The sequence below is a fragment of the Phalacrocorax carbo genome, chromosome 2 (assembly GCF_963921805.1).
Source record: "Phalacrocorax carbo chromosome 2, bPhaCar2.1, whole genome shotgun sequence".
Classification (NCBI taxonomy): Eukaryota; Metazoa; Chordata; class Aves; order Suliformes; family Phalacrocoracidae; genus Phalacrocorax; species Phalacrocorax carbo.
In genome coordinates, this window is record NC_087514.1 from 61591536 (window position 1) to 61852154 (window position 260619).

General features: G+C 36.9%; 1 protein-coding gene across 1 annotated transcript; it reads left to right on the forward strand.

Annotated features, from left to right (window-relative positions):
• Nucleotides 1-28712: 28712 nt before the first annotated feature.
• On the forward strand, nt 28713-226983 carry CCDC102B (coiled-coil domain containing 102B). The gene is made up of 6 exons (XM_064445450.1): nt 28713-28780; nt 48085-48708; nt 50689-50900; nt 56937-57045; nt 86082-86291; nt 223723-226983. The coding sequence occupies exons 2-6, from the start codon at nt 48100-48102 to the stop codon at nt 223810-223812; spliced, it is 1230 nt and encodes a 409-aa protein (XP_064301520.1). The 5' UTR covers nt 28713-28780; nt 48085-48099; the 3' UTR covers nt 223813-226983.
• The last annotated feature ends 33636 nt before the right edge of the window (nt 226984-260619 follow it).

A 260619-nucleotide genomic window follows, 5' to 3' on the forward strand; every position in this document is an offset into this window, starting at 1 on the left:
CATGTCCGTATCACTTTCTTCTGCTTTCCTCATCCTCTCAAATCTGTTAGTCTTTCCTTTCTTCGACTGGCTTGTTTTGTTGTTTTTTTTTTCAGTACAGATCTGCTGGTCCTCGAAGGGCAAGTAATCCAGCTGAGAAGCCTTTTTTAAAAAAGTTCAATTAAAGCAGGTCTGGCACTATTCAGCTTGGGGAAGAGAAGGTTCAGGGGGATCTTATTAATGTGCAAAAGCACCCGAAGGGAGGGTGTAAAGAGGACGGAGCCAGGCTCCTTCTAGTGGAGCCCAGTGATGGGGCCAGAGGCAGCGGGCACAGCCTGAAACACGGGGGGTTCCCTGTGAATGCCAGGAAACGCTTTTTCACTGCGTGGGTGACCGAGCACTGCCCACCAGTCTCCCACCTTGGAGGTATTCCAGAGCTGCCTGGGCATGGTCCTGAACAAGAAGCTCTAGGTGACCCTGCTCGAGGAGGGAGGTTGGAGCAGGTTTCTCCAGCAGTCCTTTCCAAACTCAGTCGTTCTGTGATTCCATGAACTGTTCCTTTCAGTTTTGACTCCTTCAGTATAAGTTCTCACATATGCCTTTCTCCCCCATACTGGAGTTACTTTCCTCATCTACACATGCACATGTTCTTTGCTGGAGAAGGATAGTTTCTTTCCAGTGGCAATTCAGTTCCTCTGACTTCGGTGTTCAAGTCTTCTCGTCTACCGCCAGCAAACATTGCAGCTGCCTCACTTTTGGGCTGCAGCTCTGTGCTTGCACACACGTGTGTATTTACATGTATGTAGATAACATGTTCTCCTTCTCTAGCAATAAACACGAATGGGCTATTCATTACCTTCCTCACTAGGCCGTGCTGGACATGGTGAGGACCTCCACTTAATGCTTTGTGGGTACGGCATGTTGGATTCATCAAATGATCCCCAGAGTTGTCCAGCACTTAGGAAAAGCCAGCTACCATATATTAGGTTTATTGGCTGAGAAATAGGTCAGGACCTGAGAATGTATGCCATAGCTCACATTAGAATTCAAAAATGTCTTATTCTGGCTGATGGCAAACCTATCTTTTTCTTGCCTGCATTTCTCTGAAAGATTGTGCAGCTTAACACCTCTTCATAAGGCTATTTAACTTTTTTTTTCTCCTCTGCCCTGCCCCCATCAATAGGAGAACTAATAAGGTGCTAACATCTGTATTGGATAAACTATGAGAATTATTCACTGAATACAGAGAATTGCTGTTCCACAGCATTTCGCTTTCGGTATACCAGAGTTAGCCAAGTGGTGTCTGTATGCCTGACCAAATGAGAGCTGGCATCTGTTTTGATCCTAATCTAGCTGCTGTCTAGACTGAGACAATGAAAACAATTTACCCATCAATCCTTTAGTGGAAAATCCATACGGGAGAAAATGGGAATAGCCAAGTGACTGTTAAATTAGTATAATCCTGTTCTCTTGCTCAGACAGTTCGTTGTTGGCTTTAAATAACTTTTGAAGTGAAAGGAACATTTTATATAGTTTTGTGTAGATTTGAATAAAGCTATTTGCACATCCTTTAAGTCTTCTTTTGTCAGCTTTGAAGTTTATTCTCTCTGTAAATAATGGAGTATGATTTTTCTGACATTTGCATTTTGTGAGCCAAAGTCATCTTCTGCAAGCATGTACGCTATTCTTGAACTATATTATTTTGAAACTGAAGGAGTCACTGTATATTTACTTCTTTGTAACTAAATTTATGTACACCCACATACACAACATGATGCTATATTTATTTATACAATTTGTAGTGCAGCTAATGCCTAAAATATATTATACATATAAAAGATACTTCTTGCACTGAAGCCAAGTAACAAAGTATCATCAGAAAAGCATGTGACATGCAAAAAAATAAATAGGATAATGATAGATGAGGTGCAGAGAAATCTCAAGGGTTTTTTGTTTGTATTATTTCAACTATGAATATGTCATTTGAAAAAGTTATGGTATTAACTATTAATAGATTACCAAACTCACTGGAGTTTAGTGTAAGAAACATAATTAGAGGAGAAGAGGGGTGACTTTGGTAAAGCGTATCTGTGGCACCATGCTAAAGGAGACTTCCCACCACTACCCAGCAGGGTATAAAAGGTTGTAGGGAAGGGTCAGACGAAGTGTAGAGAGAGGATGGAAGAGTAGAAAGAAAGAAAAGAAGGAAGGTGGGGGAAAAAGAGGGGAGAAGACAAAATGAGAGCTTGAACAAGAAAGAGAGACATAGAAGAAGATGGAAGAGCATTCTGAGACAGAAGAAGTTTTGGAGCTAGATTTGGTGGTGATAAAACAACCTACATCAAGAACTTACAATAGGGAGCGGAGAAGTTACAACGTATGAAAAGCCACGAAGCTGAGATGCTGAAGAGAGCATGGGTTCTACCTGATGAAGAAGGCAAACCCAGAAATTCACATGCCTTCTAGTTTTGCCACCAGTAGTATCTCTTGTTGATGCTACTATTTTGGGGTATATTTTACTACTTGTTTTATATAAATTTTACATACATTTGGACTTCATTGTGTATTATTTACTAAATGTATTTGCTATTATAGGACATGAAACGTGTAAATATCAAAATGAAGTTTACAAAATGCAACTTCTGAACATTTACACAAAGATTTTACACAAAATGTTTTCCAGCTATTCATGTTTTCCTTGCTGTTGCATGAAATGTGAGAATGTGTGGAAAAAAATATATTTTAATTTTAGTAGGAGGAGTCCCAGAATTAACTTTCAAATTAATTAAATTAAATTTCAAAATTAAATGAGATTTCTTTTTGAAAGGATAGAAAAATATGTTTTTTATTATTTACAAGGAACAGGTGTTCCATACTTGGAGAATATTTGCCTCCTTGGCATTTACCTTTTATCAAACCGTTAAGATTACAGTGCTCACAATTAAGAACTGCTGTCAGATGTGTTAAGCAAAACAAAAATCTCAATAAATACTACTCAAGTAGTTTTTTGCATAAACCAGATAGACTGTAGCAATGAAGGGGAAGGGAGGATATGTACTTTACTTGAAAGTGGTAAGTGCACATTTGTGACCAAACGCTTCTTGTGTTGTTATATTTTTACAAAACACATCTATGCACTCTTCTAAGTACATGCCAGCTACCGAAGTGTTTGTCCTCATGTGTAAGACAAGTACTATTACAAACAACGGTATCGGTAACTGTACCATTCAGTACTGAATTTTGTCATAGACAATATGCAAAGATATGCTGCTATGCAGAGTTTATATTAGTGCTGTTTATTTCTCTTCCATTACAGGAACAGGCTGTACTGATATGTACTATCTTCCTGTAGTGACTGCATCCATGATAGTGGGTTTGTACCACTTTAACTGTGTCAGTACCTTCCTACAGATACAGCCTAAGTCTGTTTCGTAAAATGAACTAAACCAGTAATATGGTTCTCATTAATCATACTTAAATTCAAAGTAGTGATAAACTTGTAGTGAAATAATTTCACGTCTAATTAGAAGAACAGATAATTGCATGTGTTTTGTATACTTTGGGGATTTTTTTACATGATTTGCACAAGAATGCTTGCAGTTCTTGCAAGGCGCAACATGAAGTAGAATCTGAATTAAAAACATAATTGTGGTGGCATTAATACTGTTGACACTGGCAGCAGAATTTGGCTGATCTTGTATTAGCATTTCACCTTTCCATATAACTAGTTTTTAGAACAGCTTGAACTGATCCTTAGGGTTATTTGTGGGTTGGAGATTGAATTTGGTTTTTTAAGCATCACATTTTTACATTCCTGTTTTAGAGAGATACCTGGTCTTTGGGTGTATTTTCAAAAATAACATTTTCCTTTTTATGTCTGGGCTTATTTTGAAGTTTGCTTTATCATTTATAATATATCACTTACATTTAGAACCCCCTACATTATGGTACTACATCATTTGAAAATTAAATGGAAAGTATTTTCATATTATCCAATACGTATTGGATACTGATTTTCATGGTCGATCATGGGTGTTTTTCTTGCACCTCCCCTATTAGAGCTATATGGAGGAGAGATCAGGGCATATTATAGGCTAGGTGAAGTAAAAACTTATTTCTTCCGACATTTAATGTTAGAATGATCAGTATTTGGTTTTCATGTTTTTGGCATTCAGTTTATGTGTTTCGTTTCCAAGTTGCCTGTTTTAAGAGATTAAAATAATGACCAAAAAGTTATGTCAGAACCAGTTTAATGTCCAGGTTGACATGTTAGTACATAAACAAAGTGCTTTCTATACTAGAAACACTGACAAGAATAGGACTATGCTACCATAGAAAAGTTTTAATAACACACCATGTGTATGGTATTTTATAAATAATAGGCAATTACAGGTAATTACACCACATAATAGGTAATTACCAAGATACTAACATTAGGTCTCTTCTCACACCATGCCCAGACTGTCAGGCAGAGTCAATTGGATCCTGGAGCAACGCCTCTGGTGTTACAGCAGCCTCTTCCCGTTTCCATCCCTGCAGTCATCCTGCCACAGCAGCTCCTGACACTCACCCACAGCAGGGACCTGTTTGCACAGCTCCAGGGGATTCATGTCTTCCTTGTAACACAGCTGGGCACGGCCATAAGCAGCTGCAAGCAGGTGGACAGGCTCTGTTATCCAGCCACGGCCTTCTTAACCAGCAGCTAGGTTTGGCTTTTAGGTTAAAAAGTCCCCATCCACTCTTTCCACATGGGCATGTCCTGCAAAGTTTTAAATGCTAGGTATCTATATGTTACTCAGGGTGGGGTGGGTGAGAGTCAAACTGAATTTCTGCAGCTAAAATTAACGGTATTCACTGCAAGCAATGCAAGTAACATGGGAACATTCTTATCCAAACTTAGAATGTGGTTTTACAGCTTTTACCATAGTGAAACAAAATTGGCATTGGAGGTTGGTTTTTTTTTTAAATTATCTTTGTGGATTGTTTTGGTTTTTTTTAATTTGGCAGTTATCAGACCCATGCCCATCATGTCATCTGACAGTCTTTAAGGGCTTTAATGCTTACAGTTGCACTTCAGTTGAGGAGTGGTTTTCACATCTGAATTTCTGTTGTGCTTAGTGTAGTGATTTTCTGTATGTTGCAACACTCATTTCATATACTTTGAAACTCCAAGAAAATAACTAATGCAAAAGAAACGTAGGAAACTCTAGGGAGCTATCCTATGCAAGATTTGTATTTAGCTTTATTATACTTTAATTTTCGCTCTTCTGCTGGCTGCCAGAAATACTTGCCCATCACTCTGACTATAGGAACCAGGACATTTTCATGGTATTTTTGGGAGATCCAGAGGAAATGTAAAGAATTATTCAACAGTATTTTCTCCCCAACTTAACCACATCATTTTCTTGCAACAATATTCATCATATATGAGGAAAGAACAAGAAAAAAAAAGAAAATATGCTTTAAATTAATGTTAGTTGACATAGCTGGTGGTGTAATTAAGTCAAAACATATTATTAATGGTGTGGTTAGATAAATTTAGAAATATTCTTGGTGTGCAGCAGATGCTGCCTGGCAAATAGGAACCTTGTAGTTGGGGTCAGGAGTCAGGCAAAAACTTGAAATGACACATGGACAAAGTTATCAGTGAATTTTTTAGGATCTAATTCATAGGAATTAAAACAAAGATCACTTGTACATTTTGATGATTTTTAGACCTGGTCTAGATAACTGAATGCCTGTATTTTCAAGTTTTGTTTTTCTTTAATGGAGAAGGACAGTTGCAGCCAAAGAAATAATGCTTTTGGAATTTACAATGACTTGTTTGGCAGGAAGTTCTTCTTTATCTTGATGGAACTGTGCAGAATCCAGGATTTGAGAGTAAGCTTCCATTATTGTCACTCACTTAGTAAGGGAATGGCTCCCAATGGTATGGGGTGAATAACTTACATGTCCCGTATGCTCTGAACCTACCAGATGTAAAGTTAAACTGGAATACACTTTCCTATTAGGTTTTATCAGTTGTGTTTTTTTTTAAAAAAAAAAAAGTTTCGTTGTTTCTTAGAACTAGTAAATAATCTTTTCCATTTCAGACTTTTCAGCTATGTTGGTAGCTGACATAATACAGTTACTAAAGCAGTGGTTCTTTGCTGATAAACAATGTTACACAGCTTTTCTTGGTCATCCTGATGACTACCTGACTGGGTAGTGTCACGTAACTGCTGACACTTGCATGTCAAAAAGTTGCAGATCTGAAGTTGGAGCAGGAGCCATCCTCTGAGTGCCACAAGTGACCACCTTCCGGCATTCACCTCCATGGAAGGCTCCATTTTCCAAAGCAATAAGCACAGATTCTACATGCACCTATTCAGACTATTGAAGCTTGAAGGGTCTTGACTCCTGAAGGGTCTCGGAGAAGATCCAGTTGTTAAGGGGTGTGATAAGTGACCATCACCTCTGGGCACAGGGGTTCCTCCTGCCTGGCCGCTGGAGCTCCGCTCAGTGTGCCTAGACAGATGGGGATTTTCATCCCAGGCTACAGTGGATGTGGCCACTGCTCTCCCTTTTGCATGTTCAACCAGCAGCAAAGCTAAATGTGTATCCCAGAGACATACAGATGCACAAAGGACACTGGCATGGCTGGGTACACAGACTGCCACAAGCAAGGTGCTGGCCTTCAGCGTCACCTGCATACAGGGCTCACATAAAACATAGGTATAGACAGGCAAGTCTCCTTCTTCCTCTTTGGCTGGTAGAGATAGAAGTTCATTAATGAAAGCATGCACCGCTCTAGATTCAGAAGCACGTATACAGTCATAGATTCCTTAAGTTGATCAGCACAGCCCCTCTGTCTGTCCAATAGCACTGCCTGGATCCCAGGTCCTCTTACTTGCTCCCCAGAGCCTCCTACTCACCATCTGGTCTGGCTTGAAGTTTGCTAGTGAATTACACGTGCATACCCCAATGTACACCAGGTTTGGGGAAGTTACAAACACTCCAGCGACCCCCAGCATCTGGCACTAGGCACATAGGCTGTGACCCACAGTCCTGCTCCAGCTGTGGTCGCTGAGCCTCGCTCACTTTGCTCACCCCAGTGCCCCCAGTAGCTGCACCTGGGACACCTACCAGGCCCATCCCAGTGGCTGGAACAGAGACCCCCAAGCACTCCAGCTGCTGACACCACAGGCCAGGGGTGCCTGCGCCCTCACTCTGTCTTGCTGGCCCTCTCTGCACTTACTGGTGCTTCCCATAGCTGGCACACCAGACACAAATTCTATGGGACCCATAGGGATGCTCCCAAAAGCTATGGCCCCCCTCCAGCTACTGATGCTAAGACCCTCACCTACTCCAGTAGCTGGCAACAAAGCCACTGGCACCTGTCTCACCTGTAGCTGTCACCTAGCCCTTACAGCACTCACATGCGTGAGATACAGAGTGAGATTCCACAGAAAGACAGAAAAGAAAGGATTTAATGAAAGTATAGGACAGACTGCAGCAATCGGGCGCAGGGCTTGTTCAGACAAATGGGCTTGGCTGGCCATGTTTTACAGGTGACTGGTTCCTTTTATAGCCCTTTCAGTCTATTTCCCACTTGGTTCCTCCCCGGTCCCCTGCCCCTAAACATTCCTTCAGAAGTTTTGCAGGCTCCCACAGGCCACCCTTGAATATCACCAATCATGTTCTTGTTTCCTACTTCTTACCAGTTACAAGGTCCAGGTTGGCCCTGCTGTGCCTGCAGTTTCTTGATGGCCCATCAGTTAACAACTGGAGGCTTCTGGTCCTTGGCATTGCCTCTGTTATCCTTTGTGACCAGGTTTGTGTCTCTGTGAGCTCTTGTTTATGGTTTCCCCCCTTTACTCGTTATTGAGTAAATAATGATCAATGCATTGAAAAGGTCCTTGATCAGATGATGACTTTAATGAAGCAGGTGGTCTCCCATTCCACATGCCCTTACACTAATCTATTTCTCATCATCTCTGATGTTGCACAGGCTGGTGACCTCCTTTTCTCAGTCACATCATGAGCAGGCAGGCAAGAAACTCACCTGCCCCTACCCCAGCCTCAGCCTCAGCAAGAGGCCCCAGCCTCCCTACAGCCACAGCTCTGCAGAGCTGCAGGTCCTTTGGGAGCTCTCTCCGGGTCAAGGCCCCTGCTGTGCAGGGGCAGTTCCTCCAGCAGAGGTTGGGGACTGTGCTGTGTGGGATGTCACCACCACTGCCGAGAGCAGGGATGCTCTTCTCGGGAGAGCATCTGGCCCTTTCTGCGCACCTGTCTGTGCCAGCTCCTGTGTCTGTTGGCTGCCTCTCTGGGCAGTGCCCTGTGCCTGTGAATGTCCCTCACCAGTCACACCGGAGTGCATCTGCAACCGCTGACCATGAGGTTAGGAAGTAAATGCACTAAATTGGCTGCACTGCAGATTAAATAAGGATTCCAGTCATGGCCTAAGGACAAATCGGGTAGGTGGAGAGGGTTACCTGGACTAGTGCCATCAAGGGAGTAAGAATTCCCTATGGGCTAAATCATGTTCTAGCCAGCTGACACATGGTAATACAGTAACAAGCAGGTAGTGCTCAGATATGCTCAGATACAGCCCTTACAGATGAGGAGTGCTCTATCTGGACTTGTGGCAGACCATCCTTGTTTATTTATTTTTAGGACCTTGATAACGGTTGCATTAATCAAAACATAGCTGATGATAATGATAAAGTTTATATGTTTACCCAACTTTTTAGATGCAAAGAACATTCCAGATTTTCAAGTTTCTTGCGTCCCTCACCGCTTGTTCCCATATAAGTAACAATATGTAGATCCTATAAAGCAAAATTCTCAGAAAATCTTAAAACATTTTCCTGTTTTGGAGATTGGAAAACTGAGACACACAAAAAAAAAAGGAAGTGAGGTTTCTTTGCACTGCAGCTTTAAGAGATAACCTGAGGTCCTGCAATAAAACCACGTCGAAAGGTAAAACTAGCACCTGGAGTACAAAATCACTAACTCTAACAAATAGCCATTCAGCTACATGTTTGGGAAATATACTACACTGGTCAAGGAAAGAGAAATGCAAATGAGCCAGGGGTGTCTTACACAAAAGGCAGAAATCTACAAAAATTATGCCAAAGGTCTTTTCTCCTGTGAGAACTGTACTGCCTTGAAAATAGTCGCAGCATATGTTTAGAACTTACCTATATTGTATCTCAAAATTAGTGACAGATACATTCAAAGTATAAAGACTACATTTTCTAGTTTGAAATACAGCATTTTGCTATATATGACATCATTCTTACTGCACCTACTCTGTAACATGGACATTTTGCTTGTGAAGAGTCTAGCTAATAATAATGCTATTTTATACGATTTTCATCTGAAGAAATTACTTATGCCTGTGCAATCAATGAGAAAGCTTTAGCAGCTGAGTAGCTAGTAGAATTTTCTAATTATTCAGTTATTCACTATAGGGTGAATAATGAGATGCTAATAGTTTTCCTTTTTAATCAATTTGCTTAAAATATACTCTACCAATTTTGAATTATTTTATGTGCCCAATTAAATTCTCATAGTAATCAGTAAGCAAATCTACATAAATATCACAGATATTGACAAAAAATTTAATAAACAAGCATTTGTATTAGAACTTGGATTTTAGTTTTAGCTGATCCTACCAGCCAAAGCAGTCAGTTACTATTCACAGTTAACTGTATGTTCAGAATACATAGACTAGATATTGCATAGATATAATTTGCCAGTTACATAAAGGATAAATGGACAGAATATTTTGAAGGAAACGATTGTAAGCAAAAGCAAAGAAACAAAAAATTTAAATTTATTTTATTTAAATAGTTTGCTATAAGTCATTATCCTGGTACTGTGAAAAATCTGATTTCCCCCCTCACTAGGCCCTATTTCATGTGTGTGGAAAGCATATTGTCAACGAGACACTATGAAACATCTGCATGAAGAATTGGGACAAAACATAAGTATAGTTGCTCTGTAGCTTCTGTATTCTTTCTTTGGCAGCTCCATGGTTAAAATATTCTAGAGTTAAAATGGAAAATTATTTTGCAATATCAGGTTAAGGTGCTGTATCAGAGTAAAAATGAGAAAAATAACTTCTTAATACTGACCACTGTAATTTTAGTACCTACAGATTTCATTAAACTCACAAGAATAATCCCATTTAGTTTATGCAAGTTATGCATCACTATGTTTTTGATGACCACTACCATTCTTGAATTTGAATAAGTTAGTTTGTAACTCTTCGTCTACACATTTCCGTGTACCACCAGATACCGAAGTATTTTCTTTCTCCTCCTTCTAATGGAGGGGTTTTATAGACATACTGTAGCATGGGCTGTAATATGCTTGCATGGTGAAAAAATAAATTAAAGAGAATAAATTAATTTTTGTTTAAGAAGAACAATGTTTTGTTGTTTTAAATGGACACGCATGCAGATTTTTATTTGTTTGCAATGATTCTGACATTTTTGCTTCTTCAAAGGCCCTTTGACTGAGAGAGTGAATAATTCCCAGGGCTTTTTTCTTTGGTGAAATAGTTCTATAATGTGGATAATAGCAAACATCTGCAGAGCTCTATTTGTAGAGCCCACAGGATGCAAGTGGATTGGGGGGTGCTAATGTGATAGCTGGGATAAAAAACAGACACTGTAGTAAAGAAAACCAACGTCTCTGGCTGCTAACTTTCCACGTAAGAAATGTTGTATTCTCTTGAAAGAGGGTCGCTGCAGTATGTTATGAAGAGCTTAAACCATGTTACATTCATCTTTCATGCAGGACATCTTTCCATGGTTGCACATAGGCAGAAGAGCTGAAGAGCGCTCCACGGGGGCATCCATCAACAGCCCAAACCTGTGGGACTGTGCAACATGAAAGGAGAAACCATCAGGCTGCTGCAAGGGCTGGTGGTCCCAGGGGCCTGGGAGGGCAGCGGGGGCTCCCCACAGCTCCATCACGGCAGGGCCTGGCAGCCCGGGCCCGTCCCACCGCCCCAGCCAGGAGCCGGGCAGGCAGGGGGCACGGGGGCAACCCCAACCCCGGGCATCAGGCAGCTCCCTGGGGATGAGATAAGGCTGGGATGGGACATGGGCCCGTGGGTGGGCCTGGCTCAGGAGTCCCATGGCTGGGCAAGGCAGGGCTGTGGGGAGCTGGAGACCGGCCCTGCTGTGGTGTCGCAAGGGCAGGGGCTGGCGGCTGCAGAGAACAAGTGGGATTCTTCTGTTTGAATAGAAGGATACAGCAGAACTCACAAAGATCATTCCTGGTATTTTAAACATCCAAGTGAACATTACAATACCGTGAATTTTCTTTTAGAGCGAGACATTTTCTGTCAGTAGACATCCAGTCTGTGATGACCTTTGCTCTATTCTAGCTTTGTTTGTGATCTCCCATTGTACCAAGGTTAGAGCCTTAGAATTAAGGTTAAGGTTTTCCCATGGTTCAAAAGTAAGGTTTATTTTTCTTTAGAGTAATCTGAAAGTATTAATATATCGTTCATCCTTTTTGGGTTTTGAGACACAATTACACATGCAAAAATTCAGCATTTGCCAGATACAACTTTCAATAGCAAACTAGAGAGATTTTTAGGATTCCAACCTCATGTAATTGACAGAGGTACAATTACAGAAGAATTTTCTAAACGCTGTCCCAAAATACCAAAATTCCAAAAGGACACATTTATCTTGTTAGGAAAATACCTGCATAAGGTACAGAATTAGATAGACAATACAATTTACATGAATAAAATATTACTGTTTTACATAACTGGTAGTGCACAAAAATGACACACAGCTGGACGCCAGGCTGAGGACCTGAAGAAAAAGTTTCTCAGCCTATTTTTTACAGCCTGTGTAGAAAACAACTCTGTTGCCAGATGTTATGTTGAAGACAGATCTGTGATATCCCCTCTGGAATGATGGCCAGCATCTTTGTAAGGAACAACTTAGCTTATGCCTTAGCTTTCCAGCATCCCACTGATTCTCACAGAACTCTATGTCCTCCTTTCAGGCTTTAAAGCTGCAAAAGAAAGTAATGTTTTGTTGGCTTGTGAACCAGTCTGTCAACATCTTGGGACTGTAAATTACAGCATGCTTACTACAGTTTGCTTGGGTTGGCAGAAACTAGTTGTCCACATGTCAGCATCCTGTGATTATTAGCAGCAGCAGAAACTGGAAGAGATAACATGGGGGACCAAATGAGATATCTGGTAAAAATATTTTTGAGGGTTGCTGTTATTCTGTTCTGATTCTTCTACGACAGAAGCAGAAATTATTCTGCTTTTATTGATTTGAAAACATTATGTTCTAGTAGACAATCATACAATATTGTTTGAATTTAAAAAAAAATAACTCCCAGCATTTTTATTTATGCTCCTTCAAATTTATTTGCTTGTTTTGGCACTCTTTTTCTCCTATATCTTTTCTTCTATATCTAAGAATTGGTTTTGTACACATATTTTTAAAGATTCTAATCTGACAGAGTCTAGGAGTTTGAATTCCATGTCATCTATGTCATTTACTTCCTCTGTGACATATACTTTATGCATTTACTTCATCTGAAAAGACACATAAAAATATTATTATCATAAGGGTGTTGTCGGATCTCATGTTTGTAATACCTTCCATTCAGAAGTCTCATGAGACAAAATTTATATTGTTCAGAACATTAGCTCTGAAGAATATGAACGTATAAACTACACATATAATTAAAAATCTCACTCTGGGGTGTTTTACTTTGGCTTTGAGTTAAATAAATCAATATTATATGATTCATAGATATACCCTGCGTTATATCCATGCAGGGGATAAAATCCATGCAGGGGAAAAAATAAAGGATTAAGGAGTTTAAGTTCTTATACAATGAAAAGAGAACGTGTGAGAAGTTGACATATTACATGAAAAAACTTCTTGTCATTTCTGTCATTCCTTTATCCCAGATATTATATTTCCCCTGGTATCATTGTTATAAATTATAGTTTAACATTATCTTTTTGTATTTGTAATAGCATCTGTCTTTATAAGAATAGTTTTATCATTAAACCTCATAATACAATATGGATGAATTTGAAATATCCATGAACATCAAAGAAAGTGTGAGAGGCAGGGTCCCAGGGAAAGTCTGGAGTAGGATTTAAAGGACAGAATTTAATAACCTGCTATACCAGAGAATTTCTTTCTGAGAAGTCACAGTCACTGTGTCTTAGGGTCTTAATTTCAAGGACAGGAAATAGTGCACTAACATAAATTTGCAAGAATTTAGATGTTCTGAGAATCTTATGTTTCCAGATACCTGGCAGGATTTTCTTAACAGGATTTCATCAGAATGGTTTGTGTCCCTCCACACTGATTTAGGTGTACTTTTATTAGCCACTTACATTGAGAACATGAGTGCTGTTAACTGAAAATTAGTTTCTATATGGATTCTTCTGTAGTGTTGTTAGATGAATACATGGTTTCTAAAAACTTCAGTTTTGTAGAGCTATCATGCCTTAATCTGCTTTATTTTAATGGAAAACCCACACCAAATCCAAATACAAAGAACGAGGTAGGAATTTTCAGCAAAATGTTATTCACTGAAAATGCATTTCAGCAACAAAACTGTTGATGCAAAAGCATTGTCTTCAACTAACATTTCACTGGTGAAAAGAAAAGGGTGGCTCAAATTCTAAAAATGGGACTACTTTGAAAATGAATAAAATATCTTTTTCAGTCACTAATTTTGAATTTTGAGAAGTCTACATAAAGTCATTAAGTGCTCTCATTTTATCCTTTCTAAATGTTCCCTCTATATTTTTATCTCTGTAGCAAGATACAGCTGAGGGGTACGAAAGGATTGTTTGTTGGATAACACATGGGACAACGGGCTAAGATTAGCAAGCTCCTAGGCTGGATATTGATGTGCTCACCATCCCTTTGACAGCTGCTGAGTCCTTGCAGGCCAGACAAGCTGACAGTTGGCTGGGGAAGGGCCCCAGCCAAACAGGCTGACCTGCCCTGCTGCTGTTGCTGCTGAGTTACTGTCTTCCAGTTCCCTGGAGCTGGCAGGGGGGAAAGGTCCTACGGTTTTACGTCAGTACTTTTCCCTTTGAGTCCTGGAGCTGTTAACTGTTGCTGCTTCAACAGTTGCACTTCCATCTGGTTTTACTTTCCTTAGCTTGCCTAATTTTAGCTCACCTCCTTTCTCACACCTAAACAAGTTTTCTCAGTGAACTGGAGCCAAGGTCAGGTGGAGGGGTCGTACAAACTAGGGCTGTGGATCTCAGATGGCTGAATCCCACAGCAGAGGGCCATGCAAAGGAAAGCGCTGGTGGAGAAGCCAAGAAAACACTGAAACAAAAAACTGAAGTCAGATAGTGGAAAAACTCTCAAAAGAGCATAGGATAAATGGTTTAAGACACTGGATTGATGGTATGAGTATGATCTGTTCAAAGTCTAGCTTTGAATTTCATGTCTCTGCATGCAGGTATGAAGTCATGGCCCAGTATCAAGGTATGCTGATGAAAGATAACTATTAAAGGTATCAAAGATACCTTTTAAATTCATATATGTAATGAAGTTGACTTCTGTAATGCATTTTTGGTTTATACTGATTTGTTTTAAAATATCCGATATTGACTGAATTGGAAAAGAGACCATTAGATGCCTTGTGCCATCACCCTGAGGCACCGCCAGCCCTGCCTGTCCCTGCCCACCCCTGGGGCTCCCCTCACCCTGCCCATGGCCCCATTGTGGCCCCTGGCCCAGCAACACCCCAGCGAGGCCTGTCTCCAGCTCCCCACAGCCCTGCCCTGCCTGGCCATGGGCCCCAGAGCTGGGCTCAAGCCCCAGTCTCAGCTGCCCCCATCCCTGTCTCCAGGGAGGTGCCCTGTGCTGGGGCTGGGGCTGCCCTGGTGCCCCCGGCTGCCTGTCCCTTGCTGGGGCAGTGTCCCAGCTGCCAGGCTCTGCCCAGATGGACCCGTGGGAGCCCCAGCTGCCCTCCCGGCCCCCGCAGTGCCCTGACAGCTTGCACAAGACTGCATTCAGAGAATATTAGCAGTAAAACGTCCTACCCACAGGACAATTCATCGAGGCATGGGATGTCCAAAAGAAGTGCTACAGTCTCATAGTGAATATATTGGTATCGATACAAAGAGCAGGTGAAATTTAAGTGTGAGGGAGGTAATATAGACTGATTAGTACTACTGCATTGATGCTCAGGACATTCTTTTCTTTTTTTCATGGTTCTGCTATAGAGATGCTTCCGAGTATGATAAAGTCAAATAACTTTCCACCTAATTTCGCTATGGGAAGATGAGAATAGTGATACTTTTGCTTCTTTTGAAATCTGCTTTGTAGAGCTTTGTTTGGGTTTGGGGTTTTTTGGGGTTTTTTTTTTTAAATTTTATGAAGAACTGATATCTAGTATCATCACTCTTCAGCATCTGCTCACAGCGTTCATTTCTGGAAATGAACCAGGCAAGACTTCTGATATTCATTATATGGGATTTGATTTTTTAAGCTTATTTTGACCATACAAAAACTTTATATGATCATACAGTAGTGCTGAGTTTGGATACTATAGTCTGACTCACAGTACATAAGGTACATAGTGTTCCACCAAACAGTAAAACATTGTTTGCTACTAATTTTTAAGTCTTGTAAAAATCATTATTGATAAATAATTTACAAAGTTACTTAACTGCTTATCAGTATTTCCTTGGCACCGTTCATTTGAAACAGCTTATTCTTAAGCCCAATTGCCTGTACCGTTGTCTCAGCTTCACTAGTCAGCTCCAATCAGATTAACCTACCGGTAAGGACTTTCTTAACTAAACCATAAAAAGTTTTAATACAATTGATATGGCAGCTGATTAAATCTTTTCCCATGCAGGAGCCACATGGAATAAAGTTGAAACCGAATATGTTTCTAACTACACAGAAGCATGTATCCCTCCCAGAATGTAGCCATAATATTGCGCAAAACACATCTGAAAACGCTAATACGTGTGTGTCCAATCTTCAAAAGGTGGCAGAACTGATGTTTTTCACATTTGGAAATGATAGCACATGTGCTGAGAATTATCCCAGAACATTTTTGTTGCTGAGTCAGTTTTATTGGGAAGTTAAAAAATTTTCCATTTGCATCATTTTTTTCTTTGTATTTTGTCATGGTGACAAACCCCATCATTTTAGTGTAACTATAGCCAAGGTTTCTTTGTCAGAATTTGAATCTGTAGTTTCATACCTTATGAGATTTATAAACAGTGACTTCTGCAGTTTTGCTGTACAGTTATTGCTGTAGAAGAAAGTATTTCCTAGAGAAACTTTGGTCACTATAAGAAGAAACAAAGATAAATAGATAGGAAAATACTTATTTTAAATATTATATAAACTATAATATAAATACAAAAATATTCTAAAAAATTGTAGCTGTTTGCGTAACTCAATACAGTTCAGCTTTGCAACCTTGCAAATTATTTATATGATAGCATATGCAGATTTTAGTTAAGAAAGTATTTTCTTGATTTCAGCACAATTTCATACAGAGAACATAAATGATATTTAAACTGCTTTATTAGCTGTTTCTAGTAAAATTCTTCATTTCTCCTATTCTAGAATTTTAATATTATTAGCATAAAAAAAAAATCTGACCTAACTGTGGTTATGTGTTCACAGGGAAAAAAAGAGATACCAGAATAACTTCTAACTTTAGTTGTAGCCTACTTCAGGAAACATACAGAAAGACTGATTATAACCTTGTGGTGTTTAATATTAGATAACCTATTCTCTTTCTAGGTTGTATTCTGTTGACTTCTACCAACCTCAATTTGTTTGTGTATTTAGTTGTGTTAGTATGGCAGTTGGCACATCATAGATATATTAGGAGAATTATAAAGTACATAAATGCCTAAATATTCAGTAAGACAATATTTGCACAGGTAGTTAACATTTTGTATTAGACATTTTTACATTGTTGCAAAAAAAAAAAAAAGTCATATTTTTGAGCAAGCTTTTCTAAGGTATGTAACCTCTCCCAAAGATCTTGCTTCTTTCATATATTTAGGTGACCATGTATCAAACAAGGTCTTGAGGAGAACTTAAATAGGAAATCTAATTGGCAAAATGAAAAATCGTTCAGTGTCTTCAAACATTAAAAATATTATAATTAGGCAAAATAGGAGCAAGCTATCACCACTTCCTTGGTTCTGTACACTATCCGCATATCACCGTAATCATAATCTTTTCTGCTTTTTAGCCTTCGTTAGAAGTTAAAAGATTTATATTGTTGTTCTTTCTGACTTTGGTTAAATCCAGTTTTCAACTAGCAAAGAAAATATTTTTAGTTTAACCAAACATACCTCCAATGAAATATTATATGCTAGTAAACCATAGTAGTACAAATTAACTGTGTGCTCAGCTTTACATAAAAAACATTGAATGAACTTTAGGAGAGGAAATTTTGTCATGTATCTCCTTGGTTTCATCTAGAGATATTGCATGAATTGGAGAGAACTAAGGGAAAGCATTAAGTGACTTGGAGAGGAATGGGAGGAAGTAATTTTCAATTCTTGTGGAGAAATCTAGGGCTCTAGAACAAGGCACTCAGGCCAGGCATCTTTGGCAGTTCTACCTTCCCTGCCAGAAAGTATCTACAATTGGCTGAGTCTCCCCACAGCTGCCCAGGACAGCCACAGCAGGAAATGCAGTGAAAGCTAATACCAACACAGGTGCTCTCACTCATCATGAAAATCAGACATCTACAGATTTACAGTCTGCTGAAAGCAGTTTTTCCAGTTTCTCTATCCTTCTGCTTGCTAATTAAATCTTGTAGAGCCATTTCTGCATATTGCTCAGAATTTCAAGCTTTGGAAGATAATAATCTTCTAGATGAGATAAGTAACGTAAACATGCTCTGAAAGTGGTATCCTATCTTTGATGTGGAAATGGTGTAACGTGGCCTCGGAGGGCACAAGACGCCTGTGCACATTTAAGATATGTTCTAATTATATGTGATGTTGAAACTGGAAAAATTAATAATTAACAAATAAGAGGTAAAATTACAATTTAATTTAGATTTATAAAACAGAATTAATGGATTATTAGGCCAGATGTCACATCTTGGTGCACATAAAGAAGACTTTAAAGCCAAAGGCCTGTGGTTGATTTTAAATAAAATAATACCATATGTCTCCTCTTAGGATTTAACATTTGCTAAAGCTAACAAGGAAGAAAAAGCTCATACCAAAGATAAGGTGATTTTATTATTTCATTAGTTCTTTTTTGAGTATGAATGCATATTAATATCAGGATTATGAGTCCTTTTGAATAATTTGAATTATCTCTCCCTAATATACTTGTGTATTCTCCGTTCATTTATACACACAAATTTCAGGAATGGTAATCAACTGGTAGGAGGTTTCATCTCCTATTTCAGTGAATATCAGCTTGCCATCTTCTAATTTCTCTTTTCATATAAATTAAAATACTTTGTAGCCAGACTATAAAATTAATTTTAACTAAAATATATCCATGGTCATATGCATGATTGTCAGCGGGTGGGTTTCTGCATTGGAGAGATAATTTCATCACAAGATACGTAACAAAACTGCACTTACTTGTGAATAAAGACAAGGCTGAAACCACACATAATTTAAACTAACAAGTTAATTTCTTCAGATTGACCTCAATGGATTTGAATCAGCCACATATACAGGAAAAATGTAATCCCACTGTGTAAAAAATATGTGCATATAAAAAAAAATCAATGGGAAAAAAAAATCTGTCTTTTAAATCTGCTCTTTTAGTCATGGGACTGCTGACAACTAGATCACTCAAATTCAGGGTTGCCAACAATGTAGCAACATATATTTAGCCAAAGGGAAGTAGCAGAACTTTTACCACTTCCCTTTGTCAGCAGTAATTCTTACTGCCCACTGAATAAAAGCAAGTACTGACAATTTAACAGAAAGTGGCATTGTTTCTTTTTCTTAAGAAAAAAGTTATTATAACCAGTGTTCTGAGAGCAGAATTGTAGTTGCTTTTCTAAATGCCATATACATTAGATGAAGTTAACACTTAATTGGAATGTTGCTTGTTTTGCTTATTTGAGAAGTTGGATGACCATTTCTGCTTCACTTGATGCCATCATCCCTTCACAATACTGTCTACATTTCAGTTTGTCTACTTTAGCTGAAAAAGATAAATACTTGCACAGTTTCAATTTGTAATCAGTAAGGCATTCCTGTTGTCACTAAATCTTTTCATTGTGGTAAATTAACTTGTTAAAATACATCAGAGAATATATCAAAATGTCAGGTATAATGGTAGTTTTTTGTTTTAAAAACGTCTTGTGTTTTCCTTTCTTACCACCTTTCTGTCTTCAGTTGCTCTCTTGGAGGGTGGGCAGAGAGAAGAAAAAGAAACAGTTGAGCTCAAAGGCAGATAGAAGTTGTATATTGAGTTTTTCTGTCTTCAGAGACATATCATCAGCAAAATTTTGTAACATTTTTTATTCAGATCCTTTGGTCTTTGTAGATAAAAGCTCTAGATGTACAGATATGATTACAGATGTCCTTTAACATTTCCATAAGTGTTTTTGTAGTTAACTTATTTCAACATTTTTCAATACTATATTACCTATAAGATTTTCACTACACCTTAAATTTCTAACACAAGATGAATTCAGACTTGGCTAAGGCCAAGTCAAAATGATGCTGATCCTAGCCAAACTCTGACAAGTGAAAAGCAGATCACCTCTTCAGGTATTAGGCAGGCCTTAATTCTCAGTCCCTGTTGTGGTTTAACCTCAGCCAGCAATTCAACCCCATGGAGCTGCTCTCTCACTGCCCCCAGTGGGATGGGGGAGAGAATTGGGAGGGTAAAAGTGAGAAAACTCATGGATTGAGATAAAGACGGTTTAGTAATTGAAATAAAGTGACATATAGTAGTAGTAATATTAATATACAAAGCAAATGATGCACAATACAATTGCTCACCACTCACTGACTGATGCCCAGCCTGACCCCAAACAGACACCACTGCTCCCCAGCCAACTCCCCTCAATTTATATGCTGAGCATGACAACACATGGTGTGTAATATCCATTTGGTCAGTTGGGGTCAGCTGTCCCAGCTGTGTCCCCTCCCAGCTTCTTGTGCCCCCGGCAAAGTGTGGAGTGGCAGGTACACTCTATCCACCTGGCCTCCACCCCAGAGGTCAGGGCTTTTGGCACAGGTGAAGCTGGCTTTTTGCACCTCATTTTCATGCCTTTGGGGCTTTGCCAGGCCCCCAGGCACCTACACCCCTCAGTAGGTGAGGAGTAGCAGAGGTGGGACCCCTTGACCAACAAAGAGGGTCTGCAGCAAGTGAGGTGCCTTGGTTCAGGGAAGCTTCTGGATCATGACCAGTTATGGCCACAACTCAGATCCGGCCCAGGGTATAAATGGGGTGCTGCCAGAGACCTGCTTGGAGTGGTGGGCCTGTGTTTGAGGCCTCTCCTCTTGGGCTGGGATGCTGCCTGAGGGACCTTCCAGGGATTGAGTGCCCTCACCTTCTTTTGGGTGAGTGATTTCCTCTGGATATATCCTTGAGTCAGCCCTCGCCCCCTCCCTCGGTAAGTGATTCTACCTTCAGGGTACCCAGGAGAAGGAAAGAGTTCCCCTTCATGAGTGTGCATGTGTGGGTGCGTGTGCGTACACTTCAGACATTCATTCTTGTGTATTCTGGTGTAGTGATGATACCCTGACTGACAACTGAAACCTGTTATGTGTTAAATGTTATCAGAGGGTTGACTGATTTCAGTTTATCCCTGTTTCTCATTGGTTTTTGTTGTGGTTTTGGCTGTTCCATGAAATCAAGCTATTTAAGCTTGTCCTTTGTGTGGGTTAGGGTACCTCTGTGACACATGGGAAGCTGAAAAGTCCTTTACTAGTGTAAGCACTCTTAGCAACAACTAAAACTTCAGTGTGTTATCAACACTATTCTCATGCTAAATTCAAAACCAGCTACAAAGAGGAAAATTAACTTTATCCTAGCTGAAACCAGGACGATGGAATAGTAGGACTCATCAGGCACTAAAAGATTTGAGGCTTATCACTGTGGCAGACTGATGGTAGCCACCACCATCTCAAAAAATAAATGTATCAGTAAAGTATACTTGAGTTACTAAATTACTTTATTGATGGTTTCTGTTTCTAATTCTGATATCTGAATTTGCCTCAGTATTTAATCTAATTACAAATCCATATTTTTGAAGCATGTTTTTGATTTACAACACAGTTTTTAGTGATTATTAAAGCTGAATCTTTATAGCTAAATTATGAGGGATGGAAATAGAACTCCTTTTGTGTTAGAAAAGTGATTGCTCTCAACTCTAACACTGATTTTCTTTAGGCAAGGAATGGAGTGAAGATTTAGCAGAACAAGGAATAGAAAAATCTGACCAAAGAACATTTTCCAAGTGGATGCTTGCAGTGTAAGACAAAACTAATTTTTTTCAGAATACAAACAACGATGCTGCTGTAGGGTTCAAGGGATCCTTATAGGTATTTTCATACATAGATTTGGTTGGTTTGCTTTAGTTTCCCCCTGCACACACACAGTTTCCATATGTTATTCCCTACTTCATTTAACTATTCCAAATATTAGAATGAGGCATTAAGTTATTAATATTTTAGATTTTTGAAAATGATACTTGCAGCTTCTCACATTATCTGTCTGAATTTCATTAATGAGAAAAGTTTCTACAGAATAGTTTTCATTCTGCTTCTTGCTTTCCTGTCCTTTTCTTCTTGTTCAGGAGAAATTCTAGCCTTCACCTTGGGTCAAGGTAAACAGTACAGATTGTATTTCTTTGGCTTATCTGTGATAGGATCTTGGATATTGGGATGGTTTATCCATTAATTTCTGCTGGACATTCCTGTGCTTAATTATGATGGAAAGCCACTAGGAATAGAAAGAAAGAATTAGATTAAAAAGAATATATTAGTGAGGGGATACTCTGAAGCAGTACAAGATTGTGCTGAGCAGTTTGCTATTTAAAAAGGTGAAGTAAAAATGTAAAAGAAAGTGTTAAATGAGAGTAAATACCTTTGATGTGTACATATCAGTCTGTAGTACTCATCTAGAAATGATGAAGATGTACAAGTCCCTGACAAGCCCAGACTGGAGGTGATAAGCAGTGTCCTCTTCCATTTCAGTAAAAAAGTCATAAAACAACATGGCCAAACCTCTAGTCTCATTAATACATTTTGAATTAATGCAGTTTAAACTGGACTCAGGATTCCCATAGACATGTTCCCATGGAACATAACCATTCAAAATAAAATTCCTTGAACTCAGTAGTAATAATGCTTTCCTGGGAAATGGATATACTCCTCAGGCTAATCCATAGCAGCAACTGTCATATGTGTTAACTTTAGGGCTCTCAAGGGACCAGTTAGAATCACTTAGTTTACCCAGGGGCTCCTTGTGACTGAGGGATTATGTGGAAGAGATTTTTTTTTTTTTTGATAACCCACACTTCTTGCAGAATGCTTTTATCTTAGATGCAAGGTATTTGCTACAATCTTGTCCCTCAGCTGCATCGTGCTGTCTTCGTGAGTGTTCATTTGCTCAGACCATTGCTGACAGGTAAACTTTGAAATATTAATAGAGATGGCTGTGAGACTACATGGAAAGAGCCAGATAAATTGTGCCTAGTACTTTTAACAAGAGGGTATTTTTAAACTATAACAGATTAATCTCTTTAGATTAATGTCAGCTCTCTCTTAAAACCACTTCTAGCACACGGTATGGTGTAGTGCTTGCAGCTTACTTGTAGCATACAAGTACATCCACAAATACTGTTCCTGTTTTATTAACTGAAAAGTGATTTGCACCACAACTTTAATTCAAGACATTTGCATGATGCTGTGCCCAGACCAATGCGTTCTTTTTTCTTTATGCTCTTCAGTAGTACTGTTGGGCGTAGTTTGTGTATCTCTTTGTGGTACTGTCTTATGCTATATATAATAGTCATAGGGGATTAATAATGGGTTTTTTTGAAGCTGTGATTAATTTTTACAACAATAACAGGTAGGTTAACAAGCAATAGAGTAAAAGCGTGCAAGAAGATATTCCTGTGTTTCTCACTAGGCCGCGGGGAAATCACTTACTAACTAAAATTGGTTATTGAATTATCCAAAAGAAGTACATTTCTGATCATGCTTTAGTGATGCAGAATAGCCTTGACTAAAGAAAACTGCAGAAATCTAAAAGGATTCTCTTGCTGTTGTTATTTTTGTATGAAAAATGGAAAAAAAAAATTACATTGATCCTATCCAAAACCAAAAAAGAGGCTCATGCTTGACTTTCTACATATAAATGCAGTCTCGGTTCAAATTTTTATTTAATCCTGGGTAAGGACAACTGACCTAATCAAAGTCATCACAGGAGTGTGGGGCAAGGTCTTTAATATATTCATGCTTTTTGTGGCCTCTGTAACTGCTCTTGGCCTATAAGTAGTGCTAGGACACTGACTTTCAACATCTGTATGCATCTGTTGCTCATCTTCATTTTGGACTACAGGAAAAAATCAGGAACACATCTTCCTTCGGATGTTATTTATAATCTGCTGTTTTAAAAACCTAATTATGATAGCTTCTTTTCTGAAATAGATACAGATGAAGTCCAGATATTCAGAAACCTCAATGACAACAATCTTTTTATTAATAACATAGAACATTCAATCTTGCCAAATTTTGTCACTTAAAATGTTGAAGATACAGGATGTTTCCATTACTGAGAATGGCAACCCTACAGCCAGAGAGATGCTGTTGCTTGTAGAAGTGAATAAACGATAACTTTTTAACTCAGTAACTGTATTTACGGTGATTAAAGTTTTTGTAGCAGTCACTGTTGCTGTTTGAATGTTGAGTACCTGCAGTAATGCTATCCTAGTTAAAGAAATAAATACTTTTAGATCAGAAAGGAATATAATGAGTTTTCATTTACTATGAAAAATTGGAAATAATCAGTTTTTCAGACTGATGTAGGCAGTGTTTATAATACAGATTTAGACATCTCATCTGCTTTAGGTATATTCTGATGAAACACTAGTCACATCACATTACTGTTAAAATCCCCTGTATAGAGCAGAGGTATTCTTGTGGAAGATGCTATTATTTTTAAGTTTTAGGAGTGGGAAAAATAAAAGTTTTTTTCTAAACCTGTTCTTATTAGTAGCAGTCATATTCTAATGATGCAAAGTAGCGTCTCATCCTGCAGCCATCCCAATGTAATCTTGGAAGATATGCATACTTCTTGTAGACTTCATTGCAGTATTTGTCAACCTTTTATGAAAAAATACATTTATTTTATAACTGATATCTGAGGAAAAGAAACTGAGATATCTGAACATATGAATGATTCACCAAGAAATGTATTTTCCCTAAAAACATGAGGCTTCATAATTTTTATTATAGTGTGGACCCTTTCACATTTTTCATCACAAGCATATGTAGACATAACTTGATTTCTACTATAGGAATGTGTTGATTAGTACTGATTCATCCAAAGTCAGATTTTGGTGTTTGATTGAAGGTGATGAAATGAAAAAATTGTGTTAAGTCTCTGTCTTCTTTGCAGCTACATGTGCATGTCTTTCTAATCAGTGCATTAGTGAACAAATCTAGAATGCCCAGCAGATGCACACCTGCGTGCACTGAATGAAAGGTTTGGCAAGGTGACCTTTCCATGTACTTTGGTTACACTGAACAGCAAGAATAGCCATACCTCTTGACTCAATTGGGTTTAGTTTTTCAAACTGAAGCATCAGACTAGAAACAGTCTTTTTTCCTCTGTAAAAAAGAAACTGCTTAATTTTTTCTTAACTTGATTCCATTTAAAATTCTTCTAAAGTATGTTGCTACTTTTTCAATATTACATTATTTCAACAGTAAACAGTAGTCATAAATTTAATTAAGTTATATTAGTGCTTTCTCCATCAGATACACTAGATTTTAAAAATTATTTTTATTGAGACTTTATTTGGAAATTATTTTGCGGATTTATTTATAATGTATGAAAAAGGGAAACATTTCTGTAGGCATTCAGTAGAAAATAATATGAATATCACAAAAGGAAAACAATTCTTGCATTTTTACTTCTGTTCCTCACCTTAAAATTGGTAGACTGTTGTCTTCTTTCAAATTCAGTAACTTATTTAACAAATAACCATCAACTGGTCAGGAGACACCTGGAATAAAAGCAGGAACAGTTGAAATAACTGAGCTGGCTTATCTTGATTTCTTTATTTTTTTTTTAAACATAAAACACAAATTTTGCAACCATATGAAAATAAGTTCCAGTACACAGGAATCTTCAACTTTAGAACCTATTTTATAAGCTCTTCTGTTTATATTTCATGGATACTGGAGATCAGTGGTATCTCTGCCAAGATGAGACCTGTGAAATTATCTATAATATGTAGTTTTTTCCTGTTTCATTTCTAATAAGCAAAGAACTTAAATCAGCAGCACAGACCTGTACAACATAATCTGTCTGCATGTATCTGCTGTGTAACTGTTTGCATCTGTGAATCAATTTAACTTGCACAGGTGAGATCAGAATTGGCCTGTTAGTCTAATTAGCTGAGCGAAGTATTACCTCTAGATAAATACTTTCCTCTTATGCTGTATGTCTGAGACAGAAGAAATTTAAGAAGTTTTCTCAAGGTGTTGTTGTTTGATGGTGCTTGTAAGTTTCATGTTCTGTTTTAAAGTTTCTTGTGGAGGAGAGGTGTTAAATGCATAAGTGGTTTTATTCCTGTAAATCCTCTTACACCTGTGTGTATTCTGTTGCTGCTTGCTTTGAAGGTTTTATGGCAAATACACTTGTTATTTAATGATTATTTTGTTCAAAAAAATCACTACTTAAGTTTTTAGGTTAGTATTGTTAATGGGTAATGTCAAGTTAATACTATTGATTTGAAAAGCTATAGAAGCAAAGCTTTCTTAAAATTGCTTGTTTAGTACATGCTAGAACTTAAAAGAAACTGATGGGAAAATATTATCCCTCTTCTGAATTTCTAACTTTAGAAGGGGATTCTAGAAGATACTTACACTGTGTCTTCTTTATAGTCTGTCTGTTCAAGGAAGAGGACTATACCATGTTTTTCCACACTGACTAGTCTATGCATGAGCTTTGGTGGTGTCTCAATATCGGTGGTTTTGGTTACTGACTTATCCCTTCTGTAACTAACTATATCTTCACAGGTTTGCTTTTTTGTTATGTAAATTTGGACTTTGCTCTGCTGCAGAAATGAGATCAAAAACTGTATGACTCTTTTGCCCCATTTTCTCCTGCTTCATGCATTGAAGGTACCTTCTGTCAAATTGTCTTCCATTTATTGTCATTGTCTAAGGGAGTGTGTCTGGGGTTGAGGTACCGTAAAGGATGACCTTCTATTGTTATATGTTCAAATGGATTCTGATGTTTATTGCTTCACTTGTATGAAATTGTGTGGTATAATATGAAATAATAGTAAGATTAAGAACAAGTTTCATCAACAAAGAACAACTGGCATATTTATGTGTTTTCTGAGAACACTGGAGGAAGCCCAATTTCAAAAGGTTACAATTTTAGTGATTCATACCCCTCTGTAATTTCCAATTCAGTTAGTAGGAATGTTCTGATTTATTGCTATTTGTGCTTGAAGTGCTTTATTGTTTTTGGTTGGAACAGCAATGCAATTTAACTTCTTCTATTTGCATCAATATAATAAATAATGTTAAGTTCTATGTTTTGCAAAAGACTTGCTCTAACTTCTCCTATGAGGCAAATTAAATCAACTTAATTATTTGCTCAGTAATCCTGAAAAGGATCAGGTCTCTTCCTCTGTGACCCTAAAGGGATAGGTCTTGACACTTGAAAACCCGAAATTTTGATTTCATGTTCTGTTAATGCTTTTTTGTGGATCTTGGAAAAAGCAGGTCAGGCATGCTGCCAAAGTTCAAATGCACTCAAGGTGAAGGGAGTCTGTCAGGGCACTAGTCAGGGCTGCAACAGTCCAGCTGACAGCTAATGCCATGTATCAAAACATATGTTACAGATTATTGATGCTGCCTACAGTCGTTATCATATTTTCTCAGCACAGTTTTCTTACAAAAATAATGACCACAGTCTCATTCTCTTAATGAGCGTATGAATGTTCTTAGTGTGGACTTACTAAGAATTGTTTACTTACCTGGAGATTTCTAGGAAGACAGGTCAGCTCCCTACGTGATGGTCACACGTAAGCAAGCTTGCGTGTTGGCAACCTCTGTTCTATGATTATTACAGTGATAGGTCAACAGGCAAATGAGACTAAAAAGGAAGAATATATGTGCAGGTAAAAATCACTACTGGGAGATGAGATCTGTGTAGTTGTTAAAGAAACTGGAAGATGCATGAAGTAGCAGTTGTCTTATTACTTTATTTGGATTTGGGTTTTGTTGTTTTTTTGTTTTTAATTTGATACAGACTTGGTTTTTTGGGGGGGTTTTTGATTTTTTGCTTTGGGTTGTTTTTTTGGTTGTGGGGTTTTTTTCCTTTTCAATAGAAAGGTCTAGGTTTTTTTCACCTTTTTAACTGTATGTCTTTTGTCTGATGGTGGAATAGATTTTGAGTCATAGAAGTCACATAATGCCCATGTAATTGATGGGAGTGGGAGGCTTTGCTTGTTAATTTCCTAGTATAAAATTTCATAGTATCATACAATCCCCTTATTTAAGTGAAGAGTCCAGCAGCCATAGCTACTATTCATGATGAAAAGCCACCTGCTATACTGCTGTTAAAAGGGGGCAGGATGTTAGTATGGAAGCAGAGATCTGTTCATTAAAGCTATAAGGAAATTTGGCTTCTCAGTCTGAGATTGTGACATATGAATTGTCAGTAATCTGTTCATGATGAGTGTTTTTTAATGAGAAATACTTAGCTTGTCAGAGCTATGGAAAATCATTTCAACTGTGTCTAACTATATCAGTTTTATGCCTTGAGGACCTGCCATTTAGGTGGCCTGTGATATCAGTGGGACAGTGGTGTCATGCTTTGTCACATGTCAATTACAAAAATGTTTGAGCTTATGTTAAAGAAATATTTCGTACCTCCTGTTTTAATATTGTTACTCTAAATTTTAATGCAAAGGTATTTAATTTTTCAGAAATGAGTTTTTCAAAATGCATTTTTTTTTTACCTTTCCTCACCGTGTTCTTTTCATGTCTCTGATAATCAAAAATACTACAGTTTTTCATAATGTCCAACAGCCTTTGGCTAATTACTCAGCCAATTATGAAAATAAATATATTAGCTAGATGATGTACAGTCATATGGAGGGAAAAGTTAGCCTTAATGTAGGATATTTAAAACTTGGGATGTATACTAAGAGCAAGTAGCAGTATAAGAACCTGGAAAAGACTAGTACCTATTCTTAAATACTCTGATTTAGAATAATCAAGTTTAAGCTTTTACTTAATTGGGGGACTTGGGTTACAGTCTTCAGTTTAGAAAGGGAGGGAGAAATAAAAACTGAATAAAACAATACTGAGAGCAATATGGCAACAAATTATATTTTGGATAAATGACTTGTACTCAAAAGAAAAATGTGGGTTTAATTTTGATAAAGCCTGACCAATAAGAATCTTTTTCAAGTTTCTGTGGAGTGGCCTTAATGCTGTAAATAATCCCATTGGCCAAGTCCCAGTACTGTGCAGATGAGAAAAGGGTGCAGGAAATTCTGTTGTTTACACATGTGTCTGTAACACTGAGAAGCAAGAGAAGCCCAGCAAGCCCAGAGGGTAAGGGGTCTTAAGCTTGTGGGTTTACTGTTTGACTTTTTTATTTCTCTTCTGTGACAAGGTATGGGTTACTATCATGCTGATGGTAAGGAGGAAAACAATATGAAATACCCAGCAAAAAGTACAGAAGATCAGAAAGGAGATAGCTCTTGAAATATGTAGCTAAGTTAGATCTAGCTAGATTTTTCTCTCCTGTCCTTTTCACTACTATTGGGTAGTATTTGTTCTAACAACCCATTAAACACAGCTTGTTTTTCAGGTATAGTAGGATCCTTACTTACCATAACTGGGCAAGTTTTCAAAGTATTCAAAGTGGCAGTTTGTTAAATGCTTATTTCTTACTTTTGATTTAGGAATCAGTATAAATGCAGTTTCAGTACTGAAAATCTTTTTTAAATCACTAAGTGAAGTGCATCTGAAATAGGATGAACTGGTAAAGCTTTGGTAACTTTTAATCATTAACCGTATTATGAACATAAGTGTCGCGAGAATACTGTTATGAGTTGGCAGCAGTTTATATTGTGGGTTGGGGTTTTTTTTGTTAGAAAGCAATGTTTTAACAATGTTTCTATTTTCATAAATTCCACTAATGAGTTGTATAATCCAAACTTCCTTCAGTAAATATCTGATGATAGGATAAGGAAAAAGTGTGTTCTTAGCTACATATTTTTTTAATGAAATGAAATATAATTTATGGAAATTATGATTTGTTGATTTTGGACAAAGATTTTTAGTTTGTCATTATTTGAAAGGCAAATATCCCAGATGGTGTGAGACTGTATGGATGATCCATTGCCAATGAGAACCAAGGGTCAAATTTCAAAAGTAATGTTGATGAGTTGCATAAGTATATAAAACAAACAGTACTAATAAGCATCCTACTGACTATCCAGATAGCTGCATTTTATCTGTCTTAGTTCTCACTGATTCTTACAACCATTTTGTGTTCCAAAGATCTCTGTGTAATGCAAGGTACTTCCATGAGATGTGGAATTCAGCTCCCTAGAGGAGGTAGGAAACAGTTCCTTCTATGCCAGTAAATCATTATATACATGTGAAAGGTGCTGTTTCTAATGTCAATATTGTTACTTTAATTGGAAAGACTGTGGGTGCAGTATGGTGTGTATTGTGAATTCCATACACTTAGTCCATCTTATAAGTAGTCACCAGTGGGTCTAAAGGCAATTACGTTTTTATGATGGAGGTATCTCAAGCAAACTGGATGGAGAACGGTTAAAACTGATAGTTCTAAGGGAAGTCCCATGGAAAATGGAGACAAGTACTTTATTTGCATTTATATTAAACTATATTTTAGCAAAATGGAGAAAAAGGAAGAAAGAATAACAACAAACTTTTGAGTAATATTGAAGTCCTCAATTTAAGTTTGTGTGTTTTGTTTACCTATCACAGACTGATTCATAACTTGGATTCCTATAAATTCTCAGTGTCAATCCTCTTCAATGATTGTCTATTTTTTAGCTTCCTTGTTCTTACTCTTCACTTCTTTCTCAGCTTTGAATCTTCCACTCTGCTTAACTCAGTGAGTTACAATGGTAAGTGAAAACCGAACATTAATCTCACAATTCTGTAAAGGCTGCTTAATGACAGATTTTCCTGTTTTCCCATAATGGGAGATCTTCATTGCAGTTACAGTTATGTCTGGTAAGCTTCTATATAACTATCAAAATAGGCAAGTTAGCTTCTAAACAACACTTATTGTTATTAATAGTCCATTCCATTTGTAGGGACCCTTACTGGGCTCTTCCAAATTGTTAGAAACCCCTGTTATTTTTTCCCTCTGTGTCTTTTAATAAGGTATTAACAGGATTGTGCAACAGAGATTTACTTTTTAACTGACATCACATAAAGGTGTATCAATATATAGAATCTACATTATCTTGGTATTAATCTCTTGTTAAGGCATGCTAGAAACCATATTCTGCATTCCTTTGGAAAAGCATGTCTCTAAGCAAAGGATGCTTCTGTTCTTACTCCCTTTTTAGTCCATACAATAATCTTTCATTGACTGGTTTAATGTCAGAGTGATCCTTCCTGAACAGCTTGATGCTCTACTCATGCTGATTTGAATAATCTAGGTCTGATTTACATTGGGTTAAATAAAACAGGTTTTACGCCAAATCCATTCTTATTCCTCCCGTAATGTGATCGACATAAAATAACAAGGAGGAAGTTCTGTGAAAGCTCTTACTGTTTGGATGAGTTTTTAAAAATATATTTTCAGTTGACTTGAAGGTTTCTCCATAACTTTTGTAGGTATCCATTTTAACAAAAGGATGCCAACTTCCCTTCTGACTGAAGGGCAATATTGAAAAGAAAGTATGCAGAAGGAGCCAGGCTGAGTAACCATTACTTATGCAATTAATTTATTCTCTTTTCATGGCACTACTCATGGCCTACTGTAGGTACTGGGGCATTTAAGTGACAGCTAGGATATAAAGCATTGTACTTTGTGGATTATTTTATGTGACCAATCCAGTAATTGTAGAATCATTGTCACATAAAACACATGAATTATTTCTTAAGTACGTTTTCCTCAAAAAAGATGTAGTGGAGTTGGAATCATGACAGGATTCTATCTTACAGCATTAAATCCCACAAAGGAGTCCTTGAACTTTTGAAAGACATAAGATGGTGTTAAAATACTACAGCGGTTAAGAACAATTGAGAATAATTACATATAAATGTCCAAGAAGTAATCTTTTTTAAGGAAAGGAATATTCTTTAAACATTTAATTATAGAAGAAATGGCTTAAAACTATTCTGATAAAACAGAGTATATCTCTGCACAACAGAATTGTTAATTCTGATACAACTCTATCAAAGGAATTGAACAAGCCAAAGGGATAGGCTCTGACCCAGAGAAAACAAAAATATTAATGAGCATTCTTATTTTTCTGATTATATGGGTGGGAATATCACTTGTTTCCAGATTGACGCTGAGTAGTGTTTTAAAGTAAAGTTGTATTGTGTTCTAACAAGCAACGGAATGTTTTAGGTCTTGGTCTGAAACAATGTATCAGATATTTATGATTAATTTTCCTTACTCCCAGTGTTATGAAATTTGATTTTGAAAGTAGGTCATGACTTGAATAAAAAAAGATTATAAATTATTACAACTATAACAAGACAATTCTTAATCTCTCATATCATAAAGCATATGGTTTTAAGATGTCAAGAATTTAAAAAAAAAAAGTTGAAGCATTTCTCAGAATTTAAGCAAAGATTAAAAACGTAACTTTTTCAGGGATATGCCTTTACATCTTCACATATTGAAAACAAAAAACCCAAACCCCCGTTTTGTTAGTAAGCAAAAAAACCTGCAAATGAAAGTAGAGCTATTCAGTTTAAATTCACTAAGTACATACAAAAAGTTGTTAGAAATGTGGTATAAATTCTAGAAAACAAGCTTGTGATTTTTTTTTTTTTAAATAATGAAGCTTCTCCCTACATTTAAGTGACCTCTACTGTTTCAGTGGACAGGTTCTAGCATTGTCTGACCTAACTCTTGTTCAGTAAAGTGCTTTTCACGTTGAAGAAGTCTGCCTTCAGTTGCCTTTTTCAACTTCCTTTTGAAACTGAAAGGAGCCCAGCTGACCTAATCTATAGCTCAATCTGAAAAAAAAAAAATGGAAAAACTGAACAAACAAAAAGAAAACAAACTAAAAAAGAAAATCCCCACAGATCTTTGAAGTCCTCATTCCCATGTGGGTGTAACTGAGTATCTTAAAATTTGGCTGTACCCAGTAAGAACTAAGGAGGCTCTCACAAACAGATTAATTTGGCTTTCCAAAATAAATAAAACATGAAATAGTAGAATGCTAGTGTTAGTAATTTCTGGAAGAGGAACCTAACTATTGAGAACCTGACATGATACAATGGTCTTTGTTCTGAATAGTGTACTGTAAGCTTATTTAAAGCTTACTTGCAAATATTTATGTTTCAGATAGCTTAAATTGATAAACAAACACCCTGGATGAAATGCTTCTAGCTTTCTTTTCTTCTTTGACTTCAACCCAAAACTGGCTTTAATGCTTGCAAATTTTAAAAAAACTTAAAACCAATGATGAATAACATCCTTAAAGGCAGATCTAACCTTGTGAATGATGTATGTCTTGGCTATTATTCCCATAAATTTCTGGAGTCTTCAGAGCAAACCCATGAAAGATATTTTTCTGTGTTGTGTCAAAGAGCTGTCTGTCAGTATAAGCAAGATAGTGCCTGTATGTACTGGCTGAGCTGTGTATCCTGTAATAAAAAACACTGACAATTATGATTGTATGGAGTCTTTTGAGATTCTTTTGCTGACTGACAACTGGTTCTGTTGCAACGGAGCAGAGCAGGGTAAGAAGCTACCTGCTTAGCCTACTTGTTCCCTGTAAAGGGGCTATGTGCTTTATCAGTGCTGTTTGCACTGATATCAGTGTTATCACTGTTAGCACTACATTATCACAGTGCTATCACTGATAGCACTTTATCAGCTGCTTTAGCACTGCTGTTTATTTCAATGTGGGGTAAAAAAAAGTCACATTCAACACGAACTGAAACTAATTTACTTTGCTTTCTGTGGAAACAGAGGAAGAAGGCTCATGCACTTGGTTATTCTTTGCCTCAGCTGTGGAACTGCTGAAAACAAAATCAGACACCATTTTAATATGATTGAAAGCAAATCTCATTGTCTCCGAAGAACAAGATGCCTAGGTGTTTTCATAAATCACACAGTGTTCATTTGCATCTTTAGCCATAAGCATTAAAAAAAAGATAGTGTCTCAGTATACTGAACTAATATTAACTAATGTGAACTCTATTTTTCTGAAGCAATTACCTCTTTCAAGTTTGAGAACAGATTACTGTTGTTCTAAAAAATCTCTGTGCTGTTCAGGAGGTGTGTATTAGACCAGACCTTTAACTGGTGTGAATTTGTTTGTATGAATTAATATTGCCCTGGTTTAAATACACTCTGAATTTGGTATGAATTGAAGTTGTTATTCAGATTATTATTCATAGCCTGTCTTAACAATCATACAGAGCATCATTCAGAAAATAAAGGTATTTAATGGTAGATTACCAATCTCCACACAGAATCAATAAGATTAGATTAGAACTCAGGTGAGTCAGCTACTTACTTAGTCCAGAAGTTTACACTAGGTTTTGTAAATCTGTTTGTAAATTGGTTACCCTGAAAAGATCTAAAATTTTGACAGTTCATACTTATCCTAATTTTACCTCTTCTTTTCATTGATCATATCCTCATAAAAAGTGATAGGCAACCTCAAAAGGGAGCCAGCAAAGTAAACTTGTGTCTCAAAAGCCACCGTTAGCTAGCTAAATTGTGTTAAGGTTTTCTTGGCTTCTGCTTAATACTTAGTTCGGTTTGAGATTGTCTGGGAAAGTTGTTTGTTTCATGCTTGCTCCCCGTCCTCCTCCCTGCACGATCTGATTATACAACTTTTTCAAGTGTAGCGGCTGAGAAATAAGTATCAATTCTAGAGACACAAATATATAAAAATTATGGTTGGTATTATGAAGATTTGTAATAAAAACATTATTGGGGAAATGAAGTTACTGTAAATGATATTTAAAGTGGTACTTCAGAGCTTGTTTTGGCCTTATGGGTAGTAAATGACAACATCTGTATGTACAAATATATTACCCATATATAACCCTAAGGATTTGAACACCGCTTCAAAGACATGAAGAAACATCAGCTTGTCTATGTAAAAGATACTGCAGTGATATGTAATGACTTGTGTTAACCTGTACACCTAAATCACAATGAATAAGTATTAGGCATGCACCATATTTTCTCAGAAAGGAGGAGAAATATCTAAAGATGAAAAAGGGTAATCTTTCACAGGGGTTTATTTTGCAAATCTGAGCAAATAATCTGGCTAGCCCTCAACCTCAAGAAAAAGGAAGATGTGTGAAATATAATACTTCAGAGTAGCTCTGTACTGTAGTACTTCTGTGGATTTAACAACTTGTTAAAATTTTGCTTACAGTTATCTAAATAGATCTCTGGTTTTGCATATATTCAATGTCTGACTTGCTAGTTGCTGCTTGATTCCAAAGTAGCCAAGTGTTAAATTATTCAAGCTTTAGATGCTTAATGCTTGAATCTGTACAAAAGTTTATCTGGTGTGTCAGGAGTAGATGTTCTGTTAAGTATCTATTGCTTTCTGCAAACGTATTTTGAAAACAAGACTTTTCCTTGTATATCAGCGTTTCTACTCTTCCATCACCTGGGAACAAGCAGAGACTTACAATAATAGAATTGAGAAAGTGACGCAGTTGATTTTTGTGTTGTTAATATGCCATCAAGTTTCATATCTCAAGATACTTTAAAACTGCATTTCTTTCTAGAATATATGCATTTGATTCATGGATGAGAGTGTGTAGACCCTGATATCTATTCCAGAAGCAATATAAGTGTAATCCCGTAAAATGATAAAATTCTTACCAAATTAAGAGATTCTCAAGAGTGGATTGTAGCAGTCTTAAATATGTTAACCTTGACTATTGTATGATTTGTGGCTTTTTTTTATTTCTTTGGTTTTGTTTGATTTCTTTAGTTTGGAATGGAAGCAAGAAAATTCCAAGAAAACACACTACTGCCCTTGAAGCATAAGATAAATCAGCAATTTTTCTGAAGCAGATAGTCTGGGTTTACCTTTTAGTGATTATAATGAAAACAGATTAAAAAGGAATATAATTAAGAGAAAAATCTTTTCCATATGTCACTGAATTCTTAAGGAGACAAAATGTATTGGGTTGTTGGGTTTTTTTTTTTCTGTAACTGTGTGAGGGAATTATGGTGCTAACATGTATAATGGAATATCAACATTTTGGTACTTAGAAGTATGTAAATAACAAATAATTTTTTTATAATATGCAATGTTGAAAGTACTTTTTTTATATATAATCTGCTGATATTTTTTTGAAAGTCTAAGAATCAAGTTGGTTAGAGTGAAGTTCTGGAGCATGAATATGGTTACATGAAAAACAATAAATCAGTATATTCCTATAATCTTCTTCTTAAGTTATTTACATTATAAAATGATTTGATTTTTAAAAAGACATTAGATGGAAGAGTTGCAGAATCCGAAAATGTGAATATACTGTGTGGTTCATGACAACAATGTGGAATTGTTGCTTCTAAGGCAGTTCAGAAATAGTCTTATTTCTTATGGCTCGTCTCTACATACATGACGTTTTGTGAACCACTTGACTAAAAGTGGTGTATTCAGAGATTCAAAATCTGTGATCTTGGTTTCTTCTTGTTTTCTGGCTGTTATGGCAATGTTGTTAAAACTGGGAGAAGCAGGCACGGACAGTTCCTCAGAAATCACACTGCTCAGAGAATCGTGGAACGGCTGAGGTTAGAGGGGACCTCTAGCGATATCTAATCCAGCCCCTCTGATCAGAGCAGATTGCTCAGGACTTCTGTGTAGTATGCTTTTTTTGTTTGTTTATTTTATTTTGTTTTAAGGAATTGCTGTCAGACTAGATATTTTATTTTCTCTAAAATGAGGAGGACTGCTTCCATTTGGAATTACAAATTTTATTTCAAAGGGGTGGAGTAGGTTATGGGGAAGGATGGGAAATGAGGAAAAACTGGCAATGCGACTGGTGTGGCCAGCCTGAGGGCTGTTCAGGGCCACTTCATGTTTCTTTTTGTGGAGTTATAACTTTAATATATATTAAATTTTACCCTACATGTCTTTATGTAAATTATAAAAATGTTCAGGAGAAAGAAGGTCCTACTAACAATAGAAACAGTTCCTCCTCTAGAGTCAGATACCATTTGTTTGTACCATGAATACTGCAATATCAAGTAGCACTATATTTAATATTGTTCTATAGTGTAAAAAGCTTATTCCTGCATTCTGGTCATTGCTTTATTTTCCTTTTGTTTCTGGATAATCCTGTCTCGTTTCTGACTAAATCAGTAAAAGCTTCATCTATTCCTGAGTAGTCCTTTCACTTACTAATCCCTCTGTGGCTTATTGCATTTCAGTCATTATCTTTAATGTGATTATCCTTTACACTTTCTCCTGGGAGTTTAGCTATACATGGACTGCTAGTGTAATAGTACATTTTCTGAAAGTACTTCAGAATCACAGAATAGTTTGGGTTGGAAGGGATCTAGTCCACCCCCCTGTAATAAGCAGGGACATCTCCAACTAGATCATGTTGCTCAGAGCCCCATCTAACATGACCTTGAATGTTTCCAGGGATGGGACATCTACCACCTCTCTAGGCAACCTCTTCCTGTGTTTTACCACCTTCACTGTAAAAAATGTCTTAATTATTTATCTAGTCTGAATCTGCTCTTTTTTAGTGATAGGACAAGGGGAAATGGTTTTAAACTACACCCCTTGATAAAGAGTCCTTCCCCGTCTTTAGGGCTCCTTTTAAGCACTGGAAGGCTGCAATAAGATCTCCCCGCAGCCTTCTCTTCTCCAGGCTTGAACAACCCCAGCTCTCTCAGCCTGGACTCATTCTGCAGATGCTCCAGCCCCCTGATCATTTTTGTAGCTCTCCTCTGGACCCACTCAAACAGCTCCATTCCCTTCCTGTGCTGAGGGCTCCAGAGCTGGACGCAGCACTCCAGGTGGGGTCTCACCAGAGCAGAGCAGAGGGGCAGAATCACCTCCCTCAACCTGCTGGCCATGCTTCTTTTCATGCAGCCCAGGATACAGTTGGCTGCAAGTGCACATTGTTGTCTCATGTCCAGCTTTTCATCCACCAGTACCCCCAAATCCTTCTCTGCAGGGCTGCTCTCAATCCCTTCATCCCCCAGCCTGTACTGATACTGGGGGTTGTCCTGACCCAGGTGCAGGACCTTGCACTTGGCCTTGTTGAACCTCATGAGGTTCACATGGCCCCGCTTCTTGAGCTTGCAACCGTGTCTGTCACAACACTTCATATAGTAGTAAAATGCAATTCTCCCTACAGAACACAATTTTCCTGCAGTTTCTTTCTGGTTTTGACCCTCTTAGGCTTGATAGAGTAGATAACAAACTTTGTTTCTGGATATATTTTTTTTCTTCAACAGAAATCCAAGCTGAAATTTGGGTGTCTTTTTTTGCCATCTTTCTCTCTGTCATATTATTCCCTCCCATCATGTAGCAGTGATCAACTCAGAATTGGGATCTGACTCCAGTTTTGCACCGATTCTACTAAGAAGTGCTTACTTACACTTGGTCCTACTTCTTTTACTGCATCTGGAATTTTTTAACTTCTCTTGAGATTAAATTTATTTATTTTCAGGGCAAAGATGTTTATACCATAAGGAAATAATGAGGAAAATAGAAAATAGAATCATTAAAATTGGAAAAGACCTCTAGGATCATCAAGGCTGACTGTCAACCCAACACCATGATGCCTCCTAAACCATGCCCTGAAGTACCACGTCTTCGCATTTTTTTTTTTTTAACACCTCCAGGGATGGTGACTCCACCACCTCTCTGGGCAGCCTGTTCCAATGCCTGACCACTCCTTCAGTAAACAATTTTTTCCTAATATCCAGTCTGAACCTCCTCTGATGCAGCTTGAAGCCATTTCCTCTCATTCTATTGCTAGTAACTTGGGAGAAGAGCCCAATACCCACCTCACTACAACCTCCTTTCAGGTAGTTGTAGTGAGCAATAAGGTCTCCCCTCAGCCTCCTCTTCTACAGACTAAACAACCCTAGGGCCCTCAGCTGCTCCTCATAAGACTTATTCTTCAGACCGTTCACCAGCTTCATTGCCCTTCTCTGGACACGCTTCAGCACATCAAGGTCCCTCTTATAGTGAGGGGCCCAAAACTGCAAACAGTATTTGAGGTGCGGCCTCACCAGTGCCAAGTACAGGGGCACGATCACTTCCCTACTCCTGCTGGCCACACTATCCCTGATACAATCCAGGATGCTTTTGGCCTTGTTGGCCACCTGAATATCACTAAAATAGTGATATTCAGTTTTCCCAGGATTTTATATTTGGCCAGACCTGTAGAAAATGTATAAGACTTTACTCAGCACTTCGGTCTTTACTCCTCAGCCAGTCTAAATATTTTGGGTTTATTTTGGGTTTACTTTCTGTTGGTTTTATCTTTGTGTTTGTTTTTTTTGTTTGTTTGTTTGGTTGGTTTTTTTTTTTTAATAGAAGATCTGAGTTTTAATCCTGTCCCTTAGGAACTTTGAAAATTAACAAAATTTGAAATTAAGATTTAGGCCTGACGTTGTCTTTACACTTCAGAAGTTCCATCTAATGATATGTTACAGAAGTAAGATGAAGTTGCATAATTTTTCTTATATGTCAGGACATTAATGAATTGTGGCTCAGATTTGACCTCAGACATGCTTAACAAATCATACTTTCCAAATTGATACGGTGAGAAAACATGTTTCTCTCAGGCACTTTAAAGATTTCATAACTGGACCAAAAAAAAAAAACCAACCACCAAACCCCACAAACATTTATCTTTGTGAAGTTAGAAACATAACTATATTTTGTGGTTTTCACAGCATAAGTGTTTTAGTTACCAGACATGAGAAGTAAATAAAGTGAGTTTTGGAAATAAATTAGACTTTTGTTGATATTCTGATATTAAAAGGAATATAGCTAGAGAATATAAAACAAAAAAGAACATCAGATAACTCCTGACAGGAAGTAAATAATTTACATTGTTTGTCTCTTCTGACATTTTTTGGCTGAATTTTAATTTTGACACATGTAAGGAATATAATATTTGGAAACAACATAAACAACTTAAAATATACCATATGGCTTAATACTGTTATGTTTTATAGCTGTGGAAAAAATGAATGGAACGATCTTTGGCTATGCATTGAAAAGTCTTCAAATCGCCATCTTCTAATTTTCAGTTCTAAAAAAAAAATAAATTTCTTAACTTGCTAACAGAGACCATGATCAGACCCAGACTGTGGAATTATGATAATCTGCATATGTTGCCATCGTCTGTTTGGATTTCTCAAATTTACAGTGCAATGTACTCTGTAAATGAAACTTTTTCATTAGCTCATTAAAAAACAAAACAAAAGAAAAAACACCAACAAAAAACCCTCGCCACCAAAACCCCCTCACCAAAATATACAAAGGCATCAAATAATGGCTGAATCATCTTTGTACAGTCTAGTCCAACACATGAATTCTCTAATTTCATTAATTCATGAACTCTCTAACTCATAAATTCTTGAATTCATAACTCGCCCATGAGCAAAATAACTACTAAGCTGATGGTGAGAGTGCTCATTCTTCCTCGTCCGTCGTGGTGGGGGTGTCCCCTGTATCACACTGGAAGGACAAAAGCCTCAGCGGTCCAACTGCTGTTGTATCTGCTTCAAAAACTTAAGAGGTAAGATGATGTATTTATTCTTTTCAGATTGGAAGTTTGGTCTGTAGCATTTCCATGAGTTAGTGAATTCTGAAGAAACAGCTAGGCAGTTACTTTGCAAAGATGCAGATGATGGCTGCAGGTGATATCGGCCCTTATCTCTTCCTGTCCGCTGTGCCCTGTGCATGTGTTGCTCTCGCTTTGACCTAATGACACTGCTCCCAGCAAATGCCATGTTTTAGCAGGAGCTGTGTGTTCATTTTTATAAAATTTTACTACTTTTTCCTCTAAGTATTTGTCAGCTCATTCTGGTTACCCTAGCTTCAGTTTCTCCTAATACTGATGATATTTTTGCTAAGATTTCAGTATCAAATTAATTCAGTTTTTATACCAATTTCACCAGAGTTTGAATACTGTGTGGTTTAGTTCTATATCCTATTGGTCTATGATTTTGAAACTACCAGTCATAAAGATGGTCACTATAATCAGTACAAGTTTTATTCCATGCATTAATGTATCCATCGGTTAAGTTCAAATGTACATCGTCATTAATTTTGGAGCCGTGATCATAGTCTGTTGTCCATCATGCAGCTGCATTAGGTGGAAGGGTACTTTTATTAAGAAGTTGTCTGGATTGGTTTTTAAGGTACACAATCAGGAACAAATGGTATCTTAATCACTGGGGAAGTCAATGTAAATGGACAAAATTATTAAGAGTGTTTATGAAAAAAATTCCATTTTTTACACTCATTGTGTAAAGTTGGTGTAATTATTGTGGGCCACTAGTGTATGATTAGCCGCCTTACATGTCCTTAGTACCCATTTCACTCTTGTCACAACCATGTACGGCTTCATATCTTGTGTTACTACATATAGTTAAATTCAGGTTAATTTTAGATCTTGGGGTTAATGTAACATTATGTTAATACTTGCAATTGTGGTGTTACAGATGGTATTCCTCCTGGAAGTAGTTCTAAAGGTGTGTTATGACTGATCTGTAATACCCAAGTTGTTCCATGGGCAAAGTTAAAAGGCAGAATCTGTTAGAGATAATTTTTGGGTATATGTTCCAGTTATCAGTGTTGCCACGATGGCACAGTAAGGCCACATCTTCTGCAACAGAAGACACTCAGGTCTTGGACTCACTCCCTTTAGTGTCTACATCATCCCATACTCCTTTTTTGTTGTAAAAGGAAAGTCACTGAGATAACCCCCGAGTTGGATGTTTAACTGCAATCCCATTTTATGGACTTCAGGAGGGTTTTACTTCTGTTTTAGCAGGAATTTGGGCAGCTACTGATATGAATCCCTTATCTATGGCACTTCCCATGGGGTTTTGTCACTTGTGTAGCCAGCTTACAAGTTCCACAGATAGAATCCCCACTTAGAGTGCTAACAGATTCACTTTCTGTAGCTGCTGGTTTAGCAGTGCATTCCGTCAGTCTACTCACTGATTAAATTGAGGCTGGTACAGTAGGTGGGAAACTCATTGTACAACATTTGAACCATACCAAGCTTTTACTAATTTATTCTTAAAATGTTACCCCTTATAAGATTGTATTTCTCTGGATAAGGGAAAAGTAGCAAACAACTAGGTTAAAGCAGCAACAGTTGCGAGACCAGGGGTAGCTTACGCAGGGTGCACATTCCCAATACTGCTATTCCTACTCCTGTAATGATGTCTTTCCATCCTCCAGATGTTCATTCTAAGGGATCAATATAATTTACAAGCCAAGTTTCCCAGATTAGTTTACCTTCCCTGAAGATGGTAAAATGTTAGTGGCACGTGCTGTACCGTAGTTGGACAAAAATGGCACAAATTTACAATTTGTTTTGCCAGAGCTTTTGCCACCAGGCATCCTCTCCTCACAGACTGGTGAAATAAATCATAAGCCCCAGTGTGCCCAAGCCATTCCTGTAACCCAGGTACTTGCCTCAGAGTTCTGTGATACATTTATTCTAGCCAAATAATCAGCCACCTGACTCTGCATTGCCACAGGATTTTTAGGGTTTTAGTGACTAGATACATATTCTTTGGGTATGTTCTTAGACTGAGCTATATCATAAATCATTTTCCAGTGTGTTGGTGTTTCCCTTACACATTTCTACCATTGTCACTATTTTTTCACCCAGTTCTCTAGCCACTGGGTGGAAACTCTAGAAGTAACAGTTTACTAGTCAAAATCATTTTTACCACAGGAATAGGCACACATAACTTGATCACCTTTTCTTGAGTTGATGACTCGGTAGTTAGCAGGTCTTTGTAAACAAACAAGTTTTCAGGGAGTGACAGTCACTCTCTATATTCTTCCCATAATGAGCCCATTATCCCTGTCCATCTTCTCGAAGCTTTCTTCCTTTGTTAATTAAAGGGGCAGCTTCAGCCCTGTCAGGGAAAAGTCTGACTTTCCAGTAGCACTTACAAAAGCACACGTGCGGTTTTACTGGGTCATTTTGTCCTATTACTTTTATAGGTTAGGCAAAAGCAAATTAACCGGCTTAATCTGAAGCAGACATTTTCTGTAAAGGCATAGGATCCCTTTAAAAAAATGTTTGGCTGAGGTCTTCATAATTAAGAGTCACATAACTAAAGATTAAGTCATTCCATTAGTAAAAATGCATGGAAATATTATGCTCAAGTTGCTGACCTAGCTACTGAACTCACTGAAAAACCTAAATTCAGTGGGCACGTGTGGAAAGTGTATAATTCTTTTCTCTCCTGGTGATTTTGTTAACTGTGATGCCAAGGTTTAATACATTTCTCTTTGCCTGTAACAATAATAACCTGTAATAATAAATCAAGGGCTGCTCTTCCTGGTGTTCATGATCTTTAGGTAAATAAGCAAAGGTTGCAATATAATGAAATATTGTTTAAACCTATGTTTCTTGTAGTGTTTGCCAAATGTACGCACCTTTTTTTTTTCTCCAAGAACCATCAGATCTCCCTTTCTCTCCCTCATACTGTCCCCACCCCACTTGTGTGATGGTTGCAATGAATGTTGCTTCCTATATTTTGTGTATACTTATTTTAGATTATTCAGCTAAGAAAAACTACTCTAAAAGGGATTCTGTGTTACTTCTTATGCCTGAATTGTTAAGAGTGAAAGTTTCAGAAGGTTTCCCTGGACAGAAAATCCTCACTTGCTTCCAATTCCCTAACTTTATCTTATCTTTCTAGCCAATTATCTCTCAATAAGTAATTATACTTGCTGAGATCCATATGCTGTGCTAGCTAGTCTGCTGCTGCAAACTCAAGCTAGAAACTTGAAATACAGACTATTTTTTTTGCCCTCAATTTTTGGACTTGTGAAATTTCTGATGTTTAGAGGTCTGTATCTGTAACAATACTAATACACAGCTTTCTTCTCTTAGATATCTTTAACATACACCTTAGAAATTATTCTTGTTCCTCCCTGGAACATATTGGCAATATTCTATAGATAAAAGTTTTCAACATTCAATGTAGATGTGTGATATTTTACTGTGAATTACTTTTCTATGAGGTGGTCATATACCAGGGAAGAGAATTTTTTAAGAAGTCACTGTGACTACAGGGATGATTAAAGATTCAGTATCAACTGATTCAGTAATACAACAATCTTCAGTTAAACTTTTTTTTTATTATGATTATTTCATCAGTGCAGTATTTTTTAGGAAATCAAAGATCAGATTGATGTGAAGTGTTTAAAAAAAAAAAAGACAATCTTAGTCATCCCTCTGGAACTGTGAGGTTCTGACCATTTTGGGCACTTTTATAATAACACATTATTGTTATTTTTAAAATCTTTGCTTCCTTTCAAGACTAATATTTTAGTCTATTTCTTTTAAAACATATACAAGCACAAGTCTTAGTTGTTCACAGTTGAAATAGAATTCTATTGCCATTTTCATCAGAGTTGGTCTACAACTCTTGCAACAGAATTGCTCTGTTCAGACATGGATGTTAAACTGACTGCATAAGAATATTCATCCTTGATGCTATTAACCTTGTGTTTTAACACTTATGGGAACCTATTAGTCTTCTGATTAAATGTAAATATTTCTGAAAAATACCTGCAGAAAACTTAAACGTTATGTTAAAACATCAAATTCTAAATGTTCTAGGATTTTTCTACAAAATAATAATTTTTTAAAAATGGAAACACCACTGCAATGAAGCATGGCAGTTTAAAGGGTAGTTCATTTGCTTTCATCACCCATGGTCTTAAAGGCTGACTAATCTGACAGTTAGGCTTACCATAATGGATCAGCATGATACATCAAAGTTGTTTGCCAAGAAAGGAAGCTTGTAAGCAAAAACTCACTTTAGCTGAAAAGATGTTCCTGCACAAGCCTGTTCTGCATAGGAGGGCAAATCTGCTTTAGTTGTCACTGAAATACATTTTCCTCTTTCATTTTCATACAATATTCTCACAAAAGTAAAATACCATGTTTTAAATGTAAACTTGTATATAATATATAGATATTTTATTTTGCTTTGTTTTGTTCAAACTCTTGGCTGTTGCTTCTTGGATGTAATTCTTATGTAATTCTACTAGCTGTATAAATTGAATACAGTTCTGTGATGCTGTCAGAAAGGAACAGTTGCACTTTCCTTCCATCCCATATTTCTATGCTATGTTTTTTGGAAACAGTAGGTTTCATGCAGCTGCTAGTGAAGTATGAGGGCACTGATGAAGCTGAAAAATTACTATTTTCTTTAATGCCAATGGGAAAACACCATTTTACTTCAGTTAAACCAGGGCTGTATGCAGAAGGCTTGGGGTTGTTTCACTGTAAAATGAAATGGATATTCAACAGGGTCAAAACAGTAGTATGCTTAGTTTTTTTTTTTCTTGAGGTTATTATTAAATTATTAAAATCAGAGTAATTAATAAATCATGCTTCCCACATTCTATATACTCTTGTTCTCTGTTATGTTAAGTGTAATGTTAAATTACAAGGTATTTCTTATATTAGGAGGCTGCCACTGCACCTTGCTTACTAAACAAAAAATATATATCTAAAAGTCTTCAAAGAAACATTGCACTTTTGTACACCTGTATTGTTTTCAGTCAATGATAAAATTTCCAGGATAAATTGCATTAAAAATAATTTCATGGATTAAAGAGATTTGAAAAGCCTTCAGTGAATCATGGGTTCTAGTTATCTTTCATTCTTTTATTTTTGAGAATTTGGCTTCATCACTTCCTCTGTGGTTCAGTGATCATATTTGATTGTTTGTGTTATGTGCAAAGGGGACAGAATGAGACAATCTGTCCAGAAGTGATCAAAGCTACTAATTATTTGTACGTATAGCAGGATGAAAATAGACCACTTGACCAAAGAAAGTTTTCATGTGTTTCTACATAGTGAAACACCAAGATATTTCAAAGCTGTATTTTCAGTGCAACAATTACAGATTTGAGTGTAGACCCTTCAGTTCTGTCCTTTTATTTGAAAAGAAAAAAATATTTGCATACCTAGCAATAACAATGTATAATTCTTTGGGCAGTGCTTTTCAATAATTTTCAAACAGTAAATTATCCTCATTTTACAAGTAGGGAAATTTAAGCATGTATTGATGATTTGCTGTTTGACTTACTTCTGTCAAAGGGGAGACAAAAGAAAAGGTCTGTTTTTCTAGTCGTTAACCTACTGTATCTACTTCATCAATGTTTAATATTACCCATGATCAGATATCAGTTAAATGATAGTTTTTACCCATACAAATAGAACGTGCCTTCACAAGTGTCAGAGTTTTTCTTCAGTCAGTTGCCCTAGCTGCTGAAGTACAGAATTGCTCTGTGGTGCAGTGTGAGCTTTTTTACCTCTTTTCCCCTGCCCCTTTCCCCATTAAGACTTTATCCCCCAAACTGACAAGGATGTTCTTCAGTTTAGTCAACCTGTTCAGCAAGTCTGTATTTATTTGAATTCCATTTTAAGCACTAATAAGAAAAATTAGAGGGATGATTCTACGAAGCCACCATATCTTGAATGGTTTTACAGGTTTTTATCACTTTGTAATTTCATGTTTGTTTTTTTTTTTTTCTTTTCAAATTAAGTGATTATATTAAAACAAAACAAAACATCTCTTTGCTGAAGACCTTACTTCAAGATTAAAGAGCAAATAATTCTTCAATAGTAAGAAAATTCCTTTGAGTCTTTTCCAGTTAAAAAATGTCCTCTTTTGACCTGAGATAAGTTTAACTTAGAAATTTGTGGAGAAATCAAAACCTTGGGCAGACATAAGGTGCATTATTAGGTGACATGTGTAGGACTTTGTTGAAACAAATGTCTGTGTGTCTGAGCTTTACATCATCAGTGTCAACCCTACTTACCTCCAAGAAATGGTGAACAAAGAAGCTTAATGTGTTTATGCTGTATTCTAAAAGTTGAGTAATAATTGAAATAGAGATAATGAATGTAGTCCTTTTTTTTTTAATGCTGCTCCCTGTCTTATTTATTTAGTTGGATCATTTTGGCTTTATACATTAATTCAGAAATAGGTCTTAGCTATACACTATGAATCCATTCTCTGGATAAGTCTTTTTATCATGTTCATTTTTATATAATAAACAATATGTAGAGATGTATCTTATTTGGAATGGGGTAACAGGGACAGGGTTAATTTCCACCACCACCCCCCAACCCCTGGGAGTAGGTCAGGGAATGAGACTTGACCTTGATCCAGTTCTGGCAGCAGCTGTTCTATATCTGTTAGCGTTGTTGTGGGTGTTGATGGTGTTACACCGGACAGTGATAATGAAGGAAGTTGGTGCTCTTTACAGTCCTTTCCCTTCTCTCATATCTGTGCTTGACTACAACGGTTCTCCAGAAGCTTGTAACAAAGGGCGAATAAATGTCCTGGAAAGCACTGGAAAGTTGAAAACAGCTGGGAAACTGGAACCAAAAACTGCAAAAACTTCTATTCAGCTGAAATTAATCGTTACTGAATCATAATGCCAAAACTATGTACTCCAGTATTTTGTCTACTGCGTTGGGCTTCTACATTTCAACTACAGGTGTTAACACTAAATGCTGTAATGTGTAAACATGGGTTTTTTTACAGATGGATGTTAGAATAAAGGAGCAATTTTTACCCTTTAAACAACAAGTCTTCTACTGGTATAGCAAGATTTCTAGTTTTGGGGTTTTTTAAGGACACTTAAGAGGGAGAAACAAGAAGGTATAAGTGACTGGGCTCTACAGACTGTCGACCAACATTTTCTCAGCACTGGGGTGGGAAAGCAATTTCTGACACATTGGTTTTCCTCTGGGATGAATGAATAATAGCAAATAAATAATGAAAAGGAATTCAGCAAGATTTACTAGCAGGGTTATATCATCAGGAGGTAGGAGAGCGCTACCTTTTCAAGAGTAATATAAGTACATACTTCCTGGAATGTAGATAGCAAAATAAATCCCCCTATAAAAAGACTTGCTTTTTCTCATGAAACAAAGAAAATCCAAAGGGCTTTTTGAGGGGTGGCGCTTTTTTTTTTTTTTGTTAGGTAGGCATATTATAAGGTAAGTCTTGCATAGTATGAAGTTCCACAGTTTAGGAAAGAAGGCAAGTGAATCTGTAATTGTGGTTCTAGAAAAATACTTTCCTTTTATTAGACATTTAAAATATATATTGTTTCAATTTAATCTTGTTTTGAAGGAAGAAAGTTTTGCCTGGTTTCTCTATCAAAAAATTTTGAGTGTGCTATGATTATTTAATGACACTTCCTTTACTAGCAGTTCCTAGCCAAGTAATAAGTATGTCTGTTTATGCTGTACTCAAAAACTATTACAGAAAATATATTTTAATACCTGTTTCTTGTTGAAGCAGAGTTCTAAAGCATCAACAGTATTATTAAGATTATGTCATTATTATAGCAGTAAAATATGCTACTGTTTGATGTTATTCATATAATTTAATTGAGGAAAGCTGAATTATTGTCTTTCTTTGTCTTTTTTAGGAGTAAAATTAGATTATGAATCAAAACATGAATTTAGGCTCCATTCAGAAACTAATGGAAGAGACGCAGGTTTTTGGGACCCAACCAAGACAAACTTATAAATTAGCTGGAGGTTGCCAACCAGCTGGCTATATGTGTGATTCAAATCTGCCACCTCAAAGTTTCTACCTACATTCATTTCATTATCCATATATGCACAGAAATTACAGCAGTGACTGGGAAATTTTTGAAGCAGTAAGAATTCAAGAACTGGAAGAAGTCAAAGCCAGAGCTGCCCAAATGGAGAAGACCATGCGCTGGTGGTCAGATTGTACCGCTAACTGGAGGGAGAGATGGAGCAAAGTTAGAGCAGAAAGAAATAAAGCCCAAGAGGAAGCAAGACAATTGAGAATCAAATTAGACAATGTTGTAAAAGAACTGAGTATGCTTAAAAAAACAAATCAAGATCTAGTAAGTGAGAAGGAAGACTGTTTTTTAAATGTAACTGCTTGGAATACAGAATTCAGTTGCTCAGAAACACCTTATGTTAAAAAAGGCCTAAACAAGTTAACATTTCTGGAACAAGAACCTGTGAAAGAACTGAGCAAAACCAACAAGATTCCTGGGGCTGAAGACACAAAGAAGGTAAAAAATGGGAAATTTTTTTAGTTCATTAAGAAGTTGGAGATTATGGATGTGTATCTAGAAATGGGAGTTTTCAAGGATTTTGACCAAAATACTACCTCATCCATTCAATAGTAAAACACTTTTTTCACCTAATATTTCTAATATAGAGAAATACAGAAAACAATACTCTTCAACTATGGCAAAACATTCAAGTAAGAGGCAGACTGTTATATCCAGTAAGTGTATTGTTCTGACTCTCTCTCATGTTTTAATGTAACAGATTACCTCTGTTACCTGAATTCTCCATGTTTTGTGTACATTTTTTTTTTTTTACATCCAAAAAAAGAGTGTAGGTTTTTGGTTTCTAAAATGAAATAATTTAATTTTCCCTTAATGCAACTTCTGTAATGAGGGAAGAGGTGAGACAAATTCTTCTGCAAAGTGGCAAGATTTTTATTTGGCAATGAGAGCAATTACATTGTTATACAGAACTAAACAAGTATGGGCATGGTTTCCATATTCTCCATGTTCTGTACAAAAGAAGCAATTATATTAGTCAAAATGGAACTATTTGCTCATGTTTTATTAGTTTTAATTCTGTGCCTTGGCATGTATTATATAGTCTCATAGACAGCACCATGTAAAAACTATATTAAATTGTCTGACAGATAACAGTCATTGTAAATTTAGGAATTTTTTTCCTACATTGTAGGAAAACATTTGCTCCTACATTAAGACAGAAGACTTTTTTTTTTACTTCAGTTCAATGAAAATTATCAAGGTCTTAGGCCTGAATATACTACATTCAGAATTTTTGCTCACTCTATAATGCACCTAAATGGCATTATATTCCCGTGAATTCTGAAAAAAAACCAACACCCACCATTGTGCTAATAATGAGTATAAATTTGGCAAAAAAAATGCATGCCTTTCATGTTTTTGGGCAGACAAATGGGCCATATGAAGAAAATTACATAAAATAGATTTTATTTGTTTCTCTTTCTCCTTAGTATAAAATAATGTGCTACTTTAAAACTGAAACTTAATAAATGAATGGAAAACAGCCCTATCTGTTCAGCAGCAGCTTGTATTTTCTGGTATAGATTTCAAGCATTCTTCTAAAAACTCAAAAGACAGTAATATGAAATAGTACTGTTGGTAATCTGCTAAAATAATATTACCTTTTAAACACAGTTTGTCAGAGGTATTAAAACTTAAGTACATTACTAAAGGAACCTGTTGTTTATAAGAGATGTTCAGTCTTCCTAATAAAGATGTATTTTTTTAATTTTTTTTTTTTCCTAATTGATACCTGCTTTGCTTATGCTTTGTATGCATAGGTGATAGTGCCTTTAGTTTAGAATCATAAAGTCATAGAATGGTTTGGGTTGGAAGGGACCTTAAAGATCGTATAGTTCCAACCCCCTGCCATGGGCAGGGACACCTTCCAGTAGACCAGGATGCTCAAAGCCCCATCCAACCTGACTTTGAATGGGAATCAGGTTTCTGATTGGGATCCAAATTAGTGTGTTATGCAGGTAACTTTAGTCCTTTACAAAACTTGCATAAGTCCATCATCTCCTTCAATGTGATTTACATTAGAAGTTTAAGAGGTTTTAACATAGAGTTTCTCAATATACTATTTGTATGCATAAATTGCATTCCTGGTTTTGTTAGTTCCAGGACTATCTTCACTGCAGTTATAGCCAGCTAATGATAATTGGAATCGATTTCCTTAGTAAAGATACATTAGAAATATTTGGGATATGAAGCTTGTCATAACAGAAGATATGAGACATCATAAAATGAGAGTGATCCAACTACAGTGACATTTTTTTCACATTCTATCTATATACAGGGCAGCTGTATAAGATGTTACTCCTTTTTTTTGTCCTACATGACTTAATATTTAGGAGAGCTTTGATAGGCCCCGCAGAGTTATGGTAGACTTTTCCTTCATTTATGTTTTTCTCAGGTGTTGTATTTTTGTTTTCTCAGGATGTAGAGATGATCAGAGACCGAAGCAATCACAATAAAAAAATCACTCCAAAGCCTCCCTGTTCCTTTCCCAATGGAGTTGCCAGCATCTATTTGGAGGAACCTAAAAAAAATTTGGACACTACAGCTAAGACAGAGAATGATTTAATACATATTTCAGTCTTGCATTTGCATTTGTCTGAGTTGCAGAAAATCTTACAGAAGGAAAGAGAGTAAGTGCAAAATGTATCATATCTGGGGAAATCTCTATTAAAAATAAAGGCTTTTAAGACACTTTCTAAAACAGATATGGTAATATTTGCATTTATAGCTCATATGTTATGTTTCTAAGTTTTATTAATTGCTATTTACAAGTCTTTGATAAGAACTTAGAGAGAAAATTCAGCATAGTGCATTTATTGTTTTCCTTGGCTTGTCTGTCATTGAAATAAGAAGTGTTCCATGCAGAACTGTTAAGAATGTAAAATTAATCAAAAATTATACTTAGTAGCAATTTGGTATCAATGTAGTGGTGTCTTATGTATGTTATGCTCAGTTCTTGGAGTGTTTTGTGCATAACAAATTTTCATACACTCTACCAGTAGACATTGAAAGAGCCCAACTGCAAAATGACTAAGGCTGTTTTTGACTTAAAAGTACGGGAATACAGCTGCAAAATGATGATAATCTTAACCTCTTCACTTGTAGTATGGTCTGTCTCAAAAGCAGATAACAGAGAGAATAACACAGTTATTGTACACTTACTGTATCGTACCAAATTTACCTCACATAAATGGTAAATGTGCGGTTTAGTGGCCTAAAAGAAGTCGTATGTTGATTACACAGTATGCACTAGTATGTGAATCTCTGTGTTGGTAGGAATTCCATGATGTTTCATATATATGATCAGTATTGAGCAAGATTGAATCACACCAAAACAGCTTTCCAAGGAAGCACGCAGTATGTAATGTATGATCAATGTAGTAGGTGACTTCAGGCACTATGTGACTGTAACTTCAAAACACACTGAAGTTAATTAGAAAGTGAAAATGAAGAAAATGCCCCCTCTGTTGGAAATACATTCAACATTTTCATTTTAGAGACTCTGTAATGGTAAGCCCTGATGAAGAATTTCTTTCCTGTAAGTTTTTTTCACAATTGTCCTGTAGATAGTACAAGCCTGAGGTTAAAAACAAACAAACAAACAAAAAATCCACAAACAAAAACCCACACAAAAACACAAACCAAAAAAACACCCCAAATCCAAAAACCAACAAACAAACCACGGAACCACCAAAACCAACTAACTAAAAAACCCCCTTAAATTCCTAATTAGTTTTTCGGTGTTCTGTTATATAAATTAGATAACTGTAGAAAAAAGACAATGATACTTTATTTGAATCATATTGCAGCAGATGACAAGAAGTATGTTTTATCTCTTAAAAAAGGATTTAGTGTTTTGTGGAACAAAAATCCCAGAATGCCTAAATTTTCCAGTTTGTCATGGTATTTCATGTGAGTTAAGAGACTGATGTTTCACATACTCATTCTCCTCTGGTTGAAGTATATAGGGACCTAGGTACTTCATTTTTCAACAGCAATCACAGTATACATACATGCATATATGGAACTTTCCTTTTACAAAAGGGATAATTTTTCAACTCTTATTGTCTAATCACTTCTTAGACAAAATTTTAATAAACCCTGGTTTCTACCTCCTGGTTTTAGCTTGTTTGTTCACGTGCTTCTCTAGCCAATTTATAACTGTACTTCAGAGAGACAGATTTTGCCATTTATACCTAGACATATACTAGCTGTGGTATATGGTAATAGATTTACTGGTGCATGGTAAGAACTGGAGCATGTCTGTGTTGTGCAACATATGGCAGCACCAACCTCAGGCAGGAAATGCTCACAGAGCAGTGTTTTCCACATAACAGCAGGCACTGGTGTAACAACTCCCTCTCCAGGTAACTCAGGCAAGATTTCCTGTGTGCAATGATGTTCTGTAAGCAGAATATATTCAGCTTCAAAGTATGAAGCACTTATTTTTGGCAAACCACGCCATAAATAGCTAAGAATAATGTTACTAGCATAAGCATTAACATAGTCAGCAGTCTCTTGAGATGCCCTATAAGTTTTCGTTGGACGGGCTATCATTTGCCAGCTCAGAAAGGCTTGGTCTGTACTGCTTACTGGAATGGACTTATTTTGCTGAGTTTCCATCTTTGGATTCCCAGTTTTTCCTCTTAGGGTTTTATACTTGTTCACGTCAGTATTTTTGCTTGTGGATTCTGGAGCTGCTAATAATGACTATCTCAACAATCTCACCCGTTTGCATTTTTACTTTTCTTATCTCGCATGGCTCTAGCTTAAGTACTTTCTCACAGTTTCTTCTTTGCAACTTAGCAGTTTTCTCAGTAAACATGAGCCAAAGACACACAGCTGGGCTGCATCAGACGCAAACTTGGATCATAGACAGCTTGAACCCCAAGGCCAAAGGTTACTTTGGCAGTCAGTATGATCTTACTCACACACCACAGGACTTCTCAGCAGTTTTCTGTTTTACATGCAATACTCCTGAGCTGCGGCTGCATTCTTTCCAGAACAAGTTTACTCATGCAGATCCAGTGTTTGGACTTGCCCCTAGTTACCTGACTAATATCTCCATAAAATGTTTTGCTTCTTCACCCTGAGAGGACCTATGCTTTTTGCATTCTGTTTAGAGCTATCTTCAGTAATGCCAGGATACCCTTAAGCCATGAATCAGGCTTTGCAAAATGTAAAAATAATGGAGCTCAAGAGCTCAAAGTTTGTTATGACTTTCAAAGAACTTTGGCGTTGGGTTTACAAAGTTAAATCACACACCAAAATCCTCTACTAGGCACTATGGCTCATATCAAATACACATTTGAGGTTCCATTGCCATGAACGGGAATTAAAGACCATATGAGCTGTTAAGCACTTTAAGGAATTATGTGCCTAAAATAGCTATCTTTAGTCATCTTTTGTGTCAGTGTTCTCATCTAAATGTCTTCTAGTTTCTTAATCTTAATTTGTTCCATTTTGAACTTAAAAAGTGTTTCTTTGGTCTAAAACCAAAAGCTCACCAGCTACACTGGTAGCTGATAATACTGAAGAGGAATTGCTTAAGGCTGGATGGGTAGACCTGGGCAGTGGACACAGGAGGTCCTGTCTGAGCATCAAGAAACACTTTTTTTTTCTGTGAGGATAACTGAAAACTGGCACAGCTTGCCCAGAGAAGTTGCTGAGTCTGCAACCTTGGAGACAGTCAGAAGCCATCCGGTCATGTTCCTGAGCCACCAGCTCTAGGTGACCTTGCTTGAGCAGGGGGGTTAGATCAGATGACTTCCAGAGGAGCCTTCCAATCTCAACCATTCTGTGTAATTCTGTGATTTCATTAGATAATAAGGAGTTAAAATAAGTGATTACAAGATGCATTAAAAAAGCTCTGATTTTAAGCTTTGTTTAAGTAGTAATAAGCTGCTTCACGGATATCTACTATATTCTTTCTTCCACTCTTTATTTTCTTTATTTAAATAGTAAACTTCATGTAGTCAGAATCATCTCTTTCATTTAGTAGCATCAGAGGGATCTGATCTCACTTAAGAGGTACTCTAGCAACATAAAAGTAGTATCTTCTAAGTAAGCACCACAGACTGGACATTCCTTGCTTACTTTTCAGATTAGACCATTTCTAATGACTTCCAATGCATTCAGTACAGTCGATAGACAATTGTTCAAAGTATTAAACTGTCACCTTTCATGCTCTCAGTTTCTACAGTATTAAACATCCCTCTTAATAATTCTTTTAGTTCCCCAGTAAAGTCATGATACTGTTCCACTGAGATATCCCATTGTTTAAGAAGAAAAACTATTCAGTTGAAATGCATGTCTTACATTCTATACGTATGACAAAAGTCATCTTGCTCCATGTCACTTTCTGAGTGATGGTGTTTAGTGCTATAAGGTTATGTGAGGTGTAGGTGTTTAACAAGATAATCTGTGCTATGTGCTATATGCAGAAAAAAGAGATCCCAGGTTCAAGAGCATCAGGCTTAGTTTTAAAAGAAGGGATAACAAGAAGATACTGCACTCAAGTGGATTGCTTCATTAATGAAGCTAACGTTGCTTCCAGAACCTGAGCCAGACCAGACAGTGGTAACACTTGGTATCTCTGCACAAGCTTGCAGTATGCTGTATAGACATGCCCCAGACATATCACATCAATACCCTTTGCTTTAGTTCCTTAAAGTTAACACTGGTGTTGTGGAAAATGAATTTTAAAGCAAATATTCCCAGAATGTAGTTACAGTGAGCCTGGCAATAATATCTTTAGTAAAAACATTGTAAAATTCCATTAACCTCAGAATACAAAAACTACTGTGGCATACAACCATTTTTTAATTGCCAGTATTAAAATTTTCTTTCCAACTGTTTCAATATTTTTCTCTTATAAGGTATAGTAGCCCTTCATCCTTCCTTTTTCTCAGAATTTATATAATTTAAAATTTTTATCTCCCAGCATAGTAGTACTTATGTGGTTTTACTGTTTTTCATATTTCAGATTTCTTCAGTGTCTTGACTTCATAGGCATTATTCCTATGTTGATGTTCATAGCTAATGGAATATTCTACATTTTTAAACTGTGATCTGATTTCATATAAATATGAGGAATATAATTTGAAAGCTTTCATTTGTAACGAAGAATTTCTTTCTTTTACTTTTAATTATGTTCCAAGTTCTATTTTGTTGCAAAATTGCAAAATTATGCATTACAAAATATAAAATGAAATTATGAAGGAATTTCATAAAATGAAATTATGAGAAGTTCATTCTTGTCTATGGAACTTGGCTAACAGTGTTTCCTGTGAACACAGAAGTGAGTTATTAATTGGTCTCAAAGGCAAGAACATCTGCAGTGCTTCTGCTGATTCATATTTCTTTCATTATTTCCTGAATGACTGAAAATATTTTAATTGGTTTGAAGAGGGGTAAAAGTAAATATCGAAGTTAATTTTTTCAGAAAAACAGTACATTTCTCCAAGGAATCATCATTCATTCTTCGTGAATTGTGTGTCCTAAATATTTTTCCTGAAAGTTGTAGTGGACTTTACTCTCAAATAACATTCCAGCGGCAAATGCTTAATGAGGGTGTAGTACCTCTGAGCTAAATAATCCATTTTCCTGAAATTCTTCTAGCATTTTCTTTCAAGATAAATTATTTTTGAAACAGGAAATATACATATTTTAATTTTTTTTTTTTTACATCTAAAGTAGATCATCTTTGGTTTCAGTACCGTCTACATACGGTATATATTCCCCCATATACGTGTGTTTAAAATAATCTTCTGTCTGTACCCCCAAAAAAGTGATACAGTATCTTTTCTCTGGGGACCTTCGCTACCTCACAATGTATTATGTTGCTGTCCAAAAAGCGGATTCGTTGCCAGGTGTGCAATGAGTCAAAAATCACACACTCAGGAGAGACATTGCTAATTTACTTCAGGGTTGCATGCAAGCCTGGGTGCTTAGTGGTTTTCCACAAATCAAGCACACCAAAGCCGGTTACCTCATCATATTTATACAATAAGTCCATACATATTCTATCTATCTAATTCATATTCATTCTAATCTACATAGGTTGCATAATGCCATTAAGCCACTCCTCTTGGATCTACTTCAGATTCTTCTTCGGGGCTCTTGGTGGTCTTTACATATGAAGTACCCTAACCCTTTGGTCGTGTGTTACACAAGGACAATTTAAGGTTATTTTCTCTTGCCAACTTTCCATAATTTTCTTCTAAAAGGAATGCTTGTCCTTGATTGAATGGATAATTGCTGATGGCCAAGATATCCCATCCCTAAGCTTTGGTTAAATATTAAAGGAGTCTAGATTTACACTAATTAAACATATACAATACCTCTTCTTTCCAAGGAGGGGTTGTTCTCTTACGTCAAGGTGACCTGAATGACTAACTGAAATCCATTTCCAAATTTTCTTTAGTGTATCCCAAAAATTTATTTCATTTAAAATTTTAATTCTATACTACTGGATTTCTTTTTTCTCTTTAGGTAAATCTCTTGGAATAGTTACATGGTAATAATATAGGTTTCTAATAAAAATCAGATATACAGTTGGCAAAGGTAGCAAAATACAACTTAAGCTATGAAAAGGAAATTCCAAGTGATTTGTCCGTTCATAACTTCAAAAAGGTGTAATGCTGACTTTTAAAATACTTTTTCAGAATGAATGTATTCCTCGAAAAAGAAATGGAAAAGATTGAAAATGAATTATTTATTTGGAAATGGAAATATGAAGAACTGAGACAAACCAAGCTGGAAGGCCTGAAACAGGTATGTTAGCAGTACATCATTATCACATGGAGTAAGAAACAAATTTGAGACTTCTGGTTTCTTGTGTTCTAACTAAGTGTAAAATTGTATCCAGGGTTCATGAAAGTGATAAATTAACCATTTATCAACTATTTATCCCCATAGCCCGGGAGAGGGACCTGCTATGGGCATGCGGAGAATCCCAGTCCTGGCGCAGCCACCGTGTGCTGCCTTGGCGGCACCAGCGCTGGGGAGCTGCAAGGGCAGCGCCAGGGTGGCTCTGTATTCTCACAGGAAGGGACCAGACAGAGAAGGCAGGTGCTTGTGCCCTGTCCCTATGTGCAGTGAGGGTGGTGGCCCTGAGGTACAGCGAGCCTTGGTCAAGGTCCAGCTGGGCTTGTGTTTGGGCAGAAGGGGCCTGTGTGGGGCAAGGGGATGTGTGGGGAAGCCCTGCCACCATAAGGATGTTGCCTCTGGGCTGCAGAGTGGGCATGGTGGGAGTGGTGGCCTGGCAAGGAACAGGGCAGCATCCTCAGAGGTGGTAGGAGCATCCCAAGGTCTAGGCTGTATCTGAAAGAGTTGACTCCTGGTTAGGGAGAGCCAAATGCCTGTTCAGATGGCACTGGGGGAGAGCTGTGTAACTGCCAGGCCCAGCACGCAGGTCCCAGGCTGTGTCTGTGGGAGCGATGGCTTCTCCAGGAGTTTGCATGTGGGAGGAGTCTGGAAACATGCTGATAGCAGCAGGAGACACATCAGCAACAGTAGTGGCACACCCTGGGGCATGGTCCCCAGCATGAGCTGGGGCTGCTGCTGCCAGCACAGTAGAGACCTCAGCTCAGAGATGCTGCGGGAGGATGGATGTCCCCAGGGCTGCAGGCAGTGTCTGATAACTTCCCTTGAGGCTGGGCAGGGGAAAGGGGTGTCCATGCCTGCAAGAGGTGTGTGCTGGTTAGGGAAATGTGTTGCCCCTTTTGAGCTACAGAAGGAAGTGAGCAGGCTGGGCAGGCTCAGGGAAGTCAGAGGAGATTAACAGGGTCTTCACAGAGTCCCCAGAGGGAAAAGAGTCTGAACCACACAGGAAGGGCAGCCAGAGACTGCGATCAGTTGTGAGGTAAAGAGTCCCAGAGGGGGAAGGTTGGAAACTTAGGATGTCTGGCAACTGAAGGATGGCTTTTTTTCCATATGCAGATCTGTAGTTGCAGAATAGGTTCAAAAGTAGCAGAGTAAGAGAAGAAAGCAATGACTGTGGAGGCATCAGAGCCAGCTTTAACCTGAACCATGCATTGACATCAGGATGAAGCAGTGAGTGACAGTAGCAGGAGACTCCCTCCTGTGGGGAAAGCAGCCCCTTGCTTGCTTGTCCCCCACTTGCCTTTTTTAGGGTTATGTGGCTTGCTGCAGGCTTGGATCTAGAACATTACCAAAGTCTGTCCAGTCCTCAGACTACTACTGTTCCCTGTTGCTCATCCACACAAGCACCAGCTGGGGGCATACTGGGAATGACCACACAGCTCTGGGGTTGAGGTCACGGGAGCACAAGTTGTGTCTCCTTTGTCGAACAATCTGGCCAACCTAATGAAGAGAGCTTTGAACTTGGAATGGTGAGGGTGGGTGATTTCAGATCAGAGTAAAGTGAAGAAGTGGTGGTCAGGGGTGGAAAGCTGAGGGTGCAGGTTGATAGAAGCAAGAAAGACTCCAGGAATGATCAAACAAGGTGAAGGGACACCTGCCTCAAGTGTTGGTACAGAAATGCATGTGTTCTAGGAAACAAGCAGGAAGAATAAGGTCTGTATGTGGATACAGAACTGCAATATTGTTGGAGCGATTAAGGTGCTGCTCTAAGTTCATGCAACTGGAGTACTGTGAAGGACATCAGGAAAGACTGGCAAGGAAGGGCTGAGGGGATGGAAGCTGCCCTCAGATCCATAAGCAGCTCATATCTTTTGAGCTCTCCTGAGGGATGGCTGATATCAGACTTGTGGCTCAGGATCAGATGAGAGGCCAGTGAGGGTGACATTGTGGTGAGGGTTTGTTACACGCCACCTGATGAGGAAGCAAATAAACTGTTGAAGAGCTTGTCTCTGAGTCGTAGACCCTGGTTCTCATGGGAGACTGACTGTACAGCTGGTAGAAGGGCAAGATGGCTGCTGCAAAGACATTTCTGGAGGGTTTCAGAAATAATTTCTTGCTGAAGGTATTAAATGGACCAACCAGTGGCGATACATAGCTGGATCTGCTCTTGACTAATACGAAGCAAACTAGTTGGGGATGCGATGACGAATAATTTCCTTGTCTGTAGTAACTTTGAAATAGTGGTATTTGAAGTAGACCTGAAGGAAGTGAGAAAGGCAAGCAGCAGAGTACAGACCCTGAATCTAAGGAAAGCGGGATGTTAACTTAGTGAGGGAGCTGCTGGGTAGGATCCCATAGGAGGCAGCTCTGACTGGTAAACAAAGGAGTTCACCAAAGCTGACAGGTGTTCATTTCAATCCATGTTCATGAATAGAAGAGTAAGAAATATTTGTGTTGCAGCTTTCAGGATTTAGCTTCAGAACAATGGGCTGAGGACCTCTTAGATCCAGCAAAACTCAAAATATGTATCTAAATAACTAAATATAGAAAATTTATAATTTCCTATAAATTTAACACCTCAGACTTGGAATAATCCAGGAAAATTAATTAACTTTCTCTTCACATTCTGGAAGATTGCAAGAAGTCTTATTAAATTCCAAGTTCTATTTACAAGTTGGTGCATATGTAAAGTGAATTTCCTTCATAGCTCAACATCCACAGCAACAAATTAACATCTGTCATATTTGGGTTCCTTCAAATTTTATTTCTTTATTTTCTGTTTGCTTATTAAGCAGGATTTTAACATCATACTTCAGCAAAACAGAGGAAGTCTAGGTTTAGTTAACTGTATTGCTTAAGAAATGTAGTCTTTATGTTTTATGGCACTGTCAGCAGGAATAGAAGAAGAAGAAGTAAAAACTTGCTGAGAATTGGTTGGAGTTTGATCAATTCAAATTTTTATGTATGTGCATATATGTGTTGCTGCTTTTTTTTTCTTGGGTACATGTTTAATTGCTTAGATTGCTAGCAGGAGCTGATATTTTGGGCATTCTGCTTGTCTTCTGAGATTATAAGAATTATACATCTAGGTTTTAAATTACAGGAAAACATTGGTCTTGAATCTGACTAATGTGAATGAAATGACTTATATTTGTGGGTTTTTTTGTAAGTGAAAATTATTTATTGAAAAAAACAAATCTTGTGTTCGTGATATGTGTGTGAATGTCACTTACTATATATTACTGTTGAGAAGTGGATGCTGGAACACCGTACAAGGTTTTTGACAGTGAAAAATCTGAAAGGGAAATAAAGGAAAGCACAGACATGTACTAGTCTAAGCATGGAATCTGGTTCATATACACACTTGCAATATTAAATCACAAAGGAATTTCTAGATTAATGAGACATTAATCATTACCTCTGGATTATTTTCATGTCCTTGACTAAGAATTTTTTGTTTCAGTCATGCATAAATTAATCTGCTATTTCCTTTGGTTGATCACCCAACAGTCCCACTGGGAATGTGAAGGGACAAATGCCTGGTTTGCAAGTGACAGTGACACTGCAAATCAAACCATTTTTAGGAATGGTTAGCTCTGCTAGCCTTTTGGAAGTTTGAGAGATTTTGTGTAATGTTAGAAGCTTCACAGCTGCCAAGATTTTAGTATTAGTGCTCCCACTAACTAATTACTTTCTGTTAAAAGATGAGTATTCACTCATCTGGGAAAAAACTAAATATGGAAAGCCTCGGAGATCGTGATAATAATCTGTTTTAAAAATAATGCATTCTGCATCAATTTGGAAAGTGTAAATAAGTTTTCAACATATTGAGTTAACTAAAAAAAGTAGTAAAAGTGGTAATTTATGTTTGTAGTATCTACGAGCTTTATATGTAGCTTTGTGTGACACTAGCATTGACCTTGTCCTGTTTGGGGTCATAAATTAGACCATTTTAACAGATACAACAGGAAGTTCCATTTAGTGTTGAAATTGATAATTTCTTTTTCTATTATACAAATTATGTTCTTCCATTAAATAGTAAAATAAGTTAAGATTAACGCTAAGAAGCTTATTGTTCAAATCTTGGTTGATGTTTGGCAGCACTCTGTTTCCTTATTTGCAAGCAGTCAAATGTCATCTGTTTTTACTGCACAGAATTTTGTGTCTTTCCCTAAAGACACTCAGAAGTGCTCATTCATTTACCTTTGTCTGGCCTTTCCTTAATTTCAAGTATTCTTTCATTATAACAGTTCAAAACCAAGTCCTAATTAGCTATTCTTCTTAAAGATTACCTCCTCACTACAGATCAGGGCTTAAATTTTGCCTTACTTGGCTGACTAGATAGTGAAAATTGTGTCTTCGTTTCTTTAGAGAGCTAGTGAATTAAGACTTTATGTCTGCTCAGTGTTTTTCCAGGGAGAAAGGAAGAATGGAAGTGGAGTGTGCCTTTCTTACATTTTGTGTTTATTGCAGGAAAATGTATTGTACCATCTGGAGCCTATCTTACAAATGATTGTGAATTTGCAGCCTAACAATGCTAACAGTATCAGAGATCATTAAATACATTAGAAGAGACCTATTTATGAGCTATTTACAGAGTATTCAGTCCATAAGATCACATCTTTAATTAAGATTTATGTGTCTACATTTCTTAGCTGTCAAAAACATGTTTTATGTACTGCCTGGTTAATAAACTTCGGTTCTACTTCTAGAAGAGCTTGCAGGTCTTAATGGGATACTAAATCAATTAATATTTCCTATGCCTTGCTTTTCACATATACATATACAACCTACTAACAACTGTAAAACACTTTATTATTCATAAAAAGGGGGAAGTAATTGCTCAGTATAAAATCACACTTGCATTATTATTGTGTTTGCATGAGAATCCACAGAAGGGATCAAGTCTGTAAAATCATTGAATAAATAAGGCTCTTAACATTAGATATATTTGTTCTTAAAGCAACCTTTGTTGGAAACTCTAGGAATCTTTGTTCTCTGAAAAACATGAAAATTTTAATATCAATGACATTGCTAGTTGAACGTCCTGGGAAATGGGGTGTCTGACTTTGTGAGATACAGCTTAGTTTACAGATCAATTAACAAACCTTAGAGTCTGAAAGACACAAAAAGTTAATATGAGTCTGGTTAGCTAGGTCTTTGGACCCTTGGTAGAACAGAGCAAATCCTCGGTGTGTTGCCCTGATGTTTGTAAACACAGAATTATAGTTAGCAAGACTGTTAAAAGTTTTAGGGTTTAGAATGTGCATTTAGTTTTATAAAATGCACAATAAAACATTCTTGTTTACACTTTTTTTCAAGTCTTCCTCAACATTTTATATCTGTCTTTATAATTTCTGAAGGACATACTTTTCTGGTGGTTTAAAAGTTAAATAAAATAGAATATTTACAAAGCAATTTTACATTATACTGAAAACAGTGAAAAAATGCATATACTGCTATATGCCACTGGTGTGCACTGTAGACTTACAAATGCCACTATAGACAGTGACTTCTGTGTTGTTTAAAATAATTTTCTGCTAGCTGAAGTACAGGATGTGCCTTTACTCTACATTGTCTGGTGTGTTGGTAATTAATGAGGAAAATTCATATCTCAGTTTGAGGATATGAGGCAAAAATTACACTAATTGGTACTTAAAGCCTATTGGAACATCAATTTCAAAATAAATATCCGTAGATGAAAAGGATCACAGGCTAAATCAGCATTTTATATCTTAGGCAGAGACGTTTCTGGTCTCCCTCTTTTTTGCACAGCGTTGAAGGTGAGTCACCAGTGCTGTTGATTTTGCACTAGAGCCAAATAAATATCTTTAAACATGTCTTAAAACAAATGTTTTCTGCTCTGTCTCTCAGTCTATAGATGTTTTACACTGTCTATTATGGCAATCTATGTATTGTTAGTGTGGTGCATCACTTTCTTAAAGAGAATGGTAACAGTTCCCTACCTCTTCTTTCTCAAATGGAGGAAACTCCACTGAGGCAAGTGAGGCTTCTGGATAAATCAAGTCTTCTACTCTCACTGTAGACAATTAAATGCTGTTTAAACTGGAACAGCTTTTTTTGGAGACTCAGGTTAACAGCTAGTTCTTGTTAAAGATTATGCATTTTTTCCACCTTTTCCAGAAATCTTTATTCTGAAATTTCCTTATAGTGTGAAGACTCTGCAGAGCTGCTTACCTTTAATTGATAAGTTATTACTAAGTAATTGCTAGGTGAATTTCAATCACTTAGTATATACATGAATTAGAGATAGTGATACTCTGATAATCTTACAGGAAATTTAGATACATGTAGTAGGACCATCTGTTCTGTCCTATGCTCTTTGCCTGACCCCAAATATGCCTTCTGGCTGTTCCCTGAATCCTGCACAAAACATAATAATTACCAGATATAAAACAGTAGCCTTAATGGCTATACTGGCTACTGCGAATTTTTCTGTTTATTCTCACCTAAGATGCACAGAAGTATTGCATACTATGCATAGCTATCATAAGAATAAAACAATGTCCCCAAAATTAAATTTGCCATGATTTTATATACTACATAATAGCCAGTAGTCCGTCTGAGTGAGCTAAAGGAATCTTTTTAAAGTTTGATATCAGAATCCTCAAGGCTGAGTTTTAAAATATCATTATGCAATTTTATGAGAACAAAGTCTGAACTATTTGAGAACTCAAATGACTTTATGGAGTGGAAACTCAGGGTAGTTAATATTCCTGTTGTAAAATCTCATTATTTTTAGACTAGATCTAGAATTTAGAGTGTTTCTCTCTGGGCTCAATCCTTCATTTGTTAGAAAGGCTGGTGTGACAGAGTGAAATGAAATGATGATGCTACCACACATCTGACTTGTGGTTTGATAAAAGTACTTAAAAATTTACTTGAGATACACACATTTCTTTTTCCTTCCTAAATTACGATAGATTACCGGTAGTTTGAGAATAAGGAAAGAATTCTGGAGCATTGCTTAAGCAAGAATTCTTGTAGACCCTGAACCATTCTTTCCACTGTTTCCATAAATCAGGTACCAGTTAATATTTAGAAATAAGTCGAGAAATTATGTACTTAATGTGAATGTTTTTCCTGTCCAACATAATGTATAATTTGTGATGGTGTGTAATGTCAAGGTTCCATTTGATTGCCTGTTTTCCTACAAATGTAATTTGGAAAATGCTGGTAAAATCTACTGTTTCATTGACTATTCTTTTTCCTCCCACACTGGCTTCTAACAAGATATTTAAACTGTATTGAGTTGTGCTTGCCAATATTTCCTGGGTCTTCACTACATGTTTGGCAATGAAAATACAGACCAAGATGAGGATTTTTTTTTATTATTTAAGGGCATTCTGTTACAACTGAAAGATGAAAACATTTCTGTTATGAAATATGTTTAGAAGCAGCATATGTGCGCATACTGAACTATATCTGTGCATACTGATTTTCTGTGAAAGGAACACCATGCCAAAGCTGCATCATTTGCAGGGGTTTGTTTTGCCTATTTGTCTGCCACTGGCAGAAAAGTATAACCTGGTGAGGAAATGTTTTGAAGACAAAGGAGGAATATGCACACATGCACACTTACATATATGTGTGTGTATATATATGTTTATGTATCTATATGCATGAAGCAATCTTTGTCCTAGAGGTTATTATTGTATTTTTAACAAAAACTGTTTTTCATAGCTTAGAAAGAGAAGTCCAAAATGATGACACTTTTGATCATGAAGAAACAAAGTTACTTCTTAATAATATATTAGTGGTCAGTCACCATATGGTTCTGTATCCGAAATTAATCTTTTGCAGTGTGTAGTTTAAAAAATCAGCCCCAAAAAGCTTTATTAAATATGTTTAAATACCCGGAATTCTCCTTAGTATTAATTTAGTTTCTTGCTTAAGTAAATATTTCTGCTAATAGGTTTATTTGTTATTCATTCACATAAAATCAACTTGGGCTAAAATAAGCAGTTTCTTATTTTAAAAAAACACACTGAGGAATTAAATGTAACAACTGGTAGAATGCACATAATTGAATTTAATGTCTGACATGTTAAAGGCATTGAATTAAAGATACAAGTATTTTGTACTTAATGCTGTAGTTCCTTTTTGTTTACCCTTATCCAGATATGGATAGCAATGTGGCACTTAAAAATCTAATGTGGGATGAGGTTTGATCAGAAAAATAGCCTTAGGTCATTCTTTTTCTCAATTTTTGAAAATAAAATGCTCTTTTTTAGGCATAGCAAGTATTTGGTCTTCCTACTGAAAAAAAAAGGCTTTATTTTCTGGAAAATAACTCCCAATAAATTCCTATCTCTTGAATTATTTTATTTTCCATGGAAATCAACCCTGTCACCTTGCAAGCTATCTTCATATCTTCATAAGAAATGCGTAAGTGGTACTCTATTTATCCAGGATCTAACACCTTTGTACTTAGGAACAGTTTCCATTGTGGACTCGGACTATTAGGAATCACTGCCTATGTTGAGTCACAAGTCTGTGCAAGCCATGAAGGCCTGTGGAATCCATTGCCATGTAGTAATCTAGAGTTTCAGGTTTACTATATGGTGAATGGATTAAGTTATTTTTTGCATGCCTTTGAAAGGAAAACACTTGAAGAGCTGGAATAAAGCTTCTTGTTTTTAAAGGATCTTGTCACTATGAAATAAAGAAGGTGCCTAAGCATTTAGTGTTATAATTAATGTAGCTTCATGCCTGCCATCTAGGAGACAGTTATAGTCATACAACTTTCAGGATGATTAGATAACATTGCATCCTAAATTATGTGTGTGGAATAAAAAGTCAGACTTACTGTTTCCTTGTGGCTGCCGAAATGGAATTTTCTTTTTGACTCAGCTATAGCATATACAAGAAAGCTGTATTGCTTTCGGAACAAAGAAGTAGTACCTTCATGGGAGGCAGGAAAGGAAGAAAACCAGCCATGCTTTCCCCGCCCCCCGCCTTTTTTCTCCCTCTTTCTTTTTTCTATTTAATGTGTAATAGGCATTTTCCTCTGATCTTCACGCTTAAAGAGAACTGCCTGGCACTGAAATAAGTGCCTCTGCACTGAAGCATTACATTTTCAGACTACTTTCAAACAAAGGATTCAATCTTAGGAAAAACTAATGAGTGTCTTGTTTGGATACAATAAAAAACTCCTTAGTTACATCAGTGGAGTACTGCATATTTCTCTGAGCAACAACATGAGTGGTATCCAGAAGTCAATGAGAAATCTGCTGATGTCAATAAACTTTAGATCAGTTCCTAATTTAAACTGTGTAGTAGCAGGTGATTAAAAACTGTGCCAGAAGATTCTTCAAAGGCCTTTATAACTTCAAAACACCAAGATAATGTGTTATTGTAGGTATGGTTCAGGTAAAACAGAAGAGGTGTCATGTAAACTCTACTGAAAACAGTAGAACTATTTCTACAGGCACTTGCCACTAGACCATTGAGTTACAGAAATTATCTTACATAATTGCTTATCTAGATCAAGTGACTGAAGCTGTATATTTCAGGTTCATATTCTGTGGAGGCAGTGTTCTGTACCATATTTATCTGAAGTCTAAGCAACAAAACACTTAAAAAACAAAGTCAGCTCCTGCATTTATTTAATCCTGTTGTACTTTCAAATCGGAAGAGAAAATAATCTTAAATACTGGTTTAATCTGTCCTTTTTAACATAGGCTGTTGTTTAAGGAGGAGACTCACTGCACTGGAACATGGCAACTTTGGGAATCTGGTGTAGAGGACAAATTACCTGCATATTAACTAACATTGGTATAATAGTCTGCTATTCATCTAGCAACTTTGATGCAGTCTTGTATTTCCTGAAAATTTAATGTCCAATTTTGTCCAATCAGAATTGCAAATTTTTATTGAGTATGTTGGTATGGATTGTTTTGCCTACTGGAAAGTAATGATTACAAATTCTAGTGTGGTTTCACACTATTTAATATTCTGGAAATCAAAGATGTATTTCTTTTTTGAGATCTACAGTTACAGCAAACATCCTATTCCCAGCACACTTAACTATTAATCTGAAAAGTCAACAATCTTCGTCTGTAAGATAAGCGATCTTGCATAGTTCCTGACTTAAATGTAGAGTGCTTTGACTGTTGCTGTCGGTTTTGATGTTGGTATGATTCATTAACAGTTATATTAAAAAAAAGTACCATAAACTGAGATAATTTTATGTAGTATTTTCTTTTCCATCTTTAGTATTACTAATTTAATAATTTCTAGTGAGTTGTGTTGAACAGTGTTCTGCTCTGCAGCACACGGTACCGACACAGTCTAGGAAATTCTTGAGACTGGTGACAACTGGAACTTGCTTTGAGTGCTTCCAATCACGCTGACCACTACTGATTCACTGTTTTCTTACAGTTACAGTTTTCCTATACATTAGGCTCAATAAAGCAATATGAAGTCAGGATGGAATGTTGGCTTAGGAAATCGGTTGGAAACAGAGAGGTGTTGACTTTCTGTATGGCAAATAAAACTTTGATAATAAAAAAGAGAGAGAGATTATGCATTGCACTATTTACTTTTATTTTCAGGTGATTATCTGCATGCCTACATTCATCTTCTTGTGACAAATCCCTGTATTTTTTGAGTAAGGGTTATCATCTTCCTTTTACAGTGCTTGTTAGAGTGGCTCATGGCTTATTCTAGTCCCTGAATTAGTTATTAATAATAACTAATAACATTACTAAACACACAGCAATAGATAACTACCTGAAGAAAAAGTGAGGTAAGCTGCATTATCAGCACTACAGTTTAATTTCTATGCTGTTTATCAGTAAAAATTCAAAATTTTAAAATTATTTTTTGTAAATTATAGATAAATTATCATTGTTCTGAGAGCTAAGACTAAAAATTTAATCAGTCATTCTTTTCCATAGAATAGAAGCTTGTTTTTGCGTCCAGTACAGTCTGCATCTGTATTCCTACTCATAGGCATACAAACTGAAAAATCTGTTCTTTATCTTGATGTTGGAAAAGATTTGCATTGGTCAGTCTCAGCTCTGTAAGAGGGTAGTCTGTGTTCCTTATTGTGGGAAGAACTTTGTTGCTTTAGATTTGGGAAGGAAAAAAAACAAACCACAGCCACACAGACTCCCAACCCCCTCCCACAGACAACAGCATTAATAACAGAAGCAAACTAACTTCACATCATAAAAACTCTTAAACAGGGCAACTTCAACTTGACATTGCAACAATACTTGGGTGAAAAGGGAAATAAGCAGAGTTTAATAAAAGGTTTCAAATGTCATTAAAAAATAAAAAAGGTTCTCAACAGAGTCCTATTATACCTTCTTTTGAAATATAACCCAAAATGTCTAGTATTGAATCTTTAAGCACACTGGGGAACTAGTGAGCAGCCTTTTTTTTTTTCTTTTTCCTCTCTCTCTCAAAGCTAAGAGCTAAGATGTCACTAAGGCAAATTAAGGGATGAAAGCTCATGCTTTGCTTCAGATCTTTTTGGTTAAGAATGCTCCAAACCAGCTGCCCTTTGAGATTTCAAACTAAATTAGGAGAAATAATTGCTATAATCCCTATGCCTAAAAGAATCTTTGCCATTTACGTAGGTTTTTTAACACAGTTTGTTTAATCTATTACCACTGTCACCCCTGCTGTGTTCTGTCAAAATACAATCAACTGTAAGAAAAGCATGCTGCTGTTTGTAAAGCAAACAAATAAAACCCTTTTGGTATGAATGTCAAGGGCCCCAGTTTTCCCTTACTCAGTAGTGAAACATGAAGATTGAGGTGTGATTTCTCTTTTTTTTAAAAAAAAAAGAAATTAATTGCAGATACATTTCCTACATCAGTTGATTGTTTAATATAGGAATTTTTACTTGTGTATTCCCTGGATTAAAAATTCAAACTCTCCATGCGTAGGAGCAAAAGTGACTATGCACTTGTTAATGCACTAGAATTCTGATTCTCCAGATGACTGATGGCTTGTCAGGTTTTGAGAGTTTTGGTTGATGTGTGTCCATTATAAATTTCAAGCAACATTCTCCAAGGGATTAGCTGAAATGTGAATGCTTTTCTTGTCTGAGATTAAAGAACACTTTAAATTCACCTAAACCACTATATAATGTTCATTTAGATTAATACTGTTTGGAACTATAATTATTATGTTCAGCTTTAGGCAAAAAAGGAAATGTAGTTTGAGAATTAAGTCATATTAATCCCACCTCAAATATCACTTGCATTTAGGAACATAGCAAATACACCAAACTGCAGACATGTACATGCCATTTTTATGTAAGGTCATGCTTGTCTAGGCATCAATATTTCGCTAAACATGACAAAGAATTGATAACTTGAAAAGCTTGCAGTAAAAAGGATTTTACAAACCGATGCCAGTACATCAAAAGGAGCTTAGTTTCAGTCTCTGTTTCTAATTATGGGAAGCACTTGAATCTGAGGGCTTTTATCATTATTCAAAAAAACAACCTCCAAGTTAAAGGCTACTTAAAGGATGCCTAATATTAAAGTTATGAGTATATAGTTACTGAATTCTGATGGAACCAAGGCTTCAACTTTGGCTTCTGCAGTCAGGAATTACTCTGAGGGTCACTCTCTTCAGATTTGTGTGAGAAGCAATGAAAAGTGTTTGACTTATGAACAATTGCAAGGAATGGGAAACCTATAGAAGACACTAGTATGAAGAAGAAGTAGGATAGAATGGATACCAAGTAGAAAGTTAACATTTCAGGATAGCCTGAGAGACCATAGCAAAACAGGACTTTCTTAAGCCATGTAGTAATTTTGCAGAGTCAAATTACTGAAGTAAGTTAGTGTAGCATTTGGGCTGCATCCAAAGGTGCAGCCAAGTAAGGCCAGTATGACCTTTGATGTAGTTTTTTGTAGATTTTATAGCATGAACATTACTTTTAAAATACAGCAAAGCCATAGAAGTGGGAGGGCAATATCTCTGAACAGTGCCTAAAATAAGAAACAGAGCAGGCAAGGTTGCGAGTGATACTGACCAAAGTTTTGGAGGTGAAGTTCTTTGTCCCAGTCTGAGCCAGAAGCTCAGGTCTGAGTTGAGCAAAAGAGAAAGCTTAGAGGTGCTGTTGGAGTGGGGCTGGAACTGGGCAGCTGAAGGAAAGTTAGGACAGCCAAGAGATTTGTACTGCAAGGGTCTTTGTGGTGTGAGCCAGAAGTGGGAGTCTCATTCCCAGTCAGAGCTGGAAAATACGGTTAGGGTTGAGTGAAAGGGAAAGCCTAGTAATGTTGCTGGTGTTGGGGGGGCAGGGTGTGAAGAAAAAAAATGGAGAATATTAAATAATATTTGAGTATGGGTCAGCAATATGCCCTTGCGGCAAAGAATGGTAATGGTATCCTGGGCTGCATTAGGAGGAGTGTTGCCAGCAGGTTGAGGGAAGTGATCCTTCCCCTCTACTCAGCTCTGGTGAGGCCACATCTGGAGTGTTGGGTCCAGTTCTGGGCTCCCCAGTACAAGAGAGACATGGACATACTGAAGAGAGTTCAGTGAAGGGCCACAAAAATTATAAAAGGATGGGAGCATCTCTCCTATGAGGAAAGGCTGAGAGAGCTGGGACTGTTCAGCCTGGAGAAGAGAGGGCTCAGCGGGATCTTACAAATGTTTGTAAATACCTGAAGGGAAGATGTAGAGAAGATGGATCCAGGCTCTTTTCAGTGGTGCCCAGTGACAGGACCAGAGGCAATGGGCAAAAACAGAAACACAGGAGGTTCCCTCTGAATATCAGGAAACTGTGAGGGTGACAGAGCACTGGCACTGGTTGCTCAGAGAAGTTGCTGAGTCTCTCACATTGGAGATCCTCAAGAGCCATCCGGACATGGTCTTGGGCAAACAGCTCGGGGTGGTGCTTCTTGAGCTATGGGGTATAAACCAGATGATGACCAGAAATCCCTTCCAAACTCAACCATTCTGTGATTCTAGGGTGCTAATTGCAGAATTAAAAGGAGGAGATGGGGAATTGCCATTGGTAAGATATCCTCTACATTTTCTTCAAGTAATTAAATGTTTCAGTACATCTACTGTTGCCCATAATGTAATATAGCTATAAGGCAAAATGATGTATCTGCATAAAATTATATATGTATACATAGTTTGGGTATATATAAAATGAGACAGTATGAGTATTTTCTTCTAAAAACAGCAGTGTAATTTTTAAAGGAAAAAATGACTTGCTGGACTGTTTATTATTAGTAATTTAATTATAATTTTTTTTCCATAATAAATGGATCTGACTTATCACATTCATCTTATGGGGGAAGGGAGGAAAATTTCAGGATGTTTCCCAGTGCTTAATAGATAGGATATTTGTAACAGAGAGATATTATTAAACCAGCTTATAAAAAGTAAAATATTATGGCAAATTTTTCAAAATTATGAGGAACAGGACTCAGATATTCTGTAGAGATTTCTTATTTCTTTTCTAATTTAGAAACCTAGATTTTCATTTTTCTTGTGGGACCATTAATTCTACCTAAGATGCAGCAAACAGCAAGCAGCCAACCTCCTGACAAGTCACATCAGCAGATGGATGTCCCCATTCCCTGCAGCAGGGAGTCTCCTATTGTTATTATTCACTGCTTCCTTCTAGTGACCCTGAGTGGCTCAGGCTCACCCACCAGAGAGGCTTCTCATCAACAGCAAGGGCACTGAACCTGTTCTGAAAGTGCAAGTTATCTGGTGGGGCATGAAGCTTCTTCCTAGTGTGAGAAGTCACCTGCTTCCAGCCTTCATCATCATTGAATTTTCCAGCTTCATAGGCATAGCATCTTCCTGCCCCTCCCCTACAGTTGAAGGTTTGGGCTCTTGAAGCTGCAAGGTCTTCAGGAAGATCTGGTCCACCTCTTTCTCATCCTTTTTGATGTTGTGCAGACTGGTGGTGAAGCACAACCCCTTGACAGCTGCACACCTCCTTCAGGCTTGGAGACCATGTGCCCAGCAAGAGGCTCAAGGGACTCCCTGCAGCCTGACACTTGCAGAGCTGCATCCTGCTTCTGAAGCTCTGTCTGAATACACACATCTGATAGGGAAGGGATGATTATTCAGTGGCTCCTTATGTGGCAGCAGCAGGTACCCACACGTTCCTCAGAGGGTTCTCATGAGTCTCCCAACAATCCCTCACAAAGTGTCCAGAAACTCAAGAAGACATTTAGAATACTTCCAACTTCAACCTCGACAATGTACTCACAGTGATTATTTCATCTAGGCTACTTAAAAATTCAGTCAATATCAATATTGATGCTAAAATTCAGGAACAGTTCTTACACAAATATTTTATTTTGAGGTACGAAAATATATGGCCTGCTATCTTTTTGACTGCAAACAGGTGTACAATATGAGAGCTCCCCAATCAGGAATGGTGAAAAATATTGAAATATTTATATTGGCAAATATGAGACAAAGCTGCCCTGAGAATGACCATTGAGATAAGGCAGCTATATTGTTTTATTTTGCAAAGTGGATAAAGATGGTCATGTTTAGTTTTTATTATTTTTATTATTTTCACTAATTAAATTTGCATATAGATGATGCTTTAGTGCTCATAATAATCAAGTGTATTTCTTTAATATACATTTGACCAAGGAATCATTTTTGTCTGTGACCGCTCCCAGCTGAAACATACCTTGCTGACAAGAAAAATGACAAATATTTCTGTGGACTGGTAACGTATGAGGTTTGCATCTTGAACTACAGATTGCTGAGTTCTGTTCTGAAAGACAATAAAGTACCTGGTTCATTTTTCATGTGCATTAGTAACTTACTTGATCAGGACATGTGGGCATGTTTGATATACTGCCTGGCTATAAAAATGAATAAAGCATTTATGTGTTTGTTCACTTTACACCATGGGTGAAAGCCTTTCAATTTCCAAGACAGCCTACAAATGGTTTAGCATTTGGCTTATATCTCAATATAACTGTTTTCTTATGTAAGAAGACTTCATTCCTCAGTGTTCTTCTTTGGAAAAAATCTTTAATATTATGGAGCTATTTGAATGTGTGTCATCATTCCTTTTCCCCTGGATGCATTCACTAAAATAAAGGACATGAGATGTGTGATTTTTTCCCATATTCTAGGTCATAGTTTACCTGACAGATTTACTGTTCTTCTCCATCAACAGTAAATTTTATCTTGGGGGGATACAGAATTTTTTATTTACTTAATGTTATTCTACATCAGGGGGAATCTGAGATAGTAGGGCTCTAAGGGGGATCATGTAATTAATTATGTAAATATGAAAATAGACATGTGGGAGAAGAGACAGCTAAAATAGCACAAGACGTCAGAAAAAAATATAATCATACTCTTGTTTGTAAATACTCATTCAAACATTCATGCTTTCTTGGCAAGCCTACAAGAATGTCTACTTGACAGAATTGTCTTTACATCTTATGGCTCTCAGATATTTTATTTATAGTATGTGTTTGTATATCTTTATTCTAACAATCCTTTCTAGTTGTAACTGGTTTCCTAGATATTTTTTGCAACTGCTTGTTACTCACATATGAAAATGTGAAATAAGTAAGTAGTGCTGTACACCTTGCTAGACACTGACAGTTTGGATATTACTCTAGTCTCAATCATTTCATTAATTGTAATTGCAGTGAAGGCTAGCATACAGCAAGAAGCTTTCTGTATTTGTTTAGGCATCTTCCTTATTTTTTTCACCTGAAAAATGTAAATAACTCCTTTGTTTAAAATAAGTTAAAACATAAGGACACTTCATAATTTTACAGTAAAAATGAGTTCATGATGTGTTGGTGTTCTCTACTGATCTCAACAGTTTAGACAGGTAAAAGTAGTTACTCTGAACTTTTTAATTATTTTCAGATAATTGGTGAAAGTAGAATTTTGGACAGTCGTTATGGATAATTTTCTCTGATAATCATTGACAAAAACACTTTTCTTTGAATGCATAGTACATTCTCTGGAACAGCAGGTCACTGATGTTAAAAAATTCTTAATGTGAATTCACTGTTTTAAGTGGGGCTCCTCCAGATACATTACGATCCATCCAGATGCTGCTTTTGAGACAGGAATGTAGCTAACAACATCTGAAATATCAGAAATATCGTGTGCTGATAAGCATATTAATGCAGACTATTAAAGCTGCATTAAGGATTATATAAGATGGACACCATTGCTAGTTTTTCAGTGAAGACGTTAAAGTTTATTTAGCTTAATACATAGTCAATATAAACTTGAACTTAAAAGAAACTCATAAAAGCAGTGCCATGATCAACATGTAAAGAAATATCTATGAGATCATGGGTAATTCTTCCCACCTCACTCCCAACATTTTTCTTTTCTTGAACTTATTTATGCCTCTCTGCGTATATTATTCATGATTGCTGTAAAGTTTCAGCCTTTAAGTTTCTTATGTATCTATGGACAACTTATATTCCTGCAAAAATCACTTGTGATAAATTAGTCATACACACATAAGAATTTTGTCTGTGCAGATGGGGAAGAGGAAAATAAATGCCAGTAAATCAGCAACTTTTCTTTTAATGTCAATATAGTACAATGATATCAGCTTACAGCAGACAAACATTTGAGTAGTACCAGAAGGAAGAAATATTTGATTACTAAACATGCTGGAGCTCAGATACATGCATTGTTATGAATATGAGCATTCATTAAAAAGTTCAATTTTTTGCAAGGCTTGGTGTCTCAAGATATTGTCAGGCACTATAACATTTATCACGCTTTCAGTATAGTTTCTGATGGACTAAATGGTGCTCTTGGCAGACTTGCTCACAATAAGAAAAAAAGCAGAGTAAATTTATTTTTTCCTATATTGAATATTGAAGTACTTGTCAAATAAAAAGGTAGCCAACATTTGTCTTCCCTTTACTGTGGAAGGAGTGCTGTGGGTTCTGGTCGTCTTTGATTGATTACTTCTTTTAGATGAAAAAGGAAAAGAATTCTAGAAACAGTGGCATACACTGTAAATAATCATTGCAAAACTGCCTAGTGTCACACACAGTGAGTAATAGTTTTGCTTGCCAGCAAGCATCACACCTCTGCGCAGCAGTGCTGGGCTTGGAAGCAGGCAAGCAGATGGATTTCCTTTCAGACCTAGGAGCTTTTGCAGTTGTCACCAAGCTCTTACAGACTTTTAGCAGTAGAAATCTCAAAACAAATAAATAAAAAACCCACCTCCATCCCAACAAAATAAAGGGTATATTGCAGGTAATGAAGATTCTTGAAAGTGTTTCCTATCCTCTTGGACATGGGTGTCTTGGTTACATGAAGTCTGTCTTTCTCTTACACCTTTCCCAAAGGGAGTTATGCAGTGGGATAGAACCACTGTCTTCTTGCAAGTTCTGTAGGCAGTTTTGACCTGAAACCAAAAGGGATTTCGGAGAATCAGATTCAGCCATATAACTGATCTCTTCTGCTTGCATATAATATCTCTTTGAAGATGCTTCTGCCTAGATCAGGTTTTTACTGATGTTCTGGTACTATTTCTCCCAGTTGTGTTGAAAGAGTACCTTTAACAGTTTAATATCATTCCTTTTAGACCATTGATAAAAGAGCTTCAGACCCAGTATTATAACTACGTTACAAATTGTAATGGTATTTCACAATGCAGTCTTAATGAAAAAACATGATGCTTCCACTTGACTCCTCAGGAAAAGCTTGTTTTTTAATTTATTTGGTTGAGTCTACCTAGGTGGCATATTCAAGAAAATTACACTTTTGCCATTCCTTCTAGCAGCTGCAACAAATTCAATACTTTAGAAGTTGACGACATCTCATAAATAAAAAAACCTACCACTGTGAAATGGAAGATTCTCTGTACTTGCATTTCTTGTTAATGTGCAATAACTTGGAAGATGGTTGGCAACATTGCACAACTGTTGAGTTCTTGGCTCTGGCTTTGAAAAGATAATTGGATATGGCTTTTTTTGAGAGATAGTGTTCCTGTCTGAGTTACAGAAAATGAACATTTGCTTCTGAAACAAAGAGCTTTCTTGTGCTGAGTTTTGTGAGTAACTGTGGGGACAAGATCTGTAAGAGTCAAATTCATTAATTTCTTTATGAATCTGTATAGTTATTTCAATAGTTCTTTTTTAGGAGGGAGACATGATCCCTAGTTCATAATCAACCTATGGCTCATTTAACTTTCAGTTCAATCCGTCTCTTGCTTTAAGTTTGTAGAATAAATTGTAGCATAGATGAGTGGGAATTACCTCCATGCACAATATAGTGAGGATATCAAGAATCTTGAAAATGTATATTCATTTATCCTGCATTAAAACCTGAAAAAAGCCCTGTGTGGCCAATTAAAGCACACAAAAGCATATTGATTTTAAATTTTCAGTTTTGATCGGTGCCAGCTGAAACATAAGTTTTACAGGTATTTGAATGAGGCTGCCAGAGGTTTCTTTTTATTAGTTTAAACAGGAATTCTTGCCTTTCTGGGTCACAAGTCTGTAGGCCATATCTGGTTTGCCTGTACATCATTAGCATGAACACAGATAGCATTAGACAATGTTTTGGCATGGTTGAGTAAGGTTCAGACTGTAAATAAATAAATTAAACTCTTCTGTTTTCAGAAAATTCTGCTGTGGAAAAAGCCTTCCATGTAATTTGCAGTATCTTGTATGGACAACTTTTATTTTGGATGTTTGAAGAATCTTTCTCAGGAAATATTATTATTAAAAAGTGCCAGTTTTGTCAAAGAAAAAGGTTTTGCAGAGAGAATTTCTGGTATTTTTTTTTCCTGGTACCATTGCCATTCAGATCAAATCAAAGCTACAGCTTTTTACCGTAACATTTGTCTTCTGTCCATCTCTATTTTAAATGCTTTTTTTAGAAAGCTGGATATCATAACTCTCTGAGTATGCTTTCCTAACTTTTCCCAAGTTTTATAGGAAGGTAACAAAACTTTATGCTAAAACCTGACAAAACTGCTGCTTTCTTATTCTCCCTTGCTCCTGAGGGTTGTGTGGAAAATTTTGTGGTTTCCGCCTGAAATCATATTGATTGTTACATTTCCTTTTTGCTATTCTTTTTTTTTTTTTTCTCTCAGTATTCCCATTAAAAATTGGTAGACAACTTAACTGTTGTCCTCCATCCTGTCTACCCCATCTTCCCTTGACTGAAGGGAAGTAGAAAAATCTTGTTTCAATAAAACTTTTTGAGCCTCAACCACTGTTACGTTGACTTAAACTGAACTACAGCATCAAGATTTTCCTGCTAATGAACTGTACCAGGAGGAGTTCCTTTTTCTGTGTCTGTTTTTCTCAGTGCCTCTGTCTTTAATATTAGTCATAAAATGGTGTAGGTTAGCTCTAAGACATAATTATCCAGTTTCAAAAGGTCAGTACACTGTACTTCATTTCCACCATTCACCTTAGCAATTATCCACTTCATGGACAGTACCTTGACCTCACTCTATGCTTCCACCATTATTCTGGTCTCCCTATTGCTGAAAAGTAAAGTTCAGTACAAATTTGTGAAGACATTTTCTGGAGAGAAAATATTCACATTTGAATGAAAAATGAAACATCCTGAGTTTTTCACATGTAACATTGAGTTGCAAGTTCTTTCTTTCACTTGTTGCTTTCAATTCCTTTTAAATCAGAATCTGTATTTCCACCCAAGAGCATCTAAAATACACTTATGACCTCTGAAATCCTTTGCAGTGTAGATGTGAGAGAGGTGTCATTGCTATTCAGTCAATTTGCATTTTTAAATTGAATTTTCAGTAGAATGATAGAATGTCCTGAGCTGGAAGGGACCCACAAGGATCATCGGGTCCAACTCCTGTCCCTGCACAGGACAACCCCAAATGTACACCATAAATAATAAATTATGTAAGTGTGTAAGTAATAAATTTCAAAATGAAAAATAAATATTACTGCTCCTGTGAAGTGTTTTTTTGTGAAAAGTGAAAAGAGACAGTAGACTTTAGGGCAGCAATAGATTAATTTAAAGGCCAAATTTTTTTTCATGTAATGAAGAGGGAAAAAAATTTTTTTTAAAAAAAATGCCAAGTTCCCTTTAAAGAAACACAGAAACATGTCTGTGTGTATACACATCTACATACATGTATGTACTTTATATGCACATAAATATGCACAGAAACTTCATTTGGTTGTTCCAAAACAGCTAACGCTTTTTGAACATTCACCTTGTGTTGCATTTTCAATAGCACCTGGCTCAACTTCCTTACTGAGAAAAGTTCCTTTAGCTGCTTTCTTCATCTTGCTGTGTTAGGTCTCAAAACACTTATTTTCTGTGGCTGTGTAGTGGAAAGGAAACCAGGTCTGCACAAGTTACTTGCACAATGGATGAGGTGATTTTCAGCCTTTTGAAACTATATAGCATGGAGCAGATCAAAGATCCCAGGGGTGCATTCAAGCTCAGTGAGGGGCAGTAGGTCCCTCAAGAGAGGCTCTATTTATAACAGTTATGAAACAATCTACAGAGTCCATCAGCATATGTAACTACTTTTTTTTCTTCCTTTTTAAAATGAGAAAGTTACTTTCTCTAAAAGCAGGGAGCTCATAATTGGAAAATAAGGTTGGTGAGTTTTTTCAAATGATAAAAACATTCTAATCTTGTTTCTAGAGGGAAACAGATCCCTGAAGCTTGTTTTGTTTTGTTTTGTTTCACTGTTTAATGAGAGGAATATGTTCTCAAAAATCTGATTTATCACCTAGCATTGTCTTTAGTTGTTGCATTTAATCTTTTCCTGAACTTAAAGCACCAAGTTATAGAAAGACCCTCTTACAACATCTCAAAGAGGGCTAAGCAGACTTGGGTGAATTCTGCATTCTGAAAGGCCATAATCCTGAAAGATTTTTTTCACAAAATTACAGTAAAGTGATCATGAAATACTTACTTTTGCTTCTTATTTACTTAATGGCAGACCTGATTTTTTTCTCTGCTGTAGTCTCCCTACTCTACTTTGGAAGAATGACATGAATGATAGAGAAGCATCTTCCCAAAGTGTTTAAGTTTATAGGTTTTATATGAATGTACCATCACCTCTTCCTTAAAAATACAACTCATAGAATCATGGAATCATTTAGGTTGGAAAAGACCTTTAAGATCACTGAGTCTAACCATAAACCTAACACTGCCAAGTCCACCACTAAACCATGTCCCTAAGCACATCCACATGTCTTTTAAATACCTCCAGGGATGGTGACTCATACACCTCTCTGGGCAGCTTGATAACCCTTTTGGTGAAGAAATTCTTCCTAATATCCAAAATAAACCTCCCCCGGTGCAACTTGAGGCCATTTCTTCTTGTTCTGTCACCTGTTACTTAGGACAAGAGACTGACACCTACCTCATTACAACCTCCTTCCAGGTAGTTGTAGAGAGTGATAAGGTCTCCCCTGAACCTCCGTTTCTCCAGGCTAAACAACTCCAGCTCCCTCAGCTGCTCCTCATAAGACTTGCTCTCCAGATCTTTCACCAGCTTCATTGCCCTTTTCTGGACACGCTCCAGCACCTCAATGTCCTTCTTGTACTGAGGGGACCAAAACTGAACACAACATTCAAGGTGCGGCCTCACCAATGCTGAGTACAGGGACATGATCAGTTCCCTGCTCCTGCTGGCCACACTATTCCTGATACAAGCCCGGATGCTGTTGGCCTTCTTGGCCACCTGGGCACACTGCTGGCTCATGTTCAGCCAGCTGTCAACCAGAAGCCCCAGGTCCTTCTCTGCCAGGCAGCTCCAGCCACTCCTCCCCAAGCCTGTAGCGTTTCATGGGGTTGTGGTGACCCAAGTGCAGGACCCAGCACTTGGTCATGTGAAGTCACACTTCAATCAGAAAAACAGTAGTGTGATTCTTGAATAGGATATTACTGCTGTGAATATCTGTATTTCATCTTTGAAGTAAGGCAAACATCAAAATAATATAACAGTGTAACTTCTAACTCACTTTTTAAAAATATATGTAAAACTGGCCCAACTTTCTTTTTATGGATTCAAATGCACAACTAGAAGCGTAACACTGTACATTCATAGGTTTTCTGAGGCCTTTGTAGTGAGCAGACTGTTCCTTCTGTCATGATCAATCAGTAAGCCATTAAGATGTTTTAGTTCCTAATTAAATTAAAAGAGTGAAGCTAATTCATGGAACAAATAGCTAACAAGGAAATATTTCTCACACCTAATACATGAAGTACCCACACTGCTTAAAGAGTTAAGAATTGCTCAAATTGTTTTGCAAATATGACTGAGTAACAAATGATAAGTAAAATTGGATTAATGTATGCCATTGGGCAAATGTTGTAAGCCACAAATATTTTTCTTTGTTTGGTTTTTTTGTTCTGCAAATATCAACACGTATCTTTACACATGCTCATTATTCTGCATGCCAGAAGTATCCTGCTTAAAAATTTTAATGACTTCGTTAGCTTATCTATTAATATAGAACACAAAATTCAGGAAAGGTAATGTAAAAGAATATTCCTTAAGTCTCAATGAAAATAAATGTGTGCATCATTCTTTAGGAAGATTAAGTAGCTGTTGTGGTTTAGCCAGCGACTCAGCCCCACACAGTCACTCCCTCACAGGTGGGATGGGGGAGAGAATCAGAAGGGTAACGCTCGTGGGTTGGGATAAGAACAGTTTAATAATTAAAATAAAAAGAAACAACAACAAAAATGCAATGGAAAGAAAAACAATGAGAGGCACGAAACCCAGCAGGGTATGAACCACCAAAATAAACCACATGTGCCAGTGCCCCCCCAGCCGCAACTGCCCCCTTAATATACTGGTCGTGGTGTTACATGGTATGGAATGAACCTGCCATTGGCCCGTCGGGGTCAGCCGCCCCCGCTGTGGCCCCGCCCCTCCCGGCCTCCTGCCAATGTGGCAGAGCCCGGGAAGCTGGAAAGGTCCCTGACCACCACAGGCACTACAGTGAACAGAATTAACCCCTTCTCAGCCAAAACCAGCACACTCAGCAAAGATGCTACCTACTAAAACTTGGTCAGTAATTTTCAGTTATTTTCATATTTTAAAAATTAATAAATTCTCCTTCATTAACTTTTTAATAACAATATTTCAGTTTTCCAATAAATGAGTTAAAATATAAATTCAGACATAATAATTTTATTTGATTCAAGTCAAAATGTGTTGAAAAGTTCATATACAAAGAGGAGACTAGTCAGTTCAGGAACGCCTGTATTCCTCATTAGAAAATAAGGGTATCAAAGCTGTTCTCTGCAATCTATATTACATTCATATGAACCTCTCCTGTCTGTTTTAAATGCAAATGTGTAAATATTTGCAACATAGCTCCATCAAGGATGGGGTGTGGAATATTCAGATTAAAAGCAGTCCTGAGGCAGAGAGAGACTTCCCTCTGTTGAGTCTTGCAGCTTTTTACAAGGGCTCTTTACAACAGCTCATATCAGCTAGCTGGCCTTGAGTGCTGCCGCTGAACTCTTGGAGCTGGAAGGGCCCTGGCAGCGGTTTTGGGGTATGGGTTGGATTAGTAATGCATTGCACAGGTATGAGAGACAAATTCTGTCTACTCAGCAGAAGGCTGATCATCTTTTTAGCTCAGAGTGACACAATTACACATGATGACTTTGTGAAGTTGGCATTCTGATTTGAAATCTGAAAGCTGGGATCTGGCACCTCACTTTGCACATTCTTTACCTAAGAGGAAAAAGAGAGGGAATACTTTCTATGAGAGTGTTATATGAAGAGTGTTATTTGAAATAAGCGCAAGGTATAGTTCAGGAGAACTCTAATGAACAACAAACCAGCCTTGATTGCTAACAGTCTGAAAATTAGTATTTCAGAAAATGAGTTCTGGTACTTTGCTGGACAATGATTTATACTAAAATCAATGATACCAAAATTGTCTAGTCATGATTTTGTACAAGTTTGTATTTTTTCTGACTTTATTATGGAGTTTTTAATGCGTATGTTATATTAAATAATTGAATATCATAAATTTATCATTATTAGGGCTTGTAGACATCTTCGGTGCAATCAACTGAAATTTTACAGACACAGAAATAAGTAATTTATTTTTTACTTCAGATCTTGGTTTGGAAGTCATCTTGTGCTTAATTGCCTGACTGAAATTCAGTCTTGGGTGGCTTTGTGATTTCTTTCTACTTGAAGTCTGCCAGAAATGGATTGGTATTGATCACTATGAAAAGGTGGACTTTCAGTCTCAAAATTTGAGTTGTGTTTTTTGGCAGATGCTTTGTAGCAACATAGGGTTTTCTTGTGTTTCAAATCTTTCATGGGTACTCGTAAGACATTATGACTGCATATTTATTTAGAAAAATACAGTTTTTGTGGTTGTAGTCCAGTAGATGGTATTTGAACAACTATAAATCTGCACAATTTGAGGAAGGAGAAAAAAAGATTTGGGGCTAAATAAAGGTATATGATTCCTTCTTTTCCAGTTATTTTACAGAAATTCAGTGGATAGATTTTAAAGACCTTATTAGGTACATTTGGGAATCTAACATTGTCTTGCGTACTGGAGTTAACATCTTGTACTCCGTCACCAGTGGGTAGACCATGTCAAAAAAACTCCCAAGTCCAAAACCAAGGGTACAAAATTATCCTTCCCTGATTCCCTGTTTAATCTCAGTACAGATGTTTATCATATTCTAAGGAATTTTGCTTGGTAAATAGCCTCCAAATACTGTGAGGTAGTATGAATATAAAATACATAGGCCTTTCATGCTGTTGTATTTTTCTTCACCCAGATGGACCACCCCCAAAAACTTGTAGTTTTGTAGCCATGTAAATTCTTTTCATACAAGATCAAGTCCATAATGTAAAGCCAACTGCTGAATAGTATAATCGTTTAAAAAGTTAAAATTATTTCCCTGTTAGTCTGCCAATATGATACAGAGTATGAAAGGAATATCTTCCTTTCTTACTTGCTAGTTTGCCTAATATTAGATCAAAGGACCATTTTAACTTTAAGAATTGTTTCAGAGTTCTCTCCAAATAGTACCCTCCAACAGTGTTTCATGATGTTAAGACTGGCCAAGATTTTAGGCATTCTGTTGCATGTGTGCGTTGGGAAGGTTGTTAATTTATTGTTCTTGTTGTTTTCTTTATTAAGGGGAGAAAATAATCCATAATAAGAAGGAAAAGCCTGAGGAAGTGTCGTTTGTTGGTAGAATAAAATGCCTTTAAACATAATCTGATCAGCTTTTAACTCTTTGACAATTGACTTTTCTAAGGGAAGTAGTTGGTACTCATCTTCTGTCTGTAGAATCGCAGAATATCTCAAGTTGGAAGAGACCAATTATGATCATCGAGTCCAACTCCCCACTCCTCACAGGACTACCTAAAGCTATACCATCTGACTAAGAGCATTGTCCAGATGTTCCTTGGATTCTGACAGGCTTGGTGCTGCCGTGACCACTTCCCTGAGGAGCCTGTTCCAGTGACCAACCACCCTCTCAGTGAAAAGCCTTTCCCTAATGTCCAATCTGAACTTCCCCTGATGCAGCTTCATGCCATTTCCTCATGTCCTGTCACTGGTCACCAGAGAGAGAAGATCATCACCTCTCTCTTGAGGAAGTTGGAGACTGTGATGAATTAACCCCTCAGCCTTGTCTTCTCCAAGCTGAACAAACCACATGACCTCAGCCCTCCTTGTAAATCTTTCCCTTGAGAGCTTTCACTATCTTGGTCACCCTCCTCTGGACACACTCTAATAATTCAATGTCCTTCTTATGTTGAGGCAGACAAAACTACAGATAGTACTCGAGGTGGGACCATACCAGTGCAGTATAGAGTGGGAGAGTCACCTCCCTCGGCTGGCCAGCTATGCTGTGCTTGATGCAGCCCATGACATGGTTAGCCCTTTTGGCTGGCAGGGCACATTGTTGACTCATATGCAACTTGCCATCAACCCAAACTCCCAGATCTCTTTCTGTGGGGCTGCTCTCCAGCCTCTCATCTCCCAGTTTATACGTATAACCAGGATTACCCTGTCCCAAGTAGACAATCTGCCAGTTGCTCTTTTTAAATTTCATACATTTGGTGATTGTCATGCCACATGTGCATTGGCTTAGAAATGGAATTTGGAGATGGCTGTAACTAATTTGCTAATGAAGTATTTTCTTGTAATGTCATAGTTCTTTTGTCTCTGATTTCCTATTTATTCTAGTTTAGTGTTTAGATGCAACTTTAGTTCATAAATTGCCCATGCCTATATAATGTAAGCCTTTGGACATTACAAACCTCATTTTCAAATGGATAAGCTTATGGTCAGGGTCTGATTTATACCTGGAAACTGTTTGAAACATCAGCATTGCTGTTTGTCTTTTATTGTTCTTTATCATGAGAAGATGAAGCTTGTGGAGCCTTTTTCTTCCCCCTACTTTACTCATTCTTTTGGGGAATCCTCTAGTTTATCATATATAGAATACTAGCTAAAGAAATATCTGGAAAAAATATTATCATTATTAGTAAACAATCACTTGTTATTTTCCATTGAATATAATCTTTATCCAAACTAGAAAGACTCAAAAACCATTTCTACTTTCCTCTGAAAATCTGAATAAACCTCTTCAACTTTATGCAGTTCCTAACTGGTTTTATTTGCTCAGTAATAAGGTGGGAACAGACAAGTTCACTATTTGGTTTAGCTAGATAATCACATTGTTACAATTCACAGGGTCTGAATTATGTGTCTCTGATGCTGTAACACCTCATTCTCTTTGCTTCATGTTCAGTAGCTTTTCATTATTTGCCAGAAATTGATTTTAAAATAAAAGTAACCAATATCTGAAAAAGTACACCTCCCTGGCTCTTTCAAAGCCTTGTTGGCACAGACATCCTGTTTCTTCAGTGCCTTGCAGTGTTGTCAGTCTCTATGTTTATCAAATAATCAATTTGAGTTCTCAAAGAACCAAAAATTGTAAAGTTCTTAGAATTTTGACTTTTATGGATTAACATTTCTCTTATCTTTTTTATCTCAGTTGAAAGAATGGGAATCTTTCATTTTCACAATTTTCAATCTATCTTAATATCTTTTAATCTTCTTATAAATACCATTTAATAACAATTTGTTAATAGTAAGTGCTTGTCAGTAATAATCTCCTGATAAATATCAGTTAGTACCTGTTTAGCACTGTGAAGATCAATTCATTTTACCAGTTTTTCTTCTGAAATCTCAGGAACATTGCATACATTCTTGACAAAACCTCTGTCTAGTTGTCTCTGAAGAGTAAATAAAAATCAGTTATTAGATAATTACTTTATATGACATAGTAACATGGCTTTTTGTTGATGTATTTAATTCATCCTACTTGTGGATTAGATAAATGAATGCAGAAAGCTTGGTTATTCTAAAATAAGGTTACAGCATTGGCCATAAAAGACAGTATTTCTCTTAAGACTATTAATTGTGACCTCAAGAAATGGAGTATTGTGAAAACTTAAAAATCCTTCCTCTGGTTATTAGGATAGTGGTTTCCAGTACTGAAGACATACTTTTGAACTTTCAGTTTAATTAATGTTCATTATAGTCCTTCTCCTCCTGTAAACAGGCTATAACTAAAAACATGCTGATTTTTCATGTTGGGGCATAAAAAGTAAACTTTGACACTGTCAGACCAAAATCATCCTCAATGTTATTTAAAACAAATTCTGTTAATTTTTTTTTAATACTGTTGTTCCATAAATAGCAGGGAAAGAAATAAGATTTAGTTATCAGTTACTATATTAAAACATCACCTATGCTTTACTTTTGTAAAGGTACAATTAATGTACCTCTTGGTTTTTTTTCCTTTCAATTTCAAGTCCTTAACTTTATGCAACACAGAAGACATACCTTGGACTGATTTCTAAGATGCCCACCTTACTCTGGGGTGAGGCCATTAGCCTCACCCTATAAAGGACAGGTTTTTAAAATAATCTTATTCCTCTTTCTTTTTCTCTCTTTTGGTTGTTCTTCCCCCTACCCAACCCTTCCCAGCTGGAAAGAATGCCATTTGAGAATACATCTGAATGGGGAAAGAGAGAGACAATTAAAGCAGAAAAGCAAAGTTTGGAAGAAGAGAACAAAAGAATGAAGTTGCAGGTAAAAGAAATTCAGGGACTTCTGGAGATGAAAAATAAAACAACACTGACTAAATTGAGTTTTCATCATCAACATGCACGAAGTAAGCTGCTTGTTAAAAGTAAGGTATGTGCATTGCTTAGTTTGATTACTTGGGGAGCATTCTCAAAAAGAATTACTACTTCATAATGTCCATATATGTCCCTAAAACAAGAGTTGCTCAAGACAGAGCAGCCCTGTCTGCATTACCAGGCCTGGACAACTAGAACTCAGTGACTTTGAATTTCTGTAGGGTACAGAAACAGAAAGAAATATTATGTAATTTTTAAAAGGACTGGGGGAAATTACAAGTCTGACAAGACTAGGGAGCAAAAGTGAAGACTGTGAGGAACAGAAGTGGTTAAGTAAACCTTGGTAGTTACAGAGTCCTGGTGAAGGTCAAAGCAAAAAAAAGCTGTGAGACAAGAAATTTCTTTGTTTTGCTGAATATTGAATCTCATCTTAAGGAAGCAAGAACTGAAGGAAGAACCTTATTTCTTATTTTTTATTCCTCTAAAGATTTGTTCACTTTTAAACCTTATTGTACTGCTAAAAATGATGTGATAAATTATTCAGAGACTCTTAGCTGTGGGTATTTCCTTTATTTTATGTTTTTCTATGCCAATAATTAAGTAGCAATCCAGAAGGCTCCCAGTTTCATTGAGACTCTGAAAGCTGTATGAGAAAGCAAAAAAACCCTCCAACCAATCAGTAAATGTACATAATTAATTCTATCCCAGCTAAAACCAGGACAATATTACAAGTTTGACAGTGAGAAACAGTAACATTCTTATTTGCCTAAATAACAAATAATTTAATGCCATTTATGTGCATTTACTGTTGAATAATGGCAGTCTGAGAACTAGGACCAGATTTGGGGTATAGTTACACTTGGAAAAGATTAAAAGAGAGAGGTTCTGTACTTAAGGTCTGCTTTTAAATGCAATTCTATGATTTTCCTATATTTCTGTGAAGGCTCAGAAGCAGCAAATTGCAATTCACACATGTAGCTTACTTTTATAATATACTTTCAATAACAAACACCTGGTTTGGATCTTTCTTTACTGGTATTTGTTTTACCATATCCTATCATATCACATCATATCATACCATATCATATCAGCATTTTCATTATTTCTTTGTAATGCAAGTAATTTGAGATTGGAGATGTGGCCAGAGAGATGCTTATTTGCTAAAGCTTATTACTGTATTTCAAATATCTTTTAGTTACATGGATGTGTTGGAGTTTTTTTGTTTGTTTTTTCAAATGTTACTTTCATAGAATATTAAACATCTGTGATCTGCTCTGTCTGTTAGTATCACACCTGTAACTCACACAACTTCACATCTTTTTAGAAAAGTCAAAAGGTGAAGACAGGGCCTAGTAGTCTCTGCTTCCTTATCATAAAAGTGAATGTCTCTGCAGTGTTTACCTTTTCATAGCTGATCACTTTAGGATAAGATTGTCTTCAAAGCTATTGATTACCATTTTAAAGGATAAAATTAAAAATTGTATTTTACTGTCAACTGTAATTATGTAATCCGTTATCTGGTGGATTGGTAACAGTTACCATCCAAAGACTAGGGTGGGAACTGACTGAATTGCAGCTGTTTCTCTCTCTGATTCACAAGAACTGCAGATCAATTGCAATTGCAGGAATTGCAAAACATGTCAGGCTAGAATGGACCTCAGAGATCTTCAGTCCAACCTCCTGCTCAAAGCAAGGTCAGCTCTGAGGTCAGACCAGGTAGCTCAAGGCTTTGTCCAGTGGGGTCTCAAAAACCTCCCGGACTGCACAACCTCTCTGGGCAGCCTGTTTCTAATGGGATAACCCCAACTGACAGGTAAGCTCCCACCCAGTCCTCATTCACTCCCCAACAGTGGGATGGGGGAGAGAATTGGAAGGGCAAAATCGAGAAAAATACTCATGGGTTGAAATAAAGACAGTTTAACAATTGAAGGAAAAAAATGTTACGCAAAAGCAGTCCTGCACCACCAGCAGACCGATGCCCAGCTAGTCTCCAAGCAACAGCTACTTTCAAAAACCCACCACCCCTCTATTACTGCAAGGGACTCTTCCTTCCCAGGTGCAGGACTTTGTCACTGCTGAGTTTCACAAGGTTCCTGTTGGTCCATTCCTTCAGCTTGGTGACAGAGCTCCTTGACTGGAGTACAGCATCTACAGGCAATGATATTGCTTCTGCCTGCCCCAACCACAGGGGGAGATAGTATGAACTTGATGGAAGCATTTTCCATCCAGAGCTGTGAACTGAGGCATCTGTTGTGCCAGGAGCAGTTTCTTCAGTTTGGGGTGGGAACCATGTTCTGTGGTGCATCACCACCAAGATTGAGTAGTCCTGTAGTATTCAGCCGTATTTCCAGTCAGGACTCTTTGCCAGGGCATGCCATAGTATCCTAATCATACTTGCTCCCTGTCTCAAGGGCTCCTGGTCTCTGGCTGCAGGCAGAGCAAGTGGTACCACCATAAACATTCTGTGACAACAAAACCCCATTGTCAACACGAGTAAAATAAAAGGTCAACAATATTAGAGGAAAGGAGGAATGTGTAAGTCCTTAATGCCTCAGTGAACTCTGTATTCACAGCAGCAAAATGTTAGTAAGATAGAAACAGCCATCTGAGAAAAATAACACTACAAAGAGTGCATCCCCAGATCAGTCATGGCATTGGAGATCTGGCCAGCAGTATTTGAAGGCAGGGATTTGTAGAGTTAGTTACCATATTTTTAACCTTACTGCTGCCATTAGATGAAAAACGAGTTAAGGAAGGAGTGGCTTTTTCAAGGATTCCAGCCTAACTCAAGTTATATCTTAGGTGGGACCTGTCTGTTCCTCTGTAGCGACATCCAGGTGTCATTGTTGCGCCTTTCTAATTTCTGAAACTGCCCCTAATTTGCTCTAATACCATCAATAACTTGAAACAACTGGCTTTGACTTCAGATTTGGGAGCCTTTTTTTCTGGGATGGTAGCTTGAGTTCAAACAAAATAACATGTTACATGCAACGTTAGAAGAGTGCATAAGGTTGATGATTGCTGTAAAATATAGGTGATTGGATGTTTAGGTTAGCAAAGGGGACCATATGTGAGATTGAAGCCACAGATGTCTAAAGATCTTTGTGCATCTTGATCTGAATTAATACAGCTTAGCGAGTAGACATAAGGGATATGGGTATTGTGTTATGGAATTGTCACAGAGGTACACTAAAATTGACTAAGACAAAGGACAAGTTTAAACAACTTTATTTCACAGAACAGCCAAAACCACAGCAAAAACCAGTGAGAAACAGGGATAAACTGAAATCAGTCAACCCTCTGATAACATTTAACACATAACAGGTTTCAGTTGTCAGTCAGGGTATTATCACTACACCAGAATACACAAGAATGATGGTCTGAAGTGCACGCACACACACATGCACACTCACGAAGGGGAACTATCTCCCTCTCCTGGGTACCCAGAAGGTAGACTTGCTTACCCAGGGAGAGGGCGAGGGCTGACTCACGGATATATCCAGAAGAAATCACTCACCCAAAAGAAGGTGAGGGCACTCAATCCCGGGAAGTTCCCTCAGGTGGGGGATTGCCAATTGCATGGGTCTGGTTTAGGGGCATGGCAGTTTCACAAGTGGGATTTAGAGGAGCATTAGTCTCAGTGGCAGGTTTTAAGGGAGTGAACTTCACAGTGGACACAGATTTCATTATGGTGTTCTTAATAGATCTTATAATAATACAAACTGCAACAATCGTAATTATGATCATTATCAAAGATTGAAGGAGGCTAGTTAGCCACCCCAACAAAGAAAATCCAAACACATTGAAAACTTTCCCCAATCAATTAGTCCCTAGTGCAGTGGCAATTTCTCCTGTGTCTTCAGCTACTTTCTTAATCTTATTCAAGTGTTCTTGTAGTGGCACTGAAATGTTTGGGATGTGCATGCAACAGTTGTCTACCCATAGATTCAGCCTCCCGCATACACCTTTCTCCTTTAATAGGATTAAGTCTAACATCGCTCGGTTTTGGATGGTCATAGAATCAGAGAATGGTCATCTTGCTGTCTTCTTGTAACTGATGGTTTAAGAAGCCTATGCTGTGATCCTTTGTTGTGGACAACACATGCCTTGGCAGGTGGGGGTGGCCACCCGAGCCTAGGCACATCCCCCAGGATGATGTGGTCATCCTTTGACTCCAGTTGAAGCTGGGTTTGGGTGTCTGTTTCTTATTTGTTCTGAGTTTGGTTAATCTGTTATGAGGTTTTGCAATGAGTTCACCCAGATTCATTGCAAACAAGCTTTGAGACAGTTAGCAAAGTTTATGATCCCTTACAGACATTATGTTGTGGGGTCCAACCCCATTTCCTGTTCTTTCAAAGCAAGTCATACAGAGGGTGGGCAATCACCAGGTATGTGTTTCCTCCAGTACTTCAGTGTGCCCAGTGGATGTTGCAATTTTGTTTTGCAGTCTGGGGTCTCCAGCCCATCAATGGCCAATAGGACATCATCGGGTACTGTGATAGCTTCCACTATCCACCAAGCCCCTAAGAATTTGACTCTTTGCCCTGGGCCTTGGCATTTGGAAGGTGGACTATCTAACCCATTTTCCCTCAATAAGTTCCAAATACTCTTGGCTACCTGTCCAACCTGTTCCTTACTGTCTCTGTCCACCAGGATGTCATCTATATATTGGTATATGTGAACACCCAGTGACACTTTAACAGTGTCAAGGAGCACAGCCAAAGCATTATGAGTGATAGTGGGAGAGCGTTTGTATCCTTGTGGAAGTCAGCTGAAGGTGTACTGGGTCCTCTCCCAGATAAAGGCAAACTGGGATGTGTCCTCGTTCTTTAAGGGAATCACGAAGAACATGTCTTTGACATCTAAGGCTGCCATCCACGGGTGGGCTGCTGCTTGTATTGCAGTCACCACCAAGGTTATATTTGGGACAGCAGCTGTTTTGGTGGGGTATTGCTATTCAATTTCCAATAATCAATAGTTGTCTGGCTGGCGAACTGGCCAGACTGGGGAGTAACAGGGAGAATGAACGTGGCTGATTATTTGCCTTTTTTCAAACTCAGTAATAATTTTGATGATTCCCAGTTTCACTGTGCTTGGCAAGGGATATTGGGAAACACAGGTTACCTTGGATGGTGGCAGTGTGGGAGCGGACTGCAGGGTCTGAATGTGAGCAGCTCCTACTCTGCAGCTGCTGAAGCTGCCATTGGGGAGGTGCCATAGCTTACCTGCTAGGACATCAGACCCTAACATGTTTCCCTTAGAAGGGCTCAAAGCAACCTCCACAGCTGTCATCTGCTTCTCCCCAGGCAGCCAAAACTCGGCTCAGGCTAAAGGACACTTCTTTGCTGCACCTGTTACCCTTTCTATATTGATAGCTTTTCTCAATGGTTTGATTCCAAGCTTGTCTGCCTGCTGCCTGTTTAGAGCACTAATTTGAGCTCCTGTGTTGATAAAAAACTCTGAACTTACCCGCTTTGAACCAACAGGAATATGTACATAAGGTTCCTTAGTGGCGGGCCATTGACAGGAATTTACCAAGCAGACTGGGCGGCCCAAACCCCAGACCGCAACTTTTAGCTTTTCAGTTCACTTGTCCTTGCAAAGATACAAAAGGGTTCAACTTCCCATCCTGGGGCTGTCGCTGGTGTCTTCTATATGTTCCCAGTCTTTCCCTCCAGTAATTCCACTAGCTTCTGTATATGCTCCATCGCCTGCCCATGTAACAGCGCTCAAGGTGGCCCCAGCGCTTTCTGCCACAAGATAGTCCTCTCCGGACCACCAGCTCGATCCGACTTACTTCAGAAGGGTTCAGATTCCCAGGGTGGGTGGGGGGGCATCTAGGATGAGGCCTGCAGCTGGCTTGCCAGACCCTTCTGCTCCCATCTGCACCACCACCTGGGTCTGTCCACCCTGTTTCACACCTGTGGGTGACTGTACTATGCAGTGTTTCGGCCCACATCAGCACATGTGCAGGCAGATTCAGGGGGTTCTGTCAACTGCATTATATGGCCCTCTGAATTCTCTTTCCAAGGGACTGGACATGTATTTTTAAAGCATCTGGTAACCGCCTAACGAGAAGCCTGAGGTGGGCAGGATCTACTGGTGCAGCCATTGGTATGCCTTGCTGCCTCCTTTCATACACTGCCTGTATACAAGCAGCCTTTTGTACCCCTTCTGCCAATTCCGACAATCGCCTTATCTGAATGGTAATAGTCTCCCCTCATTCTTTGAGGTCTATACTACTAGCCCAGTAAGCCACCCGAGAAGTTATAGAATGGTTGCCAGCTGGCCCATCACTTAGAAACACACCGGGTCCCCCAAAACCTCGAGCTTCATCATCACTCAATGATATCTGATCACCTCCAGTAAGCGAAACATGCCATAGATATTCCATCTCTGTCTCACTCAGTTTGTGTGAAAACTTAACTGGCAAATCACTGAGCTCAGGGATGGTACGGGCAGTAGTTTGGGGATTCCCACCCCATGAGCCCGAATGTCTCTCTGTTTTGATAAGAGGTCTTATATCCCTTTCCTCTACCTCCTCCATTTCATCAACACCAGCTTCATCAGAATCTCCCCAGATATCCCCATCCCAATCCTTGGGATCTGTTCCCACAATCAACTTCTGAATTTGGACAACACTGGGGGGGTCTTTTTCACTTGGGTTAACATAATCTCAATCTTCCGTTGTAGTAAACATATCCGCTCTCTCTCGCATTGTAGTTCTGCCTTTAAGCATTCGATCTCTAATTGACTCTCAGAATTATCCTTTTCCACCTGCCTAAAATATTTATACTGGTTCTGCGCTTGCATCAGGCAGGCACCCAGTATGGCACACATGGTCCCCTTGCCTCTGCCATCTTGCTTGTTTCCATGGCATTTCTCTACCCTTTCCACAACAGCCTTGGGTTCACACCACTTCTCCCTCGCCCATTCCATTCCTAAGGGAGAAGGGTCACAACTGTGCTTCCATAACTATCCCTCCATTGACAAATTGCTCGCTGCACCAGGAATGAATTCCAGAGCAAAGCATGGTTGTCCGACAGCCTAGCTTTTCCAAAACCTGTATTTCTGAGATGATTTGGGAGTTTCATTGTAGTTGTTTAGAACAATATACAGTGTTAATAATTGATCTATGGATGATTTATACTTTTAAAACTTATGAACAATGGCAACCTTTTTTCTTTAATAATAGTTTTAGTAAGATTAAAAATTGTATCAAAATACAGAAGTGAAGTCCTTATGTCCTTGTCTAAATTATTTCATATTGGCAGTTATCTTGCTCTTTAATATGTATACCTCCACAGAATACAGAATTTGTGCAAACTCTTGCCACTCATGGTAGTAAATCATGCAAATTGAAGTTCTGAACACAAAAGTTAATATTATGTTTTGCACAAAATGTGAGTGCTTAATATTATTCTTAGCTGGCAGTATGTTGGTTTAAACTATTTCCATATGCAGCTTTTGAAAGGTTAACTTCTGTTATACAAGATGAGCAGAACTGATGAAACAATTGAGATCATTGTTACTATGCAGTTTTATTGATTGTACTATTTGGAATGGAGAATACTGTTTAAATTAATTGCTGTATTATTTGGCAAATAGCATGGCAACAAATACTAAATGGATCTAACTGGTTCATCTAGGAAGGGGTAAAATGAAGAAAAAACCCTTGTTGATGATATAGATCAGTACCCAAAACATGCTGTTTATGGAGACTTTCTATTTTGTCTGTGATTATGACATTGAAACAAACTTACAAACTAATTTTGAGGAATAATAACTGTTCTTTTGTATTGTCTCTAATTATTATTGTACATATCTGATTATTAAATATTTGATTAATTGATTATATTTTCTAGTGGACTTGTACAGAATCTAAGTGCAAAATGCTAAACTGGAGTTTCTGGATGCATAGACTAATTTTTTTTTTAAGTTTAATTTCCAACTTTAATATGATAAGTTTATAGCGTTCTTAGAAAAATATCCATAGATTTTAAAAATAGAATGATGGACAACATGTATTTTTAAGATGCAACCATTGTAGTTTAACACGACCTAGCAAGATGTTTTTTAAATCATCAATGTTTCAGGTTTGATTTTTCAAAAGTAGTAATCACTAAATTTTTTATGCAAATAATTTGAAAAATTTTCTGTATTGGGTATACATAGGAAGGTTTTAATAGCAGTGGGGCTGCAGGGGTGGCCTCTGTGAAAAGAGATCAGGAGCTGCCCTGTGCCAGACACAGCTGGATCCAACTGGCTCCAAAAGGAACCTACCATGGCCAAAGTTGAGCCCATCAGTGGTGCTGCTGGCACCTCTGTGAAAACACGTTTAAGATACAGTAAAAATGCTGAGCAGCAGTGTGTGATAGGGAGGAGCGAGGAAAACGTGAGAGAAAAAGACCTGCAGACACCAAGGCCAGAGAAGAAGGAGGGGAGGAGGTGTCCCAGGTGCTGAAGAAGAGTTTCCCTTGCAGCCCATGGAGAAGACCATGGTGTAGTAGATTGTCCCCCTGCAGCCCATGGAGGACCCCACGCCAGAGCAAGTGGTCGTGCCTTAAAGGTAGCTGCAGCCTGTGGAGAGTCTATACAAGAGCAGGCTCCTGGCAGGAGCTGTAACCCATGGGGAGCCCAAGATGGAGCAATCTTTTTCTGAAGGACTAGCCCCATGGAAAGGACCCATTATGAAGCCGTTTTTTAAGAACTGTAGCCTGTGGGAAGGACCCATGCTGGAGCAGTTCATGGAGGACTGTATCCTATGGGAGGGACCCCACGCTGGAGTGGGGGAACGGCGTAAGGAGGAAGGAGTGGCAGGAAGGTGCTGTTATGGACTGAGCCGTAACCACAACTACAGTTGTGAAATAAAATTAAAGAAGTGGTTGATAAAAAAGAAATTGAATAAGATAAGGTGACAAATGCTGCAGCTGCATTAACTTACTTCAACATTTTGGTTCAAAGAAGTAATGTGGCTTTAAGGCAGATTCCCTCATCATTCCCCCTTGAATTGGTATTGCTTAAGTTCAGAGTGATTTTGTGCACACTTAATTTCTTCTGAAGGAAACTATGTGGGAAGCTCTGCATCAGATATTCACGATCCTTGCTTCAAGCCCTAAGGGAGTGGCAGGGCTGGACCAATTCCAGGATGGCCTCATCCCACACATGGATTAAGGGCCATAGGAGCAGGCAAAACCAAGGCTCTTGTGTTTGTGCCTGGGCCTCAGCAGTCTACTTACGAGCTTCTGTGCTGACTTACTGGTGTGAATATGGCCAAATACAAAAAAGCTGCAAATTGCTTCGATGTGAACAGCGACCACAGTAGATGGCAATCTGTCCACCTACTTTCTGAATGTATGTGATCTGCCAGAGGTGTTTCGAGGAGGCACTATAGTACAGAGGAGGAATTTTATAATTTGCCTGGATGATGTGGGAGAAGTTTGAATAGTAAGGGCTTATACTAATTGCCATGTGCTTCATTCCTGGTTTTGTGTCACAAATCTCTTGGATTGAGTTTCTAATATATTTTTTACTCTTCATCAGAACAAAACTCAAGAGAAGACATAATTATGGTATTATTGTTAAACACTTTGATACTTCATTTAGCACTGTTCATCCAATGGAGAATCATATTTATTTCAATGCAAACCTCTGGGGCTGGTTATTGTGATGGTAAAGCAGTACTGACTGCACAATTTTCTCTCCTAGCAGATTTTTAAAAAGCAATATGTTTTGTCAGAATTGCCACTTGGGATACAGTTGCTTTTTTATGATTTTTTTTTTTCTAATTACTCTTCTGGTGAAATGCTAATTTCAAGTCCTTAGAAAACCCACTAAAGTGTAGAGCTAAAAACAAATAAAAGGAGAGTTTTACAGATGTGTTCATTTCTGTTAGCAAATTATGCTGGTGTTTAATAATAACAAGGAAAAATCACTAGATTGCAAACTAGCATGGATTAACTCTCAGCACTCTGTACTTTCCTCACCAAATTGTTTCCAGTTTCAAAAATATTTAATTCAGGATTCCTGACAAGAAGAAGCTGAAGGTCAAAAACCAGATTTAAAAATGAATCTGTCATTTGCATGAGACTGGTGGCATAACTTCAAGAGTACTAGTGTGCTTCAATTATTTTACTTAAGTTTAATATTTTATCTCCTATTTTCTAACTTCCTGAATTGGTCTGTAAATTGTAGTGATAAATTTCTCAAAGATTGTCTAAAAATTTTGAATTACACATTTTTAGCAATGATAAAACCAGAAAAACTACAGGGTTTGCTGATGTGTGGGTATAAACATCTAGTGTAGATTGTATTTTTCCTTAATTAGGGACAAGAATTTGATTTCACTTAAGGGTACATATTCAGTATTGGCCCGCTGCTTTCAGAAAATAGGTTTAACAGCATGAATATCTTAATATGATAGTTTACAAAGGGATATATTCTAACCATAAAATAATAGGTCTAGTTGGAGGAGATCTCTTCAGTCATTCAACCTCAACCTCCGTGATAAGACCAAAGTGATGAAACCGGTTGTTTTCATGGAAATGTAAAAAGTATTACCTATGCCAGTTGGAATATTTCCTTTGTTTTATACTGAATTTGTCAGTGTTGTCTTCTATTTGAAAGTCAGTGGAAGCTATCCGTAACAGACTGAATATCTTGAAGTGCATATGGGAGATAAACACCTATTTGAATATAATTCTTGCAGTTATAGATGTTTATAACATGCAACATCTCCACTCAAGCTTGTCATTAAGCAGTAAATTACATATTTATAAAAATAAGAGAGTTTTTGCAGTTCAGAAAAATTTTTATTTCATCTCTTCTTTCTTAAGAAATTTATGAAGCCAGCATTTGAGCTTTTTCCCCCTTCTTCATTTTTCTGTACATAGCTTTCCAAAGGTTAGATTACACAAATGAAAAACTAAGGGGAAAAAAGAAGAAAAGGTTAACTTCTCAACTTTATTGAACCACCTCTCTCTTTTCCACTTGTGGAAGCTTCATTTTAAATGCGAGTTACCTTCTTTTTTTTTTTTTTTTGGCACAGTAGCATGAGAGTACTTGCACGCCATAAGAACAAAAGTTCATCTAGCCCTGTATCTGTTTTCTGACACTGACCAAAGAGGATATTTATGGAAGACTTAGTAAGAGCAGAGCAAAAATACTTTCCCAGAGCACTGTTACGGTTTCTTGGCAATTCATGGCTTAGAAAGTCCCAGAGTGAGAGTGGTGTTTTTCAACTCTAATACTTCTTACTGAATATTTCTTCTGTGATTTTTCAATTATTTTTTGAACAACTGTAAGTACTTAACATTCACTATGGCCTGCCATGAAAAACTATAAATTTGGCTGCACATTGGGTGAAGTATTTACTTTGTTTGCTTTAAATCTACATCTACAACTTCATGATATTGGAACAGAAAATTAATTCAGTTCCCTCTTCCTTCATTCCATCCACTCCAGGATCTTATATGTCAATTCAGTTTGTTTTTTTCTGCTCCGACTGAACTGTCATACACCAGCAACTGCTTACCATTAATTGCTTATTATTATTTCTCTGACTTTCCAGTTCCAAACGTATGTAGTTAAGGTGTGTGTGGGGTAGACACAACAGTAAACAGAAATATGCTATTGAACATGTTAACGTATGACTGGAATATTTTCTGCTATGCTTAATATTCCTTTCCTAACAACTCTTAATCTTCTCTTTACTTTTATACTGTGTCCTGGTTTCAGCTGGGATAGAGTTAACTTTCTTCGTAGTAGCTGGTATGGGACTATGTTTTGGATTTTTGCTGGAAAGAGTGGTGATAATGTGGAGATGGTTTAGTTGCTGCTAAGTAGTGCTTACGCTGGTCAAGGACATTTTCAGCTCCCTGTGCTCTGCCAGGTGCACAAGAAGCTATTGCACTTTCTTTTTTTTTTTAATAGAAAGCTTGTATTTTTAAATAAGGGTACCATTTATAATTATAAGATCTCATTTTTAGTGATAATAGTAATCTCAGAGCTGCACCTCTGTCAGTAGAATAACTGTTTTGATTTTCATGATTTTATATTTTTTCTCTTTTCATCACCAAGATTGAAGGCCTTTACCAGTTTTAATCCCCTAGTATCTTTGTTTCTGTATGTATTTACCTAGATTCCTAAATAATTTTGATTAATTTTTCTGTGGCAAAAGCAAAACATAGTTCCCTTTGGGTATCTACCGATAACGATCTTCCTACAGCATTGAAACTGGTCATTTATTCCTCTCTTCTTGTCCCTTCTTCCTTATTTTTTTTCTAATTTAATAACTAGGTATTCCAGCATCTGAGGGTCTTTGCTTTTTTGAAGTCAGCTAAGTTTCTGTAAGAACCATTGTGTAAGGCCTTTGTTAAATGCCTTTTGAAGGCCTGCCCAGACCTCTGACCCAGCAGGGTCAATTTATTGGCTCATTCGAAACTGAAATAGATTTGTAAGACCTAAGTTTTCTTGCACAAGAATTGTTATGTTTCTTCTTCAGTATATCATATTTGTCCATGTGTCATCTTACTTGTAATTAAGAATGTCACTTTACCTGTTACAAATATTGGGTCTTTGTTTTTTTTGATCCCCTCTTGAAGCATTTTAAAAATTGTTTTCATTCTAGCTGTTTTCTAGGCCTTCCAGATTCTTTAACTGGTATCTGTTCCCAGGGATTTTAAACTACCCATTTGGTCTGTTTGTTTCATGACAACGTTCAGTTTGAGACAGGTCTTATGATGTAGACCTTATATAAAATGTGGACACAGGATTATTTCCATGCTTCTCTTGTGTGAATATAGAGGAAATTCAAGTAGGTCTCCTTTCCTTCATTTTTCATATTGACTGTGCAATGGTCATCAGGTTTCTTGCTGTTGATTCATTAGAAAAAGGGTTAACAGTAGTTTTTATAATTTCTGCAAATAGTTCTTCATATCCTATTTGGCCTGTGTTATTTTATCTTTTCAAAATCAGTGCCAGGTTTTAAAATCTTAGTTATAGAGATCTTAGTTATTGTTTTAGTTACAGTATATCATGTGATGCAATATTTTATATAGTTCCCTTGTTGAAATAAATATGGTAGACTCCACCCCAGAATATACCTATGAGAAATAGATTTAACTTTTTTCTGCCCTATTCTCAGACTTGCATGTGTTTTCAGAGCATTCCCAAAAACCTGTGATAAAAATAAAATGCAGATTTTCTTTAATTCTTTGGTGATAGGAAGAGAGGAATTGGCCTCAAGTTGTGCAAAGGGACGTTTAGATTCTATATTAGGAAAAATTTCTTCACCAAAAGGGTTATCAAGCATTGGAACAGGCTGCCCAGGGAAGTGGTTGAGTCACCATGCCTGGAGGTATTTAGATGTGCAGATGTGGTGCCTGGGGACATGGTTTAGTGGTGGACTTGGCAGTGTTAGGTTTATGGTTAGACTCAATGATCTTAAAGGTCTTTCCAACTTAAACGATTCTATGATTCTAATTCTGTTTTTTTCCCCTACTATTTTATTCATTCCTGAAATATGTTCTTTACATTATTGCTGGTTGTTGCTTTTTTTTTGTCTCATGAATAAGTTGTTAGTTGGTAAAGGGAGATGTATGCATCAAAGTGTGTTGACGCTCAGTTCAAGTTTCATTCCTTTAAATTCAGCTTGTCAAATCTGACAGTTTCAGTGATTAAACTTTTAAGTAAGGCAGAAACTTTGGCCCTATGTGGAATATCTCTAAGCTTGTCTCGGTGAGGTACTTCTTACAGTTACTGAATATTTGAAATTAGTTCTTCTGATTAACTTCTGACTTGTGACTTCTTTGAAGTAGCAGACTTTCAAATTCATTTGTCATCAAATTTCTTTTTAAGAAAAATAAAATAAATTTAAAAAGCCAAGAGAGGCTAATTCAGGAATTCAGCCTTCAGTTTTGGGCATCTTTTAACAGTCTTGGAAAGAGAGAGGAAGGGATTGTTCTTCAGCAGTATCTGTCTTCAAAATGCATACTCATGGGTTTGAACTGTATTTTGTGATATTTCTTACCAACTTTGGAAATTTCAGTTCTTTAAACAGCCAGCAGTAGGTGGTTGGAATATCTTGTGCTTGTCTTGCTGTGCTGTGCATACCTCATTACGTTCCAGACAGCTATCTCAGATTATTATGTTTGTTGAGGAGACCATGGGCTTAGTTGTCCCTGAAGTGCCCTGTCACCTTCTGACCCCCTTAGCCAAGTTTGTATAGAAAACATGTCTTTCTGCAAAGGCTCATAATGCTTATTATTCCTTTTTGCTTGTTTGTGGTTTGTTTTTTATTTTATGTTTATCCCAGTATATGGAAAGAGTAATCTAATTTGAAGTAGTCTGATTTTGGTTCAATAATTGCCTTTTGTGCTCTTTTGACTTAGCGTTGGAGTCACTTAGTCCATGTAATTCTGGTTAAACTCTTAGTTACAGAGGATTGTCTGTTAATTATACTACCATTTTTATTTCCTTGCTTTTCAAAGGATATATTTCTTCACTGAATCCTTATTAAAAAACAAACAAAAAAAAAAGCAACACCCCAAGTCTTAAGAGTTGCATAGAAAATTAAGTTTTGAGCCAAAGAAGATAACAGAAATAACTTTTATATTGTTATCAGATACAGTAATTTTGTCAAGAGATTGCTTAAAAACAATCCTTAACATTAGTGTACATTGGAGCCATGTAGTCTCCAAATGGCATAAATATTGATTTATAGAGCTGAACACCTCTTGTCTGACCCCGTCACTTCCTGTATGCTTTGCTTTTCTCAGTTTAGGGATATTGACCTCTCTGTCTTTCTCTGTTTCAGAAAATTTGTGAGGAAGAAAAATAATAGTTGTTGTAAGATAACTGAAGTTATTTCTCTATCTGAAATTAAAATACTTTTTCTTTTTCTTTTTCTTTTTTTTTTTTAAGATGCTTTGCCCAGAATTTTATTTAATACTTGATGATGGTAAAAGTGATTCCTTAAAAAACAGTGTTGTACCCTATATCTGCCCTTCTTAATGCAGAAACATTAAGGAAGACATTACTCTTTTTTTTTTTTTTGTAATTGAAGAATATTTAATATTTGTAGACTTTTTGTTTCATTATAGTTGAAAGTGGATATGTTAAAAAACAATTTCAATACATTCTTAATCTGTGTTGTCATATAACATAATTGCAAAGGAAAAAAATAGTCTTCATTGTTATTTTTCCATTTGTCTATGGCCAGAAATATCAGTCAGGAAGACATTTAGCAGGAACCCTTAGATACCCAAATAAGTACTGTTTCATCCAGTTTCTAACTGGGATATTTGGGGCAATTGCTGTATTGTATAGCGCTCAGCTTGTGTTACACACATTTTCTCACTCACTGATTCATTCCATTTTGCTTTCACTTTCCTTTTTGCATCTTTTTTCTATGCTTCTTTCAGATAGTTGACATTGGTTGGTTCCTTACTTCAAGCCGTGAATCTTATGAAGGAGATTTATTTTCACATGACCAAATGTGTAATAAAAATGAGTGGCAACCATGTTGGAAGGGGATTTCATTTCTTTAGTACCAAATAGTGTACTATATCTAATAACTATTGTATAGCCTGCCTGAGCAAGGTTTTAGAAACCTTTCCAAAAGCTGTCTAGAAAATAATTCTCTGTCATTGTACTGTTGCAAGAGGTCTTTGTACCTCAGCCGGTGATTAGTCTGTGGAGACTGCTTTTTTTTTGCAGTTGTATAGATGTATTGTGGTTATGAATATTTGGATTCCATAATTCCATAATTCCTCTTACATTTTACTACTATAATTTTGGTATCAGTGTCAAAATCAGTATGTTGACCTTTACCCTAATATGTCAGAAGGGTGCCTGTTCCCTAAAGGAAGGGGAGCCAGGAGATGAGCACAGGACCAAGGCCAGGAGAGGCAGAGACCTTACCCAGCCCCACAGCACCTGAGGAAGCAAAGCAGAGTAAGTCTGGTGGTGGCATCCAGGGTCAGCTGAAAGTCCAGATCATCAAGCAAGTCCATAGTTAATCTGATGCAGGTGAGGCTGGAGGTCAGGCAAGGCTCATGGGAGACTCTCAGCATAAAAGCTCCCAAGGCAAGGAAAAGCAGTCCTTGCTTTTTGTTTCCAGTAGAGCTTTCTGGAAGAAGTTTGCTTAAGGCCTTTTCTAAGAGGGGAGAAGGGGCATGACCTCAGCTATACTATCTTTAAATCAGCCCTGAGCCCAGACAGCCAAATCTCAGGAAGGGGAGAATGCCTTTAGAGCCGTGATGTTCTCCACTTAGCATCAAATTACTCTATCAGCATTAGAGCATGGCTAAGAGGCTACAAAGCAGTAGAACAGGGAGAGGTTCAACACAGTCTAGTCTAATGCACCGAAATGTCAAGTTCCTTTTGTCTTCAGATTGGTTAAATACGATCTGTTTTTTAGTATTGTTTTGTGATTGTTGGTTGTTCTGATAAATTAATTAACAACTTTTATGTCCCATTGAAGGTCAACACTGGTGACTGCTGGCAACTGAACACCACGCAGCCGCTCGCTCACCCCCCCCCCACCCCTGTGGGATGGGGAAGAGAATCGGACGAGCAAAAGAACTTGTGGGTTGAGATAAGCACAGTTTAATAACTACAATAGAATGATGATGATAAATGATTATGATAATAATGACAGTAATGTTAATATAATAAAAGGGAAAAGGAAGGAAAGGGAAAACAGGGAACAAAAACGCAGAAACACGAACGATACAACCGCTCACCACCCGCCGACCGACGCTGCCTGTCCCCGAGCCGCGATTGCTCCCTCCCTCCCCCGGCCAGCCCCTCCCAGGTAGCATACTGGGCATGACGTTACATGATATGGAATATCCCTTTGGTCAGTTTGAATCCACTCTCTTAGCTGTGCCCCCTCCCCTCCTGGCTTCTTGTGCACCCAGCAGAGCATGGGAGGCTAGACATGTCCTTGACTAGTATCAGCGCTGCCCAGCAACAGCCTAAACATCTGTGTGTTATCACAACAGGTTTTTTTCCATGCTAATTTCAAAGCACAGCACTATACCAGCTAGAGTGAAGAAAATTAACTCTATCCCAGCTGAAACCATGACAGTATTGTTTTGTGATTGTTGGTTGTTCTGATAAATTAATTAACAACTTTTATGTCCCATTGAAGGTCAACACTGGTGACTGCTGGCTTTCAAATGCAAATGCCTGTAACGGGCTCCTGTATAGTAGAGTGGAAACACCTTATCCCAAGTCTAATGGCCTAGAACTGATAAAGTTTAAATTGGTTACTCTATATTCACACTCTTGTGGTTTTATGATTACTTGGTGTAAAGGTATCTGCAGTTCTGAATTGTCTTAGACATTTACATCTCATCACATGGCATACAGAATCCACATACCATGATTGAAGAAGCTGCAATTTCACGAGAAGTTATATTTATGGCTAAGTGGAAGTGAATGCTTTTGGCAGTTCTGCATCCCTGGCTCCAGTGGCATAAGACAGATCGATTTACATGAAGAATATTGTTGATGAAATCTGAAAGGTCATGGTACTCACACATATACAATAGTCTGCCTTCTGAAAAATCAATGTGGCTGCAGTGATTAGGTGAAGAAAGCTATTGATGCTTCTGTTTCAGAAACTGATGGTTTACTGAGAGTAAACTTTTTTCTCATCGGCCTTATTGGGACTTCTTAAATCTAATAAACAAGTTTTCTTGGTTTTACATACAAGAATAATCTTTATGATTTAGACAATATCAACTCCAAAAATCTGAATTTTGAGGAGAATATGCTATAAAGAGAAAGAACATAAGGTCCTAGAATTAAATAACTTGAGAAATAGGAAATCTAAGCTGTTATCTAGTCTGGGGTAGATCCCCTTACAACTATTTCAGTGCTGCTTTTCTACACATAATAAATCACTGCAGATGTGATTGAGGTGTTCAGTTTCTATCCAGCCTGAACTGTGTAACAGTTAAGCAACTATGAAAACCATGGGCGTCTTATTTTTGTTCATCTTTCATGGTATAGCTTTTCACACGGAAAGCAACATCCCACTCAAGTTCTTGGGCTTATTCCAACATAAGCTGGCAATCTTTTGTCTTTCAGTTTCATGGGTAGGAAGGCTGTTGATGCGTAATTCCAACGCTGCCAAGCCCCTCAAAGAAATAGTGTAATCCTACAGATTTGAAAACAATGTTGATGTGAAACACCATAAATAATTTGCAAAAAGGAGCAGATAGTGTTCGGAATCAAGGAGTTTTATTTTAATTTTCTATGCTTACTTCATTCTACTGGACTCTCTTTTTCCTACTTTCAACTCTTCAGAAAATAAGAGTTTAGATTCTTGATGGACATTGCATTCCAACTTGAAGATTAGGTTCTTGCCTTTAAAGAGGTACTTTAAAGTTTTGAATGTAAAGGTTTGAAACTGGATTGAAGTCTAAATGAATTTGTAGTGGTGTTGGTGAACTTTTGACTTCCACTTTTAGATTTTTTTTTTATTAAAGAAGATAAAGTGATTGTTAAGTCCAAAAGGTGGGCTGTTAATGTGAATAGCTGGACTGTCTCAAGTATTACTGGTAAAACAGAGGCAATTGCATATTTTTTTTTAGCAATACTTGGAACATAAACTTAGAGTTCAATTCATGCAGGCCTTTGTTATTTTATACTGCATTAAGACACTGCAATGCTTAATTTCACTTCAGTTCTCATGTTGGTGTATATAACAGTGGAACACCTTTAAATATGTGTCACAGCAAGATTTAATTAGTGGATTATTTTTCATCTCATTGAGATTTTGTAAATTTGCATAACTGTCCTGTCTTGGTTGTACTAGTTACTAGCTGTCCTGGCATACAATAGAACATACTGCCAAGGTACCCCAACTTTCACACTTTGTCCTAAAAGAAATGGCTTCAAAACTTGCATCATATTAACATACCTGAATCCAACAGTATGGCCTCTTGGGTGCAGTTACTAAAAAACCAGAAATTATTTGGTTATCCTATCAGCTTCTTCAAGGTGAAGAAAATCGAAAGGTCTTTGCTAGCTGAGTCTTAAGCTATCTACCTTTGTATGACAAAAGACCGTACCTCCTCTTTTTATTTGGAACATTTATGTATTTGAAAATTGGTGTGGATTCATATGGATACAAATAATTGCAACAACACTATTACAGTCAGCTCTGTTAGATGAAGACTCGATCATATCAGGTCTAACCCACTAAACTTCTGTCGTAGCTGCTGCCTCTGTGCATCACTAGAGTTTTGAGTGCTAACCATATTAAAAAAGTCTGTACAAACAGATTTGTTGTTCCCATAGCATGCAACTAAAAAAATACACTTTGTGGACACTTTGCCACAATATAGGTATTGATTATTTGACAAGTTCTGTGGATACTCTGAACTCTGATAGAATGCTCAGTAATACTCTAATTTTTTTTATGATACAAGCTGTAAGAATAGGCTGTAAAAAGGCTGTATTTTCTTATATATTCTTCATGTCTCAACATTTATGCTGTCTCCATTTCTTCAAGTTTGTGTTAGTAATAACCCCACTTTCAAACACAAATCTTAGCATTACATGCTTTAAATGGCAAGATGTACATATGTATAATTCTCTATACACACTGTGCATTTCTGTTTATCTGTGTATTTATATAAAACTATGGGACATATATTATCACTTTCCTTTAAACCATAAATCATAAGTAGGTCCCTTTTTCCTGGAAGGGAGGGAGTACAGTTTAGCATTTTACACATTGTTCATATGGAAGGATTTTCTCATTTTCATTACCACATGATTGCAGTGAATACAGGTCTCAAAAATAAAATAAATATAAAATAAAAAATCAGAGGCAGCATTCATATATATTTTATTTAAATGTTTATAGGCTTATAATACTTGTAAATCTAATCTTGGATTGTTGCCAGTCTTTTTTCTTCATTTTTAGCTCTGAAGGAGATAGCAAGGCATTAGATTATTTGAATTACTTTTTTTTTCAGTAGCAACACTATGAAAGTTACACTTCAGTCTTACCGTACTACAGTGATATGACTGAAGTAACATCACTGAGATGCTGCGTTCTGAAATAAAATATTTTTAATAATCTTTATCAGGAATACTTCATTGTATTTAAACAAAATCCACTGTTTTTGTTGGTGTAAGAAAACATTGTACTGAAGGTATAATTATAAATACATATTTTTTAAAGAAAAATAAAATATTTACACTTGAAATTACAAATTAAGCTCTTGCTGTTTAATAAAACAAAAGGAATCATATTGTAAAAAATAAGTGTTCTGTCACTGTAGAAATTCACATTTTAAATAATTTTTCTTTAATTGTTTCATACAGCTGCAATTTTTAAACTCACTTTAGCATCTCTCCTCATCCTTTATTCAATATTATATTCTGAGGTAACTCAGCTAAATGTTTTATTTAGATGGTTATGTCATTAATTTCCTTTTCATTAATAAATTTAGTTCAGAAGTAAATCCTTAATGAGTATGTATGTGGCAAAATTTGTCATAGCTGGCTTCATTCTAGTGTTTCACTCTATCTGAAACATTTAAAAAAATGATTAAGTAAAAATTATTTAGGTAAAAAGTAACTAGTGTAACTTCTAAAAAGTAGAAATAAATAATATATTTTAGCATGTTTGCACATGTGTTGGTCCAGTGCTCTTAAAAGATGAGACAAGATGAGACAAGATGAGACAAGATGAGACAAGATGAGACAAGATGAGATGGGAAGGGAAGGGAAGGGAAGGGAAGGGAAGGGAAGGGAAGGGAAGGGAAGGGAAGGGAAGGGAAGGGAAGGGAAGGGAAGGGAAGGGAAGGGAAGGGAAGGGAAGGGAAGGGAAGGGAAGGGAAGGGAAGGGAAGGGAAGGGAAGGGAAGGGAAGGGAAGGGAAGGGAAGGGAAGGGAAGGGAGAAAAAGATGGGTTAAAAAATAAAAAATGGGTAGTCTTAAAGAGTACCCATACTGAAAAGTATTGAAATACATTCCAGTGATGTTACGATCTATGGAGACACAAATGCTGTAGCATTGAACATTTCTCAAATTTTACCATAGGAAGGACAAAAGGATGGCAGTGAGTTAACACTCTTTGAGATCCATGTTCCATTTTATTACGCTTTTAAACTTCATCTTAATGTCTTTTTTCATGCCTGAATAGTAAGGTTTAATTTAGGAAGAACTATAGGTAATATAAATAATTTTGTGTATTGTTCTGAAGTGTAAAAGAAAAAGACTGATGAAGGATTTAAAAGAGGTCTAATTTGCCATTTCTGTAATGTGATTCTGGACAAAGGCAGTAGCTGTAACAGTTACAAATTGTTTTCTACTTCATATGTGTTTTATTCAATAAAAACAAAGTGTGTTATTTTGATAAAACAGAGAGAAAACCATACAATACAATGTGAGTAGCTAGTGTACAGCTTCTACAATATAACTCTCTTGCAGATGTTCAAAGCTGTTTATAATACCACCGTTGGTTCCTAGTAGATAATGGATGGTAACTGATTTTTTATAACGTGGCTTACTGCAACCTCAAGGTATTTGTCATAATGTTGTGGAAACTCTTACGGAAAAATGATGAAAAAGAAATTTTTCCATGTTTAGCTGTGAAGGAATTCAAGTTATGGGCTTATATGTGTCCTTTTGTAATTTCTACATTTCTGACTGCTTCTACATCCTAAAGCAATAAACCCCAGTGTTTCTGCACTGCTTTACTCTTACTTAAGACATAAATGTTTGTAGCCCTATATGTACATGAAATGACACCTCTGATGTATATTTATAAGTACTGTAGAGAAAAAAAAATTGGCAATATTTTGCACCGGAACTTATACAAATTCAATTGAAGTGATGGTGATGATATTCAAGAAACTGATAAGCCACTATGCTCTCACACCACTGGAGACGCCCCAAAGTCACTACACTATAACAGAACTCAAGGTATTGATCTAAGGAGAGGAGGTATGTGGTGTTGAGATTTTGGGTGGTTTGTTTATTTGTTTGTTTAAACAAATAAATTGTAAAGAAATTGTAAATGCCAGAAAAATCTAACATGACTCATCTCTGTGTATAAAAATAAAGTACGAGACAATAAACTCACAAATCAAATCTGCCATATGCAAATCCAAAGGATGTTAGTTTTGATGCCATTCCAATAACTGCTAATTAATGAAATATATTTCAATATTTTTCAATACAAAATAGTTTGCTTTACTAGTATCTCTGTAACTATGTTACCCTCAGTTACTTTATAGCAGTGCATAACAATTTCATGTCGTCTTCGATTGCTTAAGAAAAAAGATATTCTAAAGAATGAGGATTTATTGTTATGATAATGAAGGAAAAAATAAGTATGATCCGGGTAAGGCAAACAGCATTAACCAGTCTGTGGTCCTAGAAATAATTTAGCATTGGAACTATAATTTTGTAAGGACCGTTGTATATCTGTTACTACTTTGCAGGAGAGTGGTGAAAATCTGAACTGATGACTATAGTGGTTTGGAAATGATTGTTTTTGGAACAGGAGGCTTTAAGTTGGAAAAAAAGCAAGTTAAAGAAGATATGCTACATTTTTTATATTAAATAAATAAAGTGATATGTCCTGACACTATTGTGACTACAATTTACTAATCTGTTACTAACAGGCTAGGTAACAAAGGATTAGAAATCACATTTTTTTAATTTCTAGGCCCATTTTTCACTATACTAGTTATTTGTTATCCAAGAACAATTTTTTTTTTCCAACTACGTATTTTTCTGAAATGTTACAGGTCATGAAATTCTGCTTCTAATTTATTTATAAGGAATTTATTACTAGTGACCCAAATACAGGATGACAACTAGCAAGAGATTTTCCAGGAGACCTTGCAGAGTGTGTAGTTCTTACTAGCTTCTAAATGCAGATAGGTTAATTTCATTGAAAAGTGGATGCAACCCAGGCAGAAATGTTAAATTAAATGCTCCAGGATATTCCTATATTATATTTCATATGAACAAATCAGGCTTGTGTGTGTGAAGCAGAAGTTTTGCACTCTGGAATGCTGAAGGTCATATGTCAAACACAAGTTGTGAAAACTGGAGTTTATGGGGAGCAATGACTAGAAGTATTTAAAATCCTATTTATTTCTTCTGCAGAGAAAAAGCTTGGTTTTCTTCTTAACAGAAACAAGATTTGTCTCTGTACCTTGGATATGATTCCCTAACTCACATATAGTATTGTAGAATTTCAAAATACGTTTTATATAAATCTATGTTTACATATAAACATTCATGCTTTGTTGTTATGGACAATCATAGGAAAATTGCGAATCATCCAATTCATGGCAAGCTCCAAAACTCAGGTACATTGATGTGAGTTCACTTTCTTATAGCTCCAAGCAGTAAATCAACATAATAGTAGAATCATTCATCTAAAATGCTTGACAGATAATATTTATGAACTCTGAAATAGACACTGTGCAATCTCTTATTCTACATGGTATATATTTCTTTAAACACAAGAATTGTTATAAATTCTGATATTCAGTATTTGAAAGAAGATGAGTGCTCTGTGTAGAGGCTAGTAAACTGTGGTTTTGGAATACTGAGGGTAGGCTATTAATGTCCAGCTTCCATGCATATGTAGGTTGGAGTATGTCATATTTATCTTTGAACTGTGGACAAAATTGTAAGACCTTGCATTTTTTCTTATTCTTAAACAGTGCTGCTGGGCTAAGGAATTTCTCTTGTGCTAGATTGTTTGTTCAGTTTGGCTCTAGAGAAATAGGAGCTGTGTTTCATAAAATCAGCTAAACTGATCTTTAGAAATGTCACCCATGATAAGGTAGCATTTTCTAATATATCCCAAGGTAAATATAACCTTTCACTCAAAATTTCTGTTGTTGAAATTATGTGGTGGTATAGCTTGTTTCTTATTTGTAGGCTTTATTATTTAAATTATATTTTAAAAAAATATTGGATTTGCAAGTAGATTTACCTCTTTAGAGACATTTTATGCAGTAGTTACCCATGAATTGTCTTTCATTGTGCTAGATAATAACAGGTAATATGAAGTATCTGAATATATATATGCTGTAAACAGTCTCCAGAGAAAGAAAAACTGATTTATCAGTATTAGTTTCATGATGCTTTCTGTTAAGGTCATCAGCACTTGTGTGCTATGATTATACTTCATTTCCAACAAAAGACATGTCTTTATTCCCTACTTAAAACATAAGAAACATTATTACAATTATTCTCTTTCTAAAATAAAAGTGATGTTTCAGCATGCCCACTGAAAGCTTTGGTAAGACCATAGTTATTTGTAGTGGTTTGGTTTTAGGGTAGTCCAGAGAATACAGAGAATGGAGAATACTTCATTTTTATAAATGTAGTTATTACCTAGCCACTAGGCCTTCTCAAGAAATAAAGAATACAGAGTAGTCTGCTGTCTTGCATGATCTGAAATAGCCACAGATTGTTGATGCTGAGTGTCAAAGATTATCCAGTGTCCTGCATAAATCTTTAAAAATCTTATTCACTCAAGCAACATACATTGTTTATTATTGTTCTGGTTTTGGCTGGGATAGAGTTAGTTTTCTTCCCAGTAGCTGGTACAGTGCTGTGTTTTGGATTTTGTATAAGAATAATATCGATAACAGACTGATGCTTTAGTTGTTGCTAAGCCGTGTTTATGCTAGTCAAGGACTTTTTCAGCTCCCCATCCTCTGCCAGATGCACAAGAGGCTGGGAGGGGACACAGCTGGAACTGCTGATCCCAACTGACTAAAGGGATATCCCATACCATATGATGTCATGTTCAGTGTATAAACTGGGGGGAGGTTGCTGGGGGCTAGTGATCGCTGTTCGGGAACAGGCTGGATGTTGGTCAGCAGGTGGTGAGAAATTGCATTGTGCATCACTTATTTTGTACGTTATTGTCTTATTATTATCACCATCATCATAATCATCGTCATCATCTTCCTGTCATTATCTCAACCCACAAATTTTACTTTATTTTTTTCCTGATTCTCTCCCCATCCCGCTGAGATGGGCAGTGAGTGAATGGCTGTGTGGTGTTTAGCTGGCTGCTGGGTTAAACCATAACAATTATTCATTATAATTTTTTTTAAATTTCCATTTTTCTACATCTATTATGGTCTGCATTGAATTGGCATATGCACATATTTTTGGGCCAGTGGTTATGATAACATTGTGTCAGCCCCTTTATCCAGACTTTAAACATACTTTTTTTTTTTTCCCCTCTCAAGATCACTGATTTCAACTAACTATTTATACATACAATAGAAAGCGTATCATTAGCATGGTAGGAAATGGTTAAGCAGAAGTTGAATAGCTGATCAAAGAATTCCCACAGGAGGGGAAAAATGGACCTTGGTAAATTGGGAAACAGGATTTTTTGGTATGAGAAACATATGGGAAATGGTGGGAAAGCACTCATGCCAATTAGAAACTTTCATGAAATGGTGCTAGATTTCTATGCATAGCCTTCAGAAACCAAGAAGAATGCCATGACTTCCATCTTTAAACTTTTTTTTATTTTTTCTGTGTCCTTTCACCCTAGCCTGCTGCCAAACTAGGCATAATTCCCTTGATGATACCAGCAAAAGTTGACAGGAAAATTATGCTGCTTTAGTCCTCAGGTAAATTGGTCGAGAGAGCTGTTGGTAGTGCCTTACTAGTTGCATAGCATACGCATTAGAGGTACCTTCTGGGCGATCAGAGGGAAGAATAATGGTACATACTTTCTTTTTCAAGATCGGAAATAATAGCATTATCCTGCAAGAAGTCTTTAGATGTGCTGTGAAAGTTGCTTACTGTGACTTCTTTCCACCACACTGTACTAACTCAATGGCTTTTAGGAACATGTTGAAATATTACAGGATTTGGGGGCGTTGTTTGCTTTTTGTTTAGGTTTTTTTTTTCCTGATCCTTTGAGCCACGTCGCATTTCTGTGTAGTTACTGCAGAGATCTGTTGTTCACAAAAAAACCCCCAGACCAAACCAAACAACTACCCCACAAAGGTTATTATATTGCTGTGAGGTGGGCAGCTCCCAATTTACAAATATAGTCAAATACAGTAGATCAGTAAGACAAAAGTTTAGCTAGAGAGTATTAATAAAATAATGTGCTAAAATAATGTGCTAATGTGTATTTAGGTCAACTATATGACATTGCCTATACAGGCCAGTAAGATAATCTAGATGGGAAGGTTGCTTTCAGCTTTTCCATATGTATTAAATATGCAGCAGCTGTGTGGAATTAGTAAATCAAACTAGACCAAGATATGCATTAGATTTATAAGATATACTACAGAAGGACTGTACTGACAGAAGGACTGTAATTACATAAGTACACACTGGCAAAACTAATGGTTTTGTCAATGTGATAACATCCAGCTCAAGATGTAGCATGAGGTTGCATTAAAAAACAAGCAAACAAAAACCTTATTATTGTTTTAGGCTAAAGCCCCACCCCAGGAAATTGTATTCCAGTGACATTCAAAGGTCTTGTTTATAGATGTTTGGGAGTGATCTTGTTCCAAGTACAAGTCCTGAAAGGATTACAAAATTTCATAACTGAAAATCTGGGATCTTGGACATGTCCATTATACAGATCAGCTTTGTAAGTCCTGTGCAGTGATGCCCTGATTTTGGGAAATGCAGAAGTTGTATTGCAGATGCTCTGCATCATTGCTCTGACCACACACAATAAATTTGGCATGAGAAAAATGTGTTGGCTTTCCTGAATGTGTTCATACCATCTGTACACGTTCATACCCAATAGGTCTGACTTCTTGGAAATGTTGATTCACTGTACTCGTGTGCTAAATAGGGCACATGTACATGTTGCTGAACTCTAGAGCAGTATGACTACCTGAGAAAGGTAAATGGTGATAACAATAAATGCTTCGCTTACCTTCAATATGTGTAGCTCTTTGTTAATGGCACCAAATCATGCTTCAAGGAACAGAGTTTGAGGAACAAACAAAATGCTGTTGATTTCATGACATGTCCAAGAAGTACTTACAGTGATGTTCATAGATGTTTGTTAAAGCATTGCTGCAATTTTTTTCTCCTTTTCATGCTGTGCATTGAGCTTAAGACTGTTAAATTCCTTCATTTCCTATGCAGTCTTGCTTCCTTATAGTATGGTTAGAACCTAAGAATTACCTTGGTAATCCAATCATAGTTCATGTAATCTATTGTTGTGTTTTAACCCAGGTAGGCAGCTCAGCCCCACAGAGTTGCTCGCTCACTCCATGCCTAATGGGATGGGGGAGATAATTGGAAGGGTAAAAGTGAGAAGACTCATGGGTTGAGATAAAGACAGTTTAATAGGTAAAGCAAAGCTGCACACACATGCAAAGCAAACCAAGGAATTCATTCACTCCTTCCCATGGGCAGGCAGATGTGCAGCCACCTCCAGGAAAGCAGGGCTCCATCAAGCATTAACAGTTACTTGGGAAGACAAACGCCATCACTCCAAACATCCCCCGCTTCCTTCTTCTTCCCCCAGCTTTATATACTTAGCATGACATCATACCTTATGGAATATTCCTTTGGCCAGTTGGGGTCAGCTGTCCCAGCTACGTCCTCTCCCAGCCTCTTGCCCAACCCCAGCCTACTCGCTGGCGGGGCGACACAAGAAATAGAAAAGGCCATGACGCCGTGCAGGCACTGCTCAGGAGTAGCTAAAACACTACTGTGTTATCAATACTGTTTGGGTCACAAGTCCAAAACACAGCATCATAAAAGCTGCTATGAAGAAAATTGACTCTATTCCAACCAAAACCAGTACGTCTACAAAAGATTCCTTCAAGTTACATTTTACTCTTTTTTTTTAAAGGAAAGCTAAAGCAGTATTACTTTGCTTAAACAAGACATTACTTGTCTGTTTAAAGCATCTACTTCAATAATTTATTTTACTTATTTATATTGACAGAATCTAGGTGATGTACAGAGAGAATGGATGAAACTAAACAGTGTGAACAGCATATGCTTATGTAATTAAGTTTATGGAAAAACTATCATTCTGCATTTCTAATTGGATGTTCGCTTCTAATAGTACAATTTTGTCAGATATAGATTTGCAAGCTTTAGAACAACCTCTTTTAGTTACGATCTGGAGGTGCACCAGGATTCCTGTATTCACTTTTATTCAAAAATAAATGTTCCATCTGCCTTTTTTTTTACATAACATATGGTGACAATAGCCAAGTAGTAATACCTAGTAATAAAAGTACCATCTCTCCGTTTAATTAAGGATGACTGCATAGTAGTGTGGGTTTCTGTTACTGTTCTTCCATTACATTATATTACAGAGGCAAAAAAATATCTTTTATTGGTCCAAATCTACAATGTTTGTGGTAACATTATGGTAATGTTGTAGTAATATGAGAAGTTTTGTGGTTTGGACAGGATTGTATTAGAAAATGGCTGGTATAATAATTCTAGCTAATTCAATCTTAACAAAGCCAAACTAAAGGAAAAAGAGACCAGTAAATTCGTATGTTCCAATTTAAATAGTAAAATGCACATGAAACTTTATTTTATATAATTTTTTTAAATATGTTTACAGAAAAATTCTGTCACATGGTTCCTGACTCACCCAAAAGCCCTTTTCCAGCATGCCAGAAATTCTGTACTCCTAATAAATAAAAGTATGGAACATCTCTGTTGTCAGTTCACTTAAAATAAATTTCATGTTTAGAATCTGCATAATGAAAGTTTAAAATATTGGTTGAATGAGCCTGATACTGTATGGAAGGACACACCATAGCTAAAATTCCACTTGAATATCGGTAGAAATTACTGATTTATTTTTCTTTCTCGCTAAAGTTTGTATTTTGAAAGTCTAATAGATCAACCTTATAGTGGTAAAGATTGAATTTACAATACAAATTAAAATGAGCAGCTTGGTTAGTCCTTAATTGGCTTCTTTTCCTATTTAGCAATTATTCTGTGATAAAATCTGTCTTTTTAAAATAAATATTGTGTCTTATTACTTGACCATATTTGAAGATTCATTTTTTTCAAGGTCATTCCTTCTTTGCTTGCCATAGTTCAATCTTAGCTGCAATGTCAGCATTTCATTACTGTCTCTTCTCTTGGCAGGATTAAGGACAGAAAAAGAAAACTACTGCCAACTACTGTCCCCTTGCAGTATGTTAGATTGTTCTTTAAAATCTTTTTATTCTTTGCCTGTGTACCAGCAACATAAAAAGATCATATAAAATACCAGTAATTAGAGTTCAGCTCTGTTATTTCAGTTGCTACTTCATTATGTATCAGCAGCATTCAGATTTCTTTATTACCAGTTGAACTCTGGAAAGGCATTAAACCCATCTCTTCCTATTCTTTGAGGGACATGCAGTTGTTATGCAATGCACATTTTCTATAGGTCTGCAAAGTTCTCCACATCTTAAAATAAGATAACTGGAATAAAGCAAAAAACATCTGATTATGTCTACCATGTCTGTCAGTTTGTCAGATGATTAGTTTAATAAATAAAATGTCCATCCAAAGAAAAAACAGTGTTTTCTCCTGTGCACCATGAATGAACACTTTTGTTAAAACCAAAGAGGACATTAATTTTCAAACTTCATTTGCTTTTAATCCACAGCAATAAATGTTGCATAAGAATTTTTCTAGCTTCTCTGGTTTTTCTCTTCTACTAAGAGGGCGTAGAAGCTGAGTAAAGAATGCTACTGCTGGTAGTAGTTTTTTACTTTGAATTCTGTCAGTAAGCAACAGTTTAGGTAAAGTAACAATTATTAGTATGTGTCTAGATAGCATTCAGGTGCTCCAGGATCTGAAGAATACCTGTTCTGTTAGAGGAAAGATTAAAAAAAATCAAGAAAAAACAATATAGTCTCTTCAAAATACTGATCCTTTTGTTTGGTTTGTTTTTGTTTTACTGGCATAGTGGCATAGACTCTAGAGAAGAAATCACTAATTAAATGCGATTCTATGACATTCCTCAGTGAAAATTAACTGTCACGCTGTTTAAGATTTGGACTTCACTACTGTGAGCGAAACAGAGTTTGTTGGTGTTATTTTGAGCATAATGAACTTTGAACTTGTCCCTAACTTATTTCTCTTTCTTTTGGAGTGATTGATGAATGCTGTGGAGTGGTAGTTGTATCTCAATAAGACAAAGAAAGAAAACAGGAAAAGGAGGTTTCCATAATAAGGATATCTTGAACTTAGGAGGTGCATATAGTGGTGGTACTAATTCTGGAAGCTCATCCACACGTTAGATTATGTTATAACACACCTGGAAGATGTTGCATATCTAGAGGCTTACCATCCAAAAGCTACTGATGATACTTTAATAGAAGACAGGATAGCTCCTTAGAATAAAACCTTTTGCATATTTTCATGTACAGTATTCATCATCTTGCCTGTACTTTGAACATTTCATTTAAAAATACATATGAGATCAAAAACATTTTTTTAACAAAATATGTTCTCAGCTTTACTGCAGAAATTGCAGGCCTTATCTAGATATTCCTGGGAGGGAAGAACTGTATAACAGCATAAGTCAGTTTTCAGGGGACTCGCTCTCTTTTTTTTTGTAGGAAAAAATAACCACTCCTTTACATGTCTAATCATACTTTATATCTCCCGTATATCACAGAACACAATGGGCAGTTTATCTTGGAGAAATAAATCTAGTTGTCTGTGATGTAGGAGTAGTAGGCAGGGAGATGAACAGAGTGGTTTCACTTCCCAAACAGCTCCATTTACACAGAACTCCCGTTTTCCATTTAACCATCTGCATACTCTGCACTATGTGCTGTTTAAAGAGGAGCTGCTTAAAGCTTGAAGTTTTAAGGGCAAAAAGGAACACACTTTACATGCAGAGCCAATAAATTATTGTTAGTCTAATTAAAAACTGTATAATCCAAATATGTAGTTACTATCTCAGTTACAATGGCACTAACATTTACAGACCAAAATATCTAGGTAAAAATGAAAAGTTTCAGTAGTAAAACTGCTAAATTTGTTGAACCAAAATTACACAAGTTTTCCAGTCCTTTTCTCTGACCTTTTCTTCATCTTTCTGGTGTCAGCCTAGTATCTAAGGTCGGTAGTCATCCTCAAGAGGGATGGGCTGAGGGTGAGCTTTATAGAAAGTTATCTGTGTCCTGAGTTCTTTGCATGGAGGACTACACGATTGGAGGTGAGCATTTCTTTCTTCTCAGACTTGAGTCTGTCTTGGGATTATTTTTTTGTTTTCAAATGCCATCTCTTTATTTGATTTTTCATCATTGGTTGCTGCCTGAAGTGTGACTGTTTTCATGCCTTTGCTATTAGTTTAGGTTCTAAGACAGCCTCCTCCAACCCCACTTAACATAAAGGGATAGTGTTTGTTACTCATTAACTTTATAGATTTTTTAGACCTTTGCCATAAATAATATTTGGACACAATAGTCATTTCACTGCTAGATTTTATATCAAAGCTAGACTCAGTTCTGGTCAAGGCAAGACCTGAGATGCTGCACTACCAAGTTAATAGAAATCCTGTGGCCTTCTACTAGTAATGGCAAATCACTACATGTAGCGGCATCACCACCATGCTGTCAGTACAAACTTTGAAATATATTCCATGTAGACATCCTTTACTGTGTGGATTTTTTTCATTTGGGTTTTGTTCTGCTGTTTGGTTTGGGGTTTTGGGGTTTTTTTCCTGCTTTTTTGTTTCTTTGCTTCTTTTTTAATTTAAATGAGTGAGACTACTTAAGGAAAGTTTGTCGGAAGCTTAACTGCTGATCCTCTAGCAGGTAGTTATAGTGAATCTATAGTATAATTTTCATTGCATTTAGCTGAATGTTCCAAATCAAATTGTATAAGGTTCATTGTCAACAGCTTAAAAGTATTTGGGAGAAAAAGACTAATAAAAATTTAAACTTTGAAAAGATGAAAGTGAAGTATAACTCAATATAGAACGCCAGAGGCAAACCTCTGAGGATATACACACTCCCGTTCTTTAAAAGATGCAAGGCCTGATATTCTACAGCTTCATTTGAGGTCCGTTTTTCCTTTTTAATTTTTCATTTAAGAGGAGTGAGGGAAAGTGATGTCTCCAGAGGTCCATTGTGAAACTAAACAGTTTCAGCGGAAGTCTGCTTGTCTCATTTTTTGCTTTCCCAGCTCCTAACTGATAATAAAACAAACAAAAAAAGAATTCAGATTTGTCTCTTCCCTTGCTCTAAAATGCTCTCTTCCAGATTGTAGTAACATTTAATTTTATTTAAATACATGTCCTAACACATGTTGCTCATAATCCATCTGCCTAAGGAACACGGGGAACTGAACAAAAAATTTTGCTACAGTGCTGTAAATATCTATGACTGAATGGCTTAACTTTTGTGGGTTCTTTCAAAGGTAGCTGGTTTAAACCCATATGTAACTGTTTATACCACATCCCTGCAGAGTCTGATCACGTGATGACCTAAGAAAGCTGGGAAGAGGTTCAGCTGATACCTGGAAGAGCAAGTGATTGGCTGGGGAGTAGCAGGAAAGGCTCATTTGGTCACAGATAACTTCTTTCCTAAGATATTCCCAAGACACTGCTTGTAAAGGAATTTGCTAGGATTGAGGCAGCAGAAAAAAAATCAAAAGGACAAGTTTATCTTGAAAGTTCGATCTTATGAGTGCTCATCAATAAATATGGAAAACAAACAAACAAAAATGTTTAGCAAGAAGCCTTGACTAGTAATTTTGGCTCTGTTCTTGTGCCTTTGAATGGATTTAAACCTTTGAACAATATTTACTTGTTTTTAACAGAGAAATATGAAAAGAAGGTTGTAGTCCCAGTGTATGTGTATTAGTAGGTTTAAAAATTATCTTTGAATTGCCTTTTTGCACTATTAAGTATTTCTGTAGCGGAAGGTTGTAGCAATTGCAATTTCTTTCCCCAGTTTCTCTTTCTGACTCATTAAAATTCAAGCATATTTTGAGTCAGTAAACTGATAGTTCTTTATGTCCTTTGAGCAGAGAGGATATTAATTCTTTTACCTCAAAAATCTTGGTGTTTGATGCATCGAACTCCTGTGGGTAGAAAAAATAAGGCAATGCTGTAACTTAGATCGTATTTGACAGATTCTGCCTGTTCAGATTTGCAGGTATGGATCACTATACCACCATAAATGTCTGTACTGCAGTCTTAAAAGCTACATTTGCTGTTGACTTTTATTTTCTGTTTCTGTGAATCAGGTGATTGTGTAAGAGTTTCTGTTGTTTCTTATTGACAACAGATGTGAAGAACTGTCAAACAAATGAATCATAATTGTTAGTTGTATGATTTTTAACAGGAAAAGAGACTCATAATTTTACGATATTTGCATCAATAAACCTGGTAGCAGTATAATACTGTTGTGAAGGTGTATTTCGTGCCTGGTAAGCAGAATTTCTAATTTGGCATTTTACATCTGTGAAGACGTGTCCTTGTTTAGCAAAAGCCAGATGTAAAGTCAGGAGGGTTTTAGCTTGAATTCGATCCCCACGTAGACATGTTTGCTAAAATGCAAGTAATACAGGCAGCTGCTTTTTGACCCAATTTAAAGGTATGTGGATCTACTCAGAGGCTTTAGGGAAAGAAGGTTAGTAGCATCAGTTTCTTACACTGTTTTTTATAAATTTGTGGATAGAAAATCATGGTGAGTAAATAATTTTCCTGCTCCTTGATTTTGGTTGATCTTTTTGACGTATCTGTTAATGATGTTGAAAATACCTCTGGGAGGTAAAAGAAATAATTCTCAGAATTAATGATAGTTTGAAGAAAAGTTTCAGTGCCTTAAAAGCACTAAATTATATGACAATATGAGGTTTTTATTTACTGCATCTACCAAACTGACAATCGGTAAGTGTGAAAGGTTTTGATTTATGCTGTATTTTATGCCTTTTATACCCGCCCTGGAGAATTTGCAAGCATTGTGAGAGGAATGCACATAAGTTACATCAATAAATAGAGTATTTGCAGTCCTTTTTTTTACAGTACTCTAAAAATTGGCTAGTCTGTATTTGTTCCTCACCAAGTATGAAAGTAACGATAGGTCTCAACAGGAGGCATTAGTGGGAGGTCACAACAGTATTTACATTAAGATCTGCATGGCATCAATGTGACATAATTTTTTGTATATAATTTTGAAAGACAGGACCATATTGCAGCGGTCTCCAAACTTCTGAAGCTATGTGAAGAGGAGAATTCCTAGTTGAGTCTGTAATGGCACGTCTCCTTTGCCTCCCCCACACAATGATCTTATTGAAGGAATTGTCCCTTAAAGCTGCTGCATGTTGAATATAATTCCTTGTCAATTGTTAATGAGGTGGTAATTTAGAAAAGAAGTGCTGTATTAAACCTTAACAATGTATAAGTCCTGCTTACACATCTTTCTGTAAAAGTTAATGAATGGCCTAAAGGATCAACAGAGACTGTTTGCTCCACCTCAAGCACATCATTCTTTCAGCACAACTTCATCTTTCATAGTACCTCAAATTCTGGTGATTAAATATCTGCATCTCTTAAAATTGACTGTAAAGTCAAATTTAACTCTTCCCAAATTTGTATATGAAGCAGAGGGCCTAAGACATACACTTAGAAAATAAAACATTTAGTTAATTGTTGTTCAGCATTTGGTCTTAATCAGTAAGAACTGACAGCCAACATTAGTATATTAGATGAGTAGTGCTAAATAATTTGCAATGTTTCCTATGTCTACAGTAGTTCCAAGATATGATATCTGAATAAAGATTTAAAACAATATCCACACCAATAAAACTTAGCCTTGAGTTTATGTTTAGTCCTCTGTGCTTTAGGGGCGTTAATTTTGATTTACATTTGCACAATCTGGCAACTGTAGCTGAGAAATCATTTAAAGGTAAGAAATTGCAATGAAGAGATGACTATGAATGCAATAGGAATAAAAATGAAAAGATTTTTGGCTTGCTTTGGTGCTGATACACTATACTGTAAGTAACTGCAATAAACTCAGCAGCTCTCTGCAGGGTCGTGATTTTTTAAACATTAATATTCTGTAGGCAATTTTAGCCACTGCTACGGGCCCTTTTATGATGGGAAAATTTATTAATCTCTGTGATTCTTTTCTGAGTGCTGCTATAAGAAATCAAATAAAAATAGGGCAAAAGAACACAGGATCTTTTGGTGTGAGTAACTGCCATATGTATGTATATCTTTATGTCCTACCAAAGTAAATAAGGAAGAAATCAGGAAAAGAATAATTTTAATTTTAAGAACTTTAATTATACTGGGTTATCATCAGTAAAACTTCTATGTTCAGTTAAATTTCAGCATGCTGTATTTCAGTAGAGGACTCTTAGATTTAGAGTTTCTATATCTTCAATAATTTTTTTGGCTTGAGTAACCAAATTCTCCCGGAATAATCTTAGAACAGGAATAAGTAGGGAGTCCACACTAAGTGAATAAGATAGGTTCTGAAGTTACTATACCTTGGTTTTCACCTAAGTTTTGCTTAGTTCTCCTGAATTTTATTTGTAAAGATCTCTCCTTATTTTCATTACTTTGATTTAAAAACAGCCTTTAAATACTTAAAGTGAGTTATAAAAATAATTGAAGTATCGATAGATCTGCAAATCTGTGGGTTTTAACTTATAAGAAATATACTGAATTCCTTGCAATTCTGCCTATTGATCATGCTGAGAATACCAAAATTTTGATGAAGTGGCAAAGATTGCATTTTAATCAAGAGGAAATGAAGATGAAAAATTAAGCAAGCTTTTGGATGAGAGTCAGTAAATGAACTCTTAAAATTTATCCACATTCTAAACCCTTTTTTGTTTCTTATAACCTCAAACATCAAAGCTGGAAATGAATCTAATCTTCTGTGAATATTAAGGATATATTGTTCATTTTGAAAATATTCTACACCTGTGTACAAGTACTAAAATCAAAGATCAGGGAGAGAATATCAACTTGTGTATAACAGTAACTAAAAGAAGTGCATCTTCCCATGGTATTTAACCTGCATGCAATTCAGAGACTCTTCAGACTTTTTCAGGTGCCATTCAGAGCAGTTGTACAACAAATTGTTGAACAGATTAGAAAAGTGAAAGATAATATCACTAGAGTTATGCAAGCCTGAAGAATACTGCCGTACTAACAGGTGGCTCAGTCAGTTTGGTCAGAAACAAGCTTTTTGGCTATTGCTAAGTAGCAGCAGTGCTACTGCTGATTAGTTAACATGGCCATTCTGCAAGAAGATAAATGGTTCTGTGCTGCTCTATTGTTTCACCACTACCATTTGTCTATCCTAGGTATATAAACTTCTCCAAGGCATGTTTGCATCACCTGAGCAATCTGATGAGGTTTTTAATTTATTCACTGCACATCCATTTGTCATGATAGCATTTTCTTCCTTTTTTGATTTGCTTTGCCAAGTAGTGACGGTAAGGCTACATGGATCTACAGTTTCCTCCCAATAACTATTGAACCTGCTAGTCAATAACAGTCAAGTGATTAAATCAAATGATAAATGCTTCCCGATAACTGAGTTCCTACAGGCTTTGTGAAAATCATCCTGCCTGCAAGAGGAAAAAGACCCAAATTAGTTTCCCTTCCTGCTCCTCAGTGGAAGCGAGTAAAGAGAACAGACAAAATTTGACTGGTATTTGTTATCTGTGGCAGCAGCTGACCAGCCAGTCAGCACTGCACATGAATTCTGGATTAGTCACAGTATGTACCGTTTGTTATCCATTATGTGTCATATGGAAGATAAGAGGAGTTAAAGAGCAAATCACACATAGGGCAGTGGACTAATTTTGCTATTCACAGAAATGTGTTCGGTCTCCAAAATAGCTGTGTGCAAATAATTATTATACCATCACTTTGGACCTTGAGTAATGCAACCTGGTTTTATTTCCTCATTTTTTCATGGTAAAGTTTCCAATGAATCATAAATATTTTATTTATATGGAGCAGGTTTCTCTGCATTTGAAAGGGAGGGACTGTAGGGGATGAAAAGTTTACTGTGGGGCCATTTGTGGAATTGAAGGTGGAATCTAAGTGGATTACAAAAGAATTATATCCATGGCATTTATTTTGCTGTAGACATTGTGGCTGAGGAGGGAGACATGATTCCCATGCTCCAAACATCTCTTAATGCTTGTAAGAAGAAAGAAATGTTTGATTCCAACACAATACTCGGTAGAGCTTTGTTCTCCATCTCTCTTGAGTGAAGATTATTTGAGTCAGCTGCAGAAATCAGCTCTTACAGTGCCAAAAGTTTTTTTTAACCTCAGTCAATTATGTTTTAGATGTGGGTAGAATAAAGAAATAAATGTAATGTACTAAGATTCTGTTGGCAACAGATATCAGCAGAATATCAACAGTTCCTTTATTTTGTTGGTTACCATGGAAACAATCAAGTATGCGATGTTGCTGACAAAACTGCAGACTGCAGCAGCAATCATTAACTTAGAAGGGTTGTGCTTTGTGCTTGATATATCTGAAAAGCAACAGTGGGCATTTTTTCTTGCATTTGGTGTCCCTTTTCAATGGGATAAGCAGGGGCTAAAAAAGGAAATGCTTGAAGTAGGTGTGGATTGTTGGGGATTCAGGCTCTGGCTACAGAAGTATTAATGCTTGTATTTCACTTTTTCTGCTGGTGGGTATATGGTTCACGTGGTCAGGTTTACTTGGCAGAAGTTCAATGGAATGTAATGGTGTAATACTTTTAATGTGAGAAGATATGAAAATGAGATTTCATCATAGTTCTCATGATTGATGGGATTTGTAAAATGAGAGGGAGTCCAATTACTACACAGTGTTTCAGGCAAAAAGATCACTTGAGTTTCTCAGTCACTGCTGACTGCTGATCAGTTTGTTGAGTGATGATTAAAATGCTTTGCTTTGACCTAAAATGACTTAGCAGTTTAAGTCCCCACTAAATGACTCTTTTGGAGAAGGAACCACATTCCTCTTCTGTATATAAACTCACAGTTCCCTGTTTTAAGAAGAGAAATTGTGAGTCACATTTTTAGGGTTTTATAATTCCCTCCATTTTCACCTTATTCAAAGCAGGAACTTGTCATCTTCATAATATTTAAATCATTTTTTGTTCAGGAAGATAGGAAAAGCGGATGAAGTATGTCAGAGATGAAGAAGACGCTGATGTTTTAGAAATATTTTTTAAAGATCTTCCTTAACATTTTTACATAATCATTTTCTGTTTTACAAAGGGTTGTGGGGACAAGGATGCAAAAAAGTACATTTGTATATGCAGGTGACTTCATGTTCTATTCTAGATAGGAAAATCATCTTTCTTAGATAAATCAAAAAGATAAAACGCACTAAAATGTAATAAAAAGCTTTTGAAATTGTTTTCTGTAAGAAAGAATCCTCTCAAGAGCACCAGCGTACTTCTATATTTTCTGTCTGTGTTGCTTAGATATTATTAGAAAATACAGGATTGTATAGTGATTGTATTACGTTACTAATCAAGAACAACAACTTCCAGAAAAAAAGAAAATTAATAGTATTCCATGTGCAGGTAGTCCAGATATCAGTGCGGCTCCTCAGATGCATACAAGTGATGCATGGGTATGATCCAGTTAAAATTCTGTAGAACAGAGGCATCATTCCTCATAGCCTCAGTGATCCGTTTGTAAGATTTATCTAACAGTCAGATAAGATCACACCAAAGTTTAACTTGTTTGGTCTGGAAAAAAAATGCTGGTACGTCAAAATGTCAAGGTAACTGATAACATTGAAGATAATAAACCCTTCTCTCATAATAACATATGAAACCCCTGAACCCATCACTTTCCAAAGTAGATTTATGGTATAAAAGCTTTGTGCAGAAGTCAGGTATGATTCAAACACACAATTTTGGTCAAAGTCACAGCTTAAAAGCTGTTGCATTAAATCTGTTACTGGTCTAAAATCCAGGCTTCTTACAAGTGTCTGTACTGTTTGTGAAGTGATTTGAAACAAAAAAAAATTCGCTCTTAATACTGCCGAACAGGTTTATTTAACCAAAAGTTAAATTTGCTTTAATTTTTATTTTGAGGGAATGTTAGCTTAAACAAATTAGGATATATGCTAATTAAAGGATTAATATATGCTAGCTCAGAGAATTGAAATGTCTTCAGAGAGCTCTAATAAAATATTTTGATAATTTTGACTAGTCTGTATTTCACTATAAAAATTGCAGTGAAAACAACTGTAGTAAATTTGTAGAATTCTTATTTCAGAGTTGATTTTCTTTTGGATTTATCATATTTAAGAGAGTGAATACTCTAATTCAGGGCATATGGATATTAGTAAGGATGTTACTTTCATGTATTAAGAAAAACGTCATATTCCATATGTGGGGTTGTTCTGGTTTCCTCTTTCTGGATCTAACTAAAATCTTTAAGCGCTGCAAACATTCCACTAAAATAAAATACAGAAATTCAAATGCAGAAAGCAGTATCAAGTCTTCATCTATGTATGAACATCTATAGGAGCAGAACATGTAATATACAAACTTTCTTGAAACATGCAAAGGCGGAAAAACCTGAATTAGCTTATCTACCCCCTACTAGCAGAGTCAAGTTGTTCTTTGGAATGGTTTGCTTAGCCCACAGGCAGAAGTAGTGCCAGTGTTTCCCTCTCCACATTTACTCTAGGTAGCAGAGATCTGTAGGGAAACCACTCTAAGCGATGCTCAGCAGGAAGTTGGAATTGCAGAGCAAGCAGACTGCTTGCTTGTGGGGAAATGACAATCTGGCTGTGCTCGGAGGAGCAACATCTCACTTTAGCAAGATTTATTGCAGCTTCAAACTGAAACAAGTTTCTTGATTAAAAAAAAAAGAGAAAAAAAAAAAGAGGATGTGGTGGTCTTGATCAAAGCACTGTCCTAATGATAAATTGATCTGTGCTGTATGTTCAATTTTGGACTAGCCTGAAGAAGACAGGTAGTAGTTCCTGGTTTCACATTTCTCATCAATCAAAATGGATGATACTTTCCTTCTTTGTTAGTTTGTTATAAACAAAAATTATAGCTCATAGGGCCTCTAGGTACCATGAGTCCATAGTACCAGAGAGAAACTTAAAATACTAATATCCAGTACCTCTACATATTTGCATACTAATATTTCTTTATCATTTTGTCATCTCTGCCATGTGACTGGCCCACAGGTTTGTTTGACTTTTAAGCAATTCACCTGTGTGATGCATAAATGGTTGTGAGTGGCTTTACCTTTCGTTTCTATGTTCATACATGGAGATGGACTTTGCAGCTTGATTTTAGCTGGACATCATTCATATATATAAATAAATGAAAGCTGTTCTCCTTTTAAGACTTCAAATTATTAAAAAGAAGAAAGGAAAAAAATATATAGACCTAGTCGGCCACAGATACGCACTTAATAAACATTATGAATTAATTTGTAATGAATATATATATTCATATGAGATAAATGAAAATTCTCTAGAGTCACTGCATGATGATGCATGTCTCCTTCTGTGTATTACTAAATATTTATAGTTTTCCAGTTTTCCATGATACCCTTTTCACAGAGAAGTGGGGTAGCTTGGATATCTTGAGAAAAAACCAGGTGACCTACCAGCAGAGAAGTATTTCATTAAAGAATCAGCCCTTTGATTATATTCTCGTTCTGCTATATGCTCAAGATTGTAAAATTGCTGAAGAGAAGAGTAAGTAATTGAATAGCAATTTAAGTGTGAATTTATTAAATCAATTAGATTTACAAAAGTAATTTGAGACACAGTGCTGCTATATTGGGCACACCAAGTATATAAAAATTTAAAATAGATGCTTGTAAATGTAGCATAGTTTCTAATGGGAATTTGTCTTGGTTATAATAGTAAAAATGATTGATTCTACGTGTCCTGCAAAGCTTATTTTGTAAGTTATTCTTATCCTAATAGCACCTCAGAGGTAGGCCATTTCATTTCAGATTGCTGGGGGATCTCTAGGCATAATAAAAGATTTCATAAACTGATGAAAATTTATAACAGGGATTCAAATAATTCTGTGCTTTTCTTTTCCTCTAAAACAATCAATATCTTCTGTATTAACTAGTTTGATAAAGCTAGTCATTTGTCTGCACTCTGACCTTCCATGTACATTATGTTGACATTTTCTGTATAATATACTATGCAATATTTTATATGGTTCTTTAGAAAACTAAAGGAAAATGAATTTGTGCAATTTCATGGGTCTATGTACTGTAAGTAGCCAAAGGAAAGGAGAGAAAATGGTTACAAGGACTTACATGACCAATAGCTACTTTAGCTTATCTGAAGAGATTAATTCCTACCACGGTGTTATATGCATTATATCAGAGTGTGAGAGAAGTTACTGCATATCAAAATCCTCAAGGACTGAGTCTAAGATGAGGAGTGTTACTACCTATTCATTTCTTACCTTCCCTACCTTCCAAATAGTGGGAGAGGATATGTCTTTTCAAGCTTTCCTTAGTGTGATAAAATAGGACACAGACTTTATTGTGCCTTAATGGAAGCAGGACCTCATGATAGTTTTCATTGTACCTCTAGTTTGGTGACAATCTCCTTCCTCTTCTGTCTCCCATAAAATGTCTGTGATCCTCCAGAATATATTGACCACATTTCCAGTCCCATGAGACTCTGTTTTGCTGCTTGATATCTGGAGACACACAAGACTGAAATACAACTTTATTCTTAGGGATTTTTTTCCTCTCCACTTTAAATGTCCTTTGACATCTGATAATTAAAACTCCAGTCACTATTGTTGTATTCCTCTTCTCCCCACTACTTTACCTTCACCAAGTTGCTTGGATATTCAAGGTCCCCTTCTTCCTCTCTGATCAATTAATATTTTAGTTTCCAGGTTCTGTATATTAAATTTTCACTACTCTCTTCGGTCATCTGCATTTGCGAAGTTTTCTGTCTGAATCGGAAAGTGTCAGGTTGATGAACATTTATTATTATAAGAATTTGTTACTGGTTACTCCACTGTGTAGGTCAATGTGGGGGCTACATATTATTAACATCAAAGTGGGATGGGAGAGCAAAATCAAGAATATTTTTTGCTAGAGAGTAGATACATATTCCCTTAATGTACAGTGAAGTATCAAGAGGATTGAAACAGTAAACAAATGTGTTAAAGATTAACTAGATTGATTATTTATTTAACTGAAAGTGAGAGTTGAAAAACGTTTAGTTTCAAAGCACAAAAGCAAGTAGGTGAAATAGTACTATACACAGTTAATTTTGTCCACAGAGGGTGGTCTCAGAATACTAGTATAGGCAAATCCATTTACTATCTGTTTTTAAGGCAATAAAAAAGAAGTGTTTGTAGACTACCACTATCTGTACCGACTCACGTAATTTTCCTATGGCCTCTTTGGGTATTAGGCAATCATTTATGGAAGTAAAGTAATAAAACCCCTGGTCTTAAAATATTGCAGCTCAATGAACACAGAAATATACAGAAATTCAAATTTTGTAAGTTATGAAGTTTTGGAGAAACTAATAAAAAAAAGTAAACTTGAACTGTTTTGTTCCTGTATATTTTGAATTTATAACCACAAAGTAAAATGAAATGTGGAGAATGGAAAACTGCTAATTGGTTGCTGGAACAACCAATACAAAAAGCTGATCCATTATTTCTTCTTGAACAGATATTTATGTTCAGCCATCAGTGATGTGTTGAGTGACGCTCTACTCAGGCAATATTATTAGCAGCAGGCACCATTATCACTTGGAAGCATAGCAGTACCTGATTCTTTGCCACGTTGGGGTACCAATAGGCAGAGCTACGTCCCCAATATCCATGATCCCTACACTCTGCTATCACATAAACCATGATAGTAAAATGAATTATATTCCAAATGAGTTCTATTACAAATCCTACACCATCTCCTATGCCCTACTCATCCCACACCCTTACTCTTTTAAACTAGCAGTGAGTTGCCCCATCTTGCCCTAGCATCTAACTCTCTGCATCACTTTGTGTGCTTTCACACACTACACACACCCCGATCCCTGCTCCTCAGTAATTACTTGCATAGAGCCATTGCCTAGCTCATTGGGTAGGCAGTTATTTACTAAAGCATAAGAGCCCTTTAACTGCCCTTACTTTTCTCACTTTGTGAGGAAAGAACACAGAGCATACGGGAGTCAGCCAAAGAGCACTGATGGCTTAAGTAGACGCTGCTGCAGATTCTTGCCCTAAGGAGTCTACTTGCTTAAGCATCCAGAAGTGTGTGTTCTGCTGTGAAATAGGCAAGTAGCATGCTAGTCACTTTAGAGTAATTTTCTTGACCTTTTTGAGGGAATACGCCTGTTGTCAGTGGGTGTAAAGTAAGTGATACCTAGTGGAAAACTTCCTGAAAACTGACTAGTAGAAGAGGCCATCACAAAAAAACTAAAAAAGATTTATGAACTCACAGAGTTTGAAGTGGGGTGAAGGCCCTGAGATTTTGTTCTGTTTCTTTAGGGTCAATGATTTTTTTTCACTTTCTCTCTTCATCTAAAGTCTCAATGTATGAAAATCTAGGAGTATCTAACTCAAGGAGAGAGTAAATTTGATGGAGAAGATATCCATTACTTTTTCACCTGCAGATAAAAGGGTCACAGATGCAAGAAATGTTTTTATCTGGTGCAGTCTGACCAAACATGACCATTATCTTATTAATGAATGCATTTTAGGTGTAAGCGCTTAGTTTCAGCAGAAAGAGTATGAATTCTAGGGCTTGTAAATTCTAGGATTTGAACAGTGATTCTTGTGAAGGCAGATATTATCCTCTGTGAACAAGATATTTAATAGCATGTCTTTAAATTAACAGTTTCCTGATGGCATGCTTGAAGCCAGGCAGGCATGATGTGGTAGTATTGATGCAACGGGTAATAACAATTCTGTCACTCTTCAGGCTGGTCTAGTAGATCAGTTCCAGAAATAAGGTAAAGACATATTGCACGGTTCTCAGGGGAATGAAAAAGACGACACTTCCTTTCTACTGACCTCATCGTTCATGGCTAAAATCTTACTGAGAGCAGTGCTGAGTCACAGCAGATATGGTAACAATCACAAGGATTCTGGTTAAAATGTGGGAAATTACATTAGTGTTCTGTGGTATAAAAATGCACCAGCAGAACCATTTCAAGAAGTGAACCATCTTATTTCTCCTGGAGGTTACCATATGTCTTGGGGATCTCTAAATAGTTATGGAGTATAGTAAAAAAAAAGGCATTACAGCTACAGTTAGGTGTCACTAAAAATGTCTTAACAAATGGCTTAGTCCAGCTGTATTAGTCCTACCTAAATTGCACTGCTTTTCATATACTGAAGGTAATGTTCAGATTTGATTCCTCAAACTGGTAAATGAAAGTTCTAAGGAAACAATCGAGCTGTCCCTTTTGGAAGAAAGAGGAAAGGTTCCCTTTAAGTTTGAAATGTTAGTTGGTTGGTTCTTGAAAATTTTGGTACCTTCTGAGTGGACCACATATTCTGTTTGGGGTTCTAGAAAAGTTTAACAGAGGTATGAGCAGGATATCCCACCACACTTGCGGAACTGCACACCCTGATGATGGCATGACATTCTGAAACATCCTGTGATTTTAAAATCTACACTGAAGGTAAATTTACTGGAGAGGTAAAATATTAAATTGAGTGTACAGATCAAAAATAAAACCAATAATAATAAAAATTGGTGTCCAGTTTAGGATCTGGAAGATTAAGGACTTTTGGTGAAGTCATCCTAAACCCAAGAAGGCTTTTGGCATTAAGAACTTACTCAGAGTTCATACTGTAAAGGTGTTCAAACTGTTGCGGTTATCTTAAGTTGCTGTGTGATAAGGCTCTAAAAAAAGCATGTTTAGAAAGTCTATCTTTAAAAATAGCATTTCTTTAAGCCTGAATATCATTAAAGATTTCATGTCGAATACTTTACCTTCTGAATAGACAATCAAGCAGTACTCTCACAAGAGATTGGGGATGGTATACTACAATATCTGAACTAAAAGTTCCTGCTGTGAGAACAGAACTACATAGTCAGGAAAAAAAAGCCTCAATGTAATGCAGCAAGTGAACTATTTGAGACTTTTTAGCTTCTGTGATCAATTACAAAAATGGCTGCAGAGCCTCAGGCTAGTACAGGGTAACATCATGTTCATGATACATCGCTGGCAGGGACCAAACACATGGAAAGAATGGATGGAAATTTATTTCAGCATGGCATTTTCTGTGATTCCTATATAACACCATCACTAGTTTAATGTAAATTTGACTGTGTAAAGCAGAAATGGATAGAAAATGAGGAAAGTAATATGGTCATTATAAAGTTGAGAACCAACACTGGATATATTTGTTGATGACTTAGCACTTATGCAGAGAGCATGTGAGATATTTATTTGTTTTGTAACATGTAATGTTAAAATGGGAAATGATATAGGAAAATACTGTAAGGAAATGGTCTTTACAAAATTTGGAAGACAATACTGAGGAAGCTACTTGAAAAATACTGTGTGCTTTTTGCCTTCTGTAAAACTACAGAATGAGGAATGAACTTGACAGGACATAAATCAAGTCAAATATAGAACAGAGTATTTGTGAGTATGGATTTAAATGGCATTTTTAAAACAGGAGCACTATGCAATAAGTTAGTGAATAATAGAAATTGTCTTGTTTGTATAATTTTTGTAAAAATCAGTAAGATGTAACAGTAAGTGGTTCTTGTAAATCTGTTGGAAATACTGCATTCAACTCTTCTTTCCTAGTTGTCACAGGTTAAACTACTGTTCCCCTTTCTCATTAGGAATTTCAGTCTTGCATACTTGTTCTTCTTCTGAAGCTGACAAATAACAGGCTCTTTTCCAATTTAAAAAATGTACTTTGGGAATCTCCTTGATACCTTTACAAAGTATGAACAGAAATTTGGACTAAACTTAATTATTTTCAAATAAAACTTCAGTAGGTCTATTTTCCCATTGTAAATGCAAGCAAGTAGTTAAAATGTGAGTTTACTTGACAGGTTTGTTTTGTTTTGGTTTGGTTTTTTTAATAATTCTTTTTTTAAAAAAATATGTTTTGGTGATACATGATTGGCATGTTATCACTTTTTACTGATTAGCTCTCTTGACTACTCATGCTGACCTTTCCAGAATTTTTGCTGCAGGTTTTCTAAAATCAGATGACAATGGAAAAGGAGAGAAACATAATTTGTAATATAAACAAACCTGTTATAATAATAATTTTAAAAATTCCTACAGAGAATTTTTATTACTTTTTGAATTTTTGTTGTTGGGTTCTTTTTAGTGCCTGAACTCTTTTAATAACATTTATGTATGTTGGTATTCTTGGCTGAAGTTAAAGTTTGAATATGATAAGAATGAGCCCAGAGACACCAGACACATTTCAATATTCTACATAATTCTTTGTCTGTTGTTGGGATTTTTTCCTATTATGTACTTCTTTTTGGCTTATTGTTGCTGTGTCTAACTCATTTTCAAATTAACAGCTTTGATTATGGTGTTAGTACAGTCTGTACTTGAGTCAACTTGTTTCCATGGAAGAATAACTGTTTTTGTATATGCCCCCTATTAAATCCAGGTGGAGCGTAACAAGGCTATCAGCACAATGCAGCCAAGCAAGACACAGTTTTGAAAGTATGGTTCTACTATAATTGTTGAATGAAGCAATATTATTCACCTGCAAACAGATTCTCCCTGAAAAATGGCATAACTATAGTAGTTATAACTGCAGATGGTACTCCTTTCATCATATGGTGCTGATACGATCAAGTTATTCAGAACAGAAATTAAAAAAAAATAAAAACATGGAAAAACTTAAATCACCTTTCTCTGAATTGTTTGGGTTTGGTTTTTTTAGTGGGGGAAACCTTACTTGGTCTGCTCCTACACAACATTTTCAGTTTTACTGCAGCTGTATTAGTACTAGATGTGTGGATGTGTACTATTCTTTTGCCTTTTTCCACACTCTCAGAAAAATATTTTAATAGGGTTTTTTTCATTAGAGAAAGGTTTTTGCATGTCATATATTTCATCCAAAGTAAAGCTTTGTTCAAATCATATCAAAACCGAAAATAACTTAAACATCTTTATAAAAACTACATTAATGGATAATAGCAATTTACATTTCCTATGACTTCGTCCACTCTTTATTCAGCTGTTGAATGATAGCAGTTAAAAGCTACCAAAAATTACCCAGAGTAGAGGGAGAATAAATGTGGGTGGAAATAAGACCAAATGCAAGTATTCATCTTATGTTACAGTTTACTCTTGGGAACAGAGTGGGATGGACAAAAAAGAACAGCATGTGTAATTTCTGTTGAATCCAGCAATAGATGTTTAAAATTTAAATTTCAGTAGCATAATGTCTACATATGACAGCTAATGAAAACCAAATTAACCCCCCCACACACGTCCCAATATATATTGTTATTCTCGCAGGTGTTTCTCTCTCCAGTCTCTATTTTAACTAAGTTCTGAATCACTCTTTGTAAACTGACTATATAGAAGATTTTTGGCAAATAGTTAAAATAAGATTGATTTCAAACATATGCACTTCATTAATTGAATGAGTACTTTGTCGGTTTGTTGGCTAAAATGAGGACTGTCAAAATATGACTCCTTTGAAGCTCAAAGAAGGCCTTTCTTTCTCCTTCTGCTTTCATGTTACACCACATGCTGCAGCAGATAAATTTGGTTGATAAACGGAGATCATGATAGTTGTCACACAAGAGAAAAAGGTGTTAGGAAATGATATTTTCTCCTGTCAGAACAGTCTGTATATGTTTTTTCAACTTTTTCATAGTTGCCCAGTAGCCTAAGCTACAGACTTACGTTATGATACATGTGATATTGCAAAGCGGCAGATGTCAAAAAAAGGATCATCAATTCTGCTTAATTATGAGATAAGTTAGATTTTGAAGGTTTGCTAGATTTCCGAGAAAGTTTCCTATCTTCTGGCAGTCCAGGATAATAGCTGTTACTTACGTAATGGATGAATTTTACCTTTTGCTTTCTAGAACTTTCAGCTTTGGAATGGCATTTCATTAGTGACAGCTGTCACTAAATTTTCTTATCCTTTCATATATTAGATACAATTATAGCTATAATATTTTATTGCCAGTTTTCAGTTTTCTGCTGTATTTGAATTTCTGTTGTTTTTCTTATTTCATAGCCATATGACAATATTTATTAATAGTTACTTAATAGTTAATCTAAAGGGACAATTTCTAACTGTAGCACAGTGAGCCAAAGATGTACTTCCAAGTGAGTATTTATTTTTATTGCTGTAGTAGCTAAGCTCTCAGTCAGGGACCCATGGTCTATAGTGTTCAGCACTTGTAAAACCAGAGTGTATCAAATTCACTCTTATACCTGTTTAAAAAAGTGTGGGTTCCTTTACTCTATTGTTCTTTCCTCTTTTGGGGGGCTCTCCCAGTAATCACAATTATAACATGCACTTTCTGGTATCACAGAAGATTCTGACCAGTGTAAAGATGACCTAGAAAGAAAAGAGAATCTCCACTGTAATAAGAATGATGAAAGCTATGTAGAGTTAGAAGAAATACAGGAAGTGTGCTGAGGTTCTTCAGTGAATCTGTTAGCTCAATGCGCTCACGTCCTTAGCTGCAGTACAAGTGGCTGAGAGGAATTAGCACTTTTGACTGAATCTTTAAGCTCACAGACTAGCATAAAAGTTCAAATTCTCACCAACGTCACTAAACTGTGAATTGGAGACGTCAAACAGGCATGTATTTCTTTCTTCAAACTCGGTTGTGGGGGTAGAAACCAAAAGATGAGACGGTCAGGGGTAGTGGAAACTTCTTCAAACATTACAGCTAAATGCACCAGAGCTGAACTATTCATGCTGATTTTTGACAGCTTTTGGGTAATGATTGATTTAAAATTAAGTAAAATGTATGTGTGTGCAGATTTGCACTTACTCTTACAAAGAATTACATGGTTCAAAATCAAATTACTGCATTCTGGTGTTCTACTGGGTTTGTGTGGCAAGGTTTTGGTAGTAAGGGGCTACAGGGGTGGCTTCTGTGAGAAGCTGCTAGAAGCTTCCCCCATGTCCAGTGGAGCCCGTGGCAGCCGGCTCCAAGATGGACCTGCCGCTGGCCAAGGCCAAGCCCATCAGTGATGGTGGTAGCGCCTCTGGGATAACAGATTTAAGAAGGGGGGAAAAACAGCAGCAAAACAGCAGCAGCTGGTGAGAATATGTGAGATAAACAAGTCTGCAAACAGCAAGGTCAGTGAAGAAGGAAGGGGAGGAGGTGCTTCAGTCACCAGCGCAGAGATGCCCCTGCAACCCATTGTGAAGCCCATGCTGAGGCAGGCTGTCCCCCTGCAGCCCATGGAGGGTAATGGTGGAGCAGATACCCACCTGCAGCCCATGGAGGACCCCACGTCAGAGCAGGTGGATGCCCAAAGGAGGCTGTGACCCCATGGGAAGCCCACACTGGAGCAGGCTCCTGGCAGGACCTGTGGCCCCGTGCAGAGAGGAGCCCTCGCTGGAGCAGGGTTGCTGGCAGGACTTGTGACCCCGTCGGGGACCCACGCTGGAGCAGTCTGTTCCTGAAGGACTGCACCCTGTGGGAGGGACCCATGCTGGAGCAGTTCATGGAGAACTGCCGCCTGTGGGAAGGACTCACGTTGGAGAAGCTCGTGGAGGACTGTCTCCCATGGGAGGGACCCCACACTAGAGCAGGGGAAGAGTGTGAGCAGGAAGGAGTGGCAGAGGTGATGTGTGATGAGCTGACTGCATCCCCCATTCCCTGTCCCCCTGTGCCACTCAGGGGGTTGAGGTAGAGAAATCAGGAGTGAAGTTGAACATGGGAAGAAGGCAGGGGTAGAGGGAAGGTGTTTTAAGATTTCGCCTTATTTTCTTATTACCATACTCTGATTTGATTGGTAATAAAATAAGCTAATTTCTCCAAGTTAAGTCTTTTTTGCTCATGATGGTAAATAACAAATGATTTTTCCCTGTACTTATTTTGACCCATGAGCCTTTCTTTATATTTTTTCTCCCTGTCCAGCTGAGCAGTGGGAGTGATAGAGCAGTTTCGGTGGGCACGTGGCTTCCAGCCAGGGTTAACCCCCCACAGGTGTGCGCATACTCTAATACAGACCATGCTCGATTATTCCTGTCGTTGCTTCTCTTGCACTCTGTGTGGACACACATGCATGTGCACAGACACACATGAGCACACGCACAGACAGAGTCTTTGCATTCACGCATTCCCAGAGGTAGTTCTTTGCAAACCTTGTTTGTGCCATAGAGAGCTGTGACAGAGATAAGTGTAAGTAGCAGTCAAATTTTGTTGCTGCTGTTTTTTTGTTGCTGTTGTTTCATTAGATATTTTTTTTTTCCAAATGTTAGTTTCACTGCAGGGTTTTTTATTTTGTTAAACATAGGCACTCAGCACTTACCAATAGTCAGATTATGTTTGTGTTGGCTCCTCTGGTAGGTAGGAAGGATAAAAGTTTTTACATTAGTCACTGTTTTAAAACTTCATGTAAACAGCCGGCTTTCTTTAACAAATGGATATTAGAAACGTTAGGAGATAACAGATATAAGACTATCATGACGGCTCATTATCTCACAATCTAAATTGATGTGATTGAATCCCACACCTGTGAAGCAAAAACAGGCAGCAAAAAATCAGTGTTTATGCAGTTTCTTGATTTGCCTAGTATATGCAGTGTACTCCGTATTGCACAAAGCCTTGGCAAAACTTGTGGTACTGAACTGATAAAGGTGTTGTGGTTGTAATTTCCAGATTGAAAATTAGAGGCATGTTGAGAGATCATTTCTGTTTCCCCCTTCAGCTATCACTTCCAATATTAGGTTACCTTGTGTTTGTAGTCCTGAAGCACTCTACTCTACATAAATAGTGTCACTGCATGCTAATATTCAACTCCCATTTCTTCACTTACGGGGTTGATTTACAAAGAAGGGGACAAGTACTATTACCCTGAGAAAAATATTTTTTTTCTTCAGTCACCCCTAAAGAAAACTGTGTCTTAGCTATTAAGGAAATTATTGTTTATCTGGCTCTGGGTGAAGAACCTGAATAAATGTTCATTTATGGCTGCTTTTCTGAAAAGTCACAACCTTCTGGGATTGACATTTAGGTGATTTCCTGTGATTCTTCAAGATCTAATGAAGTTCACAGCATCTATGTAAAATAAATTTCTAGTTCATCAGTAAAGACAGCTATCCTCATCTAGTCAGTATTCTTGCATCACTTGATATGGAATGCAGAACCTATAGACAGAAAACTATAAACTGTTGCAAACATATCAATGCATGTGTTTATAGCAGTTGAACTAACTGGCAGCAGGTAAAACATAGATATCTAGAGGACTTAAAACAATTTTTAAATTATGTGTCTGTTAACATTCAGAATTCACAGACTGGAAATTTGTATACTAGTTTTCTGCAAGTCTTTTTACTTAATTGTAATTTTTTACAGACATTGCTACCTCTAAAGCGCTTTTTGGTTCTGTCAGGGAATTGGACATAAGTATTTCCAAGTATCTGGTGTGAATTTTGTTAACTTTGAAAGTCATAGATGCAGTAACCTATTTCAAATCATGGTTCTTGAATTATTCCAGGCCATTTTTACTGACAATACTGTCTATACATATTTATCTGTGTGTGGGAAGGGAAGAAATTAAGCACGGGTAATACTAAATAGCAGTAGAATTCTAATTTGTGTTTGTAGCTAACCAAATATCAGTGATAAGGGTCTAGTCTCTGAAGGAGGGTGAATATTTTTACTCCTTAGCTCAGAAAGGATGTGGGTTGCATAACCTTGGTCTTCTCGATGTGGGTTGGTAACAGAGCAATTAGCTGAAAAATAGAGTGTATTTAGTAAAGCCATTTACTATGTTACACCACAATAGTAGTATTTCTCAGTTACTTTTAATAGCGTATAGATATTCATTTTGTCTTTCTTTCTGTCTGAAAATTCTCTGCCTCTTCCAATGCAGCTCAGGCTTTAAATGTAACTTTAGATACAAATAATGAAACTCATTTCACTTAATTTAACATAACAGGCTATTTTAGGATACAGTTAATTTCATCCTAAAGTAGATGTCTCTCTGAAAATTTCTGTTATCCAACAAGTCACACATGCAACATAAACATAGTAGATGAGGTATGGCTGTACAAGGTCTAAAAATGACTAGTTCACTGCACTCAGAAGCTCAAAACAAATTTTATTCAGTTCAGTCATTACAAATGTCATTCTGACATATTGTTGACCGTTTGGGAACTACAGGAGCTGAAAATTACAGTAATGGATGGTGGAGATGGGAATTATGGACCATTTATTTTATATAACCACTAATGTGTTCTTTTCAATATTAAGAAAAATTAGCAGTATGGTAGTTGATAATAATTGTTCAGCTTTGCAGCTGATGGGCCAGATTTCTTCAAATTTTACTTTCAGTCAAGTTTAATTTTATTTATGTTCTAAGTTGTTCAGGGTAGTGATTACTTTTTATGCTTGCTCTTACCAGAGTGTAATGGTACTGCACTGGAGTCTAATGGTACCAAGCACCAAGATGACAAGAAACATGGCTTTTGTTCTTAAGTCACTTTCACAAATTTATAGGTTTTATTGCTGCTTTTGTTTCTTTTACAAATTAGTTCCATGCTCTGCCTTTACAAACTAAAGATACAAGATAAGCCCTGCTGTCATTTCCCTAACCACACTCATTTTATGATTTCTGACCAAGTGCCAACTTTATCATGATGGAGGTATGATATTGTCTCAATATACATAAACAAAACCAGTGCTCAGGAGGAAGTAGCAGATTGTACACAGTGTTGGTAGGAAAGCTCAGGATGATAGTGATAGCTAGATAGTTCTGTAACCTTTTTGCTAAAAGGACTATTCCTTCTTTGTCAGGGTCTGGGACAAGGGAATCACCTTGCTGTGATAAACTGTAGCAGTGACTTTTGAAAATTTGCAAATATGTCACAGTGGTTTGTTTTTTTTAAATCCCTTCTCTTTTCCAAATAATCTCTGCCATCGCTTACATTCTAAATACAGAAACATACTTGTTCATACAAATAAAGTAGGAATCTTTTAAAATAATTCTTAAATAAGTCTTTGTCTCTGAAAGTCTTACCATAGGAGCCTAGATAATATACCAAATGTGGTCAGATACAGATTTGAAAAAATGCAATATATGTTTCAGTTACGTACCATTATACAGTGTCTTTGTCCATACATATTGGGAAATTTTATAATGCTTTTTTTCTCAGCAGTAGTCAGATTTCTTGCCATAACTCTAGATAAGGTCTTGGGGTCCCATTTGTATTTTTTCCTGTTCTTAGTTAAAAGTAGCTTCAAAATCTGTGGCATGCTTAGACCAAGTTAAAAAAGGAGTATCAAGAAAAAAGTAGCCGAACTGATATATGCAGACAAAGAACAGCATGAAACTGAAGTTAAAATACTGAGAATTCTTAGGAAATCTTAGAGAGATAAAATAGTCAAAAGGTGAGGCAGGTCAAAATAAAAGTGACCAGTAGTATACTATTTTGTCAGAAGCAGTTGGCTGGCATATGAAAAAGTAATACTATTAATTTTGCGTATTTATATATTTATCAGAAATTAATCAAGACTTATACTCTGAATTTAGACAAGGATCAGTCTAATACATTGTTGATACTGTCATTTCTATCCCTCTCCTCTATACATATATTTGCTTTCCTACCTCTGTGTGTGTTTGTACGTATACACTTTGAAATTTTTGTCAGTTTTTTTATACATCATTGAGACTATGACAGGGTAATTTATAAAACACTGCATTGTTTGATGTCAAAATGTTAATACATGTTTTAAAATGTAATTAAGTTTCAACAGTCATGTTAATATAAATTAATAGAAGTTGATTTTTGCTCAGGTCTCAGAATAATCTACTTTGAAGGGGACTGAAGAAGCTATAAATCAAAATTGTTTATGAGACGTGAATTGACCTGAAGTTTGGTATCTAGAAAATTATATTGGGAGGAAGCAATGCACCTTCATTAATTAACTGTGATTATAAAGAATTTTTAGCAGTTTCTTTAAATTCATGTTTAAGATACTCATGAATATTGACTTTTATACTTCCGTCAAAAGAGACATTATGAGAAAGAGAGATGAATCTTTTCCTTTAAAACTGTATGTGCAAGGTATGCATTCTTCCTTCACCTTTTTCTGTCCTCTTTCTGAAAATAGTCTGGCTTAAAAAATGCTTTCTCACCAGTATCAGAGTAAAGACTTTTTTTTTTTCTGTAAGTATTCTTAGTTAACTGATGAAAGTAGCTGCCTTTCCCATTCTCTGCAAAATGGCTGGACTTATTACACTTCATTTCAAAGATCACTTTGCCTCTAGAAGCACATGGAAGTCACATATTCACTCTTTTCTGAATTCACGGAAAGGGGCAGACAGAGGTGAACCACTAGCTGCATTTTGAAACCGATAAAAATCCTTTCTGCAATCATGATACAGTGTAAAGGAGACGTCTTTTTTTTTTTTTCTTTCACCGATGGAAGCATGTAAAGATAAACATTTTCTTACCAAATAATATGACCCTTGTAAAATAACACAATGTGTAAAAACTCAAGTGAGATTAACTAAAAAAGAAGTTCTTCCCTTACCCTGAAGAGTATGTGGGTTTTTCCTTGAGCTTTTGTTAGAATGTTTTTCATTTCCTGTCATTGACTTTCTGATAGGCAAATACACCCAAACACCATACCCAAGCAAATGGATCTCAAATAAAAGATGGGAATGGTAGGATTAATAGGAAAATACAGGATGGTGGTCATTGATATTTTTTGGGGGGTTTGGTTTTTGTCTGTTTATTTGGTTTTTTTAAGTTCAAACTCTTGCTATATAATTCCTGTTTAAAACTTCAGTTGCCCCACTTTATCTGGAAAAACTGAAATTTGTATCATAGCTTGCTGATCCTTAGTCTTGATCTGAATCTCACCTCTGATTTAACAGGTGACCCAACAGCTTGCTTGTAGATTAGTTGCACGCATGCAACTGCCCATAACTTTAACAGGTTACAAGTTATTTAAAAATTTGGGTAGCATATCAAGAAACACAAAGGATTGAGATACAGTCAGTAGGGTTATCTTTCCAGAGAAAACACATGGACTGCAGAAAGCATTATGAACCATATCTCTCTACTTTTTATTAATAATGTCTGTCAGTATCAATAATGTACAGTAGTACTTTATAAATAAATGTACATACAGTAGGGTTCATGCTCAAAATTTTTTCCATTATAAGGGTGCATGATCAAATGTGTTTTGAGAACACTGGGCTAGTCCATCTCCAGAGGTGCCTTCCAACCTCAGCACTCTGTAACTGTGATTCTGAAATTAGCACATCTGCTAGAAGTGTCAGCAAAGGGTTTATGTAAGGAATTAATACAAAATAATTTAACTTTCTTTGCTAAAATATACAAGTTACAGTACTGCAAGGGGATTTTATAAAACTACAGGTAATCTTGAACCTTTTTTGTTGTGTGAAAAGGCAGATTTCAAGTCCTGATGTTGTTTACCTACTGAATTCCCTGATACTCAGTAAAAGTCTTACCTCTGAGTCTTTCTGGGGTAATAAGTAGAACAAAGAAAAAATGCCTCCAATAGTGGAGTAATATGTTTTCTGTTATTGCTTTAAAAAAACTATTTTATAAAGGGAGAGATACCTTGTATTTTTAAAGAAAGTATCACATTTATACTTATGTTCTTTTCCCTAATGCAGCAGTTTATCAGTGATTTAACAGAAGTATGAAGATCCTCTTTTCAGTTTAAATCTGAGTGGTAGGAATAAAGGGAGAAGACAAAATGTTAATCCAAGTTTCTCTAGATAGCATTTAACCGCAGTATGTTCAGTGTTAATACACATTGCACAAAAGAATTGTACTTAACACTACAGGCAACATGTCTTTAACACACCACAAAAATAGTTTGTTGTTTTCTCTGTTTGTGACCAGGAAATTACCTTGTATTCAGATTAAATGTGCAATGTGATTATTTGTATTCTCAGACTCATAGGAAGATGTAAAGTTCTCAGTCTTTCTGACTGCTACTTTTTATTTTACTATATGATCCATATTATTTTTCGCTGGCCTTCTTACGAGTACATTTATATAGTAATAGACTAACCTACCACTTTTTGAAGGGATATTTGACATGCAGTTAATAATCCGATTTATGCAGATTAATGCAGCAATCTGAGGTGCTATCAGATTTTCTCATTATCTTCTGTACTGTAAAGGACATGAATCATTGAAGTGATCAAGTCTTTTTTGAGGTGTGATTCCGAACAATATTGTCATTGAACTGATAGTAAACTCTCCAATTTCAAGGATAAAGGACTTCCTATTTTCTTTAGATTTTTTATTCTCAAGTGAAATAAATTGTACAATGTGTGGCAACAATACATAATACTTAAGTTTTGTATGTGAAATTAAGTTTATGTACAGCTCTAGATATTGCTGCAAATACTAATATTACCTTGTTTTGAACAAGGTAATAGCTCATTATTATAATATCTTCCTGTACAATGGTGTATGTTTTCTTTATTTCCTATGGTTATAAATGTTTAGATTCTAATCATGCTGTATGAAAACACACTTATGCAACTAAAGTATACACGATGAACAAGGTGTAAGCAATACTAGTTATTTATAAAAAAACAGAACGTTTTATCCGTAAAACAACATAATGTGGACCTGTCTAGAAATTAAGATAACTTCGCTGCAGAACACTTCTCTGTCAATAAATAAAATCAGAAACGCTTATATTTTATAACACTGTTAGGGTATTGTAGGATACTGCTTCATTAATTAATTTTTTTTGTTAGCATGCATTCTCATTTGGTATCTACCGTGTCTTGTTGTCTCTCTTCTTAATAAATAAATAATTGGGGCATTTTATTCATGTAGATATTTTAGAACTGTATTTACATTATTCCAAATTATTTTGTGGTAACTATTCTGTGTTTTCACTTTAAGCAAAAAGAAAAAAGTTAAGAATGAAAATGCCAAGAGTGATGTTGAGCTTATCTCATGTAGTTTCTGACAGTAATCTGCACTTAAGGATGCAGTGAGATTTGTGCTTCGCAGAAGTACCTGAACTGATTTAAATCTTTCAAAGATAGGAAGTATGCGTAAGCATAATCTTTACTAAATTTAATCTCAGTGAAGAATGAGACTCTTTACACTTAACTTGAAAACTGGCAGTTGGAATGGGAGGGAACAGAGAAGAAAGAAGTATATCACAGAGAAAGTGAGTAGGACTCTATAAAGTAAGAAGTAGCAGGACAAGAGCAATAAATATATGGCTGTAAAATTAGATCTGTTAAGATCTTGCTTTAGCGGGAGTAGATGAACAAGTGAATAAGGTCTTCTACATACAGCTACAAGCAGCCTCACGTTCACAGGCCCTGGTCCCCCTGGAGGACTTCAACCCCCTCAATACCCTCTGAAGGGACAATACAGCAGGGCATAAGTGATCCAGGAGGTTCCTGGAAAGCATCAGTGACAACATTCTGACCCAAACAATAGAGGAGCCAATGAGGAGAGGTGGACCTCTGCTGTACCTCATGCTTACAGAACAAGGAGAAACTTGTTGGGGATGTGAAGGTCAAAGGCAGCCTTGGCTGCGGCAGCCATGAGGTGGTGGAGTTCAGGATCCTGAGAGGAGGGAGGAGGGCACAAAGCAAGATCACAATGCTGGATTTCAGGAGAGCAGACTTTGGCCTCTTCAAGGATTTTCTTGGTAGAGGCCCATGGGATCAGTCCCTTGAGGGAAGAGAGGCCCAAGAAAGTTGGTTAATATTCAGTGATCTCCTCTGAGCTCAAAAGCAGTCCACCCCATTGAGCAGTAAATTGGGTAAAAATGTCAGGAGGCCTGCATGGATGAACAGGGAGCTCCCGGCAAAACTAAAAGTCAAAAAAAGAAGCCTATAGAGGGTGGAAGCAGGGACAGGTAACTTGGGAGGAATACTGAGACACTGCCCAAGCATGCAGAGACACAGTTAGGAAAGCAAACACACAAATAAAATTTAATCTGGCCAGGAATGTCAAAGGCAACAAGAAGGGCTTCTTTAACTACATAGGCAACAAAAGCAAAACTAAGGAGAATTTAAGTCCACTGCTGAATGGGGCAGGGGCCCCAGTGACACAGGACATGGAAGAGGCTGAGGTCCTGAATGCTTTTTTCACTTCAGACTTTATTAGCAAGATCAGTTTTCAGGAATCCCATGTCTCAGAGACGAAGAGGAAAGTCTGGAGCAAGGATGACATACCCTTGCTGGAAAAGGATCAGGTCGGGGAATACATAAGCAAACTAGACATACATAAATCCATAGGCCCTGATGGGATGCACCCACTAGAGCTGAGGGAGCTGGTTGGTGTCATTGCAAGGTCACTCAATAATCTTTGAAAAATCATAATGGTTGAGAAATGTGCCTGAGTACTGGATGAAAGCAAATAACACTCCTAGCTTCAAGAAGGAGGACCCAGGGAACTACAGGCCATTCAGCCTCATCTCAATCCCTGGAAATATGATGGAGCAAATAATCCTGGAAACCTTTTCCAGGCACAAGGAGGACAAGAATTTCATCAGGAGTAGTCAACATAGATTCATGATAGAGAAGACACTCTTGACTAGCCTGCTGATCACCATCTAAGATGATTGGCTTGGTAGATTAGGGCAGAGCAGTGGATATTGTCTGCTCTGAGTTTGGGATGCCTTTTGACAATGTCTCCTGAAAGATCCTTATAGAGAAGCTGATGAGGTATGGACTGGATGAGTAGGCAGTGAGGTGGATTGAAAACTGGCTGAATGGATGGGCTAAGAGGGTGGTGATCAGTGGCATGAGGTCTAGTTGGAGGCCAGTAACTAGCAGTGTGCCCCAATGGTAAATACTGGGTCCAGTCCTGTTCAACAACGTCTTTATTAATGGTGTGCATAATGGGACAGAGTGTACCCTCAGCAAATTTTTGATGACACTATACTGGGAAGAGTGGCTGATCACTAAAGGGTTGTGCTGCCATTCAGAGGAACCTCAACAGGCTGGAGAAATGGGCTGACAGGAACCTCACAGAGTTCAACAAGAGAAGTGCAAAGTCCTGCACCAGGGGAGGAGCAACCCCAGGCATCAGTATATGCTGGGGGCCAACCCACTGGAAAGCATCTTTTCAGAAAAGGATCTGGGGATCTGGTAGACACCAAGTTTAACATGAGCTATGAATGTGCCCTTACAGCAAAGAATTGTAATTGTATCCTGGGCTGCATTAGGAGGAGTGTTGCCAGCAGGTTGAGGGAAGTGATCCTTCCCCTCTACTCAGCTCTGGTGAGGCCACACCTGGAGTACTGGGTCCAGTTCTGGGCTCCCCAGTATAGGAGAGACATGAACATACTGAAGAGAGTTCAGTGAAGGGCCACAAAAATGATTAAGGGACTGGAGCATCTTCTGCCTGAGAAGGGCTGAGAGAGCTGGCACTGTTTAGCCTGGAGAAGGGAAGGGTCAGGGGGATCTCATCAATATTTGTAAATACCTGAGGGTACAAAGAGGACAGACTCAGGCTCTTTTCAGTGGTGCCTAGTGACAAAACAAGAAGAAACAGGCACAAACTAAAATGCAGGAGGTTCACTCTGAACATCAGGAAACACTTTTTCATCATGAAGGTGACCAAGTACTGGCACAGCTTGCCCAGGAAGGTTGTGGAGATATTCAAATGCCTTCTAGACAAGGTCTTGGGCCACCAGCAGTTGACGGGGGGTTTGGACCAGATGACCTCCAAAGGTCCCTTCCAACCTCAACCATGCTGTGATTCTGGTAAGGTAAACTCTATGGTGACTAGAACCAGGGCCAGAATGTTAAACACTTATCTGTTTTGCAGACTACTTTGAATATTTCAGAAGGACTATGGAAAGATCATCTAGCAATACAGTTGAAGGATGGATAACAGTTTCAAACTTTCAACTATTTCTTTTCAAATGCCTCTCACAGCTCCTGTACGTACACAAGCTGCAATCATTAAACTGATTTGTGTCTTTTCTCTTAGTAGATTAGCAATTTTTCTTAATGGTTTTTCAATTTCATGATCACATGGAACATTTCAAGAAAAAAAGCCTGTTAACCTTTCACTCAAAAGCAGAGAAAAACTTTCAACATCATGACTTTTTCCTTTCCTAGCTGTATTTGCCTGCTTTTGATCTCAGTTCTGCTCCTCACTGTGATAAAGAGCCTAATTTTTTCTCCTACACACTTTATCTTACTCTATATTGATACCTTTGTAATGTATTGTTTAAATACTCCATTCATTTAAATTTCTATAAAACCTACACCTCTCTTAAAGGATAGCAGTCTTCAGAAACTAGTGGTGCTAATTTTATTCACTCAATTCAATGGAATTTATTAAAATATCTTTAGATTTTAAGAACTATCAGAACCAGGTTATTCTCATGCATTTGTTCACAAACACCAGAAATCTATGCTCTATGTATTCTAGAATATAGGTTGAAACAGGTATGTACAAATCCTGATATGTAAACGGTTCACCTAAGATATGTATAAAATATTCTCATATGGTAGCATATATGTTTGTTTTAAGCAATGTTAGTATAGACTACTGTCAAATAGCAGACAGTAATAGTAAGAATATCTATTTTAACCATCCATGTTAATGCCAGTCAAGTCAAAAAACGGGCAAGAAAAGGTTGGGGTTTTTTTTTCTGGGAAAAGCTGTAATGTAAGAACACTTGCAGGTAATGTAAATAGGAGAAATAGAAAATGCCTCAAAGCCTGTTCTTTTTCTTTTTTTCTTTTCAAGTAAATAGATCTTTACTTGATCTATCTTCAGAGAAATGAAATAGTTGATAAACACAGAATTAGGTAAATGTAACTCCTTCTTTTGATGGAGCAGATGTCAACATACCAAGAGGGATTTGAAAATGACAGAATGGCAGGCCAACATGAAACTAAACGTATAGCTAAAATAACACTTTGTGGTAACCGAGGTGTTTCAGTACTCACTGTAGATGAGAAGCATATGGAAAGTGTTTGTTTCAACCATGTTAGCCCAGATGAATGTTAAATCAATGAAATGTGTGTGTTTTGAGTTATGACCAGCACAGAGTGAAATTAAAAAAACCAAAAAGGTAATTGAGCTGCAAGTGGTATCAGTAATTAGTGATTCATTTTAAAACAGTATGGTGTACAGCAACGCAGAGACGACTGACACAGAGTGCATTCAGGTTGATAAAGTCTGTAAAGGCAAAGCCTTGGAGCCTCCAATTGCAAATGAGATAACAAAACTCCTATTAGGCAGGATCATGACTCATGTTTTTCAGACTTTGGTATTGATTACAGTTTGTTTGCTAGATATAATGGCTCCAAAAGATAAACAAGAAGGGAAAGGCACACTGAAGGTACAAATTATTCTGGTCTGCAGCATGCAAGGAGGAAAACTGCAGCAGGCTAACCAGTGACAAGTTTAAAAAAGCAAACTAAACCAACCAACCAAACAAACAAAACAAAAACCAGAAAGCACAAATCATTCTCTGCTGAGTACAAAATCTTGTGGAGTGATGGAGTGAATTCATGTCCACCATCCTTTATACCTGGGACTAAGGACTTCCGTTAATCAGGATGTCCAAACAGAAATAAAACAGTGTAACATGTGGGGATCACTCAGAAGTGCTGCTCAGGGAGGAAGAGCCACAGATGGTGGTGATAACACAACATGATCCCAGGCCCTGGCAAATGTATCCACTGCTTCTGTCACCACTGCAAATTTAGGCTTCAGGGAGTGCCTGTTTCTCCACAATGGGGCCAGGATCAGGACTAGTGGTGCTGGCAGCCTGACCTTTGGGAGATATGCTCTATATATACACACTGTAGCGCCTGGACAGACAGCTTTGTGAGGTGAGAAGTTCCCACCATCTCAGGGTGAACAAACACGAGATTAGAAGAATCTTTGAAGGATTCTGCAGACACAAGAGCCTAAACCTCAGAAGGACAAAAAAGAAGGTACAAATGAGGCAACGTAAGAGCAAGAAGAGGACATGCACTTTCTAACAGTAGAAGCTTGTGACTTCTGCCAGAAGAAGGAAGGATCTCCTTCTCCACCCAGAACTGTTCCCCTAAGAGGTTCAAGGCCAAATAAGGGTAATGTTCTACTTCACCTGCTGCTCTCAAGCAGTGACAAATGTGGTCATCTTGGGCAACTTGGGTGGTAGCTACCATGATCTGACTGAATTCAGGATTTGCACAAAGTCTTCCAAGTGAGCAGAAGAGTTCAGACTTAGGAAACTTTGTTTAAGGAATTATAAGGTAAAATCTTCTGGGAAACTGCCATAAAGGGAAAAATGCCCAGGGAAATTGTTTGAGTTCTAGAAAAAATTTACTGAGTGCTCAGAAACAAACCATCTCCTTGTTCAAGAAGGCTGGAAAATTTGATGGAAGATCACCTAGCCTTCTTAATGAACTAACATATAAAGCATTTGAGATGTGTAAATTGACCAAGTCTATGAAGGAGGAGTCATAAAACTCAGACACTTAGAGATAAAATTAGGAAAGCAAAAGCCCAGCAGGATCTAAAACTGGGAAAGAATGCAAAGGATAACAAGAAGGAATTGTAACAGCTACCATTTAGAGAAAATCTGGGCCCACTGTTGAATGGGGAACACAGATTTGTGACCAACAAAAATATAAAGGAGCTGAAGTGCTTGCTGCCTCATTTGCCTTATCCTTTCAAAATTTGTATGTGTGCTTAAAATCAAGTACAAGTGGAAGAAAAGATCTGAAAATTAACCACTAGGAAAATAATTTCACTGTCAACAGGGTGACAGGTGAAAATTTTGGTAATGATTTGCCTAATTATAAATCTTTTTTCATATCTTATGGGTGTTAAACTATGTAACTTAGAAAACATCATAATAAGGCCATGCTTGATAGTACAATCTTCTAGGATTAGAAAAGTTTTTTGGACTGCCTAGAGTGAAAACATGTGCTTCTTCTGAAAGAGGGCTGGAGAAAGTACCTTGGCTGTCCATACTAGTACTGTTGGGCAATAAAAAAGAAGGAAGAACAAAAGAAAAACACAATAATGTGGAAGGGAAAAAACCAATATTAAAAATGTTGTAGAAGTAATAGAAAGATTAATGGTTACTTTCTGATCAGCTGAACTTGCCATAAAGTATAGTTAAGTATTTGGAGGTGCAAAAATTCTTCATACTTATTTTTTAAACTGTTTAGAAGAGACCTATCCTTACAATACATGCCTTCAGAAAGTTTTGTTGGTTATTTGCTATGGCAAAGATATCTAGAAGAAGCATATGGATAGTATCTGAGGGATTAGTCTAGATTATACTTGCTATATTGCAATATTTATATTTAAGTGAAGTGAGTCTAAGTGATAATGTAGGTAATTGATCACTGGGAGCCAGTGCAGGTTTTTTACAGCTTTTAAACTAGAAAGTCTATGAAAGGAATAAAAAGCTATCTTTCATTCCTTATTCACTTTTAGTAGGATCACAGAGTGCACTAATATACCATGTAAATGTGTGATAATTGCCCAAAACCGGGTGCATAGTTTTAGTCCAGCAGATTTATAAGTTTGTTACTTGTGCTGATAAAGAGCAGACATGATAATGGCCCCACATCTCTCACAATGATCTCTAACACATAACTCGTGTAGCTAAGAAAGCTGGTGAACTCTGAGAAGTTAAATGTACACTGTCATGCTAACATTTATTTGAATGGAAGCCAAGTTCTCAGACCAACAGACTTGAGAAGATAAATTGTCAGACTTTTTTCCTATTTCTTTTCTTCAGGATTCCAGGTGCTTTTAGTCTGTATAACAAGTTCAGCAGGAACTTCTTTGCACATACTTGATTATAATAAAGAGAAAAAGAATTTAAAACAGGATATCTAAGCATAAGAATTTATTGAGTGGTCTTAGGCACTACTAACAGCATTAGATTTTAATAACTATTTCTGTTAGCAGAATATTTGGCCACCCACAAAGCTCTTAGGAGCAATATCGTTCCTGCAAAGTAAGAAAAAAAGGGGTGTCTCTACCTGAAAGAATATTAATAAATTGTTTGTATTCTAGATTCAGATCTTGTTATGGGTGAAAAAATGAATTGGTTCTGTTTCTGTTCTTAACTGCTTTTCCTGAAAATAAGTAGTAATGTCTTTCACTCTCAAGAAATAATAACCCTCATATTTAGCTCAATATTGTCTCAGTAAGCCTTCCAAGATCTAATAGCAAAATCCTTACAGATTCATATTTTTATCTTTGACTGACTTGAAGGTTATTGCAACTTTATACCCCTTACATTTTAAGACAAATGCTAACAAAAAAATGGCTCAATGCATTTATTTCTTTTCAACAGTTGCCATAAGGTAGACTGTTAATATATGCTTACTGTGGCATACAGTTTATCAAGTTCCTTCACAATTTCAAACACAAACATTATTAGTGTGTGTAATAATAGTGCACTGTTGTATATGTACAGCTTTAGGTTTTGTTTTTGTGGTTTAAAATAAGCTTGCTATCATGGTCTAAACAGTTGTTATATGGAAAAAGCAAGGCCGTCTGCTTTAGGAAAGTCTTTCCCATAAGAAGGGCCATTTTTGTCTATTTGGAATTAAAATTTGTCTTCCATTTTTTGAACCATAACTCCTTCAAAAGAGCATGAATTTACTTGACAAAGAGAAATACAAAACGTTTAAGAAGGAAAAGAAACTTTAGAGTTACTGTTAAAGTAAGATTAATCAAATACTTTCACTAAATTATATTTTAGATAAATGTCATAAAAACTTCTAAGAGACATTTCAGGTCATGGATGGCACTGGTATGCAACAGGTGATAAAGTACAAAATTAAAGCTCAGAAACCATGAATTCTCAGTCTAGTTCTTCCACTGAGGCATTCTGATGTCAAAAGAGTCCCTTCTCCATGCTTCGAATTGACACCCTTTAAAAAAGAGATAATTGCATATGTCTTCTTTGTCAGATCTTTTCTGATATACTGATGTTTTTATGACGTATTGTTTCAACTGGCTACAGACCGTGGGACAAAACCAATTCAGAAATAAAAGATGGCTTTTCTTTCAGAATTTTAATTCTTTGAAAGAAGTATTATTAGTCTAAACTGTAGCCCATTTCAGACATGATACCTGGTTCTCCTCACCCACGCTTCCAGACTGGCAGGTCATGTTCGAAGCCATTTGCATGGCAATAGGAGTTTCTTACTGTTTAGGAGATTGGGAGGGTTTCTGTGGGAGTCAGCTGTTTAGAGAAAAATCTATAGAACGTCTATTACTTCTTTAAAATAGGCACAGGTCCAAGGTCCTGACCACTTGCAGTGACTGGGTCTTATCTCAGAGGTTTTAATCGGTGTTGAACCAAACTCTGCAAATTGATTTTAGTGAGATTATATGACTGTAACAGATGGCAGAATTTGTCCTGTGTTTCTCTGGCCTCCTTCCGCATTGGGTAATTACATTCCACATAACTACAGTTATGTACAGTTTCCATTCAGCTCAGTATTTTTCATTGCCTAAATTGCTAAGCAGCCTTCATATTTGAGGAACCTGTATTTCTCTTGTATAGTTTGTATAGATTATATTTTTCTATAGTTAAACCAGTATTTTATATTTGTAGCAATGCAGCATATACTTATGTTCATGATATTTTTAAGAATTTGTCTACACAGAAAAAAACACAGTGCAGGTCTTGAGGACCTTAGAGTCTAATTAGTTTGTTACACTTCTAATATATTAAAGTATGTTTGGGACCTTTGTTTATATAATGTCAACTGCATTAGCACTGTAACAGCCACCACTTCCAGTCCTGCAACCCAGGTGAATTAATGATCATGTAGTTTGCGGAGGAACTTAAATAAATCATCTTGCCATCAAGTAATTATTTCATACAGAGTAAAAACCAAAACCACAAAACAAAGTAATAGAAAACAAAAAAAATGCTTTTTATTAACAAAGGACTATTATGTTCCAAAATGCATTACTGTTTACTTGCTTCACTCCTTTCATAATTGTGATGAGGGACAACAGATGAAAGATAAGAAAATTCTGCTGTAAGGTCTAGCCTAAAATGTAATGGAAAAGCAATATCCAGAATAAATCATGTAAAGAAAAGAGAGTCCAGGAAATCACTCTCTATGTACAGAAACATTTACACATTCAAGCATAGGCTAAAAAAGTACTGCCAAAAGTAGTTGTAATGATTGCAAATCTTACTAGAACTAAGACTAGACATTATGAGAGCCTTGATCTCATACCTATTAATGTTATCTGAGAAACATCCTTTCCAGAGTCCTTGAAGAATTCCTATTCTGTCTACTCTAATCTCTGTCATAAGTATCAAAAAATAATTTTCACTTAAAGGTGCAGATTTTTACCAGATATTAGGCTAATGATACTGCTTTGAGGTGTTTACTATTTAGCCTTCACTATTTGACTGTAAACATAACCTTAGTTTTAAATTAGATTCATCCACGGTGAGATTCCTGTATCTTTCTGTGTTCTCATGAAGGAATACTGAGATCTAATAGTTTTGGATTTGAAGGCTTACAGTTCCAACAAATATTCTGAATGACTTAAAGTCCATCACATTGGAGTACTCATCACCTTTTTCAGTTTCTGTGTATTTATAAATTTTTTTCATTCTTTCTTACCCTCTTAACATCACCCAACATTACAAATTGTGAAGCGTGTACCCCACCAAAAGTCCCCAGGTTTAACTTTTACATTTACTTGATGCAATCAATGTAAATTTGTGTAGTTGTCCATAAGATCTCGTGGAGGTATTGAGAGTGATTACATTTCTTTCCCTGCAGCTGAAGATTCACTGTAGTATGGAATTAAGTTACATGTAGCATACCTATTAAGCCCATTTACCTGAAATGCTCAGAAATTCACAACGTAACTTCAGGGATTCCAGAGGTCATGATTAGGAAAGAGTGTTACATATCTTCAGCTTTCTTAATTAGTCCACTTTTAAAGAGCTTTATTCTCTTGACTCCTTTACTGTGACTAAACCACCTGGCTGGGACATGTTTTATTATTTCTTAGGGACTATGCTAACACAGCTCATTTTTGTGGCTTTTGTTTGCAATAAACTTTCTCTAATGATAGTTAGATCCTCCCAGATAAAATGTTATTCCAGTGTGAATAGAACTTATAGGAAATTATGCATGCAAGCTTTGCATGAAATGAGCTATTTTGTGTACAGCGAAACTTGCTACGTGCATTACATGTAGGAGGAGCTCTCTTGTACCCTCATAAACTCATAAAGAGAAGGGAATGACTGACTTCTCCCTCCACCAGCATGCTAACCATTGTCGCTAGTGTCACTTAATTATTGCCAGTGACATTCACAGAATTACAGAATGGTAGAGGTTGGAGGGGACCTCTGGATATCATCTTGCCCAACCCCGCTGCTATTGATGAGATCCCCCCTCAGTCTTCTCTTCTCCAGGCTAAATAAACCCAAGTGTCTTGGCCTTTCCTCATAAGGGAGATGCTCCGGTCCCCTGATCACCTTCATAGCTCTCTGCTGGACTCTCTCCAGTAGTTCCCTGTCTTTCTTGAACTGGGGACCTCAGAACTGGACACAGTACTCCAGATGTGGTCTCACTAGGGCAGAGTAGAGGGGGAGGATAACCTCCCTCGGCCTGCTGGCCACACTCCTTTTAATGCACCTCAGGACACTGTTGGCCTTCTTGACAACACGGGCACAGTGCTGGCTCATGGTCAACTTGTTGTCCACCAGCACTCCCAGGTCCTTCTCAACAGAGCCACTTTCTAGTAGTTCAGCCCCCAGCCTGTACTGGTGCACGGGGTTGTTCCTCCCCAGGTGCAGGACCTTGCACTTGCTCTTGTTGAATTTCATCAGGTTCTCCTTGGCCCAGCTCTCCAGCCTGTCCAGGTCTCATTGGATGGCAGCACAGCCTTCTAGTGTGTCAGCCGCTCACACTAGTTTTGTATAATCAACAAAATTTCTGAGGATACACTCTATTCATGCAGACTTTGTGAGGGACATGAATTGTGCTGCTAATTCTTAGGAGGTAATTTGAGAAATTAAGTCAAGAGCATATGATCTTTTGAACTGAAGACTTGTCCATCACATCTAGACATGAAACAGGAGGGCATCAAAGTGGTAACATTCAGTTTGTTTTTTGTTCCATCCAGTTCAAGTCTGGTGAATACCATACCACGTTAAATGCTAACATCCCAATTGCTGTTGTAAATCGTAATTAGAAAAACTTTTCATTTTGATGTCTAGGTTTCCTATGCTTATTTCATTCTCCTTTTAAATAAATTATTTTCACTTTTCTGAGAAAATTACAGAATAAAGCAAATAAACAAATGATTCATTTCTCTCTCCCATTCAGAAGCTCCCTGTTTATTGTTTTTAATTCTGGAGAACAAGAAGTATTACTTTATTATTTATTGCACCTTGGGAGGAACAACCCCATGCACCAGTACAGGTTGGGTGTTGACCTGCTGGCAAGTGGCTCTGTTGAGGTATTTTGTCAATACCTTTAAATATCTGAAGGATGGGTGTGAAGACGATGGGACCAGACTCTTTTCAGTGGTGCCCAACAACAGGGCAAGGGTCAATGGGCACAAGTTGGAACACAGGAATTTCCACCTGAATATGAGGAAAAACCTCTTTCCTGTGAGGGTGACAGAGCAGTGGCACAGGCTGCCCAGGGAGGTTGTGGAGTCTCCTTCCCTGGAGACATTCAGAACCCACCTGGATGCGTTCCTGTGCCCCCTGCTCTGGGTGTCCCTGCTCAAGCAGGGGGGTTGGACAAGATGATCTCCAGAGGTCCCTTCCAACCCCTACCATTCTGTGATTCTGTGATTATTATCAGCGACCATCATCAGTTTTCTTCAGTCTCTTGTAGAAAATTGCTTTCCTTATAGTGTTACTAGGATGTCTGTCACTCCTATTTCTGTCAAGTGCTGACAATGAACTTTATTATCAAGATTTAGTTCCTTCATGAAAAAAATGAGTTATAGATTACCTATAGGATAGGCACAACAGCAACCTGACAAGAAAAAGTTATTAGTAATTGTGTGCAGAAATGATCCTTATAATTATTGCTTACTCATCTTTTTTTTGTATTGTTTTGCACTCAATTTTGGCGACCTATTCACATTTGGTCAAAATATAAAGGTGAGGGTGCTCTTTATTTGTAAATGAAGTCAGATAGAACTCCTATATCTAGTGGAAAACTTAGTGAATTCTATATGCCTTCTACTTGTAGGAAGAATAATTTTAAAAATCAGCAACATGGAGATTATACTCTTTCTTCATGTTCCAAATTGGCCCAAGAGGTAGTGCTCCTTATACTGAAGTATTTGCATTAAGCATAACTGCCAGTCTCTTTTCCCATCCATTTTTGAGAGCTCTGTTAAATCCATTTCTGCTATGTTTATATCTCTCAACCTGGTAAACAAGTTCAATTTCACAAATAATTTAAATATTGTTCCCCAGGTCTCCACTAGGCATTATATCTTTTATTTTCTCAAAACTATGAGACAAAAATACAATTTTTTCTCATTCTGACTGTGCACAGTAGGCTTAAATGTCTTATTTAAGAAGGAAGACATGCATACAACACTTGTAGCAGAAGAAGCAGAACCCGGCTCAAAAAGGAATGAATGCACTCTCAGCTGATGACCTAACATTGTCTTAGTTTTCACCATATTCACACATGTGGCTTATGTTTGACAGATTTGTCTACACTGTATAAGTTATATGGGTTTTTTTCACTGTACCTCATTGTTGTAGAAAAGATACCTTAATTCAGTTCTTTAGGATTAGTTCCTAAAATACCATGCGACAACAAATCTTACAGGATTAAGCTGAATGCTGTCATGAAAGCTGGTACTAGTGATAGGAGTCAGCTACTGATACAGAAAGTCAATATAACCACTTATAAAAGCTCGTTGTTCTTCAAATGGTCTGACTTTTCCTGAAAAGAAGTACTTCCGATTTCATAAAGAGTGAGATTCTGGCAGCCCTTATTTAAAAAATTAGTAATTAAAAAAAAAAAAAACAACAAAAACCAACAAAGCAACAAACAAATTCCACTACCCAAGATCAAGAATTGTATCTGGAATCTTTTGAAAATTTATCTCCTTAAGAATCATGTGTAAAATTCCTGAAGACAAGAGTTTAATCTTAATTCTTTTTTCAGAGTGATTGACTATTCTCAGTTCCTATCTTTCAAAATTAGCAAGTCATCTAATGAACAGAAGAGGAGTTATGTCACTGAAATGACTGTATTCAGGTTTTGGTCAAAAAGAAATACACAAAACAGCACTGTAAAGTTAGAAATAAATGTCCTAATAAATATCTGAAAGGAAATCTTATTTACTATGTCAATGGCATTGACCTGACAACAGATGGTATAATATTTTATCCTTTTTTTCCCAAGTAATCAGGTAACAGAACCTGAAAAATAGCTGTTTCTGCTATGACTGATAACAGTCAGAAATACAGTACAATCATAGTAACTGAAAAAATTACTATTTTTTTAATGGAGGCATATGAGTACGAGAATAGATCTGGAAGTCCTGGAGAACAATTTTTTCAATGGCATTTCATTTTTTTAGAAGTTTTTTTTGTTTTAAATACATTTAATGCATACAAATTCTTACTCTTTAGAACTATTAGAATGAAGGCTGAACAGAAATATAAGTTTTATTTCCATTTAAATTTGAATTTCAAGTCACTTTTCCAAAATGGGACATTGTTCATGGCTGAGTCATATTTCCTGTGATGTAAATTTCTCATGTATGCTGAGTAACACATATAGTTTGATTAATGAGAACATACTAATCTATGACTGAGTACCATTAAAAATCAATATTTTAAAAGCTAATTTTATATATATAATTTTATGTCGGTTTAGAAAACTAAATCAATTTTTTTTGATTTAGGCATATCAAACTTTTGTTTCCATTTTCAAAAAGACATTTTCAAAAATTGTAATTTATGGCAATTTCTGTAATTTGACAAATTATCAAGAGCTTTTGAATTATCTTGGGCAAAATGTTATATTGTTAATCAACAAGAAATAATTCAGGGTATCAGTCACTGTATTCTTTTACTGTCTTTGTCTAGAAAAGAATCAGGATATTTTATAAGTAGCTTGGCACTGATTGCAAAGAAGGTCCTGAATCAGAACTGTTTCTAAGCCATAAAGTCAATCCTCTCATTAATAACTTTTCCTCTATGTTACATTATTAAATCTTACCATTATGGGTATGCATACACATGAATACACTCAGAATTATTTTCAGAAATATAAATGCAAGCTTTTGACCCCCCAGGTTATGCCATTTAGAAACTTAATTGCCACATTATATTAACTTCTGCCTTTGAGATTGATTTTTGTTCCTGAGAGTAAGAATACATGCCTCAGTCCATCAATCATTTTCTGCAAGTACACAAAGCCATGGAGCACTGAAATCAGCTCAAACTCAGATAGAACTTTTTTGATGAAGCCTTTACAGAAATGCTGGTCATACATCAGTTTTTTATTTATCAAAAACAGAAAAAAAGAGTTTCATCCATTACCAGTTTTCATTGCAGAGGTTTCATAGGGCTCAGATTACAGTTCTGGAACGAAAGTTAAATGTGGCGTATTTCTAAACCATCTCTATACTATATTCCATTTCCAGTCTTGTGACAAATACTTTATTGGCAGCAGCACACAAACTGGAGAAAGACATTAAGATAAAGAGATGTCCTTGCCTGTGATTAGAAGGAAAGTTGTATTAATGTCTTGTTGTCCATAAAGTGTCACATAACATTTTAATGGAAAAATTTCAAGGTAGCTAAAATAACAGGATTTCTGTGCATAGCCTAGAATATTCAGCACAATGATATACGTGCAATAAAATCTGAGTAGTTTAAGGAACGCAAAGCAGAATACTAGTCTTTGAACTTAAACATTTTAGAAAGTGGAACGTACATATATAGAGAACAGCTTCAAATATTCTTGGATGTTACTTTGCATTATAACTAACATCGAAGTAAAAATGTGCTTAAGATATTTGAAAACCAGTCTATTTATTTTCAGCTTGATATTTTGCTAAATTATATTCAAAATCTCCAACAGTGTCTGGATAAGCAGATAGAAGAAAAAAAAAAAGTCTGCAAAATCACTTTCGGCATTCGAAAAGTATATAGATGGCATTAACAGCTGGGTCTCAATGGTAATGTTAAAATAAGTAGATTAAGTTAAGATGTACTATGCATTGATTGGCTTTGCAGTTTACAACAATATTTAGAGTGATTTTTTTTCTTTGACATTTATGTTCTGCACCTGTGTTTCAAATTTAAAATGCTGGTTTTAAGGTCAGATGTAAAAATGTTAAGACAAAGTACAGGCAAATGCTGGTGTTGCTGGAAGAAAAAAAAATCATGCTTCTGGAGAAGGAATCTCATGAGGGACAGATAATTGGGTTCTGCATACACCTTCTGTGCCTATAGATGCCGTTCCTAATTGTTCCTGGAGAAAATATGCCTTATTCTTAAGTAACACTTTCTTTTTTTTTGTGGATGATGTCTATGAAGTCTGAGTGTTCACCCTATAATACCAGATCATCCAATAAACATGACAAAATGTTTTCGACAGAGCACAGCAGGCAAGGAAAGGTCAGGGAAATAGCACTATGTGACGGTACTATGAATGCATTTGTGACACAACATACTTAACAGCAGCACTTTTCCTTTTAACAGCATGTTTACCTATGTCCTGGTTTTGGCTGTGGTAGAGTTAATTTTCTTCTTAGTAGCTGATATGGGGCTGTGCTTTGGATTTGTGATGAAAACAATGTTGATAATGCAGAGATGGTTTAGTTGTTGTTAAGTAGTGCTTACACTAGTCAAGGACTTTTTCAGCTCCCCGTGCTCTGCCAGGTGCACAAGAAGCTGGGAGGGGGCACAGCTGGCACAGCTGACCCCAGCTGACCAAAGGGATATTCCACACCATATGACATCATGCTCAGCATATAAAGCTGGGGGAAGAAGGAAGGGGGGGAAGTTCAGAGTGATGGCATTTGTCTTCCCAAGTAACTGTTATGTGTGATGGAGCCCTGCCTTCCTGGAGATGGCTGAACCCCTGCCTGCCCATGGGAAGCAGTGAATGAATTCCTTGCTTTGCTTTGCTTGTGCACCCACAGCTTTTGCTTTACTTATTAAACTGTCTTTATCTCAACCCATGAATTTTCTCACTTTTACTCTTCTGATTCTCTCCCCCATCCCACCGGTGGGAAGTGAGCGAACAGCTGCATGGTTCTTGGTTGCTGACTGGGGCTAAACCACGAGAATGTGTTTTGCAGGTTTAGCAAAGTCTGATAGCTTTAGATCTCCTAAGGTTTAAGCCTGAATGAAAGCTCTTTGTTAAGGAGACAATTAGCAAAGTGTTAAACCAAAAAGATTTATTTACTCTGTTGGTAAATACCCTTTTAGTTATTTGCCCCTGCTTCACTACACAGCAGAGCAGTTGGCTATGTGAGGCTTCTAAATGTCAATGCTGCCAGCCATGCTACAGAAACTGGTTACCACAAGTGAACAGGCAACCTCTTAAATGCAATATTCTTGCTGCTTTTGTGGTGTTACCTTAGGATAGTTGAAGGCCTATGGATTTAATAAACCAAGGAAGTGTTAATTGATATACTAAAATTGGCAGACATCTTTGTGGAGCTGTGCATATTTCTGACAGAATCTGCAGGTATTGGAAAAGCTCCAAACCACATAGGAGACCTCTATATCCATGTCAGCAGATGGGATTATGTTTGAAAATGCAGGGTTGCAATAAAAATTTCGGCTACTGCTGGAGTTGTTCAGTTCCATGAGCTTTTAATGACCAGCTGTTTTCTGTATCCATGGTTACCTTGAATGTAAAAACATCCTTTTCCAAACAACTTACCTGTATATTACTGATTATTTATTTTGCAGTGTTACCTCTATGGAACAATATTAAAGAAACTTGTTCAATAGCACAATACTGTTTTTACTGAAGAAAATACACATAGGTGAAATACCATAGGTAACTCTAAATTAAAAAAAGAAGCTTATTTCTTTATAGTTTTTTCTTCTACTGTTTAATACTCCTGAAGAAATCAGTCACTGTATAGTCTAGTAATGGTCTTCCATAAAAAAAAATAATTATCATAGGAGAGAAATGTGTCATTTCAAGAAAAGGAATAAATTTAAATATTACACATTATAATGTGTTGGCACTTTTATTTATGTACTGAAAAAACAAACATTGTAGACTACTTTTTCAAACTTTTGAGTTTTTTCTTTCTTTCAATACTGGTTCTTTAGCACCCAAGATGCAATTTTTTGTGTGATGTTATTGATTTTCAATAGAAAAGCCAGAATTCAAGAATAAATATTCCTGCTGATGTTAGGTTACATAAGATAGAGTTGTGAAGTCCCAGTACAAAAAATTTATATTTATGGGATTCATTGTCACAGAACATTATGTAGCTATGAAGATACATAGAGATTTTTATGGCTATAATTGCCTTAGCCTTTGTATACAGCTTCAAAAAATACTATTCCACCAGAATTAAGTTTTTAACATAAAGAATTATTTTCTCATAAAGAATTATTTTCATAAAATTTGTAGGATATTAGTTATGTTGCATTATGCTCATGAATAGAATTATTACAGTTAAGCACTGCATTTAACACTTGTCTGCAACTTCCTATAAACTCCATGATTTTGCATTTTTAAATATATTCCTACACTGTTAACTAGTCCAAGATATTTTCCACAGTTTTTCTGCTGAATATTTGAAATATTCTGTGGAATATTTGAAAGCTACAGTAATCAGGATGCTTAAACAAATATGAAAATGATCTTTGCTAAAAGAGAATACCATATTAAATCTGCTTCTCTCTGAGTCTTAAGGGCAGCCAATTGAACTACCACCATGCATTTCAGAAGGAGAATCTTCAAGCTTCCTGAAGACCATTTGATGCAACAGATTTCTTTCTTCATCGTTGGATAATAGATTCCACCTGCTGCCTAATACCATAAAACTGATATACAGTATATAAGAAACACAGACATGATTTAGCTTAGGAGTATGAGTGATTATTCATTTTTTATGCAAATTAAAATTGTTTTAGAAGAGTAGGTTGCTTCAGAGATCTTTCCAACTTTGGCCAATCTTTTAAATTTTTTTTCTGAATTATATTTAAAACAAATTAAAGAATATTTTCAAAAAGGTGACTTTTAATGCCTGCTAGATTTAGTAGAATACTAGCTTGAGTTCAAGGAACCAGATTGTAAGGGACAAAGTTGATATGCAAATTTTGCCCTACTCTTGCACATTACCCTTAACTAAACTAAGTTTAAAGTCCTAAGCAAATGTCTTCACCATTGATTTCATTTGGAGTAATTTTACATTTCACTTTCAATTGAAGTAACTTTTTATTGACACAGGGTGTTCACAGTTTAGCCTTTAGGCAGTTAGGATCTTGGCTGTGGTCATTACCTTCTTCTCTTATTTAGTTTATGCCAGTATTTAAAGATTGGTAGCACTTTGTAGTGTTGCCTAGAAAAACAGACTTCAGCTTCCCAGTAAAGATGCGAATCAGCATACCTGTGATAAATTTGGCTTTTGATGTCAAAAGGGTGACTTCTTTTTATTGGGATGGTATTGAAGAGTGTCTGAGCTCATAAAATCTACATAAAACTGAAAAGCCTTCCTTAGAACTGCTGCAACTTTTAGGCAAAGGCAGTTCTCACTTACTTTAAAGCTATATGACTTTGAAAGATGCAGCTAAAGCATAATGATATCAGAAAGAAAAAGGGTTTATACACTAAAAGAGTGTTACTCAATGTAATATTTTTTCCATTTCTCGTTATGTGTAATTATATACGTCTACTGGACAAGATATATTCCTTTTACAGTGAAAACACCATTTCCCTTCGTGACAATAATGTTACTGCTCTGGGATACCAGTTGACTGATTAGATTAGCATTTGGGACATGCTATTCTCTTCCAGTGACTTTCTGGTAGATCTTGGATCAATCACTTCTTCTCTGGGCCTGTTCTTCCTCCTTCTGCATCCTCTCTTTGTCTCTTCATTTTAGTTTCTTGTCTTTTTAGATTATTAAATACTCCTTATTATGCTCGTCTGTAACATCTAGAACAGCTGGGATTTAAATTCAGCTGTAATTTTGGCACTTCAGGGTATAAATATTCCTGAAGGACTTAAAAATCACTGAGGTTGTGATAATTACTGTTGTATGAAGTGTTTAAAATAAAATAGCTTTCCTGAGTCAAAGCTGTAAAAATTAAGCCTGCTCGGTTCTAAAATATTTAGCATGAAGTTTCTCTCAGAACACCTCTGCATTTTATTGTTGGAGGCTACACCAAATTGCAATTTCTTATTTGTGAACTTGGGGAAGACAAAAAATATTGCAGCCAGACACTTTCTTAGCCTCTTTCTTTCTCTCTCTTCCTCTCCCTACCTCTTTCCCTCTGTTTTCTTTTCTTTTTGCTTTCTTGCTTTTTTTTCTTCCGAATGCAAATTTTCATTACAGGTGAGAAGGAAGATTGTTAACGCCTCTTTCTGTTTTGCATGGTAGCTTGCTGGTTTCTCGACTTCTGTACCGATCGTGTTCTGGCAGCAAGTGGAGAGTAACCCCTTATTTTCTCTTTCAGTCTCATTTTCTTTTTCTGTTGTTGTTATTGTTGTTGTTGTGTTTAAGACAGCAAGAAGTTATCAGCTATCTTTTGATATTATGGGAATCACTTCATAACATTTTGACTTTGTTAGACGTTAGCTAATGTAAAAGGAAAATTGCTGTCTTTTCTCAAAAACAGGTTACCACAATACTACATCCAGATATCCGTGTTTGAATACCTGTGCCAGTGCATAAAACAAATGCAAAAAACCAAGCTCAATCAGGTCAAAGGTCATTGCCGATTTCTGTGAGCTTCAGCTCAGTCACCTGGGAACAAAATGCCAGCAAACATATCCACATATTTTACTCTGTACTTGTTTAGATATGCTGAAAATGAGAATCTCTGTCTGGGATGTCTGTAGTGTACTGTACCTTTGTCCTCACAGTCACCTGGTGGTAGCAATCTGCACTAATACTGTACTCTGAGAAGGATGCTGCTTTGATATTGTTTTGGAGAAGTAACATTAAGCATGAAGAAAGGTGCTGGTTTTTTAACTTTGGTGTTTTATGTAGAGTAGAACTTTGGTATTTGAATGTAAAGTAGAAAAATCAGTTAAAAGTGCCCCACAAAAAAACCCCAAACCAAACATTAATAGAATTGTATTTTGTGCAAATCTTGCTATATTTCTAATCCTTGGTGGTTACAGTATTACAGTGCAATAATTAAATTCTTATATATACAGTTTTCTGGGCAGTCAGAGATTACACTTTTAGCAATATGTCTTAAACTCAATTTATGTTCATATCTTAATTTCAGCATCTTGACACAATCTAATCTGGTGACATTTGGTACTAAAACAGAAAAATATTTTGAATGGCTCATTTCAGTTTGAGTTGTATTTACCTGTAACTAGTTGTAACTTAGCTGTAACAGAGAATCCCAGCCTTGCACTAAAACATAAATTCTAATCATAGTTAAATTACTAATACATTTACAAACAAAATTGAAGAATATTACTGTATTGTGATACCAAATTTACAATGAGTCTAGGAAGGATAGGTGGGATATGTGATATTTGAGAATTCCATAGTGGCTCAGTTTCTCTGTATGGATAAATTTCCTGTGTGTTCTTTCTTTGCTATAACTCTGCTCACTAGATTAAAAAATTAAAAAATAAATGTGTTCAAACTTTAGATTTACTTTTCAGTGACTTAATGTAGGAGCCTTTTTTGTAATACTAACTGAGCTATGGATTACATATATCAATAGTTCTTGGTGCATTATGGTCTTACTAACTTCTCCAAGTACTTTTATTCACAGGGTAGGACAATAACATTAGCTAAGAATTTTTCTAGTAAATGAAGTCAAGTACATCATAAATATGTTATCTGTTTCCTTCGAGAATGTGCTTTGTGGTTCTGCTGTTCGTATGACATATCTCAGGAAGGTCAGGGAGTAGGTTGTGTATCTCTCCAGGCATTTTATCTCACTTTAGAAAGGATGCTGATAATAAATCATCCGGAAACAGTTTTACTCCCATTTTTTCATTAGGGCACTGTTCTGCCAACTAGCCTATTTTTTAATAGCCAACCATTTACATATTTTTACGTATGTACTAAAATAGTTCTCTTTCTTGAGCTCAGGGTCAGAGTCCATGAAATGCACCTGTGAGCACTGACTAGTGTGCTGCTTCATCTGTGACATAACTCTGAACTTCAGTATGATTTACTGTTCACATTTAATGTACTCTTATTCTCTCGGTAGATTGTTACTCCTGTACCTTTGTACATTTTGGGTTTGACTTTTGAAATCCTGCCCATACAGCTGTTTGAACTATGTAAAATTTTAAGGTGAACCATACAAAAAGGGTTGAATTTGTTGCGTTTCTCATTCATTTACACGTAACAAATGTTGTGACCAAGTTTATTATTCTTTTCTCAAATTACTATGAAGGTAGCAGTTGTGACTTGGAGCCAGACTTCAGAAATAGTATTTATATTTTCACAGACAGAAAGTTTTAGAAGACAAAATCAAGACATCATTACTTGAAGTTTCTTTTTTATAGAAGTCACTCAGTATATATTACAAACTTTTGAAGTTTCCAGACTATTTGGAGTGGGGCAGGATAAGAAGGGAGGTCCTTGTATGTTAGCCTGTATGTATAATACTTTTATGCAATAACTTGCTTTTAAATAATTTTATAGGAAGTCTGAAATAATTTTGATAGAAACTGCCAAAATAAAACTTTTGATATCTGAAAATTAATTTCTGCCTAATTTTTCTATGAAAATATGGAATGGCTCAGTGAAAAAAGGTTTTATTTTAAATTAATGATTTTTCCAGTTATTTCTGACTACCTCATTCTTCCCATTATGCATAGTATCTCTTTGTGTAACATTCATGTAGTATTTGAAACAAAGTAAAGAACAGAAAAACAAAATACATAATACCACATTTCAATAAGCATAATGACCTGTACTACCCCAGAATGGTACCATGTATTAGAATATTGGAAAGCTACAGAGTTTCCTGTTTCCTTTAACTTCTGTAGTCATTCTGAATCTTACTCTCAGTTAAGTTTTAAGAAAGAAATTGTTAAACAAATGTAATTTGCCTTATCTTAACAGACAAAAGCTCTTAAATTTAGTAAGTTTTATAATATGTTGTCTTTAGTGATCTAGAGCTGATTTCCAATTGTAATTAAAGTTCTAGTGAAAAATGGGGACATGCTGCTGTGCGTTGGTGTTATTACGATGGAAAATCATAGACACAGTAGACCTCTCATTAGCAAGGCAGGTACAAAGAATTGGAATAGAATAAAAAGATACAAAAGATTCTGAAAATTAATCAAGCAAGTTTCTCTTTGCACATTCAGTAGGCTGTTACTAGTCTGTGGATGCTGATTATTTAATGCAAGGACAGACTAATGAATAGTTTGTCTTTCAAGGTTCTTTGTCTTTAACGCTAGTGTAAAATAGGGCAGTTTTTAACTGAATATGTTTGATATTCACAGTGTATGGCTGTGTCTAGTAGATTAGCATATTGGGTTGGTGTGGCAAGGTTTTGGTAGCAAGGGGCTACAGGGGTGGCTTCTGTGAGAAGCTTCCCCCATGTCCAATAGAGCCCATGCTGGCTGGCTCCAAGGTGGACCTGCTGCTGGCCAAGGCCAAGCCCATCAGTGATGGTGGTAGCACCTTTGGGATAAGAGATCTAAGAAGGGGAAAAAAACTGCAGCAAAACAGCAGCACCTGGTGAGAAGAGTGAAAATATGTGAGACACACAAGTCTGCAGACACCAAGGTCAGTGAAGAAGGAAGGGGAGGAGGTGCTTCAGGTGCCAGATCAGGGATTCCCCTGCAGCCCGTAGTGAAGCCCATGCTGAGGCAGGCTGTCCCCCTGCAGCCTATGGAGGTTCATGGTGGAGCAGATACCCACCTGCAGCCCGTGGAGGACCCCATGCCGGAGCAGGTGGGTGTGCCCGAATGAGGCTGAGACCCCATGGAAAGCCCACACTGGAGCAGGCTCCTGGCAGGACCTGTGGCCCGGTGGACAGAGGAGCCCACGCTGGAGCAGGGTTGCTGGCAGGACTTGTGACCCCGTCGGGGACCCACGCTGGAGCAGTCTGTTCCTGAGGGACTGCAACCCGTGGGAGGCACCCACGCTGGAGCAGTTTGTGGATGACTGTCTCCCGTGGGAAGGACCCCACGCTGGAGCAGGGGAAGAGTGTGAGGAGTCCTCCCCCTGGGATGGAAGGAGGGACAGAAACAACATGTGACCATTCCCTGTGTCTCTCTGTGCCACAGGAGGGGATGAGGTAGAGAAATCAGGAGCAAAGTTGAACCTGGGAAGAAGGCTGGGGCGGGAGAAGCTGTTTTATGTTTTGGGTTTATTTCTCATTACCCTACTCTGATTCGACGGATAATAAGCTCATTTCAGCAAGTCAAGTCTGGTTTGCCCATGACAGTAATGGGTGAGTGATCTCTCCCTGTCCTTGTCTCAATCCACGAGCCTTTCATTATATTGTCTCTCCCCTGTCCAGCTGAAGAGGGGAATGATAGAGTGGCTTTGGTGGGCACCTGGCATCCAGCCAGGGTGAACCCCCTGCAGCATAGATTTAGATGTGTGTATGGGTGTTCTCTTTAGTATTTGTTAAAAACCTTTGCCAGCAGACAAAGATTAATGACTAACAGAGGCTTTGAAACCCAAATAGCAGAAAGCTAAGCAAGAAATTTCTCTATCATTTTGTAATTATGTTAGGGGTTGGGTTTTCTAATTGTTTAGCTGTTTTTTTAAAAAAATAAACTTTTTTTTCAGCTTTATTGTATGAATTGGTTCAGAAAACTGCATAAAGAAAAACTCCATGGTCTACTGACCAAGTTCTTTGTGCCACAAAGGAATTAATATAAAAATCAGATTTAATCAAGCCTCATGAATGAATAATCAGGCTGTACACGAAATCTTAATTGCTTTTTCTAAAATATAACAAAATTATTTTAAATCATTGTTGCAGTGAGGCAGCATTTACATTAGCACTACCCAGTCTGATAATAAGAACATATCATGGTCTCTAATATGGTTAATGACTGCCCTTTTTAATTCCTTTCATTATTTCATTATCTTTTATGTATCAAAACATTTACATGTTTTTTTTAGAATTGCACAGAGAAAAACATTTCAGGACCTAATGGGTTTAGAGTCTCTGTTGTATTTCCATTAACTGTACAGCAACACAATGATCAAGCTTGAATTGTTTCAGTAATTTCTTAATTTATATTCACTGTTTTTCTACACTTGGAATCATTTATTGTGTCCAATCTACAAGTGCTGTATTTTCTTTACAATTGATAAAAAAAAGAGCATTTAGCAGCTTTGGAAAAGCAGCATGCTTCTAATAAGATATGAAGATTTATATAGGTGTTCTAGCTTGAAAAAAGTAAATTTACATATGGCTTTTTTTGATATTTAAGATTTAAAACTAAATTTGTGAAATTTAAAGAAAAACTGAAGGTTCGTGTATATTCCGTGAAAGAACATAAGAGTTATAAAAGGAAATAAGTAATGTGGTTCTTTTAAATGACAGAAAATGCAAGCTTAAAGCTAATAATAGTAATAATGTGTTTGATAACAAAAGTTGAAGGTTATTTTAATTAAAAATGCATACATTGTTTTTTAATCGTAATTTGCAGGAAACACATGTTTCCCGGAAGACAGTAGTGTTCAACTTAAAGGGTGTTGAATCTAGCTACCAGAGAAGAATATATTTTTTTTGTCTCTTCTCATATTATTAAGCATCTCTAACTGAATACTAGTTGGCTCCACCTTTAAATTAATAAACAGTTACTAACTAGCAGTTATCTAACTGACATAAGAAGTCACTTTTGTAATGTTGAACTGAATGCCAATATTCTCACACCAGAAACAATAAAGAAAACCAGAGTCATAACTTGACTGTGCTGTCAAACAGTAATACAAATGTACTGATCCACTCAAAGATGTTGTTTGTGCCATGCCTACAGATGCACATTCTTTTCTTATAATTTTTGAAATTTGAATATTAATGGTTACAATGACATATATGATGGAACGACTCGAATAAAAAGTTAATGGTTACCAACTAGAACCTTTTTCCGATAAATACACTTTTTAAAAGTATACAGACTGTAATTGATTGAAAATATGCTTTAAGTACTCCCACTGAAATATTTCTGATGAAAAGTAGGAACATACGAATGGTTTTCTTTTTTCTGTTCTTAAGAAAATTTCTCACTGAATACCTGGAAAATTCTGTCTAAGAAAAGCAAAGCATAATTACCCTGTAAGTTCGTGGAGAAATGTAATGTGTATATACATAGCATCCATCCTATCCAAGCCACTGAAGCCATTTGTTAATACCTTTTCCCAAGGGACTTTTTCCCTCATCTGTTAATAAAGCTAATTTTTTTAACTTTTGATTTTTAGCATAGTCATATTCCTATTCCTAATTTTCCTGACAGAGGAAAGTTTATTACTGTAGGTGCTTCACTCTAATTTGTGTCACACTGAAGCATTTGGTTTTTTAGACATATTCCAATTTATTAGTAAGAAAAAATAATTTTTATAAATAGACTTGAGGAAAAGAGAGAGCAGACTTAAAGTTCCTTACCCATTTCTGTTTGCTTATATTCAAGTCAAATAATAATTTAGTGCAAAATAGTGAGACAGTCCTTCTCATGAAAGATAGAATCAAAGGCTCTGTCCTCTTAGATGAGTAGCATTAGCCATGAAGCTCCTGTTTACTTTTGCTCTGGATTTTAGTTTATTGATTACAGAATCAAACTATTCTGACACTCAGTCTATTGATGTTACTTTACTTAGACATTTACTTTGTAACTTAAGAGTTCCATTAAGTGGAATGTGTGGGTTCAAATCCATTTAGACAGAGAAAGAATCGAATCTAGATATTTTACAGCCTGATTTCTAAGCTCCGAAATAATTCACCTGTACATAATGTATGCAACAGCTGACTTTCCAGGCCTCCCTAAAAGCAGCATATATTTTTCAAACCTTTAAGGGTAATGAATTGCACCAAAGTATCATCTCCTGCTCAAGGTAAAAGGTCTGAATCTGTCAGTGTATTATGGTCTGCTTTTTTGAATTATAAATTACAAGGAAAAAAAAGTCCTGGTTATAACAAAACTTTTCAGAATTAAAATTTGTATTTGCAGAGTTACTGTCATTTATTCTGATGACTTCATGGATCGTGGCACTTTCCTGTTTAATAGTCTTGCCCAAGTAATGGTAATTCATGTGTATTCATTTAATAATGGTTCCTTTTAGTGACACCTTGTTTGACATAAAAGGGTAATGCTGAGTCATATAGTTTCCAGTATATATTAGGGTGCTTTTGCCTTCCAGTTTAAGTCCTTAGGATGAAGAAATGTTTAGACCTCAGTAACCATTGTTATTTCTTCATATTGTGCATTTAACATATCATATTGTTTAATGCATTAATGGTTTCTTTCCTTCCCCCTTTCTAATGGTGATTTCTGCTTTAGGATTATTTTGTTTGGTTGGTTCATTGGTTTTTTATCACATCCCTCATAAAGCATTAAACACTGTGGTTTTAGTTGCCAACACGCAGCTGTAGTTCACACTGTCCTAGCTTTCCAACCTCAATTTTTGTAGATCATTAGTTTCATGTAAATCTGCTCATTATATATAAAGCCAATGTTGCTTTGTGCTTTATGGCATAACAATTCAAATATATCTAAACAGCTACAAGTTCATACTTCTCTTACTTTTGTATCTAGCATTTCCAAGTTCAATATGTTTTCTGTACAGTACAGCTTGGTTATCCATGTTTTCTTCTTTTCTCTGTGCTAGGAGACAGTGTTTCCAAGAAGTGGATTTTAGCCTCATTGCTCTAACACATCAATTTGTTAGTTCACTGATAAATTGCTTTTGCTGTTTGTGTCTATTGTGAAGATAAAGTGGTTTTAAGTGCTTTGAGAGCTTTGCCTATACCAATACACTGCTTTATGACTCTTCAACTTCCAATTTTGGCAGTATAAACCTGTAGATCTAAGGTTTATTTCCAGTAATGGAAATTTTAATTGTGTTTCTCTTTGCTAGAACTTCTGTATTTTGTTGTTATTACATAAAATACTATTGGTTATTGATATTTTCTTCTTCTGAAGAGCCTAATTCATTGCTTCTAAACACACCAATTCTAGTGGCTTTTATAGTCAACTAATTAGACCCAAACCACTTCCAGCCACTCTGTGCAGCCTGGAGCCACATCAGAAAGCCCTTTATAGGATTCAGGTTCAAGGCTAGGCTGGTACCTGAAAGCGATGATGATACAAATTTATTTCTTAGTCTGTTCCCTTGGCTTTGCTCTACCTTGCTGCCTTCCTGTATGCTACTCCCCCCAGAGACCAGCATAGTTATCTGAGCATGTTTCCATGCCCATGTTTTCATAGTTAGTCAAAACCCAGAATTCTGATTCCTTCATTCATTCCATTTATGTATTAATATTTTTTAATTAGTGTTTTTTGCCTGTATTTTTATGGCAGGAACCAAAAAAGTCTCTATTGTAGTAAAGATAATACCAGATAATGTTTGCACTCTAATGTAAAATTCATAGAATCTGCAATTGGACGTTTTATTTTATTTTATTTTATTTTATTTTAGTAGTCTCAGCAGGGAGCCTAAGGTTAGTCTTTTATCAGATGATATGACATATAGAGAAATGGTAGCAGAGAAATTTTGAGAAAATGTTATTAATGCTGCCATTATATGGATAAATAAGAATATTAAATGCAGTTCTATTCCAAAAGGGATTCTTTAAATGTGACACTGTCATATACTGTATATGTTGCTCCTCTGAGAATAATCTGTTAAATCCTATTTATTGGATGACACCTTTTTATGTTAGTCCCTTTCACTTACTCATCCACTGATCAAGATGAGTGATCAGTGTTTCTTTATCATTTTTTTTTCTTTTTAGTAAATATAAGAGACAATTTGGGTTTTTTGTTTATGTGGTCTTTTTGCTTTCCCCAGACTCCTTCCTTACTGGATAGAAATTGCTGCTTAGGGGAAAGAGGGCATAATGAGAATTTCAGTCTGTACTCACCAGAAGATTTCAAAGCTCTCTGATTCTCCAAGAATTCTGGGAAAATGAGTTCTATGACTGCAGTAGAAGTTGACGCACATAGCGTCTACATTACTCTGTTGTTATTCTCCAAGAGTCTATAAGACTTCTTGGTAACCATAAAAGATAAGTCTATTTAAAGAAAGCAACTTTGTAAACACAGTTCTCAAAAGACCAATCAACTGTTGCATTAAAGTAAATTTAGTCCAGAATATTCAGGAGAAGAGACTAAGAATTAAATAATGATTCTAGACTTGGGGAGGGGTGTGTGTGTGTGAGAAAGCCTATATTTTTATAGTGAGCAGAAAGAGTATTGCCGTTATACATTAAATTCGATATCACACTTTTTTCTTTTCTGTTTAATTCTGTTTATATTGCTATTTTTCCTTAATACAAAGTAAAGATACTGTACAATTTATAGCATAGAATTAGAAACATAAAACAACTGTTGTACAAAACTGAAAATCTGTTATACACAACTGATTATTCTTAGTACGTTATAGCTGTTACCTAAACAAATCATATTGATGCCCTGTGTCTTTAGAAATTTAAATGCTCTCTCCTTCAGAAATTAATAAAGAAGATAATTGAAGTTCTGGAACTCATGTAGATTTTAGATAATGAAATTTTGTTTTCAGGATTTTTCAAACAAAATTAATTGCAACTGATACATATTTTGCCTCAAATCTGATATCTTTTGATCCTCAATCTACAAACATCATCATACTTAAGCTAAAGTCTATAGCAGTAACTAAGCTGCAAATGATTAATCATCCACATTTCTTCTTTTTTTATTATCAATCCAGCCGTTTCTTCAAATCAGATGATTAAATATAAACTATGTGAACTTACTATGCTTAATAACACTCTGGAACATAGTCGATATACCTAAATGTATCTAAGATTTTCTGTTGTAGTATCTAGCATCATCTCTTATTTCTAATTAAAATATTTCGTTATGAAAATCAAGATGCTATGTTTTCCAAGCATTTCAAAGTGATTAACAATCATTACTTTTTCAGCAGAAGGAATTGAATTGAGAAGGAATTGAAAAAAGTTTTGTGTTTTTGTCAGACCTAAGTATTCCAGGCAGGTTTCCGCAGCACTGTGGAATCGCAGAATAATTAGGTTGGAAAGGACCTAAGAAAAGGAGGATATCTTGCCCAACCAGAGTTGACTTCAAGGATAGATGTGGTTGCTCAGAGCCTTACACAGTCGATGCTTTGAATGTTTCCAGCAACAGAGACTCCACAACTTCTCAAGGCAACCTCTTTTGTTGGAACTTTACATGTGTGCATTCAACAGTCCCCGTCCTAAACACAGTATATGGTAAGCTTCTGAGAGGAAGCTAACTGCTGATGAACAACTGATTGGTAAAATATTGACTGAGGGAACAAGCACAGTTAACTTATGAGATACTAGCTCTCTGTGTATTTGCAACAGTTCCACGGTAATTAAGCAAAGCTAAGTTTTTAAAGAGGATTCTGAAATTTGGAAGAGAGTAAAAGAAATGGCTAAATTCATATCTAGTTTAAACAAGCATAATAACATTGATTTAGTCAAAGCATTGCATGTTTATCTTGGCCCAGGATCTTCCTTAAACTTTGTCAGTTGCAATCTCAAACTAAGGCATTTTTTAATTTTCCTGTTTTCTCTGGTGAAAACACAGTCTGCATAATGTGCTTATTTTTTCATTTAATGCTGTGTTTTCTTTATTCTTTAATTCTTTATTCTTTAATTCTTTATTCTTTAATTCTTTATTCTTTAATTCTTTATTCTTTAATTCTTTATTCTTTAATTCTTTATTCGTTAATTCTTTATTCGTTAATTCTTTCTTCTTTAATTCTTTCTTCTTTATTTCTTTATTCTTTAATTCTTTCTTCTTTATTTCTTTCTTCTTTAATTCTTTCTTCTTTAATTCTTTCTTCTTTCTTTCTTTCTTCTTTCTTCTTTATTTCTTTCTTCTTTCTTCTTTATTTCTTTCTTCTTTCTTCTTTATTTCTTTCTTCTTTATTTCTTTCTTCTTTCTTCTTTATTTCTTTCTTCTTTCTTCTTTATTTCTTTCTTCTTTCTTCTTTATTTCTTTCTTCTTTCTTCTTTATTTCTTTCTTCTTTAACTTTTATATAAATCATTTTAATAATTTTTTTCTCACTGGTATTGGTTATGACAACTGGTCTTCATTAAAAATACTGAAAGTATGAATCATACTGGGGCTTCAAAGTCCAGTGTTATAAAAGATGAAGGAAAATCTTTGGTGAAGCGAAAGAGGTGACTCCATTATTTCCACAATATGTGAGAGTAAAATATAAGTTCCCTTTTTTGTAAGAAACTCTGAAACTTAAAAACTGATACCTGGTACCATATAATAAGGTCAGGGCTAATACTGTTTCTGTTACAGTCAGGGAGGAAGATATCTGTCTCTAGCATTGAGGGAAAGGGCAAGATGGCTTTGCATCTGGACTAGCGCTGGAACAAGAGGTTAGCTAAACAATTTCATCGTGTAGACCTTTCTATGGTCAGTATTGATTCTTGGTGCATGCCAAAGTGAATTTGTCTCTCAAGGGGGAAAGAAAAATCATCCTGGAGTTTGTGTTCTGAACAAAACAATTACTTTGCAGTCCAACTAAACAGGCATAATTTTTGCAGCTGTCCAGATCATGGATGCTTACTGTATCATTTTTCCCTGTAGTCCAAGACTAAATGTTCCATCTGCAAAATGATTAAATTAATTTCATAGGTAAACACATTTACCATTCAGTTTTAATGGAGTTCCCCTTCATTAGAGGCTGTCATTCAAAATTAATATGAGGAGCTATTACTGATAATTCTAAACTGAAGAGCTGAATGACATAGTACTAATTTTTCAGAAGTATGGACATTTTTTAAATGGAATTGAACACTGAGAGGAGATTGACGCAATACTTAACTACATTTTTATGCCAATTGTTCCTGTCAGTCAAAGTGTGGCACACTAAAGGAGAAAATACAGCAGAAAAAACATTCAAAGCAACAAGTGTAGACAAAAGCATGTCCTTCTCTTGTCCATTTTGCTTATAACACTTCCATGAAAATGGAGGAAGGTTTTGGTTTTTGGTTGGTTGGTTGGTTTGGTTTGTTGGGTTGTTTGTTTGTTTTTAAAATAATAACTCAAATTATTAATAATTCAAATTTCAAGAGAAACAATGGGCACAGAGCCTATATAAGCTTAGTGAGCTAGAAGACAATTTGTGTATCAATATTTGACTAATATTTTTATCTAGTTTTAGCTGACAAATGAAAGGTAAAAAAGAGATAAAAAATTTCAAGTACAATTGTATTTTCAGTAAATGCTGTAAAATATCTCTGTTTGCCTGATTTATTTGCTGAATAATAGATCTCCAGAATGGAATGATATATATTACTCCATAATGTTATTCACTTAATTTTCTACTCTTCATTCCTAGCAAATATTTATATTGCTGGCCTCTTTAACAAATTCTGTGTTTCCCTTTATATGTAATCATAACTGTTAGAATATGACTATGTTATAGTCATACTTCGTGTTGGTCTTTTTGAGGTATGCATTTTTGTGTCCTTTTTATAGCATATGGCGTCTTTGGCTGTCTGCTTGTCAAGGGGAGGAAATATTTCTTGTAGCTGCTGTCCTACCAATTCAGTTTATACTTTGTCATATCTTGATGCTATCAAAATTTACATATAATAATTAGTATTGTTTAGTTTGATTACAGCATGCATCTGCTCCTGAAATTTATGATGCTTCAGTTTTATTTTACTGTTTACTCTCATTACAATAACAATCCATTGCCAGTAATTAGATTATTGTTTACCTGAAGAACTGACACCGAGCAGTAGTCATCTGCCTTCAGCAGCATCTGTATGCACCTACCATCTGTTCTTCTCATGCGGTCATAAAGCATTATTGGTATAAATTTTTTCCTTTCACTTTGCAAACAGTTTCTAAAATTTCTTAATATTTACTACTAAGCAAATTAGCAACTTCCTTGTGTTTGGAGTTAATAAGACATAATATAATATCTTTTTTTTAAAAAAAATCTATCTCAGGAAAGACTAGTTTTCATTACTACCTTAGCATTTTATAATAATTTCCATAAGAAAAGCGTGCTGTAAAATTTAGATGGCAATAAACCGAAGCCGTCTGTAAGCTTAGAATTTATTTTAGTATCAGTAAAATTTAGTAAACTTTTTCATCACGGCAACCTGTTGCTGGGTATATAAAATTGCATTTAAACTACTGATGCATTAGGTAGACCTATTTTTTTCTCCTGAGGAATTAAAGAAGTAAAATAAGGACAGTTTAACATGTGTATCTCATTCATACTGTTACAAAAATCCCATGGCAGATTCTGTATTAATCTTGGGACATGGCCAATAGCCATGTTTGACATTTGTATTGTAGAGAGAAATGAGCCATGTTTTGCCCATTTAAAAGTACTTGATTTCATCACAGTTTTTAAATATCTTTAAAACAATAGTAAACTGTGGTTTAATGGTGTTGAATCCCTTGCTATTATCGCAAAATAGGCAAGGCAGGACACTGTATAACTTCTGCATTGTAGTCTGAGTTTTCTTCTGTCACTGTGACCTAATGTAATTAGGTTGGGGATGGAAGACTTTATCAGCTTTATGGTAATCCTGTTTGGCAAATATAACCACTTCCTAAATCCATCTGAACTGGTAACATTTTGCATTTTATGTCTTAGTATGCTTTCTATAGCAAAATGTTCTTGTGTTCTGTTTGTACCATCTTTTGTCAGCAAGTGGATATGGATGTCCTTGTTGAAAATGTAGAACACAGAAAATAATGAAGAAAAAAAAAAAAAAGAAGAAAGTAAAAAAGAGAGGGTTATTATTAGAAAGATGGTATTAAAATTCTAAAGCTTCTTTCTTAAAGTAAGGCAAGGGCAAGTACTTGATATAATTATCTTTGGCTTATATCTTAGCTTACTCCTTCTCTTCCCCTGCCCCAGGCTGTGAATATAGCAGAATCTAAGGAATATAGAGAGGAAGGAGGTTGGCTGTGTACACCAAGATGTACATTTTATTATTTGGTAATGGTTTCTAGCTTCACACAAGCATAAGATTCACATTAATTTAGTTAATCTGCAGTTCTTAATCTAAATGCAAGGTTAATGATAAACGATGGACAAACGGATATGGCTACAGTGACCATTCTGCTTAGTCTTAATGCATCGTCAAAGTTTTTTTCCCCTACCTCACTTTTAAAAAATACACACATGAAGAACTGTGTAACCATAAATAATGAGAAAGGAAAACACTCAGCAATATTTTCATGGGAATTTAAATTTACATTATTAAAGTGCTGATCCTTCCTAATTCTAGAAAATTTTCATCAGAATGAGTGAAGATTGATCTAGCGCCCAATGTAAGCTTTTTTCCAGGAAATTGGAAAGATGAAAAATGTCCACTTAATACATGCATTGAACTGGTAATTTAACTAAATTCTGTTGGTTTCATAAAGCTAAGGCTACATGTTCACATCAGCCTTCAATAAGCATATATAACTAATGAGTTAAAATGTTATTTCCATTAAAGATTTTTAATGAACCATAAAGAGTAGAATGGAAGAATGACGGTTGTCCAATTTTAGAATAAATAAAGGACGAAAAATAAGAAAATTAAAGTAATTTAATAATCTTTTATAGAGATATTTCTAAAAAATCAAGAGGAAAATCTAATATTTTGCTTATAAGCTGTAATTTTCTGTTTAATAATTACCTTTTAAGGAATGGTCACATTTTATTAAAATGACTTATTAACTCACTGTACTGCCGTGCTAATAGTGAAGGAAGCACAATAACTGAATATTGAGAGTATGAGTTTTTAATAAGAGGAAAAAGTTAAATAGTAATGTGTTCCCCATATTCCATAGCATCAATTTAAATGCAAATGTACAATACAAAATAGACCTCAATTTTTCTCCTACATGGAAGGAATGTATGCATTCCAGTAAAGCACGTTTTTATTCAGGAACCGGCCTGAGAAAAGAGACAAGCTAAAGGGGAAATGTCAGTTGTTAAAACAAAGGTTTAAATCCTGGTCTTCTGAAGTCAATGAGTTCAGCAGTGCCAGATTTCAAGCAGGGTTATCTTTCTTGAAGTGAGAATTGAAAAAAAGTAATTTCTAAAAATCTAATTTCCTGAATCTCATGCTTCACAACAATTGCAAAATCCATTTGTCCTCTTGGAACAAAACTGGAACTACAGATATTTGGAAAACAGAAACCATTTCTCTAGTGATATAGTAGGTGGATATAGTACACGACTAACTGAGGTCTTATTGCTACCAACAGCACTTTGATATAAGATTCAGAAGTCTTGCTCTACCTAATGAACAACACATAGTACAAAGAGGGGATCACATAAAGCATAAAGTAATGGCATGAGACTTGGGCTGATGGAAATTTTTGCTGAGAAAGAACCTGGGGTAAATAGTAAAATAAAAGTAAAATGGAATTGTTCATCAGTCAGTATTTTCCCATGTCTAGTCAGGAATTGGTTGAGCTTGTGCATAGGACTATATGAATTTTTAGTCAAATCAGAGTTCACACTAAAAAGGAAGGTTAGAGTTACGTGGTGCTTCAAGGCATATGTGAACTATAAATTAGAACTGTTCTATACATTGTTTCCCACAAGCCATATTCATTTTCATAATAGCCCTTAACTTCTGTAGAAAAAGATCTGACATCCAAATTTTACATCCAGCTAGATATTTCAACACTACTGTCATATTCATACCTTGATAACCTTACTTTGCTTTGGCATTTCTAATTTGTAACACAGGCAGTCATCTAAATAATTCAGATTGAATATTTGCACTTGCAAAGTGGAAAAAACTGAAAGACTATGAAAGGAAAGCCTACAATCTTCTTCCAATACCTTCCATTTATGGTTCCAAAAGGATGAATGGAAAAATAGATACCAAACTGACATTTGGACATATTAAACAGATTCAGTGCTACATTGCATATCAATATGAGACTTAACCCCACAGTGTTAGATGTGTCACTGCATAAGGTTGCTAACAGTTTCCTAATACGGAAACCTAGTATGGAAGCACTTGTATCAGAAGGTAAGCAAAATACAAAGAAATATAGTTTATGCCATTTTTTCAGGTGGTATTGTAGGTTTCTACTATTATTATTAGGTTCCAATTTAATTTTTATGAAACAGCGTCCTGGAATCACTGTCTGTCTTTGATTGTGTGCAGTTCTGTAGTTGAGAGGGACCTTTTTCCTTTTCTTTTGTGTCCTGTCTTATTTCCCTTGCTCTTATGACCTTCTAATTCAGGTAGTCACTAGTGTGAAAACTATGGTTTCTCTATGTGAATTGAAGCAAGGACTGATGAAGGGAATTTCACCCTGAATTTATATGGGAGTTATAATAACTAGTTTCTTCACAATGTTGCATTTTATTATAACATTTCATAGCTAAAAGTACTGAGAAATTATTCATGTTAACATTAGGATAAAAAACGAAGCTCAAAAGCACAGAAAGCAAAGAAAGCAAGAATTTGACTTTCACACAAAGCTCTAATCCAAGACTAGTTCCTTTAGAAAACTGGAGGGACAGACAGGGTAGAAATTAGCACTGCAAACCAAAAAGTGTTCTGAACTGTTCCCAGGGCTAGAGATAGATGTGGTTATAAAGAGCATTTCAGATAACTAATACTGCTAATCAAATGTAATATGTTAATAACAGCCTCAGGATCCTAGTAAACATAGTGTGCTGTTATATACTACATTCCTGCCAATCAGCCCCACATCATTAGTCGAATAAGAGTTTTATCTTTACAAACGTATCTGGAAAGAAGTTTTTACCTGGAATTTTATTCTTAATTATTTTCAATTAGGAGCTACTCATGCTCTTAAACAATACCTGTTCCTTACAAAAGAATTATACCCTGAAATTCCTGTCACCTTGTAATAACTCAGTAATGAGAATCCCCATCAGGAGACCACGGGCTGGGTTCCTGTTTTGCTTTATTCAGATTAGCAATTAGTTATTCCAGCTACAAAACTGAAAAGCAAATATTGGAGCCCCTACTTCAGTGCATTTCTCCAGCCTCAGTTCTATGGTAAATTTCCTGTCTGTCAAATCATATTCAGTGTGAGCATTCAGGTACAGAAGATCTCTTATTTTGCCAATAGTAATTGTAATAATATTTCAACTCATTCCTAGAGTTATTGGTCATATTTTTGAATCACACAACAATAAATATTTATTTTTAAATTATCTCTACTGCAGTGAGGTTACTTGGCAGCAAATTAATTGAATAAATAAACAGATTTTCTTATACTGATAATCCATGAAAAGCATTTGATCTGAAGTTTGGCTGTAGTTTATGAATTAACTACCAGCATGATTTTTACAGATACTGTGGTGACTGGGAAAAAACAAGAAATACATACTATGCCAGCCTGTAACCTTTCTTGTGAATGAATAAGTTGTGGTCTCCCTTTATGTTTTGCTCTTTTCTTACAGCAGGTCATCTTCAAGCCTTCATTTTAGCCATTAGGAAAGTAACAGTGAAGAGACTTATTTGAGATGTAACCAAACAGAAACAGATTACATATGGGAATACACACTCTACAGGTCAAGTGCTTTCAAATAATTTACATGGTCAAATCTATCAGCATTTTTTTCACTCTCTTTTGTTTTGATGAATACATAGACAAGAACCAATTATTCTCCTGAGCTTTTTGGTGTCAGAATTTCTGATTGGGAAAGAAAGTTGAGTGTTTTCTGTCCAGTCTTCTGTAGTAAATCAGGTTATAAAGGAAAGCATACTTTCATAGCTTCAAGACATTCTTATTTACTGCAGTCAAGATATAATATGGCCTCTGTAGTCTGTCTGACCTGTGTTGCAAATTACATCAGTTTATAAAATGTGCAGTTTTCAGAACAATCAAAGACTAGGTGTTCTTAATGACTCAAAGCTAAACCCCTACAGATCATGTTACCATAATATAAGATGATACATTTGTCAACACATCTTTATGTAACACTTATCATATGTTCTGATATTTGATACGATTTGAGGTTAAAATATAATTCATTTGAGAAGGAACTACCTATAACATTCATTAACTTCCTCATTGTTTCATTCTATTTCAAGTCTGAAGATCTTTCTTCACAGCACTAACAGGAAGTTAATCTACATCTCTGTTTTAGGGGGTTTTGTTCTTTTTTTATATACGAGAGATCTGGAAGTCTCATCAGAATATAGCAATGATTTTCCTAGTAGTGTTGAGAAATTGTCATTTGTAATATGTAGGCAACTGTTTGGACACATTGAGAAAAATCCATGGCAATATTTCATAAAGCTATAATTTCTGGTATGAACAGTCAAATTTTTAGCTCTCTTTGACTGTGATATTGTATTGGCTTAATAAAGACTCTCAGATAGTAGGCAGTAGGCAGCCTTGTATGGCTTGCAAAATCCGTTATGTTTCTTGAGTTTTCAGCTAGCATTGGCTTGGATCCTTGTGAGTTTCCACTATATAAGCTCCAGAGTGAGAGTGGTATTCTTTCAAATGCTGGAGATCATCATCAAACCCTGAGCACTGCCAAAAAATCCAAAAAAGCATACATAAAGTTCCCTTACAGAATCTTTATTGTTTGTGTTATTTTTTTAATTAAAGTTTGATGACTAGAAATGTAGTGCTTATTCATTTCTTTAAAATTAATATGAGCTGGAAATGCTTGCAGTAAACAATGATTAAAATGTATGACTCAAAACTATGGCTGCTGGGTTGGCTTTTTCGTAATTTACAAATATCAACTAAACACAAAATTATGTGCTGTATGTAGCAGAACACTGTATAATTACTGTCAGGAGTGACACCACTCAGCCTGCTGGGTGAGAAGGCTGGGCTTTGGGTTCTTGTTTTTTTCTTTATTCTACTATAATAGTTGTGTTTATGTATTAAACTGCCAGACTGTCTGATTAAGTTATCATTGTTGAGATTGCCTTCTTCAGAGCTAAATGTTTTTGGAATAGCTGGGATGTTGGCTTTGTTTTGTGTCAGTATTGTTAGGTTTTTTGTAACACTAAGAACAACAACAAAAACCCAGCTCTTTTCATTTCTGGTGTTGTTGAAGTATAGCTGCATCACGTCAGATTTTCATATTTGTTATATTGGTTTATGTCAAAAAAACATAGGAGAATATATTGCAGGCTGTTTGACTGACTTCCATTGTTGCCATCCCCTAGTGATGTTTTATTTTCCCCAAAATATTTCTAATTGCTTGTTTGAATGTTTAATCTAATGTGAATACTACTGTGACTAATGTGGATAATAAGAGCTAAACCCTTTTAAGAAAGGCCATTGAAGAAAGTCAGAATTTTTTTTTTTGAGGTTATATAGAAATATAATGAAAATCTCTGAAAAAGATGATCATATTTAAGCTTAAAAGATATTTTGAACGGACTTCATTGTAACACACACACACACAAAATATAACATAAGGAAACAAAAAGCCTGAAAAATAGTTGCAACCACTCTGCCAAAGAAAGAAACATTGCAATTAAATAAATTCTGGTGCTAATTACAGAATAAGTCATTTAAAAAATCTAGGTTGGATATTACTGTGTCCGTTGCAAGTAGTGATTTGCCAATGACTTCATAAAGGTTACAATAGTTGACAAGTGTAAGGTTCCCAAAACATCATGGCTTTGCCTCGTGGAAGATTAAAAAGCTCTTTTGTCACAGAATCATAGAACACCAGGTTGGAAGGGACCTCCAGGATCATCTGGTCCAAGCTTTCCTGGCAAAAGCATTGTCTAGACGAGATGGCCCAGAACCCTGTCTAGTTGAATCTGAAAAGTTTCCAATGCTGGGGAATCCACCACTTCCCTGGGGAGATTATTCCAATGGCTGATTGTTTTCATTGTGAAAAATTTTTCTGTTGTGTCCAGTTGGAGTCTCCCCAGGAGTAACTTGTACCCATTACTGCTCCTCCTTTCCATGTGACTCCTTGTAAAAAGGGAGCCTCCATCTTCACAGCCTCCCTTTAAATACTGGAACATGATGATAAAGTCTCCTCTAAACCTCCTTTTCTCAAGGCTGTACAAACCCAGTTCTCCCAGCCTTTCCTTACTTGGCAGCCTTTCCAGTCCTTTGATCATCTTGGTGGCCCTTCTCTGGACCTCTTCCAGCCTGTCCACATCCTTTTTTGTATAGCAGGGACCAGAACTGCACACAGTACTCCAGGTGTGGCCTGACAAGCACTGAGTAAAGCAGGATAATGACTTCTTTATCTCTGCTGGTGATGCCCTTGTTGATGCAACCCAGCATCCTGTTGGCCTTCTTGGCTGCAGCAGCACACTGTTCGCTCACGTTGAGCTTCCTGTCCACCAGGACCCCCAGGTCCCCAGCCTGGAGTTGCTCCCCAGCCAGGTGAATCCCAGTCTATACTGCACTCCTGGATCATATTTCCCCAGGTGCATGACCTTACACTTCTCCTTGTTGAACTTGTTCTTGCTGGCTCACTCTTCCAGCCTATCCATGTCTTCCTATACCGTGTCTCTCCCTTCCAAAGTGTCTACTTCCCCACTCAGTTTGGTATCATCAGCAAATTTAATCAGGGTACACTTGACCCCATCATCCAGATCACTTATGAAGATATTAAACAGCATTGGGCCCAGTATCAATCTCTGGGGGACCCTACTCTTAACAGGTTGCCACTTTGAAAAGAGCTATTTGCCACCACCCTACTGGAGTGGCCTGTAAGCCAGTTCCCCACCCACTGCACAGACCACTTGTCTAGACGATAAGATATCAGTTTCTCTAGGAGGATGCTGTGGGAAACCATACTGAAAGCCTTGGAGAAATCCAGGTTGACAATGCCTGCCACTTGTCCCACATCAACCAAACAGGTTACTTCATTGTAGAAGACAATCAGGTTTGTCAAGCACTATTTGCCCTTGGTAAATCCATGATGGCTTTTCCCAGTCACACGCTTCTTTTGACTTGTGCTAGACCCCAGAAGAATTAGTTCTATAGCTTTCCCATGGAGTTTCATAATGGCCCATGAAGTAAGTCTGATTGGCCTGTAATTTCCTAGAACCTCCTTTAAGCCTTTCTTGTAGACAGGGAGTGACATTAGCCTTCTTCCAGTCTTCTGGGACATACCCTGATCTCCACAACTTCTCAGAGATTGTGGAGAGCAGCCTCACAATGATATCAACTAGCTCTTTGAACACCCTCAGGTGGATAATGTCAGGGCCCATTGATTTGTAGGGGTCAAACTCCTGTAATAGTTCACAAACCAACTCTTCCTTCACTGACAGTGGGTCTGTGTTTGTATCAACCTGGAGTTTTGTTCCCAAGTCCTGGGGCTCAACAGTGCTGCTAAAGACAGAGGTGAAGAAAGTGTTGAGAACCTCTGTCTTTTTAGCATTGTTGGCAACTAATTCACCTTTCCTGTTTAACAGATGAACTGCTTTTGTGTTTCCACAAGGGTGTTCTTGAAAAACTCCCAGCACTCGCTAGCTCCTTTCTGCTCCATGGAAGCTTCCCAGGGAATCCCTTCCAACCGAGCTCTGAGAGAGCTGAAGTTTGCTCTTCTAAAATGTAAAACCTTTGTCTTAGTACTAACCTCCAGCATGCTGAACTGGATCCCAGACTCCACAATATTGTGATTACTGCAGCCAAGGATATCAGGCTATCACTAACCGAGATATAACAAAGCAAGTTTTCTTGATTTATAGGTAGCAAGTACAGCAGTGCCTCATTCCTGTTTGGCACATCTAATCTTTGTATGAGGAAGCAGTCCTCTGTGCAGTCCAGGAGCTTGATGGATGACTGCCCTGAGAAAGACAGTGAAAAATGCTGGTGCCCAAGTTATCTTCTCCCCCATACTACCTGTTGGAGAAAACTGGGCTACTAGAAATAGGCAAATAATGCAAATCAACTCCTGGCCACGTGGATGGTGTCGATGCAAGGGTTTTGGCTTTTATGACAACGAGACGTTCTTCAACAACCATAGGCTGCTAGGGAGGGATGGACTCCACCTCTCTGGAAGGGGCAAGGGAATCTTTGGCAGCAGTCTGGCAAACTTGGTGAGGAGGGCTTTAAACTGAGGAACGCGGGGGCAGGGGGACAAAGTGGAAATGCTAATGCCATCACGCACAATGGGGAAATAAGACAGGACAACCTGAGCAGTGATAAAAGTGTCATGGCGGCCTCATACGATGGCAACCATGATACCAACACCTCAAGGGTTTGCATAGCTGTAGTGGGTCCTCATACACCCCTCCAGGGAAACCTGCATGCTCAAGCACCTTTCTGAAATGCCTGTGCACCAACGTACGCAGCATGGGGAACAAACAGGAGGAACTAGAGGTCTGTGTGCAGTCACAGGTCCATGATCTCATTGCAATCACAGAGACATGGTGGGATAGCTCGCATGACTGGAATGTGGTCATGGATGGCTACAGCTTTTCAGGAAAGACAGGCCAGCAAGGAGAGGTGGGGGAGCTGCTCTTTATGTGAGGGAGCAACTGGAATATATCAAGCTCTGCCTTGGAGTGGAAGGAGAACAGGTTGAGAGCTTGTGGGTAAAAATTAAGGGACAGCCAAATATGGGTGACACTGTTGTGGGAATTTGCTACAAGCCACCTGATCAGGATGAGGAAGTTGATGAAGCCTTCTACAGACAGCTGGAAGTAGCCTCGCAATCACAGGCCCTGGTCCTCATGGGGGACTTCAACCTCCCTGATATTTGCTGGAAAAGCAACACAGCGAGCCATGCACGATCCAGAATGTTCCTGCAGAGCATTGAGGACAACTTTTTGATGCAGGTGGTGGAGGAGCCAACAAGGCGAGATGTGCTGCTCAATGTTCTCCTAACAAACAAGGAAGGGCTGGTTGAGGATGGGAGAGTCGGGAGTAGCCTTGGCTGCAGTGACCATGAGATGGTCAAATTTAGGACACTGCGAGGTAGAAGCACGACTATGAGTCAGGTTACAACCTTGGACTTCAAGAGGGCCAACTTTGGCCTCTTCAGAGATCTGCTAGGAGGTATCCCATGGGCTTGGGCTCTAGAAGGTAGGGGAATCCAAGAGAGCTGGACAGTATTCAGGGACCACTTCCTCCAAGCTCAAGATCGGTGCATCCCCAGGAGGAAGAAGTCAAGCAAAGGAGCCAGGAAACCCACATGGATGAGCAAAGAGCTTCTAGAGAAACTCAAATGGAAGAAGGAGGTTCACAGTATGTGGAAAAAGGGACTGGCCACTTGGGAGGAATATAGGAATGTTGTCAGGGTATGCAGAGATGTGACAAGGAAGGCCAAGGCCCACTTGGAATTAAATCTGGCAAGGGATATCAAAGATGACAAGAAGGGCTTCTTTAAATACATCAGCAGTAAAAGGACAACTGGGGACAGAGTGGGCCCACTGCTGAACAAGGAAGGGGCCCTGGTGATGCAGGGTGCAGAGAAGGTGGAGTAACTGAATGCCTTCTTTGCCTCGGTCTTTACTGCTAAGGCTGGCCTTCAGGCATCTCAGCCCCCAGAGAAGAGAGAAGAAATTGGGACAAAGGAAGACCTACCATCGGTTGAGAAGGATTGGGTCAGAGATCACGTATGCAAACTGGATCCTTGCAAATCCATGGGCCACGATGGGATCCACCCACGAGTCCTGAGGGAGCTCACAGATGTTCTTGCTGAGCCATTCTCCATTATCTGTGAAAGGCTGTGGAGGACAGAAGAGGTTCCCAAGGACTGGAGGAAAGCAAATATCACTCCAATCTTCAAGAAGGGCAAGAAAGAGAACCTGGTGAGCTACAGGCCAGTCAGCCTCACCTCCATCCCCAGAAAGTTGATGGAGCAGTTCATCCTGGAGGTCATCTCCAGGCATGTAGAGGACAAGAAGGTTATCAGAAGTAGTCAGCATGGATTCACCAAGGCAAGATCATGCTTGACCAACCTGATAACCTTCTGTGATGGCATGAATGGCTGGGTTGACGAAGGGAGAGCAGTGGATGTTGTTTACTTTGACTTCAGCAAGGCATTTGACACTGTCTCCCATAACATACTCATGGACAAGCTTAGGAAATGTGGGTTGGATGAGTGGACAGTGAGATGGATTAAGAACTGACTCAACAACAGAACTCAGAGGGTTGTGATCAATGGGGCAGAGTCTGAGTGGAGGCCTGTCACTAGTGGTGTTCCCCAGGGGTCTGTGCTGGGCCCCGTCTTGTTCAACATATTCTTCAGTGACCTGGGTGATGGGATAGAGTGTAACCTCAGCAAGTTTGCTGATGATACCAAGCTGGGAGGCATGGCTGATACACCAGCAGGCTGTGCTGCCATCCAACAAGACCTGGACAGGCTGGAGAGCTGGGCTGAGGGGAACCTGATGAAATTCAACAAGAGCAAGTGCAAGATCCTGCACCTGGGGAGGAAAACCCCATGCACGAGTACAGGCTGGGGGCTGACCTACTGGAAAGCGTCTCTGTTGAGAAGGACCAGGGAGTGCTGGGGGGCAGCGAGGTGACCCTGATCCAGCACTGTGCCCTTGTGGCTGAGAAGGCCAACAGTATCCTGGGCTGCATTAAAAGGATTATGGACAGCAGGTCGAAGGAGGTTATCTTCCCACTCTACTTTGCCCTAGTGAGGCCACATTTGGAGTACTGTGTCCAGTTCTGGGCTCCCCAGAAAAAGAATGACAGCGAACTACTGGAGCAAGTCCAGTGGAGAGCTGCCAAGATGATCAGGGGACCGGAGCATCTCCCTTATGAGGAATGGCTGAAAGACACCTGGGTTTGTTCAGCCTGGAGAAGAGAAGACTGAGGGAGGATCTTTTCAGTACTTATAAATATCTGAAGGGAGGTTGTCAAGAGGATGGGGCCAGACTCTTTCCAGTGGTGCCCAATGACAGGACAAGGGGCAATGAGCGCAAGTTGGAACACAGGAAGTTCTACCTGAATATGAGGAAAAACTTCTTTCCTGTGAGGGTGCCAGAGCAGTGGCACAGGCTGCCCAGGGAGGCTGTGGAGTCTCCTTCTCCTGAGACATTCAAAACCTGCCTGGACGCGGTCTTGTGTCCCCTGCTCTAGGTGTCCCTGCTGAAGCAGGGCGGTTGGACAAGATGATCTCCAGAGGTCCCTTCCTACCCCTACTATTCCATGATCCTGTGACATGTGAGCTGCTGTATTGTTCTTCCAACAAAAGTCTGTGCAGCTGAAGTCACCCATAACAACCAGGTTCTATTGACCTAAAGCTTGTTTAAGTAGCACAAATATTACTTTGTTGTTGGCTTTATCATCTTGGTTTGGAGTTAGGTAGCAGATGCCTACTGTAAGATCCCCTTTGGAGACAGCCCCTCTGACCTTGGCCCAGAGGCATTTGGTAGGGCTTCCGCAATTGCTGTAGTTGACTTCTGTACATTCAAAGTTCTCCTTAACATATCCTTAACATATAGCTTTTGGAAGACAAAAAATGGCCAAGGAAGAAAGGAGTAGAAAAAAAGGGGATGTTTGGTGTTTTGATCAAATTTTGGTTGAATTCGTCATCTTAATACTTAGTGGCTCTAGTCTTTCTATTTCCATAATAACAACAAGTAAACAATAGACTTATTTATCTAAATGTCTGCTTTTCTTATAAAACAGACATTTTCATACTGTGTATGAAAAGCAATTAGTGGCACAACTGTTTAAAATAATATTTAGAAGTGTTTCTATCTCAAAGTTAGAAGGCAATCACAGTGGTGTTGTTTGAAGTGAGTATTTCTTAGTAGCTCAGCAACTGATTTAAGGGAACAGTCTATTTTCTGAAATATGAGAGCAAAGTGGGGTTGATATTTCACAATTATATAAAAACCTAGGTGATGCTGCCCATGCTAGGTTGTGAATAGCTGTCAAACCGTACTCTGTTAAACCGTAAATATCCTTCAAATGTTTTCTAAAACTAATATATCTCTTTGCCTTTATATAAATAATATCCAATGGTGGATAAGAAGTGAGCTGAACATATGAGGAATTGATGTGTATATATATATGACCATAAAGAGCAGATATTCACAAAACCTAACATTAGTCAGTGACACTACCATCCCTAACCTTCCTTGATGTAAACCAAGTGGTCAGGATAGAAAAGGACTCTAACTTCTGTTGTCACCTTCATATAATACTTTTTTCTCTCAGTTTACTATTAAAGGATTCCCTTTGAACAAGCTTGCCTGGTTAGAATAAAGGTAGACTCTGTTATTAAACCTCAGTTCTACATTTCATATGTTATGGAAATAAAATATATCAAAATATGCTTCAGATATTTTTGTAATCTGCATTTGGGTTTTGGCTTTGTTTTGTTTGTAATATACCTGTTAACTTACGTGTTTGAATCTTGTTAATAGAAAGGGAGGAACAAAGTTTTTCTGGAATGTTTCTTTTTCCCTCTGCGGTTTGAATGAGAGTCTTTCCTTAGGTAAGGACCATGCTAGTGCACTTTATTACTTAGATAATAAAATCCTTGACAAACTTACAAAAATCATTTGGTGTTTAACTTGGCAGCTGTCTTCTAATGTAGTTCCTAGGAACATTTTGGTGAGAATACAGTGTACAGAAATAATTTCTTTAATCAATCAGTGTGCAATCCTGTAAAAACAGGAACCTCAATAAATATAATTCAAAAATGTTAATTAAAAAAAATAAGTATAGTAATGATGCAATATGTTTCACAACAACTGTATAAATTCAGAGGGACAGAGCTGTCTTGGCCAAACATTTAGGGGAAAATTATGTTTTGCAGTGTGTCCTGAAAACCAGCAAAACCTAGTTCTGCAAGAATACAAATACGGAGAGCTGCTAAGAGAGAAGTACTATTAGCTCATTCCTGTCTCTCAAGCTCTCCTCCCCTCTTGCGCTCCTCCTTCCCATCACTCTCTCCCTCTCACTCACTCTCTCTTTCTCTTCCCCCCTCCCCCTCTGTCTCTTTGCCTCTTTTCACCTTTTAATTTTTTAATGCCATGGATCACCAGCTTCAATACTGCTTTTTTCAACTATGGCAGCAGCAGGAGAAACAGATTGTAAATCACAGAGTATCTAATGAAGCTGAGTTATCCCTGTTTATTTAAAGCTCAAGCAGACCACAGAACACCATCCTATGAAGACTGGTTGGAACGGTTGGTTATTTAAACTTTTTACACCTTGCCCATGCTTTATAAGCGCCATATGTCCAGCCCATAAATTCCATGGCATATATATTATATGTTAGCAGAAATGAGCACGAAAATATTTTAAAATTTATTTTTTTTAATCTAAGTTCAATTTTCTTGTTATTTTGACCTGACCATGTTAATATCAATGTCTGGCAAAATGAACAAATTTCATGTTATTTAATCTCCAAAACACCATTAAGGCTTTCAAATATAAAACACTGTAAAACTTGACCAATGGAAGTTTGAGGAAAACTTTTTATTTAAGATCCATTAAATGAAGATTTAGTACCATGCTGTGAACATGAATAAAAAAGCTATGTGAGTGAAAACACTCTGAACAAATAATGGCTTTGACTTCAATGTATGAAACTAGACTGGGGAGGGGAGAGGGATGTTTTATAAATTACCTATTAAAAAGTGTAGAAAAATATTTTATATCAATGTTATGAATAAAATAGGTAGAAATTTTAAAGATTCTTTAAAAGTTAACATGGAAGAATCTGTTAGAATAAGATCTTTGTTTTTGGAGGAAATTATTTAAACTGGTTATTCATTTTTAAGAATTATCAAATAGTATGCTTCTTTTTGGTACGAATAATGTCCAAGAATACTAATACAATATCAACTGGAAGGTTTTTAAAAAACAAAACAAAACAAAACAAAACAAAACAAAACAAAACCATAAAAGTTAACTAGAATTGTTTTTCTGTACAATGTAATAGTATTTAAAATAGTAATGGAGTTGACAAGTAAAAGCTATTTCATTCCATTATCTAGAAGGGTTTTTTCTGAGAACCTAAGGAAATTCCATCTTCTAGATATATATTTTTCTCTTGGATAAATAATTCTAAGTCAAAACCTTTAGAAGCTTGTCACTTAAGATAATTAAACATAAAAGGAAAAGAATCCAAATAATAGCATGTAGTACTTATGTGTAACTTATCTATTTAGATCTTGCCCCTTGTAATTCTGCATGAGATCTGGAATTATCTCAGGGACTAATGAAGGGCAAAATACTCTGGCAGGAATATGTCAGTATAGCAAGTACTGCTTATTTTTATCACAGAGAATTAAAGTGCCATTTTTATTTCTTGCCTGCAGTATTTTCCATCACACTGTTGACTACTCCTGATTATCTGAGATTGTCTGACTGAAATGAGATATTTATTCGCTCGTTGGCTCAGAACATCCAGCAGTGTTTTGCTTTTCTGAAATTGGCATTAATATTGCCCATTGGCTTTGATAATTAAATTGTACACCTGTTCAAAAATAAGCACCAGATTGTTAATGATTCTTGGCCATCATACTGTCACTAGTTTTCCAACAATATTTCTCTTCAAATTATCAGAACGTTTTTGTATTCCTCTAATTGTGACATGAACTATTCCAAGTCTTCCATGTAATATATCAGTAAAACCTTAGGTATCTGTATAGTATATCAATAACACTGTAGCTGAAATGAGAAAGCTGTTGAAAAGAGGGTCATTCTTATTAAAGACTTCTGTAATTAATCAGCTCCTAATTACTTTTAATAGGACATAAATAATTTTCGTTATTTCTGCAAAGATATAACAACTACTTATAAATAAGACACTGGAGGTTAAGTAATTATAGTAAATTGAAATCCATCATATGATATTCTCTGAGAAAAATAACTTGTCTTCTTATATTTAAAATTGCAGGTTATTGAGTAGCTATGAGAACAGCAGAAGCAGAGAATAATGAAGAGTAAACTATCCTACACATAAAATGTATTGCTTGCTATCTTTTTTCCGTAATAGATGTGATCATCCGCTATCACTGTTAACATGTTAGAGCTTTATAAATAACCTTTGCTTGCACATTCCTTTACTAGATGTGTTATTACAAGATTTATGAGCTTTGTGTTTCATGTAGGACCTTTCCACCAGGTCAAGGCTTCATTGCACTAATTGATTGTTGAAAGAGCGAAGTACAAAAGGGACTAATACAGTATATTAAAGCACTTTCTTACCCTCATTCCTTGACTTTATTATATTATTGTAGTCTGTTCTGTACATTTATAGAGACCAGGAGGGCAGAAAGAAGCATCATGGCACACTTCCTGAATATTATACAAAATAAAGTACTGTCTTCTGTTGTCAGTCACTCTTTGCAAATCTGAGTTCCTTATAAAGTTGAAGCTTGACTTCTCGAGTATTGCTCTAATATTTTTTTAATGGCACTTCCTATATTTTGGAATTAATGTTTACTTCCTTGTAAACACAATTTCATCTTTCCTTCACAGATAATTTTTTACCTGATTACTGTGGTCTAGACAATCTCTAGAGCATGAATGTTTTGCTCTCCATAGCATCTCATCCTGCTCAGTTGGGTTTCAGGTTTCTGGGCCTCACAGACCCAGAGGCAAAGGTATGGCAGCATAAAAGCATGTCTTTGTGTTTCAAAGAGCCATCTGTGTGGTGCTCTGAAGTTGGTTACTGCATCTGGCAGTAGCACTGCTTTTCCTGGGATATGCCTTTTTCTCACCTTGCAGAGCTAGAATCTCAATAGCCGGCACTACAGTTAGGTGAGCATTGCTTTCAATCTGGCCATCTTCATGATATATTCTAATAGCTTCTGCTCAGACTGCACATCTGCTGTATGGCCAAAGGCAAACTGATTAAACAGTCCATGCAAAACAGCATAACCAGTAACTCTTTCTCCATGCCTCATCCCCTTTTTGTACGCCCACACTGACTCCTGCTGCCACACAGACCTCCAAAGAGCCTTGGCCTGTTCCAGGGGGAATCTTCCTACTTTCTTCCTTCATTGAAGTCCCTGATTTTTATCTTTTGTCCTGATTCAGTTTGTATTACCTGCCTCAAGGTTCTGCAAGCTTCAAATTAATGTGAATGGAGAAAAAGAGATACTGTTCGGACCATATGCTTCATTAGCCTGTAATCATATCTGTTAGCCAAGAAATTTACAGCATAACTGGCACACGACTTAGACATCTCTTTATAATGTCTCCAGAGGTCCGTGTTTTAAAGCAAGGGTTATCGGGTTGCATGCTGCACCAATCCAAGCTGCTCTCTGTTTTGGAGCTGTGCTTCACTTTACCTGAACTAAAAATCCATCATAAACCGGAGAAAAGATACAAATTCTGTACAGAGACACAAATGTAGAGTTGCAGGGTGTGGAGCTGAAATTTTGTTAGCTGAATAGTAGCTAGCTTGTTTCCACAGTCCATGTATTTCACTAGTCTTATGTTAAAGTCACATTGCATATATTCCCATTTTTATGGATACAACTTCCAGAAAGAAAGCAAGCAAGCCTCAGCTGTGACATGAAAGGCTTCCCATCATCTACTCTATGCACCACAAGATGTCTAGATGTTGAACACTTACAGTTGTTTCTCTTGTTGCTCTCCCTACTATATTCATGTGGCCATAATGTCTGCATTTTGATTTGTTCTATGCCTGTAGTGTCTCTTGAAGCCTGTGAACTTGCACAAAATCCTGTTCCCTTTACTTAGGTTGTGCCATTTTTACCTAGAAACATTATCCCAATGCTTCCTAGCATCTGTACTGGCTATACTGTACCCTGGAATCACATGCCCTTCAACTAATCCTGTCTTTGACATATCTGATATACGTTTGGATGCCAGATCTCTCAGCTTTCCAACACATGTATTTAATAGTGTTCCCCACAGGATTATATCTTGCCTGTTATCTAAAAGGTCTCAAGGGCAAGACTTATGAGGAACAGGTGAGGTCACCTGGCTTGCTCAGTTTGGAGAAGGCTGAGCAGTGACCTCATCACAGTCTACAACTTCCTTGAGGGGGGAAGCAGAGGTGGGAGTGCTGATGTCTCTCTGGTGACCAATGTCAAGACATGAGAAAATGGCATGAAGGTGCATCAGGGGAAGTTCAGTCTGGACATTAGGAAAAGTTTCTTCACTGAGAGGGTGGTCAATCACTGGAACAGGCTCCCCAAGGAAGTGGTCATGGCACCAAGCCTGTCAGAGCTCAAGATGCATCTGGACAATGCTTTTACTCCTGTAATTTACTTTTAGGTAGTCTTGCAAGGAACAGGAAGTTGGACTCAATGATCCTTATGTGTTCCTTCCAACTTGAGATATTCTATGATTCTATGTGACCTTCTTGTCATAATCATTGCTTCTAGGTGGTGAGAACAAACCTTGACAACAGGTCTTATTTGTTGTTTTCTTCCCATTCCGACTGGGAGCATAGAAAAGCTTTGCCCACTTTGCCCTGGTTCCTCATCATCTCTGTTAGTCCTTCTTAACCTATGTTAAGTGGGAGTTAACCTATGTTAACTCTGAACCTATGTTAAGGGTTACATTAGCTTACCTTTTTTCCAATACCTGGTGTCCAAACTTTCTCCTTGGTCTGGAAATATGTCTTTGGCAGCATTCTGAGGGCCTCCATGGTGCCCTCACAATGTTTCTTATACATTTTTCTAATTATCCTTTCTTCTTTGCTGTGGCTTTCCCTAGAGTGACCACTGACTCCAAGTTTTGTGTTTCACTTACTGTGCAATAGCATGAAAACTTTTTGTTTATAAAACTAAATGGGTTCCATTTGTTAGAACAAAACCAGTTTAACTAGACTTGTAAATACAACTACTGTTCCAGACAAACTTTCTTATACCTCCTCCAGTATTTTTCCCTCTGTAGTATGGGCTCTTTTGGTCTTTTATTTAATCTGCAGGCAGACTGGTGTCATCTGTGGCAGCAAAAGAATGTCAACATCTTTCCAAAGATCTAGCCTGAAGACAAACTTAGAGATTAATCCTTTCTTCCTCCCATCACAGGCAAGAGAAAAGAAAGTATGTGAGGGAAAATTAGTTTTCTTAATCTTGTAGTGGAAAAGCCAAGCTCATCCACTGCTTCTGACATTTTGTAATTTAGCACAGCAATTTGCTACAGGGTCTGTATTGACTACAATCCCTCTATTCCAATTATCCAAAACTTTTGTCTGCATTAATTATTGTCTAACACATTAGGGACTAAAAAGTTTTTCTCCATGGTCAGCATTTGATCCCTTTCTGAGCCTTGGTTACCTATATAGTCAATCATACTGAATATAAAAGTGTTATTCATGCTGACACTGCTTTTCTCACCATATTTGGAAATCCTCAGCTAGAACAGATAGATGTTAAATATCATTATAGGGTTCAGAAAATAATTTTTAAAAAACCCACAACAAAACAAAACAACAACCAACCACTTATACTAACAGGCTGGCAGATAGTCAGGGAAGATGAAAGGTACATTTGTGAGGTAATTGCAGGCTGTGGTCTGGAAAGAATGGGAGAATTGCTGGAAATACCAGCTAGAAATTAGGAATTCCCAGTAGAAATTATGGAAGAGTGCTTGTTGCTGAGTATCGTATCTCATGAGCATTTGTGAATCCTAGCTGCAGACATTATTTTTATTTGAGGGGGGGGATTTCTTTTTTTTTTAAATATTTTTTTTAATTAAATTAAATTTTTTAAAAATATTTTTTTGAAATATCAAAATATTACTTCAATGTAGTGAGGCCATAGAACCATCTTCTGAGAAACATTATAAAGTAGTTTAAACCTGTATTCTCAAACTGGGATGTGCCATTTTACTGAACTTAGGAAGCAGTTTGAGAAGCAACCACATTTTTATCCAGAGAAACAACTTAAAATATGAGTTTTGTTACTATATGAGATTTTGTGGTTTGGATTATTTTTTCAATTTATGTGATAGCTGTTGTCATTTCCAACACAGCAACCATGAATGACAGTAGTCTAGAGCTTTTGAAGTATCTGCATTAAAAAAGCAGCTAGAAATAGCTGGAGATATATGATGGAATGGCATGTGTATTCCAATGTTAATGTGACTGTTCAGTGGAGGATAAAATGAATGAGGAGCAAAATAATAACACCGAGAACAAGCAGAACTTCTTAGAAACAAAGCAGCAGTATTAGAAATGTAAAAATTTTGTTCTATAACACTTTCATATCAGAGCAAAACCAAAGAGGAAATTGATCATATGTAATATTCTTCATTGAGCTCCTAGCATCTTTATCTGTAAATGTCAGGCTCCAGCCATAAGGAGGTATATTTCAAGCCTGTGTCACCACTGATGCTAAAGGATTCATTCTCAAATGCATTAGCAAGACTAGAAAGGAATTGGACATTTGTGTGGATAACAAGACAGAGTCATCGTATGTAAACATCATTTGGAAAGGGTGTATAAAACTGTTAAATCCAGGACTGAGGCAAATACTAAATATCTTCTATTATGCAGGTAGGTTATTCGCAAACAGCCTTTGGCAGAATTCATATATATACTTGTAAAATGGCTGATACTATCTGAGGGGTGGGGGGAATGCTCACTGTGAAATTATACTGACCTGATGAACATAGGCATCTTGTAGAGCTATTGCAGTGCCTGAAGAAGGCTGCACTTTCAAATGCAAAATCATTTTTGGGGCAAAATATGTAACATGATTACACCTCCTTGTTGGGCAAGGTACTAATACTGCAGCTCATTATGTTTATATTATGTATTGGCTTTTCTAAAAAAATAAACTCTGTAATGTTGTAAAATAGAACATTTTTATTTTAAAAGACTTTAGTATTTTATTTATTTTCCTCTATGAATATAATATCCTGAAAGCCATCAGAAAGATCCCATCAGCTTTCTCAGGATTATTGAAAATAATTTAGAAACACACAGCCTGATTCTTTGGATAAATGTATCTATTTTGGGGGAGGGTCCTAGTTTATTTTTGTCTTTTCTGAATCAACTGGAAAATTTAGTAATGTTTGGTCCTATTAATTTTCAGGAGAAATAAACACACACAAAATACATATAAATTTAAATCTTTTAAAAGCAAATGCATAGATTTCAGGCTACAGTGTGCTCTGTTAATGCCTGTATCTAAAAAGTCAGTATTTACACAATGTTCGTACTGAAAGATAAAATGTAGCTGCAAAATATAATAAGCAATAGAAAATTGAAACATTTAAGAGATGTCTCATAAAGTCTTTAAAATACTCATATGCTAAGTCTCTATTGGAGATTACTGGCATCTAATTATGCTTTTTCAAATTAAAAATAATTATTTTTGAATAAAGAAAAACATTTGCAGGTATTTCTGTCACACATGCATTTGTAGTGAAAACCTGAAATAACTAGGGAGGTGTTATTTTTAAGTTTGTTTACTCTTCAGGGGATGTGAAACATATATTTCACTTCTTGAACTGTAGGGCTTATTCAGTGTATTTATTTTTTGTTCATTTTTAATTCACTGTTCTCTATAATATTTTAGCTGGTGAGGTTCCCCCTTCCCCCTCCCACCTTGCACACCCTGAGGACTACATCTCTGGCACAGTATCCTGCCTGTGCTGGCATGTGCTTCCTCTTCCAGTGCGTGGTGGGGCCAGGTTCAGTGACAGAACATTCCGTCCAACAAGGAAATAAGTCTGAGAGAGAGTCAGCAGATTATAGAGTTAATGGTAGTGGTGGACCCTGTTTTTCCTGGTAGTAAAAGCCTTCCTCTTTTAATTGATTAAAATTTACTTTTAGATAAATCAACCAAAACAGAGTAAAATCCAAACTACTTGATAACTTCTATAGACATGGTGCTGGAGTTAAAACTGTAAGATAGCATTTTAATATAGTGGTTAAATTATTTCATGGTGGTTTTTTAAAAATATATATATATAATGGGGAAATATCTAATATGATGAGACATGCAATTTAATAAAAATATAAAATTCTATAAATTTTACAAATTTTAGAAAAATATAAAATTACCTATGTCTCATTGTTATTAACAGATCTCTAAAATGGGTTTAATAAATACAAAGTGTTGGCATTCTATATGTATCCATTTTCTAATTCGGTACTTACTACATGCACCATGTGCTACAATCGATTCATAAACAGTTATATGCCAGATTCATCCATCATGATGATGGATGGCCTTGAAGACCAAGATCCAGCAAGGAGCTTAAGTTGTCCAGGTATTATTCCCAAGTATCTTAATTACATCTTCAACACTGAAATTAGTTTCTTAGGTGATGTTGTTGTACTGTAACCCATAAGTTACTCCCTGGGCTGAGTCCAGAGACTTGTGGTGAATGGAGCTAAACCCAGCTGGCAGCCGGTCACTAGGGGAGTTCCCCAGGGCTCAGTGTTGGCGCCGGTTCTGTTTAATATCTTTATCAATTATCTGGTTGAGGGGATTGAGTGCACCCTCAGGAAGTTTGCAGATGACACCAAGTTGTATCAGGAATAGTGTGGCCAGCAGGAGCAGGGAGGTGATCGTGTCCCTGTACTCAGCACTGGTGAGGCCGCACCTTGAATACTGTGTTCAGTTTTGGGCCCCTCAGTACAAGAAAGACATTGTGTTGCTGGAGCGTGTCCAGAGAAGGGCAACGAAGTTGGTGAATAGTCTAGAGAACAAATCTTACGAGGAGTGACTGAGGGAACTGGTGCTCTTTAGTCTGGAGAAGAGGAGGCTGAGGGGAGACTTTATTGCTCTCTACAGCTACCTGAAAGGAGGTTGTAGCGAGGTGGGTGTTGGGCTCTTCTCCCAAGTTACTAGCAACAAAACAAGAGGAAATGGCTTCAAGATGCATCAGAGGAGGTTCAGATTGGAAATATTTTTTTTCTGAAAGAGTGGTCAAGTATTGGAACATGCTGCCCAGAGAGGTGGTGGAGTCACCACCCCTGGACGTATTTAAAAGATGTATAGATGTGGCACTTCAAGGCATGGTTTAGGAAGCATGGTAGTGTTGGGTTAACAGCTGGACTTGATGATCCTAGAGGTCTTTTCCAACCTTTATGATTCTATGATTCTATGAAGTTTGCCTGTTAATAACATGAAAATTAATAGAGGGAATGTACAGGCAGCACGGAGAACTGTCAATACTTTTCTGCATATTGCTCTTGCTATCTTGAGATCTATAAACAGATACCTTTCAAAAAAATTAGCAATTGTATGATAAACCACAAAATAGTACAGGGAAATGCCAGATAATTTTCCTGGAAGAAAGATTCCTGCTTTATGTATACATTCCTCTAGTACTATCACTATAGTTTATTCTGTAGTTTAAGAAAAGAGATTAAACTGATACTTACTCTATGAGTTCTGTTTATTTAAATTGCTACAATAACATAATTAACACCAAATAAAACTTAGGAAAAAAGGAAAACCAAACCATTCTGCACTTTTTCTCCAACACCATTTGTGCCACCCTATGCTCTTCCTCCAATACTTTTTGTCATCTTTAGTGACCTAGTTTTGATTTAGACTTCAACAGCTAGTTTTCAAATCAATACTACAGAGCTTGCATTAGCACATTTTTCAGCCTCATCTGTTTTGGACTTCAAACTCTTGACTCATTTGTCCTTTGAAGTTCCTTTTCACAAGCTATTTATCTAGTGTATTTCCCATTTACTTACAGATATTAGACAATGACTGAAAAGATAGAAAACAAACTAAACCAAACCAAAAGCTCCCTAAATTAATTAGATGGGTACCCAAATGCACTTTATAATACAATACAAATTACAAATGTGTTTAGGAAGATTATATTTTGGAATATAATATGATGCGTATTTTCTTTTAGAACTGGCACATCAGGAAAATGCTGGGCTTTTCATTTCAAAATCAGTTAACCTCTTTTGAAATGTATGAATCAACTTTGCTATTGTCTCAGTTCTCCCCATTCTAATTTCGCTGGTGACCATGTAAGCGTGGGTTTTATTGCACAGTAGAAAGCATGTCATAGCTTCATGTCCTCTCCTACAGGTTACAAAGGAAGGATGACAAGATTTTAGCTCGTGGAATCACTATAGACTTTAAGCTGGAGGAGGCCATGGAGGCTATTAAGAAACCTGTAGCTCTGTAAATTAATGAAAAATACAGCTGTGAAATGAGTACAGTTTTACTTCCATGTTTAGTAGATTAGAAAAATACCTCCTGGTAACAAAGAGAATTTGATAAAAACTCCTCTGTGGACATCAGTAAAACTGTACCCACAGATGCTGAAAAGCTCTGCTCCAGCAGGGTAGCATGAATGAACAGCTTATAGACGACAGGAGACACTAACCTTGATACTCAGAACATTGAATGGATCAGACTCATAAGTCAGACTTCTATTTTCAAAATCTCCTGTAGTTGCTTGTATACAGAAAAAGACATAATTTTTATATTGTTTTGCTTAAAAAACAGCTTATGCTTATAACAGTCATTGTACCTGGATATGATAATAATAGTAACAATTAAAACTTTTTGTCTGTCATATGCTTATAAGTTTGGCAAACTTTTATGGTAGACCATTGCATTGTCCTGGGTGGCCTGAAGCTGTGTATGTGCTGTGTGTGTATATAGCTATATAAAGCTGCTATAAGGGTTTGGAAGCCCCCAGGAAAATGTACTAATTTGCTTATGTTAAAATAATTATCACAGAATCACAGAATCTCAGGTTGGAAGGGACCTCAGGGAACATCTAGTTCAACCTTTCTAGGAAGAGCACAGTCTAGACAAGATGGCCCAGCACCCTGTCCAGACGACTCTTGAAGGTGTCCAATGTGGCTGAGTCAACCACTTCCCAGGGGAGATTATTCCAATGGGTGACTGTCCTCACTGTGAAAAATTTCCCTCTGGTGTCCAATCGGAATCTCCCCAAGAGCAATTTATGTCCATTCCCCCTTGTCCTCTCCATGTGACTCCGTGTAAAAAGGGAGTCTCCAGCTTCTTTGTAGCTACCCCTTAAGTACTGGTACATGGTGAGGAGATCCCCTCTGAGCCTCCTTTTCTCAAGGCTGAACAAACCCAGCTCTCCCAGCCTATCCTCATATGGCAGCTTCCCAGTCCTTTGATCATCTTGGTGGCCCTTCTCTGGACCCCTTCCAGCCTGTCCACATCCTTTCTGTATAGCAGGGACCAGAGCTGTACACAGCACTCCAGGTGTGGCCTGACAAGCGCTGAGTAGAGCTCAGTAGAGTAGCTGAGTAGAGATCTTAAGTTTAAACTTTTTCACTCTTAGTGCTTTGGAGAAGGGACTTTAAATTAGGCAGATTAATTATTCTGTTGTCAGGTATATCCATTCTGTGATTCTGTGATTCTGTGATTCTGTGATATTCCTTTTGCCCCATGAAAACTTGAATATTCTGCTGAAGCCTGTAGAAATCAATTTCCCACATTCATTGGGGACTTCTGTGTACCTGGCATGCATGAATCATGATTCACAAGGTAATACAATATTTGCTACGACTGCTCCTTCCAGCTGCAGAGGACATCTGGAAGCCACAGTGTTTTGGGGCAGGTTCTGTGTGTTTGTAACACTCCCCCTCTGACATCCACACCCTGAGGAAGAGCAGCATGGCTGAGACTGGCAAAGGGCAAGCATGGCGCAGAGTGGAGGAACTGGGGACAGAGGCAAAATAAAAAGGGGAAAAAAAATCAGATAGCAGGAGAAGATGGGACAGAGGGAGAGTAGGAGGAGAAGGGGTGATTAACAAGGCAGATAGGAATAGGAAACAGTCTTCAACCAGGCATGGAAGACTGTATTAAAAGTAAAATTTGGGTGCACCAAAATGTTGGGTATCTCAATTCTGGAATTTTTAGCCTTTGATATGTTTGAATTTGCAGCCATACACCTCTATAGGTTTTGTAGAACAGGCAATAGGACAACATAACCATAAGTCTTACTTGTCCATAATACATTTTCTCCACCATTTGAATTTTTCACTTTTTCCCTGTGATGAGGGAAGGATAAAATCTGCAGTTCTGTATCACTTCCCTCTACCCAAAATGGTTGTGGAGACATTCTTTCTGTCTTTTTGCCAGTAACAGTATGTCTTCCAAGAGCAAGGGAGGAGGAATTAACTTTTCAGAATGACTGATCTGATTAAACTGATCAATATATCCATCTTTACTGAAGAAAAATAACTTTTTATTATACAGGATTGAAAGAACGAAATAGGTGTTTTGTTTGTATTAAGGCACTTAACCTCCAGTCTGTAATCTTATGAATCAGCTATCCAGTGTAATTCAGTTCTTTGTTGGAAGAATATGAGTTACCTCCATGGAAGAATAGTTTGAAAAGAATATATAAAATTTTAATTTCTTGAAATTAAATTTGGCATTTGGGAATAAGGTTCCAGATTTCAGGCTATATGAAAAACAAATTTTTCAAAGGCTTACAGGGACAGTAGTCTTATTTGATCTAGTTTAACCTTCTTTCATCGAAAACTTGCCTTCCCTAACAGCCATCAAACATTGACGTTCAGCCAATATTTAGATATAAATTACTATGAGTTTGCTTTCTTTTCCGTGTTTTCTGTTTACTGGATAAAAGCCTTCAATGAGGATTTGATCATATTTTTCTTTAAATATTTAAACTCACAGGAGAATGAAAAAAGCTTAATTAAAATTATATAGTTGATTATCTTACCAACAGTATTAAGCAACAAATCTATAGAATAAGTATTGAAATAATAATTTAAATAACCCTTCTGCTAAAAATAAAATGTGTTTAAGCAGATCCTGCTATTCAGGGAATGACAAAAGATGAAGGTTTCAATAAGGTAAATCTAGATACTTGAGATTTGGAACTGGTAAAGCCCAAAAGATGTAAAATCTGATTGGTATGCATTTTACAGTATTATATTCTGCAGGAGTAGTAAATCATGGCTAAAAATTAATAAATTGTAACTTCAGCAAAGTTGCTAAATGTTTATGCTTGCATTGAATTCAAAATGGCAAGTTTATTTGAAAGTTGGCTCTAAAAAAGGATTTTTCCCCTTAGCACAACTGTGAAGAATTGCATTTGAATCTGTTGCCACTGCAAAGGAGATATGAAGTACCTTGAAAGGATATTCAATATTTTATTTTAATTTAATTTAATTTTTTAATGGATGTATACATTCATTTATCACAGTGGAGGTGACAATTCAAGAACTGTGAATCTGTAGGTCTTGGGGATGAGAGTCACTTCATGGGGATTGACTGATTCTAAACTTGTAGTACCATAGCAACTTTCCCTCTATTATAGAGATTAAAATATCCACATTTTTGCTGTACCAAGTTGGCAGCCAGGAATTACAAGGGGACTATTTCAATAAACATGAGAGATTACGTTATGTTGTGTAAAATGAATGTAGGAAAAGAACATTGAGTGATATATATAACAGTTCTATAAAGACAAGATCTTGCATACTTATCCTATCAGATAAAAAATCCCAGGCAAAGGAGAAACAGTACAGCATCCTGGCACTATTAACTTCTGCAAAATAAAGAAATACTAATACTGTTTCTCTATAGCTTTAGGATGAGTCTTCCAGAAAATTTAAATTCCTAATTAAATATATTCTTTATTCTTCATTCTCAAAAAATAAATGTTTTCTAAATTGACATTAGCAATTAATTTATCTCATGACATAGATATTAAGACCTTGAAGAACTTGTTTTCAATAATATAGTTTATAAGGAATTATCTGCCACATGCAGATGGAAAAATGCATTTCCCCAGGCCCTCAATTTAATTAAAAAATCAACTAAGGGAAGGAAATGATAAATTTTGCATCTTTTTTAGCTTTTTAAATATTTTCTTTATTTAATTAGAAAGTGTCTGAACTAAGTTGCCATTCTTTTCAAATACTTTCACCTATAATTATTTGAAAATGAGAAATACACTTGTGCAAAATGTTTTTGTTTGATACTTCTAAAATTTAAAAATGCAGGCTGATTTTGAGCAGGCTTTTCATAAGAAATTGCTGTCTTGATTGCATGCATGCAATCTCTAACAAAGGCCTTCTTACCACTGATTTTCAGTTTTCTGATATTTAATAGAACCTACGCAGAAGCAAGTGCAAGGAGATGGTGGATGGATTATTTATGAACATTTAGAGGAACATAACAGAAAGAGAGTTTCCATGTCCTCTGAGTTGCATAGAACACTCCATATTTGTATTTGACCTCTCTATTAAATTGGAACGCCAAACCATAATCTTTGATCAATGTTCTGTTGAAATTGTAGCCTACTTCTCTGCATTTAGCCCCTCCTAAATGAAGTTTTCACTGGTTTCTTCAAAGCTTCAAAGTTGTTAAATTGTTCATGTTAGTGATTTAGTGTCAGCACAGAAGTAACTTTCTACATTGCTTCCTATGGGTTTTGGATAAGTTCAATAGATGAAGATATTTTTATGTTATGCCAATTATACTTGGGTTTTTTCTTAAGCTTCTTATTGACGGTAATAACCCATTTTTACAATGGTAATGAATTAGTTCTATGATTATTATATAAAGTAGAGATAATCAGTGTAGCATTCTGAAAGCTAACCTGAAGCAGTGGATGATTTTGTTAAATATAGATACAAAAAAAGGTGGAGTATCACCATGATTGTTCTTAAAATGAGTCATTGATCTTTCCTGAAATTGTTCTGTCACTAAACACATAACATCATTTGTAGAATGATTAATAGAACTACTAGCTTGGTAATTAAACAGCCAAGTGCTTTCCTGCTGATACTAAATATTATAATCTTGAAATATAATTTTACAGAAAAGTTTTTTTTAAAGATCCACACCAGTTGCATATCAGTTATAAGACACTTCTTTTTACAAATCATTTCATATTTCAACTTTTATGAATGTATCAGAGTAAGTGGATGGCCTTATACTGAACATTATGAATGTGTATCATGGCCCAGATTAGCTAATTGTCTTCACTAAGAGTTTTAATATATTTTCTGTAGTCAGCTGTGTGTTTTGTGGTTCTTAAAGATTCTTCAACAGATAATTTGTCATGACAGTTTCTGTGCCAGTAGCTCTTTTCTTTATTCCTGAGAGCTTTAATTAAATCTTTTAGATGTGCTTATCACTTCTCAGCACATATTTCAGCTATATTTTATTCTGGCGATCAGAAGAGTCACTTTCTTCTAGTTTTCAGATAGCTATGTGAAGCATTTTTATGAGATAGCTTCTTTCAACAATATTTCCATAAGTTAAAGCTTACATTGCATACACTTTTTTTATGTTAACATGTTTGTCACCCATCAGCTCCATACTTGAAAGCCTTCTGCTGCGGTTTGCGTTTACTGACACTTTAAAAAAAAAAAAAAAGAAATTAGTGTATGTTACTCATTTTTCTTGAAAGAAGCATCTGAGATGCTTCCAAATAATTGATTTTGCTTGCCCACACTGGAGGCATATTTAAAGATACAGCAGCAAACAAAAAACATGGAAGATTTTTGAAGCATCATCATAGATCTGTAGTGATCATTACCAATCAAAATTCAATGACAACTCACACAATACAATCAGAAAATTCACCTGAGCGTGGCATCATCCCATCACAGCAGTAGCTGTAGTAAAGTTACTTTCCAGCTGAACTTCTGTATTTGCAGTCACTGGTGTAAATATGAGGAAACCAGATGATTAGTTTTTAGATTTTGAAGAAGTAGAAATTTTCAGATTTAAGCCAAACTGTTTACTTGACAGATGCAAATCAGTTTTTGATGACATGTTATTTTATTTAAGAAGCCAATTAGTAAATATAAATGAATATTCTTTATTGCATTGCAGTTTTAAATAGACAAATTGAAATTACTCAGAAGCACAAATACTTTTGTGTTTTAGAGCTAAATGAAAAATGAATTCTTCTACCCAGAACTGACCTACCAGAATGCTTGTCATTTGTTGCTAAGCACATGAATTCAGAATAATTAAGAAATTAATTGATACAGTTGCAACAAAAGACAAAATAGAAAAGTGAGAATGTGGAAAGTAGTGTGAAAGAGTTACGCTAATTAGAAAGTGATGTATGACCAACTGCTAGGATTTATAAGTACTAATGCACTTTGCAGTAGGTCCTGGAAACCTGTCATTCGAATGATTAATTATTTTCACAAGTAACTAGAAGATCTATTTCCATATTCCAGTGTCATGACCCCTTTTAAGGAGGAGGCTTGCAACTAAAGCTGGTTCCATAAGATATGAAAAATGAAATATCTTCTGATGGTATGGTGGGACAGTGTAAAGCTACAGAAGCAATATTGCAAAATTTGTTCCTAATGAGCTACATTTTGTGAAACTGGAGCATATATAGCAAACTTACAAGATAGTGGTGATGCTTCCAGTTTTACATATTTTAACACAGTGCATCTCTTTTGGAGTACAGTATTATTCTAATGGATTTTAATTCTTAAGTGAGAAATATGGAGATGTTATTTTGACATTTTGTTATGCCAGATTTAATCCAAAAAAAAAGGAAATAAAACACATTATAATTATCTGAATTACTTAAATGAATCAAATTAATAAGAAAATTAACATTGGTTGCAATGAAATATAATGGTGAAGATAGCCCAAAATCTTTCAAAGGAGAAACTGTCACTTCATCTCATCCTTGAATTCACAATACATGCAAAATACCACTGGGTTTTACTGGACAGGGACAAGTCACAATCTGGAATACAAAAGACTGAACTTTGTGCTCTCTTTTCTTACACTTTGAGACGGTACTGTTTTCATATAAAGTAGAAACCCACGCTTATAAGTCTGAAAGTTTCTCCCTAGTCACTAAGTTTATGTGTCTTAAATGTAGTTGGAGAAAAAAACAGCTGAAGCAAAAAGTCCTCCAAGTCCTAGCAGAGTGCATTTCACGTTTATAATTCCTCTGATGCAATCTAAGTATGGGTCTGAAAAAAAAAATCTTTACTTCAAATGTTGTGCTGTATGCTCATTAATGCTTAATGAATATAACAGAATAATACCACACAAAGTTCCATCAAAACTGGTATCCTGGTTTTGGTGGTGGACAAAAGTGGACTTATGTAAGACAGTAAGAGCAAAGCAGACAGGTAGACACACATCCCAGGAATACAGTGCCAGATTCCAGGAAAATCAAGGTCAAGGACTCCTCAGGCAGAGCTGGTCTCTTTTAAGACTTATATTGAGTTTTCTTCTATTAAGTTGTTTAATAGCTTTCTGGACCCCTGTAAAGTTTTCGTAACAGCCTACTACAAGTCTCAAGACTTAATTGTGTTCTGTTAAAAGTCATTCTCTTTTGCATCAAACCTGCCTTTTTCTGGTTTCATCTGATGCTCCCTACTTTCAATATTGTTAGAGATTGTGACCTGTTCCTGTTCACTCTACCATATGTATCCTGAAGTTTGTTTAGTCATCCCTCCTGTGGAAGCTATCCCATACATGTTTACATGTTTGTTGTCTGCAAACCTTTTCCTGATTTGTATGGTTTCCTCTCAGATACAGTAAATACAGTATTCAGTATTCATTTTATTGGATTAATATGGAAGCATATTGTGCTATTTTTTTTTTAATAGCTCACTTTTTTTTTCATTACCTTTCCAGAGCAACATTACATTATCCTATCACTCTTCAGATTCTGCATAATTAACAACTTCTTCTCTTTCAAGGAAGTGAGCAACATGTTCTCACTGAAAAAGCGATCGGATAACTAAAAAAGCAATTAGTTTTATAAGTGGAATAATTCAGAAGTTTTCTACTTCCAGTTCTGCCTTCAAATTATTTAGAATCTACTTGTCTCTAACTAATCAGAAGTTAGCTATTCCTATATGACCTTTTTCATATTTTTTTGAATAGTGACAGTCTGATGATCATTCCTCACTGAATTGATCTCTCTGTCACTTTACTGACCTGAAACTATTCTCTTTATAGGCATATTTTTAGAACTTCCATTGGTTTCTGTTCTTAATTGCATTACATTGGGAATTTTTCTATAGCACAAGGTTTTCTTATTACATTTTTTGATAACATGTTCTGGATTTCGTGCAACACCCCAGTTTGAATGGTTCTGTTCTGTTACATAAAGACTGATAGGAAATAATTATTCCAGAAACTTCCTCTGTGCGTAAATTTTCACTTTAAGATTACCAGGTATGTTATCTTTTTTTTTTTCTATTTTCTTTAGTTATAAAACATTCTAAAAATTCTTCTTTTGCTACATCAGGTTAACAATAGAAAAAAATTTAAATTGATTTTCCACTGGGCAGGTTGTCGCCTGTCCAAAACTCACACCAAATTTGTGTAGACATTTACATGAGATTTTAATCAGATGTATACATACAGTTACTTTCCGAACCACACAGTAAAATATATATGAAAGACAATAATTTTATATATATATATATGTAAATTTTGCAGTGGAAGAAAATAAAGAAACAAAGAATTTAAAGGACAAGATAGAAAGGAACTGAAAAAATACTCTGCTTTTTAACTTCTTAGCTTGTTTTTACAATTCAGGTATGTCTAGTAATTCACAAATAATTGAAATAAACTCTTCCTCCTCAAAAATGCTTGACATCTTTCAAGATCACTGTTTTACCTAAACATTACATAAATGTGCACACAAGTTTTTCAGATTTTGTTGTTGTTGTTGAAAGACAAATTAGAAGTGGGCAAGGAATAACTCTTTTCCATATTGCTGTGAGCAACTATGATTCATCTCCATCCTTTAGAAATCCTGAATGATGATGTGCAAAATTGTTTCTTGAGCTTATTCCAAACTCCAAAGACAGAGAAAAAGCAATGTGTTTTTTCTGTATCCATTTTGGTGTGCCTTACCACACCACAGGAGAAAAAAAAAAAAGATGTAGCATTCAAAGGTTCTCATAGTTCTTAGGTTCAAATCCAAGAAGTCTGTTGCTGGGAGGATGTTTTGGACATATATTCTTCCCCTAGATTTAAGATCTTTTATGCCAAACAGCATCTCAGACCTGGAAAATGGAAGTGTATTCCTCTTGGAGGGAATTTCAGTGCTTCATTCTAAAGACAACACACCAACTAAGGAACTTCTTTCCCTTCCCAGTACAGTGGCACTTGTCATAAAAATTCCCAAGTGATAGTTGTGCCAAACTGAAAGACCGTAAAATAAAAGTTGAGCTAAGATTATTCATATTATTTGTATATTTTTTCTAAATTTCTAGGTTATAAGGAGGGAAGACTTAAGAAAACTTACAAATTCTTACTAACACTAAAAACGTTGTTCCACAGAAATTACTTATGTATGCTCTGAATTTGTGTTAGTTTTCTGAAAATAATCCAATGAATGTTGAAGTTACATCAGTGTGAAGCTGTCAGTGGTGCTTCTTTCTCAGTTTTTAGCGGAAATGTATTATTTCTCACATCACGTTTCACAGTAATTAAATGCTATGTCTTCTTGTTCAGATATAAAGTAACTCAAACACATACATCTATTTGTAACAAACAGGTATCTATGTTTTAATCTATCATTACATTACCTTCAATTTCCTATCTAACTTGAAAGAGATTAGTTGCTTACTTTACCAGAATGAAATAGCCATCCATTGCTAGAATCTGAGAGTGAATATTTCTAATACTCTTCTTGCATCAGTTTATGAAGTTAATGGAATTAGACTGGCACAAAATTGATCAGATTAGGTACCTAAAAAACAACACATGAACCGAGTTCAGAAGCATGTGATGAAAAGAATAGCTTTTTCAGTTTCATTTTTTGTGTTTCTTGGCTTTAGCAAAGATAATGTATATGCCTCTGATGTCTACATGTTCTATGGCGGTGTCATTTATTTTCTAATCACAGAATCACAGAATCTCAGGTTGGAAGGGACCTCAGGGAACATCTAGTTCAACCTTTCTAGGAAGAGCACACTCTAGACAAGATGGCCCAGCACCCTGTCCAGATGACTCTTGAAGGTGTCCAACGTGGCCAAGTCAACCACTTCCCTGGGGAGATTATTCCAATGGTGACTGTCCTCACTGTGAAAAATTTCCCTCTGGTGTCCAATCGGAATCTCCCCAAGAGCAATTTATGTCCATTCCCCCTTGTCCGCTCCATGTGACTCCGTGTAAAAAGGGAGCCTCCATCTTCTTTGTAGCTACCCCTTAAGTACTGGTACACGGTGATGAGATCCCCTCTGAGCCTCCTTTTCTCAAGGCTGAACAAACCCAGCTCTCCCAGCCTATTCTCATACGGCAGGCTTCCCAGTCCTTTGATCATCTTGGTGGCCCTTCTCTGGACCCCTTCCAGCCTGTCCACATCCTTTTTGTATAGCAGGGACCAGAGCTGTACACAGCACTCCGGGTGTGGCCTGACAAGCACTGAGTAAAGCAGGATAATGACTTCTTTATCTCTGCTGGTGATGCCCTTGTTGATGCAACCCAGCATCCTGTTGGCCTTCTTGGCTGCAGCAGCACACTGTTCACTCATGTTGAGCTTCCTGTTCACCAGGACCCCCAGGTCCCCAGCCTGGAGTTGCTCCCCAGCCAGGTGAATCCCAGTCTATACTGCACTTCTGGATGATATTTCCCCAGGTGCATGACCTTACACTTCTCCTTGTTGAACTTCATAAGGTTCTTGCTGGCCCACTCTTCCGGCCTATGCAGATCTTCCTGCAGAGCAGCTCTCCTTTCTGGAGTATCTGCTTCCCCACTCAATTTGGTGTCATCTGCAAACTTCATCAGGCTACATTTCATCCTGTTATCCAGATCACTTATGAAGATGTTAAATAACATTGGGGCCAATATCAATCCCTGGGGGACCCTACTCTTAACAGGTTTACCACCACCCTTTGGGTACGGCCTGTCAGCCAACTCCCCACCCACTGCACAGACCACTTCTCTAGGCCATAATGCATTAATTTCTCCAGGAGGAGGCCATGGGGAACCATACCAAAAGCCTTGGAGAAGTACAGGTGGACAATGTCCACCGCCCACCTGATGTCAACCAGGCAAGTCACTTCATTGTAGAAGACCACCAGGCTTGTCATTGTAGTGGTTCAGCCTGTAGTCAGCCACTAAACACCACGCAGCCGCTTGCTCAGTCCCTCAACCCCTGTGGGATGGGGGAGAGAATCGGAAGAGCAAAAGCAAAAAAAAAGACTTGTGGGTTGAGGTAAGAACAGTTTAATAATTACAATAAAATAAGAATTATAATAATAATGATTATACTAGTAATAATAATAATGATAATATAATAAAATGGAAAAGGAAAAAAGGGAAAAAACAGCAACACAAACGATACAACTGCTCACCACCCACCGACAGAGGCTACCAGTCCCTGAGCCACCACCTCTGCTTCCCCCTGCCAACTGCCCCCAGTTATTATACTGGTCATGATGTCATATGATATGGAATATCACTTTGGCCAGTTTGAACCCGCTCTCTTAGCTGTGCCCCCTCCCCTCCCAGCTTCTTGTGCTCCCAGCAGAGCATGGGAAGGTAGAAAAGTCCTTGACTAGTACAAGCACTACCCGGCAACAACTAAAACATCAGTGTGTTATCAACATTGTTTTCATACTAAGTCCAAAGCACAGCACTGTGCCAGCTGCAGTGAAGAAAATCAACCCTATCCCAGCTAAAACCATGACAGTCATGCTCGATCTGCCCTTAGTGAAGCCATGTTGGCTTTTCCCAATCACGTGCTTCATTTGTCTTGTGACGGCCCCCAGGACGACTCGTTCCATAACTTTCCCAGGGACTGAAGTAAGGCTGATGGGCCTACAGTTACCTGGATCCTCCCTTGAGCCCTTCTTGTAGAAAGGGGTAACATTTGCCTTCCTCCAGCCCTCTGGGACATCTCCCATTCTCCATGACTTCTCGAAGGTTATGGAGAGTGGCCTTGCAATGACATCAGCCAGCTCTCTCAGCACCCTCGGGTGGATGTCGTCAGGGCCCATCGATTTGTAGGGGTCAAGCTTCTGTAATAATTCATGTAATAACTCTTCCTTCACTGATGGTGGGTCGGTGGTTGGATCAACTGGGAATTTTGTTTCCAAAGCCTGGGACCCAAAAGTGTTGGTAAAGACAGAGGTGAAGGAAGTGTTGAGAACCTCTGCCTTTTCAGCATCGTTGGTGTTTGACTCTCTTGTTTAACAGTGGGCCTATCTTTTCCTTCTGTTTCTTCTTGTGGTTGACATACCTGAAGAAACCTTTCCTGTTATTTTTGACATCTATGGCCACTTTCAATTCAAGCTGGGCTTTTGCTTTTCTAACTGCTTCTCTGCAGGCCCTGGCAATGCCCTTGTAGCTCTCGATGGATAATGCTTCACTTCTCCATCTCTGGTATGGTTCTTTTTTGGATTTGAGTAAACCCAGGAGTTCACGGCTGAGCCAAGGGGGGTTCTTGCTCCACTCACTTCCCTTTCCTTTGCAGGGGATAAACTGGTTTTTTGCTTCCAAGAGAGAGTTCTTGAAGAACTCCCAGCACTCACTAGCTCCTTTATCTTCCATGGAAGCGTCCCACGGGATCCCTCCCAACTGGGCTCCGAGCAAGCTGAAGTTTGCTCTTCTAAAATCCAGAACCCTTGTCTTAGAGCTGACCTCCAGCATGCTCAGCAGGATCCCAAACTCCACAATATTGTGGTCACTGCAGCCAAGGCTATCACTCACCGAGATATTACAAAGCAGGCTTTCTCAGTTTGTGAATAGCAAGTCCAGCAGTGCCTCATTCCTGGTTGGCACATCTAACATTTGTATCAGGGAACCGTCCTCTACGCATTCCAGGAACTTGGTGGATGACATGCGAGCTGCTGTATTGTTCTTCCAGCAGATGTCGGGGTAGTCAAAGTCACCCATCAGGACCAGGTTCTGTTGGCCAGAAGCTTGCTTTAGTGCCCCAAGTATTGCTTCATCGTCTTTGTCATCGTGGTTAGGAGGTCGGTAGCAGATGCCCACTGTGAGGTCCTGCTTGGAGATGACCCCTCTGACTTTAACCCAGAGGCATTCGATAGAGCAGCTGCAATCACCATAGTTGACTTCGATACATTCAAGGTTTTCCTTAATGTAGAGTGTGACTCCTCCACCTCTTCTACCCTGCCTGTCTTTACAAAAAAGCCTATAACTGTCCATTGTGATCCCCCAGTCGTTTGCATTGTCTCACCATGTTTCAGGTACTCTTATGGTGTCATAACCTTCTGAGTGGGCATGGAGCTCTAGTTCCTCCTGTTTGTTTCCTAGACTGCATGCATTCGTATGCATACACCTGAGGTGATTACTCTTCTGTTTCACATCGTGTGAGAGAGCTAAGGAACATTTGTCGCTGCACTGGTTGGCCTGACTTACTCCTCTGTTTGATGTGCTGGCATGAGCATTTCTGTAATGGATCCCACCTCCCAAGTCCTTCAGTTTAAAGCCTGCCTCACCAAGTTAGCCCGCCTACTGCTGAAGAATTCCTTACCCCTTCTAGGCCCCTCCCTAACATGTTGTAGTCATTGAAGAACACCCCATTGTCGTGTTCATTCATCATTCTAATGATGATGTAGATTCTGTATCTTTTATAAAATCCTGTAAAAGTTCCTAAAATCTATGAACATCTACCACGTACACAATTTTCTCAATGTGGTTTTGTTGTTTCTGACCCCAGTAGAATGATGCTCACTCTAAATCACCTCCTGTGATTCATAATTTTCAGGAAATAAAGAGAATGCATTGAATCAGTTACGCCTAGTTTAACAACATAACAAAAGCTGGATTCTGTTTCTGGTCACATAACAGCTTCATAGCATGTCAGTCTAATATTCTATTAATTTTTGATGCCATAAATAGAAAGATAAACATCATCTTTTTATTATTGCAACAATATTTTAAAAAAGTAGAGGTTTTCAGGCATCTAAAGAATAGTGTGACAGATTCGATCTTTGGAAGTAGCAAAAGATTTAGAGATATGAATAACTAAGGAATTGCAAAGCAACAGCCAGAAAGAGAATCTCAGCAGTAATAAAATTAATCTATCCAGACAAAGAAGAGAAAATACAAGATTTCTCTATTGATACAGAAAGCGAGAATGTTCAAGATATAAGACCTTTTCTTTCACTGAAAGTTATAAATAAAATTTGAGAGGATGTGACATTAACCTCAATTACATATAATTTGAGCTGGTAGTACTCCGTCTTAATATATACATGGTGGGTTTTTTTTCTTTTCTTACTTTTGGCCACAAATACACAATAAAATCACGGTTGTATATGCTCCAGCTTCTGAATCGGTCAAATGGATGGACAGGTTGCTTTTCAAGGAAGGAGTCTTGGACTCTTTCGCTTGAGAAGAAGTGAGCTGAAAGGGGTATGAATAAAATTTACAGAATCATCAAGTCAGTGGATAAACTAAGCATGGCACTGTTGTTGACCAAATATGAGAACTGAAGCAAGGAGGAGAGCATGAATAACAGAAGCAGCAAATAGGCCCGTGCAGCCTTTTGCCCAGAAAGGGACAGGAGGTGAATACAGGAAACCACAGACTAGTCAACCTCAGCTTGATCCCTGGGAAGGTAATGGAACAGATAATCCTGGGAACCATTTCCAAGCATATTGAAGATGAGAAAATGACTGTAAACAGTCAGCATGGATTTATAAAGGGGAAATTATCCCTGATCAACCTGATAGCCTTCTACAATGAAATGTCTGGCTTTGTGGATGATGGGAGAGTAATGAATTTTGTTTATCTTGACATTAGCAGCACTTTCAACGCTGTCTCTCGTAACATACTCATAGACAATCTGATGCAGTACAGACTAAATAAATGAACAGTGAGGTGGACTGAAAATTAGCTGAACTGCCAGACTAAAAGATATGTGTTTAATGAAATGAAGTCCAGCTGGAGGGCAGTCACTAGTGGTGTACCCCAGGGGTCAATACTGGGCCTAGCACTGTTTAACTTCACTAATCATCAAGATTATGGGACGGAGTGCACCCTCAGCAAGTTTGCAGGTGACACAAAAGAGGGAAGAGTCATTAATAGTCCAGGTAGTTGTGCTGTCATTCAGAGGGACCTCAAGAAGATGGAGAAATGGGCAGACAGTAACCTCATAAAGTTCCAATGGAAAAGACAAATCCTTGCACTAGGGCAGACTGGCTGGAAAGCAGCTTTGCAGAAAGGGAGCTGGGGGTCCTCTTGGGCAACAAGCTCACCATGAGTCAGCAATGCATCTTCCAATGAAGGTAATGAAGGTCAACAACATTAGGATGAGCATGGCCAGCAGGTTGAGGGATGTGATCCCTTCCCTCTACTCAGCACTAGTGACACCACATCAGGAGTGCTGGGTTCAGTTCTGCATCCCCAGTATAAGACAGACATGAACACGCTGGAGGGAATCTACAAAGAGTCACAAAAATTACTGAGAACTTAATTGCTGTGAATCTGCCTTAAGACATTACTCAGGCAGAGTAAATTGGCTGGTTTGAAACAGGATTATCTGAATTTCTGGGCAACAGACCAATAAAAGTATCCTGAAAGCACTAAGAAAAACGTATCCTCAAACATTACTGACACAAAGGTTCTGGATGCTGGAGGAGTATCTGAAAAATAGACAAAATAGACAGTAGAATCACAGCCAGTTTATGTCCTGGCAGTGTCACAATCAGAGACACTAAAATTAGACTTTTCAAATGAGTTTGCAGATAATATGTCAACTTGTCCTGAACTGTCTCAAGAATTAGGTACATTATGAATGAAATTGAGTGTGAAAAACTTCAGGCATCTTTTCTTACCGAAAACCTCAGAAAACACTTTTTTTTGTTTGCTTTTTGTTTGTTTGGTTTGTGTTGGGGTTGGTTTTTTTTTTCAGTATGAAACCAAAACTATGGATGGTATTTGGTAAATATCAATTTGTTAGTTTAACACATTGGTAAATAAATAAAACGTTACCAAAAAAAAAAAAAAAGGAAGAGTGCTCTATATCTTATCTGATTTTGTTTTACCTCTTGTTTTTAACTGCTTTACTCTTTGCTTTACTCCCATTTAGGGATCAGTGCTTGCCCCCTGCTGTTTGCATACTTAAGATAACTTTACTGGTCCTGAGAGCACTTGTACTGTTTTATCAGACATGGTAGGTCCTAAGATAATGAAACCTTCACGTCACCAGATTACCATCACCATTTGTTGCTTTTCACTTCAGCTCCCACATGATTTCAGCAGTCAAAACCTTAGAAACCACAAGGCTAGAGATTAGTGCTTTGTGATATTTGAAAGCCAAGGTTCAAACTTTCAGTTAGATAATTTTCTAGCTGCATGCTATCTTTAACAGCTTGTGAGATAGTAGCTACTATCATGTCAGAATTTTAAGCTGGGAGGAATGGAAGGGAGCAGAATAAGTAATTTTAATGTGCACATTCACATTCTATCTCTCAGCCTTACAAGTTTCAAAAGAAATTCTTTCACTGTTGCAAAGCCCATAATCACAGCACAGCAGTGATGCACGGTATTTGTTTCTGTTCCAGCTGGTTCAAGAGATATCAGACTTTAATACTGTCAAAAATGAACAGTGTAATGGGCAACGGTCCAAGGCAGAACGTGGTGTATGGCAGAACTCTCCAGTGCTTCCCAGAACTCTCATATAATTTTCATTCAATGACTATAACTAGGAGGCGTAATACTGAATGATACTGCAGTACAGTAAGTAGGTTTTTTCAGGAATTAAATGGCTTATTTTGTTGAGCGTACATGGTTTTTTCCTTATTTTGAAGAAAACTTAATTTTCAGTTTAAATATTAGTGTAGTGTAGTGTAGCATGAAAAAAATAGTACCTAACAAAGAACCTACTTGACATGGTCTGAAGATAGTCCGCTTAGTTTCAAGACAAATTTGGATGGAGAATAGGAAGTGGATTGGGTGAGGTGGGGAGGGGAGGCGGGGGCGGGGAGGAAATTTAATATCTGCTGCTGAGTTGAATATCTTTCATACCTGGAAGAAGTAAGAAAGTAATGAAGATTCATGTTGAGCAACTGTTAAAAGTTAAGAATTCTGAAAGGGTAAATGGAACTAAATTGAAGCTGGCAACCATGTAATTACTGGGAAAGGAAATGATCATGCTTTTTATTGGTCTGGAGATTATGTAGGTGAAAATATTACTGTAGAAAGTGACTCTTAATGTATAAAAAAGGAATGAGAAAAGAGTTTGTGTCAAATGTACTTTCTTCTTCTTTTTTCTGCTATTAAAAAAAAAAAAGCCCACAAAAAGCCTTCCTTGCAAATCACACTTCTTAAACCAGAAAAGCGTATATATTATTGATACTGTTCCTGTGTTCAGAAATCAAAGGGCATTTTGTAACGAAATATTAAAGCACATTACACAAATAAATCTTACACAATCTACTTATAAGTCATAAAACCACTACTTAGAGTATCTACTTTTCCATGTAGACTTTAGATTGTTTTCCTTAACAATAAGTAAGCCATTTAGTTAAAAGTTCATGGGTTGTTGGGGGTTTCTTCCTCTAATTTAATCTGGCCATATAAAAAAAAGCCCGCCATATTGGTTGTAATATGTTGATCACTATTCAATATTTGTGATATCTCTTCTTCAACTTTTACTTTTAAATGTATTTAAATTTTGAGTTCTTGCAATACAAATGTCAAACAATGATTTGCAGAGAATAATTGCAAAAACAATTTGTATTTAGCCTTAATTTGTGATTAGCAATAGCAAAAGAGCTGAAGTATGCATTCTGTTCATATATAAGGACATTTCCTGCTCTCTTATTGTAATATGCAAGGAATTACATACTTACTGGCACAATTACATGAGACTGATACATAGTGATGGACACAGGAAAAAAAAATAGTTTTCAAGCAAGCTGTGAAAAGTCTGCTTTTTTCTACATTCTTTCACTGTAAACGCAGATGATATGGATATTCTGGTTCATTCCAGTAGGTTCAGAGTATTCTAAAAACCAGATCTAGAAAAGCCAGGAGGTTACTGTCAGTTCCCTAGAAGCTGTAATTATTTGTTTCTTGTATCCATTTTGTTGGGGAGAGTGGATAGATTTTTTTTCTATCATGTAGCTGAAAGGAAGCATTTTCTTCAGAAATGTGATTTTATCTGGGCGTGCCATAACTTGGCATGATCAGATTCTAAAATATTAGAACTGAAGAAAAATGTTATTATGCAAAGTCAACTGAGCAAAATTGTGTGATTATTTGAGAGTTATGGAAAAACAATTTAAGAAAAGACAGACCTTTTTAAAGGTTATCTTAATTCTTATTATGTACCAGATCAGTGAAATTGTTCTGCTATAAATGGGAATGATTCTTTTTTTGAAAACCTTACTGTTAACAATACCTGAATTTATGAATGGGTGTTTGAAAGAGTCCTTCTCTGTTAGGTACCCACTGCATAATGTTCATCCTCTGCCATTCTTACAGTGCTTAAAGTGGGTGACTTATTCAAACTATTTAATCTCCAGAAATATTAATTTCAGGTTCTGATTTGTACAACTACCTAGATTCAGTTGCAAAGTGTTGGTTTTAGTTTGCAGTAGCAAAAGTTTGATCAAGATTGTAATTTTTGTTTTATTTGACCCTAGGGAAAATATTAAATGTAATTGTTTAGTAGATTTTAGCAGTAGCTATTGTAATACACTGTACCCAGCAATGTACTATAAAAATTCATTCTGAGATTAATTTTGAAGTTATAAGCGGATATATTTATATGGCAAAACACAAACCTCTTCTTGTAAGGAAAGTCAAAAACTGTAATTTTGCATGAGCTCCAAAGAAGTAAAAATAACTGAATGAGAAATACAGAAAAACATGAGTTGGGGTCTTGAGGTTCTCAAAGGAAACTCAACATTTAAAGAAAAAAGTCATACTGTTTGGGAGTCCGCATGTTATTTTTAGAGATTGGAATTACATAGTGGATGAGTTTACACAGGGTCTAAGCAATTTCTGCCTCATAAAGATATGAAACAGAATGCAATATCCATATGTCCACTCATGGTCTATAACAGTCCCCTAATGCTAAATGGTAAATGTGCTTTAATTAAATCAGAAGCTGACATAAATCTATGTTACTATAATTTGGGCAGAAACTTGTAATTCCACTCAGAATATTAATTATTTTAGACATCAGTAAATGTGTAAAATCAAGGTATAGTTTACACCAGTGAAGACACTAACTCAAGCCTGTAATGATTTACTTTCTTCATTCTAATTTGGTTTCATACCACAGATCCCTTCCTTCTCCATCCATGCTTGGAAATAAATTGTGCATTATTTTTCAAACAGTACTGCGTAGCATCATCACAGGTAAGACAGTAAATGGCAAATCCTAGTGGATCTGGACTGATGCTTATTATTTATTACTATTAAGTGAACTCCCACTTTTTATCTCATAAAATTAAATATTCAGGATATTAGTTATTAGTTATTTGGTCTAATCGGTTAGGTTTAGATCTAAACATTTCTGATGCAACCATTTGAGAAGTTGTTGTTAGGGGGTTATTTTTCACTGTAATTTCATTGTCTATACCAAACTCATGAAACAGTATATGAATCTTTCAGAAGGACAGAAATGATAATTAATATTCCTTTGAGAAGACACTATTTATTTTCCAGAAGGAGTCCTGAAATCACATAGGAACCCTGCTAAGATTGAGCCAGTGTGAGAAAGGTTAGGTCTTCTAGGAGGCATGTGGAATCTGTAAATACCAAAGAGAGAGACAATGTGTCTTACAAATAAATTGCATCATCTTTGGAGGAATCCTGAGATTCCTTAATCTTCTTTAGATTTTTGAGAATAAATATCCATGAAGGAGAAAAAACTTTCAGACATCTTGGTTTCCCCCTCTTCGTGACATATACAGGTGGGCATTTATCAGTACATAGTCACTTCACATTTCTTGCATTTTCCTTAAGACTGCTACATTAGTCCATTACTATTTTGCCTCTAATCTACACTTCTGAGAGATACCCATATCTGTCCTTGGGAAGTCTTCATTGATGAAAACCAACAACAACCTTGTAATGTCTCTGTAACATCATTAAAGCAAACCATACAAGGACTTAAATAAGAAGACAATAATAATTTAAATATCATGTGTAGCTACCTTAAAATAATTCTGTCTAGCCCTTCTATTTAATTACGGTTTGGAAAAGAATCCTACTTTACTGTGTACAGAGCACTTGCACTAAAAAACTATTAATTTAAGCAGCAATGAAGAATTATAAAATGTTCTGTAGAGAAATTCACACACAAACTATATTAATTAAGCTCTAAATTAGTGATGCTAAACAATGAAAGCAAGGAAATGCACAGTGAAGCAGGAAATGTACCATATGTTATTGTATACCTGGGCACAATGGGGACACTACCTTAATGGCTTTCTTAATGTTCCTGTTGTACTAGATATTGGTGGACATATGGTATGGTGCCTTTTTATATGCCTGTGAATTTTCATTATTTTGTTAGCTGACTTTGATAGTGTTTTCTATTTGTCTGCTGTTAGGAAAAGGGCTTTAAAATGTTTTGCTCATTTTTCTGGAGTTCAAAACCCATGCATTTTATTTCGCTTATTCATTTGTACCCCAAAATTATTTTTTTTTCTAGGGCAGTTACATATTACTTTTGTTATTGGGTTTTCCACAGTTTTAATCCCTGTCTGGCAATAATTTGGAACACGGTTGTGTAGTCCTTCCATGTACAGAGGGGCTTTGACTCACTCTCCGTGCTGGCCGAACAGACAGCTAAAGCAACAGCAACAGCTGCAGAGCTGCCTGTGCTTCGCATGACCAGGATGGGCACCTGTGCAGTCGGCTGCTTCCCTGTCTGCCCTGAGGAACCTCAGCATGCTCCAGCTGGAAGCAGACATGGTTTCCATTTCATCTGGCTCCCTAGTGTCCTTCCGCCATGTGGATGAGTGACACAACAGAACAACTTCTTGCCCCAACCCTTCCCAGATGCCAGGTGTTCTCAAGGTCGGCTGGTGCAGGCTACCAATGGGAAAGATTTCCATAATTTTAATGGCATAAACTCCATAAATGTTCACAATTACATAGGCTGTTCGTTACTGCTGTTACATGGAATACACACACTGAAGTCACAAAAGTGCAGAACTACTCAGGAATGATCACAGAATCACAGCGTTATTTAGGTTGGAAAACACCTTTAAGATCATCGAGTCCAACCATAAACCTAACACTGCCAAGTCCACCACTATATCTTGAAAACAGAGAAGAGCAATTGAGCCAGACCCTTTTGACGTACATGTAATATACTCCACTTATACCTTGGCAAAATTTCCCTTCCATAAAGCAGTGATCTCAGGGGTTCTTAGAGGAGGTGTTTGAAAACTGTTATAAACCAGAATGGAAATGAAGGGAAGTTGTTATACATTAGCTTGTCAATAGCACTCTTATGTTTTATGATTCATTACACATTGGGACTAGTCTTTAAAATAATATTGTCTGTATGCTAGCGATTTCTGGCAAGCGTGTATGCTTTTGTATGAACATTTGAAGCTTACCATTTTTTATTCATGTACTGGTCTTAGTAGTTACTCATTATATGTGTAACTGGATTAATTCGATTATGAAATAGAAATCAAAATGGAACTCTCTTACTGTTTTATGGATGTTAGGTAAACTAAGATTACACCTAGAACCACCAGATTATGTGTTTCTAAAATGTTTAAGTATAAAATATTTTAAAAAACAAGTGACTTGTTTTGTCTTGAAAAGGTACTATGTCTATTCCCAGGGGGACAAGATGTAATTTAGGCCCACACCCACCAGTTATGGCCAATTTTCTTCATATATTTTTCGTATCTTTTCATTAAATGTAATTTAAAAATCTTTCAGTTGCTAGTTTTAAGGGTTTATTTTTAGTTTATATTAAAATTTTTAGCTTAGCAAAATGAATGGAAAAGGAAAGAACTGAGTGACACTGCACTAATATATTCACACAACTATTTTTAATAACAAGGAGTTGTTAATAGAACTTATCTAGAATTCTTAATAGGGCAAAGTTATTGTTGGAAGTCATGAAACTATAGTAATTTAAAGGGAAACAACCATCTGTTTCAAAAAATATCCAGTGAAATTCAATAATGACAACCAAGTTTTTGGATCAGCCTAATTTGGTATATCCAGCAGGGTGAGAAAGTTGCCAGCTTATTGATTCTTACTAATGTAGGGCTTGGCAATCAGTCTGTATCTGGAATGATTAGTGGGCATGTTCATCAGTCGACAGAAGCATCATGGGGTCTGTTGTGCTGTAAACAATCACATTGCTACGTTAGCCCAAAGGCTTTCACACTTTGTCAGCTTACTTAACCCAGAGTGATTTTGATATGTGATGCTGGGTTTTTCTAAGACCATAATGGGCTAACTTGTTTACTAAATACTAGACATATTAGATTAGATGTTTATGCATAACGGCATGACTGACACATTCACACTGCCAGGAATTGTGTTACAGCTGCAAAGAAGTAACTGGGGACCACCATATTCTACAGTTCGCTAAAATCTCTCAGGTTCCTTTACTTCCTGTTCACACATTTTTTCACAAGACTTTTAGGTTCCTGGAGTCAAGACTAAACCAATGGGTTTGTGAATTCCTTCCTCTGAAAACGTGTTCAAGATATGTAAAAAAGACAAGAAATACAGGAGTTGCACTGTGGCTTGTGATAGGTTTTCAATGAAAGTGCAAAGATGACATGGAGATAATGGGAGATGTATGCTCCTGAGCTTAAAGCACAGGAAATTTTCAATTAACCATGGATGAGATAAAAGCTAGTAGTATAGAGAAATAGTTTAGATCTGCCAGGATTTATTCACTCTGTTGTGATTTAACCTGGCAAGTAGTTAAACCCTACACAGCTGTTTGCTCACTCTTCCCAGTGGGATGGGGCGTGAAACTCATGGGTTGAGATAAAGACAATTTAATAGGTCAGAAAAGAAAGAGAAAATAATAATAATTATAAAAGAATATACAAAACAAGTGATGCACAATGCAGTTGCTCACCAACTGCTGACCAATGCCCAGCCAGTTCCTGAGCAGTGGACCTCCAGCCAGATTTTCCCCTAGTTTCTATGCTGAGCATGATGCCATATGGTATGGAATATATCTTTGGTCAGCTGGGGTCAGCTGTCCCAGCTGTGTCCCCTCCCAAATTCTTGTGCACCCCCAGCCTACTCGCTTGTGGGGCTGTATGACAAGCAAGAAAAGGCCTTGACTCTGTGTAAGCACTGCTCAGCAGCGATGAAAACATCTCTGCGTTATCAACTTTATTCTCATCCTAAATCCAAAACATGGCACTATAATAGATACTTGAAAAGAAATTAACTCTGTCCCAAATGAAACCAGGACACAGTCTTACGTGCATTCTTCTTGGGTCAGTTTGTACTGTAGCTATTTTGGGCAGTACTTGAGCTCATAAATCTTGATAAACCTGTGTTGTTCTGTGAAGAGCTACTGAGTGTCTGTTCACTGTGCTCTGAATTCTGGAGAGCACAATAGCCTGTTTCTGGTACCCAGCTTGCGTGGATGTCCTTGTTCTGCTGCACATTGTTATTGGAAGTGTGATTTATCAAATCAGGATTTATAAAAATTAATTTATTTTTAAAATTATTATATTTTAACAATAATCTTTATGATTATTATGTTTTTGTAAATAATATCTCCCTATTGCCATTAATGCAATATGAAGACATTATGCTGGACTAGTGGCTAGAATTCTGTCAAATGAGAGGTCTGAGATATCTTCGATCTTTTTCACTATTCCCCACTTTCCCTTCCTCCAATAAAAAGACTCATGAGTTATATGCAAGTACTTCAAATGTATCTTGAATAGCAATAGTACCACAGTTCAGAACTGTCAATCAATAAATAATGGCTCCTAGTGATGAAAAGCAAAGCAAGCAAGTATAGCCTGCTTCTCACTGTGAAAGACAATTCCAAGTAATTGCCCTGAAACCCTATACTTTTTTTCTTCTTTATTAAGGAATCAGTTGAAAATGTATCTAATATTTGCTACAAAGTTAACCATACTGAAAGATTGTCTCATTTAAACTCTACTGTCTCCTGCTGAAGTTTATTGGAAGAAATTTGATCTGAAATTGTTTTAAACTTAAACTGGCTTTTCCAATTAGTATTGTGGTCACACTTTTTTAAAATTTCATTTCAGAGTAAAGAGACAGAAGAAAGTGAACTCAGGATTTGGGACCAGACAAAGTTCCTTACATGTTGCTGGAGATTCTACCAAGACAGTGAGTAAAGTTGCAGGAGATCATCAAACAGCCCTGCAGCAACGAGGCTAACAGTAATGAGGAGGGACAAAGAATTTACACTCTTCATAAAGACTTACCGGAAAATTTTATTGGAAAAGTGCATGTCAGACATACATAGGAATGCTGTATGCATTGTTTCTGTGTATTTCAGATTTTTCAATAAGAACCAAGGAAAATATGCTAGTGTCAGTGTGTACCAACCTAGAATTTTTGTTGACATTTGTTTGTCCATCCTTTACAGTTGTCTTAATTGCTCTCTTCTAAAGCAAAAAGGTGGACTTTAATTAACAAGGACCATAGTTTACCTTTGGGAAAAAATACTTTACAATGTAAAGGCCATGGGACAGAGGTTCACTTTCAGTCCTGGGAAGACAGTGAGTCTGAAACAGAAATCAGTGGTTTGTTTCTTGCCTTGCTCTTGTCCCATTATTTTTTTTCATATAGCAATAGGAAAATAATTCTGTTTCTCAGTTTGCCCAGTTCTGTCAGGGTGACATGTGTATTACACCTTTCTTTTATTAAAAAAAAAAAAGAAATGCAATATTTAAAGAAGTTCTTTTATTTAAAATACACAAATATTATCACTTAAACATTTAGATTAAAAAGTACCACTTCTTTTCTTGTATTTCTTATACTGAAGACATAATAGGAATACATAGAAATAATGTATCTCAAGTTTATCTTAATGTATGTATCACATTTCTATTTAAATTTGAGTTTATTAATTGTCTCTGTAAAATTTTAAATATTAAATTGGAGGTAACATGAAAATATTAAGATAAACTGCAAAAGCAGGTTTTTAGAATTTCAGAAAACTTGAGTTATAAAAATACCGGCAACTTTCAGCCCTCAAGTCAGACACATTATAACGGGTTGTTCTTGAGTATATTCAGATTCTGTTTCACAGAGATTCTGTAAATTTGCTATAATTGCTCAGCAATACGTTTGCTTTGTACCTTATATCCCTATAAACTGAAAACTTCTGAGAGAATATTAGATGTATCTAAATCCAGCAATATTTCTCCTGCCCTAATATACTGCATTCTCCTTCTAAGTCTGCTGCAAAGATTGTGTTATCTCCTCTTGATTTCTCTTGTAATTTACCTAAGACCATACAATAAGAAACAGTTATTTCAACAATTGGTAACTTGCTGTAGAAGGCTTTGTGAAGACAGTGTGCATATAGTAAACATTTGCTTAGATTCAAGTGCAGGTTGGTCAAGTTCATGGATGGAAAACATCAAAGATTATTAATTACATAGGAATTTTGTTTTGCCCAGGAATTCCCTGAGCTGCAAATGGTTGGAGGCTGGGATCAGCCAGCAGGTTTTACCTGTTTTTATGGCCTTTCCTGAGCACCAGCTTTTGGCCACTGCTGGAGACGGGAGGGTAAAATAGAAGGATCTGTGTTTTGACTGCCTTTTTATGTTCTTAACCTTCTTTCATGTTTACAAATGCTAACCTAATCCCAGCCCTTACCTCTTAAGATACATTAAGGGATATATGATGAAGGGATGCTGTCTTCAGTGAAATGACACACTGACTTTCTCTAAAATTCCATCTGCTTTTCCTATGCCAGCATCTTCATGACACCCCAGTGTGCAACATAGCCATATTGAAAATGTCTGTGTGCACAATAGAAATGGAAAGTGCATAATTATTGATTTTTCAAATGCTTTAACAGCCAAATGTGCTTCTATGGTTACACTGAAGCACTTAAAAATACAGTAATGCCACACAACAGCTTACTGATACAAGCTTGTATCATTTAGATAAGCTTTGGAGACAAGCTTTTTTTTTTTTTCCTCTGACAAGCCATTAGAAATATGGGTCTTTTACAGATAAAGCCATAGAGTTTCAACAATTGGGCAAAATCTCTTTAAGCTCCAGGGTCTCTTTTCAGCCCACAGTAAAATCTGTGGCTAAAAATCAAGTCAAATAATTTTAAGAGTTACTGGGGAAACTAGGATTCTTTCTTTCCTGCACTGTATCTCCAAACATATAAGAAAAAACAAACAATGTTTAATTGATGCTGGAGAACATTTCTGTGCTAACAGTTTGGTAGTGTAAAACGGATATTGTTGGAAATCAACAGCTAGAATCTGGTTTCTACTGCTCTGTCTAGCACTACCATACAAACCTTTAGTACATGTTCACTGTATTATAATACCCTGCAGGTGTGATAATTCTGGCTAGTCCAAAGGTCATGGTGGTGATAATTGAATCACCAGAGGATGCTCATTTTAAAATTTATATTTCAGAATATGAGTACAGTATCTCTTTTTTTCTCATGAGGAAATTATAGTTTCTTAAAGGGTAATTAATATTCACATTTATTGCACACACTTCTTTGTAATCACTTTATTGATCATATTTTACTTTCAAGTGCCTCCTTCTTAGTAGTGCTATTTAAGTTTTTTTGCTTGACTACGATAGATCACACAAGATGCTTTCATTTGTCATAATTTCTCCCTATTCCCTGAGTAAGAGAAAACTCAGCTACTAACATTAAGTACATAAAATATTTATTTCAGCAACTACGTACACAGAGAGCTTCAGAGGCCTCTGTGAAGAAGTAAACCCATAAATTAGTCACTTGAAAGTAAGCCAAAATAAGATGATACATGATTGCCTTCACTGCAGTTGTTAATGTCAGAAAATGTTAATTTATGACCTTTTCATCATAATACTACAGTCTCTCATGATCTTGAATATACATCTATGATATTTGTTATATACCAGTATTCCTATCCACTCCTCTTCATATTATAGTTGTGGGCAGTGAACACACAATTTGTGCAGAAAAAGTGACTCACTCAAGGTCATTAAGGATAAATATGGGAAAGTCAGGAAAACTCCTAACTCTAAATCTGGTTGCAAACCTTTGAGCTGCTCTTCATATCTTGAGATGAGTGGTGCCTAAAAAAGTGGGTTGCCTCTAGGAAAACTTCACAAAATCTAGTCTTTCTTGGTTTCCTTTTTAAGATGATAAATAGCATGCATGTTTTCCAAAGTGATTATAAACACAGTAATAAAAAGACCTACAAATAATTTTCATAAATTGCAAATTTCATTAAACTTTGTTTAATACCATAAATGTGTATATTATTTAATATTGGTACAAATGCAGAAAGATAGGAATGAATGATTTATGTGATCTGGTGGTCATCTAGTAGTTGATAGGGGTACTGTGGTTAACACTGTGTTATACTTCTGTGCTACTTTTCTGAGAGATGTCTCAGTTGCCATCTATAGTACTTTCGTAAGCACCAAAAAAATGTGTCCTTATTCCACTGTTCACTTGATACAGTAGAGAATAACGATGAAAAGCATATGATGAGTCCTGGGCTTTGCCTCCAGTAGGGTGGGAGCTATCAGAGATTAAAACTTGTGACTTCCTACTGAAACCTGTACCCTTTTATTCCCCAAGTCCTCTTGTCTCTATGACTTGCATGCCTCAATCTTAACACAATTGAAGGGTTATCTCAGGGTAACCTGAGTCTGTTTTCCTCACTTTAAGGGAAAAAATATCCTCTAAATTAAACATGAAATTAAAAATATGCCAGTAAGCAACTGGCATATATTTTTTCTCAGGAACTATGAAGATTCTTGGATGCCTTTAACCATTACAGACCTTTTATCACATGACTTCAGGAAGAAGTCAAGCAATTTTATTCGACTGAAAACAAAAAGGTATATTCATATATTTGTACAATCTAAATCAAAATTATCTAAAAATTGAACACTAATTTCAAGAGATATTTCAATATGTTCAATAAATATAACTATGTTAGACTGTAAATGTGATCCAGTTGCCTGGTTTAATCATGAATAGAATATTTTCCAGGTAATGTCATTTCAGGACCCAATTGATTGTAATTAGAAAAGGGCCATGAATGACTGCTTATGCTAAGATTGGATAATATAATTCTTAAGGTTGTTAATATTTGAAAGGAAGAAAACACAGATAAGAAAAGGGCAAACAAAGCCATGCTACTTATCATTTAAGCTTTGGGTTTTTCCTTTGCAACAGAGTCTAAAATGAAGAAGTATTAGCAGATCATCAATCAGTGAACACATCAGAAGATAAAAGAGGATTTTCTAATCTCATTAACTCAACAAAATACTATGGTACACATACAATAGACTATATTTCTGTTAATAAATGAACACTTTTCTTCCAGTCAGATAATCAATAAAAATACAAATGGATTCAACAGCCAATGTCCTACATAACTTATCAAATTGTGTGGAGTAGTTAGTGCCATGGTAATTCTATAAGAAAACAAATACGAATAAGGAAGAATCTGAAACTTTGAGGTGTCTTCTCTTAGGAGAAAAACCAAACAAACACAGTATCTTTAATGTCTTTTCACATCTTAGATATTTATTGCCAATTAATAACAGAATAGCATAATGAGAAATAAAAAACAAAACTAAAACTACCTTCCCCTCCACCTTCTTCCTAGGCTCAACTTCACTCCTTTTCTTTTGACTCCCCTACCTCCTCCCTTTGAGCAGCACAGGGGGATGGGGAATGAGGGTTGCAGTCAGTCCCTAACAGCTCCTCTCTGCTCTTCCTTCCTCCTCACATTGCTCACCTGCTGCAGCGTGGGGTCCCTCCCATGGGATACAGGCTTTCATGAACATCTCCAACATGGGTCCTTCCCATGGGGCCCAGTCCTTTAGGAACTGACTGCTCCAGAGTGGAGTCCCCATGGGCTGCAACTTCTGCCAGGAGCTTGCTCTTGCATGGGCTCTCCGAGAGCTGCAGCTTCCTTCAGGGCATGTCTACCTGCTACAGCATGGGGTCCTCCATGGGCTGTTGTGTGGATATCTGCTCCACCGTGGTCCTCCGTGGGCTGCAGGGGGACAATCTGCTTCACCGCGGGCCTCTCCAGGGGCTGCAGGGGAACTTCAGCTCCAGTGTCTGGAGCATGTTTTACCATTTTTACCCTTTCTTAAACAGGTTATCACAGAGGAGTCACCAGTGTCACTGATAGGCTCAGCTTTGGCCAGTGGCAGGTCCACTTAGGAGCCATCTGGAACTGGCTCTGTCTGATATGGGGGCACAGAAGCCACCCCTGCAGCCCCCTCCCCATTACCAAGACCTTGCCACATACACCCTATACAAGTGTCTTTATTCCAATAGTAAAACATTTCTTTCTGGAGTAATTTGAACAGTGGATAAAACATAACTTAGAGTCAACTTACCCCATTGTCTTAATTGAACAGATTTGTGCTACCATTATTCAATTGTTGTGATCTCTTGTAAAGCATTGTATCAATTCTTTTTGGGCTACATGAATTATCCAGTACAACCCTAGATGTTCTGCATTGTAGTGAACTGTTCCAAAGTGGTCAAAATTAATACATATGGGTGATAAGATCTGTTTTCAATACTGTCATTCATTACAATAATTAGCAATGCAAAATCAAGAGTACAAGAACGACAAAACTTGACCAACAACCATAGAAAAAGCTTACCTAGTTTATTACTAGTAAATTACAATTGTGTCCAGAAAAAACCATACTGCGGGTTTCTGTTTTGTTAATAAAAGTACAGCCACTTATGTGGCAGTATAACTTATGAGTTACCCCATGTATAGGCTGAAGGAAAGGTTATATTACGTGATGGGTTACTACTTCTAGAGCATCAGAGTTTTCTAGCACTTTCATTCAGTTCTGGCATAGGTATACTGGATAAAATCATATTTCCACTGACATAACCACAAATATGCTCTAATGAGAGATATGTCTAATGCTTAAGACATACATATTTTATTCAAAGTGGAATAGATCTGGAAAGAACAGTTGAGGAAAACTCCTTTTATAATACCATTTTCTTGGTAAGTATTGGTCATTACCTGTGAGATAAAGGCAGTTCACTAGAAAGTAAAAAAATCCACTTGGAGAGAGCTAAACCCAGTCTTGTTGTGTTTTGGTTTTTTTGCTTGTTTGCTTTGCACCCTGGTTGACTACTTCAACTGCTGAGATTTGAAATAAAAGTAACTACAGGTGATTTATTACCCTTACCTTTCATTGTTTTTTCTTTCTTTTAAGTGTCTCAGACTGCTGAGATTTAGGATGAACACAAAAGATGATGTTCAATAACAATATGATTTGGGGTTTTTAATTTTTTTCTTTCTGGTAAGGAAATGTTACTTTTTTCTTTTTTTCAATTTGAAGTACTTTTTCCTTGGTTTGGCTGCCAAATGGAAGAATCATTTATTGCAATCCTTTTTAAATACTCCACATGGAACAGCATAGGATTCTGGATAGTTAAAGGAATCTCTCCAAAATTACCATATAAACACCTCAAAGTTCCAGTTTCATAGCACCTGGTTATCAAATATAGCCAAAACAAAACAAAAACCTAAACAAATAAAAAAATCAAAAGCTGTTTTTCTATATGTATTCTCTTTTCCACTGCTAAGCAACTTTTTCGATAATAATCATTGTAATTGTGAAATCTTCCTCCTCTCAGCACTTGTTGCCTTTGATCTTTTTCTCAGCTTTTTACAATGTGAATAGAGTACTTGAGCTTTCTGAGCTTTTAGCTCCTCACTACAATTATTCTATTTGTGCTTTGCCTTGCTCATAAAAAATCAGCTTTGCAGTCTCTGCAATTGAATTTTAATTGATTTTAACAAATTTTAAAATTCTGCAAATAATTGTTTCCCTGCACAATTAAGTTAAAAAACATTCCTGTTTATAGCAAAATTGTACTGTTAGTATACATTAACTCATACTATCTCCTTTATGTTCAACTATGTGCCATGTACTGTTATATATTTTAACTGTCTTGGTTAATTTCTCATGAGCAAGTTTTGGAACCCTTTTCTATCTGTACAAGACAGTTCAGGGATATGTACTTATAAAGTTCTAGATATGTCTTATGTAGCCATGGAGGTAATAATGTTACACAGTTCTGTTTTATTTTTTTTTCTTACTTTTAATTTTTCTTTAATTTTTAATGCAAATTTTATTTTTTAATATAATTTCAGATTTTTTTCAAAATTTTCATAAGTTGCAGTAGTTTTTTCAGTTCTACAAATAGATGCAATTTGTCTGGTCCCAAGAAACCTAAATGCAATTTGCTGTCATCAGCTAGTAATATCTGGAATTTCTTTTGTAGGAATAATAGATATCACTTGCACATTCTTCCATCAAAAAGCACACCTTTTGTTTTTATTGCATGGTACTGCCTTTTCTTTAACTCATTATTCAAAGCTTGTATCATGTAATATGCAAACAGCATTACTAACTTAGAAAATACTGAATATGAAAGAGGCTGTGTTACAGACATATTAAGGGAAAACATGAAATCTTTAAACTTACTGTAAATTCCTAGGATTAAAATTTGATTATTTGCCATGATCAGAATACACCTCTATCTTCATTTAAAAAAAATAATAAGAAACACAAATTAAGCTGGAATTGTAGTAAGGTTAATAAGAATACTTTATTGCTTGGTAGCTCTGTAAATCTGATACAGTTGCTTTTCTTCATTTCTGTTTGTCACAGACACACCTTTTTTTTTTTTTTTGCATAATTTAGATTAAAAGCAAAAAAAATATGTTAAAATGTATGAGAAAATGCCAGAATGTTATTGGAAAATAAACAGGACTCTTTTCAATGAGAACAAGGACTAGATATATAAGATATATAATTTGGCAGGTACCAGGTAGCTGGGAGCTAAAAGCTAAAAATCACCATGACCCTCAATGATAATGGATTAAATGTTCCATATTTTTTAGTTCAAGCCACTAAAATTCTCGCAGTTTGCATCAATTTGCATTCCAACCTACATCAGAGGGAAAACAGAAGATTTATTTTTAACTAAGTTTGATGAGAAACTTTTAATGGATTCAAGGAAAAAGGGAACCTTATGAGTTGGATGGCTATTTGAAGCCTTGTATATTTTAAATTTGTTTAAAAATATGGGTGGTTGAAAAATGTAACCAGAATCTATAAATGTGACTGTTCTGTAGTTCTCTATCTTCGTCTGAAAATGCTGCCCATAGAGCTGAAAATATCTTCTTAAGGAGACTTCACGTTCACAGTCCTTTTTAACCAAAGATCACTCTAGACTTTTCAAGGAAAAAAATCCAAAGATAATCAGATACAATACGGACACAAAAGTCATAATGAAAATATATTTTGATTATGAATTTTCTTTTCATTTTTTTCATTTGTTCACCTTGTTTGCATATAAGGAAGAGTAAAGGTCATGTTTCAGTCATCCCAACGGTCTCAGTAAGATGAAGTTTATTCCTTCCAAACTTAGAATTGTAGCTTGCCTTTGCGTCCACATAACACCTTGAGCAAATGCTTGTAGATAGGGAAGTCAGATTCAGTTTTCCATGTGTTTTTTTTTTTCTAGAAACTTGAAGTTTTTCTGTGTCTGTTTTGTATCATTAGGCATTTATTTGCAAGCCCATCTGAGTTGTGCAGAAAGAGCTTCTTTTGTGTTTAAAGTCAACCACATTCATTGTTTCTATTCTAAATGTTTCAGTATTTTTCTTTTTGGTAAACTTTATTTTTCTTCATAGCACTAGGTACTACATTATCCAAAAGTAAAAAATAACTTTATAAATACAGCTAGAAAGACTTTGAATGTTGTGATTCAGTGGGAAGAAATATGTTTCAAATTCTTAAATGGAGTATTCAAACTCTGAAGGAAAGAGAGAGAAAAATTCAGGATGGTACAGAAAAAAATCAACCCCTGGCTAAGCCAGTCAGATTTTCCTATATCTCTAGGTATGCTGGTTTCTAAACATGAACATTGGGAAAGGTGTAAGGGTAACGTGAAAAGAGCCAACTAAAGACTACTGTCACTACAATGTGAAAAAAACCTTCTACTGTTACAGGTATCACTCTCTTGAAGCTGATCTTAAAGGGAAAAAAAATTGCTCCGTTTTGTTTTAGAACTAATGCACAGTATAACTCAAAGTCCTCTTTAATTGCCATTTCTTCAGGCCTGTTTTCCCATAGTAAAACATTTCATCCTAAGAAAAGATATATTTGGCTGTTGAAGATTTAACCATTTTCCTTAGACAGTTCCCTGTGGGTGAGACACGGAAAGGAAAGCCTAATTTTTTACTCCTAACTGATTTTCAGACAGGAAAAAGTAGATGCTACAGCTCAAAAGATAGTCTTTTCTTGCTAAATATTTTTATTTTTACAGCAGAATTTGCTGAAGCACCATTCAGAGGGAATATTTCATTGATCTGGCCAAAAGTAAACTGGCCCTATAATATTTTAAAATGAAAGATTCTTCTTAAGGTTAGTTTCTAATTAAGCCTTGATGCAGTAACCATCTAAGCTATTAGTTTAAGCACATCAGACTAATGCAGTATATTGATTTGGAGGCTATATAAGATATGTACAGCATGAACATACATTATGAAAGCTTTTGTGTATTTAGGAAAAACAAACCAGAAAATCTTGGGGTTTTAATATGAAAATACTCCACTAATTTTTAGTTAATGCATGTCTTATTCAAGCTAGAAAACATATAACACAAAAAGGAAAGATTTAAGCCCAGGAGGAAATGATATGACAGATATTTTTTTGCTGAATAGTAATATGATAGCATGTAGTTCACTCGTTCTACTGCTTTCTTAAGCTAGTAATTCCATATTCTCTGCCCTACACAATTAGATTTAGGACAAGTGTTGACTTAAACCCTTAACTGAAAATTATTTTCATGATATGTTTATATTGAATTTAAAAAGCAAGTAAGTGTTGCATGCAAACAGAGAGAATCATAAGAAAGTGGTATGGGAATGCAATCACCTTCTGATGCACATCAAAGCCACCTGGCTGAAGGCATGACACTAAGAAAGAAGACAAGTTCTAAACACAGTAATCTGTTAACTCATAGGTCATACCACTATAACACTTCAGACCAGAAGAACTTCTTTTTTAGTGAGTAAGAAAGAATTAAGTGCCTGCTAGAGATACAAACATATTTGAAATGTACAACAGATTGGCTCACCTCCTTTTCCAGCAACCAGAATGTACCATGCAACCCTAGAGATTGAATGCATTTAGCATAATTTAAAGCACTCATACCAAGAGGCTTGATGAACCACATAAGTTTAGGTGAATGCATCTGAATCTAAATGTAAAAAAGACCTGTAACTGTTACATTCTTCTGACAGCCTCTGTGTTACTCATTGAAAGCTTCCATCAATGAGAAATCTGGAATAAAAGCTTTAGAACAACAGCATACGCATGGGTGTCAAAGCACATAACCTAAACCACAATTTTTTTCTTGACTACATACTTATCTTTTGGTTTGGCATCAGTTAGCAAAACAGAATTAAACTATTACAGATTTGGTAACAACGTTCTATAGCAACATTTTTTAAAGATATAAAAGTATATGGAAATTAAGAGAGCTACTCCAAGTGCATGTTAATGTATCTTGCCTGGTGTTTACCATTCAAGGAAAATATTCAAGTGTTCTAATTTCCTTCCATAAGTCACATGGATTTGAAGAAAAGTGACCAAAGTAGAGAAAAATTAGAGAACATGAACAAATGATGAAGAGATAAGAAAAAGACATAAGAAATTATAAATGGTTAATGCAGGTAAAAGCAGAAGTGTAAAAACGGAAGATCACAAATTTATCCCAAAGCATACTATTCTTTATGATCAGGATTTGCAAAAACTAAAATATATAGTATTTAAATATAAGAGCTAGAAGAGAATTATAAATACATATACAGTAACATCAGGAAGTTTGCTGATGGTACAAAACTGGGAGGAGTGGCTGATACACCAGAAGGCTGTGCTGCCGTCCAGCGAGACCTGGACAGGCTGGAGAGCTGGGCTGAGGGGAACCTCATGAAATTCAACAAGAGCAAGTGCAAGGTCCTGCACCTGGGGAGGAACAACCCCATGCACCAGTACAGGCTGGGGGCTGAACTACTGGAAAGCAGCTCTGCTGAGAAGGACCTGGGAGTGCTGGTGGACAGCAGGTTGATCATGAGCCAGCAATGTGCCCTTGTGCTCAAGAAGGCCAACAGTGTCCTGAGGTGCATTAGAAGGATTCTGGCCAGCAGGTCAAGGGAGGTTGTCCTTCCCCTCTACTCCACCCTAGTGAGGCCACATTTGGAGTGCTGTGTCCAGTTCTGGGCTCCCCAGCAAAAGAACAACAGGGAGCTACTGGAGAGAGTCCAGCAGAGAGCTACCAAGATGATCAGGGGGCTGGAGCATCTCCCTTATGAAGAAAGGCTGAAAGACCTGGGTTTGTTCAGCCTGGAGAAGACTGAGGGGGGACCTTATTAGTACTTATAAATATCTGAAGGGCGGGTGTCAAGAGGATGGGGCCAGACTCTTTTCAGTGGTGCCCAACGACAGGACAAGGGGCAATGGGCACAAGTTGGAACACAGGAAGTTCTACCTGAATATGAGGAAAAACTTCTTTCCTGTGCCCCCTGCTCTGGGTGTGCCTGCTCAAGCAGTGGGGTTGGACAAGATGATCTCCAGAGGTCCCTTCCAATCCGTACCATTCTGTGATTCTGTGATAAGGAAATATGCTAAAAAACATGCCCAGAAAATTATCAAAGCAGAAGCATAACAGCCTTTTCATCCTTACATTACACAGTATGTTGGGACTCATTAGGTGAAATCTTCCAGCAGATTCCAAATGTTGTGTGGCAGAATGCATGAACTTTAGGAAGGAAGTCGGTCATAGGGATACATTTCCACAGGTCCATACTGTACATACTTAGGCTGTTTACCACAAGTCTAACATGAAAGATAATCCTTTCCAAATCCAAGGGATATAATTTAAATTTTATTAAAAATATAATTGCTTATGTTTTCACTATGCAGCATTTGAAAATAACTACCATAGGTAGATGGTCTGTTTTTCTCTGGATTTGTTTTAAAGAATGTCACTATCCCCCTTTTTGGGTTTTTTTTGTTTGTTTTTAATTGTGGGGTTTTGAGTACATTTTCCACTTTCAGAAGTTACAATATAGGAGTAGTCTGGATGTATTTTCTCAACTCTGATTAAGGTAATGAACAAAAACATATGATTGGATTGATTTTTTTTTTTAACATGTTCACCCTCTAAAGCTCCTCAAAATCATCTCTGCTGACAAGGATTTTTAATGAAAAAAAATTCTTACTGATATTTGAATCAGAAAAAGTGGCTGAAGGATGAATTTAAACTAATTCTAATAATCAGACATTTTTAAAGCTTGTCAGATGTATGACTACTAAATTATTAAATGTTTTTAGTGAAATGTATGTTTTTGAAAAGTTTTTATTTACTGATTTTTTACTGGTTTATGACAATGTCAAATGGGATCAAAAAGCACTTATTAATAGATTTCCTCTAGTACTGGTCTTGTGATCTATCTTATTTTATAGTTTCATTAATGGTTTTGGCACAAAACCTCACATATACTTATAAAAGTGTTGACAAAACAAAGACAGCAGTGTCCAGATAAAACAGAACTCGTATTATTTACATGGAGATCCCGGAAGCAGCACTCAGTTAGTGAGGCATGCAGCAGCAGCAACGGTAAGTTCTGCGACTGGGCACTAGATTGGGGTAGAAAAGGGGGTCTCCTGTGCCAGGGAACCCAATAAAGAGCCTGGTGGGTCCCTCGTGCCAAAAACAACCGGCTGCTCTCACAAGCGAGGCAGACGGGGCTTGGGCATTGCTGGGGCAACCGTGGGAGATTTAAACATGCCCCTAGGGAGCGCGAGCGACCAGGAGTGCAACGAACAGGACGGGCAAACAGGGCGTGGCGCGGCAGAAGGGGCGTGGTGCGGCGGTTTGCACGGCACTTCGCGCAGGCAGGGCGAGCAGGCAGCTGGCGAGCTCTCCTGGTGGTCTACACTTTCCCGGAAAAGACTTAGCCATGGTCTCCACTCGGACAAGAGCCATCGCCAGGAGGCATGTGGCAAGGCAGACAGACCTCCCGCTAAAACATGCAGCCACCCAGGTCTCTGGCTGCAGGGAGTGCCAGAGCCTTGCTCCAGTCATGGAGGGCTTCCAGGACAAAACCTGCGTGAGGTGCGAGCAGGTGGAGGATCTGCTCAGCATGGTGGCAGAGCTGAAAGAAGAAGTTGCAAGACTGAGGAGTATCAGGGAATGCGAGAGGGAGATAGACTGGTGGAGCCTCTCCCTACCATCCCTGAGAGGAGCACACCGGATAGAATCATCAGGAGAAGGAGTGGCTCCCCTGCCCTCGTGCCGCCAGGCAGAGGGAGGGGACCCAAAAGATGGAGGAGGATGGATTCAGATCCATGCTCGGCGCAGTAGGTGAATCCTCTCCCAGCCGACTTTGCTCTCCCAGCTGCCTTTACACAGTAGGTATGAGGCTCTGGAACCCAAGGGCCAGGAGGATGAAGACATAGGCAGTGATCCATCCAAGGGGTTGACTAGAGGGAACCAGGCAGCCCCACACATTACAACAGCCACTGGTAAGAAAAAAAGCAGGGTAATTGTCATAGGTGACTTGAGGGGAAAAAGGGCCTGATATGCCAGCTGGACCCATCCCATAGGGAAGCCTGCTGCCTCCCTGGAGCAAGGGTAAGAGGCATTACCAGGAAGCTCCCTAGGCTGGTAAAAGCATCCAATTATTATCCGCTAGTGGTTATTCAGGTCGGTAGTGATGAGGTAGCTCAGAGAGGTGCAAAGACAATCAAAAAGAACTTTAGAGAACTGGGGCGATTACTTGAAGGATCAGGAGCACAGGTAGTGTTTTCCTCCATCCCATCGGTAGCTGGGAGACATATGGAAAGGAACAGGAAGTCCCACCTCATTAACACGTGACTCAGAGGCTGGTGCCAGCAGTGGAATTTTGGTTTTTTTGATCATGGGGCAGTTTACATGGCACCAGGCCTGCTGGAGACAGATGGGGTTCACCTGTCGCAAAGAGGGAAAAGGGTTCTGGCTCAGGAGTTAGTAGGCCTTGTTGAGATGGCTTTAAACTAGATACGAAGGGGGAAGGGGATAAAACCAGGCTTGCTAGGGATGAGCCATGGGATGACATGCCTAAATTGGAGAAAAGATCAATAGATCAACTGAAGTTGACACTGGTGAGGCTGCACCTCGAGTAATGTGTTCAGTTTGGGGCCCCTCACTACAAGAAGGACATCGAGATGCTGGAGCACGTCCAAAGAAGGGCAACGAAGTTGGTGAAGGGTATAGAGCACAAGTCTTATGAGGACCAGCTGAGGGAATTGGGGTTGTTTAGCCTGCAGAAGAGGAGGCTGAGGGGAGACCTTATTGCTCTCTGCAACTATCTGAAAGGAGGTTGTAGCGAGGAGGAGGTTGGACTCTTCTCCCTAGTAACAAGCAATAGGACGAGAGGAAATGGCCTCAAGCTGTGCCAGGGGAAGTTCAGGTTGGACATTAGAAAAAACTTCTTCACTGAAAGGGTTGTCAAACATTGGAACAGGCTGCCCTGGGAAGTGGTTGAGTCTCCATCCCTGGAGGTATTTAAAAGAAGGGTAGATGTGGTGCTTTAGGATATGGTTTAGTGGCAGACTTGGCAGTGCTAGGTTAGGGGTTGGACTCAATGATCTTAAGGGTCTTTTCCAACCTTAACGATTCTATGATTCTATGATTATCATATAGACATGAAGTAGAACTGAACAACTGAGTGACTCTAAGCAAATGGAAAGAACTACAGCAGTGCAAAGTCCAAATTTGTTTAATTAGAAACTAATCATGTTCCTCCTAAATCTTGTGACTTTTACAGTCTAAAATAAGAAGGGCAAGGAAGCCACCAGCAGGTTTGGAAGCACTTCACTGTTAGTACAGGAAGTTGTAATGAGAGGCACTAGAGGACAGCGTATCTGGAATGCTATCTACAATTCTGGTTGCCAATGTTCAGGAAAATTGAATTAAAATTGGAACAGTTATGGTTAAAGTCTAATAAGATGGGTATAGGGATGAAGAACCTTTAATTTGACTAGAATAACTTGTTTTGTTTTATCTTACTAAACAAAGCCTAGGAGGACAGAGAAACTCACTGAATGTAGAAGAAAACAATTACATAGGCCACCAAACAATGGCAGCCCCATAGCATAAGTCCATAAATTAACTATGAAAGATTTATCTTCACAACTAGAACAATGTCCCTATCCTTTCTTGTGAGGCCAAGATATATTTCATTAAATTTGAAAATTATTTAAATTGACATGTAAGTATTATTAAAACTGGTATAGAAATGTGGAATACAAGATCTTCTGGAGTCTAATGTGTGAACTTAGCCTGATGTATTAGGAATGATAGGAAGTGATTAAATGACTGCCATTATCCATCAATGGGCTGCATGTTGTAACAGTGTGTTCCAGCCATAATAATACAATGCAAGCATATATCATGCTGTTCCAAGATATATATTCTCCAAGGTATTTAAGAAATATTGTATCTAAACTTGTAGAAATAATGATAATAGCAAATGATATCCAAGTAAGGGGTAAGTGTTATATTATAGGCCTGTTACCTAAAAGGACCCTGTGATAACAGTGACTGAAATTCTGCATCCTTTGGGATATAAGTAAATTGTTTGTCTGAGTTTGTAGACTGCATGAAAAAGTTTTCTGAGATGTTTGAAACACTCCTGAATCTCAGATGAGGATTAATCATCAGACCCAGCAAACAATTGGCTCTGCCACTGCCAGCTCAGCCTGCAGTTGTTGATACCGAGTCGAGCAGTGCTGGCAAGATAAACAGTGTGTTGTTTATCCAACCTGCGCCCTGGTTGTGGGGTGAACTCTGGAGAAATCTTTCTATTTCACAGAGGCAGAAGAGGTTTGCTGTCTTTCCTAGTGGGAGAATGGACTTCATGAGATTGCAGAGACTTTTCTGAAGTGTTAAAGAGGACAAGTTTGATGACCTATATATTATGGTGTATCTACATTTTGAGATAACCCTAGCCAGCACAGACTCAGACTTAACTAGCTCTGCAACATTTAGTCTCTCTGTTGACAAATGTTGTCATAGCATTCAAATACATATAATTCAAATATGTATTTGAACACATATAAATGAATATATATTGTTCAAATATGTTTATAGGCGACAGGAAGCACAAGGGGGCTGAATTTCATCCCTCTAACAACAGTTTAGGGCTGACTATAGGAGAAAGTTGCCTAAATGATTTTATCTTCTGTGTCTTCATTCCACAGGTGTAAAGTACCATCAACTCTATCTTGCTCAATGGCAAACTGACATCTTAGACAACAGCAGGACAATTGATCTCTAAGTGGGAACAACAGCTAAAACAGTTGGTGCTCTCTGGGAGTTGTTCAACATGTGCTTCTTCATTGAAATGTTCTGCATGTTTCGCACATAATAAAGGCTGGACCTCAGCCATCCACAAAGTAGATGACAGCCATAAGCAGCAGGTCATGAGCTATATTCTCACCACGGGCTTTTCTCATGACACCTTCTGTTCCTCCATTCCCCAGAAAAGAAATTTCTTTCTAAACTTACAATTTTTAATAAAATAGAATTCCCCTTTTCTCACCAAGTCTGGTAATTATTCATATCATCTTCACCTTAAATGAGGAATTAGTCTGCTTTTTGGCACAGTGTTCCTTTCTTAATTAGCAAACAGAAATTTATCACAATGGAATACATTAGATTATTGCATAACATCTTAAAACATCATTAATACAAATACATAACCACCCTTTTTGATATCAGTGCCACTGTTCAATTCAAAATCTAAATTAATTTTCACACTTGTATTTATTCAAACATTATCCTTTTCATCCAGTCATCCTCCTCCTTCTACAATAATATATTCACTTTATATGTTTGAGAACTGCAACCTGATTCATGTATCTTTCCCAAGCTCTAGAGCTTTATAAAAATCCCCAGAAAAACTCTTTTTTTCCCTAAATTATCTTTACATGATAGCATTGTTGTAGCTATGATCACATTTCATTTTTTAGTTGCTAGGTCTGTACAACGTAGCTACCAACAGTTGTGTTAAAAGTAGGACATGGCATTGAGGCAGGAACTTCTTATACTGGTTGCAAAGCATCTATGAAACCATGCATTATATATTTTCACTACTCAGTTAGAAATTTGACAGAAAGGCTTTATTAGCATTTGAGGAGCCAACAGATTTCTCCTTTCCAAGGATGGAGATAATTTGTTGCTCCCTGGGGCTGAGTGTGGTGGTCAATAAAAGATGTCAAGAACTGTTCACTGACTCTGAGATCAAAATGACATAGCCTAGGTCACATTCCCATGCCTGTACTCTCTTTTCTCTCACAGGAAGTCAAAATTGCTTGTGTGGAATGGTCCTTTGTGTCAAACTCTGTTTGGGCAGCACATGGCAGAATGCCACCTGATGTTGGCCAGAGATGTATGAAAGACCATGCCAATGACTGAGCATGCAGTCATAACAGACTATAACTATGACACAACTACAGACCATAATTGTGGTACAATCTCAAACTTGACCCTGGTTTATTTATTTGTACAGACAGGACCTATGAAACCTGTGAGAAAGTAAGTGAGGTGTTTAACATCTGCAGAATATTAATGTGATATGGGCTGATGGAAATATTATAATATGCTATGAAATGAAATTTTCTGTATCTATGAGAACTATGAATTTTAAAATCCCAGACATGTTTTGATGAATTCTGAGTAGCATGCTTTTGTTAGCTATTTAGGATCACTTTTAAGAAAGCCTCATCATTCCAGATAGTTAAACTCACAGTTAAGTCTCACAGAAGTACAGGTAGAGTACAGTTCCCACACACCTGGGCCACATAGGTGAGTGTTTCCACATTGTGCTTTAACCCCAGCTGGCAACTAAGCACCACAAAGCTCATTCATTGACCCCCCAACCCCGCGGTGAGATGGGGGAGAGAATCAGAAGAGTAAAAGTGAGAAAACTCAGGGGTTAAGATAAAGACAGTTTATTAGGTAAAGCAAAAGCCACGCACACAAGCAAAACAAAACAAGGATTTTGTTCACTGCTTCCCATGGGCAGGCAGGGGTTCAGCCATTCCAGGAAAGCAGGGCTCCATCACATGTAACAGTTACTTGGGAAGACAAACGCCATCACTCCAAACGTGCCCTCCTTCCTGCAGCTTTATATGCTGAGCATGACATCATATGGTGTGGGATATCCCCTTGGTCAGTTGGGGTCAGCTGTCCCAGCTGTGTCCCCTCCCAGCTTCTTGTGCACCCCCAGCCCACTCGCTGGTGGGGTGGGGTGAGAGGCAGAAAAGGCCTTGACTTTGTGTAAGCCCTGCTCAGCAATAACTACAACATCCCTGTGTTATCAACACTGTTTTCAGCAAAAATACAAAACACAGCCCCATACTAGCTTCTATGAAGAAATTTAGAAACTTTTTTAAAAGCAGTCATACTCTGTGTTTCTTACAGATTGACACAGCAGGAGTAAATTCTCCTCCAGAAACATATAAAAAGCCTCAACTCAGTGTGAAAAGCCTATTTTAACCTTTGAAACCAGTGAGAAGTCAGGGAATAAAATGAGATTCATGGATGCAGAAAGCAGCAGAACGTAGACGTTACTGTAAATAACATATAGTAGAGGTATGATAGAGTAAGAACATATCTCAAGCCCAAATCAATACTAGCAAACTAGCCACACAATAGATTTTTGACTCAGTACTGTGTAGTTAAAGTTTTGAATTGACAAAGTCCATAAAGTTATTCCTCATGGAAATAATAATTTATTAGTCAGATTTTATCTTTATTAATATGTGTACAGAAAATGCAAATGATCATTGAAGAAGCTTAGTTACTTTTTTATGTTGTCATTCACAGTGAATAAAGAGTTGCCAAGTCTATATTTTGTAAAACTTAATAACTTGGATCCAGCTGGCATATCAAAAAAAGCTATGGCCCATCGGGGTTTGGAACATGACCAAGAAAACACAAAGAACTGCAGTGTAAGGAAAACATTGCTTACTCTTTAAAAAATATGAGCAGTTAAGCAAAACTTTTTTTAAACAACAATCCAGAGAGATACTTCATGAGACAGACACAATATGAGTCCTAAATCATCATGTGTGATTTCCTCAAAGTTCAACAAAAGAGAAAAGAAGTATTTGTGTTCTAGATTCATGGCCAATGCAAAATTGCTGTAGGGAATTTTTTCCTTCCAGCTTTATTTGGACTCAGTTTAGTCCTTATTGTGGCTTTACAATACTTGAAAATCTTTATGTGTAAGTAGCTGTAACATTTTTCTCAATACATTAATGTCTTGTGTCAGTGCTTACAGTGTGTTCTAAAATCTTTTTCTATTTCAATCTAGAATTGCTCTTTTTTGTTATAGGACCAATATTTTGTAATTAAATATGTTCTTAAGTACTTTAATGGTATTTCAGAGCTGATAATGTTTGATGGGAAACCCAAAAAACCTTTTCAGTCTGAGTCCAGGCAATAGTGATTATTAGTTATTTCTTTTGATTTCTACATGAAATATCACAGAATTATGACCTCCTATATAAGTTTGATATGATCAAGGTCCAGTTGGAGATTCAGTCAAGTTTTTATTTTTTGCAGCTAATGCACTTAAAGGTATCAAATATGCAAAAGAAAAAACTAAAAGAAAACTTTATTTTCTCCTGTAATTCCTGAATATATAACCTAGGAAAAAAAGCCCTATCAGATGGAACTGCAGTTCTTTTGGGAAATATTCTATATAAAATGTTAAATACTCTTATTTGTCATATACTGACTCCTTTTCAGCTTTCTCTGCAGCTACAAAATACTTCATTATTTGACTTAAATTCATTGAATTATCCATAAAGTTATTTCAAAAACCCTGAATATTTGGATTTACTTTCTCTTAGCATTAAAAAATTCCTTCTACCTCTCTCTTCATGATGAAAGTAAAATTTTATTATGCATAGGATAATTTAATCTCATATTGTCGTGGTTTAGCCGTCAGCTCAGCCCCACACAGTCGCTCGCTCAGTCCCCCACCGGTAGACAGGGGAGAGAATCAGAAGGGTAACGCTCGTGGGTTGGGATAAGAACAGTTTAATAATTAAAAAAAACCCAACCAAACAAACAAGAAAAATGCAATGGAAAGGAGAACAACGAGAGGTGCAGAACCTGGGGGTGGAGGGGGAAGGGGTGTGGAAGGGAAGGGAGGAGGGGAATGAACGGCCGAAACAAACCGCACGCACCACAGCCGCCCGCCGACCCGATGGCGCGCCGCCCCCGAGCCACAACTGCCCCCCCTCAATATACTGGCCATGGTGTCACGTGGCATGGAATGAACCTGCCATTGGCCAGTCGGGGTCAGCCGCCCCCGCCATGGCCCCGCCCCTCCCAGCCCCGCCCCGCCCCACGGCAGAGCACAGGAAGCTGGAAAGGTAGCCGACCCCCACAGTGAGGAGAATTAACCCCTTCTCAGCCAAAACCAGCACACATATATATCACAATAAAATGGGGTATAAAACCCTTTATGAAAATACACTGCTCTGTAAATATAAGTGTTAGTTTTTTAACATCTTGGTGGTTTTTTTCCTTAAATTATCTCTGTGTAATTTAAAAACTGAAACCCTTTGGTTTATATAACCTAAAATTATTATGTTTGTATTATATGCAGATGCTATAGTGCAGATTATCTGAACAGCTCAACAAATATAATTTATCAATGAATAGGGAACAAAATCAGCAAAGTCCATATCATGGTTCTTCTTCCTCAAAAACTTTCTTTGGCTTGATATGAATAGTCCAAATCAGGATATTTTGCATAAAGACTAATTTAATTATATTTTTATTATCCATTGAAGATGTGTTTATTACTCTGAATTGCCCACTTTTGAAATCTAGATTATTACTCATGTTTATAAAAATGAAGTTTTGCAGAGCGCATATGCTTTAGAAGTTAAAATTATAAGTATTTTAATATATTTTGGCAGTTCTGATGTGAAAACACTGACATTTTGTTTGATTTGATGACAGTTAGAAATGTTTGTGGCTTGTATTGCCATTTCTGAGGAGTTTTTATTTTCATTTCTCCTTTTTTTGGTAACTGAAATCCAAACTTAAAATTTTCATCAGGTTTTAGAGTCACTGATTACATTTTTATGTCTGCTTTGCAATTCTAGTTTTTCTGTTTTAATGTCAAGTGCGTAAGAAGGGAAATGGGATCACTTCATCTGTTTCCTCTCATTTTGTGTAATAGGTAGATATGTCCTGGCTAAATTGAGCAAAAGTCTTCATTTAACAGAAAAAGATGGGGAAAAAAATTTGGGTACCACCAAAAGCAGAATAAGAAACATATGTATTCCTTTATACTTGTTCAGCAGCAGAAAGCCTGAGATGGAATAATTCTTTAAAAAGATTGAAGACACAGATACTGAAAAGGAATGAGTGGCTTCACTCACTGACTGACCAGACTGCAAATATTAATATGCCCTAGTGATTCCAGCTGCATTTTAGGCAAATCAAATCTATAACCTTACCTTTCAGGAATCATTGATAGCATATCCTCCAGAAAGTCTGGCAAACTAGTTGAGAGCAAAGGTATAGCTAAGGGACAGCTCAGTAGTATTTCAAGACCAAGGCTGTCATTGTCTACAGGGAGAGAGAGCCTGCAGGCTGGGCCTGGGGCACAGACCAACCGACTTCCTGGAGCACAGGACCTCTAAATTCCTAAGCATGGCTTCTAGGCTGGCACTCACCATAACAAGCCTGAACATGGTTTTCTGCAGGTTTGGGCACCCTGCAGGGTGCTTATTGCAGCCACATGGTGAGGATGCAGGTATGGCATGCTGCACAGGATTTCAGTTATACACCCTCTTGGTCACTGATAAATAGTCAAAAAGTAACATCTCTCTAAATAAAACAGGCTGGGGCCGCTTGCACAGGGTCTTGAGGCCAAAAGGGATGGCATCGCTTGCATCCAGGTGCCTAGGCTCTCTCCCTCTCAGAGCTGCTTTCAGTCTCCCCTGGCCCAGCCTCCACTGGGAGCATGCTGAAAACAGCAATATGGAAGTGCCAGTAATCCTACACTGTTATCTGTTTTATTTAATGCTTAAACCATAAATCTGGGAGAAGGACAGTATTATATCCTTTTCACCTTCTATTAGAGTTCAGTGTTCCCCTGATAGGAAATCAGTCTCTCCAGAGTGAAGGAGCTGATCCTAGACTGATTTCTGAAATACTCTTGAGCTTCTAGGATTTAAGAGGAGATGGAAAATTGATTTGTGTTTCACATGCTACATTCATTTGTGGAACATGTCTTCAGCTGGAGTAATCTAGTATTTCTCCATTACAGTAATGTGTATGAAGCCTGATTTACATTAGGCTTTTGTAATGTAATTCTCTTTTAACTCCCAAGGCCATACGAGACATATTGATATTCCTTCCTTACTTTTGGCATGAGAGGCTTGAAACCTTTTTCATAAGTCAGAACTTAATGCTTCCCTCCCTACTCTGTGAATGACCTCTTTTCTGAATATCCCAATGAAGAGGGATAGCATTTTCAAGGCAGGAAGCAGGAGGCATTGTTCTATTCCACTGCCTCTGCTACATGAATTAAATAGGACTAAACGGATGGCAAGGTTTCACTGTAAAAACGATCACTGCTGAGAGAAACAGAACCATTAAAGTATCTTTTAGCAGATATTCAGGTTAAGTCTGTATATTCAGGTTAAGTCTGTATATTCAGGAAGCACCTTGTAGACTGCATAAGGCCAATATTTGTAGTATTTGTCAGCTCACTATCTGATTTAGACTCCCCTGGTAAGCATCAGTTTATTGCTTTTTAAAAAGATTTAAAAAATTGTACTAATTGTGATGACTGCTTCAGTCCTTTGAAATGATTAAGATGACCAGATCAATTTCATTTATAACCCTGAGCTTTCACAAATATGTTACACCAGGTCTATTCCAGGTCATTTGTTTACTTAAGTCATGGTCTTGCTTATTTCTGTTATGGTTAGATACAAATATAAAATTAATTTTGGTTAGGCCAGGTAAGCTGAACGATCTGAATTCCAGAGTTCTAAAACTCACTTAACAACAGGAGGTTAGGAGATATAAAAATTAGACCTTGGTCAGTGTCAGAATATGAATTCACGTATGGATCCCCATTTATGACAATTGACTTTGTGCAGCATGAAACAGATGTCTCAGCAGAAAAATGATGACATATTGCTTTCATAGTGTCTCTTGAATGAGATTATGCAGAGAATTCTCCTAGGATTTTCACCTTTTTGTTGACATAAACAAATGGTAACAGTTTATATCCTGTTACCTCCATTTCAATGGCTTTAAGAATGCAGTAAAGCATAGAATCTGCATTTTTTCTAGGATGCAATAAATATCTCCTTGATTGAGAAGTACCATTTTTAGAAACCTTATCTTTTTTTTCATCAAAGAACACAAGAGCAAAGATTGTACTATTGTGTATTGCCTCTTGAAAATATTGCATACAAATATTTTTCCTCTTGAGATCTTAAGATGTCAACACAGAGATACTAAGCAAACTTGCATTATCTGTCTTTAGTGAAGAGCTTAGTTATTACTTGAGTTCCTAAAAATTCTCTTGAGTTTTCCCAGGGACATGGTGTGATGACTAGTAACTGAAGAAGGCCTAAACACCGCGGGTTGTTGTATCCAATAGAAACCTCTAGACCACAAGATTTCCTGTGTATTATCATAACCTTTCTCCATTTTCCATGCTCTCTGTGAACAGGTCATTCTAAGGACATAATTCTCTAAGTGAATTTCATTCCAGTAGTGTAAATGGGAAAAAGATCCAATATGAAGCAAGACATTTATCACTATATTGAATAACTCAGTAATTAAAATGCATTTTTTCTCAATTTTTGTACATATTAAAGCGTGAAAATAAATTCCAGGATCAATTTTTTTGCCTATCGCTATCTATTTTATTTTCTCAAATATAGAGTTATTTATCCAGATAAAGAAATACACCATCCTTCTTATTCACTCTGAGAATATAAGAGACTTCCTGGGCTGACCTCAGGTCTTTGACCTCTGTTTAAACAAAGCATGTCTCCAAATCTAGAAAAAAAAATATTTGAAAGCTGCTGTAACTACTGCCACCACCAATTCATTAAGTAAAGCTGTAAAGAATACTAGCATTATTGATACTTCCAGCAGCATTTCAGAAGAAAGTAGTTTCGATAGTAATTCCTGAAGTTGGTGAATGCTAAATATCCTCTGAGAATACCTGTTTGACAGACATTCATACTAGAAATCCAGAGGAACGTCCTGTTTATGACCATGACCAGTCTGAAAATGAGGTGCTGTGTTTCTCACCCTCTTTAAAAATGGGAGCTTGAGGAATATATACTGAGATGTGTAATTAATCTTTTATAGTTGTAATTAGGAAGCATGCAACTGAGAGCTGCACCCATCATTTGTAGATGTGCTTATTAACTGCTGTATCACATTGCTAAATTATAACAGGTACCTCCTTCCAGCTGCAGTTTGGTTTAGGGAAATTTAGTTTTAGATGAAGTTTTAATTCTTCAAGAAATTAAATTTTATCCAATACATTTGCTATTGAAAGCTATTTCCTGAGTATTAGTTCTGCACACTGCACCCTTTATAGCAGTGTGGGTAAAGAAAAAAACATCAGAGCAAAAGAAGACAGCCGCCTTATGAATGAGGAAATGTCATAGCTAAATCTTACAGGCTTAAGCACCTTCTTATGCCTCTATATGCTGTCAGGAAAGACATCCTCTTTCTCTCTGTCCAACTACAGGAAGTAGTGTCTCTTGACCTTCTATCTCTCAGATCAGTTGCCATCATTCTGCTTGCAACATATAGACAATGGTGACCATTGACACTTGTTTAGGTCTGTGTTCTTTTGACACCATCTGCAGCTGATAGAAAACCAAAGAAAAGCACTTTCTCTGGCTGCTGGCAAAATGAGAAATTGGTCAAGATGAAGGTCTTTAAGAAAGCTGTTATCTGACAACATGGACTCCGATTAAGGGGGACACAACAAAAATAATGCATAGATATTAGTCAGGAAAAGATGTATTTCAATTTATATACATTTACTTCTTGATATTCTGGATGATTGTCTTTTGTATAGGTATTTTAAAGTATGACAATATAGATCCCTTCTCATTATTTCCCCTGATTAGAAACCAGATGGTCCAAAGCCAAGGCATGAGCAATTAATTAACATTTTCAGCCATTCTATGAACTTAAGTATGGTTTAAGCCTTTGGGAATTTTCTGAGTCTGTGGAATATCTGAAGCAATATTTGTTAAATATTACTTAACCTGATCTCTTTCTTTTTCCATGGATGCTGCATCAATGTAAGTACATTCTTTTGGATCCAGATCTCTTGACCACATAATATCTGTTTACCTATTGCATAAACTTTCTAAATTTTCTTGGAAGTAATATTATGAGTTATGGGGATGTGAAACTGAAGAGGATAATTTTCTAACTTAAGTCCTATGAATCATCCTCTAGGAAGATGCCACTGACCTGCTGGGCGTTTAATGTTAGTCTGAATTCTGTTCTAAATTAAACATACTACCGACTCAGAGTAGTAAAAGTTTATATCCATCTTTTTTCAGGAACAAAGGGAATGCACTGTCAAACTAGTGAGCCTCTACCAGAACCTAGGCCTGTGTGCTGGTTTTGGCTGGGACAGGGTTAATTCCCTTCACTGTGGCAGGCAAAGTGCCCGTGGCACACTGATGCGTTAGTTGCGGTTAAGTAGCGGCTCGGTGTCGCCAAGCAGCGCCTGCAGCAGTCAGGGGCCTTTCCAGCTTCCCGCGCTCTGCCAGGTGGGCAGGAGGCCGGGAGGGGCGGGGCCACAGCCAAGTCAGCTGACCCCGACTGGCCAATGGGATGTTCGTTCCGTACCATGTGACGCCATGACCAGTACATTAACAGGGGCAGTTGGGGGGGGGGGGGGATGTGTGTGGTCGGGGTGGTCACGGCTTAGGGACTGGTGGCATTGGGTCGGTGAGTGGCTGTGTCATGGGCTGTTGGTTTTGGTTGTTCATTCTCCCCACCCCCTCTCTCATTATTTTCATCACATTATTATTGTTGTTGTTATTAATGTTTTATTTTAAATACTAAACTGTTCCTATCTCAACCCACGAGCCTTCTCACTTTCACCCTTCTGATTGTCTCCTCCATCCCGCCAGTGGAGGAGTGAGCGAGTGGCTGTGCAGGCCTGAGTTGCCAGCTGGGGCTAAACCACAACAGCCTATATTATGCTTTAATTCCAAAAAGCCATCAGTTTATCTCCTAGATGTTGGAAGGTAGGATGTTAGATTGTTATTGCTATTCCTCCCCTGAAAGAATGATCAATAGCAAACATGATGGATAGTGCTAGGCATAGAAAGAGTGGTCCTGGTTGTGAAAGATGTTGATTACATTTTGCCCTGGGGCAAGCATTCGTTTCACAAAAGTGCTAATACAAAACATCCCTTTCACTCAATCAGCACTTATTTGAAGTCTTCTCTTCTCTGACTTGCAGCTCTAAAAAATATGGCACAGAAATTCTCCAGTTATCTCAATGTCAGAAACCTAATGTTTCTGGCTTCAAAGCTGTTTACAGCAAAGCTATGTTGAAGAAGGCTGCTCTCACATTTCTTGAGCCATTATCCCAACTCATTGTCCTAAGAGAAGATTCCTTGCTTTTTCTTCTGCTAGCTATTTCTCTGCTATTTCCTTTTCCCTTTTCGCTAGCTCAACCTAGGGATGACATACAGTTCCCTAATCTTCAACCTCTTTGTTTAAATAATGCTGTGTATCGCTGTTAACTGAGATGTTGGTCAGAGTACGGTATAGCATTATTTATTAAACTACTGTTGTTATTACTTCTTCTCGCCTTCAAAGGAAGTACGCCTGTGACCACTCTCTCCCAAATATTTCTGTACAACCATGAAATATATGAGAATAAAAGACAATAAGATTGCTTTTTCTTCTTTTGTGTCAGAATGAATCTAATGTATTTTTAGGAAAAACTGTCTCCATTGCAGGAAAGCCATTCATAGTTCATGGCCCTAACATTATTCAACATGCATTGAAAGCTATTTTGAAGGATGAAGTGACAAATACATGTGAAAAATGTATTGTATTTTTACCTGAAAAACAGCATTTTCTTATAACCTTCTTCTGTGCCTTCCAAATCAGAAACTGGGTAGGAGGAAACTGGCTCAAAATTGAACTTAATAAAAATAAGCATGTAAAATAAAATAAAATAAAAAAAGATAAACATAGAAATTGAAAGAGAGCTGAACTTGATAACTTAGAATCCTACTTTTATTCATTTATTTATCATAGTCATATATATATATATAAATAAAAATAATCACAGTGAGATGGTGGTAGGTATCTCTTTAAAAAAATCCTTAAAAAGCTTGTAGAACTGAAAAATCATATCATTATATTGTTTAATAGTTAACATTTAAAAATTCAGCTGGCTTACTTCAACATGTCACAAATGCATCTTTAAAGATTTCTGCAGCTGATGATGTTTCTGACTGTATGGAATGCAGACTAAAATAGCAGGTATATTTTTTCTATCATCTTCTGAGCACAACTAAGGAGTTGTGGAGAGATGTTGTAGCGTAAAATATTTTTTTAGTCTCTTAATGTTAGAATTGCATTGTTAGCTATTGCAAAGCTCCAGGATGTGAAGTTAGCATATAAAGTACCCCATTTCATATCATCCCTATTTCATGCAGTTTACTCTGGCCAGCAGTGTAGATCAGAGTGATATGCGATGAGAAATTAAACCTCTCATATTCAACATCTGTACCCTCTTTTTCCTCACAATCTGCTCCCATTCTCACTTTCACCTGATGTCCTTACACATTTCCTTTCTGAAATTAGTGATTGCTTCTCTCATCATTATGCACATAGCTATGTCTTTTCATTTCACAGACAGTGAGGAAAAAATCAATCTTGCAGTAGCTCCAATGACCTCAAAAGAAATTCTCTGTGGATACATTTGTCTCTCTATTAGTCTAAATTTCCTTATAATTTCTAAATGTTAATTCTTTAGCTGAAGAAGATGACTGTTTAAAGCCCTGACATTACCATGTGAATTTTATATTAGGGCCTTTGGAGGAAGAATCACTGGAAAGTGTCTCTCCAGGTTCTGTTGCTGGCTTTCAAAGTATTCTTAGTACCACACTAAACCAACATTTCATAATTGTGAGTGCTGCTTATCATAATGGCTTGTTTGGATCTGCCATTTTCTCTTGGAAAGTATCAGGCAACAGGAAAGTAAAATGTCATCTTGACAGCAAAATGCTTACTTGACATTTTTGACCTGCTGCAGACATGTCATTGATAAAGAGTAGCAATGTGATCCAATGGATGGCGTTCCACGAGTCCTATGCCACGCATGCATGCCTTTGGTTCTCTTGATTTTCTTCCCTTTCCTTCCCCTCTTGCTTGAGCTCAGACAATGCTCTAGCTTCAGAAGTGGAAATCCTTTTACAACAAATAGCTCATAAACTGGGACTGTGCAGGTATAAAATGTGAGATCATCCCTGTGGAGTGTGGCATAGGAAACAATTCTAGCAAAGAAAAATTAATTGTGATATTTCGTAGGTCCTGGCTGTGAAATCATGATTGCAATTTTGAAAAGTGAAAAAGGAAAAATAAAGCAAGTCTGACTGAAAATATAGGATGCAAACAATGATGTAAACAGCAAAACCTATAATGTTTCTCCACAATTTTCTATAACAGCTTCTTTTATTGTTTGCTAGATTGTCCAAGGAGATGTTTTGAGCTTGGTTATTCATTCTGCTGCTAAAACAAACAAATAGGTCAGGGCAAAATCTCCTGGAGACAGAGCTTCCTTGAAGTCCTGCAGTCTAGATTGCAGACAACTTCATGTTGAATCATACAGTCTCATTAATAGTCAATATTGTTGATGTATTTCAATCAGCAGACTTATCCTATGATAATTTTGCATAAATGTAATGACAATCTGGTACAGAAGAAGTTAACACAATTATCCATTTCCTAGATCCAATCATTATATCATGTTTAACAGGTTTGACATAATTTTTGCAAAAGTTACCACATAATTTGATCTGAGGTGAGCAGGGTCCTATTTACAATTAGAATATCTAGAATGCATAGCAAATGTTTAATTTAACACACTATTTAATGAGCTCTAAATGGGATATGAGTAAAGAATAAAAGAAGCCTCATTTCTGTGATACACTTTGACCCATTCCGTAGTATTTACATCCAGAATAAATATACCGAAGTTCAACATAATTTCCAAATACCATGAAAACATAATATTCATCAGATAAAAATTTAAATAAAAGCATTAATAATATAATTGTATTTTTTTAACATATTTCTAATACTAATCATCATTGTTATAGCACCTAAGACTTCCAGCTTATCTCTTTCATTTAAGGGTCTCAGAGCTCATTACTGGTTTAAGAGCCCAGCCTTCTTTATGAGGTGAACAAATGTTATCTTCATTATGCAACAGGAACATTGGCAGAAAACTAGTTTCTAGGAAAGTTACTGAAAACTGTCCTAGGTTCTGTTCTTCTGCTCTTTATTTTATATTTCAACATATTTTAACTATCCCAGCACTATCGTTTTAAAATTGGAAATGTTTCAATGAGTCAAAATTCAGTAACACTGTTACGTTTTTACCTAATTTACCCTTACAGTATTTGTACTTATTTTTTAGTCACCCATATTCTTGCACTTGTATTTGCATAATGATAGCACAGTTTTAGTAATTTACGATAGTATGCAAATTCCTATACTCTGAATTGCAGGCAGCCATTATTAGCCAAGCAAAGTAGAGGGAATTACATTAATCAATGTATTGCTCTTTCTCAGTTACTTTCTTGCAGTTATCTAAATCTCATAGCTCTAATTATCTAAGGGGAAAAAAAAGAGTTTTGAGAAAACTGAGCTGGTGTCAATTGAAGCTTTGAAATTGCCACGTTTTTATTGACCACAGTTTTGTGGACCATGTGGTCTCATGGCTTTTATTGTAAAGATTGCACAGGTGAGAAAAACTGTAATAGGTAAAGGTTGTACAATAATCTGGGTGAAGACATAATTGTATAAAACTTTGTAATTAATCTTAACCTGTTCTGCAAAGCAAATAAGTTCCCTTAAATCTACTAAATCTACAGTTTGTTGATAACTAATTCCTATGGAAATACTTTACATTTAAAATACATAAAGAGAAAATGTTCTCAGGGAAGCATAGCTACTTAAAGTTATGATAATAATTATGGCATTAGTAACATAGAGCCAGGTTTCCCAGTATTATAGACTACCAGCACTCTGTTGACTCTGAAAGAATGACAGCAATTTAGAAAGGGCCTGTAGAAGAACTTCCAAGATATGTGAGTGACTTAGAAGCTCAGCTGTAGAGAACTCCAGGTCTTAATTATGTAGGCATGTTTTCAACCCCTTGGCCTGCTTGTTCTCAGAGAGATTTGAGAATAAAAATGTACATTTGTTCTTAGATGACTCATCCTCCACTTCAGGAGCATTTAGAGTGATATAACTGAGAGAAAATATGCCACATGAAATAACGAGCACATTTTTTCTCATAAGCAGGCAAATCCTCTCCTTTGCCTTGTCTTCAGATCACCTGCAGTCTGGTGTCTGGGATACTCCTCGGGGAGGCGAGATACCCACACAAGTGGACGACTACAGCCAGTTTGCCTCAAGAGATGATTTGGCCATTAGGCTGCCAAAAGTTGAGTGTTACATATTGTGCCATATATCCTTAGCTATGTTTAGTGTGCCCTCTCCTTTTCTCATTCTGGGGTAGCTCTTGCCTTGGGGATAGTAAGATTCATCCCCACCCGCACACTTTTATAACTCTTTGAGCCTTATTTCCCTCCTGCTAAGTGCAAAGAGTGCACATGCTATCAAGTCCATCATCATCTTACACAGTTGTACTTACTGTGTGTGAAGGGGGATGTTCTGGTTATACCCAAAGTTAGAGAGGGGGTCATGAGGCAATTCTAGATGAGCGTGAAAAACAGCATGGAGGAGAAAGTTAGAAGATCCCAGCATCCCACCTGTCCTATGAATTTGTCCATGACCTGAGTGGTGTGAGTCTATTATATAACTGTAAGCTTCAGTCATCCTTATGATGAACTTGAACAACTAGGGTTTTTAGTCTTGAAAATCAGGTTTAGTAAATGCATTATAAAGTTCTTGCATTTGTGTGCCTCCACTGTAGCCCTAACTCAGGAATTTTCTGACTATGCCCAGTGTGTCAGGGATGAACATATGACAATTCAGGCTAAGCCAAAAAGAGGTACATAGAAGAAAAGAGAAAAGTAATAGTGATCTAATTTTCTGGATTCCAACATATTACAACTAAATATTCTAATCTTGTTAGTATTGCCTTTATAGTAAATGACCTATACTGTTGTTTTGTGCAGTATTTTTCCTTTAAGCCTTTTCTGCGCTACATATATGTGAACACACACCCACACCCCTACTGTAGAATTTTTTATTGAAATTTCTATCATCTGAAAAGCATTAGAACTGCCACTGTCTCATGAATTAAAGGTCTGTACAGGATAATTGTACACACTTCTGAGAAAACCTAGAATGAGTCTTTAGAACAACTTTCTAGCAGCTGTTTTGAAGCCATACAAAGCAGCTAGAACTGGGACCCAGAATTGTTCTCAGTGGCTTTGGTTTTAGTTTTAGTTTTATACACCATTCCCAAAATTAGGAGTTGTAAATATTTGTAATTGCCTGTGAGTTTGCAGCAGCTGAAATAAAGTACTCATTAAACCTAGTCTTCCACTCCAGTTATCTTTGTTCTTTCCCTCAGGAATACATTTTCTCTTGACTAATGCCAATAATGCTAAATCTTTGCAAAGACAATTGCTATATAAAATGTACATACATTCAATAATAACTTCCTAGTTTCTCCACAAGGAGGGATGTGAAAGTTATTGTCTACATTCCTATGGAAAGATAATTTTATAGTATTAATATATATCAATACGAAGCAATCGAGGCCTAAATTTGGAATGGCTCATGCATGTGTTTATTTTTTTGGAGTAGATCTCTGGAATTCATATAGAACCACATACAGAAACATGGTAAGACTAATTTAATTGTTTAAGGCTCTGAAAATACAACAGTGTAATTTTAAAAAGAATATGCCTCATAAAGAAACATATCCTTAGCATTAAATTTACAGATGTAGGAGTAGAACTGCTTAATGATCTCTGGCGTTCAACTGAGAAGGGCCTAAGGGAGTAGTGTATTTTCTGTCAAAAGATGTTGGATGTCAATAATTTCCTGGTTTTTAAACCCAGAGCCCTAACTTGGCATCTCCTCTGTTTATATAAACAGATATAAATATATAAAACATATATATAAAAAACAGGTGCTTTTAAAAGCAAAGCAAAGGAACCAGCTTTATCATCAGACTGATATCTGCTGCTGGCCTGAAATAAATACTGATGTACCAGTGCCTTGTACACAAGGAGGCACTTCTTTCCAACCTCTACTGACAACATCTTTCAAAAAATTAAAGTCACTCTTTTCAGAGCTAGTCATGTTGCTGCCTCTTACTTTTCCCTCTGTAAATTTACACATGACAGTATTCAGTCAAGAGGCCTTGATGAGGACCTAACACTCATCTTTTACTTCCAAAGCATCCTAGCCCATACTTTACTTTGTGAGAAGTTTGCTCACCTAGGTGTATACAGGCATGCTCTGAGAAGCATGTGCTCTCCTACTCTGCGAAGGTTTCTAAATATGGGTCAGGCTGACATGCGAGATAGTACAGCCTGGAGTAAATTTTCTTTTCTTCACAACAGGCAAAAAGATAAAATATGAAGTATCTGCGAACTGTAAGATAAAACTTATGGCCCCAGAGATGTTCACACGTCTCCAAAGTTTGGTAGCTACTGAGATGGTGGTTTTAAACCCACAGTTTTAAAGTAACCAGGGTCCATTTAGGTGCTTTTGTGAACCTGATTCTTCTTTATCCCCACCAGGATCTTGATTAAGCTTTTCTTTAAAAGCTTTGACTAAATTAGACTCTTATCACTATGAAGAGAAGTAGTGTCTCTGTTTACCCTTACAAATTGGAAAATGTTTGGCTGAATTCATAGACACAGAGCTTTGGAAAAGAATAAAAGACAATTAAATCTAATAAATAATTTGCTGGAAGATGCACAATAGTTTTTCTTGTGACAACTGTAAGGAATCCAGAAAGATTTGTTGTCTTCTGAAGCTGAACAAAACTAAAATAAAAGTGACAAACAGAAAAACACTATTGCTTCTAATGCTAGTCAGCTCCTCACAGCCAAGTTTTTGCCAAGAATTTCTGTTAGTTTTTTCTTCATGAGTTCCTGGAATATAACATATGTTTTCTGTTGTGGTCTTTGAACAGAAATGTACAAAATCTTCAAAATAAAACTGGGGTTGATTTTTAAAATCAAAGCAGCTTGCAGTGATCAGGTACAAAACTACTGATTGAGGTTGGGTCTGTAGTAGATGTATGGTTTTTATTGCTGTCAGCTAATACTCAGGTTTGTGTGCAAGTATATAATTATTCCAAACCAAACACGGACCTCAGGGGGTACAAACTGAACTGGATCAAATCTTAATAAAATAAAAAACTTGAACCAAACAAAATCCTTTCCCACATAGTGGAAGAGGAAAATATGCTGCAATTACATTAGACAGAAAAAACACAGGTTTTTACAAATAGCTGTGAAAGGCATAACAGGCTAGCATTTAATGACAATCTGCTTTGAGATTTAATGAAAAAAACCATGCTATTATTGATGATGTTACAATGACAGTGAACTACTTTGTTTGCTAAATAAAATTAAGATGTAATGATGATAATGCTTTCAGCAGGGAAATAATCCAAAATATTGTTATGTCTCTGGGGTGTGTGGTTTTTTTGTTTTGGGTTGGTTTTGGTTTTGTTTGGGTTTTCCCCCCCCGCCCCCCCGAAGGTTTTACAGGCATATTAAGATTATAAAAACATCCCTGAATAGTTCTTTGTAGAAAGGAAGGTTTCTTCTTCAGCTCTCCTGCCCTAATGGCAAATATTTGCAGTTTTGTGAGACTACCCAAATATTCATGTTCCTTTGAGTTTTCACATGCCAAAGGATTAATCTGGAGAAAATCAGAAACACAATTCTGTTGTTTTTTTTTTTAACTAGGGATATAGGTTTTGACCTGTAGAACTGAGGGTCTACTCAAAATTGCTTCAAATTTTGTATGACGACTCTTGATAATCAAAGAACAGCAGCGGTGGCTTAAAGCTATTATTCTCCCTGTTTAGGCAGGCATCTTCCTACTAGAACTGACATTCTGCTTGAAGTCACTTTTTGATAACTTCCCAGGGAGACAGAATTTATTAGAAGTATGCCATAGCTATTTTGCCAACCTGCAGATGCTCAGAGTGCTGCCCTCTGTCTAGCTGCCCATTATCCAAATGAACGAAATAACTGAAAGTTTGGGGATCCAGTTTGTATGCAGATCTCACTGTTGGTTTTGATTTCTATGATGTTCTTTATTTGTTGGGGTTTTTTTGTTTGGTTGTTGTTTTCTTTTAATGAGATGAGTTTGACTTTTCAGTTTAGTTTTTACTTTCTCTTTTTTCTTTTCATTTTCATTTCATTTCAAGGCCCATGAAATTCAGGCAGGGTGTATTTTATGTCTGATTTTTTAAAACTTTACATCTTTGTAAAGTTTACCTTGTAGTTTCAGATAAATTTTCTTGCTTTGGCCTGTATCTTTGCTTGTTAGACATCACATATTGCAGCTGGCAATACTTCTTCCAAAGGATTTTTCCTGGTTTTGGTGTGATCCATGTTCTGTTGGGCTGTATTTCCCAACCCAGGGACCATTAGCCTAGTTACACAGGTGTCAACAGAGACATTCTCATTTGCTTCCATAAAAGCACCCAAAGCTGAGAACATTTGCAAATTCAGCTTACAATCTCCAACAATGCTCTAGCTCCTTGAGTCAGCAGAATCATTCCAACTTGTGGAGAGCCTGGTCAGGCTGCATGTCATCAGAATTGCTTTTCCAGAACCCAGCACTATTTAGACCAGTCTCCAGGATGTTACAACCTCATCAGGCTTGTTAACAGCACCTGTGATAGGATCTTTGATACAATTTTGGATTAAAAGCTCTTCCTTGAATAGGACAAACTGAAATGAACTAGAAATGAACGCTAATTGATAACTGACAAGTATTTGCCAATGGTCAAGATCTCAAAGGAGGAGGGGAAAAAATGTATTAAAATTAATGCATCTCATAAAAATGTGTGAAACAGTCAGACATATTTATACCACAGAAGACAGGTTTCAGATACTTTCCCTTACTCTGAGAAATCCCTTCTTATGTAACGAAACATAATGATGTCACAGTAGACGTAATGGTTGGAAAAAAATAGTTCTTTTTGTGACAATAAATATTAACACATTATACACATCAATGCATACAAATACCATATAATTTAGAAAACATTATCTGCATGAAAGCTACTTCAACACCTAGCATTCTAGCCAGGAAAAAATGCAGGGGGCAGGGGAAATCAATGCTCTTTTCATAGAGTATGATGATCTTCTGGTGTTTGCATTTAATATTCTCAGTTTACTATCAGTTATTACTGTTATAGATTAATGCTGTGTTATAAAGTATAGATCTTACCAATTCTTCTCATCAATTATCCAGTCCTTATACTTCTGCTCCTGCCCTTAACTGATTGCTTTGTTTAAATTTCACATGAATCTTTATCCTTTCAATCTACATTTTTATTGAATATCAACCTTCTGTAAATAAAGACCCACACTTTTTCTGCAGAGAACTAAAATGTGCACAGCATCAGAAAATAGGTAAAATTTTGTGTATTTATTTACTTTAACATACATTAGTTAAGTATCCAGACATTATTTACCTTCTTTTCTTTCTCTCTTCAGCATGGAACCAAAAGACTGTGTTTGAGGAAGGCAGTAATCACAGTTCAAAGGAATAATTTTTAAGGTCATTATTACAACACTGAAGCATTTTCTTTCTCTTTGTGTATCAAACTGACAATTTTGATGAAAGATAGAGCTGCTATTGCTTCCAATTTCTTTCTCAAAATAATGTTTTGTGGTTTCTTTTTAAGTGATTCTCTTTCATGTTTACTTAACTTTATTGTGCAAACCGTAGAAGTGGATAGGAAAGCAGATTTGGTGTAAAGTTGTAATTACTCATAAAAAGCCCTAAAGACTTAGTGAAGAGAAACCATTTTATGAACATGATCTACGTAGCTGTCATTTGACAATCAGATGTTGTCATAACAGATGCCTTTGTGTACTCCTGGTTAGTTTGCTTCTGTTAAAAGCAAAGTATGAGTATGAGGCAACCAAAAATTTAGTACTGAGTTTTTCTATAATTTATGAGATAGCAACTTTAATTTATTGTAATGATCTTTAACAAGCTAGTCTATTTCAGAAAGTCAAAAAATCTGTCTATGATGTAAAATAATGCAAAAGCCCTTTTGTTGAACTTGGAAGAAAATAAAACAGTAACAAAAATGAAAATGGGAATCCAGAAACTCATTTTCAAACACAAAGGGCAATTTCTCACAAGTATGAAAATATGGAATCTGGTACATAGGAAAAAACTGGAAGCTAAAACATTTCTGGACATAACCATTGCATATAAAAACTCCAAAGCATTTGGAAACAGCCAGGTTGGGGGGTTTTGTTTGGTTTTGTTTTGTGTTTGTTTTTTGGGGTTTTTTTTACACTTTATAGTGTGATGCAAAAAGCTAAATGCTTTAATTCAG

Coding starts and splice junctions, on each gene's coding strand:
- CCDC102B (XM_064445450.1), top strand. CDS start 48,100: ATGAATCAAAACATGAATTTAGGCTCCATTCAGAAACTAATGGAAGAG. Junction 48,709..50,688: donor GGGCTGAAGACACAAAGAAG/GTAAAAAATGGG, acceptor TTGTTTTCTCAG/GATGTAGAGATGATCAGAGA. Junction 57,046..86,081: donor AGCTGGAAGGCCTGAAACAG/GTATGTTAGCAG, acceptor AACCCTTCCCAG/CTGGAAAGAATGCCATTTGA.